This window comes from Schistocerca serialis, chromosome 7 (genome assembly GCF_023864345.2).
Source record: "Schistocerca serialis cubense isolate TAMUIC-IGC-003099 chromosome 7, iqSchSeri2.2, whole genome shotgun sequence".
NCBI lineage: Eukaryota > Metazoa > Arthropoda > Insecta > Orthoptera > Acrididae > Schistocerca > Schistocerca serialis.
The window spans coordinates 94,304,886-94,593,243 of record NC_064644.1 but is presented as its reverse complement, the minus strand read 5'-3'; the positions used below and the strand labels follow the sequence as shown (position 1 = coordinate 94,593,243).

Genomic DNA, 288,358 nt, shown 5'->3' with positions numbered 1-288,358 from the left:
CCATGATGCAGCGAAGGAATACTTGGGTAACTTTGAAAAAAATGATAAGAGAGGGAAAATATTCTCCCCAACAAATTTATAACGCTACGAGACTGGCCTTAATTTTAGAGCACTGCCAACAAAAAGCTTGGCTTCAAAAGCAGAATACCATGCTCCTAGTTTTAAAATGTGCGAAGATCGTGTGACTTTATTAGCGTGCAGCAACGCTGCTGGTAATCACAAGCTGTCTTTAACGCTGAGCGGCAAATCTAATAGGCCCAGAGCTTTTAAAAACTGCAACATGAAATCCCAGCCCGTATATTATCGTAACCAGAAAAAAGCATGGATGGATAGTAAGCTGTTCAAAGAATGGTTTCACGGCCAGTTTGTTTCTCTGTTCGACGGTTTTCTAAGGAAAATCATTTGTCTCCCCGTGCAATCCTTTTGATTGATAACGTGCCATCTCACCCCAGCACTGAGGAATTATGTGATGGAGAAATTATGGCGAAGTTTTTGCTGCCGAATGTTACACCACTTCTACAGCCGATGAACCAGGGTGAACTGCAAATATTAAAGCTGATTTATAGAAAACAATTTTTAAGAATGCTGATCCGAGATGATAGCGTTCCTTTAGTGGACAAAATAACGAAGACCAATTTGAAGGATGTTGTTTATTGGGCCGCTGAGGCATGGCAGAATATTTCAGAAAATACTCTGTGAAAATCGCGGATAAAACTGTGGGCCTGTCTTGAATTTCAGGACAACCTAGTTGAAAATGAAGAGGAAAATTTACTACAAATGATACAGACAATCCGTGGATGTGAAGAAGCTAGTGAAGGAGACATAGATGAGAGGATGACAGCGGATGGGGCATGTGTGGAGAACCTTACTGACGCTGATTTAGTCGCTGCTTTGACTCAAGACCAGGAAGAAGTGGACTGCTGTGACGGACGTGACAACGAGCCTGCAAGCGACAAAGGAGTGCTGGTGCCACACAGTGACGCAGCAGAAGCCCTTGACCTCGCGCTACGTTATTTGGTGCAAGAGACCACTACTACACCTGATGATATGATGTTTATGAGACGATGGCGCAACTATGCGTCATATAACAGACTGTCTTCAATATGCCAAAAAACAATGACAGTTTTTGTCACCTAAAAAGTAGGGATAAAATGTTTGCTGTATATTAGTAAGTTTGACAGATTTTATTTCATTGTTATGCATTGTTTAAACCTAATGTTTTCTTGGCAATTTTTCTAATACATGTTTACTGTACTGTGTAAATTAAAATAGTGTGTATGTACAGCAATTTACTGCACAGTTTTCCACACTTAGACCAACATTTTTCATGTTCGGATTAACCGAATATTCGGATTAGCGAGACTCTGCTGTACTGTTAAGATAACAAGCTCCTCACCAGGCCATGGAGGCTCAAGGGATGTCTTTGCCATGCAGCACCATGCAGATGCGGTGTCAGAGGAGCATGTGGTCAGCACACCTCCCTCCTGATTGTTTTTGCAGACTTTCCAGACCGCAGAGCCGCTACTGTTTAGTGAAGTAGCCCCTCGGTTGGCATCAGGAGGCTGAGTACACTTCGTATCCGTCCTCCCACTGAGGAAAAATCCTTGGCAGTACCAGGAATCGAACTCCGGTCCTTTGCATGGCAGCCATCTGCACTGACCACATAGCTATGGAAGCAAAAGATAACTTCCAGGATGTGGCACTTTTACAGTCCTATAAGGACCAGTATATAAGTGCTGCCACTAACAATTTTTTTGTGTAGAAGTGTTGGCTTCAGGCAGGGACGATTCTAGAAGTCGATCGGGGGGGATCGGAATATGGCTTAACAAAAGGAGAGTTGGTGTCCTCTTCCGACAAACTGCTAAAATTTGGTGTTGCTTAAAGTAGTTTTTGATAACTGTTTTGGAGTTCAGGGTAAAAAATGTGTATTATAAATAATAAGACACATATTTTAGGTTAAGTGATATTTATTGGTTTATGTAGTAAGCTACTTGCCGGTCATATTCATTTGTTAAAATGTGTTTGGAATACATTGCAACCTATACTGCAACATAATTATTTAAAAAATGAATCTGTTGGAGTAATATATTCGCTGATTTCTTAAGTCATTTATCCAGTGTAATATGATACTCCATGGGGGGGGGGGGGCTATAGCCCCCCCCCCCCTTGCCACAACCCCTGGCTTCAGGTGAGTTCTTACTTGGTATTTTTGAACTTGTCTCAGCTTCACATCATAGTGCAGTCTACGAAAGTAAGCCTATTGTATGAGTTTAACTAACTCTTTCCTTACCTTTTCCTCCCAGGAACACTCTTCTCTGCATATCCTCAGCAGTGGGCTGTGCCATTTAGCCTTCTCTTTGGAGTTACTTATCAGATAACCTAGAGTGAATTGTGTGTTATTCAAACGAATATTGTTTACCACCTGTTCAAAAGATTCCAAGTACTCAACCCATTTGGGTTGATGACCTTGCGCACATGTCCCAATGAATCTACTGAACTTTCCAAAGATGCGCTCGCACGGACCCCCTTCTGAATGAAAAAAATGAGATCATTATCTGTTTACCGTCACATTCACACAAAAATGCATTCCAAGTTCAACAAGTCAAGTCAGACACGCTATCGGATAGCAGCACAGAAAGCCTGCCAACTGCTGGAATGCAATACACCAAATGACAGGAAAGACACTACGTTAATAGTAGCCGTAATTAGTGGGATGCTCTACTATTACATGCAGTAGCAACATACAACTGGAACATCCACAAAAAGACAAGCTTATTGCGATTTTTCGAATTATGCAAAGCTACTTCCGATCTACCCTGCACTCGAAATTTTGCTAAAATGTTAAAAAGTATCGACTTAACGATTAATGTAAATGCTCTTGAATGACATGGAGGCGCCCATGGCAGAGGCAAAATTCCCTAGTACCATGTCGGGCAATGGGTAGAGTTATCTAATCCTTCCGTGCCAAAAAGAAAATCTTACAAGTTCATTTCACATTAGCAGGTAGTCAAGATGATGTCTCTGGTTTAGATGTCAAATTACAGATTCTGGCCCAAAACACAGTGGAAGATTTCGCCCATTTCAGGGTGAACAGAAACCACTGCCTCAATTGCTGCCAGGTCCTTTCAGAGGGAGAAGGGAATTGGTTGGAGGAAAAACGAGGAAGAAAAGTAAAACTAGTTAAGTGAAGCAGAATGTACCTGCAGTTATTCGAACCAATCCCTATTCTCTTGGGATTTGAAAAGGACAGACAAACTAACAGGGAAATTTCTCTTCCCATAGGTCTTGGACCAGACACAACAAGAGATCAGTTCATGTACAACAGGAGATAGCAGTTCCAGCTCCAGTCGTCGAACGCAAAGCAAAGGGGACTGTCAAAACAAGTGGTCTCATCATTACAGTGTTCCTGACCCTGCTGGGCAGGTACAAATTGGCAGAAGTACTCGAGGAATGTCCTCTGAGTGGTAGGAAGCTATTCACACACCAAATGGACGAAGTGCTGTCAGAACATCAGTAGACATTACATGTGAACTATACTGTATAGGCAGTAGAAAATGAAATTCAGCGACTTGAAGATACTTTTAAGAAATAGATTTCATGATGTAAGGCAAGAATGGGATGAACAACACTCAAGGGGAATATCAGCCTTCATATACTTGTAGGAGCAGCTGTGCCAAACCACGGAATTAGTCCCATAGGTTTGACAAAAGAGCGGATGGCTAGAGACAAATGGAAGAATCCTAGACAGTATTTGGCACCACCAATGAGGAATACTTAGAATGGATAAAAATGGAGTTTCAACAAGTACAAGTAGACAGGAAAGGAAACCAGGGGATGATTGAATTGCACACCACACAGCCTCCAAGTCTTGAAAAGGACACAGTGAATTAGACCTGGTTATTACATACCATGGGTGCCACTCTCATGAGCCATATATAGGAATTGACAGACACAGTAAATCACAACTTCGGTATTATCAAGGACCATCTAGATAAAGTTGACACCCAGCTGACCACGATGACATTCTTGTGCACTCTTACCGAAAATATCACTGACGTGACAGTGGAACCACAGAACCACAGCAAACACTTCCCCACCTCTCCCATGGCCATCCAATCATGATACTCTTATCACAGGGACCATTTCAGATGGGCTATGTAAAGTTTGAACCAAGTTACCGCCATCATTAGAATTGTTAGCAACAATAGACGAACAGTCCTTACAAACGTACAACCATATGGTCAGCATCGGCAAAATGCAAGAAGAGACTGGGTTCAGTTTTCGGGTGCAGATATTTCTAATGTGTAAGGATTTCAGTTAGAGTGTTTCACCACTCAACCACTCACACTTACCCACTAGCATGGGAAACACTGCAGAAATTTGTGCACTTACAGGTAAACGAAATGCTATTGATATCGCCTAACAGAAAGTCACACGACCTACTCACCACCACACAATTACTGCAGTTCCAAATTGGGCAAGTCACCATCTACCATACAAAATAGACACACACATCCCTGAGTCATTTGAGCACACTCTGTTTCACTCTGAGCAGCTGGTGACCAAATGCCCCAGAGAGGTCATTACAAGTGAAACTGAATTCTTGCAAAAGATGGATCACACTGGCTATTGTCGGTACTAGAATGAGTAGTTGTCATTTGCATCTGCTATGAACAAACTAGTCATTGTCAGTACTACAGTTGGTAGTTGTTTTATGCATCTGCTACAAACAAAATCATTTCAGTGGCACAAGCAAATAGAATTGCAGGGCGAAGGGATGTTGGTAAATGGTGCACAATGGTGCATTTCAGTACCTTCTTTCCTGGTACCCACCACCTGGTGGCCTAAGGACCAGCTACTCTTTAACCTACCTGGCAGAGCTGCCATTCCAGATCCTGCCCAGTACAGTTGTGTCATGTAATGGCAACCAACCTGTTCCAATTGATGCCATATTCATGATGCAGCCGACACAGGCATCATCATGATGCAAACCATTGACTGTTGCCTGACTGTTCACAGTCCTGTCAGCCAGAAGCCACTCTCCACCCAACAGTTCCAAGTTCATCATCCTGGCAATCCTAGTAGACAAGCCTGCTTTGCCCAGCTATCGGTCAATGCATCACTGCTCTGCTTTTTATGATTTATGTACATGTCAAGTTCCGTAGGATCAAACTGAGGAGTAAATCTCCAAGGTCAGTACATGAAATTACTACGTAAAAATAATAACAGATAAAAATAAAATGTTTATAAACCCAAAAAAAGGTCAAGCCATAAGTTTAAGTAAACGCAAACAATACAACCTAAGTATCAGCTTCATTTTTCAAGGAACTCCTTGACAGAATAGGAGTGACCCATGAGGAAACTCTTCAGTTTTGATTTTAAAGTGCGTGGATTACTGCTATGATTTTTGAATTCTTGCGGTAGCTTACTGAAAATGGATGCAGCAGTATACAGCACACCTTTCTGCACAAGAGTTAAGGAAGTGCGATCCAAATGCAGGTTCTATTTCTGCCAAGTATTAACTGAGTGAAAGCTGCGTATTCTTGGGAATAAGCTGATATTTTTAATAAGCAATTACAGTAAAGAAAATATATATTGAGAGGCCAATGTCAAAATAAGCAGACTAGTGAACAGCGGTCGACAAGAGGTTCGTGAACTTACATTCAGATTCAGATTCTTTATTGGTCATTCAGCATTGTTACATGCAATAGACTTTGTTAGTTCACTTAACCTATTAATTTTACAAAATAAATTTTTACATATTGAAGTTGATATTGTGCATTTCTAAAAATTCTTCTAATGAATAGAATGGATTAGCTAACAAGAAGTTATGAACATTGTCTTTAAATAAGGCTTGTTGACCCATTTTTAGACAATTTGTTATATATTTTAATTGCCATATACTTATGACTATTGTTAGTTTTAGCTAATCTATTTTGTGGTTACAGCAGAGAAGTATACGTTCTTGTATAGTAGTCATGCCTTTCATTTGTTACACTTAAATTAGGTAGTTCAGCAAGTATGTAGTAACACTGTCAAGAATATATAAATTAATAACTGTTAAAATTCTATATTTAATGAACAATGGTTTACAATGTGTTCTATTATCTACCTGATTGCTTTCTTCTGGATCACCATAATTTCATTTATTTTTCTGCTGTTTCCCCAGAGTATTAACCCATACCTTAAAACAGATTGAAAAAAGGCAAAGTACACTGTCGTTATGTACTCAAATGTCACACAACACATCAGTCTCTTCAACAAATATATAACTCTTGACAACCTAACCACTATGTGATCAACATGAGAGTTCCATGTTAGACTGTTGTCAAGTACAATACCTAAAAACTTTGCCTTTTGTTTTTCTATTTTTGTAGTCTTTGATAGACTAAACCACATATTCTGGCTCTTTTCCTCATTTAATAGCAGACCGTTGGCATTAAACCATGATGTTGCATTTTCTTTTGCCAATTTCATATCACTTACAAGGTTATCAAGTACATGGTTTACAGATAGAAAAGTTGTATCATCTGCATACATATATGTCTTTACATCTATATTTCCTGTTAAGTCATTTGTGTGTACAAGGAAAAGAAGTGGTCCCAATTTAGATCCCTGTGGCACTCCATGTTGAACCTCGAGTATGTTTGACAGATGACTTCCTGAACTCACCACCTGTTTCCTTTTATTGAGGTATGATTTGATGAGTTTTAAACTTTTATCCCATATTCCATAGTACTCAAGTTTAGAGAGCAGAAGTGAGTGGTCAACACAGTCAAAAGCTTTGCTCAGATCACATAAGGTTACCTGTGTGTGCGCATGGTCCTCAAATGCTGCTAGAATGTCTCTGACTAAGAGCTCTATGGCATGTATAGCTGACCTTCCTTTTCTGTAACCAAACTGTGATGCACTTAACATACCATTTAGTTCTAGGTACTCATACATCTGCTTATATATTATGCCTTCAAAGACATCACTTATTGCCCAAAGCGCCCAACAATATCCTTTTAGAATGGGAAGAGTTACCCCAAAATATAATACCATACGACATAAGCCAATGAATATAAGAAAAGTAGACTAATTTTCGTGTCAAATGATCACTTACTTCTTCTACTATTCTAACAGTAAAAAATGGCAGCATTAAGTATTGAACATGATCCCGAACGTGGGCTTTCCACTACAGTTTACTATCTGAACACCAAGAAATTTGAATTGTTCAGTTTCGCTAATCATAAGCCCATTCCGTGAAATTAAAACGTCGAGTTTCATTGAATTGTGTATTAGAAACTGTAAAAATTGAGTCTTTCTGTGATTTAGCATTAGTTTATTTTCTACAAGCCATGAACTTATGCCATGAACTGCACTATTTGAAACCAAACTAATGTCGCACACAACATCCTTGACTACCAAGCTAGTGTCATCAGCAAACAGAAATATTTTAGAGTCATCCGTAAAACTAGAGGGCATATCATTTATATAAATATTTAAGGAACAGGAGTGGCCCCAACACTGATCCTTGGGGCACCCCCTACTTGACCGTACCCCACTCAGACCAAACAACACAGCCATTCTTAACAGTGTGAATAATAACGTTTTGCTGTTTGTTGCTGAAGTAACAGGTGAACCAAATGTGAACTACTCCCCATATTCCGTAATGGGCCAGCTTCTGGAGCAATATTTTGTGATCAACGCAATCAAACGCCTTAGTTAAATCAAAAAATACACATAGCATTTGACACCTTTTATTTAACCAAACCAGTACCTCACAGAGAAAAGAGAATATAGCACTCTCATTGTTAAATTACTTCTAAAGCCGAACTGTACATTTGTTAGCAAATTGTGTGATATAAAATGATCAATTATCCTTACATACACAGCCTTTTCAATAACTTTAGCAAACGCTGATTGCATAGAAATAGCTCCAAAATTGTCCACATTATCCCTTTCTCCCTTTTTAATAAGCGGCTTTACTATTGAGTACTTCAATCATTCGGAAAACTGACCATTCCTAAAGGAAAAATTACAAATATGGCTAAATACAGGGTTAACATGTGCAGCACATTACTTAAATATTCTGCTAAGCACTCAATCATACCCATGAGAGTCCTTAGTCTTCAGTGCTTTAATTATTGACTCAATCTCCCCCTTGCCTATACCACATAGGACTATTTCAGACATCAATCTCGGAAAGGCATTTGCCAAGAGAGTTATGATTCCCCGTAGAAACTAATTCTTTATTTAATTCACCAGAAATGCTCAGAAAATGATTGTTAAATACTGTACATATATTTATCAGTAACAGAAATATTTTTACTACAAACTAACTTTATATCGTCAAAGCCGTGCTGCTGACCAGACACTCCCTTCAAACTGACCATATGGTTTTAATTTTATCCTGTGAATTAGCTGTTCTATTTGCATACCACATACTCTTTGCCTTCCTAATAAATTTTTTAAGCACCTTACAGTACTGTTCGTAATGGACTACTGTAGCTTGATTGTGACTACTTCTAACATTTTTCAGTTCCACGTTCATCATCCAGACAGTCCGACTAGACAAGCCTAACTTGCCGAGCTATCAGTCAATGCATCACTGCTTTGCTTTTTATTATTTATTTACACATCAAGTTCTGTAGGACCAAATTGTGGAGCAAATCTCCAAGGTCATGGAACGTGCCTGTACCTGAAATTACAATGTAAAAGTAATAACAGATAAAAATAAACATTTTATGAACCCAAAAAAATTCTAACTCAGCCAAGCAGCTGCAATGTGGAGGTAGCAAAAGCTGTATACCATCAACCATGACGAATGCCTGCATTGGCATATTCATACCAGCATGCTTGGTCCTAGGAACATCACCCAGCACCTGCTAATGACACATTGATTTGTTTCTTTATGATTGTTAATGAAGGGTTTTAGCAACAAACTGGTCGCCCACATCATCTACACATCCACTCACTTCCAGTGGAGAGCTGCGTACCCAAAACCTTCTTATTGACACCTATTACATTTTGTTTCCTGCTTAATAATGTTCCAGATTTTGTTTGCCTTGCTTTTGGAGTGAGTTATCTATTAATCTTTTTGTTCATAGTGCATTAGTTTGGTTTTTTAACAACAGACTGAAAGATTTTACTATATTTCTGGTAGTGGAATTTCAAATCATATTTGGGCTTGTTATCTGAATTAGAGATCTCTCTTCCTTGTATAAAATACTTATGTCCCAGGAGTTACATTGTTTAAGAAAGTGTGAAATTTTCCATCTACACTTCATCCCCAGCCTTTTCAGATAATTTCTCTCTCAACTCTGTGACCAAGTCATTGTTTTTAACACTGCAATACAACACTTCTATGATCTGGTCATTAATGTTCAGTATATTTAATTGCTAACATTGAACCTTCACAGTCATAGACTACAGGTTTTGCATATAATCACTGCAGGTTTTGAGGACTAAAAACAAACTGTCATTTGCTGTTGTTACATGCTTCAGACCTTGTAGTAAATTTTCTGTAGTAAATAATTCAAAGCTGGACATCAAAAATTATAGGTGTACTCAGTCCACACTATCTAACATCAAATAAACATCAAAGCACACATAAACAATTATTCTATGATTAATTATGCATAATTTTACTAAAACTATCTCCAGCTGCTTTATGGATTTTAACAAACTTTCTGATGGTTGCCTGTAAACAGCACTACAAGCTTGTGTATTTCCTAATCTGCCCAGCATTCAAACAACTGTTAAATGCAATATTCATTAATTTGTAGGTCCTAGGACTTAACACAATTTTTGGTATAAGTAGTCACTGTCAATTTTTCCTTATTGGTTCTACGGTAGTGCAACATTAGATTCTATCCATCAAGATGGATAAGCATAAAAAAATATTTTGTCATATTGGTAATTTTTTAAAATGAAGTCATCTTGCTTTCGCCTGTTAGTGTTTTATTTTACAGTTCCAATTTCAGCATTATGTCATTTTCAAGCATCTACAAAACATAATAAAACATAATGAGAAGAATGCAAAGTGGGAATGACAGTACATACAATAAATTTTGTAGTTTGTTAACTATTGTATACTTATAAGATTTTGACATTTAGGTTTAACTTAGGCAGAGGTAAAAATGTAATATGCAAATCAAACACATTTAACTCAAATATAAGAGCACATCTTTAGTGTCAACCTACTGTGATATATACAATTCGCTGCAGTACATGAAATGAAATATTGACTTGTATCACTGACTAGTTGTTCTGTGATGCGCATAATATATTGTTATCTCCGCCTAACTTAAACCTATATATTGAAATCTTGTAAGTATACAAATGTCAACAAACCATAAAATTGCTCACATAAGTTGTCATTCACACTTTACGATGTTCTCATTACAATGTATTATGCCTGAAAATGGCATATTGTCGAAATTGCAACCAAAAAAATAAAATGCTGACAGGTGAAAGCAAGATGATTCCATTTAAAAAATAAATAATAAATAAATAATGCTGAGTGTATATATCAGGTCCATAATTATGAGGGCTCTCAACAGCATGATTATTTACTCTTTGTTCCAACAAATCTCTACAATGTATAAAATGATATTCACACTCACCAGTGGCAACAAATCTCATTACAGAAGAACATTATAACTCTTATTAAGCAGCTGAAAGGTCACTGTTTCATAAGGGGAAAAGATCACCCTCCATCTTTTGCTTCACACTTTTATTTCAACAACTATATTACAACTATTTTAACACTCTCATTTGATTGAAACACACAGATATTTTCAATTAATCTTTGGTTTACAGAAGACAACTACAAATCTCACAGTTGAATAATGAAATGTTTTGTACATAGTGAATACATTAAGATCTTTTTTTTAATTGATATTCTTGTAAAGCAGCAATTTTCATAAAACTGGTTTGGGATAAAACACCACACTATCCATTTATAAAACCTAGTTATTTTTATTTTACAGATAAAAACCTAGTTTCATTTTGTATTCAGTAAGACTTTCTTGACTGAAAAACTCGAAATAAATGTAGCAATGCTTTTTGCAAGTATCTAACTATGGTACTTTTGGTGAGGAAGCTAAAGCTTTCATTCATATGACATATTACGTAATGACAGATAAAGTCATTTTACAGTGCAATATTTCTTGTCTTGGTAGAACAATAATTTTTGTGTTCCAGGAAAATTATTGATTTCCTGCCTTCATTTGTGCCTTTACTGTATGTTATAGCAAACTGACCATGTTCTGTTTGCAAATCTGGCAGTTCTTGTACAGCCATAAAATACCTATTCTAAGGCAACATATTTTTGACTTTATTTATTCTGCATTAATATGCTTCCACAAAATTACCCATTTAATAAAGCACATATGTCAACTATTGAATCATATTTTATACGGATTTTACTCTGGCTGTTTACTGTGACTATACTCTATATACTCTCTCTGTCTTATAAGGAAATCAGTAAAACTTTTATAAACACGCTTCACTGAAGAAGACTGTACCCTAATCAGTACAAACTGGTATAAGAATTGTAAGCAATTGTTTACTTCAAACATGAAGTCATAACCAATCAGCATGATGCACAGATTAGGATTTGATGGCTTTAGCTTGTTACAGAAATATTTTTCCAAGCTTCTTGAAGAAATGTGACAAAAAAAAGTTGGAGTTTCCAACTAAAGCTACTTCAGCTTCCACTCAGTGTACGCTAATTCTTGCTCATGACTTCAAATTGAACATGAGAAAGATTAATTTCCTACAATCTATTTTCACTGTTTCTTTCATATTCTCAGTCACCATTAAAGTAATATAATTCAGCAAGATACTTATCTGAAATAAACACTTTTTTAAATTTGTCAGATATCATTATGTCTTACAGAGAGCAGTTTGCAATTTATATCTCTGCTCTATCACCCTAATTTAAATCTTCATCGTGGTCTTCATCAGCAAACCAAATGTTACTGTCCTGAAAAAGTATTTGGAGGGAATTATATAAACTGAGTAACAGGAATCACTAGCAAATAAATTTAACTCTTTCTTTCTGGATTTTAAAAATACAGCCTCAAACAAAACCTGTGACAGTAAAACAAACTAAATACCATCTGGCACACTTTGGCCAACTCAACCACCAAAGAAAATAATAAAACCTCTTGGATCATCGAAAAGTTATTGTATGATTTTTCAATTAAGTACTGAGATCAAATACGTTAATTAGCTGAATATTCTGTGATCATAAGAGTAACCTCTTGATATGATATGGAATAAATCAGTTTTAAAATAATAGTGCACATTCTTAGTGCAAATTATGGCAACAGTTTGATCATTTACATTTTTTTTTAATCAGTGCAATGTATTTTGTACTATTTGCAGTCAATGTTAGTAGGTGTTGTTCATGTATGTAAAAAAATGTGAAGGAAATAGTGCTGTATTTGTCTATGATACACCTTAAGCTTTTTTCCTTATAATATATTGTGGCGGACTGCATCATCTGGGATGGAGTAGCAGAGTTACTGACTAGTGACTTCTAGGTCCCAGCTCTTGCCAGTATTTGTAATTTAATATTAAATACTTCCAGAAGTTTCTGGAAGCTTCATGTTAACATGTCAATTGTTGAGTTAATACATTATAAACTCTACTGCCCTCTGTTCAGGAGGTAGTTTAGTTCTGCAAGTCATGTGTGTTGTGTCCATAGAATAACAGTGTTTACTATATTAAGATAACCCTGTTCTTGAATGTGGCACACAACTGTGGTAGCTACATGACACTGAGTGCTACAAAATACTGACACTGGTGTAGCTTCAATCAGGTTACTAAGAAGCTGTTTTACACTCAGCCAAGAGTTCAGTTACAGTCCCTATGTTCCTAAGGTCCATCTGATCATGAGACTATGGATAAAAGATTGCCACAGAGTTCACCACCTTTTAGGCATCCATCAATATTTTTGAGACACATTGAATTCAGTTACAGTCCCTATGTTCCTAAGTCCATCTGATCATGAGACAGTGGATAAAAGAATACCATGAAGTTCACTGCCTTTTAGGCATCCATCAATATTTTTGAGAGACATCAACAGCTGAAGAAATTTGAGTCACAAAACAGATCCACAATATTTCTTACAAATATCTACTTTTACTTAGATAACACACACCAGCAGTTTCGAAGAACCAATTTGTAAAAGGAATGTTAGGTTGGATTAAGACCCTGCCAAACATTTGTGTCAAATACCTCTCCCAGAGGATATCATCACAAATGAGAGTTTCATTAAGTGAAGCCAGCAGTCAAGGAAACATACAAGAACAGAATAAGTTGGAAGAAGTACAAACAGTCACCGGACAAGATAGCTAAGGCAGTTGTGGAAAACCTTTAAGACCTCACATCCATTGCACAACAACTACAAAAAGGAAAAATGTTGTAAATTTCACCTGTGCAGCGAGTATTGACACATGGAGATGGGTGGGCGGTTGAATTAAAATACACACATCATCACTATTGATAAATGTATTACAGAAAACACAAGAACACAATATGCAGACAGCATGGCACTACTGTCACACTACATTCTTCTCTTGCAGAGATATTTTTTGCACTCCACAAGTACATACAGAGAAGAGAAGCATATGCTACAAAGTTTTGGCTTCCGAGAGCTCTGGAAACGGCGCTGAATTTGAATGATGGTCACTGCATTATGTAAACCTAATTACAACACTTCCCCTTGGTAGAAAACTTATCAGTTTATCATTGCAAAAGTACATTATTAAACATAAGAACACAAATGAGACAAAATTTGACAGTCAGGTAGTCCAACATGAAATAATACTTATTTTAATCCTAACATGTCTCTGAAACTCTTTTTTAATATCGCTAAGAACTTTAGTTAAAATGTCTGCAGCATTATCATCAGTTGGATTAAGAAAACCATTCAAGACACTGTGCCTGACTTTATGATAGTGAACTCTGAATTGTTTGGTTTTTTCTGATACACCCTTTTTCTCAATAATCTCAATGGCACCTGTGTTGTCAGCATTGACCTGCAGGGTAGTCTAACAAATTCAGAACACTTGATCTCATTTAGAGAAATGTACAAACCATTCCACCTCCTTCATGTCTCGAACACTGCAATGTATTCAGCTTCTATTGTGGAGGTGACTACAACAGACTGCCTTTTACTCTTCCAGCTGATTGCTGCTCCAGCTAACAAAATTGTGTACCCTGTTACAGATTTACTATAAGCTGGGTCATTTGCCCAGTCAGCATCACTGAATGCATTGTGATCAGAACAATGGCATTGAAACATAAGCTCAAATCTTTATTTGGCTGCAAGTAACAAAACACCCTTTCTTCCCTGGCCCGATGAGAAACACTTGATTTAGAGCTGAACTGACTCTATTTTCCTGCAATAAAGGCAATATTAGGTCGAGTTCATGTGGATATATACAACAAACAACCCACTACCTTTTGGTACAATTTTTGGTCAAATAGCTTGTCATTCCCACCTTCGCCAAAATAGTTGTCACTACATGGTGTAGCTATGCCTTTTCAGTCATACATTTTAAAATCTCTCAGCATCCACTAAATGCATCTAGTTTCGTTTCATTTCACCTACCCTTGATTCTGCTCAATCCTGAGTACAAAAATAAACAAGTTATCCATTTATTTCATGCCAATATGAGGTTTTTGAAAACATTCTTGAATTTTTCAATCCTCTCTTCCTCAATTATTACAACAACATTATCAATATGAATCCCAATGATCAAATAATTAGAGAAGAATATACACAATGATTGTTTTCACATTGTCCCAACCCTAACTTTTTCATCACAGAGTAGAAAAAAATCATTCCAATCCTTACCTGCTTGCTGAAGCCCATACAAACTCTTATTCAATAAACACACTTTATTTCCCACACCAAACAATTTTGGTTGCTCCATGAAACCAGTGCCACTTGTGGGGCTATTAAGATAAGCAGTTTCTACATCAAAGTTTTTGATTTTCCATCCCCTAAGTATTGCGGCTGCTATTAGAATCCTCAAGCTACTTCATCTCATAACGGCTGTAGCTTTCCCATTAATCTATTCCAAATATCTGGCTATAACACAGCTTTAAATTGCTTTAAATTTAGTATTCTCATCTTCTCTGTTTCTCTTTGTAGTAAACACCCTCTTACTTCCTATAATATGATCAGCTTTTGATCTGTTAACAAGTTACCATGTATTGTAGTGTTTTAGGCTACTCATCTCCGATTCCATGCCTGTACACCACTTGTCCCTGTGAACTGAGGGTAAAGACTCTTCTACTGATGTTGGAGTGGATGGATTCACTTGACACATGGTAGTAAAAACATGCAAAGACACACGAAACATTCATTTTCGGCTTCACAAGATGTGAAGACCGTCACAACCCTACTTCACTGTTTGCACTAAAAATTTGATTTGCCCACATGGTACTGCACTCCTCACACAAATCTCTAACTCCACTGCTGGTAACTACACTGCCTTCAGTATTGTATCCATCTCCTTTTCCAACCCTGAATTGGCTCCCATCTCCTCAAACAGCTGTTGACTCAAGCGCATCATCTGCCCTTTCCCCAAGCTCGTCAGATGTCGATCTGCTTCTTCAGGCTCTGCAGCCAAACGCTGAGCGTTTTCAAATCTTCTTTAATAAGTTCTTTCTGTTTCCAGATTTCATATGGGATTTTTCCACCAAGGGATTTTGTTGTGCATCTATTTCAGATGTAGTGGCCCAACATCAGAGGTTCTCCCCAAAAGGTGTTGGCCAAACCATCTTGGAATAGTAGACACCTCGCAACGAATATAAGAGTCTGATTTGGACGATTTGCTTTACCAATTGGATAAGGAACAGGGAACTGCTTTTCCGGTGTAGTATGTCCTCCTCCTTGAACAACTGTTCAAATTTGTTGTTGATGTACTCAGTTCCATTGCCCAACAGGAGATTTTGAAATTTTCCCTGTCTCACAGTTTGCATGTTCCTTAAACTCCACAAATGAGTCAAACATATCACCTTCACTACCAAATATCCTGAGTGATCATTCAGGCAAGTAGCATAGTAATGTGCTCCGCCTAAGGATGTCTGTGTAATATAGCTCACAACACTATGTACCACTTCTAGAACATTTTCAGTAGCAGTTTGGCTTGGTTAGAAAAACTGTCTTTTCATTTTTCCTTCCACACACTTCACAGTTTTCTTTACACTTAGTGCCTCCTCATACTTTGGGTAAAGCTTCACTTGTGTCCAAGTCTTTGGTGCTGTAAAATTTATGCCTGTCTGGCTGCTGTATCATTTTCCACTGGTTGATGTGTTTTGTTGTTTTGGGGCATAACTGTATTGTTATTCACTTTGTAATATTCGCAGTACACTAAGTAGACATCAATGCCTGATGATCTTCCCCTCAATGCTTCCTTCTCACAAAAAGACACATTAACATCACTGTTTTTGAATATAATGCACACTCCCTTTTTGTCCATTTGTTTAACAGAGAACGAGCTCCCATCTAGTTCTTTCACCAGAAGCACTTCTGTTAGTCGGATTGATTTACCCCCACATAACTTTTCTGCTTTCATGACATTTCCCTTGCCACTCACTGTAGTAACTTTCCTATCAGCCTGTAGTATCTCCTGGTGACTAGTCATATGATATTCATATGATATGATGCTCCTGAATCCAGAACTCACATTTCCATCAGCACCTCCTCCAGTTTTGATCACCATCATAGCCACTGTTTCATCATCTTTCTTTGCATTTTCACTTGAGTCTTCACTGTCTGGATAATTTTTAGCATTGTTGAGCCTGCACCCACTTGCCCTGTATGCTGATAACTTGGGCCCCTTCTGCTCGCTTGGTGCACCCACTCCTTGTTTTTCATGGAAATGTGGGCACTCCTTGGTAATGTGATTTGCTTCACCACAGGAGAAACATAGGCTGTTTCTGCTGGCTGCATTCTTCTCACCTCCTTGGTTTTGTTTATGATATTTATAGTGTCTCTAGCCAAATTTGTGTTGTTTATGACCTCCACCTTAAGCTGTGTATGCTTTGGCTTCTTCTTGGTTCTTAATAGACTTCAAATCTGATTCCAAGTGTTTGTCTTCTAATTCTAGTCTGTTGATGACAAGGTATGTGGTCAGTCTGTTTTCATCTCTTTCTAAACTTCTAATGAGGCCTTCATACTTCTACAGACACTGTCCTAGAAGCATGAAGCCTGCAACTGTTTTGTCATCAAAGGTAGAATCCCCTTGCTTCACAAATCTATTGGCAGCCAGTATCTTCATTACACAGTCGTCCACAGTCATATCATCTATTTTTTTCATATTTACTAAGTCTGTCATCTTGTGTATAGTATAAAGTAGGCCATTATTGCAATGTATTTTTTCCAGTTCCTCCCATACTTCCTTTGTTAGTTTAAGAGTGTCAATCATCTCTAAGTAATGATCTTCAACCAGCAGTACAATGATGGAAAAGGGCTCCCTCATTTTTCTCCACATCCAACTGGTCATAATGTGCTCCAAATCCAGGTTCTATGGCATCCCATGCCTCACAATGTATCAGTGAACAAACACAAATTAACCACGCTAAATAGTTATTGCTGCACAGGTGATCAATATTCACGGATGCTCTGAATTGTTTCCTTCATCATCAGCATATTCATAAGACATTGGACAATTTAAGATATACATCTACAGCTGAAGTCATTTCTAGGCATACTTATTTAAGGTTCAAATAATACACTTTATACATATGTATTTATATAACACTTTTCATAAATTTAAATATTCTTCAATGGAGTGAATGCAGTGATGCTGTAAATATGACTTTAGAGATTTTCCAAAAGTACTGACCTCAGTAATAACTTTTAGGTTTTCAGGAAGTTTGTTATAAAGCTTAACTTCCAAGTGAAAAGTACCATTCTGGAACAGAGCTGTACTGATTTGAGTTATATGTAAGTTTCTGTTTTGTCTGCTAAAGTGATCATGTATATCACAGTTTTTTTGCAGTCTGCAGTCCTTACCTTTCACATTTATTTTAAAGAATAAAATGGTTTCCATAATGTATACACATGGTAATGGAGGAATACCAGATTTCTTAAACAGAGGTTTACAAGAGGCTCTAGACTTGCACCCAAAAAATTCTGATGCCCTTTTTTGTAGTTTAAAATTGCTATTAGCTGGTTTAGAGTTTCTCCAGAAAGTGACCCCATATCTAAGATGAGAATGAAAGTAGGCATGATATGCATTCATTACTGTTTTCTCACTACAGCATGATTTTAGTGAGCAAAGAAGGTAACATGTTTTGCTCAGTTCTGTGTTGAGATATTCAATATGCTTATCACATTTTACATTACTCTGCAGCCAAAGTCCTAAAAATTTGGTTTCGATTCTATTACCAAATAGTTGTCATCTGTAGAGACCGATGGGATAAAAATGCCCTTGTTAGGAGCATTGTGGAATTTTAATGCAATCGCTTTTTTACTGTTTATTACAACCTGATTATTCTGTGCCCATCTGCTAAGTTGTTTTGTGATCATGTTTACTGACTGCTGTAACTGTTCATTACTGTCTCCTTTTAGTAGAATTGTGGTGTCATCTGCAAATATGATTGTTTTATGTGCATCAACATTTAAGTTTTGATCATACAGAAGGGTCCCATTACTGATCCTTGTGGTAAACCACATTTAATTTGCTTAGTCAGAGAAGTGTTTGGATACAGTTTTTCCTTTGATATTTGTATGTTTGATTCACACTGTCTGCTTACAATTAGTCAGGAACTGATCTAGTTGCTGGACAGACATCGAATACTATATCTTTCAAGCTTTGATAGTGGAATTTAATGATCCACCACATCAAAAGCTTTAGACAAGTCAACAAATACTCCTATTGATTCCTGTTTTTTGTCAATCGGGTTTAGGATGGAATTGATGCACTCATAAATAGCAGCTGTTGTTGACCTCTTATTTCTGAATCCATGTTGTTCATTACATATGATGTTGTTTTTATTTATAAATTTCATTAGTTTGTTATACATAACTTTTTCTGATATGTTTGACTTGCAGGAGGAAATTCTATTGGGTCTGTAGTTATTTACATTATCTTTCTCACCTTTTTATATACTGGAATACCTTTGATGTTTTCAATACATCAGGGAAAGTGAGCAGTCAAATAAGTGTGTGAGTATTTCAATTAGGTTTGATGCACTTTTCTTTAATATTGTTGCAAGTACACTAAAATGGCTGAAGAGTTGGAACTTTTTAGTCAGTTCATTGCTTTACCTACTTCATCTAATGAAACAGAACTGATGTACATCGATCCTCTTCATGCACTTATTTTATATTCTTTTGCCTGGGTGCTCTTATGTAAGTTTGATTGTAACATATTTTCAGCAACACCTGTGAAAAAATTGTTAAAAGTGTTGGCTACTTCTAAGGGGTTTGTTACTTTTTTTTATTTTTGTGTGATAGTGTTATATTTTTGCAATATTGTGTGTATTCTCCAAATTCTTTTTTAAAACACTCCACAAAGCCCTTCATTTATTAGCTGGATTATAAATGTATTTATCATTAGGCATTATTTTTGCTGCTTTTATAACTTTTTTTAATGTTATGGAGTATTTTTTGGGGTTACATATTTCATGAATCAGTCTTTTCTTCTGTAATGAAATCCTTATTCTTCTTGTGATCCAGCTGTTCGTTCTAGGGTTCCTCCGTATGGTTACAGTTTTCAGTGGGAATGCAATTTGCAAGAAATGGGTTACTGTGTCAATGAAGTTGTTGAATTTTTCATTTATTTCATTCATTTTGTACACTTCTGAACATTTTTCTTTCTGTAATGAGCTGCTGAAGTAGTTTACGTCATCCTGATTATAGCTTCTACGAGGCTCTTAGAGACATGTTGTTAATAATACTGCCTTTTACTTTTATGCTTAATATTTGAGCAAAATGATCACTAAAATCTGCATTGAAAATTTTTAATGAAATGTTGTGTAGATTCTTCTTGACTAGAAATTGATCTAGAGCTGTTTGGGAAGTTTCTGATATTTGGGTAGCAGCTTTTACTTCAGCCTTTATATTATAGGATGTTGCAAGTTTCAAAAGAGTCTCTCTATTTCCACTATTTGTGAGGAAATCGATATTGAAGTCACCACAGATAATCAACTCACAATCCATTTCATTTACTTTATTTAGCAATGACTCCATTTCGTTTAAGAAAAGTTCAAAATTTCCAGATATTGATCAGTAAACTGTAGCAATAACCAGGTTAAACAGAATAATGTTTGTAGCTGCAATTTCATAATCCTTTTCAACGTTTGTTCAAGTTAAGTTAGGTAGCATAATAAAATCTACATTTTCCTTTGCGTAAATTGCCGCCCCACCCTGCTTGCTGTTTTTCCTGCAGTAGTACGAAGCCAAACTGAATTTGTTTATTTTCGTATTCTGGATTAATTCTAGGTTAAGCAAGTACTCAGAAATGCGTAACACTGAGATATCTTTAAGTTCATTTGTTAACAGTAGATTAATTTCATCAATCTTATTACACAGGTATTGCACATTATGGTGATAAATTTTTAGATAGGGTGTATTCACAATTTGATAATTGGGAGTCATATTTACAGCAGCTACGGTAGAACATCAGATACATCATATTCATCAGCTATTGTACCTCATGTTCTTTTTTTATCAAACTCAAACACGCTCACATGTTGTAATTTTTATGTATGCAGCAAGTACTGGCACATGGACATGGGTGGGACACTGCTGATAAATGTATAATAGAAAACACATACAAAAAATATAGACAGAATGGTACTACCATCACACTACATTCTTCTCACAGAGATGTTTTTCGCACCCCACTCGAACTGCACCAAAGAAGCACATCAAAGAAGAGAAGTGTATGCCAGAAACCCTTGGAACCAAATTACAACAAAAAATATAGGATGGAGGAGGTAGGCACTGCGTTTATTCCATATACAGGCGCTCTCTCGGGGAAAATCGCCCGCATTTTGAAGAAACACCGGGTTGGAACTGTGTTTTGTCCTCCGAATAAAACTCATGCACTGGTGTGGAGCGCCAAAGATGACCTCGGTTTGAGGAAGGCCGGCGTGTACCAGATTCCGTGTCAATGTGGCAAGTCATATATTGGTCAGACGATGCGTACCGTCGAGGATCGATGCCGTGAACACCAGAGGCACACTCGACTGATGTACCCGAGCAAGTCGGCGGTCACTGAACATTGTTTGTCAGAAAATCATGCTATGGAGTATGAACGCACGAGGATTCTGGTACAGACGTCGAGGTACTGGGACAGCGTTGTTAGAGAGGCCATCGAAATTCGCACCAATGACGACCTCATAAACCGTAACTGTGGCTATAATCTTAGCAAGGCTTGGGAACCAGCGATTGGGTTAATAAAGAGTAAATCGGGCAAACATATAGTTATGACGACCATGGCGGACAGAGCCATCACACCGACATCATCTCAGACGCCGTCGCAATCTGTTCCACTGCGCGACCGTGGCGCGGATGACGGAGGGAGTGTGCTGCGGGCGGAGGGTATTTAAATCGGCCACCACCGCGACCGAACCCAGTTCCCCCTGAGCAGCCATAGCGTATAGATCTCCGTACCGGCACGATCACAGGAGCTCAGTCCGTCAGTTCACCTGATGATGGTGACATGTATGATCGCCGAAATATTGTGCCCGTTGGACATTGTAGACCAGAAGTGCACCCATGGATATTTTGATTATCAAATATAGGAGTTTCTGAGATCTGTGAATATTAACCCAAATGGACAGGAAGCAGAAGTGACGAATGACAAACGAAGACAGCAAGAGAAACCAACATTTATTCAAGAAAAGATGTATCAGTCTTTGGTACCAATCTCTACTATCTGGCAAACCTATACTGAAAAATGGTACAGGCTTTCTTCTAATTACACCACCATCATTAAACAACAGCCAAACTTTGCAGCTATCAGCATGTAGCAGGCACTATTGCCTAGTTTGTGGAAAAGAAAAAAAAATTGGAGACTGTCAGATGACAAGATGGTATGTTTGTTCCACAGACACTGTGGACATGCAGAAATGGGTTCATTAACATCAGGCAACTATAAATAAATATTGTTAGCCTGCAGGACAAAGTGCATCACCATATCAGACACAAGGACACTCGAGATGTGCTGCAGTCATAGTCATTCCATAATACCACAAAGAGGAGAAATTGAATTCAGGAGAACAACACAAGATAAAAATCCTTTATTGGTGAAAATGGTCAAAATAAAAAATAACGTGAATGGCTAATTTGTCTGCAACAAATGTAGAGCTCAGGTGCTTTTCATTTCCAGCAAAAAAAGGACTATGTCCTGAGGTATGAAGGACACTGTGTTGAAATACATATGAAGTCAACTGGTGCATATATTTTACGAAAACTATCAATGGTCAAATCTGTCTTTCTTACAGTATACAGCTGTAATCTTATCCTCAGATGGGCATCAAAAGATTTTAGGAACTTTGGAAGAAAAGAGCTTTATATTAATTAAGTTATTTGAACAAGTATGCACAGCAATAATTTGTCTGGTCAATGATTCAAAAATTAATTTTTTGATCAATAATGGTTAGCTGATGAAGCAACCTTGGGTTGCGAAAGCTTGAAATTTGTGTGTGTTTGTGTGTTTTTTATTGTGTCTATCTACCAGCGCTTTCTCGTTTGCTAAGTGACAGCATCTTTGTTTTTTATATATATTTTTTCCACATGGAATGTTTCCATATACGATAAATAGAGTGAATCAGAACCCCACTGAATAAATTTCTTCAGAGGTGGTAGTATGACACACACACACACACACACACACAAAAGAAAAAAAAAGAAAAGAAAAGGGTCAGGTAAACTTGGGCTCTAAAGTGTGTACCTTAAGAGCTATGAGCACTTTTTCAGTAAATGAAATGTGTTACACAGTAGCGAAGATGAAGAGGTGCTCGTAGCTCTAAAGGCATGCATTTTAGAGGCTATATTTACTAGACATTTTTTCTTGCTTTGGTCCATACTACCAACATCTGAAATTTTGTCAGTGGAGCTCTTGTTCATCCTATCTGTCCTATAGGGCATGATTTTTTAATCATCATCTATGACTTATAGCATATAGTATTCTTATGAAAGTTAATAAGTGGAATATTTATAAAAAAAAGTATTTAAATGGTGACCAACATGAAAAGCAAGAAATGATAACTTTGGTTTTCAAACAGATTGATGAAATATGTTTTAACTAAATAATAAGTGTTTTTGGAGTAATCTACTGCAGGAAAGTGAATGAAAGCTATTTAATTTCACTTAACTGTAAATAACTGCAAAGTACATTGAAGTGAAAAATCTTATAATTCATCTTGGAATGAAAGTGCAAAATCCAGAGATCTTGTGTATTTAGGTGAGCACTATATTAAATACAATCGCTAGTTATCTAAGCAAAGCAGTAATCACTACTCGGGGCAGATTTACTTATAACCCAAGTTAAGACAGACCACCTTCAGTGAAGAGGCAAAGATTATGTGTCTCCCTCTGTCCTCATACAATGTGGATCCCTCTTAGCCTAGATTTTGAGTAACCTAACCCTTCACTCCCAACCCATCTGTCAAACATTTCTCAATCAATTCCTCATTCATCCTAGAAAACAAGACCTATTGTTTCCTATCAACAGTGCTGGAAGTGGGCCTCCAAAAGGAAAGTAGTTGCTGGGCTATTTCACACCATTTTTAATGCAAGCACTCTGATCTTGGTTTTCCATTCTTATTGTTCCTTATTGGTTGGTTGGTTAGTTAATTTCATGTTCCAGAGATCATTTCTACAATACATTGTAATGATGAGGAACAAGTCCTACATATTGCAATTATCCATCTTTCCCTACAGCTAACACCAATTTTTCTGAAAATTTTGAACATCTTGCATTATTTTATATTGTTGAATGCTTTTTCTAGGTTGACAAACCCTATGAATTTATCTTGGTTTTTTAAAATTTTTATTTCCATTATCAAGTGCAACATCAGAACTGCCTCTCAGTTACCTTTACCTTCCCTAAACCCAAACTGATCATCATCTAACAGGTCCTCAATTTTCTTTTCCATTCTTCTGTACATTATTCTTGTCAGCAACTCGATATATGCGCTGTTAAGCTGATTGTGTGATAGTTATTGTACAAATCTGCCCTTGCTACGTTCAAAATGATGTGAATAACATTAAAAATTTGATGGTACATTTCCAGGCTAACAGATTCTACAAACCAACTTGAATTTTAGAAATTCCAAAAGAATGTTACCTAAGCCCTCCACCTTATTTGATCACAAGTCTAGCAGAGTTCTGTTAAACAGTGGATCCACTGTGTCTTGCCTGTCAGCACCCATTTCTTCTTCTGTCACATCAGAAAGCTCTTCTGCCTCATGAAGGCCTTCAATGTACTCTTTGCCACCTGCTCTCTCCTTCATGTTTAATAGTGGGATTCTTCTTGCGTTCTTGATGTTGACACCTTTGTTTTAATTTTACTGATGCTCGTTTCAACTCTCCTGCAGTATGCTGAATACATCTTCCCAATGACTATTTCTTTTTCAATTTCTTCCCATTTTTTCTACAGATGTTTTGTCTTGGCTTCCCTGAAATTTCTATTTATTTCATTCCTAACTGACTCATGTTGTATTCCTTTTTTTCCCTGAACATTTTTGCATATCCTTCTTTCCTCAATCAATTACAGAATTTCTTCTGGTTCTTCACTCACCTTTCTTGCACCTTTTCCCACTCTGTCCCACTTCCGTGAATGATATTTTCAGAGATGTCCATTCCTCATTAACTTAACTACCTTTTGCAGTATTCATTGTTGCAATATCTATAGCCCGAGGCAACTTCAAACACATACAATCATCACTCATTACAACAGTATCCCACTTCTTTGTACACTGATTCTTCCAGACAATTTTCTTAAACGTCAATCTACACTTCATCACTAAATTGGGGTCTGTGTCTATATCTGCTATTTGGTATGCCACGCAATGTAACATCTGGTTTCAGAATCCCTGTCTGATCATGGCATAATTCAGCTGGAATCTTCCCATGTCTTCAGTTCTTTTCCAAATATACATCCTCCTCTTGTGATTTATTTATTATTACTAATTGTAATTTATTGCAGAACTCAATTAGTATTTTAGGTCTCTCATTCCTGCTACTGAGGTCTTATTCGCCCATAATTCTGGCTTCTATCCCTTCCCCTACTACAATGTTCCACTCACCCATGATTATTAAATTTTGTTATTCTTTTACACAGTCAACTACACATTTAAGATTCTCATATACTTTCTCTCTCTCTTCATCTTCTGCCTGTAAAGCCGGCTATTACTGTTTGCTGTTAACTCTGAGTCTGTCATTGAGTTGTTCATTCTTGCTACATAATAAATCCCACTCCCGTTACACCATTTTCTGCTGCTATTGATACTACTCTATATTCGATCGACCACATATTCTTCCCCTTTTTCCACTTCAGTTCACTGACTTCCACTATATCTAGACTGAGCATTTGTTCTTTCCTTTTCTGATTTTCTAGCTTGCCTGCCGCATTCAGACTTCTAACATTCCATGCTCCAACTCATACAATATTACTATATTGTTGGTTCTTCAATCTTTTGCTCATGTGATCACCTCCAACTTGACAGTCCCCTCTCAGAGATTCAAATGGGGGACAAATCTTTTGGCAATGGAATATCATCAAGAAACTTTGGCAATTACAGGACATATGTCGTGGATATGTAATGAAACAGTTCTGAATCTCATTTTGGAGTACATGATAAATGACTTTTAATGAATTACTCGATACACAGCTTCGAATACACTTTTCAATACACGGTATTGAGTATTGCACTTTCTTATGACCACATTTCACATTTATGAAAAGGATAGATTGCCACTACCATAAAGAGGGCACACTGAGTTACAGGCAATCACAAAAAGACTGTTTCCATTGAGCTTTCAGCCACAGTCTTTTTCAGAAAAGAAAGAAAAACACAAACACCTTCACACAAACAGGCACACCTAATGCACACATGATCGTTATCTCTGTCCGCTCTGGCCAGACTTGTGTGTGGCATATCTAATTAACTGGTTAAATGAGTTGATGTGTCTTTAGTTGATGTTACAAAAAAATCAGCAGCGATATACTATAATCTATATTTTTGCAAAAGTAAGATAATTTTCTGTTGAGCTAATGAGCTAGTTACATTATAATAAACACTGTGTGTCCTTAATGCATTCTCATTGCCTTCTGTGTCCTCGTGCCATTGATCCTGCTGATTCTTCTGCCTTTCTTGGCTGTACAGAAAGGGGGTGACCTTTTATAACAGAAGTCTACAGCTGCCACTGCTCATGATTTTTATTCAAAATACAAGCAGTGACTTTGTTCAAACTTGGGCCTCAGTACGTTTCGATCACTAGTCAAAGATGCTACCCCTAATCCATGGTAAAAATGAAAAAAAAAAAAAAATGAGTTTCTGTTCAAACCTAACTACACCTATTTTAGAAAATAGAATTAAAATACCCACAGGGCACTGGGTGCTCTCTTTGTCGTCCGCGCCCACCTGGCACTGCTTGTAATGTGTTGTCTCTTCCCCGGTGCTCCCTTGGACGTCCGCGCCCAACTTGGTCGCCATCTGTGCCAGCTCTCTGAGACTTGTCCTGTGTTGGGCATTCCGTTCGTGGTCCACGCCCGCCAGGTGCTACTCCTGAGGTTTTGGCCCCTCCCTAGTGCTCCCGCGGACGTCCGCGCCTGGCTCGTCCACCATCTGTGGTCGTGGCAGCTATCTGGGGCTGGACCCGCATTTGGCGTTCTGTTCGCGGTCCGCGCCCACCAGGCGCTGCTTGTAAGGTGTTGTCTCTTCCCCGGTGCTCCCTCGGATGTCTGCTCCTGACTTGGTCTCCATCTGTGGCAGCTCTCTGAGGCCCGTCCTTTGTTGGGAGCTCCTTTCGCGGTCCGCACCCGCCTGGTGCTGTTCCTGAGGTGTTGGCACTTCCCTGGTGCTCCGACGGTCGTCCATGCTCGGCTCGTCCATCATCTGTGGTCATGGCGGCTGTCAGAGACCTGTCCTGTGTCGGGAGCTGGGTTCGCAGTCCGTGCCCGCCTGGTGCTGCTCCTGCGGTTTTACTACTTCTTGAGGAGTTTCTTGGTTCATTTCATTGGCCCCTGATAAGCTCCAGAGCCGGACTCCATGCTGAGCTGAGCTGTAACCGCTGTCTCGGTTTATTAGGTTGTCTGTGATCCTGATCTTGATGGACTCCTTTATGACACTGTCCCAAAATCTTGGCGTCTGTGTCACAATTTTGGTGTTGTTGCAGTCCATTGAGTGGCCGAGGTCCAGACAGTGCTCTGCTATGGCAGATTTTGTTGCCTGTCCGAGTCTGGTGTGCCTCTGGTGTTCTTTGCACCTGACGTCCACCGTCCTGGTTGTCTGGCCAATGGTGACTTTCCACACTGGCACAGGATGTTGTAAATGCCTGGTTTACATAGCCCCAGGCCATCCTTCATGCTCCCTTGCATTGTTCCAATTTTGGAGGGTGGACAGAAGATACTCTTTATATCATATTTTGAAAGAATTCTGCTCATCTTTGCAGAAATAGGTCTAGCATATGGCAGGTATGCCACCTTCTTCGCCTCCTATGGCTCCTCTTCTGTACCCTGTCATTGGCTGGTAGTACGAAGTGCCCTTTGGATGTCTGTGGAGGAGTATCCATTTCTGCTGAACATCAGCTGTAGATGTTTTATCTCCACAGATATCCAAAGGGCACTTCGTATTACCAGCCAATCATAGTGTACAGAAGAGGAGCCAGAGGAGGCGAGGAAGGTGGCATACCTACCATATGCTGGACTTATTTCTTCAAAGATCAGCAGAATTCATTCAAAATCTGATATAAAGAGTGTCTTCTGTTCACCCTCCGAAATTGGGACAATGCTATGGAGTGTGAAGAACGACCTGGGGCTACGTAAACCAGGCATTTACAACATCCCGTGCCAGTGTGGAAAGTCACACATTGGCCAGACAACCAGGACGGTGGACGTCAGGTGCAAAGATCATCAGAGGCACACCAGACACGGACAGACAACAAAATCTGCCATAGCGGAGCACTGTCTGGAGCTCGGCCACTCAATGGACTGCAACAACACCAAAATTGTGACACAGACGCCAAGATTTTGGGACAGTGTCATAAAGGAGTCCATTGAGATCAACGTCACAGACAACCTAATAAACCGAGACAGCGGTTACCAGCTCAGCTCAGCATGGAGTCTGGCTCTGGAGCTTATCAGGGCCCAACGAAATGAACCAAGAAACTCCTCAAGAAGCAGTAACACCGCAGGAGAAGCGCCAGGCGGGCACGGACTGCGAACGCAACTCCCGATGCAGGACGGGCCTCTGACAGCCGCCACGATTGCAGATGATGGACGAGCCAAGCACGGACAACCGTCGGAGCACCAACACCTCAGGAGCAGCACCAGGTGGGCACAGACCACGAATTGAGTGCCCAACAAAGGATGGGCCTCAGAGAGCTGCCAGAGATGGAGACCAAGTCAGGAGCGGATGTCCGAGGGAGCACCGGGGAAGAGACAACACCTTACAAGCAGCGCCAGGCGGGCGCGGATCGTGAACAGAGGCCCTGACAGGAGACAGGCCTCAGACAGCTGCCACAACTGCAGATGGTGGACGAGGCGGGTGCAGACATCCATCAGAGCACCAGGGAAGTGCCAACACCTCAGGAGCAGCACCAAGCGGGCACGGACCACAATCGGAACACCAAACGCAGGTCCGGCCCCAGACAGCTGCCACGACAACAGATGGTGGATGAGCCAGGCGCTTAAGTCTGTGGGAGCAGTAGGGAGGGGCCAAAACCTCAGGAGTAGCACCTGGTGGGCGCAGACCACGAACGGAATGCCCAACACAGGACAGGCCTCAGAGAGCTGCCACAGATGGCGACCAAGTCGGGTGCGGATGTCTGAGGGAGCACCAGGGAAGAGACAACACATTACAAGCAGTGCCAGGCGGGCGCAGACAGCAAAGAGAGCACCCAGCGCCCTGTGGGCATAAATACTGGACAAGATCCTCCAATACGGCAGTCTCAGGTAGCACCCGAAGAAGGTAACGAGTTACGTGGCCGAAATATTATGCCAGAGCGACACAAACATTCGGCAGTAGACCCGATTATTCCACATGTCAAGATCTCGTCGGGAAAACCTGAAGAGTTACATCAGAATTAAAATACTTTGAAGAAGAAGGAAACAACAGATTTGTTTCTCAATTTCAGTATCTATGTTCTAAATCTCTTTTCACCAAGTCAGCAGCTGTCTGTGAAAATGCAACATGGGTTACTACAAATTTGGTCTCAAGAAATAAATTCTGAAATTACTACATTGACTGCCACTCATTTTGTAACACTCCAAATGAATTTACATCCCAAATAACAGTACAAACTCATTTAATTTCTTAAGGTCTAATCTCTTTCCCTTTGCCTTTCCTTTCAATGCACTGGTAGTGTTGCCTCTCCTTTCCCTCTTAAGTTCTGCATCAATATATCTCCTATGTATCTCTATAGCATGTCTCCTTTTTATTATTTTACTGTTATTTATTCATCTTCCTTCTATTTTCATATTTTTTCTGTTTTTTATCTTTTATTTCATTCCCACAATTTCCACCATCATATCAGTGAGCATCAGTTCATTACAGTCATTGTGGTAATTGATAATCTTGTTTACCCACCTATAGCTTTTGAATACTTTCTTATACTTGAATACACCCTCACCCAGAGTATGGAAGACTTTTCCGTGCCTCTAAAACCTTTACCTTTCTTTTTTATTTTCTCCTCTTTCTATTTTCCTTTTTCAGTGACGAAGAAATGTCTAAAAATTCAGAAACTAGAGATTCTATGAGATTTGTACAAGTCTGTCCTGTTCCACGTCTTCTTATTTCACTATATGTCAGTAGTCACTTATTTTCTATGTAAAACATTGTGCTAACATAGATTTTTTTTTCAATTTAAGAAGCGCATAATTATATATCAAACTAAAAATAACACTTAAAAGTGCAAACATACCACAAAAATTTCATGGTTTATAAATCAAACAACAATATTACGAATAAACTTACCTCTTCTGATGTATCTGAGGCAGGGCTTTCACTGAGAACATCAATTTTACCACCAGCAGTTTGTTTGCTATCAGCAGTTGCAGAATTATGCTTGACCGTCCAGGTTTTAGGTATCATTTTATCTCTGCTGGGAGTCACTCCATCCTCCTTTCCTTCTAACAATGGACAAAAGCAAAAATTGTCATTCTGTGAGCAGTACTCTTGACTTGAACTTGATGAACATTCATCGTCAGATTTAGTTTTTGAATATTCTGGTGGCGAGTCATTCTCTTTATTGCTTACTGACTGTCTTTCTTCAATTGTGTGTAGAAAATTCTCTGCCATCATGAAGTGTCCATGTCCTTTGTTTGTGCCATCCTTCTTCCTTTCATCATTTTCAATTTCATTTCCTTCTGAAGTATACTTGTCAGTATTACAATACAGACGAGAATCCGAGATTTTAATTTCTTCAGGTGTTGACTGCTGTTTTTGCAAATATTCCTTGTAGAAGTTACTAAATTTTGGTATGCTGCTTTCTTGTTCAGTACTATCTGTTTCCATTGGAGACTCATGTGCAAGAGATGTGGAAGCACAAGAAGTATCTGATGTCGCATTTTGGAAATGATGCCTACAACAATATATGTATAATGATTACAAAGAATTGAGAAGTTATATTCCAGACAAGGACTATCCAAACAGCTTTCTATCTAATCTAGTACAATCTCATACAATCATGGCACATGCAACAGTTTGCTAAAAATTAAATGACGATGAAAACTTTGACAAAAACATGAATTTCAAAGATCACAATGAATTTAGTAACCAAAACTATACTCTACACAACAGCAAATCATAAATTTCCTTCAGCATACTCTAGTGCTCGAAAATTGCATAACTATTATGTCATGAAAGAGTGCCATACAGTACAAGTTCCATCTCAGTACTGTTAATGAGTTGCACAAATAATACGATGCTGGGCAAATTCTTGATGAGCTTGAAAGCCAAGTTTCACCTTCCTATTGGTACCTCACATCACTTTCATATAGGCAACATTATATTATTTGGCCTTTCTTCACCACAGCACAATTTTCAGATCCTCTGGAAAATGGTTTCAGCATAAAAGCCAAAACCAGTCATGTACGAAAATAAAGAACATTTTATCAAACTGGAGCAGTTACTCATTAATTCAGTACACAGCTGCAGAGCAGCAGTAATCTCCAAACATGGAGAAACTGATAATTACTGATCTGTCTATTTGATATCTTCATCCTCAATCAATAAAAAATGGATCATGACAGACAGACTACTCAACTGTCTGAATAAATATAGTCTCCTAAATGAAACACAATTCAGTTTCTGAAGTAGTATGATCAGCCATAATAAAGTTTACAAGATTGGTACTAGATGCACTAGTCAAGAATGACTGCATCATCGGCAAATTTTTATATTTATCTGAAGCCTTAGACACTGTTGAAATGTTTAATGAAACTTTTTCATTTAGAACCACATGTAACAAAATTATTAGGGTAGTAAACTTCAACGGATAACTCTGGGTATAAAAACTGCTAATTTCAGGAAGAGGTAACTCCTCAATGAATTGAAATAATAAAAAGAGGTTATTTTACTGAGTATGTTAGACATTATAAAGCTATATTTGAAAAAGTTGTGAAGACAGCCAAACAAATGGACAAACAAGAAGTTCATTTCATAACCTAAAAGTAAGACAAAAACAGTACAGTCCACCATAGTTAGGCATTTGAGTCAGCTGTAATGAAATTTCTAGGATTAAGAAAAGGATAGATTTCCGATGTTGAGTTGCAGACAGGCACAACAAAAAGACTGCTATACATATGAGCTTTCAGCTTTCTTCTAAGATAGAAAACACACACACAAGCACAACTCAAACACACATGACCACTGTCTCTGACCAATGCAGCTGGACTGCCAGCAACTGTGCCTGACAGGAGAAGCAATCAGGGTGGTGTATTCATGGGGTGAGGATGGGGAGGAATAGCAGGGTAGAGGTGGGGGAGGGCAGAGTTCTACTTGTGGGAGCATGCAGGGACTTGGTGGGAACAGGGACAGGGGAGGGCTGCTAGGTGCAATCAGGAGGGTTTTTTTTGGGGGGGGGGGGTGGAGGGGAGGGGTGGAGGAGGAGAATTGAAAAGGAGAGAAATAGAGGAGGAGGGAGGGAAAGTGAGACTAGTAGGTGTGTTAGTGGAAAGAAGGCTGTGTAGTGCTGGAGTGGTAGTAGGGAAGGGGGTGAATGACAGGGACTAGCAAAGGTTGAGGCCAGGGGAGTTAGTTACGAGAACATAAAAGGTGGAGGCCAGGGGAGTTAGTTAAGAGAACATAAGATATATTGCAGAGAGAGTTCCCTCCTGCACATTTCAGAAAAGCAGCTGTTGGTAGGAAAGATCCAGATGGTGCAGGCTGTGAAGCAGTCATTGAAATGAAGCCTGTTGTGCTGGGCAGCATGTTCAGTAACTGCGTGGTCCAGTTGTTTCTTGACCAAAGTTTGTAGGCGGCCATTCCAGCTGACAGACAGCTTGTTGGTTGTCATGTCTCACATAGAACATAGCACAGTGGGTAGCTTAGTCTGTAGATCACATGCATGCTTTCACTGGTAGCCCTGCCTTTGATGAGATAGGTGATGTTTGTGACCAGACTCAAGTAGGTGGTGATGGGAGGCTGTATGGGACAGGTCTTGCATCTAAGTCTATTGCAGGGACAAGAGCAATGAGGCAAGAGGCTGGGAATAGGAGTGGTGTAGGGATGGTCAAGGATATTGCGTAGGTTTGGTGGGTGGTGGAATACCACTGTGGGAGAAGTGAGAAGGATATTGGGTAGGATATTCCTCATTTCAGAGCATGATGACAGGTAGTTGAACACAATTGCGGCTGATTACTGCACCTCCATAGTTGGCATAGCATGGTACCAGGTGGGTACTGATTGCTGTAGATGGATTGTTTGTAGGTGATGCCATCAGAGGAGAAGTAATTGTGGGTGAGTATATTGTTGGTCACAGTGACCAAGAAGGAGGTCGTGGGTTTGGAGTCAGTCAGGTATTGGGAAATGTAATATTCAATAGTGGCAAGGTCGTGGGCATTGGGGATGGCTGTGCAGAGAGAGGTGGCACCAACAGTGACGCAAGGGCAGCTTGTGGTAAAGGAACTGCAGTGAGTCAGCAGAGGAAATTGTTGGTGTCATTTATATAGGATGGTATGATACCATTAATAAGCTTGTGGTGTTGGTCCACAACAGCAAAAATTCTCACTGTGGAGGTGCAGTAATCAGCCGCAATGGTGTGCACTGGGTGACTGGGTTTATGGACTTTTATGGAGCATGTTGAAGGTAGGAGTATAGGGAGTGGTAGGGGTGAAGAGAGGCCTCAGGGGAGACATTTTGGACTGTGTATATACATAACAGACATTACAACTGTTCCAGTTTTTCACCTAGCAACGAAATGACACACTTGTTAGATTTAATGAGAAAAGTGTCTCAGGTGGGATTAATAAGGGAAATGCACAGAAAATCAGAGAAATAGAGTATTTTAATTCACGACCTGTGTTTGAACACATAACATTCATCTTCTGCATTAGTGAAAAACATCCATGTTAACATGTACATTATGAATGATATGACATGTTTATGACAGTACTACATGGTTCAAATACTGCCTACTTAATTTGCATAACAGAATGTGATTGAGTATTTAATTTCTTATTATGTACATGAAAATAATTAGAAATTAAATACTCACTAACACATATTAACATGCATCATTTGAGTCATGTAGTACTGTTGTAAACATGTCAAATCATTCAGCATGTTAAGTGCAAATATGGAAGCATCACTGCAGAAGACAAATGTTATGTGGACAAAAACAGGTAATATGTTAGGATACTTTATTTCTCTCATTTCTCTAACATTTCTCTCAGTAATCCCACCTGAGACACTTTTCTCATTAAACTGATTATTGTGAATGTAGATGAAATTCTATTGATTACTATATCCCTAACCTAAATGTAACATGATACAATAGTTGTTATATCCACTACAAAAACTGTAACAAATGTCACAGATTTACTGTGAAATACATAATGCACACTAGATTAAGTTCTATAGCTTGTAACTTCTGAAAATTCTCAAAAATATTTGTTTATTCATGTATGTCTGCACTGAAATTTCAGGTGGACAATTTTTGAATGAAGAAACTACAGCCAAAATTATGTTGCTTGTTGTTGTTGTGGTCTTCAGTCTGAAGACTGGTTTGATGCATCTCTCAATGCCAATCTATGCTCTTCATCGCTCTTCATCTCTACGTAACTACCACAACCTAAATCCATTTGAACCTGCTTACTGCATTCAAGCATTGGTCTCCCTCTACAATTTTTACCAGCCACACTTATTTCCTTTATCAAATTGATAATTTCTTTACGCCTCAGGATGTGTTCTATCAACTGACCCCTTATTTTAGTGAAGTTGTGAGTTGTGATATAAATTTCTCTTTTTTCTCAATTCAGTTCCATACCTCCTATCATGTTATTCAATCCACCCATCTAATATTCAGCATTCTTCAATAGCACCACATTACAAAAGGTTCTGTTTTCTTCTTGTGTGAATTTCATATCACCTTCGTTTCACTTACATACATAGTTGCACTCCAGAAAAATATCGACAGAAAAGATTTCCTAACACTTAAATTAATATTAGATGGGATAAAATTCCTTTTTTCCAGAAATGATTTTCTTGCCACTGTCAGTCTGCATTTTATATCTTCCCTACTTTGACCATCATCAATCATTTTCCAAACCTTATGTACTATTTTTAGAGTCTCATTTCCTAATCTAACTCCCTGAGCATCACCTGATTTAATTTGACTACATTCCATTACCTTTGTTTTACTTCTATTAATGTTCACCTTATAAGTCCTTTTCAAGAAACTATCCAATCTATCTGCCTGATCTTCTAAGTTCTTAAACAACCCTGATAGAATTACTATGTCATCGGCAAACTGCAAAGTTTTTATTCCTTCTCCCCGAACTTTAATTCCCTTTCCAAATTCCTCCTTGGTTTCTCACACAGCTTACTCAATGCACAGATCAAATAACATAAGGGATAGGCTACAATCATCTCACTCTCAAAACTAGCTTCTCTTTCACGTCCTTCAAGTCTTTATAACTGCAGTCTGTTCCCTGTACAAGTTGTAAGTAACCTTTCTGTCTCTGTATACTGATGAATCTGAGTCGCAGAAAGGCACAGCAAAAAGACCGTTGGAAAGTTAGCTTTCAGTCTACAAGGCCTTTGTCAAAAATAGACAACATACAATTGACAACATTCGTATCAGTGGAAAATATAGCATAGATGCAGAGTTGCAGATAGGCACAGTAAGAAGACTTTTACACTGCCATTGTGGCTTCAGCTGCCAGAGGCTGCAGTCATGTGTGTGTGAGTTGCATTTGTGTGTGTGTGTGTGTGTGTGTGTGTGTGTGTGTGTGTGTGTGTCTGTTATCTATTTTTGACAAAGGCCTTGTTGACCGAAAGTTTATATTGCGACATTCTACTCTAGTTTACTCTTGGTTTTGGCAGTTCACATTGCCACTATAGTAAGGCCAAGTTGGCTCATGTATCAAGGTCACATCAGTCATTGATCCAGTGGTTGACCCTACAACTACTGAAAAGGCTGCTTCCCCTCTCCAGGTTCCATATGTTAGTCTGGCTTCTTGACAGATACCCCTCCACTATGGTTGCTCCTACACTATGGCTGTCTGTATCACTAAAGCACACAAGCCACCCCAGCTCACCAAGATCCATTGTTAATGGGGGAGCCAAAATTGTATCGGCCACAAATTGAAATTACAAATGATGCTACAGTACTGAAAGTAATGAACGCATTAATGAATAAATGATATACTTTGAGAGTTACTGCCACTGTAAAGATGCCCATTTATGTGTGCTTCACAATGTATTCGGTTACATACCCATACATTGAATTAAATTTCTTTTGCATTTCCTCCACTATAGGATGATTCCTCGGAGTATGACTACGTCTGTGTACCACATTCTTGTAGTAGTCATAAGGACTGCTCCTGGAAGTGCAGAAATTCTGTCATAAAGTTAATTAAAAAGTAAGTTACAAGATATCACATGCACACACAAAAATAAAAAAAGTTGCTCATACTCACATAAGACTCTATGGTGTGGCCTAACTCATAGCAGATATAGACTTCAGGGATTTATTCGTGACATAAAGACATTGCAGAAAGTTCATATTTATATGGGTCCAAACATCCTTTGTTAGGAAGGTATGAAACAAATTCCCAATAGTTTCTCCTAGTTGTGTAATTTACCTCGATTATACATTTACATTCATACTCTGCTAACCCCCGTCACGTGCATAGCAGTGGGTAAGTCCCATTGAACCGGTTATTAGGGTGTCTTCCCATTCCATTCACGTATGGAGTGAGGGGAAAAATGATCGTTTGAATACCTCTGTGTTTGCTGTAATTATTCTAGTTATGTCCTCACAATCCCTGTGTGAAAAATGTGTAGGGGTGTGGTGTATTCATAGAGTCATCATTTAAAGTCAGTTCTTGAAACTTTGTTAGTAGACTTTTTCAGGATAGTTTATGTCTGTCTTCAAGAGCCTACCAGTTCAGTTTCTTCAGTGTCTCTATACCACTTTCCCATGGGTTAAACTGATCTGTGACCATTCCTGCTACCCTTATCTGCATACGTTCAGTATCCCATGCTAGTCTTATTTGGTACAGACCCCACACACTTGAGCAATATTCTGGAACCGGTCACACGAGTGATTTGTAAGCAATTTCCTTTGTATACTGATTGCACTTCCCCAGTATTCTAACAGTAAACCGAAGTATATGATCTGCTTTACCCACAACTAAACCTGTGTGATTATCCATTTCATATCCTTACAAAGTGTTACACTCAAGCATTTGTATGAGTTGGCTGATTCCAACGGCAACTCATTGATATTGTAGTCATATGAGATTATGTTTTTTCATTTTGTGAAGAGCACAATTTTACATTTCTGAACATTTAAAGCAAGCTGTTGATCTGTGCACCCCATTGACATCTTATCAAGATCTGACTGAATACTTATGCAGCCTCTTTCAGACAGTACTTCATTATAGATAACTGTATCATTTTCAAACAGTCTGAGGTTCCATTAATATTGTCTGCAAGGTCATTAATATACAATATGAACAGCAAGGGTCCCAACATGCTTCCCTGCAGCACATGAAATTATTTCTACGTATTATGATGACTCTCCATCCAAGACAACATACTGTGTTGAAGTGTTACATTCCGTTTAGGCAAACATTTCACACCCCTTGTGTAGTACAAGGAAAGCTGATCGTGACAGAATAATATTAAGTAGGGAGTCAGTCACGGGACTTATACTGTGCACAGGCGTTCGTGTGTGTGTGTGTGTGTGTGTGTGTGTGTGCGCGCGAGCGCGCACACATGCACGTGTGCAGACACTAAATGGGAAGCATGAAATATGAGAAAACGGCGAGAGGTAGTGACAATTAAATGGCTTTTCCTGCTGTGGGTAGGGCCGTTTACGTTTTGGCATCGCGGCTTGGCAGTGGCTTGACCATCAAAGAGCAGCCACACTCTCCAAGAATGAAAACAAAAGACAAGATGGCTTTGTGACAAATTAAATATATAGTAATCTTGATTGTCATGTTGAGCCTTTGAGACATATCTCATATGTAAATCTGTCTTCTACTCAAATTCTCAAGTAACTCTAATGGTCTGTACACCCATTCAAGGAAATATATGTTTGTGAAAGGAAAATAGTGGACATGCTTTTTCGTGACATGAGTGGAAGTTATCTTCTTTTGCTCCAATTACAGCTGCAGAATGTGAAGAAGTCAAGCATTTCCTCACCTACACATGGGACTTCAGAGGCACTGATTATCAGAACCTCTACTTTAAGAGAATCAACAAGGGCGACTGGATTAAAAGAAAAAGGGTCACATGTTACATTGGAGTGGCAGATCTCATGAAGCGTTCTGACTCAGCTACAACTATAAGGAGCGAGCCAGCAGCTACATAAAACCATAATCCAACAACAAAAACATTTCATATGGTTATCAGTGAAGGGGACACGAAGTGTTGAAGCAAAAGGAAGGAACTATAGATTTACAAAATCTTGAAATTCAACGAGTGGTAAAGCACAATATTGCCAAGAACAACCAGGATTAAACGGAGAAGAACATTTCGAATCCTGACATCGTCGAGGACGCAGTAGTAGTGGAGCAACGCTGCAATGATGCTGCTGTGCGACCCAGTGCAGTCCACCTACCACTATGTTCCAGACACTATCTGCACCGGGCGGTGCAAACAATCGCAGTACATGGCCATATACACGCAGTTGCATCGGCTATGTAACAGGAGATGCAGTTCATTGGATAGAGTGAGCTGTTCACAAAACAGAGAAATCCACTTTGAATCTTTTTGTCTAGACAGTGACACATTGTTTCATTGTTATCACATTAACAAAACTGTGCAGTAAAGGAGGGTACATAATAGAGAATATTTGCATTATATGCCATTACAACAAAAATGGCCACAAAGGCTCCAGAATGGTTTAAAGGTTTATGGCAACAACTGTCTGATGAAATGAATTCTAATTTTAAGAAATTATCTGACAAAGTAGTTTCAACAAATAAGGAACTGTCTGACTTTAGGAATCAATTATCTGATACTAAGAAGGAATTACCTGACAAAGTAGATTCTAATATCAAGGTACTATCAGACAAAGTAGATTCTGATATTAAGGCATTATCTGACAGAGTAGATTCTAATATTAAGGAACTATCTGACAAAATAGAGTCTAAAAGTAATATACTGGTTGTCAAGGAAAAAAATAGGAAAGAAGAACTAAAATTAGAGATAACAGAACATGTCAAACGGGAAATAGAAACTAAATTAACTAACACTACAAGTAGTTTGACCAGTTGCCTCAAGAGTTGAAGAATCGCCTAATACTAACACCTTCTCTAAGAATGAACTTTATTCCATTAAACAAGCAAATGCCAATAGAGAAATGCATTGTTTGCAAGAGTATTTCCAACAAACAACAACACCTATTAATTGATAATGGCCCACAATTTATTAGCCATAATTTTAAGGAATTCTTGACTTGGGAAGGGGTAAGACAAGTAACTATATCAAGAATAGTCCACACACTTAACTCTTGTGAATGTATTATGAAGGAAGATTGTGTAAAACACACTGTTCTACAAGGCAGACTGCCTGGGTACAATTAGAGCCGGAATTTCAAGTAATCCTTAATGAATTACTCCATGTGTCAAGAGGACTAGCTCCTGTAGAAAATATGAATAAAGCACTTATATGAGATTCCTTGTTAAAATTGTTTACGAGACGAATTCACCAGCAATTAACGTGGAACAGTTGTAAGAGTAGGTACAAGAGAATTTGATTACATAGGCACAAAAAAGAGAACTGTTAAGTCTATTGTACCAAACTTTCAAATAAATGATTTGGTGTCATTATAGGATTTTCATTACAGCTTCAATATAAAGAAGGAAATGAGCGAATGTCTTCAGTGTTACATTGGACCTTTTAAAGTTCAGAACATACTCCACCCAAAGGTAGTATATATAATAAACCCTGATACAGAGCAAGATAAAGGATTATCCAATATACATATGATTAAAAGATTTAAGGCCCCAGGAGAGTTTGTGAATCCGGTAGATTGACAACCACTGGTGTATGGGTTAAATTTTTCTGTATTTCTATCTTAGTTTTCTCAGAGACAATTTCTATCTTCCATGACTATTCTATTATCTTTTATTTCTATTATACCTTCTACTACTACTACCTCTTCCAGAAATATAACTAAAAATATGACCCCAACAGCTGTACATGTAGCATCTAGAATTTGTTCAATAATAATTGCATCAGTATGTTTATGAAGACAGAAAAGGGCTTAGTTAATAAACTTCAATATAAATTAATATTTCAAGGAAGTGACACATGTTAGTCACACCATACGTTGTAGGGGAGAAGAGCCCAGGTAGGAGATGAAAGGCAAGACAAACTGACAGTGTGCTAATATGCATAGCCAAATAAGAAGCAAGATCTTAATAAGAGAACAAGAAGGTTTGATAACTAGTAATCTTTGTACTATCTAAATCTAGTAATTATTAGAAAGTAAAGGATAAGCTGTATGTATCAGCAAGTAGAAGCAAGATACATAATAAGCATGAGAAGTATACATACGAAGTGATGTTAGATATGTTTTAAAAAAAAAGAAAAAAGGAAGAAGAAGAAGTTAGAAGATATGAGTTAAGATAGTTAGATGGAGAGCAATCAGTTAATGTCAGCAGAAAGCAATTATGGGAGAAACTCCTCATTTAGAGTGAGAAAATATAGTAAAATAAGGCTAGTGCTGTGTTTACTGATAAAGTTAAGATGGGGCATGCCCAAATAGCGAATGAGGTGTAGAAGAGGAAAAGAATAGGCACATCCGTAGGAAAACCGCCTATACCTTGGCCAGGTGAATCCGTGGCAGGAATGACCTGCACCATTTAATGTAGGTAGGAGAGAGGCAAGGTAGCCAGACCCACAGAAGGGACCCATAGAAGGTGTGGTCTATACCTTGATCAGGTGAATCCATCCTGTACCATATTTAATTTTAGGGAAACAAGGGAACACCCACATTTATAATGGTATAAAGGTTTGACACAGTGACCACCCTTAGAAGGAGTGTAAGTGCAGTGAATACAGAAGTATGAAGCTGTATAATGACTGGTGGTCATGATACGAAAGTTTTCTCCAAATTAGTTCTATAATCGAATAGACTTACCTGATAGTAGAGACAAATATATACAGGGTGAGTCACCTAACATTACCGCTGGATATATTTTGTAAACCACATCAAATACTGACGAATCAATTCCACAGACAGAACGTGAGGAGAGGGGCTAGTGTAATTGGTTAATACAAACCATTAAAAAAAATGCACGGAAGTATGTTTTTTAACACAAACCTACGTTTTTTTAAATGGAACCCCTTTAGTTTTGTTAGCACATCTGAACATATAAACAAATACGTAATCAGTGCCGTTTGTTGCATTGTAAAATGTTAATTACATCCGGAGATATTGTAACCTAAAGTTGACGCTTGAGTACCACTCCTCCGCTGTTCGATCGTGTGTATCGGAGAGCACCGAATTACGTAAGGATCCAAAGGGAACGGTGATGGACCCTAGGTACAGAAGAGACTGGAACAGCACATTACGTCCACATGCTAACACCTTTTTATTGGTCTTTTTCACTGACGCACATGTACATTACCATGAGGGGTGAGGTACACGTACACACGTGGTTTCCGTTTTCAATTACGGAGCGGAATAGAGTGTGTCCCGACATGTCAGGCCAATAGATGTTCAATGTGGTGGCCATCATTTGCTGCACACAATTGCAATCTTTGGCGTAATGAATGTCGTACACGCCGCTGTACATCTGGTGTAATGTCGCCGCAGGCTGCCACAATACGTTGTTTCATATCCTCTGGGGTTGGTCGCTAATGATTCCGCACCATACATTTACAGTCCACGGTCGCTGTCGCTCTACCTGTCTGAGCCAGCGAGGATTGTCCACGGACCAGTAATGGATGTTCCGTAGATTCACTGTCCCGTGGTTTGTGAAACCCGCTCCATCGGTAAACAGGTAGAACGGCAACGCATTCTCTGTTAATGCCCATTGACAGAATTGCGCTCGATGATTAAAGTCATCACCATGTAATTGCTGATGTAGCGACACATGAAACGGGTGAAAACGGTGACGATGCAGTATGTGCATGACTCTACTTTGACTCAGTCCACCGGCTCTTGCAGTGTCCTGTGTACTCATGTGTGGGTTCATGGCAACAGCAGCTAACACACCAACTGCACCCGCTTCTCCTGTGACGGGCCTGTTACGGACCCGTTTGCATGCTACGACCATACCTGTTGCATACAGTTGGCGGTAGATGTTTTGCGATGTGCGGCACGTTGGATGCTCTCTGTGTCCAGGTACCGTTCTGCATACACCCTGCAGGCTTCAGCTGCATTTTGTCGACACTCGCCATAGATGAGTATCATCTCCGCCTTTTCCGAGTTCGAATACACCATGGTCACAATTCCTACAACACTACACTATCACAGACGTCTGGTAACACGGTGTACTACAGTTGGACTGCATGCGGAGACGAATGCAGAATAACAATAGCAGCAAGCGCTACATGCGGACACTGCGACAGCTAGACCAAACCACAACAGTGCACTACAGCCACACTCGTAAACACGGTCGTCATCGTAAACATGTCCCTGCAGATGCTGCTCGCCGACTGTGGCCCGTGTTTGTTACAACACGCAACTGAACGTCGGAGGTTTCAAGCGTCAACTTTAGGTTACAATGTCTCTGGATGTAATCAACATTTTAGAATACAACAAACGGCACTGATTACGTATTTGTTTATATGTTCAGATGTGCTAACAAAACTAACGTGGTTCCATTTACAAAATGTAGGTTTGTGTTAAAAAACATACTTCTGTGCATTTTTGTATGGTTTGTATTAAACAATTACACTAGCCCCTCTCCTCACGTTTGGTCTGTGGAATCGGTTCTTCAGTATTTGATGTGGTTTACGAAATATATCCAGCGGTAACGTTAGGTGACTCACCCTGTATATTGGTCCCTACATCTTTCCTTTGAGTGGGAAAATATAAAGTGTTATTTACCGTTTACCCATTTACGCAAATGATGGTTTACACTCCTTGTGTAGTACAAGGAATGATGATCATGACAATAATATTAAACATGGAGCAAGTTCAGGAACATATACTGTGCATGGGTGTTTGTTTTTGTATGTGCAGACATTACACAGGAGGCATGGAATATGAGAAAGCTACAAGAGGTAATGATAAATAAATGGTTTTACCTGCTGTGGACAAGACTGTTTACATTTTGGTGTCATGGCTTGGCAGCGGCTTGACCGTCAAAGAGCAGTCACACTCTCCAAGAATGCAAACAAAAGACAAGATGGTTTTGTGACAAATGAAATATATTGTAATCTTGACTGTCATGTTGAGCCTTCAAGACATATCTCCTACATCACATTGTATTCTACTCAAGTTCATGAGTCACTCTAATTATCTGTACGCCCATTCCAGGAAATATATGTTTGTAAAAGGAATGTAGTGGACGTGCGTTTTCGTGATATGAGTACAAGTTATCTTCTTTTGCTCCTATAACAGCTGCAGAATGTGAAGAAGTCAAGCATTTCCTCAGCTACACACTGGATTTCAAAGGCACTGATCAGCAGTACCTCTGCTTTGAGAGAATCAACTACAGTGAAGGGTGACAGACCCCATGAAGTGTTCTGATGCAGATTCATCTACAAGGAGTGAGCCAGCTGCCAAAAAGTCCTCAATCCAGTCACAAATTTCACTTGATACCCCATATGATTGAGTCTTTGAAAATAAGCGTGCATGTGGTACAGAGTCAAATCCTTTTTGGAAATCAAGAAATATTGAATCTGCCTGACTGCCTTGATCCAAAGCTTTCAGTATGTCATGTGAGGAAAGTACAAGTTGAATTTCACATGATCAAAGTTTTCAGAATCCATGCTGGCTGGCATGAAGGAGGTCATTCTGTTCAACATACTTCATTATGTTCAAACTCATACTATATTCTAAGATCCTACAAAAAATCAATTTCAAAGATATTGGACCTTAATTTTGTGGATCACTTTTACTACCCTTCATGTGGACAGGTGTGACCTGTGCTTTCTTCCAACTAATGGGCATGGTTTGCTGTTCAAGAGATCTATGATGGATTATAGTTAGAAAAGGGGCTAACTCAGCTGCAGATTCAGTATAGAATCTGATAGGGTCCTTGAGCTTTGATCAATTTTAATGAGTCCAGCTGTTTCTCAACAACACTGACACTAATACTGATTTCACTCATCTTTCCAGTGGCACAAGGATTAAACATGAAAAATTCTCCTGGGTTTTACTTTGTAAGGGAACATTTGAAAACAGAGTTAAGCATTTCAGCTTTTGCTTTGTTACCCTCAGTTACATTTTCTGTCTCATTCGCTAGGGACTGGACACTAACTTTGGTACCACTAACAGCCTTTACATACGACCAGAATTTCTTGGGGCTTTGTGGAAGATCATTTGACAGTATTCCACTATGGTAGTCACTGAAGGCTTCACACATTGCTCTCTTGACAGCCAAACACATTTCATTCAGCACCACTCCATCTACAGTCCTATACTTTTACACCTATTATGCAGGAGTCCTTGCTTCTTTATAATTTTCTTTACAGTGACTGTATACCACGGAGGGTCCCTTCTATTATGAACTGCTCTACTAGGTAGGTACTTATCTATCCAATACATGGTCAACTATTCTTTCAAACTTTAGTCACAGTTCCTCCACACACTCCTGCTCTGTGCTGAGAGTTTCAAGTTCTTCACTGCGATATAACACTACTGTTTTTTATCTAGTTTACTGAAGATATATATCTTTCTGCTTGTTTCAGTTGTCCTTTGTACTTTGGTAATCATTGTTGCCACAACCGCGCCATGGACACTGATGTGGACATCCTCAAAGCGGTAAGGTCTATTTGCTGTCATTATATCCAGTATATTTCCATTGTGAGTGGGGTTTTGAATTATCTGTTCTAGGTAGTTGACAGAGAAGGCATTTAGTAACGTTTCACAGGATGTCTTATCATGTTCACCACTAACAAAATTGTAATTTTCCCAATTGACTGTCGGATGATTAAAATCTCCACAGACTATTACAGACTGCGGAACTTACATACAAGCAAACTGAGGTATTTGCTAAAGTTTTCAGATACATCAGGAGCTGAGTCTGGTAGGCAATAGAAGAATCCAATTACCATTTTATGCCCACACCTGATACCGAGTCTTGCCCAAACAATCACACATGCAGTTTCAGTTTCTATCTCGGCTATCTCAGTGCATTTGAGTTTCTTGGCTACTGTGACAAATACACTATCTCTATTTCCCATTGGCCTATCCTTTCAATATACAATTAAATTGTACCCAAAAATCTCACTGCTATCAATTTCAGCCAGCTTTCTGTAACTAGCAGTATGTGAGCTTCAGTACTTTTATGGGGCACTTCAAACTCTGAGACTTTGTTGCTAATGCTTCACTAGTTAACCACCACGATTTTAATACTCTCAACTGTGGGAGGCATTTCTTTCGATCTTACATTGATACGTCTGGGTTTCCTACAACTATCATTATATGGATTGGATGGAGAGTCACCTAATTTAAAAAACCCTTGTGTGAACTCCACACACAGTGAGCTACTTGGCTAGCAGCCACTGATGTGTAGCGCATACCCGATCCATTTAGAGGGACAATACAGTTTTTGATCCTATGGTGCAAGTCCAGGAAGTCACAGCTTAGCCTGACACAGAACCTCCAAAGCATCTGGTTCAGTCCTTCCAGTCGACTCAGAAACAAATGTGTGTTTTTATTCACTTTCTTGTTTACAGGTGGTCTTGGCGCTTATTTTGTCTTGTCTGATTGTCACCTGTTCTGTATTAGAGAACTTCCATCACAACAATATCACATCGATGTTACAGTGACATCCCTAATACACTTCATCACAAGGATGCAAGATGGCGCCGATAGGAAAGTGTAGTGACGCTTCTCTCTCGTTAAAAAGGCAAAAAATGAACAGTTCTTCGTGTAGAGAATGTAAAAAGCGTGTGATGAAGGGTATTCTGTGTATCAAATGCAACTTCTGGTTACACGAAAAGTGCGCGAAAGTAAATCTAAAGTTCGTCAGCGATGATTTTCCGTGGACATGTCACGGTTGTTTACGTGACGAAACGGCCGATCTTGTAAGTGCAGTTGATACAAAAAACGAAATTATAAAGTTACTACGAAGTGACATTGAGGCATTAAAAACCGAACTTTCAAACATCAAGAAAGAAAACGATACATTAATACAAGAAAAGAAGTCCTGTGTGTGTAAAAGTCATCAAACGGAAAAGCAAGAAGATCGCGAAAATACGAATGACCGATCGTACTTTAAAAACAACATTTCAAGTGTTCCCGTGGATGTCTCGGTAAACTCAGTAAGCCAAAAACCGGAAGATAAATATAAATGGAAGGTGGTGACATACAGCAAAAGGAAAAACAAGGCGACAGATACGCAACAAAAGGAAAATGACTTTTTAATTATTGGCGATTCGCTGCTGAAGAATATCGCTGTCCCCAATTGCAAGATCGACGTACGACCTGGTATTAGAACGCATCAACTCGGTAAACATTTTAAAAATATGGTAAATGCAAGACAAGATACTACAGAACCAGATTCTGAAACAAGACATAACTATAATGGGGTGTTTATACATGTTGGGACGAATTCGTTAAGGAGCAGCAGTGAGGAAGAAATGGCAAGCGAAACAAGAAACATGATTCGTACTGCAAGAAATATGTATGCAGGATCTCGTCTGATACTTAGCGGAATCATAAACAGAAGGTCGGTGAGTGAAAAATATATCGCCAAAATAAACTGTGCGCTTAAAGAACAATGTGATCGTCTTGGGGCAATTTTTATAGACCCAAACAAATTCCTATGTAAAAACTCACTAGCGAAGGATGGCTTGCATTTAAATAGACTGGGGTCTGTAACGTTCAGCAGAATGTTTGCAGACGTCTGCAAAATCATTAGATGCAAGGGAAACTAATATGGCCTGAAGGGGATGAAAAACCATACACTCCAGCTGGAAAAGAAAAATATAAGCACCATACAAAAAAAGACGATACTAAAGAATTTGCCCCAGAATACAGCTCACAACATGTAAACCAACAAAAGAAAAATTACATAAAAGTACTTCATCAAAATATTCAATACTTTGGTAACAAAAAATTAGAAGCAGAAGTACTCCTGAGTGAAGTAAGACCAGACATATTATGCATAAGTGAACATGGACTAACTGAAAGTAAAATACATAATGTGGCAGTAAAGGACTACAAACTAGCTAGTTACTTCTGCAGATCTAAATATAAGGGTGGTGGCGTTTGTATATATATTAAAACAGGTACTCTATCAAAGAATGTAAACAGTGAAGGTGCTACATTTCCCATAGCTAGAGAAAAAGACTTTGAAGTTACTGGTATAGTGGCAGAGGATTTTAGAGTGTTTTGTGTGTACAGGTCACCATGTGGCAATATTAGCACCTTTCTAAAAAAAGTTGCTAGCTTATTGAGAATGAATATGAAGAGAAATCTTATTATATGTGGAGACTTCAACATTGACATGGGAAAAGACACAAAAATAAGACAGGATTTTGAAGAATTGTTAATACAGCATAACATGAAAGTGACAATAACTGCACCAACAAGAGTGACTTCACAAAGTGAGACAATTATTGACAACATAATTACTAATATGTGTAACTATGAGTCACAAGTAGTTCAGACAGAAATATCTGATCATCATGGACAACTAATCAGCTTTTGCAGAAGTAATGACACAGTATCAGAACCAAAACAAACAACCAAAGAAATTAGGATCATCAGTGAACAAAATATCAACATCTTTAGAACAATGTTAAGTAAGGAAACCTGGAATGAAACCCTACAGGCCCAGAGTGTAAATGAAAAATATGATGCATTTATTTCAACAATTAAGTACCATTTTAATGTAGCATTTCCCAAAGTAAAGAGACAGGAAAGGCATCAAGATCAAACACAGTGGATTACGAGTGAAATACTAGAACAGCGAAGGAAGCTTCAGGATGTGAGACGGATGGGCGAAGCTGAAAACTATAAAATGTTAAAAAAGAAGTATAGAAAAACAATAAGAGAAGCGAAAGCAAGAGCAATTGACACCACTATAGCGAACTCAAAAAACAAGGCAAAGGCAGCTTGGAATGCAATCAATGCTGAAAGAAAGGAAAAAGATGGGTCAAACAAAGAAGAAGGTATTAGGTCAATTAAAGTAGACAACACAGTGGTCACAGATGGTATGGAAATAGCAAACATACTGAATAATAACTATATCAGTGTAGTAGAAAACCTAAAATTGGAAAGAAATAGTCAAAAACAGAAGGGTATTAAGGTACCAAAAAGATCATGCAGTACTATGTTCTTAAGACCAGTCACGGAAGATGAATTGCGGAAAACTATACAGAAACTGAAGTCCAAGAAATCAGCTGGTGATGATGAAATATCAAATCATGTAATAAAGCTGGTATGTGAGGAGATAATAACACCACTGCTGAACATAGCAAACTGTTCTTTCAGAGATGCAATTTTTCCAGAAAAACTGAAGATAACGAAGGTAGTGCCAGTGTACAAGAAAGGGTGTAAGGATGATCCCAACAACTACAGACCAGTTTCACTGATATCAGGTTTCTCAAAAATCCTAGAAATGCTTATGTATACCAGATTAGTTAACTATTTGGACAAACATAACATTCTCATGACCTCACAACATGGTTTCACAAAGGGTAAATCTACAGAATCAGCAATTGTCAGTCTAACAGAATACATTTTACAGTCCTTAGATGAGAAAAAGGTTGTCTCTGCAATGTTTCTGGATCTTTCAAAGGCATTTGACACCATTGACCATGAAATGCTGATACAAAAATTAAGCAACTATGGCATTCGGGGGCAACCAGGTGAATGGATAAAATCATACTTGTGCAACCGCAAGCAGTATGTATCATTAGGAAACTCGTACCAATCAGAAACCAAATCCATCAAATATGGAGTGCCGCAGGGTTCGGTAATGGGGCCATTGTTATTTAATGTATTTGTTAATGATATAGGTGTTGAGGAGGAAGAAAAGAAAATATTGTATGCTGATGACATGACAATACTAAATAGTGACCAAAATATGGAACAGCTTGAGAGAAGAGCATACATATCTGCAAATGTAACAGCTCAATGGCTGTTGGAAAATGAACTGGTTATAAATCTAAAAAAGACTATGTATGCAGTGTTTAAAAACAAGGAAAAGGCTGTAGACATGGATTTAGAGGTTGACGGAACAAGGCTGGAAGAAGTAGAATCTGCTAGATTCTTAGGTATTCTTGTGGATAATGAACTGAAATGGAAAAAACATATTAATAATGTCTGTAAGAAACTGAGCTCTGTCATATTCTTAATGATGCAGCTATCACAGTATTCAGACAAGAACCTTCTGTGTACAGTGTATCATGGACTTTTCGAACCATACTTACAGTATGGAGTGACGGTGTGGGGAAACTCAAACAAACAAGAGACAAAAAGAGTGTTCACATTACAAAAAAAAGCAATTAGGATCATTTTAAGAAGAAAGACCTCTGAAACATGCAGAAACTGTTTCAAGAATTTAGGTATCTTAACTTTTTCATCATTATATATATACAAAACAATAATGTACATCACAAAAGGTAGTGAGGACTGGATTACAAATGCTAGTGTACACACCCACAATACAAGAAAGAAGAATGAAGTACGGAGCATACCCCACCGGCTGGCAATGCTAGAAAAAGGACCCCAGTACTCTGGTATCAGACTACTAAGAAGTCTGCCCAAAACCCTGCAAGATAGTGTACTTCACAACGAATTTACAAAGAATCTTAAAGACTATCTCATTGAAAAAGAGTTTTACAGTGTTGCAGAATACTTATGCCATTAAATTTGTATATAGTGTTACTCATTATCAGTGATGTAAAAATGTAAGCTAAAGGTGTAGAAAAATAATTGATAAACAATTTTAATACTTTGACATGTCCTATATTACATGTACATTTACTGTACACGATGTAATCTTACAGGATCAAATAAAATTCAATTCAATTCAAAGGAGGGAATGAACTAATCACTGACTACACAAAAGTATCTTTGGTGACAATTGTTAACTCTTCATTTCTGTTTTGTCTTATGTGAATACAGATAAATATTATTTATGAAATAACTGGGCAGTGGAATCAGGGAACAGTGCAACAAGCTGGGTGCAATCTCTGTAGACTCAAATCAATTTGTAAGTAGTAAGTGTCTGGGAAAGGATGGGCTACACTTGAATAGGTTAGGTTCGATGACTTCCAACAAAATGATTGTAGACATCCGCAGAATCATTAAAAGCAAGGGAAACTGAAAACTTCCGAAAAGGGTGAGAAAACAAAATTGGTGATCCAAAATGGAAACTGTAAATATAATGGAACAAGTGAGGCTCTTCAAAGCATAAACAAACACAAAATTCTATCTTGATGCATCTAAATATAAACGGTTTAGCAGAAAAACGTCCAAACCTAGGTTACTCTAAAACTGATGAACTGCACATTATACTTTCTGAAATGGCAAACATAAAGGTAGTCTGCTTAAACAAACACTGGCTCACAAAAGAATGTGCAGATGTTCTACATAAAATTAGTAATTTCAAACTTGCCAGCAGCTTTTGTAGGAAATAAACAAACCTTGTGAGGGCTCCTGTATCTTACTGCAGGACTCCTTAAACTTAAAAGTGAAAGAAGATTGTAGTTATCTAAACGAAGAATGTTTTTTTGAAAGCTGTTGTGTAGAGCCATGTAATTTAAATACTGTGACAATATCAATTTACAGATTTCCTTGGAGTTCCACTACTAAACTGTTCTTAGAAAAATTTCAATATCTCTTAAATAAACTTAAAAAAGAAAGCAAGAAAAAGATTGTGATTGCAGGAGACTTCAACTTAAATACATCAACTGAAAGCAGTGACATTGAAAAATTTCGCAATTTAATCCAAAAATCTGGTTTCAAGTTAAACTTTACTATGTGCAATAGAGAAAACTTCCACTCAGCAACCTGCATAGATAATATTATTACAAATTATCAGTTTGATGATACAAGGAAGGTTTGCCTAGATCTAGGGATATCTGATCACTCAGCTTTGTTTATAGAGCACCCCAAAACAGAGAAATTATAATCTGAATCTTATATATGAAGGAATTTTAGCAAAGAAAATTTAGAGTTGTTTTGTGATAAGTTAAGTGTTATAATCTGGCCTTTAGACTACTGTGATTCAAGCAACAAAAATGTTGATAAATTTCCAAATTGTTTTTTGGGTGTATTCAATGAAACATTTCCCCCAAAATCTTATCAAAAGAGAGTCAGGAATAAACAAAATCGGATTACACCAGGCATAAAAAAGACAGCTACACAATGAGCTCAAAGTAAATAGAAACCCTAACTTTGTAATTTACGTTAAGTGCTATAAGACTATATTCAAAAAAGTTATACTGGCAGCAAAAAAACTGGCAAATAGTATATTCATAAACAAACAAAGAAATAAAACAAAGGCAGTCTGGTCTGTTGTGAAATCAGAGTTGGGAGTCAACGTTAAAAGTCAAGAAATTTCTCAAATTAGGTTTCAATTGTGATATTATTGTAAATCATGTTCAAATGTCAAACTGCTTCAATGTTTCTTTGTCAGTATAGCAAAATCTGATGTAGACATGACAGCCCATCAGTACAATATGATTTTCAGGCATAGAGATGACATAGAAAACATTTGTTTTAAAAAATTCAGAAAAATCACTCAGAAAGATGTGAAAGACACAATATTATCATTAAAAAACAAAAATTCAGCTGGATGGGATGGAATACCTTCCATAGCAATCAAGGCAGTACGCCATATTATTTCACACCCACTGACTATTATTGTAAACCAATCTTTTGAACATGGGTCTTTCCCAGATGTCCTAAAATATGCAGAGATTAAGCCATTATTTAAAAAGGGATCACCAGATGATATGGGAAACTACCGGCCTATCTCTCTCCTTCCTGTTTTCTCTAAAATATTTGTAAAACTTCTGACAAAACAATTAGAAAATTTCCTAACAGTAAATGAAATTATTTCTAAAAATCAGTTTGGTTTTCAAAGAGGAAAAAGCGCCATAAATGCCATCAAAAAATTTACAAAAAAATTAGCACATCACTAGACCAGGATACAAAAGTCTCAGGAATATTCTGTGATCTAATGAAAGCGTTTGACTCAGTGAACCACTTATTATTACTTCACAAACTTAAGAGCTATGGGATCGAAGATACTGCATTACAGTGGTTCAACTTTTATCTGACAGAAAGGACAGAAAGAGTTATTTTAACATCAAATTCAAATAACTACCACTCCGAATGGAAAACAATTTCCCAAGGATTGCACAGGGTTCAATACTGGGTCTTTACCTGTTCTTGCTGTATATAAATGATTTACCATTAAATATTGATGCTTGTTCAGTCTTGTTCACAGACGACACCTCAGTCCTGGTAGAAAATTATACAACAGAAAAGAATCCAGACAGTATAGAAAATGTTCTGAGGAAACTGGAATCCTGGTTCCATAAAAATGAAAAGCTCAATGTCACTAAGACCCAAATAATGCATTTGTTTTTAAATTATCAGCAATATGTACTGTACAAATAGCCCATAATAATCAACTGATGACAGAAGTGAGCTATGTGAAATTCTTGGGCCTAAACCTTGATAAAAGTTTAAACCGGAAGACACATATAGACTTCCTGGCAAATAAATTAAATTCCCTAGCTTTTGAAATGTTTATTTTATCTGATGCCACTTATATGGATACAAGAAAGACAATCTACCACAGTTATTTTGAATCTGTTATTCGGTATGGGACAATTTTCTGGGGAAACTATAGATGCAGTACAAGGCTACTAATTCATCAGAAGAAAATCATTAGAAATGTGTGCTACCCACAAAAATGAGTCATGTCACCCATTGTTCAAGAAATTAAAAATACTAACAACTACTTCATCGTACATTTTTGAAATTTTGATTTGTGTATATCATAATCAACATAATCTTGAAAAGTTCCATTTAAGCATAGCTATGGTACTCGTCACAAGGAAAACTTCAAATTTCCTTCGCATCACTTAAAGCTTTATGCTCAGGCAGCACTGTGTATGCGGGTAAAAAATATAACTAACTAAAGGAAGAAACATATTAATAATAGACACTGGTTCGCTGAAAAGTTTACTCCAAAATATTTTAATAGAGAAATGTTACTACACCACTGGAAAATTCATGGAAGACAGTCTGACACTTCGAACGATAAAAATCTATAACTAATATTGCAGTGTTGTCTGTGTACAACAAAGGAACTTGGTAAACTGTTAATTTATAGTAAATATTGTAGTGTTGTATTTATTGGCATTTTTCTTAAAATAATGTAAAAAGAATTTCTGTAAATCATTATACATTATAACATGTCTCCTGTGCAACAGATCATGTGATCTGTACAATGTATGTAACGAGACTAATAAATCACAATTTACATTTACACATTTTACATGTAATCCAGTCAATGAAGGAAAATTAGGGTCACAAATTTTTGTACATTGCTATAGGGAAGTGTCATGAATAATATACTAAAAATTCTGACCAGTGGAGTGTGAGCATTGAGGTGGGGGGCATTAATAGGCCACTTTTTTATATTTATCTTGAATAACTCGAAAACTGCAGTTCTTAGCGAGAACGTTTTCCAGTACAAAATTGACCTGCTCTACATTTCCTGCAAAAAAGGTATTACTCAGTTTTCTCTAGAACTAAGAATTTCCACATTGTACGGGACACATAACGTCAGATTATTAAAAATACTGTTCTAATGGTGTGAAATTAACGTTTGTCTTTAAATGAAGTGGGTTAGAAACAAATATGAAATGTGTGTGGCACATCTAAGTGTAGTAGACCCATAATATTATGAAAAGGATAGTTGCTACTCACCATATGGCAGAGATGCTGAGTCGCAGCTAGGCACAACAAAAAGATTGTCACAAAATAAGCTTTTGGCCAACAAGGCCTTGGTCAAAAAGTAGGAAGTGAGCACTTCAAAAAGCTATCCATCCTGCTCACTTCCTACTCCCACCTTGGAGTACCACTGTCAACCTCCCTCACATCCCCTCATAGCTGACAAACCCTGTCTAGCAGACCTACTACATTTACCCCACCCTCCAAAATTCCCTCCCACCACCACACAGAACCCAGAACCCAAACAGACATGAAACACAGTCATGAACTTTTCATCCAAAAGCCTTAGCCCTGCAGAAACATCAGTCCTTTCCAAAGGCCTCACCTTCTGCCCCACTCCCAAGTTCAGTCACACAGGAAGTGTCAAACACCTTATCTCATTCTCCTGGTCCCTACAGTGGAAACACTTTTTCGCAACCAACCCTACCAATCAGACTCAACAGTTTTCAGAGATTCTGTCCATATGAGTTACTTACATCAGTAGTTTTAGAAACCCACATCTACTTTCCATATATCGTGTTAATGCACTTCATGGAAAATAAACATATCCCAGGGCATGTCCAGTGATTCATAAAGCATACTGTGGAAGTTCCATATAACTTTGTGAAACATCCTGTAGTTGCTTCTTATGACTTAGTGGACTACATTAAAAGAGTGGGAAATAATCTACTCTATCTTTAGTTTTCAGACCTATGAAGAAGCGAAGTACATGAACAGAATCCAGCATGCTTCTACTCCACACATCTCACCCCTCCACACTATTACACATCCAGAACATAATTTATTACTTAGTACATCTCTACCGCACTACACATTTCATATTTGTTTTTAACACACTTTATTTAAAGGCAAACATTACTTCTGTACCAACAGAACAATATCTTTAATATCTGTGATTCTTTCATCTCTTAGAACATGGAACTATTAGTCCTAGACAAAAAATGAACAGGACATTTTTTCTAGGAAATTTAATGTAGTTTAATTTTGTACTATGAAAAATTTTTGATAGAAGCCACAGCTTTTGAGAAATTCAAGAAAAACATATAAAAGTGAACCTGAAACAACACCCTCCCCACCCCAATGCTCAAACGCCACTGGTCAGGATTTTTAGTATGTTGTTCAGGACACTCCCTCCTAACACTGTGCAAAAATTTGTGACCCTAATTGACTTTTTCAGGTCTTTGCTGACTGGGTGAATAGAAATGCATTCTGGCCAACATGACCTCTGGTTCACACAGACCGAATGCATATTTAAACAGTGTCAGGTATCTAATAGTACTGTTAGATTTAATAGAAGGGTTCTACATCTGGATTAGAAGTGATAGAGGAAACAGAAGAAGCCTGGTCACAACAAAGTTACGCAGCACTAAAGAAATTTTTCATACAGCATTACGTGTCACCAGAGCTGCAATCACAAAAAATTTTTACGGATGAAGATATGGGAGACAAGAATCCATCGCAAGTACTCGAAGCTCTATGTAAATTAGCAGGCCGTGAACTTCTGCCCAGACCATCTTTAGGTGCATTATGGCTTCGTAAACTTCCACTTAATGTCCACGGTGTCATTGTGGCACAAGCTGACTTACTATTGCAAGTTGAAGCAAAGAAGGCAGACACCACTGCAAATAGCTTAAGTGAAGTTCTCTCGTGTGCAAAAATCAGTAACAACCAAGACTGGGGCCCCGCAACTTGCATAGTTGAGGCAGCTGAAGTCACTGATCCTGGAACACGCATAAATATTTCACACCAGCCACATACCACAACTGATCCCACCACGGAGCAGCTAGAAGCATAAAGTGGCAAAACCTAACGTTCAAGTAAATACACACCAACAACAGCTACAAAGTCACAATTGGAAAAAACAGAAAAACATCATCCCACAAAACTCGCTGGAGCAATGATGCTGGCACTATAGGCATTTTTGCAACTTTGCCCGTCAACATACTCAGCCCTGCAAATACCCAGGTTTCAAAGACAGGCATTAAAGTGTGCTACCATCCATCAGCAACAGCACAGGTACCCAGACCAAAGTGTGGTACGAAGGTGTCCAGATCGCTCGCTAACTGTTGTTAACCAATCACACCAATTGTTCATGCAGGACCATTCATCAGGTGAAGTGTTTCTCATTGAAACTCGTTCACACATCAGCGTCTATCCAAGAAGGGTTGGTGACACACTGATGCCAATGACGCAACATGTGCTTACTGTGGGCAACAACAACTCCAGAATCCCTATCTATGGTGAAAAGCAATTAAGTGTTACACATGGATTAAAGCTTTCACCTGACATGGATTTTTGGGAATGCAGACATACCTGGTCCCACAATTGGAGCAGACATGGTCCCACAATCGTAGCAGATGTTTTATGTAATTATCGACTTATGCCTGATCCATTCAACCACCAGTTGGTGCCAGTATGTACACAAAGGATATTGCTACCACAGTTTCCACATCAGATCAAGTACAGTACGATAAGTCCATGGGTTTCTGCATGAAGACATCCAGAATGCCTACAGTGCCAACATCTAGCACGCCTACAATGCCATCCATGCTGGGGTATACTGATGCGATTCCATACCATCAATGATGTTGGGCACACACACACACATAGCACGCAAGAAGAACCCCGTAAGCCATAACAATTCGTATACTGCAGACAATATAATAACATTGTCTGAGGAGTCACTTCTTCATAATCTGCTTCAAGACTCCCGCACTCACCAAACTCATCATTGCCACCACATCTGCATGACACAAGGACAACCTGTCCTATTCTGCACGTGGCCTTTGCCTCCAGAGAAGTTATTCATGGTGCAAGTAGACTTCAACTGACTTCTGAAAACAGGTACTGTGACCAGATCAGATAGTCCATGGACGTCCCGATCCAAATGGTTCATGCGAAAGATAATTCATAGAGAGTATGTGGAGACTATAGGGTGCTCAAAGTATATGGAGACTACAGGGTGCTCAATGTCTACACAATTACAGACCACTATCATGTACACAACCTGAATCATTTCAACAGTACTATTAGAAATACCACAATGTTCAGTGTCAGTATGATGAAAAGGATAGATTGCTACTCACCTTATAGTACAGATTAGCACAGATGTTGAGTCACAGATAGGCACAACAAAAAGACTGTTAAACAAGTAAGCTTTCAGCCAAAACACCTTCTATCGAATTAGGCAACATACACACATTCACGCAAATGCAATTTGCACAAATATGACCACTGTCTCTGGCTGCCGAGGCAAGCCAGGGAGAGTGGTCACGTGTATATGAGTTGTGTTTGTGTGACTGTGTGTGTGTGTGTATGTTGTTTGATTCGGTAGAGGCCTTTTGGCTGAAAGCATACTTGTTTAACAGTCTTTTTGTTGTACCTGTCTATGAGTCAACAGCTCCACTGTAAAATATTCAGTGTGACAGATTGTGCCGAGATGTTTTCCCATATTCCCATGGTTCCATACGATATAAAAAAGCAGCAGTGGTCACACCATTTGCCTTGTTTGAGTATAATTTTATGCCATTTGGCCTCTGAAATGCAGCACAATCTTGGTAATGGTTCATGCACGAGGTGCTTCGAGAATTATCATTCGTATTTTGCAATATGGGTGATATTCAAAGTAATCTCTACTTCAGTAGAACAGCATATTGAATACCTGTGGCAGCTTTTCTGCCAAATACAAGAAAATGACATAATTATTAATGAAACAAACTGTCCACTGGGAAAATGTAGGATTAAATTCCTGGGATATTTGGGCTCCGCAACAGGCCTGTCACCACTGCCCAAGCAGGTCAAAGCAGTACAGCAGATGCCCCTTACCACATGTTACAGGGGGGTTCACACATTCCTAGGCATGCCGAATTATTACCAGTGTGACTTGCCTAAACTAGCTGCCATCCAAAAGCCACTCATAGCATTACTCATTGGCAACAATACTACAGGAAATCAAAAAACACTGATGTGTCCAGATGCTGAAGCAACTTTCCATGACCTACAGAAACATCTATTACAGGCAATGTTTCTCGTGTATCCAAGACTGAGTGCCCCTTTGGCACTTATGGTAGATGCAGACCAAACAGCAATGGAATCAGCTCTGCAACAAAAAGTAGATGGCAAATGGGAGCTGCTCACATTTTTGTCGAAGAACTCATCTCAACAACATCAAAAATGGATTGCTACTGATCGTGAGTTGCTAGCTATTTGTTCATCTATCACGCATTTTCACCAATCTGACAAAGGGAGCCACTCTGCAGTTTTTACAGACCACTAGCTGCTAGTAGCTATCTTTCAGTGAGACACAGACCTTGAAGTGTATGATGTATCACTTCACAAAAGTGATAAGTTACTACCTGTATCTGTTACCGACGAATGATGATTGTGCATAGAAATTGAGCTAAGTGTGTAATAAATGTGAATATATATATTGGCCACAAATTCATTTATATGTGCATGGAATCAGGAGACTGGATGCTGTGTTTCTATAAGACAGGGCAACTCTGACAGCTGTTTACCACCATTCATCACTTGCTGGGTCGGCAGTTGTTCCACACGGGTGTGACCCTTCTAGGAGACATGCAGCACTCCTTAGAATGCTGAAGCTCGTGGCAATAAAAAGGATGACATCACAAAAATAGCAGAAGAATTCATTCTGTCTCTATCCCAAGAAGTGGAAAGACTGTTCAGTTAAGATAACACATATTAATGTTTATTGACAGAAATATATTAAAAGAAGTATTTCCTGCTGTAGTAATTCAATTAAAATATAATGTTTTATTTTGTGGATTTGAGAAATAGTCTGGACTTACCTCTCCAGCCTCAAGATTAAGATTTCAGGCCATGGAGACAAAGTCAACGAGAAGAATAAGCGTGGTACATAAGCATGCCAAAGCAAAAGGGGATCACAGGGAATTGTAATATGGTTCCTATAACCTAGCACCTTTCACTTTTAATCTAACTACAAATTAGCTGAGGAAGAACACACATCACACTTCACTTCATCATATCAGTGCAGACAAGTCAAATATAATGCACAGTTCACATCTGATGAATGTCACATAGCAGGTAAAGACAAACTGATGACAGATTTCCATTCTCAAAATTGTGCCAGTTTGAACTCCATTCAGTGGTAAGAGTTAGAACTGAAGCAACAAAAAGTTCCTTTCTTGCACCACCTTGTACAGGAGCAGCAAACAGTGTTGAAGCTCAGGTGTGTGTCAGTCCCAAATGTACTGGAAATAATCTGGTGTGATGTAGCGAAAGGGGAAGCAGCGACTCTACATCCCACAACAATTTCATCATGGGGTTTTCAATGCACTGCCAAACCTAAAACACCCGGCAATCCAAGCAACAGGTAAGTTGGTCTCCATCAAAGTCGTAGGTTCTGAAGTGCAAAAAGATTGTCACACGTGGACATGTGAATGCCTGACACGCTAGCATAATAAGATTGGCAGATGTCTTGGCAACGATTGCTCATACTGCTCACTTCCTGACACCTACATACATGGTCATCATAGGGCCACTACCACACTCATGGGACTCCGTAATTTGCTCACGAACATCCATAGTTTTACCAGGTGACCAGAAGTCATCACAATACAAGGCATATCTGATGAGTCAATCATGAAGGCACTAGTGCACTCATGGTTCTCTAGGTTTGGCGTTGTGCAAGACAAACCTATAGATCGCAGGAGGCAATTTGAAAGCCAACAATTCAATGAACTTTTACTACTGTGCAGCTGCATCAACTCTGCAGTACTAGCTACCATCTAGTCAGAAACAGGGTGGTAAGACAGTTTCACCACACGCGCAGAACTGCCCAAACATTCAGTTCATCATCATGGTCTAAAGTGCTGCCCCTAAACCTGCAGTGAAGGAAGACCTACAATGTTCTTCTGCACAACTGGTTTATGGTGCGCAGTTGAGGGTTCCAGGAGAATTAATCAAGCCAGAATCCAGTTGTCACTGAGCTATGTAGACATGCCTGGAAAAAATATTCCATGTGTAGCTCAGGGACGATACAGTGCACCCACCACTTGTTACACTGTACTCTGGATTTTACAGGGTAATCACAAGAAAAAGTCATAATTTCAAAATTGAATGAAAAGGGCGGCAAACAAAAGACAGTCTCAATAGAGTGGCTCAAGCCTGTATACAACAACGAAGGTGCACTCCTTACTCAGTCCATGACATCACATTCCAATGTGGAGGCAGATATTTCTGCAGACAGTTTCGCTGAACCCTCCAGCACCAGAAGAGGATGATGACCCAACAACTGCAAATAGGAGCAACACTTGCCTGCACCAGCTGTTTTCCGAGAATGGGCAAACAAATAAAGTGGTAGTTGCCCCATATAATGGGATGAACGCTTTAAAGAAAACAGAATGGGGAGGGGGCTGATGTGGTGATATCACTAATACACATCACCACACTAAGGAACAAACCCATCGCTGTCTATACAAAAGTATCTTTGCCACATTCAACATGATGCCAGTTGTCTATTCTCATTTCTATTGTGTCTTATGTGAGTACAAAAAAATGTTATGTAACGAAAAGCTGAGCAATTATTTTATGTGGGTAAAATATACAATGTATAAGAGATCCCATAATGTTTTCAGTGTCTGAAATAATGGATATATAATACATGTACAACCTAGCAGACGGGAGTGCAGACACAACACATCAATTTTGTGTTAAATATTACTGTAGGAGGTAGTTACCTTGTGCAAGAGCATTTGTACAGCTCCGTCAATGCTACTGAGAGACATGCCCACTTGAGAAGAGAGTTGCAAATTGTGGGAGACCATGCAATGTACAAATGCCTGAGCTTGAAGATCAAATTCTTTGTCCTGTGGAGGAAACGCCATAATCTACTGCAAGGATAATTATGAGAAAGGAAGGAAATCACATGATGATCTGGAACATTCACCTTCAATGGGAGAAAGTATAAAATGAAGCAGACTTTCAACCAAGAATAACTTTCTGTCAACACCTGTTAGGACAGTGTGCTATGTTCAGGGTGTATACGTGGACAAGGAAAAAAAATTCCCGGATTTCCCGGTTAAAAATACACTTTCTCCCAGGTGAAAGTACACTTTTTCTATGTTAAGTGACAGTATACTCTTCCTCGGTACTGTAAAACTCATCAATCCTTTGAATGTTTATTGTTTTATATACCGACGTAGAATTTCCCAGCACTTTCGAAAATGAATCTCAGGGGGAAAAAACACCTTTGAAGTGCAGCAACATGTACGCTGCATATTTTCGTATTACGAAGGTATAAATTTGAATTCCACCAAACACCGCATGGCACTTCCCGAAGCACTGAAATCGAGATTGCGATACGCTTTTGTAAGCGTGATCTCGCCAGCTGATGACAGCATAGGACACGTGATGTAATCAGCCAATAGCAATATCACTCTTAAGTATCGTGAACACACAAATAACGAAAGTTAATGGTTTAAATAAACATACATGGCACTCACATATAATATTGGTCTTGAAGCTTAATAAGCTGGAAGAGAAGCTAAGTTTCCACATATAATGTTGATCTTTTTTGCGCGTGTTACACTTTAAGATGCATCACACAAATGTACCAGTAAAATTTTTAATAACGATGTAAATGTCTGATCTTCTGGACTCTAAATTTTTCTAAATGGTCGTCCTGAAAGAGTTGACTTTTAATGAGAGTGAAACGCTTTGTGATTTAAGAAATTCATCGTACATTCTCACATATAGTTCATCTTGCGTATAAGTAAATCTGCTTTGAATGTAGCGCTTTTCAAAACACCATTCGCAATATTTTCGCGCGACCTGTTAGACATAGGTTCGGTTCAGCAGTTGCAACAGAGCGCCAGATAATAGGCGTCATCGCACTTGTGGAGCTACGATGACGCAGGAAGCCCTTATGTTCGTACGTGTAAAACGCTAAAAGATCTTACATTGTGTCATAAAAGGAACAAGACAAAAGAGGATACTTCAAAAATGTCGGAATTTCATGAACCATACTAAAATGCATAATTCGGCTTCAAATGCACAATCGTATGTAAATTTTCTTGGAGTAAGCACTCCGTCTTCAGGCCACAAGTGGCCCATCGGGACCACCCGACCGCCGTGTCATCCTCAGGTGAGGATGCGGATAGGAGTTGCGTGTGGTCAGCACACCGCTCTCCCGGTCGTTATGATGGTTTTCTTTGACTGGAGTCGCTGCTATTCGGTCGAGTAGCTCCTCAATTGGCATCACGAGGCTGAGTGCACCCCGAAAAATGGCAACAGCACATGGTGGTCAGATGGTCACCCATCCAAGTGCCGGCCACGTCCAACAGCGCTTAACTTCGGTGATCGCACGGGAACCGGTGTATCCACTGCGGCAAGGCCGTTGCCCGAATGTTCTTGAAGTACCAGTACTATATTATCTCATATTTGGTTCAATATGGCATAATGCCATACGTGCACTTGAAATGCAGCGAAAAGTTGAAACTAGCCAATAGTGTGAAATCAAACACTTCGTTTCAAATAAATTGACTGTCTCAGCAGAAAAGATTAATAAAAACCGGCAAAAATAACTTCATTGTTCTGTCAGGCGATTAATGCTTGACTGTCAGAAAGGTGGAAATAAAATCTGAAACTAAAAACATATTTTAGCCTTCCGTAATTATGTGAACTATTTTAATTAATTTGATAGCTCACTGCCACAAAAATCCGTTTTGTTATTGTTTAGCATGAGAGCAATAAACGAAGAGGAAACAACAAAATCACTGAACGTGAACACAGGTCACGTCGCAACGACCCACATACCGCTCTGTGCATCAGTCCCAGATTTACTATATTTTCGAATCGGGGCAATATTAAGAAGTGGCGCCCAGCCACTCTTCTGTAACCAGAAGCGGGAGAAGGTACTACTCATACGCGACTCAACTGCGAATGCGCAAGATACCGCCTGCAACTGCTCAAACGAATCTAATTTAAACAGTTATCACGTCACGCTTATCGGAGGCAATTTGTTGTTATAAAGCATTGCATAGTCTTCCTAAAGCGTTTGATAGACTTTGCTGTTGGTAGACGCTTGTATGAGCACTGTTTTGTTGTATACGGCTCATTTCCTTTGTAACTTTTTTATTTTCGTTTTTTTTTTTCTCTCGTTCATGTTTTGTTGCTGCACCATTATTCTGCAGTAGCGGGATGCAGTAATGTCCTTTGTTAGAGTATTGGTTCTTACCAGTCAAAATCACAAAAATTTAACTGAAAACTAAAACAAAGAAAAATTCCCGGAATTCTAAACAATTCCCGGGTTTTTCCCGGTTTTCTCCCAGATGAAAAGATTCCCGGGTTTTTCCCGGATCTCCCGGTTGTCCCGGGTCGCATACACCCTGTATGTTTCTGTGGCTCTTAGCACATACCTTATTCACTAATGAGGGTGGCTTTTCAAATGATGAGATCTTCAATTATCATACCAGTCATGTCCTGGCTTATGAAAACCCTCATGAAATGCAACAAGGCAGACATCAACAGAGGTTCAGCCTCAACATATGGGGTGGAATCATTGATGATCATCTTAGTGGCCCCCACATATTTCTAAACCATATTACTGGGCAAACTTATGTAACAGTTTCTGAGACATACGTTGCTTCATTTACTTGAAGATATACTTGTAGATGTCATCCAATGAATGTGATTTATGCGTGATAATCTTCCACCCACTTTATGTGGATAGTTTGTCAGTATCTCAATAACCAGTTTCTGAACAGGTGGAGTGTTCAAGACAAATTGGCCTGTCCAACTGCCATATGTGAATCCAGTGGATTTTTTCCATTAAGGTTGTTTAAAATCTTCAGTGTATTCAACTCCTGTAGTCAACAATGATGTTCTGGGGAAAAAAAGCAAAATGGATTTAATCAAGTATGAAACACACCAGGAGTTTGTATGACAAAGTATGGAACGCAAGCTCAGTGAATGAATGGAAGCAGGAAGTGATCATTCCAAGCCAATGTTTATAAATGTAAATGTGTTCCGCTAATGTTTCATTTTTGTGGCATGGATGACAAATCCTTAGAAAAAGCCATAGTTCTAGAGCATCAAGACAAGAAACACCAGTTACAGTTGCATCTCCAAAAAGAAAGACCCGTCGACTTTCTACCAGGATATGCCACAAGAAACATCATTTTAGAGGAGTCTTGTTACAACTGTCCCATCTTATGGGGATTTGCTGACCCTCAAATGCACATATTATGTGTGTTCACATTTCCAATTAAGTGAAATGTCAGTTCATCACTGAAGACAACACAATCTAGAAAATCTTCATCATCATGCAGCAACATTTTGTTTGCAAAGTTGGCATATAAACCATTGTAGGCTTTAGAGCTTGCAACAGCTGCAAACAATAAGTACACAGTTGGAAGCATTTCCTTAAAAGCCTCCAGACAGACAACACTGGAAGTGAATCATTCAACATGTCTTCATTACTCTTCTGCTAAGTGACGAATAGTGCTCACATCGAACATTTGTAGGAAAAATTATAGATTTGCTCTTTCATTTTATGTATTATTTGTAATTGTAAATTGAATGTAACAAATACTACAAAGCCTTAAAATCCAATATTCATTTTGAAACATCCAGTACTTAGACCAAAATAGTACTAATCAACATACTTTGATAATCACTTTTATCGTCATCTGCAATCAATCACCTCATTAAATGAAAACATGGCTTCTCATTAATTTTTTTATCTCTCATATTTTGTACCACAGCAGTCTCATTACTTACCTTTTCTTTGGTGTTATGATGAAACGTGAGGGAGTAGATGATGGCTGTTGCAGAGCACCGAAGTCTCTGTGAACAACATCCGATACCACCATTTTGAGAGGTAGCCTGCTTCTGGACATTTGACAAAGGTGAGGGCTGTGCATCACTGGTGCTGTGGCACCATAATTAGGAGATAGTATCTGAAATATGAATCTTCTTAAAGCCAAAACCATTATTTTTTTAAAAAAAGGCAATTACTTCATAAGAAGATTTAATTAAATAAATTGCAATAAATTCTATGTGCATTTCACATTGCCTCTCACTTTCTTTACTTGCAGCCTTGACCATTCAGTCTCCCCACCCTCTTCTCAGTACCAGTGTGTTTCTGTACTGTTGATCAGTATTTATTTCTGTCCATGCATCATAAGATGTTCCTGTTAGTTCTCTTGTGGCATAGTTAATTCAAATACATTATTTCCTTGTACAGACACACACACACACACACACACACACACACACACACACACACACACACACACATATTTACAATGCAGTAAATACTACAGTTAAAAGTATATTTAATGTTAAAAATTTACCGGGGTGGCCATTTAATTCCATCAGATAATTTGCCTGACATCTCTAACTATTCTCAGGTTGAAATTTAAAATTACCTTGAATCAATTTCTCTTGTATGTGACATATGGTTCTTCTTCACTAATGCTCACTGAAAACACACAATTTTTTGAGCTACCTTATCACTTATTAGTGATCAGCCCAAGTTCAGCTAGGATTTAAAATAACCTTGATATGAAGCCCATTTTTATCTATGTTACTAAACTGCTAAAATGGTGCATGGCACTTGACCCAGTTGCATCTTGCCTATTTAATGGCTTCCAGCGGCCACAAAAATTAGACTTTAGGTATGTCATATAATTATTGACCAATTTAAAAATTTAAAATTCTGTCTTAATTACCAATTTAAAGGTAAAGCATTAACACAAGAAGACAAGAATTGACATCAGAAACTATGTGTATGTCTTTGCACACCGTAACTCATGGCACACGAATTACCCAGACTATATTCATCTTGTATTTGAGAATGAGAGCACTTGGTAACTTCCAAGAAATTTTACACATACTTTCAAACATGCCTGAAACTTTTTTCTCATTGACACCCCCTCCCCCCCCCCCCCCCAATAATAATAATAATAATAATAATAATTTTGCAGGTAGTATTTAAATATATCATTGAATGTATCTGCATATTTATATCATTGTGTGACACATACTACAGGAAATAGGATGTCACAGACATTGAGATGCATTTTTCTTTCGTCTTCTTCATTAGCATATGGTTGTTTTGATTTGATTTATTGATCAATTTTTAAGCATTTTCCATGCAACTGATGTTGTCATTTTATGTACATTGTATAGCTCCATATAAGGTCATAATAATTTCCCAAGGATTGCACAGGGTTCAGTACTGGGTCTTTACCTGTTCTTGCTGTATATAAATGATTTACCATTAAATATTGATGCTCGTTCAGTCTTGTTCGCAGACGACACCTCAGTCCTGATAGAAAATGATACAACAGAAAAGATTCCAGATAGTATAGAAAATGTTCTGGGGAAACTGGAATCCTGGTTCCATAAAAATGGACGAAAGCTCAATGTCACTAAGACCCAGATAACACAATTTGTTTTTTAACATGTTGAAGGAATATATATGATTTATACTGGACACATTCAGTAATCATTAAATATAAATCCATTACACACAATGACAAAAGGAGAATCAGTACCATACATGTAACACAATACACATACTGAGAAAAACATAACAGTCTGAAACTAATATACCCAACATAATTAATTTTTCTACCTTCTACCTTTTCTGCCAATCTCAGAGAGATGTGGTGACCAAAAAATGCAGCACTGCAATGCTAAATGAAATGTCACATATTAACAGAATCTTCCGTCGGTTCTTGGTAGAACAACATTATAATAAATGAAAAGCACCAGTTTGCTTTTGTTCTACAATATATTGTAGAACAAAAACAAACTGGTGCTTTTCATGTATTGAAATGTCACATAGTTCCGGGTACTTCCAAGAAGGACCGAGCAAAGCTGAGTGACAGGCCGGACCTTGACCCACGCGTGGCCTGCACATGCTGCATGTATTAAGTCTGGCATTCCATGGCTGGCCCTTGATAAAGTATTGCCATGACTGGACAGTGTTTTTAAATCTGTATGGCATTCAAACAAACTCAAACAACATGACTGTTGTATGGTTTATGTCAGGTGGGAACTTAGGGATCTGGTGGTATGCTTTTGTGTTTATCTACTACACTGAAAATTTTTGTGCCTGCTAAAGCATAGGAGAAGTCAAGCAGATTTGGTATCAGGTACATAGCAAGTACCATATGTGAATTGAGCGCTCTGTAATCCCTGCAGAGGGTGCACAACCCATCATCTTCTGAGACTAAATTGATCAGGGAAGACCATGCAGTGGAGGAAGGTCTAATAATTTCAGAATTTAAAGGGTATTCAACCATTTTCTTAGCCTTTCAAAGACTGGCACAAGTCTGTGCTCTCTAGCGACAACAGGGAAATGTCCTCTGTTTGAATGTGATGTCTTGTGTTATGTAAAACTCTTCTCCCGTCGCTCTTAGTCTATATTAGGTAATGTTGTTGTCAGTGGGTAGAAGTGGCTTCTAATGTCACTATCTCTAGTAGCCATTGTTTCGGCCATTGATGTGAAGGAGATCGCCGCTAGCCCTGCTGAAATTTCTGCTCCTATTGTAGTGGAGTAAGCTGCTGTTGGCGGCTAGGTGGTTGGGGTGCCACAAGAAGCAGCTGTGATGCTGCTAGATGACATGGAATTCAACCCCACCAGGATAACTAGCAGAGTGTTTATAGGAGTCATGAGAACTACTGCCTCTTGTGCTGATGCAGTGATGATTGATGTGTCTGTTGCGATTGATGGGAACATTGCTGCTAGATGCCTTACCCTACGTCTTGTGACTGTTGGGTAAATTGCTTATGACTATCACTATCATGTATGATGCATTTTAGTGTGGATAAGGCTGTATTCAAATCTTGCAATCTTAATTCTCACTCTATAAATCTTGCAATCTTAATTCTCGCTCTATCATTCAAGTCTGCAAGGATTCGTTTTCACAACATAATGATACAACTTCATGACTAACATTCCATAATTGTGAGCTCTTGCCAACAACGCCACTTTCTGTTTGGTGTCTGGAGTCCAACAAACTCCCCTGCTGTCTTGTTCTGACAGTTTGTCATTGTGCCCTGCATGTTCCATTGTGTGCACTATATTTTTCATACCCACATTGTTAATTTCCATGATATCAAAAATTGTTGACAGTTTATAGTGACTAAGAAAGTTCTGCACCTATAATCATAGCTGACAATTCAGCGACACAAAAGTTCCACACAAAACTGTATTTGTCCCACATCAACTGTTATAAGTGCATAGCTGGAATGCTGCACTGGTGTGTCATTAACAGCCCTTAAGGATATTTACCTACATTTATCGCTTTCACATGAATATTCATAAAGGATGGTGCTAACACTGAGCCTGAGTCAATAAGAAAGTGTCTTTGTGATACCTAATCCCACACAAAAATTCTCGGGTCTCTAGGGGGCGAAACATCATGCGTGATTTTAGCCTCATATCATGATAATATGGAGTCGTGTGCTGTCACTTTGTTCAGTGTGTCTATGTGTGGTGGTTGCATCTGCTGTGAAAAACTGCGGGGTAAGTTGTACTTACATGCAGATGTGCCAAACATTGCATGGAATCAACAGAAGTGTACCGAGTGGCATTCCTCTGTGTGCTGCTGAGTGATGGACATGGTCTGTGCAGTCAATGCCCTGCATTCCAGGTCTCATGCTCATAAAGCTTTGTCTGTCGCCGGCACCACTTGTGTAGTAGCCTATATCCAGTGAGCCGGTCCGCCAGTCCAGCTTCATGTGTACTCAGAAGTGGCTGGGAAACACTTGGACCACGTCTATTCTGTTGTATAGGACTTGCTGCGTGCACCACAATGAAGTTACACAATACAAATACCTTGGTCTTCTCTCTTCTGAAGTACAAAAATCCTGTCTGACAAATCAAGTTTGCTGTGAATACGATACCCCTGATTGGTGACTAATGCTATTTTAAAGCCAATGGCAACTTATGAATCCAGATCCTATATAAAGCAAGCTCATTGGCGTAGACACTTCATGCAATATCCAGTTAGAGACCATATACTGGATGCTATTTACTACTGGCATAGTTTGCAGCCATTTCCCACTCATGTAAACATATTGCTGCCACAATGGCACACTTCGAGCAGTCCAGTATCAACAACAGCTTCATTCAGTTTGTGTTCGGCACTGCAGCAACATGCCACATAGAGGCATACAACACTTTGATAGAGTCAGGATAGCGGTTTTACTTTTAGCATTTCATACACAGCAAAATCTTGCCAATCGGTTACATGTCACTCAAAGTGGTGTGCCTGAGGTGTGGAGAAAGTACACAGAGATGGGAATGTATACGATAGACCTGATTAACACATTCCACACCAGGATAATACTGACTCACCAGTGGTGTGCTCCAAAGATGTTTTTTGAAGGGATAAGCAGTACCAGAATTGGATGTGATGGCCCGGGAAATCAGCTTTTTAACTAGGCTGATGGGGTAATTATATGCAGTGAGGCCTGAGGTGAGAATGGTGGTGTATACGTTTGCTTCGGATGCCAAGGCTGTATGGGAGGGAACATTTGACATGGAAAGGATGGCAACTGTCAAAATGTAAGTACCATTGTTTGTTGGTAGGTTCAACGTGGACAGAAGCGTGTAGTTGCCCTTCGGTGGTGACGAGATCAACATCAAGGAAAGGAATGGGATTAGAAATAGCACCATGTGAAATTTAACTGGGAAAAGGTATTCAGAGATCCCAGGAATTTTAGCAGGTCAGTCCATATAGTACAAGATGTCATCGATGTACCTCAACCAAATCAGGGGCTAAAGACTTATGGATCCCAGGAAAGCACCCTCCAAGTGCCCCATAAAAAGGTTGGTATAGGAAGGAGCCATGCTGGTTCCCATGGCCGTACCCCTGGTCTGTTTGCATGTCTGCCCCTCAAAGGTGAAGTATAAGGGGCGTTCAAAAAGAAACAAGCCAGAGTCTGGAATGCGCAAACCAGTGACAGAAGGGTAACACCATGGCATGTGTAACAAGGTGTGGTTCCGACCAGAGCATGAAAGTTCACAGCTCATCGCTAGAGGGCATGCGTACATGTCATGTGACTATACACAGGTAGCAGCAGCATGCATCAATCATCCAACGCTGCCAGTCTGACGTTCTTCTTTGACCAAGATGGCCCCCTTCCACAAATATATGTAGCACTTAGGGCAACAAACATTCAGTAACACGTAAACAAACTGCTTCAGTGAAACAAAAGTAAATACTAGCAAATCTAATCATTTACAGACACTAGAAATCTGCACTGTTACCAACATATACAATGTATCATACACATAATCGCTGGAAACAGAAAGTTCTCAGTTATTTTCGAAATAATATTGGTTTCTGTAACAGAAATAATGGGGGCATGGCGGCATACATGACCGTAACTTCAAAATTGTGTATATATATATAGGTCATTTTTCATTTGAAACCCTATAATGTTTATATCAATGTAATCAGGAAAGACTATAGAATTTACTAAAGTCATAAAAAATTTCGATTTTTCCACAATTTATAACTACCCTGTATCCTTAACCAGTTCTGCATGTACAGCTGGACGTCATCATCCAAAGTGAATCGTTTGCCCCTCAGAGCCTTTTTACGGGGACCAAAATTAGCGTAATCACAGGGAGAGAGGTCTGGACTGTATGGAGGGTGGCTGAGAACCTCCCATTTGAATTTCTGTAGGAGTGCTGTGACTGTGTTGGCCACATGAGGCTTTGCATTGTCGTGGAGCAGAATAACCCCAAGGGTTAGATTGCCTGTCGTTTTAATTTGATCACTTGGTGAAGGACGGTCAGGTTTGCAAGTAACATTGGGCATTCACTGTTGCCCCGTGCTGCAAGAAGTGATTCCTGCTTAATAAATGTCTTCATGGGGGCACTCAGAATATAAATGAAAGTTTCAACCAATGCATATGGGAAAGATTACCCAAGAATGTTTTTGTAGGACTAAATACTTTAGAAGTTGTTGTACTAGATGCAGTGATATGTTTCAATGATGGAGTGATAGAAAGATTGGAAGTCCTGAGAAATTTAGGCATAAAATGTGGCTCTAGTATGGAAGATCAATTGCTTGCATGTGACAGACAATGGGTGCATGAAGCTGAAAGATTCGCTCTTCAAGTTACCAAAGAAGCAATAAGTGCTAAAAGGAATGCCAAGAGGAAGCTTGAAGATGAATAAACACTGCAGAATGAAGACTATGCTGAAGGAATGTTCTGAGACACAGTTTAATTGGGGTCATATCTTCATTCGCAATTTCCTGAAAGTTGTATTTTTAAGAATTCAGGTACAAATATTTCCTAAAGTTTATAAAGCATTGCTCTAAATTCTTCCTGTAACTTTCAATAGTCCATACTTATGTAGTAGACCTAAGCTTTATTGCAGAATCAACTAAATTATAGTAAAAAGAACATTTTATTAGGAAAATAATTATAAAAACTAAAATGTAAGATGTGATATTTTTTATCCTTGTAATATACATAATAGGTGGAATTAAATAGGTCTAGTACCTCAGTCATCATGTCATGCATATCTGGTAAAAATTTGGTCTCCTGCAAATGAATAACATAGGGTTAAATGGTACCTAAATTTAAGGAAGCATTTTGGAAAAAAATTGCATCAATTTTTTGTAATTTTTTTAATAAGCCTAAGCAGGTTCAAAAATATTCAAAATACTACTAATTTGTTTAGAAAGTGTGCTGCATTACCTGATATCTACAAAAAATCTGTAAAAAACATACATTATAAACAGTGCCTGAAATAAATAGGTGTTGATTTTTACATAACATTGAGCCAGGAAAGTACCCTGTATCCTTAACATTGCAGCCCTGAAAATTTTATGAGACAGCCATTCACCACCTTACGTCACAGTGGGACAAATGTGTCAACAGCCAGGGTCAATGCTTCTAACAAACAGGTTCTGGTTTCTGTAATTATGCCTCCAGCTTGTTTCTTTCTTAACGCCCCTTATATTTGTTGGTAATTTATAAAGTTGATTAAGGTGAGTAGATAGGATGTCATAGGTTTGGAATCAAGTGGGCGCTGACTGAGGAAATGTTCAGCAGCAGACAGACCATGTATAGGGGCGGGGATATTGGTACAGTGGGAGGTGGCATCAATGGTGACAAGCAAGGGGTGTGTGTTGGGAGTGGGACAGGCACAGATTTCAGACGATCTAGGGAATGGTTGGTATCTTTGACGTAGGAGGGGAGTCTTTGTACTATGGGTTGCAGGTGTTCATCAACTAAGGAAGATTGACATTTGGTGGGTGCTTTGAAGCCAGCGACTAGAGGATGGCCAGAATGATTTGGGTTTGTCGGCCTTAGGAAGAAGGTAAAAGGTGAAAGTTTGTGGTCTGGGTGGAGTGGGAAGTTCTATGGATTGAGGTGTTAGTCCTTGTGAGTGGCTTGAGGTTTTAAGGAGGGACTGCAGGTCAGTTTGAATCACAGGGATGGGATCTTGATGGCAGACGCTGTATGTATAGGTGTCAGACAGCTGGCGTAGACCTTCACTAACATACTCCTTTTGATCAAGTATTATAGTGGTAGATTCTTTGTCTGCAAGGAGTGTAATGATGGAGTCATCAGCTTTCAGGGAACGTAGAGCTTTGAGTTCTGCAGAAAACGAGTCACGGTCATGTTGTAGGGACCTGAGGAAGAGTTGTGAGGCAATGCTGGATGTGAGAAATTCTTGGAAGGCTTGTAAGGGATGATTGTGAGGTAGTGGTGGTGGATCAAGTTGGGATTGTAGTCTGAACTGTTCAAGGCAGGGTTCAATGTCAGGTTCGCTGTTGGAAAAGGTTTAGGGATTGGGTTGCAAAGTGATATTTCCAATGAATACTACATGTGAAGGAAAGTAGGTCCTTCACCAAAGCAGCTTGATCAAATGCAGGTTTAGGGCTGAAAGTGAGACTCTTAGATAATTCAGGAGGGGAGGGTGCTTTAGATGAGAGGTTAAGGACACTGTACTGCTGTAACTGGTTCTTGTGATTGTGGGCTATTCTTGGTCTGGGAGGCAGTGATGAAGGCTGTGAGACATTAAGGAGGTTCGCCAAGCTTGGTTTGTAGGAAAGGAGTTGTGGTAGATGGTGTGGAGCTGCAGAGGGACAGGAAGGGAAACAACACTGTTCAGGCAGTTCAGGAGAATGTGGGATAGCTGTTTGAGGTGAAGTCTGGCATGTTGATGCAGTTTGAAGTTGGCTTGTTGGATGATACCATTCAAGGAAACAGGAGGAACAGATAACATGCACAATATTGTAAATGGAGAGAAGTCTAGTAGAGTGGAAATTGGCTGATGAGGAATATAGATCACATATTAGCTGGGTAAGAGCGAGAGACTCCTGTATTTGTAACTGTAAAAGAGCCGGGTGTAGACTAGGATTACATCCAGATATAAGGACTTTCAATGTTAGGCCTTTTGGAATAACTCAAAGGAACAAGCAGGTTTCAAGAAACAGAATGTGGGACCTCTGTTTTGATAGCGCAAAAGCATGTTTTCACCAAAAGAACGATTTAATATGAGATGGGACTCACTGTGGCAAGAGAGGGCAGTTTGGAGAGTTAGCAAACGGGGGAGTGGCACAAAAAATCATAAGCTGAGGGTGAAAAAGATAGAAGAATGGAAGAAAAGTAAGGAAAAAATTCAGAAAAATCAGAAAAATTCGTACAAAAATTGTTAATAAGTGACGTACAAAATGGCAATAAAAGTCAATCAGAGCAGTTTGCCGAAAAACAAATGTACAAAAATGTGAAAGAATTACATATAAACAAGATGAGCGGATGGTGGGAAAGAAAGTAGCAGTAAAATTTGCAAATAAATCAGCGAAAGACGATCGGGAGAAGGCCATGCAGTGTAATGAACTGTAAACTGTTATAAGGAAATTCGTAAATAACAATGGAATTGATACACAAATAAAAAATGGACCCATCTACGAGCACTAGAAAAGATGTATGGGCAAAGTGTTGATTCATCTTGTGATACAGATAAAAAAACGAATGGATTAGCACATAAGGTAGAAAACAGACGACAGTTTGAACAAGACAGATGGCAACAAAGACTGACAAGAGGGTTATGTAAGAAGGAATGATGGCTACATGAGCTGATATATCAACAAAAACAATCAATTATTCACAAAATAATTTAACTGGCTAGATAAAGAAATCTGCTCACCAAGTGGCGGCAGAACGCACACATAAAAGACAGTTGTAATTGGCATGCTTTCGGAGCCAGTGGCTCCTTCTTCAGGCAGAAGGGTTGAAGGGGAAGGAAGAGGGTTAAAGGGAAAGGACTGGAGAGGTCTAGGAAAAAGCGAAGATTTCGAGAAAGTTACCCAGAACGGCGAGTCAGAGCAGAGTTACCACACGCGATGAGAAGGAAAGACTGATTGTTGTGGACTGTATCGGACAAGATTAGAAATCCTGAGAGCTCAAGGGGAGTTGGAACGCTCTATCCTGACAATATTAATATTTAACGACTTCGCTTCCCTATATTTCACGAACCACTGTAGCCATTGACATGAAACTTTTACAGGGCATTAAACTGTATGTTCTGAGTCTACTGAACTACAATAATTGCATTTCAGCCACTGCTTTCGGAAATACAATTTTTTTAGTTACATGGTTAAAATTTTGTGTACTTTTTTGTATGTTATCATAAATAATTTTAATTATACATAACATTATGTTCTTTTAGTTCAGTAGACTCAGGATAAATGTCATTACTCCCTGAAAATTTGAATACTCAACTCGAAGTGGTCTCTGAGATTTAGGGAAAAATGCAACAGAAAATGTAAATTTTCTGGAACGGCTTCTAAAGTTTCAAAAGACTGTAACTCACTTAATATATGGTTAACTTTTTTTATTTTTAGTCACTCAGAAGCACCCTGAACCATTCTGTATATTATCCTCTTGATCTTTTTCCAAGTTTTTTCTTCTGTTCTTTCTGGACTCCTTAGTGGCCAACTGTGCTGCATACTCCGCTTTATCAATGCAAACCTTGTCCATCCGTTCAAGTACTCTGATGCAGTTTGCTCCAAGATTAATTCCCATATGCTACAGCACTTTCACCCAATCAATTTTGCCACCATTAAAAGCAATAACAGCATCACTGACCCCCCGCTTTAGTGTCTTCATTCCAACAAAACCATTTTTTGGTAAGTGAGTCCATATAAGATTATTGAATGACTCATTGGGATTTTAAGTCTGACCATGCAGACCCTTCTTCAGTAATTCAGAATTTGCCAGGTCTCTGTAAATAGGTTTTATGATATCCATGACTGCTGCTGGGATGGAATGTTTATGGCTGTAAGAACTGTTCGAGTGCTGGGCATTGTGGTAATTGCACCATGAATCAAGATCCAGGAGGGTAAAGGTGGTGTACTGGTTTTTCATCAGTTGACAATCTGTGGAATAAGGTAGCCCACACTGCATGCTCCATTTTCAACAAATCTCAGAATTATTTCCAATGACCATCCTATAATACTGCTGTAGTTCATCAACGATTTTGTATGTCAGCCTGCCTCTTATGGTTTTACCATCAGAAAGTTTCTTGTCTCTCAAACTTTGTTTCAACTTCCTGAACCTCGTGCCCATCCTCTTCTGGACATGACCAACACTGTTTACATTTATAACACAGCTATAGACAGCCTTCCATATAAAAATTACTGATTTTATTAGATCTTGAAGTAATGCATGTAAAATTTTTAACACTTTCAACCAGTGCAAATTATATTTTAAAAAATAAAATAAAATACTTCCCATGTGAGTTTATAAGTGATGTCTCTGCCCAAACTCTTTGCATTACATATGTCTGCTTGTGTCTGTATATGTGCCGATGGATATATGTGTGTGTGTGTGTGCGAGTGTATACATGTCCCTTTTTCCCCCTAAGGTAAGTCTTTCCGCTCCCGGAGTTGGAATGACTCCTTACCCTCCCCCTTAAAACCCACATCCTTTCGTCTTTCCCTCTCCTTCCTTCTTTCCTGACGAAGCAACCGTGGGTTGCGAAAGCTTGATATTTGTGTGTGTGTTTGTGTGTTTTTTCATTGTCTCCTATCAACATACCAACGCTTTCGTTTGGTAATTTTAGAAAATGGCTTCTCTGAAAACCATCTGGAACAGATAGTTAGGAATCCCACTCATGATGGAAATATATTGGATCTAATGGCAACAAATAGACCTGGCCTCTTTGAGGATGTGCCCATCAAAACAGGTATCAGTGACCATGAAGTGATTGTGGCAACAATAGTTGCCAAAAGTACAAAGGACAACTAAAACAAGTAGAAAGATATATATGTTCAGTAAACTAGATAAAAGATCAGTAGTGTCATATCTCAGGAGCATGTAGAGGAACTATGGCCTAAGTTTGAAAGAATAGTTGATCAAGCAATTTGTAGATATGGACCCAGCGGAACAGTTAATAATGAAAGAGAATCTGCATGGTACATACAGTCATTGTAAATAAACTTCTAAGGAAACAGAGATTACTGCATAATAGGTGTAAAATGAAGCACAGGGCTATACATACAGAGATGCTGAATGAAGCATGTTGGGCTGTCAAGACAGCAATGCATGATGCCCTCAATCACTACTGTAGCCGAATATTGTCAAGTGATCTTTCACACAACACAAAGAAATTCTGGTCACATGTAGCAGCAAACAAGACAGGAACTGAAACTGAGGGTAGCAAAGCAAAAGCCGAAAGTCTAACTCCATTTTCAAATGTTCCTTTACAAAAGAAAACCCAGGAGAATTGCCCAAATTTAATTCTTACACCACTGAAAAGATGAATGAAATATGCATTAGTGTCAGTGGTGTTGAGAAACAGCTGAAATCATTAAAATTGAACACAGCTCCAGGGCCCAACGGAATCCCTGTCAGATTCTATACGGAATTTGCAGCTGAGTTAGCCCCTCTTCTAACTATAATCTGATCTAGTTCCCTTGAACAAAAAACAACCTTGTCTAGTTCTTGGAAAAAGTCACAAGGCACAGGAATGGTAGTAGAAATGATCCACAAAACTACTGTCCAATATTCTGGACACTGACTTATTATAGAATCTTACAACATATTCTGAGCTCAAGCATAATGAGGTATCTTGAACAGGATGACCTCCTCAGTGCCAACCAGCATGGCTTCCAAAAGCTCACACTTTTCTCACCTGACATACTGAAAGCTTTGGATCAAGGCAATCAGGCCGATGCAGTTATTTCTTGATTTCCGAAAAGCATTTGACACAGTACCACACCTACACTTATTGTCAAAAGTACAATTGTAGGGGGTATCAAGAGAAATTTGTGGCTGATCTGAGGACTTTTGGTAGGGAGGACACAGCATGTTGTCTCGGATGGACAGTCATCATCAGATGAAGAATTAACTTTGAGTGTGCCCCAAGGAAGTGTGTTGGGATCCTTGGTGTTCTTGTCGTATATTAATGACCTTGCAGACAATATTAACAATAAAATCAGGTTTTTTTGCAGATGATGCAGTAATCTATAATGAAGTACTATCTGAAAGAAACTGCATAAATATTCAGTCAGATCTTGATAAGATTTCAAAGTGGTGCAGAGATTGGTAACTCATTCTGAATGTTCAGAAATGTAAAATTGTGCACTTCACAAAACGAAAAAACATAGTATCCTATGACTATAACATCAACGAGTCTTTGCTGGAATCAGTCAAGTCATACAAATACCTGTATGTAACACTTTTTAGCAGTATGAAATGGAATGATCGCATAGGTTCAGTCATTGGCAAAAGCAGGTGGTTAACTTTGATTTATTGGTAGAATACTGGGGAAGTGCAATCAGTCTACAAACGAGATTGTTTACAAATCAGTTGTACAACCGATTCTAAAATATTGCTCAAGTATGTGGGAATGTATATTGAGAAGGGCAGCATGAATGGCCACAGGCTTGTTTAATCCATGGGAGAGTTCACAGAGATACTGGAGGAACTGAACTGGAAGACTCTTGAAGACAGATGTAAGCCATCCTGAGAAAGTCTATTAGACAAAGTTTCAAGAACCAGCTTTAAATTATAACACTAGGAATATGCTACCATCCCGTATGTGTTATATATATTAACTAACTCCTTAAATTATCTTATATAATCACTTGATAAATAAATTTACTGAAGTTCTTTCAATTACAAGTGGCGTGATTCTGTGGTTTGTTCCACAAATTTCTGAGCACTGGGTGAAAAATAATCCAGATCGGTTTATTGTGAATGTTCCTTGATTTAGTCAGCCTGGTGTGGCATCAGTTTTAACCCCTAGAGCAGGTAACGCTCACGAGTCAAGGACGAATCATGAGAATAAGATTAGAATAATTACTGCATGCACAGAGACATTCAAACAATCATTCTTCCCATGCTCCATTCATGAATGCAACAGGAAGAAACCCCAGTAACTGGTACAGTGGGATGTACCCTCTGCACAGTGTAGATGTAAATGCAGATGCACAAATAGGGCTTGACAATGGCATACTTCAGTCTCTATGGAAAAATGCCTTGAGTTAGTGATGCATTACGTATTTCAGATATGACTGGGCTTATTATAGCGGAACAAATGTTTAGTATTCTACTGAAAATACCATCAAAACCATATGACCTTTTATTTTTGAGAGAATATGTAATTTTATTAATTCCATAAGGAGAAGTTGGTGATAAACTGACTGAATTTTTTGAGAGTTACTTTTCCTATATACTGTTGCGTTTTTTCTATTGAACTGTTTGTCCCTATACTTTCTACTGTATTTAAAAAGTGACAGTTAAATATATTTGTTACGTGTGTCTCTATTTATAATTCTTCCATATAACGTGCAGCGGTGAGAGAAAAAAATAGAGTGGTCGCAATTTTTATTATACAATATCTAAAATTTTCCAAAATAGATGTAAGCTCATATTACTCTGAATTAAAACAGAATTCAGTTGTATGAGATTGGTGTATAAGACTGATCCAACAGAATATCATAACTGTCAGCTAGTACAGATCTCAAAATGGTAATAGGCCTATTGGGTAACACAAGGGATTAAAAAATCAGTAACCACCCTTAGAAACCTAAGCAAACATGCTAAAATAAATACAACAATAAAACCATACTATAGGAAATATTGAAGGGTCTATAGAAAAGTTTTACAGGCACCAAAAAGGCTAAGCAATGATTCATACATTAATAATGGAAGCAATAAATCAAAATCGATTTGGAAGGTTATAAACAATAGCATAGGAAAATGTAAAACCAAGGCCCATAATTTCAAAATTAAAAGTGAGGGTAAAGTGATAGAAGATGCTCAACAGTAGCCAATATATTCAATGAACATTATGTGAACATGGCACTGAACCTAATTAGAAGTCTGTGCAATTCACACGACAAAAACATAAAAGTACAAACTTGTGAAAAGACAATGTTTCTGTACCCAGTAGCAGAATGTGAAGTTACAAATGCTATTAATAAACTAAAAAATAAAATGTCTTGTGCTATTGACGGAATTCTAGACAAGGTAATCAAACAAATAGATACTCACCTAACTGACATTATTAATACTTCTTTCAGGACAGGGGTGTTCCCATCAAAACTAAAACTCTCCATAATAAAACCACTTCACAAAAGGGATAGTACAGCTGACATAAAAAATTATAGGCCAGTGTCATTATTGTCAGGTTTCTCTAAAGTAATTGAAAGAGTAATGTATGAAAGGCTAGCTGACTTCCTGAATAAAAATAAAATACTGACTACTGCTCAAAATGGGTTTTGAAATAACAGATCCATAGAAACAGCAGTCTTCCAATTCATGGAAATGGTTCTAAATGCCTTGGACAAGAATGAATTAAGCTGTGGAATATTCTTAGATTTATCTAAAGCATTTGATTTAATCAGCCACAACTTATTGCTTACGAAACTAGAATGTTATGGGGTCCGGGGACTTGCCTTCAAATGGTTCAAGTCTTATCTCTCTGATAGACAACAGAAAGTACAAATATGTCATGAAGGCAAAGAGTATCTTTCAGATTTCAAAAAAAAACTAGCTATGAAGTGCCCCAGGCTTCCATGCTAGGCCCTCTGTTGTTCTTGGTATTCCTAAACGATTTGCCAAACCATCTGACAGTTGCAAAAATGGTGATGTTCGCTGATGACATTAGCATTTTTATAAAAGGATACACTGAGGATGATCTACAGCAGAGTGTCTCTAGGACAATAAATGAGACAGGAAAATGGTTTAGTGATAATGCTTTGATCATAAATAAGGATAAAACAGTATTGATGAATTTCAATAATCTTAAAAGTAAAGCTAGAAGAAGAGTAAAAGCTGAGTTAGGGAACTATGTTATTGCACAGGCTCCATACACAAAATTCCTTGGTATATTGATGGATGAGTACTTGAGATGGGAAAAGCATCTAGAAGTTTTGAGTAAAAACTTAAGTTAATGCTGTTATGTGCTAAGAATGCTTCGGGAATGCTGCATCACTGAATCATTGCTGTGTGTGCCTATTATGCTTACATGAACAGTTTGCTTAGATATGGTGTGATCTTCTGGGGAAATACAGGTACGACAAAACAAGCTTTCAAACTTTAAAAAAAGGCTATTAGAATAATGAAAGGGGTTCCCTGCAGAGTTTCATGCAGGGAAATATTTAAAGAATTTAAAATAATGACCCTTCCTAGCTTATACATCTATGAATGTGTATGCCTTCTGAAAACTCACCAGGAATTTTTCAACATTAAATAATCAGGTTCATAACCATGAAACAAGGAACAGGGATGATTTTCACAGAGACACCCACAAAGGAGCACTCTACCACAAAAGTGTAAACTACCAGCCCAAAATACTTTTTAGTGTATTTCCTTCTACAATAAAGAAAATTAAAGAATTTCATAAATTCAAGGTAGATCTTCAACAATTTTTACTAACACATAGTTTTTATACCATTGAAGAATATCTGAATATGGAAAAGTAATATTATTTATATATTGATATAAAATATTTGTATTTATTATCCAAGTTTTTGAAACAAACAAATAAAAAACTGTATTGTAATTGACTACATCCATACAATGTATATTGTTAACGGATGAATAAAGAGATTGATTGATTTATTTATTTATTGATATTAATTTCTTTATTGAGAAATTTGAACAAACAATGAGAAAAATTTTTTAAATCAAAACAAATGTTGCAATATGTGGTGATTTCAACATAGCGTTATCAGGGTCAAATGAACCTAATTCAAAAACAATATGAGCCCACTCATATCATTAAATTTGTGTTGTATGACTAACAATAGGCCTACATGTGGAAAAACCTGTTTGGACAATATTATACTCCATTTCTCAAGAGACTTACACACTGTTAGCATAGTAGATGAATGTTTGCAGATCATGATTCACTACTTCACACATTCCAATATGCACAGTCAGATATTGATTATGTGGGTGCAAATAAGATGCCAAGCATGACATGGGTTAGAGGTCACGAAAAGGAATGTGTTAAGTTATTCACAGACTGTCTTGGAAATGCAAACGGGGACTTTCTTTATGAATATAATGTAGACAAATCAGCTGTTAAAACTGTCTTTAATAATTTCTTTAAGACATACACTGATGTGTGGTACTCTACCTCACCACTGGAAAGAAATAGTACTAAACCAAACAGAAAAGATAAAAAGCTTAAATGGTACACTGATGTCCTTGCTGGTATCAGGGAAAAGATGCTTTCACTTTTAAAAATGTATAAAAATAACTGCAAATGTAGCACAGAGCAGTGTACCATTTCTTACACAGCTTGCCTGCAATGTAAAAGACATTAAAAGTAGGAATTAAACTTCTTGCAAATTAATTTGCCGATAAAAATTATGTATCAGGAGCTCTGCACAAATGTAAGGCTGCCAGGAGCATTATAAGACAAGAATTCACTTCTACCGAAACACAAGATGTTCTGCTACAGCCAGAAGAGCTCAATAAATACTTTAATGCTAGAGTAAATGAATTATAATGTGAAATAAACGAATCAAGCACATCAGCAACTGATATACTCACTGATCAGCTTTCTACACGTCATGAATTCCATTGGAATCTTGTCACACCCACGGATATAGTAAATGCTGTTTCAAAATCTTCTATCTTGAAAAGCATTGACTGCTAATGTCTATCTAACTACACAATAAAAAGGACCATACACTTTATTTGCAAACTGCTTGGATTTATTAAGAATAAATGCCTATAATTTGGAGTTTTCCCTGACCAGCTCAAAATTATGGAACTTACCTGTACCTCTATACAAAAAGGGGGGAATGCATCTCCCTATGTACTACAGCTTAGTAACTACTTAAACTTTTCTGTAGTGAGCATGGTTTTGACAAGGAAAAAAATACCACTCTTGTAGTACTTGAAACAGTACATCATAGCTGTGCAGGGTAGCGTGTGGTCTGAGGCATCTTGTAATGGTTCCCGCAGCTCTCCTTGTCGGAGGTTTGAGTCATCCCTCAGGCATGTGTGTGTGTGTGTGTGTGTGTGTGTGTGTGTGTTTGTTGTCCTTATTATAAGTTAGTTTAAGTTAGATTAAGTTCTGTGTAAGCCTAGGGACCGATGACCTACGCAGTTGGGTCCCATAGTCCTTACCACGGCATAAACTGCATTTGAAGATAAGAATACAGTCTCTCTTGAGATATCCAATTTGACTGTATCCCTGTGTCCCCTTTGACATCTTACTAATGAAAATATTTATAATATATCTTCAAGTTGTTAGAATTTTGTTAACCATTATTTTAAAAAATCTTATCAGTTTTTCCAACTGATGTGCTACCAATTTGACCACATGCCATTGGGTACATGACCTGAGGGAGTGGGGGATTTAAGAGATGATTAGATTATATGAATCTTTTTTTCTGTAGATCAACAGTGAGAAGATCACCAAGGATCTTCTGCAACACACCATCAGGTGGCTTGCGGAGTATGGATGTAGATGTAGATGGATGTAGAACATATTGTAAAATGATAATACTTAATACATATTTACACAAAAAATATAGATGCTAACATTCCTTCTGCAGATGCCATGAGAAATGACCGTCATGGATGTGGAATAAGTCAAAAATATATGCACTTCAAGGTGATTTGCAGAATATGGATGTAGATGTAGAATACTTTCATAATTTGGCTGGACTTAAATCCTGAGTGGAAGAAACGAATCAACTACAATACAAGAGAATTTCTTCCTGAACTAGAAAGTCACTGTAGTAACATTCCTGCTCTTCATTCTCCTTCAGCACAAATGCAAAGGTGGGGAAAACGTAGATGAAGCTCCCTATGCAAATGCTCCATGAAAACAAAACATCCAGAAAAGTGCAGAAATGTTTTTCTTTGATTTTAGTCAACATTCAGAATTTCTATGTTTTAAATGTAAGAACGAATACATCAAACATTACTTAGACACTTAGTTTTCTTGTTTTCAATTCAATAATGGTTTTTTTATGTCATTTCATTAAAAGAAATGCAATTTCTGCCAATATATCCTGCATAAATTACTGAAGGTGTTTATGACCCCAGTGGTACTTACTGTCAAAACAAAAAAGTCCTTGTAATAAGGGAGTTACGGTAATCGAGTGTGTGAACTCAGTGTTAATATTCTCATGTATTAATTACCTCCCATAATTTGATGAATACCCAAGAACTTTAAGTTACAGGTTGGTAACACTAATTACAATTTAAATATTGAGTATCTATATCAATGGACTGCAACTGATCTCATCTTTGTGATGTGTTAATTAATTTCTCTCTCTCTCTCTCTCTCTCTCTCTCTCTCTCTCTATGTGTGTGTGTGTGTGTGTGTGTGTCCACAGTGCTGTCGTCCGTCAGAGGAAAATACGTCTGGCACACTTTTGATAATTCACGTCAAATACCCTCTCCAGTCTGCTTGGAAAGGAAAATTTTGGCAATTTTAATTTCGGTTTCAACACAAAGAGGAAAGGGTGTCTGAAACAAGAGTACGAAACTACAGGTATGTGGCAGACGCATTATAGACGTTTGGCGGTTGGTCAGTTGCGGTACTTGACAGCATTCAATTCATGAACAGTGCCCAACAGACGAGGCAATATTGTCTTCAAATTGATTGTAAAAATATGAGATAAAATTAAAATAAAATAAGAAATTCAGCTTTAAGTAAACTGAGTATCATTGTAAAAAATTCCTATCTATATTAGCATTACTGAGTGTATGGAGTATCTAGCCAACTCTCTCTCTCTCTCTCTCTCTTCCAAGCATTCAAACACTGCCGCCAAATTAAACTCGTGGCATAAATCGTACTGAATACTGTTCCATTTAATTCAAAACTGACTTAATGCTGTTCAAAACGGATTGTACTACATTGTGACGTATTTTTCTTTTTTCGCGCATCTGCTCAGAAGTTCATGGGAAGTTGTTACAAAGAAAAGTTAAGCAAGCACTGGGAGGTTGGGTCTTCCATTATAAATTATTCATACTTAGAAACACTACTGCAAGTTTCAACATTATGTTAACCTTGCTTTGATCATAAAAAGAACGAGGGGGATAGACGATGATTTCAAAACGTAAATATAGGTCGTCAATAAGCTATATCCCACAAATATCCTAAAGGTATGGTATTAAGTGTATAAGAGAATTATAAACTTGCGTCAGTATCTCGTTATAAATTCAATCATGGCAACCATGAGTGTTACTATATGATGTTCGATTTCACTATCGAGTGCTTAAAAAAATTTCATTTCTGACTTACCTCGCTCCTTCCTCCAGAAACACTCCTCGTTGCTTTCCCACTTACGATGTGTTTACTGCTCAAATAATTACGATACTTAGAATCAGAGTCATTTCGCCACATTGTGCTTTCTTTCTTTTCTGTTCCAAGACAACAAAGCTCCCTCGTTAGGCAGTTTGAAATGCGCGGCATTCACAGTTTTTATTGTGTCAAGTCAGGATCACAGATATAACAGTTTTATTAAATTTTTTGGCCTTTTCTATATTAACAATTCAGTCACCATCCAAAACCAAGTTCTATCAAGATTAATTAAAATAATTCAATCTATGTTACGCACAAGTTACGTTAATATCGACTGGATGCTAGACCTGAGCAACAGCATTAAATTATAATTTTAATGAATCTGTGCCACATATGTATATCATTACCTTTAACGGTGTTTCTTTTAATGTCATATCTGCACCTTTCATGTATACTGCTGGATCGGCAGCAAGCTGGAGGTACTCGTAGGCTAACAGACACTCAGTTTTCTTATCATATAGCAGTGCTACACGGTTTTGGTATGCCTTACTGTCCAGATGCTGCTGATAGATGGACGAGACACCAACTTCTAACGAAGTGCGCCCAAAGAACATGGTAAAAATTGTGAATTACAGCAGCACTGGACCTAATTACAAAGATAAAGCAGTGTTTGAAGATAGAGAATGTGTGGCACTCTATGTCCCCAGCAAGACATTTGACTGCATCCCGCACAAAATACTGCTTAAAAAACTTGTGGCAACTACAATGGCAATAACACTGAACTGTGGAAATAATGGAGTAGAATGGAACCGATTTTTGAGCAAGCAAGACTTTCCCGCATAAATGGACTGAGATGCGAAACTTCCTTGTGATTGTAGGGCCCTCACTCTATCTGAGCTTTAATGTTGATGCGCTTGTTCAGATTTATGAATAATAAAGTAGTAACTGTGAGTTTCAATGGCGCTAATCGTTCTTGGCTCCAATTGCCTTCGCTAGTTAGATACAGTGGTGACCATGACTTCATAGATTCTTTATAACTTTTAGGTTTTTTACATTGGGCTAATATGGGACATTTGCTTACAATGGCACATTTATATCATCAGCAAGAGGATGGGCTCCCTTTTAAAAAGGAAAAATCAAACGGCGAACTTCACACCACCATTATTTCATCAACACAACAAGACTCAAATCGGAGAGGAAATGTGGCAGTGACTATTTATTTCATGGGTCATAGAGCTGATGGCGGACCAATAGATGAACAAATCAATGGACAGCAACAGTATTATAGTGTGCATGCAACCATATATCACGATGCCATATATAGTGAACAATACAAGCACACACAGGTGGGTCAGTTTTATAATCAGCCAGCATTATTGCGATAGAGAACAGCGCCAGATTCTATCACGGCGGATTCTAGAGTCCCAGTTCATAATTTGACATTTCCGGCCCACTTCGCATTGTACTCTGCAATCGTTGAAGCAACGTGATGTTGAAACACATATACCGATGAGAAGTAGGTTTATATTATGTAACTGTGTATCTGCAGTTATGGAGTGTGTATTCTTTGTTATTTAAAGTCCTAGATTTGTGACAGGACAAAAGCAAAAAGATTTGTTAAAATAATAAATTATTATAATATGTGTATTGCATAAAAAGAAAATGTTTATTGAAAGCTGTTTCATGCTTACGGCACTCGTGTTTGTAATATATTAAAGATGTAGGGATGTCCCTCCACAATAGAAGTGGCATGACGCAATGTAAAAGACGGGTTTGGCGGTCGAATTGAGCGGCTCATTGGTGTGAATGGTACGCAGAATGTGGCTACCACAGCACGGGACACTTTGACAGTGCTAAGAGAGGCAGTTAGAAGCTTTACAATGGATTTGCCTCGGATGTGGATCTGGCTATTATTTGGTATTCTCAGAATCCGACGCCAAGAAGAGATTTTATAGGGCATTCGAACTTTAAGAGCCGTGAGTACAGTTAGCTGCCATGTTCTTTGCCACCTATCTTCGACACTTCACTAACTTCATACATTCAGTAATGTAATGGGCATGGACTATTAAATTTGTGTGTGGTTTGAATAATAATCACAAAAACAAATTTGTGTCCAGAACCATATTTTCTATCCTGATCACGAACCTATGCATGGTCCTCACCCAAGTGCTACTAAAACTGAGTATCCTGACTTAGATTAACAATCTTGCATTTAAGTGTTTTAAAGTGATTTTTGCTTAATGTAAAAGGAGTAATAAAAATTAAAGTTAAAACCACAAAAGTTAAGTTAAATAGGATTTTCCTAAAGTATCCTTAGTTTATTACAAAGTATGGTTTTGCAGGAATACAGTGCAAGATTGTGTAAATATTATTGTCCAAAATGCCTTCTTCACAGATGATAAAAAAGCAAATAAGTTAATCTCATTTTCAAAAATAGTGTGGTTTTGATTTCTATCACGAATGGTACCTTTTTTGAAGTTAATTAGCCCAGTGCTGTGTTTTATTGTCTTACAAAGTAAATTATGAACTACTCCAAGTGAAGTGAATCATTATCTTTTTGAATTAGTCTTTTTGTTACTGTAATAATCAGAGAGAGTTGACTAGAGAAACTATACTATTTTATGGGTTCCCATCATATTCTCCGCTTACTAGGAAAAAATTGAACTATTACTGTTGTTAAGGAAAACTGATGTTTGTAGAGGAGCTTAAACAGTGTATTTAAGATATTATTCATCTTTATTGATTTCTTTGTATGTCAGTAAGATAAAAGCCCCTCATGTCCAAATTTAGTTCTGCACTTCATGCAGTAACATTTCAGTATTTGATTAAGTAATGCTCTTGGTTGTAGCTGTAATTAGTATGAACTTGGTGCAAAATTACTTCTTATAATTTATTGATGTGTGTGTTATTGGTAACTGTTGCTACACACAGTTCAGAGCACACAGTGTCAATTTGTATACTGCTTGCTATTCAAAGGGAAAGCTCAATGAAAGTAACTTCAGTAACCAATATTCCATTTTCTTAAACGTATATTTCCGATTTAATATGCCAAATTGGGTTAGCAACCGTTCATTTTTTTCATTCACTTATGATTTTATCACTTTCACTTACTCCCAATGTTAAAGTCCATTTGGTTTTTTTCTGTTAATTTCACCAAATTCAAAATTATTGCCTGACTCCATTGTCCATTAGACACAGGCATGGTCAATCTTTAAAATCCTCCCAGAGGGTAACATTAGCTTGTTTCATGGCAAGTTAGTGTTATAGTGTGTGCTCCAATGACTCAAACACTTCGGTATTAACTGCACAGTACTGCGAAGTGTGCATTGGGTGTTCTAGCATGCCAGCAACATTGGTTGAACGAATCTGACAATGCAAGGCCTCTCCAGCGAGGGGTTAGTACTGAAAAGCGGCCAGTGAGAATCATTCCAAAGTTACCAGCATTCCAGTCCAGCCACACACAGACTTGGTTTCAAATAACTGAATTCCTTTTACGAAGTTATGCATTATTGGATGACAGACATAATTTTGTAGCAGTGGTGAGTAATTTAGCCAAACATTCTCATATCATCTGTGATATTATTGCCTCTCCCCCTACTTCAAACAAGTTTGATACGATAAAAAAGTCATCAATGTCACAACTGTTGTAAACATCTGAATAAAAGACATGCGAGGACTTGTATGAAGAGTACATTGAAAACACAATGCCTTCGCAACTATGGTGACACACATTGGGATCAAATATATTTTCAGATGACACCTTCAGCAGAATATGGCTGCTCAATGTTCCACTGTATGTTCAAGTTACGCTTATTTCAAGGGTATATGTAACTGTTGTTGTTGTTGTGGACTTCAGTCCTGAGACTGGTTTGATGCAGCTCTTCATGCTAATCTATCCTGTGCAAGCTCCTTCATCTCCCAGCCCAGTACCTACTGCAACCTACATCCTTCTGAATCTGCTTAGTGTATTCATCTCTTGGTCTCCTCTTCGACTTTTACCCTCCACGCTGCCTTCCAATGCTAAATTTGTGATCCCTTGATGCCTCATGACATGTCCTACCAACCAATCCCTTCTTCTAGTCAAGTTGTGCCACAAACTTCTCTTCTCCCCAATCCTATTCAATACCTCCTCATTAGTTATGTGATCTACCCACCTAATCTTCAACATTCATCTGTACCACCACATTTCGAAAGCTTCTATTCTCTTCTTGTCTAAACTATTTATTGTCCATGTTTCACTTCCATACATGGCTATACTCCATACAAATACTTTCAGAAACGACTTCCTGACACTTAAATCTATACTCGATATTAACAAATTTCTCTTCTTCAGAAACGCTTTCCTTGCCATTGCCAGTCTACATTTTATATCCTCTCTACCTCGACCATCATCAGTTATTTTGCTCCCCAAATAGCAAAACTCCTTTACTACTTTAAGTGTCTCATTTCCTAATCTAATTCCCTCAGCATCACCCGACTTAATTCGACTACATTCCATTATCCTCGTTTTGCTTTTGTTGATGTTCATCTTAATCCTCCTTTCAAGACACTGTCCATTCCGTTCAACTGCTCTTCCAAGTCCTTTGCTGTCTCTGACAGAATTACAATGTCATCGGCGAACCTCAAAGTTTTTATTTCTTCTCCATGAATTTTAATGCCTACTCCGAACTTTTCTTTTGTTTCCTTTACTGCTTGCTCAATATACAGATTGAATAATATCGGGGAGAGGCTACAACCCTGTCTCACTCACTTCCCAAACACTGCTTCCCTTTCATGCCCATCGACTCTTATAACTGCCATCCGCTTTCTGTACAAATTGTAAATAGCCTTTCACTCCCTGTATTTTACCCCTGCCACCTTCAGAATTTGAAAGAGAGTATTCCAATCAACATTGTCAAAAGCTTTCTCTAAGTCTACAAATGCTAGAAACGTAGGTTTGTCTTTCCTTACTCTTTCTTCTAAGATAAGTCGTAAGGTCAGTATTGCCTCATGTGTTCCAACATTTCTACAGAATCCAAACTGATCTTCCCTGAGGTCGGCTTCTACCAGTTTTTCCATTCGTCTGTAAATAATTCACGTTAGTATTTTGCAGCTGTGACTTATTAAACTGATAGTTCGGTAATTTTCACGTCTGTCAACACCTGCTTTCTTTGAGATTGGAATTATTATATGTAACTGTAGACATCAATTTACACTTGGCTGACAGATTCTGCTCAGTATTATGATTGCATAGGAAGTACTTTCAGACATGAGAAATATTACTATAGTGGCCGGCACGAAAATAGGGCTTCCAGGTCATCTCGCCGTCTTAAAGCATTGCCAGTTTTTTTTTTATAGTGATAATTTCTAATGTTCGTAAAAACTGAAAAAAAATATTGGGCAACTCTATTTTTAATCTATAATATGATGGAGTACTTTCCAAAAGAAAATTCTCACTAGCTGCTAGGAAAAAAATGAAAACTAATGTTACAAGAAACTTTGGAGGAAAATAATTTTTTACTTAAACCTGTGGTAGTAATAGAATCACTAATGTAATTGGACTGAAAAGAAAATATGAACATCCTCAAAGTTTATAGATGCATATGCTGAGTCTTTTATTTCGGAAACATAAAAGTATTTTGAGATAAAAAATAAATATTATAAGAGGTGTGAAACTGTGCCGACTGCGGAGCGATAAATGTGGTCGGTGATGAATTTTCGTAGGACTGCGAAGAAACTTCCCTCGATAAAGTTGTTAAGAAAACTACAAAATTATTTTTTGTAACATTTCAGACGTCATTATAGTGTCGTATCAGGTACAGAGGCAAATTACTTTAGCGATATTCCGTGAGCAGCAGCGCACGAGACGTTGTAGGCCATCGCCAAGAGTTTTGTTAGGATGGCTTGCTTTAATATGACCGAGAATATTCCCTAATTCCGGAAAATATTTTACTGGCTGCTAATACATACCCTTCATCATTGCATCCATCACTCAAAACGCCAATATATGCTACGCAAAAGTAATTGTTGTTATTTTGAAGCCAATATTTTCTCTGAAGTCGAGCAAAATATTTGTCCTAAAGGTTTTGTAAAAACCCAAGTTTTATCTAAATTTGCTGTAAGCCTATTATTCTCAGCACGCAATAGGTGCTTGGTACACCAAAGCCTCGTTCTTACTACAGCATTTCCCTGTCTTGTGTTACAAACGTCATCCATCATTACAGTTTCTGAATTAAAAACCAAGTGGGCAGGGGAGACAGTGCATTGAAGTGACTGACCAGAATAGTCAATTTTATCGCCGATATTACCCTGTATTTCTCTAGCAATCGGATACTATCCTCTGTCATACTGAAGTAAGAAAATTCTATATTCTAACTTTTTGTAAAAGTCATAAAATATCATAGATTATACGCTCTTCTCGGAGATTCAGAATAGGTACTGCGACTATTCTGACGTTACTGCACTGTTTATATATACAGTCGATACAGAAGCACCACAACGTTTTGTCATTTTATGAACTGCATTATCGTTACTAGGAAACAGCCAGTATATCCTTCTACGAAAAAAAGGAGTTAAATTTCAATGTACAAGTAAACCGAATCCAGTAAGATTATATCCGAATGTAAAGACAAACGATATAGGTTTTTAGGAAAAACTGTTGTTAATTAATGCAGAGTTGTCAATCTTATTTTAATTGACAGTTACTGGCGAGTAAACTGCTCGCCAGCACATATGATAAATTTATCAGAAATGTACTGTAAGGGAAAAACATTTGCAGTATGTCCTCTATAACTCAAATGAATAGACAAACATTTAAATCAAATGCTTCAAATGGCTCCAAGCACTATGGGACTTAACATCTGAGGTCATCAGTCCCCTAGACTTGTTGTTGTTGTTGTGGTCTTCAGTCCTGAGACTGGTTTGATGCAGCTCTCCATGCTACTCTATCCTGTGCAAGCTTCTTCATCTCCCAATACCTACTGCAGCCTACATCCTTCTCAATCTGCTTAGTGTATTCATCTCTTGGTCTCCCTCTTCGATTTTTACCCTCCACGCTGCCCTCCAATACTAAACTAGTGATCCCTCGATGTCTCAGAACATGTCCTACCAAACCGATTCCTTCTTCTAGACAAGTTGTGCCACAAACTCCTCTTCTTCCCAATCCTATTCAATACTTCGTCATTAGTTATATAATCTACCCATCTAATCTTCAGCATTCGTCTGTAGCACCACATTTCGAAAGCTTCTATTCTCTTCTTGTCTAAACTATTTATCGTCCACGTTTCTCTTCCATACATGGCTACACTCCATACAAATTCTTTCAGAAACGACTTCCTGACATTTAAATCTATACCCGATATTAACAAATTTTTCTTCTTCAGAAATGCTTTCCTTGCCATTGCCAGTCTACATTTTATATCCTCTCTACTTCGGCCATCATCAGTTATTTTGCTCTCCAAATAGCAAAACTCCTTTACTACTTTATGTGTCTCATTTCCTAATCTAATTCCCTCAGCATCACCCGATTTAATTTGACTACATTCCATTATCCTCGTTTTGCTGTTGTTGATGTTCATCATCTTATACCCTCCTTTCAAGACACTGTCCATTTCGTTCAACTGCTCTTCCAAGTCCTTTGCTGTCTCTGACAGAATTACAATGTCATCGGCGAACCTCAAAGTTTTTAGTTCTTCTCCATGGATTTTAATAACTACTCCAAATTTTTCTTTTGTTTCCTTTACTGCTTGCTCAATATACAGATTGAATAACATCGGGGAGAGGCTACAACCCTGTCTCACTCCCTTCCCAACCCCTGCTTCCCTTTCAAGCCCCTCGACTCTTATAACTGCCATCTGGTTTCTGTACAAATTGTTAATAGCCTTTCGCTCCCTGTATTTTACCCCTGCCACCTTTAGAATTTGAAAGAGAGTATTCCAATCAACATTGTCAAAAGCTTTCTCTAAGTCTACAAATGCTAGAAACGTAGGTTTGTCTTTCCTTAGTCGTTCTTCTAAGATAAGTCGTAGGGTCAGTATTGCTTCATGTGTTCCAACATTTCTACGGAATCCAAACTGATCTTCCCCGAGGTTGGCTTCTATCAGTTTTTCCATTCGTCTGTAAATAATTCGCGTTAGTATTTTGCAGCTGTGACTTATTAAACTGTTAGTTCGGTAATTTTAACATCTGTCAGCACCTGCTTTCTTTGGGATTGGAATTATTATATTCTTCTTGAAGTCTGTGGGTATTTCGTCTGTCTCATACATCTTGCTCACCAGATGGTAGAGTTTTGTCAGGACTGGCTCTCCCAAGGTTGTCAGACTTAGAACTACCTAAACCTAAATAACCTAAGGACCTCACACACATCCATGTCCGAGGCAGGATTCGAACCTGCGACAGTAGCAGCAGTGCCGCTCCGGACTGAAGTGCCTAGAGCCGCTCGGCCACAGCGGCCGGCAAATATTCAAATCACGTTAGCTTTTTACATAGACGGCACTTGCCTAAACTGAAGGATCTTCTGGCTCCGTGTCTTCAGATTCACTGTCGCTTGATTCAGGCATGTGTATCATCACAGATTCCAGTATGGTGTCTCTTAAACCCTGGTTCAGAAATCAGTTTCTTGCAATGATTCTGCATGTTTTACACTCCTCTCCCAGTCTTGCTGAGTAACACTGTCAAGAGCTTCGTGTGTTAGTTTCTCGATATCAGCAAGTTTGAAAGTAGTATTTCTTTTCGCTACTTCTCGCTTTACTTGGACTCATATCAATTCAATGGGATTATACTGGCAGTAATTCGTAAGTCTTTTTGGCACCTACTTTTTTTTCCTTAGGCAGGAGTTCAGCCTTCGTTTCATCAACTGAAAATGAAACATTCTGTTTGTTTAACCACTCCATAATATCTGCCTTGCGCCAATTTGAACGAAGCAGCTTTTCTATCTGAATGGAGTGGTAGCTGGCGTTATCCATCACGATAATTGACCCCTCTTCCAGCGCAGACAACAGTCGAATAAACCAATTCTTAAAAACATCTCCATTCATTTCTGAATGGTAATCGGATTGGCAAGAACTTTTCCCACCACGAAAAACAAGTGTGGCCTCTGGTATGAAGCCTGTGGTTGATGAACCAGCGTGGGCACTGATGAATCTGCCACCACTACCAGAAGGCACTTTCAAACCGCCGTTTCCTTTGTAGTCGTGCCATATATACTTATTGGTGCGGTTCTGTGAAACCCGAGTTTCATTCAAGTACACTATAGGCCTGGTGTCTTCAGCATGCAAGAAGTGCATTGTACTCAAAAACTTCGCTCTTGCTGCTGAAATGTCTCTGTGCTCCACTAAGAATTTCCGTCCGTCATTACACTTCTTGAATCGGATACTAAGGGAGTGGAGAAGACGAAGAACCGAGGCCTCTGAGCCCGAGAAATTCATTTTTTCACGGAGCTCAGCCTGTATTTTTTTAGCTGTTGGATACTCGCCTCTGTCATAATATCCAAGTACAGTTCTATGCACGAGCTGTTTGTTAAAATCGTCAAAGCCGGCTGATTTCCGTTCACGTTCGTATCCCTTTCTTGGAGAATCGGAACATTCATTCACGCCTGGAGATTCTGCCAATGACACAGATTTGCTAATACAGCCTACAGCTGACTTGGAGTCACCACACGCTTTAGCAGTAAGTTTATAAAATTGCGCAAAATTAAAGTTATTTCTCGCTTCTTCATTGTCGGCCAGATCAGTAAAAAACTTGAGTGTTTAGCCACGTACTACTTATTACAACCTTCAGAAAGACTCACGAATTAGTTAGGCTATAATATTTTATTTTTTTATTGCAATGAAAAGCTCATATTAACATTGAATCAATAACAACAGAACTATTATATATAATCAAAGAATAAACAATCTGTCCCTTGTGCGCGCCGCCACAGAATAATGCTATCCTTCACTGTGCGTCTACGGATGTTCTGCTGGCGACTCCCACACAGCCCCCCTCCGATAGATCGGAGCTCCGGGAATGTAGCGGTATTTATATTTCACCCGACGCCCACCTCTTGTGTGTACTGAAGGCATTGGTTGAACTTCTTCAGCTTCTGCTGCCGGTAGTGACGGTACCGCTTCCTCTTGTGGTGGTGAGGTGGTGTCATCCTGGTCCAGTGGTTTGGAAGGTGGTGCTTGGTGCCCGACCTCTGTGTCCTCTTCAGTCGGTAACATCTGTATGGTATGTTCATCCTGTGAGAGCACTCTGTAAGGTCCAGAATATGGAGGCTGCAGCGGTGACTTGACAGTGTCTGTCAGTAGCATCACATGTGCATATGAGCGTAGATCTTTGTGTACGAACGTATTTACCGCTCCATGTCTCGAGACAGGAGATGGGCGAAGTCTGGCCATATGCTCGCGTACCATTTGCAGTGTAAACGGCAATTCGGTCTGTCGTTCCCCTTCTTTATCAGTGAAGAATTCTGCAGGCAGTCGTAAGGGTTCACCATAAACCAATTCTGCGGTGGATGCCCCTAAATCCGTTTCCAATGCTGTGCGTAGGCCCGACAAAACTAGTGGTAACGCTGACGACCAAGATTGTGCATGGCACATTAATGCGGCTTTTAATGTCCTATGCCAGCGTTCCACCATCCCATTGCTAGCTGAGTGGTACACTGTGGTGCGGTGATGTTGGAACCCGCAGAGGTTGGCCAATTCTGAGAACAATGTCGATTTAAACTGACGCCCCTGGTCTGTGGTGACATGTAAAGGGCAGCCGAAACGTGCGATCCAAGATGAAAGAAATACGCGTGCCACCGTTTCTGCTGAAATATCCGATAATGGAATCGCCTCTGCCTATCTGGTGAGGCAGTCCACCGCAGTGAGGAGATAACGGTATCCTTCCGACAGCAAAAGCGGTCCCACGATGTCCAGGTGCACATGTGTGAAACGTTGTGTGGTAAGTGGGAAGTTTCCTACTGCTTTGTGAATGTGTCGTCCCACCTTGGCCCTCTGACAGCCCAGGCACGTTTTTGCCCAATTACAGCAGTCTCTATTTATACCGGGCCACACGAATCTGTCTGTCATTAGTTTGACGCTGGCGTTTATTCCTGGATGAGCCAGTCCATGGATACTATCAAATAATTGTCGTCGCAATATCTCAGGTACGAACGGTCTCGGTTTTCCTTGCAATACGTCACACCAAACTCAGAAGTGTTCACCCGTAGGTTGTATTTGTTGCTGGACGTACTATCACAAGAGAATTTAGCAAGTTGCTGGTCTGTTTCCTGTGCTGCAGCTATTTCCTTGTAGTCAACAGTCAGAGAGATTCTTTCCAACCTAGACAGGAAGTCAGCAACGGCGTTCTCAGCTCCTTTTATGTGCTGTAAGTCTGTCGTAAACTGGGCGATAAACTCGAGTTGTCTAAATTGTCGTGGTGAGCAACCGTCCTTTTTCTTACTGAAGTCGAAGGTAATTGGCTTGTGATCTGTGAAAACAGTGAATGGTTTGCCTTCTACTTGCTGTCGGAAATGTCTGATGGCTTCATAAATTGCCAGTAGCTCCCTATCATAGGCACTCCATTTTACTTGTGATGATGTAAGCTTGCGGGAGAAGAAACCTACGGGATGCCAATTGTTTCCCACCTTCTGGTGTAGAGCTGCACCTATTGCCTGCTGGTTCACATCCACAACAATTGCCAGTCGAGTTTGAGGAACCGGATGTGCCAACATTATTGCCTGACGTAGATAGGTTTTGATCTTGTCGAATGCCATCTGCATCTCTGATGTCCAGTGTAAAGGTCGTTTGCCTACTGCATCCTTGCCGACTAGTGCTGACGTCAAAGGTGTTGCCGCATTAGGCAGATGTTGTCTGTAGAAGTTAACTGCCCCAAGAAACCGGTGTAGTTGGCGGTAGTCAATGGGGCGACTCTTCGATAATGTCGAGTTTGTCTTGCAGTGGCTGGCTCTGAGCAGTATGGGACTTAACATCTGAGGTCATCAGTCCCCTAGACTTCGAACCTTCTTAAACCTAACTAACCTAAGGACATCACACACATCCATGCCCGAGGCAGGATTCGAACCGGTTGCTGTCACTGAGTAGCCCAAGAATGGCACCTGACATCGTCGAAGTAAACACTTTGATTCATTGACCGAAATGCTATATGCCTCAATACGTTGATAAACAGTCCTTAGATGTAGTTAGTGCAATTCCTCAGACAACGAAAAAGCCAAGATGTCGTCGAGGTACGTGAAGCACTACGGTAAACCTTTGAGGACTTTGTCAATGAAACGCTGCCAAGTTTGTGCCGCATTTTTAACCCGAACGGCATACGGAGGTATTCGAATAAACCGAATGGTGTCGTGACAGCCGTCTTCGGTATATCAGCAGGTGCGACCGGTATCTGGTGATACGCTTTTTTGCAATCAATGACACTAAAAATAGTCGCGCCTGCAAGTGCGTGCGTAAAATCCCTGATATGTGGTATCGGATAACGATCGGGGATGGTACGAGTGTTTAGTGCCCTGTAATCTCTGTATGGTCTCCAAGTCCCATCTTTCTTCTTTACGAGGTGAAGGGGCGATGACCACGGACTGTCGGATCCACGGACGATTCCCGAGTGTAATAATTCTTCGAACTCTGCATTCGCTGCAGCAAAACGATATGGAGCTAACCAGCGTGGGTGTTGAGACACTGGTTGACCGGGTATAGTCCTGATGTGATGTACCGTATTGTGCTTTATTGTCTGCCCACCAGACATGGATTCGTAGTTTGCTACTTGTCTGCAATCAGACATGGACATAGGGCTTCCTCCTAGGGTGCCTCTAATGCACTGTGTACCCCGTTGAATGCTCACTGAGCCAATAGATACCTCAAGTGCATAATGAAACAAGAAATCTGCACCCAATATTGCATCTGAAACATCGACAACTACGAAAGTCCATGGTAAACTTTCATGGAACCCGAGGTGTACCTCTATCTGACGTTTTCCATAAGTCGCTATCGACGCCTGGTTTGCTGCTGTGAGTTTCGACTGAGATGGAGGGAGCTTCACATCACAGTTTCTAACAGGCAATGCACTAACGTCCGAACCTGAGTCGACTAGATATGCGCGGCCGGACTTAACGTCTGTAACAAACGGCCGATGGGACAGTGAAGGTAAAGAAGAAAGGTTACTCACCCATAGCTGCCCCTCGTCGATCTCACCTCGTAACAGTAGGCGCTGGTGCTCGAACTCGCGACCGGCGGCGCCTAACGCCGGCCGCTGTCGCCATTTGGGTGATTGCAGGGTGATGTGCAGCGCGTCGCCTCGCTTCCAAGTCGTCGACGGTACCAGCAGATACGCTACTTAGACACAATGTCATCTTCCTTGCTCTTCTTATTTGTGCCTGTCTTGCCTCCGAGCAACGTCGATATCTGCTGCTTCAATCCGTCAACTTGTTTTCGTAGGTCATCCAGTTGTTGAGAAACGTCCGGCTGTTGGCGTCGTTGTATCGCCGCCGTTTCCTGTGAGTCTGTACTGTTGTGTCCGAACATCACCGTCGACGTATGCATTGCGTCTAACGAGGTGTAGACCTTGTCAGCTAATGAGATCAACGACGAGATATCCTGTGCGTCTGAGAGCGCCACAGCCGTTCTAACTGCCTCTGGCAGCTGCACACGCCATACATATTGCAGTGTCGTATCTGGCAACTCCGTGTCGTTGACTAAGTCGCAGGTGCCGCCAAAATTCCGAAGGTGACTTATCTCCTCTCTTTTCACCGTGCAACACTTGCTGGATACGTTGTTCCACCGGCCGACGTAGTCACTCAATGAGTAAATGCTTAAAACGCGTATACTTTTGCGTGGCGGGCGGCTGAAGTATTATATTTGCGCTGATAGTTGCTGTTTGATTGTCAAGCGCACTAACGCCGATCATAAATTTTGTCTCTTCGTTTACAGTGCCATGATGCTGAAAAGTCAGATCAAGCATTGCAAGCCACAGTTCAGGTTTATCAGGTATGAACTGCGGTGGGCGTAATTTCATCTTGCTACTGTTCTCTGTCGAAATGCCGTTACTTGATGGCGCAGAAAAATTCAACACAGCGTTTTCTTGTTCTTCAATGTCGCGTCGTAATTCCTCAATGTTCTTTAGCAAAACGTCGCGCCGATCCGTAACACTGTGTGCCGCGCGGACTCGCCGATCTCCTGATAGACGAAATTGAACTGGGCTGCATTTGTTCGTCTACAACGAAATTCTTTATACAGGGTCACCACTTTAGCCACGTACTACTTATTACAATCTTCAGAAAGACTCACGAAGTAGTTAGGCTATAATATTTTATTTTTTTATTGCAACAAAAAGCTCATATTAACATTGAATCAATAACAACAGAACTGTTATATATAATCAAAGAATAAACAATCTGTCCCTTGTTCGCGCCGCCACAGAATAATGCTATCCTTCACTGTGCGTCTATGGAAGTTCTGCTGGCGACTCCCACAAGTACATTCGATATGATTATTTTCGATTGTTTACGAATGTCTTTCCGCCCTTTACGCACACCGACTGGAAGAGTACTACAAGTAGGCCGTTGCTCGTGCATTGTTGTTCACCACCGAACACACGTCAAAGCACCTTTCTAAAGACAATAAGACACTGAGGTCAGACGGGAACACTCGATATAGCATGGTGCAACTGAGCTTTCAGCTGCTCTTACCTACCACACCGCTAACGGTACCTACATGGCAACAAAGCAGAGAGGCAGGCAAATCACAACCCGCTGCACCTGCTGGCGGCAGGCAGCGGTCGTGACCTTGAGGACACTTATTTTCGTGCCGGCCACTCTAACACTACTTAGGGAGCCATGTTTCCACAGCAGTAGAGTAGTAGTTCTGGGGAAGTACGAACATCTAGGAACTCGCAAGATGCTAACATTTTGCGGCGTGAGGGATCATGGGATGCACAGAAACGACACAGAACTCTGATTAAGGATACAGGGTACCTTTCTGGCTCAATGTTATGTAAAAATCAGCACCTATTGCTTTCAGGCACTGTTTATAATGTATGTGTTTTACAGAATTTTGTTGATATCAGGTAACGCAGCACACTTTCTAAACAAATTAGAAGTATTTTGAATATTTTTGAACCTGCTTAGGGTTATTAAAATAATTGCAAAAATTTGATGCAATTTTTTTCCCCAAAATACTTCCTTAAATTCAGGTACCATATAACCCAATGTTAAACATTTGAAGGAGACCAAATTTTTACCAGATATGCATGACATGATGGCTGAGGTACTAGACCTATTTAATTCCACCTATTATGTATATTACGAGGATAAAAAACATCACACCTTACATTTTAATTTTTATAATTTTTTTCCTATAAAAAGGTTATTTTTTCAGTAATTTTGTTGATTCTGCAATAAAGCTTAGGTCTACTAAGTAAGAATGGACTATTGAAAGTTGCAGGGAAAAAATTAGAGCAATGCTTTATAAACTTTAGGAAATATTTGTACCTGAATTGTTAAAAATAAAACTTGCAGGAAATTGCAAATGAAGATATGAGTCCTATTAAACTGTGCCTCAGAACATTCCTGAAATATAGTCTTCATCCTGCAGCATTTCTTCATCTTCAAGCTTCCTCTTGGCATTTCTTTTAGCACTTATTGCTTCATTGGTAACTTGAACAGCCAATATTTCAGCTTCATGCACCCATTGTCTGTCACATGCAAGCAATTGATCTTCCGTATTAGAGCCACATTTAATGCCTAAGTATTTCAGGACTTCCAACCTTCCTACCAGTCCATCACTGAAACATATCACTGCATCTAGTACACAAACTTGTAATATATTTAGTCCTACAAAAACATTCTTGGGTAATCTTTCCCATATGCTATGGTTGAAACTTTCATTTGTATTCTGAGTGCCCCCATGATGAAATTTACTATGCAAAACAAAGTCACCAAGGTCTCTAAAATTGGTTTTATTTCATTCATAACAGGCTCAGGAAGAGAATGTTTATGATGGTATATTTGATCACTTTCTTTTGCTTTTTGGTAACCACACCAAGAATCTGCTCCTTTAGGGCAAAGTATGTGAGCAGGGTGGTCATCTGTGGACAACTTATGAAAGTAAGTGGCCCATACAGCTTTCTCATTGCTGTAACATCATTCAGAGGTACAGTTCGTCTAATGACCAGTCCATAATAACTCTGAAGAAGGTCTATTTCAGTTTCTGTCAATCTGCCTCGGGCAGACGGAGATTTTCCATCAGATAGCAACTTTCCTTTCATTTCCCTTCGTAGCTTCCTCAATCTAGCGCCCATCATCTTTTGCACATGTCGGCAACACTCCAGTTTTGTTACCAAGGTATCACCATAAACATTGAACTCATTCATTTTGTTGAAAGCTTAAGAGTCCCCATCGCCTTGGTACTTCGCATATCTGGCGTTATAAACGGACACCGACATCAGAAATATTTGTAGAGCTTCATCACACTCCATACATCCACTGTAACCATCATAATTCTTAGAACACTGATGTTCAGTATGTCCTTCAGTGTTACCATGGCAGGTGTAGCAGTACTTAGATAAGCACTCAACATCAACAACTTTTCCATTCTCCAGAGAAGTAGCGCTTACAACACAGTGTCCTCGACATTTCCATGTCCCATGAAGTTCAGCAGCAATGTCCCTGGTTCCACTAATATTTACAGTTTCTTCTACTGCACGTTTCATAGGTGCGTTAGACACAACCGTCAAGGAACCTAAAAGTATTTTTATGTACTTGCTGGACCTACTGGGAGGAGGAGGAAGGACCATCAAACCACAAAACGTTTGAGCAGTCTTTATACCTTTTTCTATTGCATGCACTGCATACCTTAACTTCAAATTCACATCATATGAATTATGCACAATGTTCGAAGTCATTTTCTAGGTAGATTTATTGCAGGATCTACACAGAACAACTAATTTTGACGCTAAACCCTTCCTGCTGCTTTGTTGTTCAGTTATTTCGAGACAGCCTACACCATCACAGTGTTTACATTTCGCCACTTCCTTTATCAAAGAATATAAGATGCCCACATCACCAACAACAAATCCAGTACAAACAGCGTCATTGTTAACACAAAAATTTGAATCACCAGGCGGTGTGCCATGTGAGAGTTTCTTCCCTGAAGAACTGGTACATAGATTACTTTCAACAGTGTGGCTTGCTTTGTTTTTGAAATGGATACCATGAAATTTCCTTTTATTGAATTTCTTGATGCATGGCACAGCTCGTATTTATTGCACACTGTAGGATACGCTCTTCCACAAATATATGTACCTCTTGGGCAACAAACATTCAGTAACACGTGAACAAACTGCTTCAGCGAAACAAAAGTAAATACCAGAAAATATAATTATTTATAGACACTAGAAACTCGCACTGTTACCAACATATACAACGTATCATGCGTATAATCGCTGGAAACAGAAAGTTCACAGTTCTTTTCGAAATAATACTGGTTTCTGTAACAGAAATAAAGAGGGTGTGGTGGCATGCATGACTGTAACTTTAAAATTGTATATATATACAGGTAATTTTTCATTTGAAACCCTATAATGTATATATCAATGTGATCAGGAAAGACCTCAAAATTTAATAAAGTCATAAAAAATTTCGACCATTTATAAGTACCCTGTGTCCATACCCAACTTTTAACAGAAGCAGCTGTCTCCTCCCGATGGAAGACCATTGGCCCAAGGTTCTTGGATACACGAAGAGTGCTTATCAACACCATGTGTAATGCGGGCTCATTAGCAAAGGGCATACTTTATCTTGGCTTCAAGAGAAATTCTGAGCAACAACGCAAATGTATTTCTGCTTGCAGTTTGGCATAGCAGCAACAACATACTATCAGTGCGTTGGACGACAAGACTCAAGAGGCGTGCACTCTACAAGGCGTAAAGGAGCAGAATAACATTTCGTTTTTCCAGCTTAAGGTTCCAAGGATTTGTGTGCAAGATAGGACGTCTGATCGCAGCTTGCCGGTAGACTCTGGTTCCACAGTAAGCACCATACCATGGGATCAGTGCCACTCAGGCTGCAAATCACTAAGGACCTTGCTACATGCCGTTAACTACAAACGATTGCATGATTGCGGAACATATCATCTCACAATAGACTGTGAACTGCAGTGCACTTTCAACTGAATTTTTGTGATAGCAGATATATCTGTGCCAATTATAGGAGCATATTTTCTTTGCCACTATTCACTTTCACTGGACTTAGCAAAGGGAATGATTAATTGTTCTATTATGTGACATTCAGAGAAGATGCTCATGCAGAATATAGGCACAACAGTACAGGGAGACAAAAGGAAACGGCTGACAAAATTATAGTCGATAACGAAGGGGAGATCATCAAGACTCACACCAAATTACAGTAGGTGGCACAGCAGAAAGCGTTACAGCGTCAATAAAATTCAGAGTTATAGGAAGCAATAGGGCACTAGGCTGGAAGAGACAAAATACACAGGTCAGTGGAGTGCAAGCCATCAAGAATGTACCTGATTCTGTCGGCAAAAGGATATATGCGGTCAATACAAAACGTGGTCAAAAATCATCTGGAGATGTTTGTTGTTCAAGGAACAAAGCATTACCTTCATACATCGCAAGGTCGCCCAGTCTACACCAAGGCAAGGAGACTTGCACCCGATAGACGTCAGGTGCTAAAAAGTTGTAACAGGACTTTTCCACTTAGGCAAGATTCGTCCTTCTTCTTGTAAATAGGCATCGCCGATTGATTTAATATCTAAGAAGGACGGTTTTTACAGATTGTGTGGAGATTATAGATCACTTAACTCCTGTATGATACAAGACAGATATTCTTTTCCCAACTTAGAGGACTTTTCACACACTCTGGCAGTTTTAAATACATTTAGAGTGATAGATTGTAGAGGCACCAACCATCACATTCCAATGGCGCTTGAGAAACAGTGAATTCGTACAAAAGCCTTATGAGTGAAAGAAAAAATTCAGCTCAAACATGGCAGTGTTGTATCAACTCAATAGCAGAGTTTCTGTTCTGTTTTTGTTACTTGGATGATATACTGCTTTATTCAAAAGCAGCACAATGGCATGAAACACATTTAAAAATTATCTTTGCACTCTGTGTTATGTCTTCCTTGGTTGCTGTATGCTTCTTAAGTGGATACAGGAACGAGGAACAGATGCTGTTCATGGACATGGAATTAAGATATTAATGTATTCTACATCTAATATCAAATAGTAAAAAGAATACATAACTTTGTTGCTTTTCTTGCAGCATCAGTTGCTAACAGTAGATTTGAAAGTGTATATATAGTGAAAGTACTACTGTTAGCAACTGATATATATATATATATATATATATATATGTGTGTGTGTGTGTGTGTGTGTGTGTGTGTGTGTGTGTGTGTGTGTGTCTGGGAACACTTCCAATTATTTATTGCACAAGAACCAAACATTGTACAGATATCATATATATGCTATTTTGAAGAGAAACTCTGAAAGTTCTTTTTTTCGTGTATTCTGCCACAGCACAGTTTGGTAATTTGCCGATAGCCAGTGCTAGTCGAAAACATGGCGAGTTCAGGTGCGGAGCGAGCTGTTTCATGTAATGGCCTCCCCAATCACCAGATCTCACTCTGTGTGTGACTTTTTTCTGTGGGGACACATTAAAGATCTGGTGTACGCACCACCTCTACCACGTGATGTAGCAGAGCTCGAGGAGAGAGTACGGGAAGTGACTGCCACAGTTGACGATGCCATGCTGGGATGGGAATGACAAGAATTCGATTATCATATTGACATCTGCTGGGTCACTCATGGTTCACATATCGAATGTTTGTAAAAAAAACTTTCAGAGTTTCTCTTCAAAATGCAATGTGTATGACATCTGCACAATGTTTAGATCTTGTGCAATAAATAATTGAAAGTGCTCCCCGACTTTATGTGGTATCCCAAAAAATGTATATACTCTTTGAAACTGAACACCTCTGTAATGAAACGGGTTAGAAATACAATTTTAGTGGTGTTAGCTGCCTCGTGCTCCGACTTAAGGTGGTAAATGTTCAAACTGGTGTCCGTCCACTGCAATACACCGTCGATGGCAACGGCTGAGCGACATGCCAACTCCACTATTTCCAACGGAATAGCATCACAAGCTTGCTCAATTTGCTGACTATGTGGTCTCGCTGTGTGGTCTTGCTGTGTATGTGGTCTCGCAGCATAAACTATGTTCTTGAGAGTACCCCACGGAAAGAAGTCTAGAGGAGTTAAATATAGAGATCGAGTGGGATACTCCACACTCCTTCTTCGCCCTGTCCATCTGGCAGGGAATGTACGATTGAGAAATGCCCTCACCTCCAGGTGAAAGTAAGATGACGCTCCAGCCTGTTGAAAGTAATATTCATTTCCAAACACAACGTTAAGACCAGGAGTTATCATTTCCACTATTTTCAAGTATGAGTCGCCCGTGATAGTGTTGTCAAAGAAGTACATCCTGATTAACCCTCTGAAGAACAGACCACACCAGACTGTTACTCCTGGTAGATTAACATGCCTTTACTCGGTCACGTACGGATTCTCCCTGGCCCAGTACACGAAATTATGGTGGTTAATTGTTCCATCAAGTTTCAACGTCGCTTCATCTGACCAAAGAATTTGCTCTTGGAAACGTTGCTCTTCTTCACATCTGTTAATGAACCACTCACAAAATTCGCTCTGCCTATCAGTATCATTCTAGTTAAGAGCATGGAGAAGTCTTGGGATGTAAGGCTTAAACTTCTGAGACCGCAAAATTCTATGAACACTGCTTCAGCAGATCTCAGTCTCACGAGAGCATTGCCTCACAGATCTCTTTGGTGATCGTGTGTTTGCCTGGATTACTGCATCAACACTCTCATTGTCTGTTAAACTTCTCTTTCGTCCACTGTGTCCCTTCTTCAAATCATGCACCGTTCTTCCGACTTCAAACTTATCTCTGATTCTTGTAATTGTTACTCTTGTCGGTGGTGGTGTTCCAAATTCAACTCTCCAACGTCACCATACTGCACTCACATTCTATGTTTTACAGTAACACTTTAGCACCCATTCCCGTTGTTCAAATGATAACGCCATGTTTGCTGACAATCCAGAAACAAAAGAAAACACTGTTATATATTTCACCGCCTTCTAAATTATTACCAATAAAAACTGTATTCCTGTCTCCTTTAATTAAAAAGATATTATGTTTCAAAGACATCCTGTATATGTACACATATCAAAGAAAGTTTTGCATTATCCCCGTTTCCCAGAATTCCTGAAGACAGACGTTGACTGTGGATATTGTATCACAGACAGTCCCTTTGACTGTTCCGAGATGCCACTAAACCCGCCCAAAGATGTGAACAACCATGCATGAGTAGCGCCTATTAGACTGGGCTGGGGGTTGTCCGACAGCCGATCAGTTCTAGTTATTCCACAAGGAAGGAAATACATGGCTCGTGTTGTCTGTAGTTCAACCATACCTAGGCGGACAATACCGCGGTTCGATGGCGTCTGCATTGTTACTTTGTGCCAGGAAGGGCTCTCAACAAGGGAAATGTCCAGGCGTCTCGGAGGAAACCAAAGCGATGTTGTTCGGACATGGAGGAGATACAGAGAGACAGGAACTGTCGATGACATGACTCGTTCAGGCCGCCCAAGAGCTTCTACTGCAGTGGACGACCGCCGCCTATGGATTATGGCTCGGAGGAACCCTGACAGCAACGCCACCATGTTGAATAATGCTTTTCGTGCAGCCACAGGACATTGTGTTACGACTCAAACTGTGCGCAATAGGCTGCATGATGCGCAACTTAACTCCTAACATCCATGGATAGGTCCATCTTTGCAACTACGACACCATGCAGTGCAGTACAAGTGGTCCCCACAACGTGCCAAATGGACAGCTCAGGATTGACATCACGTTCTTTTCACCAATGAGTGTCGCATATGCCTTCAACCAGACAAACGTCGGAGACGTGTTTGGAAGCAACCCGGTCAGGATGACCGCCATAGACACACTGTCCAGCGAGTGCAGCAAGGTGGAGGTTCCCTGCTGTTTTGGGTGGCATTATGTGGGGCCGACGTACGCCGCTTGTGGTCATGGAAGGCGCCGTAATGGCTGCACAATACGTGAATGCCATCCCCCAATCGATAGTGCAACCATATTGGCAGCACATTGGCGAGGCATACGTCTTAATGGACGACAATTCGCGCCCCCATCGTGCACATCTTGTGAATGACTTCCTTCAGGATAACGACATCGCTCGATTAGAATGGCCAGTATGTTCTCCAGACATGAACCCTATCGAACATGACAGGGTTAGATTGCAAAGAGCTGTTTATGGATGACGTGACCCATCAATCACTCAGGGATATACACCGAATCGCCATTGAGGAGTGGGACAATCTGGACCAAAAGTGTCTTCATGAACTTGTGGATAGTATGCCACGACGAATACAGGCATGCATCAATGCAAGAGGAGTGTACTGGGTATTAGAGGTACCAGTGTGTACAATAATCTGGAAACCACTCTGAAGGTCTCGCTGTATGGTGGTATAACATGCAATGTATGGTTTTCATGAGCAATAAAAAGGACAGAAATGATGTTTATGTTGAGCTCCAACACAATTTTCTGTACAGATTCCAGAATTCTTGGAACCGAGGTGATGCAAAACCTTTTTTATATATATAAATCTGTCAGTCTTCAATACAACATCTGATCAGAAGATGTTGAGCCCTGGACGCTATGAACCTATGAACGTCGGTAATTACTATTCAACTGGCAAACGCACAAAATGGGGTCAGTGCATGAATATTTGAATATTGTTCCTTTGCTTGTCTTTGTCTGCAGATGATTACGTTGTCAAGATAATTAAAAACAGGAAGATCCTTTGGACCTTACCTGCTCGAGAATTTTTTGAAATAACACGGATGCAGGTGCACTTCTGTAAGGTAGGCGTTGATATTCAAACAAGCCAATATGAGTATTCACAACAAAAATGTGTTCTCTCCATCCAATGGTAATTGCCATATGATTCTGTAAGATCAATTGTTGAGAAGAACTGTCCTCCTGCTGGGCGATCCAAAACTTACTCTTCATGGGGGTGGTAGAAACTAATGCTTGTCTGCGAATCACCGTGCATTTAAAATCTGCACAAAAACGAATTTTCCCATTTGGCTTACAAAAAAATGTTCAAATGTGTGTGAAATCTTATGGGACTTAACTGCTAAGGCCATCAGTCCCTAAGCTTACACACTACTTAACCTAAATTATCCTAAGGACAAACACACACACCCATGCCCGAGGGAGGACTCCAACCTCCGCCGGGACCTGTCGCACAGCCCAGGACTGCAGCTCCTCAGACTGCTCGGCCAATCCCGCGCGGCCATTTGGGTTAGAAATGACGACTAAGGGTGACGCCCACTGACTTGCTGAAATGGGTTTTAGGACACCAGTGGATTCCAGTTTCTGAATTTCTGTAGCCACGTCGACATGTAGTACGTATGGCCATTTGGGTTAGAAATGACGACTAAGGGTGACGCCCACTGACTTGCTGAAATAGGTTTTAGGACACCAGTGGATTCCAGTTTCTGAATTTCTGTAGCCACGTCGACATGTAGTGCGTATGGCACAGGGCATCCATGGAAAAATTTGAGCTGCACATTAGCTCTCTACATAATGTGAGAGTGAAAATCTTTTGCACATCCTAGAGTACCGTCAAGCAGGTGTTGATACTCGACACAGAGTTGTTGAATTGCGGCAGGGAAATTTTTGTGTCAGTGGCATGCATGTTGTTCTGTAGTCTAAAAATGGTTCAAATGGCTCTGAGCACTATGGGACTTAACATCTATGGTCATCAGTCCCCTAGAACGTAGAACTACTTAAACCTAACCAACCTAAGGACATCACACAACACCCAGTTTCTGTAGTCTATGTCTAATCCGAAGGAATCAAACACATCCATGGGACTCTTGCTTGAGCGAACTATAGTGGAAGGTACTCCCTAAGTCGTGGTTTTGTATTTTGCAGTTAAATGAAACGTTTCAAGCACTGCAATACGCCCGGCCGATGTGGCTGAGCGGTTCTAGGCGCTTCAGTCTGGAACCGCGCGACTACTACGGTCGCAGGTTCAAATCCTGCCTTGGGCATGGATGTGTGTGATGTCTTAGGTTAGATAGGATTAAGTAGTTCTAAGTTCTAGGGGACTGATGACCTCAGATGTTAAGTCCCATAGTGCTCAGAACCATTTGAACCACTGAAATACTGTAACCGTTGTAGGCAGTGGGATGCAGACTTGATTTTTGCGAAGGTCGTTCGTCAATTTTTTCATATGTATGTAGGTTAAACAACGTGACAGAAGCTCCGGTATCTGTCTGAAAAGGCATTACTGGTTACAAATTTTCAATGTAATCCACAGTCTGTGATGTGTTCGCTGAATACATTTGTCCATTCCGTGTTGTGAGAGACTGTTCTCTATTTCCACCTGCGCACTGAGGCGCATTGGTGAATTTCAAAACTGGGAGAGCTTTATGAAGTGTGTGGTATTCGCATAAACATGTGTGTGAGTGTTTTCTGCGTCTTTGCTTGTCTGATGTTTTAGCAGGAGAAGAGGCAGAATCTGAACATGAAATGACATTGTTTTCCACCTGTTCCTGTTTTGCTTTATTCCAAGGTGAAATAGAGGAGGGCTTTCTAGTTTTCTGCAGGCAAACCGGTTTTGTATGTCCCGTGCGATGAAAAAATTGCATTCAGCTTGTCTGAGGAATCAATTCTTCTGATCATGGGTGACCTAGCATTTCACGCACGACTTCGTTGTGTGCGGTGCTGGGCCAGTGGAATCAGCGTTGCGCCAGTGCGGCAAACACTGTACGTATTGTCTGGCCTTGTTTATGCGGTGCTGACATTCGACTGCTGTGGCTGGGCCACGAATTGTTTCTGGGACACGGGTTAATTGTCGCAAGTGAAACGATAATTGGAGACAGAAATCTCGCTCTGTTACCTCTTGAACTTTGTGTGCATCGATAACTTTAAGCACTTCTCTGAGGCTAGAATTTCGGCCCTCTGTCTCGGATCTGGTATTCTCAGTGATAGTATCGCGAAACATTTCATCCCAATAAGTTGCAAAATGGACACAATTGAATTTACAGGCTTTAGTCAAGCCCTGAAATTCCGCAATCCATTTTTGATAGAATTGATTACTACGATGTTGTGTGCGGGGAAAATATATACCACGCAGCAGTAATGTGCATTTGACTCTCACAAAATTCGTCTAATCTTGCAATGATGATCTCCTAGGGCTGGATTTGGGCTCACTCTGGGTTAACAGTTTCACTGGGAGGAAATATGTGTACACTCCGGCACATGAAAAGGAAAATGGACGACGTGATTCACATGTGATTTTGTAGGCGTCGAAGTGTTGGTGCAGGTACGTATGTACACTCCTGGAAATGGAAAAAAGAACACATTGACACCTGTGTGTCAGACCCACCATACTTGCTCCGGGCACTGCGAGAGGGCTCTACAAGCAATGATCACACGCACGGCACAGCGGACACACCAGGAACCGCGGTGTTGGCCGTCGAATGGCGCTAGCTGCGCAGCATTTGTGCACCGCCGCCGTCAGTGTCAGCCAGTTTGCCGTGGCATACGGAGCTCCATTGCAGTCTTTAACACTGGTAGCATGCCGCGACAGCGTGGACGTGAACCGTATGTGCAGTTGACGGACTTTGAGTGAGGGCGTATAGTGGGCATGCGGGAGGCCGGGTGGACGTACCGCCGAATTGCTCGACACGTGGGGCGTGAGGTCTCCACAGTACATCGATGTTGTCGCCAGTGGTCGGCGGAAGGTGCACGTGCCCGTCGACCTGGGACCGGACCGCAGCGACGCACGGATGCACGCCAATACCGTAGGATCCTACGCAGTGCCGTAGGGGACTGCACCGCCACTTCCCAGCAAATTAGGGACACTGTTGCTCCTGGGGTATCGGCGAGGACCATTCGCAACCGTCTCCATGAAGCTGGGCTACGGTCCCGCACACCGTTAGGCCGTCTTCCGCTCACGCCCCAACATCGTGCAGCCCGCCTCCAGTGGTGTCGCGACAGGCGTGAATGGAGGGACGAATGGAGACGTGTCGTCTTCAGCGATGAGAGTCGCTTCTGCCTTGGTGCCAATGATGGTCGTATGCGTGTTTGGCGCCGTGCAGGTGAGCGCCACAATCAGGACTGCATACGACCGAGGCACACAGGGCCAACACCCGGCATCATGGTGTGGGGAGCGATCTTCTACACTGGCCGTACACCACTGGTGATCGTCGAGGGGACACTGAATAGTGCACGGTACATCCAAACCGTCATCGAACCCATCGTTCTACCATTCCTAGACCGGCAAGGGATCTTGCTGTTCCAACAGGACAATGCACGTCCGCATGTATCCCGTGCCACCCAACGTGCTCTAGAAGGTGTAAGTCAACTACCCTGGCCAGCAAGATCTCCGGATCTGTCCCCCATTGAGCATGTTTGGGACTGGATGAAGCGTCGTTTCACGCGGTCTGCACGTCCAGCACGAACGCTGGTCCAACTGAGGCGCCAGGTGGAAATGGCATGGCAAGCCGTTCCACAGGACTACATCCAGCATCTCTACGATCGTCTCCATGGGAGAATAGCAGCCTGCATTGCTGCGAAAGGTGGATATACACTGTACTAGTGGCGACATTGTGCATGCTCTGTTGCCTGTGTCTATGTGCCTGTGGTTCTGTCAGTGTGATCATGTGATGTATCTGACCCCAGGAATGTGTCAATAAAGTTTCCCCTTCCTGGGACAATGAATTCACGGTGTTCTTATTTCAATTTCCAGGAGTGTATATTCTTTCCATGTTTGCTTCGTCTCGTCAAACTGTCGGAATGGTGGAGGCGGCAGGTGAATTCCTTCTTTAGTTTCTGGCGCCTTATGCTGCTTGCGCTTATACGAGGCAGGAACCACCATTGTGTTATTTGTTGACACTCAGAGTAAACAAGAGGTGATAGCTCAGTACTCTGGTGTTGCTCTCCCTGGTTTGCCAGGATTCCTTCAATATCTCAACTTAAATATTTCAGCTTACGTATTTCAACTTAATAGCATACACGCATAAAGGAGTCAATGGAGAGAAAAAAAATGGACCTACGCTGGTGTCTGAAGCTCGTTGTTCCACTCCCTTTTGCTCGTCGCCAGTCTGTTATGTGTTTCATGCACACTGTGCGGTTCTGCATTGGAGACAGGGGCGGGGAACAGATGCTGTTCATGAATGTAGAATCCAGATACTAATTTATTCTACATCTAATATCAAATAGTAAAATAATATATAACTTTGTTGCTGTTCTTGCAGAGTCAGTTGCTAACAGTATATGTGAATGTAGAAATATATACAGATACAAGGGTTTATAAATCAGTCGCTCTTCAGTACAATGTCTATTCAGAGGATGTCGAGCCCTGGCCACTATGAAAGTCTGCAAATGTTATTCAATCGGCAAACAAACAAAATGGGGTCACTACTCGAATTTTTGAACTTAAGTACAACAACCACTGGAGCTCTGGCGAGGGGTGCTTGCGTCTCACTGGCAGCAGCGTAATCGTCGTGGCAGTGCCCCCTAGTCTCACTCTGGTGGCTGCAGGCAAGACCACAATAATACGAGGGCTATCCACAAAGTACATTACGTTTTGGAATTAAAAATAAATAAAGTATTGGAAATTTTTTTATTATATACAGATGAAAGCCACACTTAGATACTACTTTTCTACATAGTTGCCACTTAAATTAAGGCACTTATCGTAGCGATGGACGAGCTTGGAAATTCCTTCGTCGTAAAATTCGGCCGCCTGCGCCTTCAACCACGTGGTTACCTCTTCTTGAAGCTGTGCGTTGTCATCAAAACGCTGCATAGCCAACCACTTGTTCATTGCTGGGAATAAGTGGAAGTCGCTCGGTGCCAGGTCGGGACTGTACGGCGGATGAGGAAACAACTCCCACTTAAAAGATTCGAGAACTTCACGAGTGTCATTTGCCGTGTGGGCCCGGGCGTTGTCGTGAATCAGCAAGATCTTTGAGCCCAACTTTCGCCTGCGCTTGTTTTATATTGCTCTTCTGAGGTTGTGCGGAGTTTGGCAATACCTTTGAGAGTTTATTGTAGTGCCTCTTTCCAGGAAATCCACAAAAATCACACCTTTTCTGTCACAAAAGACAGTCGCCATCACCTTCCTTGCCGACATTGTCTGCATGCATTTCTTGGGTTTTTGGGGGGAATTTGTGTGCCCCCACTGCATTGACTGCAATTTTGTCTCGCAGTTCACATGCTTAACCCATGTTTCGTCACCAGTAACGATGCGATCGAGTAATGAGTCGCCATCTTTCTCGTAAGCGTCCAAAAACGTTAACGCTGCAGCCATTCGCTGATTTTTGTGAATCTCTGTCAAGATTGGTATCCATCTTCCACAAAACTTGTGGTAACCAAGCTTTTCGGTAATGATTTCGTGCAACAAACTTCGTGAAATTTGTGGAAAACTCATAGAGAGTTCCGTTATTGTGAAATTACGGTTTTCACGGACCGCGGCATCGACTTTTTCGACAAGTTCGGCAGTCACTATGCTGGGTCTTCCACTTCGCTCTTCGTCGTGAACGTTAGTTCGGACATTTTTAAATTTTATGGCCCATTGACGCACTCCACCTTCAGTGATTATGTTGTCCCCATACACTTCACAAAGCTGCCGATAGATTTCTATCGGTGTACAGTTTTTTGCAGTCAGAAACCTTGTTACAGCACGCACTTCACACTTCGCGGCATTTTCAATTAACGCTGACATTTCAAACTGTCACAGTAACTCAACAGAGTACAGCACGAACCTCTCACTAGCACGGCAGGATGCCGACTGAGCGGCGGAATGCCATGACACCAAGATAGCCGCGCTAGCCCCGCCCCTAACGGACACAAACGAAAACGTAATGTACTTTGTGGATAGCCCTCGTATATGGTAGGTGGTCTTGTGCAGGAAACGTGGCGGTGTAACCGGCTTCGCGTGTGTTTGAAAGTGGTGCCGATCAGATACTGGCCGTACCGCACTCTCAAGATACATGGTGTCGAGGTCAATGAAGAGAAGTGCCAGCTTCTGAGAAATGAGACAAGCTTTTTCGGTCATTTTGTAACTACATCTGTTACTAGTCCCACAGCTGATAGGATTGTGTAACCTCCCAACAGAAAAAATAATTATAACATTCACATTTAGTGTAACCTCCCAACAATTTATTATTCTGTAACCTCGCAATAATAACGTGACTAATCTCCCAATAAAAATGTGACTCATATATAACATTTCAATTATTAACTGACTGTGAATCTAAACTGGTAAATTTGGGCGTCAGCAGTGCTGCATCATGGCTCTGAAAGATCATTCTGAATAAACTGAAAATGCTTAACTCAATGAAGTTGCCGGATAACGCGTATATATCTGCTCCTATAAGAAATTTTTCTGCAATGCTGGCCGCTAGATCTGTCATGTATAAAAAGAAACAACTGACTTTTCTTTATGATAGTCGGGATGACCATGGATTGCAGAAATTAGTAAATTCTTTAAATTCAGATGAATGATTGTCAAAAAGTTAATTTTATAAAAAAGATTGTTATTAAAAGATTTTTTAAAAACGTTTACATGGGACTTGATATAACAATAGTACTATTAGCAGCTGCTTTTACCTTATACTACATCGCCCAGGCACCGCCATCGCTCTCCACGACCGGTCCCGTCAACTCCATCCACCAGACTGCTACTTACTACTTACTCCTACTGACACTGCCCTTACTGCAGCCAACACTGCTCTCTGGTCTGAGATTCTCTTATAGCAAGCAGCGCGTGAGCAATCCATCGAAACTACATCTGCTCGAGTGCGCTAGCAATAAATTCCTTAGTCATGGACCTCTTACAATTGAAACTATCCGCTCCATGCCTATACTTACAATCTTCAAAGAGATGCAACGATTTCTTGGAACAGTCAACTTTTACAGGAGACATTTGTAACAAGAAGTACAGTTGCAGACACCTTTGACACACGCCTTGATGGGAAAACATAATCGTGAGAAGCTTGTACTGAAGCAGGTAGATGATATGCCACAGGCTTCTGAGAAGATCACTTACATCTACAACTATATCTATACTCTGCAAATCATCGTGATCTTAGAACAGTTAGTAACACTAGTACATCCACCAGAGGATGCCCCTTTAACTATGGCAGCAGACGTGAGTGACGTTACAATCGGAGCAGTTTTGCATCAGATAATCAATGGAAAACTTTACCAACTGAGATTATCTTAAAAAAAAATTTAAAAAATGACTGTGACTCAACGCAAGTGGTCGGCGTTTGACGGAATTACACACGGTTCCTGAGGCAGTCAGGTGCTTTAAGCCTGACATCAAACGACGACAATTCACAATGATGATGGATCACTGTCTCCTGCTGGACGCGACAAGGAACCCTCATAAAGATTCTCTGGCTCGACGGTATAGGCACTTGCATTTGATCAGCCAATTCTCGATGGGTGTGGTATACATTATAGGGGCGGATAATATTGTGGTGGATTACCTTTATGGAATAAATTCTCTTTTAATATGCCTCGACCTCAAATAAATTGCAGCAGGGCAAGAAAATGACAAGGAGCCCTAGTAGTTGTGACTAAACAACAGAACGAGTCTAAAATTTGAGCACAGGAAAATGACTGATACAGAAGACAGGTTATGGTGTGATGCATCATAAGGACGCGCCCGACTGCTCGTTCCTACAAAGCATAGTCAAACCATCTTTCAGAAACCCACAGATTATTGCGTCCAGTAATATGCCCATCTACCAGACGAGTACCAAAACGTTTTGTGTGGCTTAACATGAAAAAAATTGTAAAGTTTAGACACAAGCTTGTGTATATTGTCAAAAAAGCAAATTAGGAAGACACACGAGCCATGCATTAGGCACAGACGATGTTGCAGCTGGCTGTGTACAACATGTTCACTTGGATTTGATTATCCCCTGTCCCATGTCAAGAGGCTTTAAACACATCTTATCTGTCATTGACAGAATAACAAGATGGAAGCCAGTCAACTAAATGACACCACACTTGAGTTTAAAGCGAAAGCATTCATTGAAATATGGATGGCTTATTTTTGATGCCTAGTGCCATCACAATAGATCAAGGCCAACAATTTGAGTCAGGACTGTTCAGCAATCTTTGTAAAATGTACAGTGTGAAATGCTTTAGGATCACTGCTTACCAACCCCAAAGCAATGGGTTGGTAGAGTGGTGGCGTTGCCCATCAAATGCAGCATTAATGTGCCATGGGGTAGAGGAGCATGAACCTGCCCATTGGCTCTTATTAGGAGTCAGATCAGCATTCAGAGGAGACTTTCAAGCATCATTAGCAGACTTGTTGAATGGTCAAACTCTGAACCTTCTTGCAGAGCTCGTCAAACCAAAAGCCTTACCTTCTTGGGAGTTGCTGGAATTAGTACAATGTGAAAAACTTCATATTAGCAATATCCAATTATAGGGAAGCAGCATACTCACGCCTTATAAAATTCACATCAGTCTTTCCATTGTGTGCCAGCCTAGTCCGCTGTAACTAGCTCTGACGTCATAAATATTGTGCAATACTTTAAAATGAAGTAAATAACCTGAAACGTTTCTAGCATGTCAGGAGTAATACAAAATCAATATGTGTTGAATATCAATTCAATAACTATAAGCATTTTCGAAATTTGGATGTTTTTCTGTAAAAATCATTGGCACAACAGAAAAGAGTTAGAAACTTAAAAATTTATATCTAGATTCCTTTTGCATAATAATTTAGTAGAAACAGTATTCTGGATCTCACAAATTAAAATTTTAGTTGAAATTCATTATTTTCTGGTTTTTGTCTTAGAAATTAAGGAAGCAAGATAGATTAAGTAGGCGAATAAATAAAGGTAGGATGTTTAAATTTAAGTAGAAGGGAGATCCGCTATAATCATAAAGATGTGAGAAGTTTCAACTGAATAACCATAAAACTATAGCGATAGCGTATCTCCAAAGGGCAAGTTCAGAGCTCGTCTACTGCGTGTAGTGTAATTACATTAATTCTCTCGCCCAAAATATTTGACTTAGCCACGTCAGACTTTTATTATGATTACTTACTTGTGTGCTGATTGCACAATTAAATTGAAAGCTTCATTGGCCATCAGCAAAGGAAGCAATGATTTATTCGATAACTTAAAGTGGTGCATTACTAGCCCAGTGGCTAGTCAGGAGAGCAGATTTGATCAGGCGTTCCCTTAGCCGTCCGCACCGCGGCTTTATGTGTAAGAACACTGCGCGAGAAAAGGAAGGCCCCAGTTCTCTCCAGACGCTGATTAGCGCACCACCTGTGCCGGGAGTCGCGTTGCGTCGGTATCATTGCTATAAACAGCCTCGGATGCCGTAATAAGTTACTCGGGATACACATAACCATGAAATCGTTTTCGAGTGAAGTGTTAATTTTGGGATGACGTTAATGATCTATCTTTAGTTTGCGTATGTCGTATTTTCACGTGCCGCTGCAGGACAGACATTCTACCATTATTTAGTGTGGCATTTGATGAACATTATCATCAAATTATGGCGAGCAATCACTTAAACATTTAATTTGAACAGTTATAGTGGCATCAGTGCATTAGACTCTGAACTACTCTGGTAGTTGGATTGTGTGGATTCTTTTTGGTCTGTGACTTTCAGAATATAATGGACATTTCAGAGAGAATGGTTTTTGATTATGAATTCCAGACAATCTCCTAATTCCTCAGAGCTATAAACTGTAGCTATAAATGTATTTCTCAGATGAAGTGGGCACTAGGAATTCTAATTACAGGCTTCATGTTTTGCTAATCACTTTCTGGTTGCCAATATTGTAGTTAGAGAGCCAGTGTTGAAAACGGCAAACAGCATAAATACAAAACATTTATTCTATTATTCCACCCGCCACCCCACATATGTTGTTAATCGGCCGGGAAACAAACTGAGTAAAAGTGAAAGTGATTTTTAAATATTCGGATTCGGAAGTGAAATGCGACACACAACTGAGCAATGGAACAGTGATAGACAGTGTTAGGTGTGCATGTGGACGATGCAATTGGATTAACAACGCATCTGGATTGACGGAGCTGGCGCTGAGTCTAGCTGCACTGCTGGCATCGCGAGAATCCAGTCTCGCCGCACCGCAGTCATCTGTCGGAGCGACTTGAGCCGTTGTTGGAGCTACACACACAACACAGCAGTAATCCCAGTACGCCGCGCTGGCAACGCCATACGTCGTGCAGAAGGAACTGAGTTAAGTGAAAAGCTGTTAAAACTTTTACTAACCTGCACTAAAAGACTGTCGGCGATGGAGCTGCAAAAAGGAACAGAGGTTAAACCTAAATCAGGACCTATATCTGTTGAAGGAACTGTAAATCCAGAGCCGGCTGCGGTGGTCTCGTGGTTCTAGGCGCGCAGTCCAGAACCGCACGACTGCTACGGTCGCAGGTTCGAATCCTGCCTCGGGCATGGATGTGTGTGATGTCCTTAGGTTAGTTAGGTTTAAGTAGTTCTAAGTTCTAGGGGACTGATGACCACAGCTGTTAAGTCCCATAGTGCTCAGAGCCATTTGAACCACTTTTTTTGTAAATCCAGACAACGGTTCAAATGTAAATATGCATGAAAATAGTAATGTTAAGGTGAAATCCGAACTAGTGTCTCCTGACAGTAGTGTGAAAAAGGGCAACGATTCAGTTGTAGAGACCCCTGTAGTAAAGCAGAAATCAGAAAGTGTTAAGTTATTGGATGATAGTTTCTCTGATGAATTAAAAATGAAACAGTCATCAGAGATGGTATAGTTTAAAAAGGAGAAGTTAGATATGACTGATCAATCAGAAGTTTCATTTAGTTTTGATGATTCTGGTGTTGAAGCTAGTTTTCGTCAGCTAGTGAGCAACCCAAAGATACTGGGGCTATTGATTTAAATGTAATATTACAAGCAATAGCTGCCAGTAATGCAAAAATGTCAGCCAGTAATGCTAGAATGACAGCTGAGTTAAAATCTGATGTAATTGAGGTAAATAACAGGATTGTGGCAAGCCAAACCAATTTTAATAAACGGTTTGAGGCAATGGACCATAAATTAGAATCCAATAAACCTGAATTAGAAATTTCCTTCAAGACTGGCTGCAATAAGTTGAAAGAGGATCTGGACAGTTTAAATTATAAAATTGATTACAACCATGAGGATATTAAGAAAAAGGTTGCTCAACAGTTATCTGAGAAGTATAAAACAATAAAATCCGAAGTTGCTGAGGTTCGCAGAAGATGCGAAGCTGGAGCACAAGTTAACAGAAAAGATCGAGGCGGAATCTGAACTGTGCTCAGATAGGTTTAAATATGTTAATATAAAAGTAAACATATGTCAAACAGAAGTAGACACAATTAAAACTGATACTACTCATATTGTGCAAAGAGTAGATAATGTTGAAATGAGAGTAGAAAATATTAGTACTAACACTGCTAACATTGAGAGTAAATTAGCTTCAGTAACTTCTGGTAATGGTAGTATGCAACAAGTTGTAGCTGCAAACGCCGCTTTTATGGGGTGTCGGCAGTTCTTGCGGTTCGATCCACATAAAAATATCCACCCGCTAGATTTCTGGAACGATTTTGAAGATGTGATTCCACCAACCTGGTCTGAACGAGAGAAAATCTCATTTATTAGAAGCCATTTAGCGGGTGACGCCATGCGTTGGTCAGATGATGTTATGTTGAAGTGTAAAACAGCTTTCATTAATGAGTATTGGTCTAGCAATAAGCAAAATGAAGTGTTGAGAGAATTTTGGAGTTCAATGCAGGCAAGGAATCTATTAAAGAGTTTGCCAGGTCATGGATCTCACGTTTGTCACATTTGGCCGAAAAGCTAAAACCTGAAATGATAATCCTAGGTCTTGAAGCCAAACTGCCATGGTATTGGCAAACTAGAATCATATCTGCCCCTAGAGACTATCTGGATCGTTTCATTGAATATTTGGAACGTGTAGAGCGTGTGGCTGCCAATGAGGAGCAAGCACGAAATAACAGAAATGGTAATAACACTAGTAGTTATTTTAAGAAGGAGCAGAGTGGCAATGTAAACATCAGAAAAGTAGGTGTTCACCATCCTAAGAGAGGTAGGAATTGGAGAAATAATTAGCAGAACCAACAATGGCATCCAAATGATAGTAATTCTGTTCCGAACAAAATAATGCAGGTAAACAACAGTGCGGAAAGCAATGCTGTGCCAGTTAGTTAACTGGAAATAAAGGTAACAGTAGTAGGCAGAGGCTGGAAAACTAGTTTCCGTCTATGAGGACACTGGCGCTCACCAGGCGGTTACTTTTCCTAAGCCAGTAATTACAGTAATTGGTAAGACAGATCAGAATACTCAGACTGAACATGTGGGTGAGGGGTCGGTAGCATCTAAGGATACAGCAGAAATATTAGATCACTCACAGTATTTAATAGATACCATGTTAGAGACGCTTTCTAAGTGGGATGAGAAAGAGAAGGCGCAGCAGTGTAACAGTAGGGAAGAGCTACAAAATACTGAATTGTCAGGTGAAGAAGCAGAAGAAATTCATGCTTATATTTACGATAAGGGTGATGTGCTCTTATCTAAAGTGCCTGTGCAGGATCTTGATACTGTACTAATAGATTTAGGACAGGAGGTAAGTGAGAATGTAGAGGATAGCCTGTTGTGGGTCGATGAACCCAGTAGCTGTGACCAGTTGTCGCTTGAGAAGGAACCCGACGATAATAGTGAAAGTGGTTTAGCTGTAACTATTGTTATGCCCGGTCTGGAGGCGCAGAATCGCTCAGACTACAGTAATTTGGGTCATGTTCAGCAAACTAAATGTAATGAAGTCGTGCGGTGTTTCGATTTGAAATTAATAGACCGACTGGAAAAGGCAGCAGAAAATGTAGTTCAGGTAACCCCTACACACTTTGACCTAAATGTAATGAAGACAGATGTCGATCACTTTAGTTGGAGACAAATCCAAAAGGAACTATTGGATGAGTTTGAGGAACCACCTGTACAACCTAGAATAAGCCACCCTATAATACTAGTGAATATGTTGGGTATCAATGTACGTTGTCTCTTAGACAGTGGAAGTGAGGTAAGTGCGATATCTCAGTCCTTCTTTGATGCATTACCTGGTAAAGACAAGCTTACAGTAATGAGGGTATCAGGACTAAGAATAATTGGTGCTACTGGCAAGGTGTCAAAAACGGTAAAGCAAGAAGCTTTACTGCCCTTTGATATTAATGGTAATTTAATTAAACATCCTAGCTTTCTGTAGGGAGGAGGTTGTTCTGTAACCTCTACACGGTGTGGCAGCTGTGCAGTCCCAGCTGTGTGAGATCTTCTTTCACATTTCAGATCTCACTCTCTTCTTCAGCTTTCCTATCCACCTAAAATTTTGAACCCTTCTTTCCAATACGAAAATTTTCTGAAACCAATGAATTCTGTAGGGAAGAGGTTGTTCTGTAACCTCTACACAGTGTGGCACCTGTGCAGTCCCAGCTGTGTGAGATCTTCTTTCCTTTTCAGGTCTCATTCATTCTTCATCTTTCCTATCCACCAAAATTTCGGCTCTTACTCTCAAATACTAAAATCTTCCGGTATGACTATCAAGCCAGCATTAAGCTAATGAATTCTGTAGGGAGGAGGTTGTTCTGTAACCTCTGCACAGTGTGGCAACTGTGCAGTCTCAGCTGGGTGAGATCTTCTTTCCCATTTCGGGTCTCACTCTATCTTCATCTTTCCTATCCACCAAAGTTTCGACTCCTTCTTTGCAATACAAAAATTTTCCGTCATCGCTATCAAGCCATGAGTTCTGTAATCATTCTATCCACCGATCAATGAAGAAATTACCTAATGTGACAAACCTATGACATAAATAACAGAGAAGTATGATGTAATTAAGATACAAAGGTATTTGAGTAACAAGTATGTATAGATCCCTGGTAATATTATAAGTACAAAGTTCTTGTTTTATTGGAAATGGTCCACCAACAGAAATTTAAGAAGATATACAAATTCGTGTACAAGCAGGATCTGAAGTGGCAGTGAAACCTATTGTATGCTGTAGAGCTAACTAATTAATAGTAAAATAGATTGCTTAGTGTTATGAAAAATATGCAGATAAGTTGTAAGAATGAACTCACCTTGTGTAGCAAGGAATGGCAGTGTAATAGAATTGAACAGTGTTTATGGTTGAGACTTGAAGGACACGTCCTTGAAATATTTATAAGGTTGGAGCTGGCTGTTATTTGGTGTAGTGTGTGACAGGACACACCTACACGTATTGAGGTTATGAGTTGGAGGCGTGAATGTGACCATAGGTACCCTTATGTTAGATGAGGCAGAGCAGCTCATGGCGTCCTATAGGTTTAAGGAATTTAGCGTTACCCTCGGTCATAATTACTTAATGCACTTTAGTGGTAGGTCGAGAGGGACTTCCTGTGGTTTCAGCATCCAATCAAGTGGAAATGGATTGCAAAGTGAGCAAACTGATCAGCTGCAATACACTATAGATACGAAATAAATGTGCTATCCTACGCTTTAAATTTTAATGGAGTGAGTATTACTTAAATTCATACACTAGCAACATAATTAAGTAACATAATGGCAGGTGTGAAACATTATTTATAGCTCAGCATAAATACACTTCGATGAAGCAAGTACATAATTGCAGATGTGGAACTGACACAGCAGCAGAGGACCAATAAGTGGATTTAGTAGTCAACTAAACGTAGTGTGTTTTGAACACTCAGAACTGTACTATTACCACAAGTTACTCACATGTACAAAGAAGCTGAGAAGACAACTACTAATCAAATATACTCATACTATCTCTAAGAATAAGGTAATCGAAGATGAGTCAGCTAAGTAAATAAAATACAAATGTATCAAGAATGTACCGAGCATTGGTTCAGTGTTCTGGCCCAGAAATAATAAATTGAGATTTAATAGGATTCATGATTGTATGCCTTGAGCATAAATTTTCTCTAGTACATGACTAACGGCGTTTTGAGCCATTTGCTTACCGATTTTACGACAGTTAAGTAACCACGAGAGTAAAATTGAAAAAGTTCTGTTAACTTTGTTCCAGTAACATATTGAAAGATAAAATGTATATATATATCCCCATTTCATTGTGACACACCCTTAGATTTTAAATGAACAGAGCCTGAGGCACTCTTTTTGTTTGTTCTACAGGACAAACCAGATAATGGCAGCCTGGTAGTTGCGTGAAAGCATGGAGTGACTTGGACACCACTCACAGTGACCCCTCCCATTTCCCCATGTAATTTAGAGTGAACGTGAAGGACGCACACCATAGGAACTTCCCCCCCCCCTCTACCCTTGTGAATGGAAGTGTAGAACGCCAGCCAAAGCGGCTACAACCACGTGTGTAAAAATGAAATTGTCATGATTTGTGAAATTTTCTTTCAGGTTTAGAAAAGACTGCTAAGATACAATTACCTGTTCATGTATCATGAATAACTGTGTTATTTTCTTTGAATTTGTGTATGTAAAAATATTTACAGACAATTTAATGGATTTAAGATTTTCATAATTTTACATATTTTTATGTGTTTGTCTGACTAAGGCAATATGTATACCAAAGTGTTTAATTGATTTTGCTTAAATTTTGAGTGATAATGTTGCTTAAGAGGCAGTGAACATGCCAGCAATTTAAATAATTGAAGTAGGCAATAAGTTTTCTTTTAATATTTCTATATGTTTACATTTCAATTTTAATTTACATAGGGAGTTAAGCTGTACACTTGCTTCCCTTTTTGTAATTAATTTTTTTCATTTACATTCAAAAAAATGAAGTAGAGGAAGCAGCATACTCACACCTTATAAAATTCACATCAGTCTTTCCATTGTGTGCCAGCCTAGTCCACTGTAACTAGCTCTGACGTCATAAATATTGCGCAATACTTTAAAATGAAGTAAATAGCCTGAAACGTTTCTAGCATGTCAGGAGTAATACAAAATCAATATGTGTTGAATATCAGTTCAATAACTTTAACCATTTTCGAAATTTGGATGTTTTTCTGTAAAAATCATTGGCACAACAGAAAAGAGCTAGAAACTTAAAAATTTATATCTAGATTCCTTTTGCATAATAATTTAGTAGAAACAGTATTCTGGATCTCACAAATTAAAATTTTAGTTGAAATTCATTATTTTCTGGTTTTTGTCTTAGAAATTAAGGAAGCAAGATAGATTAAGTAGGCGAATAAATAAAGGTAGGATGTTTAAATTTAAGTAGAAGGGAGATCCGCTATAATCATAAAGATGTGAGAAGTTTCATCTGAATAACTATAAAACTATAGCGATAGCGTATCTCCAAAGGGCAAGTTCAGAGCTCGTCTACTGCGTGTAGTGTAATTAAATTAATTCTCTCGCCCAAAATATTTGACTTAGCCACGTCAGACTTTTATTATAGTTACTTACTTGTGTGCTGATTGCACAATCAAATTGAAAGCTTCATCGGGCATCAGCAAAGGAAGCAATGATTTATTCGATAACTTAAAGTGGTGCATTACTAGCCCAGTGGCTAGTCGGGAGAGCAGATATGATCAGGCGTTCCCTTAGCCGTCCGCACCGCGGCTTTATATGTAAGAACGCTGCGCGAGAAAAGGAAGGCCCCAGTTCTCTCCAGACGCTGATTAGCGCACCACCTGTGCCGGGAGTCGCATTGCGTCGGTATCATTGCTGTAAACAGCCTCGGATGCCGTAATAAGTTACTCGGGATACGCATAACCATGAAATCGTTTTCGAGTGAAGTGTTAATTTTGGGATGACGTTAATGATCTACCTTTAGTTTGCGTATGTCGTATTTTCACGTGCCGCCGCAGGACAGACATTCTACCATTATTTAGCGTGGCGTTTGATGAACATTATCATCAAATTATGGCGAGCATTCACTTAAACATTTAATTTGAACAGTTATAGTAGCATCAGCGCATTAGACTCTGAACTACTCTGGTAGTTGGATTGTGTGGATTCTTTTTGGTCTGTGACTTTCAGAATATAATGGACATTTCAGAGAGAATGGTTTTTGATTATGAATCCCAGACAATCTCCTAATTTCTCAGAGTTATAAGCTGTAGCTATAAATGTATTTCTCAGATAAAGTGGGCACTAGGAATTCTAATTACAGGCTTCATGTTTTGCTAATCACTTTCTGGTTGCCAATATTGTAGTTAGAGAGCCAGTGTTGAAAACGGCAAACAGCGTAAATACAAAACATTTATTCTATTATTCCACCCACCGCCCTACACACTCTCTTCCCCTGAGATAACACAGTGTAACACCAGCTTTTGTACACACAGAACTGCAGAACTTAGATTTCGTGATGTTTAGAGATGATAAGAGTGAGACAGTATTCCAAGAGCCATATGCAGGCCCACATACAGTGATTATGTGAGGTGACAACACTTGCGATGTTATACTCAATGGAAAACCACCTACAGTCTTGGTACAAAGGCTAAAACTAGCATGGATACTGCACGATGAGTACACAATACAAGATTCAAAGCCTATTTTCAACAAGCAGGATGACATCAAGGATTCACATTATGCACAGCACCAACTGTCAACCCCAGACCACACCAAAGAGACGGCTGACTCGACCTGGTCACACTGTGGATGCTGGTGCAGACCACTGGCCCATTGGGTGGACAACGTGGTGGAACAGTTCTAAGTGCTATATTACTCCACGCAGCGACTATTACATGTGTTCACAAATAATTTTTGTTCTTCCTTTCTCTTTTTATTACATTACTGTGATGATTTGACTTGGACCTCAAACTTATATGACTGGTGAAGTGGTACCATAGTTGTATTAGTACATAACCTAATCCAGATTCGAGACCTGGCCCAGCATATATTTTCACTGTCATCTTTCTGTTCTACAGCTGGAGGGGTTCCATATTCGCAACTGAGAATTTATTTCATAACAGCTGTAGTCCCTGCAGCACCTGTTCCTCCGGATATGCATGCACATCGAAAGGAACATTGTCTGATGTAAGGGAATATTATTATTATTAATCATCAGATTGAGAAGGGGAACCAACATATACTTGTGTGGCTCCCTTTCCCGTTTAGAAAGTGCAGCATACCAATGTGGAACAGTAAGGCTTTGTGCAAGCAATGTACGATTTGAGAAGTGAAGTTTACTAAGAAATTCCCGGACGTCACTCGCACTGAAAATGTACCTAAGGGCCAGTTTACAACAGAGTTTGAACAATATTACAAGGGGAGGGGGGGGAGAATAAAAGAAGTATGTTAACGTCGATCTCGACTGTTCTGTGCAACAATGACAGGTCAGTCATGCTTGGCTCTGTGAAAAAAACTTGCCACATAGAAAGTAACAACTAAAGCAAACACAAATTTAGAGTAATTGGCACTATAATTACGAGCTTGGATTTAAAACACACATAACATGATAACACTTACGTCAATAACAAAGACAGAGCCTGAGTGTTTTGAAAAGTTCAGAAATCATGTAGAAATTTTCATTCATTAACCACTCTGCGTTTTTTTCACATAATAGTCTCACATGCAACAAAATAACAGTATATCTCTGTAGATTTAAACAGATTACAAATCTTATAGTGATGCCTATGTAATGGTGCGTCTGTATTACATAGAAAATAAGAAGAGATTGATATTGTCCGGCAGTGGACGATGGGTTGTGCACTTTTTTTTAAATATTCAAATGTCTTCAGAGTTTGTCTTTAATATTGATGTTTTTACATGCACACTGAATAAGTTTACAGTTTCTTAGGCGTGTCAGTAATGCTGGATTCATTTCTCCTTGTAAAACACCAAACACATCATTACGATGTGTAAATATTATACATTGGCAAATAAATGGCTCTTGGCCTCTTTCATTACTCAGATCAGTTTTTAACGAGACAAGATGTGGTGGTGTGAAAATACAACATCTCATCGCCTCCAGTGTGGAGAAAGAGAACTCCTACTGGATTCTCGTGATCCACGCATAATTCCAGTGATGTTGTATTGCACACAGCACATGCATTCCTGTAAATTTTCAAAATCACATTCTTAAATTAATTAACATAAGATTAACATCATAATATCCATAATATTTATCAAATAAATGCATAGAAGTGTTTGTGCCTTGAACTTAAAGTCCATAACATTTATGATTTATGATGATTTATTTATGACTTATGATGAATAAAGATTCTTGATTGTTTTAACACTATTATGCTTCAGTTCATTATGGTCAGTGACATGGTCATTTGTGTTCGTCTGTCAATGAACAGGTGGTGACCTTCATTCTTTGAAAAATAATTGTGCAACACATTGATATAGCTTCCATATTCTAAAATTTAATAAATTCAGTTCTGCTGAAGAGAAACTTCTAACCTAACATGAAAATCAAAGGTAGATGGCTTATACTCTAACCATTGTCTGTTTTAGTTAATTGTCTGTTTTAGTTAATTCAGGGGTTTTGTCTCTGTTGTAGATTTTTTATGTGTGAATTGCACAGTATTTGTTTATCGCTTAAATTTACAGTAATAAACTTTCATGTTGCACACAAACACAAAACGCTTTGACGTTTTTCGCTGTGAGTTGTCGACTGTAGTTTGTGGTCTTGTCTCACCACATCTTGGCATGGCTAGGTGGGCAAGACAAGAACGCTGTGAAGCTGGAGTCCCATTATGTTAAATGTCCGTCCATTATGATAAATGTCCGTGACATGTATTCGTTTTGGTGCATTTTTTTTATCATGAAACAACACAGAAAACCTGAGTTAGGTTCGGCTTAACACTAAGCTTACATCATTAATAGGGTAAGGGATAAGGATGTGAACATCAGATTCACAAAGCTAGCATGAGTACTCTCTCACTTCATTTATACATTGTTCAGTAACATCTTATTTTCATTACAAAATGACTATATCACTGTTAGTATTTAGTATACACTCGGTACTTGACATAAGTCCTTAGTTTCGACGCATTTATTGTTGTACAGGTCTCTATGTTCAGGGAAATGTCCATGTACATATTTTGAATTGCCGCTGGGCATGAGGCTGTTAAAATCAATCAGCTAGCATTGTCAGAGACGATACACGCCACTGTTGCTGTAACTTGCCTAGCCATTCGCGCGCAGTATAGACTTGGCGGTTGTCGCCGGTACTCGCGGGTTAGCCAAGCTGCCTTCGAAGTACTGTCTTTTCGTTGATAACTCATTACTTGACTGCATCGTGAGTGTGTTCGACGCATCTGTGAAGCTCACTACAGGGCGAACTTCACTTTGTGGTCCTTGGATTATTGCTGTGGTTCATCGTCTGCAAGCTGCAAGACTCGCCTGCAAGTAAGTACATTTAAAATTTTCAGCATGCACACAGGAGTAGCACTGGTTATAATTCTCACTGCCTAACGTGTCTTGTGATGTTTTGTGTTAATTGGCGATTATACACTTGAACATAGTCACTTCCAATTCACATGAGTAAAACACAAGTTTATAATTTTGTCGGTCATTGATTCACATGAGCAGTGCACATGTCCATCTTTTTGTTCATCATCGGAAAAATCTTCCTCAATGGTCATTATTATTTCCTCGGCTTGAAGCGTACTTCTTAATGCCCTGATGGTGGTACAGACCCTTTATTCTTCCAGATACGGAATTGGCTATCAGACAGCAACCAATGTGTGGTTTGCACAAAATTAAGTATGGTCCCCCGTAGAAGTATCTCCACTTTTTATTTAGATGGTACAGTAATGAAGGTTTGTAATGCGTCCTCATTAACACTTTAAGTTTGTAGTCTACCACTTTCCCAATCTTCTTATCGTGTGGTCTCTTTCTGATATTCGCATGAACAGTAAGTGAAATCATGGCCTGTCTGAGTTTTTCATCGTGTTCTTCTTCATCACTCTGAATTTTAGGTATCTGATCGATCCACTCGTTGCGTTCCCTTTGATTCGACAGTAGTTCCGCTGGCGTGTAACAGGTTGACAGGTGGGGTAGGTTGTTGACTATCTGCTCAACGGGGTTACAAATTCTACCCATTTTGTCTGACGTGTCGGAATATATATGCAGATAAATCGGTTGAATTCCTTAAATACGCGTTCTGTCAAGTTTAACTGTGGTCTGAATTTTGATATCAAAATTTGCTTGATGTTGTTCCTTGCGAGAAAACCTCTCCATTGTTTACCATTAAAGTTCGAGGCATTGTCTGAAAGTATGGCCTCTGGTTTTCCAAAACGTGGGAAGTAATCCTGCTTTATTCTTTTTATAATCGCCGGCGTATTTGACGGCTTCGTTGCGTACAGACGTATATGTTTTGTAAACAGATCGAGAAGTGCCATAAGTTATGTCGCACCTCCTCTTCCTATCGGGAGCGGTCCGGTGAGGTTTATACATACTATCTGCCCTGGTTTCTGGGTTAATATGGGGTTTAATGATAAAGCATTTGACAGATTAAATGGCTTGGCTTTCTGGCGTACTAGACAATTTCGTGGGAGTTTGATTATCTTTCCATACAAATTAGGAACGTAGCAATACATTGTGGTGGGTATACCACAACAAATGCTCCACATAGGGATAGGGTATGCACACGCACCATCTTCCTGTTTCTGTTGTCCGATGAAATAATACTCCTCGTTTTGTGTTATAGCGCAATAGGGGTGAGAGTGTCACTGATATGATACGCGAGTTGGGGTGGCAGTCACTGAAACAAAAGCGGTTTTCTTTGCGGCGAGATCTATTTACGAAATTTCAATCACCGATTTTCTCTTCCGAATGCGAAGTTATTTTGTAGACACCCACCTACGTAGGGAGAAATGATCATCATAATAAAATAAGAAAAATCAGAGCTCGAACGGAAATATTTAGGTGTTCCTTTTTCCCACGCCCCATTCGAGAGTGGAATGGTAGAGAAGTAGTATGAAAATCGTTCGATGAACCCTCTGCCAGGCACTTAAGTCTGAATTGCAGAGTAGCCATGTAGATGTAGATGTAATTTCTAAAATTTCGCTAACCATTGTTGAGGATTTAACGTGAGTATTCCCTTTACTTTATTCCATTTTCTATTGGCGTCTTGCAAGGTCTTCATTTGTCTGCTTAGCTGTAGGTAGTAGGTTCGGTGAATCGGGTCTTTCATTAACAATATCTGTCAGTTGCGTAATTGTTCTTCAGTTTCGCAATTTTCGGCATTCCCTCCGGCATGCGTGATAGGGCGTCGGCTATGACATTGTCCTTTCCTTTGATGTAGACAATTTCAAATCGGTGTTCCTGTAAGAAAGGGCACCACCTTGTTAACCTCAGGTGTAGTAATTTACAAGAAAGCAGAATGGAGGGCTTGGTGTTTGGAATAGACTTCTATTTTTCGACCATAAATACAATTGAATCTCCGAAATGCCCATACGATGGCTAGACCTTCCAATTCCGTTACTGAGTAGTTTCGCTCACACACCATCAATACACGACTCCAGAAACTAATAATTATGATTTTCTTCTCTCCGTTTACTTGTTCTTCCTGGAAGAGACAAGCGCCTTGACCCTGAAAGGAAGTGTTGCAAGATGTACAGAAGTCTTCATCTAAATTTGGATGGCACACTATATCTCTGGAGAGTAATGCTTCTTTTATCTCCTTGAAAGCTCGTTGACACTCGTCTACCCAATTCCATGGAACGTTCCTTTGCAACAAGTTGGGTAATGAAAGATGGTTAAGACAGTGTCCAGATAGAAAACGTCGAAAGAATGACGCCATTCAGATGAACCCTGTAGCTGACATTTCGTGGTGGGTGTAGGAAAGTTTTCTATAGCTGAAAGTTTCTTGGGATCCGGTCGAATTCCTTCTGAAGATCACGTGGGCTAAAAATTTGATCGCTTGTTTCCCGAATTTTGACTTCCTGAGGTTAGCAGTAACTCCGTAGACCGTGAACCTTCTGAATACCTTCTCAATCAGCTGGATGTGCTTTTCCCATGAAGCAAGAGCAATTAACAAGTCATCGACGTACACCGTCACTTCGTCTAAAATTTCTGGTCCCAGGACGTGAACCAAAGCCGCAATAATGATTCCGGAACTTACATTCAAACCAAACGGAACTACTGTGAACTGATATTACTGGCCGGCGAAAATAAACGCAGTGTACTTCCTCGACTGTTGTGACAGGCGGACCTGCCAGTAGCTACTTCTTAGGTCAACACTAGACAGATACCTTACACATCTAAATTTCTGTAATTGCTCTTCGAGCGGTTCAGGCCTAGTGCAAACTGGTGATATTATTTTATTAATGTTGCGAGCATCCAGTACCAACCTTACGCTGCCATCCACCTTTAAAACAGGAAATAAGAGCCTGCAATAGTGTGAATCAGAGTTTTCAATAATGTTCCACTCGATCATTTTTCTTATCTCGTCCCTGGTGGCTGCCTTCTTGGATTGTGGAACTGCGTAGGTGGTCTTGCATTATGTGTCGTGGGGAATGACCTTCATGTCGAACTCAAAGCCTCTTATTATCTCTGGCTTGGTAGAAAATACACCTGAATATCTCATTAAAATATTCATCATTTTGATTTGCAGCTCCTGGTGTTGGCCGTGTTTGCAGTTAAAACTGTTGGATTTGAGGTCCGCCAGATATGCAAAACACCGTTTTCTCTCAGTACCCAGACATGTTTTGGCACCACTGGGCCATCATCAGTGAGTTTTCGTTTTTATTTATTCTGAAATGTGAACATATTTGTTAAACGATAATAAAATTATGTGTCACGAAGTTTTCGCGCTTATATTCGTTTTTACTTACGTTTTCGTGTGGCAAGCACTTCCATTCTCCGCATCATGGCGAGATGTTGTGATGCACACGTAAGTATAACTAGTATTTTCCACAAATAACGTAGTAAAACACTTTCCACTTCACCAAAACACAATGTGATTGTGGTTTGTTGTGTCTCCCAGCCCAGTCAGTGTTCATTTGTTCACCAGAGAGTTCGGTTCCAAATTTGAATTTTGTTTGCATTTTATCTTTGTGCGTGTGTGTGTGCGTGCGTGTGTGTGTGTGTGTGTGTGTGTGTGTGTGTGTGTGTGTTTTCTGTACGTTTCTTAGCTGTGTGTGTTGTCTTTTGTATGATATTCGTTTTGTGTGTAAATGGTGTGTCTTTGCAGATCTTAGTGTATCTATTTTTCGTGTGTGTGTGTGGGGCGGGGGGTGAGTGTGTGTGTGTGCGTCTAGACTTTACCTGTTTGTGCTGTTTTTACTTGTAAAGTTCCTTTAATGTGTTAAATTATGTGCCCTTGCAGAGTGTAGTGTATTCGTTTAAGACCTGTTTTACTTCTGCTATTGCCTTCTGTATATGGACATTTTCCTCAATGGTCAGTTTCCTGTATAGTCTGTGACTGGGTTTTAGTATTCTTAAGTATGTAATTATGGATGAAAAAGAATATATAGAGAAAACATTAGATTTTCTCAAAGACAACAACATCACAAAACTGATCAGTGACCCAACAGCAAGATACCAGAAAAACATTCAACAGACATTGAAAAACATTAATAATACGTTCTCAAAAGGCCAAGTAAAGAGGATGACACAGAAAAATCCAAAAGCACCCACCCTGAATTCTCTACAAAAGGTTCACAAGGATAATATCCCATTAAGGGCCATCATTAACTTCCAAACTGCTTCATCCTACCACCTAGCCCTACAAACACAAACACTACTGAAAACACTACTGAAAGAACTGTACACTTTTGACAACAACAGGAGTCTGGAAAACTCAAAGGAGTTAATCGAGACAATCAAGAACATACACATACTGGACACAGCAACCCTCATATCATTCGACATCACATCAATGTGCACTTGTATTCCAATAAATGAAACAATCAACATCATCACACAAAGGTTAAAACAACAAGGAAACACACCAGACACACACATCAATGAAATAACAACCATACTCAGGACCATAACATTACAAAAGTATTTTGTGTTCAACACAGAATTTTATTCTCAACATGGGGGGCTGCAAATGGGCTCACCAATCAGTGGCCTCCTGGAGAACATGATCTTCAGACACATAATAACACCAAAAAACCACAAAGTTATATACTGGTACCATTATATCGATGACATAATATGCCTGATTGATGAACCACTTACACACATAGAACAGCTACACCATGAAATAAACAACTTACACCCAAAAATTAACTTCACGCTAGAAACAGAAACTAACAACACACTACATTTTCTATATCTCACCATAGATAAAACAAACAACACACACAGCTTCACAATATTCAGGTAATGGGCAACCACAAACACCATCATTCACAACCTATCAAACCACCCATTGACACATAAGCAAGCAAACTTCAGATTCATACTCCACAGATTAAACCGAACACATATGAAAAAACAGAACTAAATACAAGAACAAAACACAATAAAACAAATAGCAGTAGAAAATGGTTATACGACCTATATGTTAGACAAGTTAAATAAAAAAATATGCAAACAGTATAAGAATGAACAAACCACACACACACAAATCCTCACCCAACACAGAACAACACAAAACACAAACAATGACCACACACAAGACACAACAGAGCAACAACACACACACAAAACTAAATGGTACATAGTATGTTAACATCGGCCTCGACTGTTCTGGACACACAATGACACCCCGGACACGGTTGGCTCAGTGAAAAAAATTTGGTACATAGAAAGCAAATGATTAAGGTTGTCCAACAACCAAAGCCAACACAGATTTATGGTAACTGGCACTGTAATTACGAGCTTTGATTTAAAACACATATAACATGTTAACACTTTCATCAATAACAATAACAGAGCCTGAGAGGTTTGAAAACTTTAGAAATCATGTAGAAATGTTCATTCATTAACCACTCTGCGTTTTTCACACATACTAGTCTCACATGCAACACAACAGTATATCTCTGTAGATTTAAACAAATTACAAATCTTATAACGATGTCTATGTAATGGTGCGTCCGTATTATACAGGAGATAAAAAGAGAGTGATATCGTCCGGCAGTGGACGATGGGTCGCGCGCTTGTTTTTTTTTTTTTTTTTAAATATTCATATGTCTTCAGAGGCTGTCTTTAATACCGATGTTTTTACATGCGCGCTGAATTAGTCTAGAGTTTCTGAGGTGCGTCAGTGGCACTGGATTCATTGCTCCTTGTACATCTCATCGATGAGAGTTTGTATTTTGACACCACCACATCTCGTCACATAAAACCCTGATTGGAGAAATGAAAGAGGCCAAGAGCCATTTATTTGCCAATGTATAGTATTTAACTATGCATTGTAATTATGTATTTTGACGATTTACAAGGAGAAATGTATCCAGAGCCACTGACATGCCAAAGAAACTATAGATTAATATAGTGCACAAGTAAAATCATCGATATTAAAGACAGACTCTGAAGACATTTGAATCTTTAAAAAAAAGAAAACATGTGCACAATCCAACATCCGCTGCCAGACAATATCACTCTCTTTTTATCTCCTGAATAATACGGACGCACAATTACATAGGCGTCGTTCTAAGATTGGTAATTTCTTTAAATCTACATAGATATACTGCTATTTTGTTGCCTGTGAGACAAGTATGTAAGAAAAACGCAGAAGAGTGGGTAATGAATGAACATTTCTACATGATTTCTAAACTTTTCAAACCACTCAGGCTCTGTCATTGTTATTGATATAACACGTTGTACGTGTTTTAAATCAAAGCTCGTAATTATAGCGTCAATTACTCTAAATTTGTGTTTTCTTTAGTTGTTGGACAACCTTAATCATTTACTTTCTATGTGCCCAATTTTTTTCACACAGCCAACTGTGTCTAATGTGTCATGGTGTGGACAGAATAGTCGAGGCCGACGTTAACATACTACTTTTATTCCCCCTCCCCCCCCCCCCTACCACCTTGTAATATTCTTAAAAGTCTGATGCGAGTGACGTCCCTGAATTTCTTAGCAAACTTCACTTCTCAACTCGTACATTGCTGGCACAAAGCCTCACTGTTCCATGATGGTACACGGCACTTTCTAAATGGGAAAGGGAGTCACGCAAGTATATGTTGCTTCCCCTACTCAATGATGCTAAATAATAATAATATTTCCTTACGTCAGATGTGACGCCCGAACAGTGACTTGAATCAAAATCATAGCTAATCCTCTTGGTTTTAACTTCATGTGGGACTGGAGATGGGAATTTTCTGGAAAGGACGGACGTGGAAAATATTATGGTGACTACCAACAGAACGATAAAATACAATTGGAGGCAGTAATTGCAGTTGCGAGTCGCTGTTTCAAGACAATTCTAAGTGAGTAGGACCCTTTGTGTTTGCGAAAACCCCACTTCCACCTTGCATTTTCTGACATTCAGGCGCTGTGCTCATTTAAAATCCAGCTTTCCCAACAAACCCCGCTCCGTTTCGTAAATTTGCTCAGATTAGTTATCTCAAAAATGTTTCTTTGAAATTTTTAAAGTCAATTTTGTTAAAGTGCAAAATTTTTATTGTTGTACTGTAACTGTCTGTATAGGTTTTCTTGTTGTCATTCTTGTCATTCAAATCCAAAATGGTGGAAATACAGCATTGGTGACAGACAGCAGCGTTTTCTTCAATTGTTTACATTCAGTGGAATCCATATTGCCTTTTTCGTGTTGTACTATTCAGTTTTCATTGCCGCCAGTGACAATTGCCTCAGAGATAGACACTCCATGTGAGCAGTACAGTAGTGTATCTAAATCGATGACCAGTGGTTCTATAGCAAATATTTGGTTGCAAACATGGCACAAGACGAGCGAGTGGATAATTCTCCAGATGAACTTTCCGAAACAGACGCGGGTACATACCTGCTCTGCTCGTGTATAATTTCTAATCGCCCGGAGTCCCGGCTAGGCGTGTTAAATATTGAGGACGAGGAGCATGAGCTAAGATTTGGACAAACATCGCAGATGAATCAATTGGAGAAACTTGACATGTGTCTCGAAATGTGGCAGAGGGATAAACGCGAACGGGAATGGAAAAACAAAGAGATACACGCAAATGGGAAGAGGAAAAACAGAGAGAAAAACGCGAACGTGATGAGAATGAAAGGCAATGCGAAGAGGAGGAGGAGGAGTGGGACGAGAAACAAGCCTTGTTATCCTCTAATTTAAAATCGGACATGGAAACTAAATTTGATTAATATGATTCTGTGGCAATTAACTTGAAGACAGATTTAAGAACTGACTTTAAGGCAGACTTAAAAGCAGAAATAAGTTCGGCAAAGGCAGATGTACAAACTAAACATGACTCAATAAATAATAATTTGATGTCCGAATTAAAAGTGGATATTGGTAAACTCAGATCACAAATGGTTACAATAATGGCAGAAATCGACTCAGTAATGGATAATATGAAAACCAAGTTTGGTACAGTGGCAAGCAAGACAGATTCGGTGAAGGATGAACTAAAAGAAGATCACAAACGTGAAGTAGATGCTTCTTGATGCAATAATATACCCACAGCCATATATATTGTAGAAATTTATTTTATTTTATGAACTTCTATGTGCTACCAGTTTCGGCATTACATTGAGGCCATCTTCAGGCCCCACACGTCATAGTCGTAAAATCACTATACACAGAAGGAGCCACATAACAGGATCCGTGAATCAAATCGTCCTGCAACAGCTCTTGGTGGCCAGGCGACACAGATTCCGTCGTCCCACGATCCATAATGGATCAATGAAGATGAAGTAGATGCGGTCAAAACCGACTTACGCGCGCAAATGGACAGTAACATTTCCACAGTAGCAGAGCAAATTGTGAGGTTGGAAAATGGCACGAAATCAATGGCCGACCAACTTCAGCTTCAAGTAACCGCTTGCCAGTCTGAGGCGGCGAAGACGCTGAAAAAGTATGAAAAAGTGTCTGGGAAGGTCAACAAACTTGAAGACAATATCAAGAAACTACGCGATAATATGACAAAATTGTCAGATGACATGGCTAAGTTGAATATAGAAAACATACACCACAGAACTGAATAAGAGCTATGAAGTTTGGGTGGAGGCCAAAGAAAGAGAAATTTCCGACAAGGTAATGAACGAGCTCAAAGACGTCTTAGCTGCTCCCGCAACTTCAGGAGAGACAGTCTGTAGCGAGTTCGGGCAGACTCGACGTGTCTTCATGAAAGTGGAAACGCAAACCTGACGGTCAAATTGAGACAATGCAACACCGCTTCTCCAAAGCAATGACGTGCAGGGTGAATCCCAAAGCGAATTACCCACTGTAAATAACTCGCCGGTATATTTAGACCGCCAACAACAAGCTTGCGCACGATCAATACCGAAGCAGGACTACAAACTTTTACAACTCGAACAAATCGCTCAAGTATCGCTTGCGAATCTATTGAAAGAAGAGAGCATATTGAAACTTAGAGTCTTTCAAACATTCATACCAGAGAAGAGAAACATTCACCCTGTCGTATTTTTAAAAGGATTTTCTGGCGTATTCCCAGAAAGTTGGTCAGACCGCCAACGCATACAATTTGTTATCGGATTCATTCATGAGAAAACGCCTTATGGGGAACAGATATGCTTGATAGATGTCATACCTATGCAGAATTCGAGCACTAAATTTTGCATAAGTTTTGGAGCACAGGAGTACAGCAGAGACTTCGGAAAGAAGAGTATAATTCCGAACCTTTTCATACCAAATTTGGGAGTCTAAGGACGTGTTTCGAGAAATACTTGAGAAAGATTCGCAATTGGCATATACAAGTCACCACTAAAGATGTAATAATGACTCTTAAATCGGAATTGTCTATATCGATAAGGGAAAAATGGGTAAACGTTCCGGATGACGACCTGGAGATGTTCTTATCCATGTTGGACAGTTTATACCTCATCCATGAAGACGCGCATGTGCAGAACAACCACAATTACGGATATTAAACGCCAGGCGTACCGGCCGCCGACACCCAAGGCAGCGCTAGCGTTAACAGTCAGGTTAGCCAACAGGGAAACGCTAGCTGGCAGCCAAGCGTCGGAAAGAATAATGGTAACTATAGGAATGGAAACCAGCGGATCAGACAATAATTACAGACACAACCCCAGTTATAATGACAATCAGAAAAACTATGGCAATGGCTACAGACGAAATAGATACGGCAACGGTTACCAATGTAACAACTACGGTGGGAACCAATACGGCGAACAAAACGATGGATGCTACCAAAATGGGTCGCGAAATCATAACAATTTTGAGCAGCAGATCCAAGTCATTCAATACCAACAAAATGCGCCACCACAGCAAGCAACGAATGCAAATAATCAGCAGCAGTTAAAACAAAATCAGAAGCCGCATGGAACATACAATCCGCCCATATTCTACGCCCAAGTCAGAACGCAGCCGAACTTCAATTTTACCAACCAACCGGAATTCTTACCAATGGGAACATGGTATCCAAGCCCTACCATGACGATAACTGAAGACAATAGCACGAGGGCTAAATCAAACAGTAGTAACTCAGCCGAAAACTAGAAGCAGCTAGTCCAAGCCTCATGGGTTGGCCGCGGATACGCAGGGGGCGACTTCATGTCGGAGTCAATAAATCTCATACGCTGTGATCCGAACTGAGATATACGTGAAGAATTAATTGGAGAAAAGGTGACTAAACCAACAGAAGCCTTATGGGAAGACCTAGTACCAGCTTCTGCGGAGATATATATCGCTGATTTACCCATCATTACGATTATTGACACAGGTGCGAACGTGAATTCAATGTCGTTGTGTGTTTGCAGAAAAGCATCTGCATTAATCAAAGTATCCACTTTACCTGTTCAAGGCTGTACAGTCACCGGTGCTGTCGGTTTCATGATTCAAAGAGTAAACCTTCAAACCCAAATGTTGTTGTTGTTGTTGTGGTCTTCAGTCCTGAGACTGGTTTGACGCAGCTTTCCATGCTAATCTATCCTATTGCAAATTCCTTCATCTCCCAGTACCTACTGCAACCTACATCCTTCTGAATCTGCTTAGTGTATTCATCTCTTGGCCGCCCTCTACGATTTTTACCCTCCACGCTGCCCTCCAATGCTAAATTTGTGATCCCTTGATGCCTCAGGACATGTCCTACCAACCGATCCCTTCTTCCAGTCAAGTCATGCCACAAACTCCTCTTCTCCCCAATCCTATTCGGTACCTCCTCATTAGTTATGTGATCTACCCATCTAATATTCAACATTCTTCTGTAGCACCACATTTCGAAAGCTTCTATTCTCTTCTTGTCCAAACTATTTATCGTCCATTTTTCACTTCCATACATGGCTACACTCCATACAAATACTTTCAGAAACGACTTCCTGACACTTAAATCTATACTCGATGTTAACAAATTTCTCTTCCTCAGAAACGCTTTCCTTGCCATTGCCAGGCTACATTTTATATCCTCTCTACTTCGTCCATCATCAGTTATTTTGCTTCCTAAATAGCAAAACTCCTTTACTACTTTAAGTGTCTCATTTCCTAATCTAATTCCCTCAGCATCACCCGACTTAATTCGACTACATTCCATTATCCTCGTTATGCTTTCGTTGATGTTCATCTTATATCCTCCTTTCAAGACACTGTCGATTCTGTTCAACTGCTCTTCCAAGTCCTTTGCTATCTCTGACAGAATTACAATGTCATCGGCGAACCTCAAAGTTTTTATTTCTTCTCCATGGATTTTAATGCCTACTCAGAACTTTTCTTTTGTTTCCTTTACTGCTTGCTCAATATACAGATTAAATAACATCGGGGAGAGGGTAAAACCCTGTCTAACTCCCTTCCCAACCACTGCTTCCCTTTCATGCCCCTCGACTCTTATAACTGCCATTTGGTTCCTGTACAAATTGTAAATAGCCTTTCGCTCCCTGTATTTTACCCCTGCCACCTTTAGAATTTGAAAGAGAGTATTCCAGTCAACATTGTCAAAAGCTTTCTGTAAGTCTACAAATGCTAGAAACGTAAGTTTGCCTTTCCTTAATCTTTCTTCTAAGATAAGTCGTAAGGTCAGTATTGCCTCACGTGTTCCAACATTTCTATGGAATCCACACTGATCTTCCCTGAGGTCGGCTTCTGCCAGTTTTTCCATTCGTCTGTAAAGAATTCGCGTTAGTATTTTGCAGCTGTGACTTATTAAATTGATAGTTTGGTAATTTTCACATCTGTCAACACCTGCTATCTTTGGGATTGGAATTATTCTATTCTTCTTGAAGTCTGAGGGTATTTCGCCTGTCTCATACATCTTGCTCACCAGTTGGTAGAATTTTGTTGGGACTGGCTCTGCCAAGGCCATCAGTAGTTCTAATGGAATGTTGTCTACTCCCGGGACCTTTTTTCAGCTCAGGTCTTTCAGTGCTCTGTCAAACTCTCCACACAGTATCATATCTCCCATTTCATCTTCATCTACATCTTCTTCCATTTCCATAATATTGTCCTCAAGTATATCGGCATTGTATAGACCCTCTATATACTCCTTCCACCTTTCTGCTTTCCCCTCTTTGCTTAGATCTGGGTTTCCATCTGAGCTCTTGATATTCATACAAGCGACTCACTTTTTTAATTTTCCTGTAGGCTGTATCTATCTTACCCCTAGTGATATAAGCCTCTACATCCTTACATTTGTCCTCTAGCCATGCCTGCTTGGTCATTTTGCACTTCCTCTCGATCTCATTTTTGAGAAGTTTGTTTTCCTTTTTGCCTGCTTCGCTTACTGCATTTTTATTTTTTCTCCTTTCATCAATTAAATTCAATATTTCTTCTGTTACCCAAGGATTTCTACTAGTCCCCGACTTTTTACCTACTTGATCCTCTGCTGCCTTCACTACTTCATCTCTCAGAGCTACCCATTCGTCTTCTACTGTATTTCTTTCCCCCATTCCTGTAAATTTTTCCCTTATGGTGTCCCTGAAACTCTGTACAACCTCTGGTTTAGTCAATTTATCCAAGTCCCATCTCCTTAAATTCCCACCTTTTTGCAGTTTCCTCAGTTTTAATCTACAGTTCATAACCAATAGATTGTGGCCAGAGTCCACATCTGCCCCTGGAAATATCCTACAATTTAAAACCTGGTTCCTAAATCTCTGTCTTACCATTATATAATCTACCTGATACCTTTTAGTATCTCCGGGATTCTGCCATGTATACAACCTTCTTTTATGATTCTTGAACCAAGTGTTAGCTATGATTAAGTTATGCTCTGTGCAAAATTCTACCAGGCGGCTTCCTCTTTCATTTCTTAGCCCCAATCCATATTCACCTACTATGTTTCCTTCTATCCCTTTTCCTACTGTCGAATTCCAGTCACCTATGACTATTAAATTTTCGTCTCCCTTCTCTACCTGAATAATTTCTTTTATCTCATCATACATTTCTTCAATTTCTTCATCATCTGCATGGGCTAGTTGGCATATAAACTTGTGCTACTGTAGTTGGCATGGGTTTCGTGTCTATCTTAGCCACTATAATACGTTCACCATGCTGTCTGTAGTAGCTTACCCGCACTCCTACTTTTTTATTCATTATTAAACCTACTCCTGCATTACCCCTATTTGATTTTGTATTTATAACCCTGTATTCACCTGACCAGAAGTCTTGTTCCTCCTGCCACCGAACTTCACTAATTCCCACTATATCTAACTTTAACCTATCCCAAACCCAAATACCAGGCCGAATAGAATCAGTAACAATCGCATGTGTGTTTTTAGTTGTGAAAAGTCTATCCATTCCTTGCATACTCGGTATAGAGTTTCTCCGCAAGACAAGAGCAGTAACTGATATTTATAACGGTACATGCAAGTTAACAGTCAACGAGAAAGCAATTATGGTTTAACTTTTACGTGACAAGATAAGAGAGGCAGATCGAGAATGTCATGTTTTGATGCGCAGACTGTACAGGAAGGGTAAAGTACGCAACGTTCACATGTTGCATTTCAGCCATCACATTGCCGATTGAGACGAAGGCAGCCGTCAGAGACGAAATAAGAAAAATGATCAAGTGGAATTTGTAACCCCGTTCGAGCAGATGGTCAACAACCAACACCACATGTCAACCGGTTACACGCCAGCGGAACTAATGTCGAATCAAAGGGAACACAACGAGTGGATCGATCGGATACCTAAAATTCAGAGCGATGGAGAAGAACTCGATGAAAAACTCAGACAGGCCATGATTTCACTTACCGTTCATGCGAATATCAGAAAAAGAGCACACGATAAGAAGATTGGGAAAGTGATAGACTACAAACTTAATGAAAAAGTATTAGTGAGGACGCATTACAATCCTTCATTTAAAAAATCAAATGGCTCTAAGCACTATGGGACTTCATGTCTCAGGTCATCAGTCTCCTAGACTTAGAACTACTTAAACCTAACTAACCTAAGGACATCACAGACATCCTTGCCCGAGGCAGGATCAGACCTTCATTACTGTACCGTCTCAATAAAAAGTGGAGGTACTTGTACGAGGGTCTGTACATAATTCTGCACAAACCACACATTGATTGCTATCTGATAGCCGATCCCATGTCATTAAGAAGTATGCTTCAAGCCGAGGAAATAATAATGACCATTGAGGAAGATTTTGCCAATCACAGCTACAAAACGACCGCTGAAAGACAAGAAGAAGAGTGAATTTACGAGTCAAGACACTGCCGCACAGAGAGAAAAGAAAATTACTAAAGAATGTCGCCAACCAGAAGAAATTATCGGATTAGTTTGAAGTTACTTATTAAGAAGATGAGGTCCTACACGGCTGATGGCCATGGATGCCGATTTATATTGAGGTTTTATTTGAATACAAAGGAAGGACGTGGCCGGTGAGCCGACTTCCGACATTCTACATGATGACTTTTGTTAGATTTAAGACGAAGATAATTTTATCCGAGGAACAGACGGCCGTCACGATGGAGAGAGAACAATTATTCGTAACCACCACATGTAACGACAGATATAGATCCGCGGATGACGAGAGAAACTCCAACAGCAGGTGAGATAATGAATCACGTGGACTCAGCGGTAAGAAGGAAAACAAGGCAACGTACGACGTGACCCTGACGGTTAACAGACACGGAATTTATGTCATTTGTCCCTTGACACGCCCAGCTTAAATATTTACGGATTGCCGTGCGAAGCGAATACTACACAGCGCAGGAAGACGGGATAATGCGACCACACCTATTCCAAATGAAAGTTTCCTCATTTAGAGATTGATCAAGCTACTAGAATATTGAAGCGTTGCAAGAACTACGACCAAAATCTGTTGCTATTTATCAAGAAGCGTGAAACCAATACAAAACAATGATACATGAGTCTACGAATTTAAATCTGTACTGTTCTACTATTAGAAGCCAAATGTAAATACCACCACCCACGAGGAGGCTAACGTGATATAGACGCTGTAAATAAAATGTAAGTAGATAGAAAATAGTATTAGAGGTAAATGTAGAAGTAATTTATCTCATTGATACTTTTGATGCGGCAGAAGTGTCACCGAAATTTTTTTTGTCTTCAAGGAACTTTAACATTTTCTTCTCACTATGTATGTATGTATACATTTACGAATTCCTGCCTATCCTATTCCCATTCTAAGAGAGCATCAGTAGTTGAATGGAGGACATGTAAGCGGAATGCGAATGCACACACTGTATGCAAAGGGTTTTAACACTTCGCGACTCCACGTATCTTCCAAATTTCTTTTAACCCTTTCAATAAGTTTCGTTCCGCGATCGCGTATTTTGTGATAGGATTTCACCATAAATAGTCACTTATTGGTCATTTGTCTTCTTTATTACTTTATCGACTGGAACATATGCAATTGAAAATCCGAATGCCGTGACGCTTCCAGTTGGATAAAGTCTTTCTCTCGCTGTTGCGAGTAGACAGTTTATCTGTTGGCACACAATTCTCTCTAATACACAATCAATGAAAGTAAAAGGTTTAGAACGCATAAACAAGAAAGTGACAGAAATCCGTAAAAACCCCATTAATTTTAAAGAGTATCTTTGAGACAGAATTGAAAATTAAAATTACTCTGAAAGCGAAACCGAATGGCTATACTGACACCAAAAGAACTAACTAGTAAGAAAACTGCACATACTAGTGATTAAGCAAACATTGTGACTAGTAGCAATTATTCTTTGTAAATTGAACCAAAAAAGAAATATGGACGTGTGCACTGCTCATGTGAATAAATAAGTGACAAATTTACAAAGTTGTGTTTTCCTCGTGTGAATTGGAAGTGACAATGTTCAAGTGTATAATCACCGATTGACACAAAACATTACAAGACACCTTAGGCAGTGAGAATTATAACCAGTGCTACGATTTTCACTCCAGTGTGCATGCTGAAAATTTTAAATGTACTTACCTGCAGGCGAGTCTTGCAGCTTGTAGACGATGAACCACAGCAACGATCCAAGGACCGCAAAGTGAAGTTCGCCCTGTAGTGAGCTTCGCAGATGCGTCGAATACACTCATGATGCAGTCAAGTTATGAGTTATCAACGAAAAGACAATACTTCGAAGGCAGCTTAGCTAACCCGCGGATACGGGCGACAACCGCCAAGCCTATACTGCACGTGAACGGCTAGGCAAGTTACTGCAACAGTGACGTGCGTCGCCTCTGACAATGCTAGCTGATTGACTTAACCGCCGCGTGCCCAGCGGTAGTTCAAAATATGTACATGGACATTTCCCTGCATATAGAGACCTGTATAACAATAAATGCATCCAAACTCTGGACTTATGTCAAGTACCGAGTATACACTAAACACGAACAGTGGTATAGTCATTTCGGAGCGAAAATAAGATATTACTGAACAATGTATAAATAAAGTGAGCGAGTACTCACACTAGCTTTGTAAACCTGATGTTCACATTCATATCCCTTATCCTATTAGTGATGTAAGCTTAGTGTTAAGCAGAACCTAACTCAGGTTTTCTTTGTTGTTTCGTGATAAAAAAATGCACCAAGACGAACACACATCACGGACATTTATCTACATGGACGAACATTTAACATAATGAGGATCCAGTTTCGCAACGTCCTTCTCTTGCCCACCTAACCATGCCGAGATGCAGTGATTCAAGACCACAAACTACCATCGACAACCCACAGTGAAGAATGTGAAAGTGTTTTTTGTTTGTGTGCTACATGAAAGTTTATTAGTGTAAATTTAAGCAATAAGCAAATACTGTGCAATTCACACATAAAAAAATCGATAACAGAGACTAAACCCCTGAATTAACTAAAACATCGTACAAATGTACAGCCAATGGTTAGTGTATAAGTCATCTACCAAAGATTTTCATATTAGATTATAAGTTTCTCTCTTTTAACCAGGACTGAGTTTATTAAAGTTAAGAATATTGAAGCTAGATCAATGTGTCGTACAATTATTTTTCAATGAATGAAGATAGCCGCCTGACCATTGACAGACGAACACAAATGACTGTGGCACCAGCCACAATGAACTGAAGCATAATAGTCTTGGACTTTAAGTTCAAGGCATAAACACTTCTATGCACCTATTTGATAAATATTATGGATATTATGATGTATATGTTATATTAATTAATTTAAGAGTGTGATTTTGACAATTTACATGAATGCATGTCCTGTGTGCAACTACAGCTTCACTGGAATTACGTGTGAATCACGAAAATCCAGTAGGGGTTCTCGTTCTCTACATGGCTACACTCCATACAAATACTTTCAGAAACGACTTCCTGACACTTAAATCTGTACTCGATGTTAACAAATTTCTCTTCCTCAGAAACGCTTTCCTTGCCATTCCCAGGCTACATTTTATATCCTCTCTACTTCGTCCATCATCAGTTATTTTGCTCCCCAAATAGCAAAACTACTTTACTACTTTATGTGTCTCATTTCCTAATCTAATTCCCTCAACATCACCCGACTTAATTCGACTACATTCCATTATCCTCGTTATGCTTTTGTTGATGTTCATCTTATATCCTCCTTTCAAGACACTGTCCATTCCGTACAACTGCTCTTCCAAGTCTTTTGCTATCTCTGGCAGAATTACAATGTCATCGGCGAACCTCAAAGTTTTTACTTCTTCTCCATGGATTTTAATGCCTACTCAGAACTTTTCTTTTGTTTCCTTTACTGCTTGCTCAATATACAGATTGAATAATATCGGGGAGAGGCTACAACCCTGTCTAACTCCCTTCCCAACCACTGCTTCCCTTTCATGCCCCTCGACTCTTATAACTGCCATTTGGTTTCTATACAAATTGTAAATAGCTTTTCGCTCCCTGTATTTTACCCCTGCCACCTTTAGAATTTGAAAGAGAGTATTCCAGTCAACATTGTCAAAAGCTTTCTGTAAGTCTACAAATGCTAGAAACGTAAGTTTGCCTTTCCTTAATCTTTCTTCTAAGATAAATCGTAAGGTCAGTATTGCCTCACATGTTCCAACATTTCTACGGAATCCAAACTGATCTTCCCTGAGGTCGGCTTCTACCAGTTTTTCCATTCGTCTGTAAAGAATTCGCGTTAGTATTTTGCAGCTGTCACTTATTAAACTGATAGTTTGGTAATTTTCACATCTGTCAACACCTGCTTTCTTTGGGATTGGAATTATTCTATTCTTCTTGAAGTCTGAGGGTATTTCGCCTGTCTCATACATCTTGCTCACCAGTTGGTAGAATTTTGTTGGGACTGGCTCTCCCAAGGCCATCAGTAGTTCTAATGGAATGTTGTCTACTCCCGGGACCTTTTTTCAGCTCAGGTCTTTCAGTGCTCTGTCAAACTCTTCACACAGTATCATATCTCCCATTTCATCTTCATCTACATCCTCATCCATTTCCATACTATTGTCCTCAAGTATATCGCCCTTGTATAGACCCTCTATATACTCCTTCCACCTTTCTGCTTTCCCCTCTTTGCTTAGAACTGGGATTCCATCTGAGCTCTTGATATTCATACAAGTGACTCTCTTTTTTAATTTTCCTGTAGGCTGTATCTATCTTACCCCTAGTGAGATAAGCCTCTACATCCTTACATTTGTCCTCTAGCCATGCCTGCTTGGTCATTTTGCACTACCTCTCGATCTCATTTTTGAGACGTTTGTTTTCCTTTTTGCCTGCTTCACTTACTGCATTTTTATTTTTTCTCCTTTCATCAATTAAATTCAATATTTCTTCTGTTACCCAAGGATTTCTACTAGTCCCCGACTTTTTACCTACTTGATCCTCTGCCGCCTTCACTACTTCGTCCCTCAGAGCTACCCATTCGGCTTCTACTGTATTTCTTTCCCCCATTCCTGTCAATTTTTCCTTATGGTGTCCCTGAAACTCTGTACAACCTCTGGTTTAGTCAATTTATCCAAGTCCCATCTCCTTAAATTCCCACCTTTTTGCAGTTCATAACCAATAGATTGTGGTCAGAGTCCACATCTGCCCCTGGAAATATCCTACAATTTAAAACCTGGTTCCTAAATCTCTGTCTTACCATTATATAATCTACCTGATACCTTTTAGTATCTCCGGGATTCTTCCATGTATACAACCTTCTTTTATGATTCTTGAACCAAGTGTTAGCTATGATTAAGTTATGCTCTGTGCAAAATTCTAACAGGCGGCTTCCTCTTTCATTTCTTAGCTCCAATCCATATTCACCTAATATGTTTCCTTCTCTCCCTTTTCCTACTGTCGAATTCCAGTCACCTATGACTATTAAATTTTCGTCTCCCTTCACTACCTGAATAATTTCTTTTATCTCATCATACATTTCTTCAATTTCTTCATCATCTGCATAGCTAGTTGGCATATAAACTTGTGCTACTGTAGTTGGCATGGGTTTCGTGTCTATCTTAGCCACTATAATACGTTCACTATGCTGTCTGTAGTAGCTTACCTGCACTCCTATTTTTTTATTCATTATTAAACGTACTCCTGCATTACCCCTATTTGATTTTGTATTTATAACCCTGTATTCACCTGACCAGAAGTCTTGTTTCTCCTGCCACCGAACTTCACTAATTCCCACTATATCTAACTTTAACCTATCCCAAACCCAAATACCAGGCCGAATAGAATCAGTAACAGTCGCATGTGTGTTTTTAGTTTTGAAAAGTCTATCCATTCCTTGCATACTCGGTATAGAGTTTCTCCGCAAGACAAGAGCAGTAGCTGATATTTATAACGGTACATGCAAGTTAACAGTCAACGAGAAAGCAATTATGGTTTAACTTTTACGTGACAAGATAAGAAAGGCAGATCGAGAATGTCATGTTTTGATGCGCAGGCTGTACAGGAAGGGTAAAGTACGCAACGTTCACATGTTGCATTTCAGCCAACACATTGCCAATTGAGACGAAGACGAGCAAATACCGGCTCAAGAAGAAATAATCCAGAAAACCATGGAACCACGTGAACTAACAGACGCCCAACAGCAAGACTTATTTCATCTTTAATGAGATATTCACGCGTGTTTTCTACCAAGCCAGGGATAATAAGATGCTTTGTGTTCTACATGAAGGTCATTCCCCATGACACATACTGCAAGACCACTTATGCGGTACAGCAATCCAAGAAGGCAGCCGTCAGAGAGAAAATAAGAAAAATGATCAAGTGGAATTTGTAACCCCGTTCGAGCAGATGGTCAACAACCAACACCACATGTCAACCGGTTACACGCCAGCGGAACTAATGTCGAATCAAAGGGAACACAACGAGTGTATCGATCGGATACCTAAAATTCAGAGCGATGGAGAAGAACTCGATGAAAAACTCAGACAGGCCATGATTTCACTTACCGTTCATGCGAATATCAGAAAAAGAGCATACGATAAGAAGATTGGGGAAGTGGTAGACTACAAACTTAATGAAAAAGTATTAGTGAAAACGCAATACAATCCTTCATTTAAAAGATCAAATGGCTCTAAGCACTATGGGACTTAATGTCTCAGGTCATCAGTCCCCTAGACTTAGAACTACTTAAACCTAACTAACCTAAGGACATCACACATCCTTGTTCGAGGCAGGATCAGACCTTCATTACTGTACCGTCTCAATAAAAAGTGGAGGTACTTGTACGAGGGTCTGTACATAATTCTGCACAAACCACACACTGATTGCTATCTGAAAGCCGATCCCGTGTCATTAGGAAATATGCTTCAAGCCGAGGAAATAATAATGACCATTGAGAAAGATTTTGCCGATCACAGCTACAAAAAGACCGCTGAAAGACAAGAAGAAGAGTCAATCTACGAGTCAAGACACTGCCGCACAGAGAGAAAAGAAAATTACTAAAGAATGTCGCCAACCAGAAGAAATTATCGGATTAGTTTGAAGTTACTTATTAAGAAGATGAGGTCCTACACGGCTGATGGCCATGGATGCCGATTTATATTGCGGTTTTATGTGAATACAAAGGAAGGACGTGGCCGGTGAGCCCACTTCCGACATTCTACATGATGACTCTTGTTAGATTTAAGACAAAGATAATTTTATCCGAGGAACAGACGGCGCGTCACGATGGAGAGAGAACAATTATTCGTAACCACCGCATGTAACGACAGATATAGATCCGCGGATGACGAGAGAAACTCCAACAGCAGGTGAGATAATGAATCACGTGGACTCAGCGGTAAGAAGGAAAACAAGGCAACGTACGACGTGACCCTGACGGCAAACAGGCACAGAATTTATGTCATTTGTCCCTTGACACGCCCAGCTTAAATATTTACGGATTACCGCGTGAAGCGAATACTACACAGCGCAGGAAGACGGGATAATGCGACCACACCTATTCCAAATGAAAGTTTCGTCATTTAGAGATGGATCAATCTACTAGAATATTGAAGCGTTGCAAGAACTACGACCAAAATCTGTTGCTATTTATCAAGAAGCGTGAAACCAATACAAAACAATGATACATGAGTCTACGAATTTAAATCTGTACTGTTCTACTATTAGAAGCCAAATGTAAATACCACCACCCACGAGGAGGCTAACGTGATATAGACGCTGTAAATAAAATGTAAGTAGATAGAAAATAGTATTAGAGGTAAATGTAGAAGTAATTTATCTCATTGATACTTTTGATGTGGCAGAAGTGTCACCGAAATTTTTTTGTCTTCAAGATTTCAAGGAACTTTAACATTTTCTTCTCACTATGTATGTATGTATATATCTACTAATTCCTGCCTATCCAATTCCCATCCTAAGAGACCATCAGTAGTTGAATGGAGGACATGTAAGCGGAATGCGAATGCACACACTGTATGCAAAGGGTTTTAACACTTCGCGACTCCACGTATCTTCCAAATTTCTTTTAACCCTTTCAATAAGTTTCGTTCCGCGATCGCATATTTTGTGATAGGATTTCACCGTAAATAGTCACTTATTGGTCATTTGTCTTCTTTATTACTTTATCGACTGGAACATATGCAATTGAAAATCCGAATGCCGTGACACTTCCAGTTGGATAAAGTCATTCTCTCGCTGTTGCGAGTAGACAGTTTATCTGTTGGCACACAATTCTCTCTAATACACAATCAATGAAAGTAAAAGGTTTAGACCTCATAAACAAGAAAGTGACAGAAATCCGTAAAAACCCCATTAATTTTAAAGAGTATCTTTGAGACAGAATTGAAAATTAAAATTACTCTGAAAGCGAAACCGAATGGCTATACTGACACCAAAAGAACTAACTAGTAAGAAAACTGCACATACTAGTGATTAAGCAAACATTGTGACTAGTAGCATTTTTTCTTTGTAAATTGAACCAAAAAAGAAATATGGACGTGTGCACTGCTCATGTGAATAAATAAGTGACAAATTTATAAAGTTGTGTTTTCCTCATGTGAATTGGAAGTGACTATGTTCAAGTGTATAATCACCGATTGACACAAAACATTACACGACACCTTAGGCAGTGAGAATTATAACCAGTGCTACGATTTTCACTCCAGTGTGCATGCTGAAAATTTTAAATGTACTTACCTGCAGGCGAGACTTGCAGCTTGTAGACGATGAACCACAGCAACGATCCAAGGAGCGCAAAGTGAAGTTCGCCCTGTAGTGAGCTTCGCAAATGCGTCGAATACACTCATGATGCAGTCAAGTTATGAGTTATCAACGAAAAGACAATACTTTGAAGGCAGCTTAGCTAACCCGCAGATACGGGCGACAACCGCCAAGCCTGTACTGCACGTGAACGGCTAGGCAAGTTACTGCAACAGTGACATGCGTCGCCTCTGACAATGCTAGCTGATTGACTTAACCGCTGCGTGCCCAGCGGTAGTTCAAAATATGTACATGGACATTTCCCTGCATATAGAGACCTGTATAACAATAAATGCATCCAAACTCTGGACTTATGTCAAGTACCGAGTATACACTAAACACGAACAGTGGTATAGTCATTTCGGAGCGAAAATAAGATATTACTGAACAATGTATAAATAAAGTGAGCGAGTGCTCACACTAGCTTTGTAAACCTGATGTTCACATTCTTATCCCTTACCCTATTAGTGATGTAAGCTTAGTGTTAAGCAGAACCTAACTCAGGTTTTCTTTGTTGTTTCGTGATAAAAAAATGCACCAAGACGAACACACATCACGGACATTTATCTACATGGACGAACATTTAACATAATGAGGATCCAGTTTCGCAACGTCCTTCTCTTGCCCACCTAACCATGCCGAGATGCAGTGATTCAAGACCACAAACTACCATCGACAACCCACAGTGAAGAATGTGAAAGTGTTTTTTGTTTGTGTGCTACATGAAAGTTTATTAGTGTAAATTTAAGCAATACGCAAATACTGTGCAATTCACACATAAAAAAATCGATAACAGAGACTAAACCCCTGAATTAACTAAAACATCGTACAAATGTACAGACAATGGTTAGTGTATAAGTCATCTACCAAAGATTTTCATATTAGATTATAAGTTTCTCTCTTTTAACCAGGACTGAGTTTATTAAAGTTAAGAATATTGAAGCTAGATCAATGTGTCGTACAATTATTTTTCAATGAATGAAGGTAGCCGCCTGTCCATTGACAGATGAACACAAATGACTGTGGCACCAGCAACAATGAACTGAAGCATAATAGTCTTGGACTTTAAGTTCAAGGCATAAACACTTCTATGCACCTATTTGATAAATATTATGGATATTATGATGTATATGTTATATTAATTAATTTAAGAGTGTGATTTTGACAATTTACATGAATGCATGTCCTGTGTGCAACTACAGCTTCACTGGAATGACGTGTGAATCACGAGAATCCAGTAGGAGTTCTCGTTCTCTACATGGGAGGTGATGAGCCACATCTCGTCACATAAAACACTGGTTTGAGTAATGAAAGAGGCCAAGAGCCATCTATTGCCAATGTACACTCCTGGAAATGGAAAAAAGAACACATTGACACCGGTGTGACAGACCCACCATACTTGCTCCGGACACTGCGAGAGGGCTGTACAAGCAATGATCACACGCACGGCACAGCGGACACACCAGGAACCGCGGTGTTGGCCGTCGAATGGCGCTAGCTGCGTAGCATTTGTGCACCGCCGCCGTCAGTGTCAGCCAGTTTGCCGTGGCATACGGAGCTCCATCGCAGTCTTTAACACTGGTAGCATGCCGCGACAGCGTGGACGTGAACCGTATGTGCAGTTGACGGACTTTGAGTGAGGGCGTATAGTGGGCATGCGGGAGGCCGGGTGGACGTACCGCCGAATTGCTCAACACGTGGGGCGTGAGGTCTCCACAGTACATCGATGTTGTCGCCAGTGGTCGGCGGAAGGTGCACGTGCCCGTCGACCTGGGACCGGACCGCAGCGACGCACGGATGCACGCCAAGACCGTAGGATCCTACGCAGTGCCGTAGGGGACCGCACCGCCACTTCCCAGCAAATTAGGGACACTGTTGCTCCTGGGGTATCGGCGAGGACCATTCGCAACCGTCTCCATGAAGCTGGGCTACGGTCCCGCACACCGTTAGGACGTCTTCCGTTCACGCCCCAACATCGTGCAGCCCGCCTCCAGTGGTGTCGCGACAGGCGTGAATGGAGGGACGAATGGAGACGTGTCGTCTTCAGCGATGAGAGTCGCTTCTGCCTTGGTGCCAATGATGGTCGTATGCGTGTTTGGAGCCGTGCAGGTGAGCGCCACAATCAGGACTGCATACGACTGAGGCACACAGGGCCAACACCCGGCATCATGGTGTGGGGAGCGATCTCCTACACTGGCCGTACACCACTGGTGATCGTCGAGAGGACACTGAGTAGTGCTCGGTACATCCAAACCGTCATCGAACCCATCGTTCTACCATTCCTAGACCGGCAAGGGAACTTGCTGTTCCAACAGGACAATGCACGTCCGCATGTATCCCGTGCCACCCAACGTGCTCTAGAAGGTGTAAGTCAACTACCCTGGCCAGCAAGATCTCCGGATCTGTCCCCCATTGGCATGTTTGGGACTGGATGAAGCGTCGTCTCACGCGGTCTGCACGTCCAGCACGAACGCTGGTCCAACTGAGGCGCCAGGTGGAAATGGCACGGCAAGCCGTTCCACAGGACTACATCCAGCATCTCTACGATCGTCTCCATGGGAGAATAGCAGCCTGCATTGCTGCGAAAGGTGGATATACACTGTACTAGTGCCGACATTGTGCATGCTCTGTTGCCTGTGTCTATGTGCCTGTGGTTCTGTCAGTGTGATCATGTGATGTATCTGACCCCAGGAATGTGTCAATAAAGTTTCCCCTTCCTGGAACAATGAATTCACGGTGTTCTTATTTCAATTTCCAGGAGTGTATAATATATACGTCCAGGAATTTCTTAGCAAACTTCGCACAAAACCTTGCTGTTCCACAATGGTACGCGGCACTTTCTAAACTGGAAACGGAGCCATGCAAGTTTATGTTGCTTTCCCTTCTCAAGTCTGATACTTAATAATAATAATAATAATATTTTCTTACATCAGAACTGTATCATTGTTCTTAACAACAAAGGCACTGCAATATTGTGTTAGTTTATTGAGATTTATTGGATTCATATTCAGACAAGGGTATACTAAGGAACAACTTTTATTACATCTTAATACAAAGCAAAGTGTACTGAATGGTGGCCATACAATAAGTAAAGGAACTGAGGCTGTGCCCAAGGAACATCAAAATAAATGTAACTGTGACATCATGACTATCTTAAGTGGGGAGATTTTAAAACTGAAAAGAACGTTTTCACTCCCACTGTTTGGCCATCTTAAAATCTATTTCTGACAATGTTAGAGCTTGTGCGCAACAGCACAAACCTATCTTTGCTCAATGGTTTTGTGAAAATGTCCACATACAGTTTTTCCTTTGGAATATACTCGATAATGATCTCTTTGTCTCCATACTTTTCTCTTGGGAGATGATATCTGATATCAATGTGTTTCGATATTTTATGCAATTCGGTTTTTTTACACGCCTTATCACACTAAAATTATCTGTTTAGTGTGTTGTTGCTTGCTAGATTTGATTTCCAAAATCACTTAGCATATTTCACAGCCATATAATGTCTTTGCAGTCGTGCTGGTTGTCATATATTCTGCTTTTGTGGTGCTCAGGGTCATCATTCTCTGATGCTTAGAGGACATAGCTATCGGTCAATTTGATAAAAGAAAAATACTTAAAAGTCGTCCTCCTTTTTCCAATATTTTCTGCGTAATTTTAGTCGCTGGACCCGAAAAGGCGATTCTCGTCTTCTCTATGTGTGTACAATATCTTGCGCCTTCCACATACTTGAAAATGCGTAAGACAGCATGGCAGTGACTTTGTCATAATTGTCCCAGTATTTGCTCACTGCATGCGAGATATTAAAATGAAACTGACGCAAGTTCATTCGCTGAGTACAATTTCACAATTGGATCCGCTAGAAAGAATACAGGATTAGAATTTTCCAACTCAAAACGTTTCAGGATTCGCGTTGTTTACGCCGTTTTTTCTCTATTTCGTTCAGTTTCCACACCGCAAAAACTTTCCCTTTTGAAACGGTTATTACAAACATTTTCGCCATTTCTCATGGAATGACCGCAAGGGATTCTTTGCTTTTTCCAATGAACAGCTCATCATGTACGAACAAAACCAATAAGACCAGGTTATTGCCAACTTTCGCAACGCATTTGCATTGATCTGTGTCGCTCTTTTTGAAATCGAACTTCTTTAAGAATTTGCAAAACATTAGATTCCAACAATGGGAAGCCTGCTTTAAACCATGCATTGACTTTTTAATCTTACGTACATATTAGTTCCCATCCAGCATCACACATTGTGGTACTGACAGATAAATTTCCTAGTTTATTTTTCCATGTAAAAACGCAGATTTTTTGCATCGGACTGCAACATTTCAAAATATTTTACGGTCAAAATTGTGAGCAAAGTGTGCAGCGAGTCTTATATCGCTACTGGCGAGAATGTTTCGTTGTAGACCAGTCCAGAGTGTTGAATAAAGTCTTGAGTGTCAACTCCAGCTATAAATCGGGGTCCATTTACGATTTATGATACTTGGATTTTGAAATCCCACTTTGAATCTGTCATCATTTGGGTCTCTTTCGGCACGATGACCGGAGTTTCATTCGTTTGATGCACTTTGAGTTGCTATTCAATTGCCCATTTCCATTTTTCTTCGTCTGAACTCAAGATTGCCTCTTTAAAAGTGTTTTGGTTCAAGACTATCTTCATAGTTCGTATTATCTATGACTGGAGGGAGAATCTAGCTCCTGTCAAGCAATCTTAAAACTGCTGCAAATCTTCGAGTGGTTGTCCGGGGTCTCGATCCCACCACTCTTTGTACTGTTCTCTCATCTTCAGCTGGTGGCCTAAAATTGTGCTCTCCATATTAGCCTTCAGATCTTTGGTATTAGAGTTCAAAATGGGAAACAGATGACGTAAATCGACAGAATCCTGCTGTGAAATGGGTTTATAGTTGATCTGGATTCCCTCAGTAAAATTCACGTCGTGGTATTAGAGATTTCCTTGTTTTCTGGATCAAAAAGTCGGTAATAGTAAGACTCTCCTTGAGACCTGACAATGATCATTTTCTTGGATTTCAAATTTAGCTTCTCGTGCAACAGTTTAGGAATATAGACGAATGCTTCCTCTCTGAAAATCCTCATGTCTGGGACTTGGAGTTTTCTGCCTGACCATAATTCGTATGGTGTCACATTTCTTCCCTTTTTATTTAATTCCGATTCGATGTATAAACAGCATTGATAACTGCCTCCGTCCACAGAATTTTCGGAACAGTCACACTAATGAGCGTGAATCTCGCGTTCTGCCTCCTTGTTTTGTTGCAAAGTACACGGTGGTGTTGTCTCAGGTGCTATACCGTGTTCGATGTTATAGCTGTTTGTGTTCTTGTTCAAATAGTTCGTCCCTCCGTCGATCCTCAGGGTCATCATAGTTATAGACAGCCGGTTCAACATCATCTTCTAATTCCTTGAAACGATCATAAACGATCAGATTTATTCCTCAAGAAATATGCATGATGAAAATTAGATCTGTCGTCCATGAACGTTACAAAATACTTTACACCACAGAGTGTTTCGACCTGAGTGAGACTTTCCATTTTGACACAGTTCACAAAAGGATGACGCATCAGACTTGCTTTTTGCTTTGATAAGACTTGTTCTGATCAAATTCGCTATTAGTTTGATGTTTACATGACCAAGTATTTTATGCCAGAATTGAGGTATGACAAATTAATGTCACATTGGATGTTTGATGCAAATTTCGTTTCCCTGTTTTATTCTTTGGGCAATGACACATCCATCGCAATAAACATTCACTAATTTATGTAAATGCTCACCTCAGAACCTTTCGTCGTACAAATACCGACAGAAAAAAATTCTTCCTTATTTTTAGGGTGTACAGTACGTCATCAATTCGTCCATCTCCCCAATGCCCATTGATGCTTTTCTCTATTTTAATTGATTCAGTTCTCTTCGCTTCGCAGTCACCATTATCTCCAAGTGAAATTTCAATGGTTTGATATTCACGAACTTCACTGAACCATTCCCGCCGAAAAGTTATGTAAGACGATGCCCACTGTAAAAAATGCAGGTATCACTTATGTCAGCATTCAGCTTAGTCTTACAAATCACTTTATAGCATCGAACTTTCTTGTGGGACACTCTATTTTGCTAGCTATTTTACTTCTTCTTAGAACGGCAATTTCTCGACAGATGGCTTTCTTTCTAGAGCTCCAGCAAGCACATTTTCCTCTTGAATTCGCGTGAGAGAAAGTCGCTGTCAGGACGTTGGACGCCTCCTCCATATCTTCAATCGTTTTTCTTTGGAGGTAAGCTTCTTTGGGCCCCAGAACACTAATCCCCAGGAATCCTGTCATCGCCCGTGACTACAGGATGGACTTCCGGAAGGCTACTGAGTGTCTTGGCCATGATCACCACGTCCAGGTCCAACACGGTTTTTCACCCACGTTCTTGACTTGACTCCCAATGTTCATGATTTTCGCAATACGCCACGGCACTGGATCACTTGGGTTCGTTTGGTATCTGTGGCAGTTTTTCATGAGAGAAAGTTTGTTTGCTTCGGATGTCTGTTCGTGAATCGTGAATAATACACAATTTCTCCCGCATTTCACGAGCAGTAGTGCACATTATCAAAAATTCGAGCTGCGAGTGGTCGATCGCGGTCGAAATGCAACATGTGGCACGAACATGGTCTTATTTCCTCTTTAGCTGTCCACCACATCTCGAATGCTGCAGGTATTAAACAAGGTTCGAATCTGAAATTTCCACAGCTGGAAATTCGATCCGTACAGTTTTACAATGCTTCTTGTGATTCCTTCACACTAAATGGCAAAAAAATGACTCGCGAGACGTCTCGATTCGCGTATCAAACAAGAGACATAAAAACTTCTGTGGTGAAATTCTTCAACTAATCTGGGCCTATACCGTATTAAGGTTTATGGAAGCCAAATTCACATACCGGAATATAGGGAAACAACTTTTATTACTTCATAATACAAAGCAAAGTGGATGGAGTGGCAGACACACAACAAATGAACCAACATTCCCAAGGCGCATCAAAAGAAGTGCGACTGTAGCACCATCAGTGTCTTAGGCAGGGAGATTTTTTAACGCGAAAATAACATTTCAGTTTCGACATAGTTTCTTGAGCAGATAATCAGTATGTTCATTCCCTCGTAATTTATTATCCATTTTTATTCCTAGAAATCTTATATATGACAATTTTCTTTTTGAACTTTGAAAGCAATTTCAAGAGCTTGTACCTTCTTACTTACTGTCTAGACCTGCATTAAAATTTTTTTGAAATGTTTAATAGTAGCCTATTTGCTGCAAACTATTTTTATACATGTTTTGTTATTCCTTCAATAGTAATCTGCATTGAGGCTGCGACGCACTTGTATCATCTATAAGTATAACTATATTTGCATTACATTATTATTTATTGGTGCCAGTAGGTGATAAATATACACTAAGAAGATAAGAAGTCTAAGAATCGAAGCATGAGGAACACATTACTTAATAGTTCTCCACTCTGATTTTACTGTTTCCCCTACACCTGTTAGGGCTACTCTTTGTTTCCTGGTATGTAAGTAGGGTTCTAGGCAAGCTAATATTTGTTCTTTGTTGCCATAGTGTGGAAGGTTTATTATTATTGTTATTACTATTATTATTATTATACATTTTTTCTCTTAAGACAGTGATTGAACTTGAATGTTACATGATTATTCAGTTTTTCCCCCTTTTTTAATGTTTTCTTCTTCTTTTTTCTTCTCAAAAACGCTTAATTCTTTGACTGCGTTCGTGTTTCCTTTGTTGTGACCATATTTTCCCTGGTCTCTTCCTTTCTTTTACTTCAAATTTCGTGTTCATAATTTCGTTTCGGAATTTGCCTCTTTTCTCTATCATTTCTTTATTGATTCCTCCATGTCTTAGGTCTTCTTCTATTTCATGAAACCACTGTGTTTTTTTGATTGAGCTGTTAACTTACATCAAAAATCCTCTTTAAGAGTCCAGTGTTCTTCATTCTGTGTATGTTAATCGGCGTTTCCTGATTATGTCTGTGAGTCTGTCTGTATGTTCGTACAGTTCTTAGGTTGGCCTCTTCATTCACATACTATCTCTATGTATTGCTCCAAAAATTTTTCGAATGATTTTAGGTTCTTTTCTTTTCGGTCTCTGTGATGCCCAATGTGGAATTTTTTATAATAATATGTTATGTTTTACTCAGTCAAAAGGTGTAGCGAGCTCAAGGAATATCCCTACAGGTTATATTCTACAGTTCAGTTCATCTAGAATATCTTTTGCAACACTGAATATTGCACCCTCTGTCGTGAGCCCTCTGCGAAAGCCAAATTGGGAGAGTCATTTTTGAGTTGTGTGTTTGTACAATCTATTTCACAATGCCCTTTCGAATATTTTTAAAACAACTGGCAGCAGGGAGATAGCCCAATAGTTAATTTAATGGATTATTTTGCACGATAAATCATAATGATATGAAACGAGGATTTTACAGTCACATCAGAAATTAATTTTCAAATATGGCTACATGCTGAACATTTGTAAGACTTTTGTAACTACAGATGAGAGTTGGTGATTCCTGCCCTCCACTTTGTACACATTACAATAATAGAAATTCAACTAAGGAATAGATGGAGTTGTCAAGGGGAAACTTTTCCAGTTAATTTTCAAATTTTACTTTGTTCTATGTCAGACTTTTTATATCACTGGATAAATGATCAATGATTTTAATTGGTGCATTGTGCACCTGCACCCCTTTTGTACTACAGAGAACGTTAAAATAGAGTAATGAATGTTGTTTTACATGTTACATAGATGCAAAGAGACAAAGAATACGTAAGTAGCACAATATGTTGCTGATTAAGTCACGACATTATTTTTGTGCCCTGGTAGATACTCCGTCGCACCCGGAAGAATCATTGCTGTTATCGATAGGTGTCGATGTTACCGCAAATCAAAGTTTACCGCGAATGTTATGAAAGAAATTATGAGTGTGTGTTGTTATTATGTGTTTAGTGTTACGTCTTAGTGGAATTTACTGATCACTAGTGAAAGCCACGCAAAGGAGAGTTAGTAGTGCTGTGTTTTTTTAAATGAGAGAAGAAACAGTTTCTGATAGTTTTCTGTCTACCAGTTTACTATCACCCGATACTGTCATTGTAAAGGAGAAGCACCATGATTGCTGTTAGGGATGGTTATAAGTTCATCGGCACTCCACATGGGATATTATTGAGGCGTCTACGCGGACCATTAGAAGATTTTAAAGCAGCGAAGCATGTCTACAGCCAGTTGTGCCCCTGGAACAACGTGCGAAGTTTTGTGGACCATTTGCTGAAAAATATCTGTTATAATAGAGGTAATAGATTAAATGTTAAATAACGGTTTTCACGAGTGTACAGTTCGTTGTGATGGTCTGAACAGTATCTTGAACATGAAGTTCTTTGTTCTCGTAGCCACATTGCGAATACGAAGTTTTTTTAAGGACACTGTCGGTACGAACTGGGACTTGAAAATCCTTCATTACCGGTACCATAATACCAGTACATACTTCTGCCCCACGCCACAGCGAAATATTGCAGATACCCAGCCCATTTGCCAATTGAACATTTTGGTAGCTACAGTGGTATCTTGTAGCAGACTGAAATACAGGAACCTATGAATGAATGAAGGGATCAGAGTCAGGAGAAGTATGTGTTTAGCTATTCTAGTTGTTTCCAACAGAGCATGTTCAAAGAATTTGGAATGTTTGGAATGTTTATGATCAACCGTTCAGTATAGACCCTATTTTGATACAGTTGACACTGTCAACATGTAAAATACAGTTAACAGTATAACTCCATATGTAAGTAAAAATGATATACTAAAAAAATAGTGCACTTTTAACTGTAACGTATTTAGATCCCCACTGGGAAATTTCGAATGAGTGATCTGGATACCTTACTGTGCTATCTGTTAGACAGCAGCAAGTCATTAATAATCAGTGGTGGCTTCAGTGTAGATTTTCTAAAATATTCTGATAGGGATAATTATCTGGAAAGCTTATTTGGATCCTACAATTTCATCTCAGTAATTAACTTTCCAGTATGGGTGGATAAAGACGATAGGCCCCAGGTGATTTATATTTTCTTCGATGAAGCTCAAAGCAAAAAAATAACTACCCTGTAACAAATACTCTCTCTAATCATCATGCACCGGTCATTTGGATAAGTAACATCGTGTCTTAACAGTATGGATACTCCTCCTTGGAAATCAGAATAATTAATGTGTCCGGGACAAATGGTTTTTAAGAATGATTTACAAGAAATGACATGGGATGAAATTTATAATGAACCAAATGTTATCATGAAATAGATTAAATTTTAAGTTATTTTACTTTCCGTGTCCAGACAAGAACATTTAAATACTCTTCCTCGAAAGCACAGCAGGTTTAATAGCCCTGTCATTGGATGAAATTATATCTTCCACTGTGCAGTCAAACTCTCTCTTTGGGCAAATGAGCAGACGTTCAGTCGTCTGTGTTTCTTCACATTCACACTGCTCTATCTTCAGAGTAGCTCCACTTACCCATGTTTACATTGCGTTTTGAGAGTCTTCTTCTTAATCCATTCAGTGCTCTTCGTGTACTATATTGTAGTTGCTGCCCTTGTTTGATTTTCTCTTTGTGGTGCAGGTTTGCATTCTGCTGAGAGTCCAGGCTTAAAGAAAGGTGGTGGCTCTCAGGTTGGCTTTCTTGCGGTACTGTCTGTTAGCTATATCTCTTCCTTGATTTAAGACAAATTGGGACTGTTTGGTGGTTATACTTTAAGTGCCCTGGGTCAGTTTGCTGCTTTTTCCTCTCTCATTCACTGGTTACTTTGCATCTGATATTTGGCGATGCCATGGCCACTAGAAACCAGATGGTAGTTGAGGAACATGAAAGAGAAACAATGGTTGAAAAGGAAGTGAGACAGGGCTATAGCCAATCCCTGATATTATTCAATTTGTATATTGAGCAAGCTGTAAAGGAAACTAAAGAAAAATTTGGAGTAGGAATCAAAGTCCAGGGGGAAGAAATAAAAGCTTTGAGACTTGCCGATAACATTGCAGTTCTGTCAGGGACAGCAAAGGACTTGCAAGAGCAGTTGAACAGAATGGACAGTGTCTTGAAAAGAAGATATAAGATGAAAAAAAACAACAAAATCAAAACAAGGATAATGGAAAGTAGTTGAACTAACTCAGTTGATGCTGAGGAAATTAGATTAGGAAATGACTAAAGTAGTAGATGAGCTTTTTGGGCAGCTAAATAACTGCTGATGAGGATAGGGAGGACATAAAATGTAGATTGGCCATGGCAAGGAAAGTGTTTCTGAAGAAGAGAAATTTGTTAAAATCGAGTATAGATTAAAGTGTCAGGAAGCCTTTTCTGGAAGTATTTATATGGAGTGTAGCCATTTATGGAAGTGAAACATGGATGATAAAGTTTATACAAGAAGAAAACAAACGCTTTTGAAATGTGGTGCTACAGAAGAATGCTGAAGATTAGATGGGAGCTAGTGAATAGAATTGGGGAGAAGAGGAATCTGTGGCACAACTTGACTAGAAGGAAGAATCGGTTGGTAGGACATGTTCTGAGTCATCAAGGGATCACGAATTTAGTATTGGAGGGAAGCGTGGTGGGTAAAAATAGTAGAGGGCGACCAGGAGATGAATACACTAACAAGATGCAGAAGGATGTAGGTTGCAGTTGTTCTCTGAGTTGAAGAGGCTTGCACATGATAGAGTAGCATGGAGAGCTGCATCAAATCAGTCTTTGTACTCAAGACAACAACAACAGAGGCCACAGGTGGGTAAATTGTGTAGAGGGGTGTAGGCCTCGGGCATCCAGTGACAATCCTGATAGTCTCATTTAAAGTGATGCTTGCTTGTTTGGAGTGGCTGGATGCCTCCAATACTCGTGCCACATATTCTCCAGCTGCAAAACAGAGTCTCATTGCTGATGATTGAAGAACTGTGGGTTGTGCTCCCCATGTTGAACCAGTCACTTTATGTATAATGTGTCATGCACATAATTTTCCTTTTAGATCATTGCAGTGTTTTTTAGATGACCTTGTACGGTCTGGTGTGACTCCCAAGTATTTTGGTTTGGTGTGGTGGTGTAATCTAAACCCTTTCCATTCTATTTCCTTGGCACTTACCTGTTATGCAGGTCGAAAGCGCATACTTCCATATTTTCCAGATTAAATCACAGGTGATTTTATTCATAGTAGTCCTCCAGGGTATGTAAAGCCTGTGTCAGTTTTCTTTTAATCTCTTCAAATGTTCTTCCTTGGACAGTAATATCAGAGTCATCTGCATATATGAATCTCTTTATATCTGTCTGGTGTGGCTGGTCATTTGTATACATATTGTAAGAAAATGAGGGAAGAATAGTCCCTTACGGTAATCTATTCTTTTGGTTTCTCCATCTACTTTCCTTCTCTTGCGGAGTTTACATAAAATCTTCAATTCTGCAACATGGCTCTTCACATGTAAGTCAGTCAAATGTCCTTTGTTATTTCGCAGGTTTTTGTGAGGAGGCATTGGTGGTTTACTGTATCGTATGCAGCAGGAAGATCAACAAAGAAAGTGGCAGTTATCAGTTTCCTTTCAAAACTGTCTTCAATGTGTGGAGTTAGATTTAGTATTTGACTGCAACATGCTTTCCCTGTTCCAAATCCAACTTGTTTAGGGATAAGTTTCGTGTTAATTTTGGTTGCTATTCTTTACAGAATCATTCTTTTGAATAACTTACATGTGTGGCAGGTTAAGGAAACAGGATGGAAATTTTTTGGCTCTGTCATCTCTTTGCCAGGCTCTAGAAATGCTACTAGTCGTGCTTTCCTCCACAGTTTGGGAATCTGATATGTTTGCAAACATCTGTTCATCATCCTCACTAGCCATTCATTAGTTTTTACACCAAACTGCTTCATATGCTTTATTTTCTTTGAGTTCTTGCACTGCTCTTCCCAGTTTGTGAGGGGTGAATGGAGATTCTAGAAATTCGCTCTCTCCTCGTATGTTTCACTTGAGATACAGTGTATCTGCCTCCTGTCTTGCCTTGTCATTCAGTAGTTGTTGTTGAGCAGTCTGTTTCAGAGTGACGTTCATACTCAGTGGCAGGCTCGGAGGCTCATTGCTAGGATGTTGTATCACCTTCCATGCTCTTTGACTGTTCTGTTTCGTGCCCAGACCAGATAATAGTTTAGCTCATCTCTCCCTTCTTTATTCAGCTATGCTTTGGAGTAGTTCTTTTCCCGTTTCAGCTGTATCTGGGGAAAAAGAATCTGCATTGTACTTGTTATGATAGTTGCTTAAGAGATCTTTTGAACTTGAGTCAAGGCTAGATATAAATTGGTTCCTCCTTGACATTTTCTTTACAAATTTTAAAAATTCTTAGTTGTTTGTTGGGACTGCTTTTATATTTTCAGCTTTGAGATCCAGTTCTTCTCTGTAAGCGACTCATATCACTTTCTTGCAGTTAAAGCATTGTTTCAAGGATATATTTTCTACCTGGATAACTCCAAAAACTATACAAAATACAGGGCAGTGTTGCATCCAAGGGAAAGCTGCTTCTGCTTTTTTTGTAACATGATAAGCAGTGTTTTAGTAATGAAGATGATGATGGGTTTATATTATCTCTTCTGCCATCTGCCGCTGTTTAAAGATGGTCTTAGTTTAGGATAAAAAATAATCTTCAGTCCCTCTCTTGCTGTCCAGTATTCTAGTTCTTCCCCCTTTTTTTCGTTAAATTGTATCCCTGATTTACACTTAAAATCTCCCAATACAACCTTGATGTTTTTGTTATGAAACTTATTTGGCTTGTGGAATGTAAAATCAATATTAGATGGTTTGTATCACTGATCTAACAGTGCACGACTGTAGCTCAATTGATAAAATTTCAATGTTGTTTTTGTCCGTGAAACTTGTTGACTTAATCCTTATAGCTGGTCTATCAAAGAAGCGGAAGTGTCCGATTCCACCCATCTGCTTTGCCCCGTCGCGTAAGGGAGTTATGATGTGTGACGTCATTAAGGTGTGGAGTTTGAGTTTGTTGTATTTGTAGATGTCGTCTTCTTGTGTTTGATAACGCCCTCTGTTTTGTGTGTGTGTGTGTGTGTGTGTGTGTGTGTGTGTGTGTGAGAGAGAGAGAGAGAGAGAGAGAGTGAGAGTGAGAGCGTAGTTTTTACTGTAGGCGTTGGTGTTTTGGTAACGTCGGCTGTAGTTGACCTGTATAGGTCAAGGGAAGTGTCCGATTCCTATAGATTTTGTAATTATTTTTCTTGTCCGTCATTTTGTGTGTTTTGGGATCGTGTTGTTGTTGTTGTTTTTTTTCCTTTTTTTCCTGTTATATTTAGCTTGTCCCTTCTCTAAAACCCTCAGTTTGCCACAGTTGTCCCATTAGTTTGATTGTATTTTAGGAGGGAGATGTTATTGTCTTATTTATACATATTTTCGTGTTTGTTGCTGTGTGTGTGTAGTGACATCATTGGCGCCATATTGGAGGCGCTTAGAATAGCCATTTCCGCCATGTTGATGACATCATGGGTCAAAGCAGACGGGTGGAATCGGACACTTCCATAATCCCAAGACAGCACTACCATATTGTTCTTGAGGGCATTCTGATACCATATTCATGCCTTCAGGTTTTGGTCTGTGGTCATTTACCTCACTGTGTGTTGCTTGCAATGTTAAAATGTCCCATAAATATTGTTTGCACTTCTCATGATAAGACTTCTTTCTCTCTTGACAGTCCTTCAATATTTCAGGAAGTTGTCACAATTTTTGTTCTTCAGGTGGTCCAGTTTTGTGTGCTTGCAATTTTTCTTCGATGTTTCCCTGTAGTAGGACTAGCTGTTCATGCTAGTTCGTTTCCAGGGTACACACGATTGTGTTCTATGTACCCTTATTGCATTATAAACCCATAGCATTATTTGGAAATTGCTTTCCACATAAGTTAATCAGAAAGTTCGGTAAATAACCATGTAAAAAAACCATCTATAACTAGAGGGATTAAAGTATCTTGTGAAAGGAAAAGGGAAATGTATCTGTTGACAGGAACAAGTAGAGACCCTGCAGGAGTTGTACACTAAAACAACCACTCAAAATTACTAAAGAAAGTTTTTAAAAAATGCAAGGAAGGGGCACATAATGTCAGAAATCAGTAATTCCAACAACAGACTTAGGCTAAATGGACTGCAGTGAAACAAAAAACAGAACAACCAACCACAGATCAGGATAACATCACTGTTAAACTAAATGGAAGGGCTATAAGTGATGCATCACAGGTATCAAATATATTAATCATTTCTTAAATGTAGTAGAAAGCATAGGGACAAACAGCTCAAGATAAGAATAACGGCATTATGTAGGAAAAATAACTCTCATAAAATTCAGTCGTATGAATGCATCACCAACTTCTTCTGAAATTAAGAAAATTATGCACTACATCCTTCCAAAGATAAAAGCTCATCTGATTTTGATGGTGTTTTGAATAAAGTACTAAAGATTTGTTCCCACATAATAAACCCAGTCTTACCCAAAATATATAAGCATCAGTAACTCCAGGCATTTTTTCAGAGAGACTGAAATGTACAGTTGTTAATCCCTTCTTTAAGAGTGATGATAAGAGAGATTCAATAACTATAGGCCTATTTCACTGCTGACATCATTCTCCAAAATTTTTGAGATGGGGATGTATTCCAGAATAGTATCTAACCATAGCAATAATAATATCTTCAGCAGATCACAGTTTTGATTTTAGAAGAGTTACTTTGCTGAGAGAATACCATTTACATGTTCAGTCACCAAATTTTGCAAGCATAGATAACAAATAATCACAAGTTGTTTATGGCTGTTGTGTGTGTGTGTGTGTGTGTGTGTGTGTGTGTGTGTGGGACAGTCTTGAGTTTGGTAAATGCACCATGTGACTATTTCTTGTATTATGCAAATGAACATTATTTCTTAGTCTTGATCACAATTCCAAGTAATGTCACATTCTTATCTCATACTTTATTGCACGGAGAGCGATAGAAATTCTTCCGTCCTTGTTCTGTTAGTGGATAGCTGGATGGCCATACAGCAGTAGTCAGTCATTCCAATTATTTCTCCGTTGTGGTTTTGAACACATTGTATGTTGGCACCTGTTATCAGTGTTATGTCGTCAGCATATAATATGTTCTTGCATATGTGATTTGAGAAATCCTTTATGTAAACAATGAAAAGGGAGGGTCCAAGAACCAACCCCTGATTTCATATTTTATTTTCAACAGTTTTGATATCTGATTATTTGCATAGCCTTTCAGGTAGATAGGTTCTAAATACACATATTAAATTATCTTTTATGCAATAGTGCACAGATTTTGTTACTAGCCTCATGTGAGTTGAAAGCTTTGCTCAAATCTATAAGCGTAGCACATTTAGTTTCTCTCTTTTCAGCATGATCATATTATTAATTATCAGATATGCTACTGCTTTCAGTGTTAGCTAGTTTTACGTTGCATGGAACATTTGCACAATAAATTGTAATGATGTGGCATGGTCACAGTGACAGACTGGTGTGTAGCATAGTGTGAGGCTTAGCTGTGTTGGAAGCTGACAGTTTGGTTGAGAGTTGGTGAAGCCAGTGAATGTGTCATGACCACTTTAATGGTAGAGGGCAATACGTTTCAGGTGTAGTTGCCAGCAGAAATGGCTGCAGAACTAAAATAGTGTGTTATTGACTCTGATGCAGCTTATTTGTTAAGCTCAGGTGTGACTGGCTGTAAATTATGGCAGTGGTGCATTCTTGGAGTGTAATTCAAACCCATTATAAAGATGCTTGAATTGAATTCAACTGAGTTTTATTTGATCATGTAGAATTTTACTATGTGCAGCGATTGTATGTTTAATGTAAGACATGTCAAAAAAAGTATATACAAATTCAATGTAAAGGCGCGTTTACACTGAGTTCGCAACATTATTCACAACATTGTTCGTGGCTAGTAATGGACTACTGATGTTCACAACCCAAAATCAGTGTTCCATGGCTGCATCGATAGAGTTCAAAGAAACATTGTTCGTGGCCTGCTGCCACTAAATTCCGCTACGCAGCGCGGGTATTCATTTGCTTTCAGTGAGTGTCTTGGTGTTTGTTTTGCGGTGAGTGTAGTGGTTCATTTATTTTATTTCCCTTCATTTTTATCTGAAATAGAGTGGTCACGAGACAAAATTTTCCAATTGATATCGCAGTATGAGGCAGAGGAGTGCCCATGGAATGTACACTGTGTAGGTTACAAAAATACTAAAATCAAACACGATTCAGCTTGGCGCCAGCAGCAGTGATGTGGACAAAAAAATTAAATCTCTATTGTCTCAGTACCGACGAGAGAAAAGAAAAATAGGGGACACTTAAAAAATCTGGATGTGGTACTGACACACTTTACAAAACGAAGGGGTTTGGATTTAAATACCTACGTTTCCTGGATGATATCCAGGAAGCAAAGGAGACCCGGGACACAATTGAAGAGGTAAACAAGGTTATACTTGCATATGATTAATTTTATTCTCTTGTACAACAATTTTAACAGTAATTATTTTACCATGGAACAGCTCCTCGTGGGCTCACAAAGTAGTTGGCAAATTCGTCGCGAATTTTCTTGAATGTTTGAGAAGTTCTCCATGGTATATTTGGGAGTGTGGTAGTAGAGGTTACATTAACATCTCGTCTCCATGTCCCTGGAATGACTTCTCCTGTTTGTGGACAAAAAGAATCGAAGCTTCCTGGTGGGCTATAATAACTTCTTGACTCAGAATTTTTTCTTAAAAAATTATGCAGACACTCTGCTGTCATTGTGATGGTTTGTGCCTTCTGTGGTTGTAATAGCATCAGTTTGCTGAAGACCCGGAACACTGAAGCCATAAAACCAAATGTGTTTTCCACACTCATCCTTGCCTTTGACATTTTGTGGTAAATAAATGATCGTATGGCATAGACTCTCTGTTTAGAGCCTCTGTTGTGCCTACCTGGATACGGCTTCATGATGTTTTCGTGTAATGGAAAAGCATCATCTGCCGTAAATACGTGTGGTAGTGGCTTTGTCCCTCCAGGTAAACACTCGTGACGTGGCAAGTTCAGTTTCTTTTTGTGAATTAGTTCACTTATGGAGACTTTCTTGAAAACACCTCCATCAGAAATCCTCCCTTGGCAGCCAACATCAGCATATAAAAAGTTGTAGTTGGCGTCAACTACAGCAAGCAACACAATGCTAAACGATCCTCTATAGTTATAACACTCACTCCCACTAGCAACAGGGCACTGTAGAACAGTGTGCTTCCCATCAATGGCTCCCACGCATTGAGGGAAGTGGAGTGCTTGGCGGAACACACTTTTTTTTGAACGCCATTCGTCTTCAGTAGCTGGCATCTGAAACAAGTAAATTTGGCTTCAGGTTTTGCAAGAGCTACCTCAACATGCAGCAACTGAAACAGAGTAACCTGCAGAGAAGGGTGAAGAGGACAGCACACCACCTCCACCACAAAAGCTGGCCAACAGGGGGGGTGGGGGTGGGGGTGGAAGAAGAGACCCCATACTTAATGCAGCAGAAATGTTGCATAATATTATGCAGCAGCAACATCAATGCCAACTGAATGCTCTGAGGAAGCAGCAGCATACCGTAATAAACATAGACACAGCAGCATCATCAGCGTCAACTTCAACCACAGATTCCCCTGTCACATTCATTGGCACCATATCTGATTTGGATTCTGAAGAAATTATCTTTATGGAATGGTGCAGATATGCAAATACTAATATAAAAATAAATATCTAATCAAATAAATACGTCACAACCTGGCAAGAACAGTGACACAACTAAAAAATGCAATATTTGAGGAAATACTTTTAAAGAATTATACGAAACTTTTAGTGAAGTAGTACTAGCTTCTTTTACTTTTCAAGTAAGTATTTAATGGTAGTATATTCTGTTATATTATATACAAAAGTAATACTGTAATTGTATCCATATTTTTCAGTGACTTAAACTCAAAACTGCCATTTTCGAGTTGTGTCACTTTTCTTGTTGGGGTATATGTTTCAGTACTGTTAACGTAGCTTAATTACCTTTACATAATCCTTCAACCAAAGCTTCACAAACTTCCAGAACTATTTGAGATATGGCTGGCTTTGAAATGTGGAATAAATATGCAAGGCTTTGATAGGAGTCTCCTTGATGCCAGAAAATGAAGAGTAACAGCAAGTCTTTACTTCAAAGGGATTGCTTTTCTGAAATTTGTGTCTTTCTTTGAAACAACTGGTCCTATAATATTCAACAACATTTCAAAATCTGACGGCGACATCCTAGTGAAGTTACGAAAGCCAGAACCATCTTCCAAATTCAGCTCGCAAAGCGGTGTCATTCCCGCCATGTCTTCTATAGTATGTTTTGGTCCACCAGTGATCACTGTCATTTTCTTGGTCTGTTCATTTTATTAAGTATTATTATTGCAGCACCAAATGTCATTAATTCTTCCTCTTCACTTGACAAAGCGTATCTCTTGATGTGGACCCCCTGGGGGTTCGGGGGTAAGAATAGGCCTGCAGTATTCCTGCCTGTCGTAAGGGGCGACTGAAAGGAGTCTCAAACGTTTCGGCCTTATGTGATGGTCCCCTGTCGGGTTTGACCTCCATACCTCAAAATTTTTCCGAAGAGCGAGCCGATTGGGGAAGGGCGCCTTACTTGGTGTATTGTGTCCATCTTGCGTTGAGAACTTTCGCAATCTTATTCGTCGTTGCATTGCAGTCCTGCCCGCTCTCCATCGCTTGGGCATGGATACGCTCCTGCATGCACTTTCTGCCAAGCACTGTGCAGGGCCATTTTCTGCACTGACGGCGACCATGGACCACATGTCACCTAACATACAGCACGGTAGCCAGTCCGTTGTGGTGGGGCCGCCATGTACCCTCTAGGTTGTAGCCCCCTGACAACACAGGAATCACTCTACTGATGCCTGCGCCGTTAACACCCCACGTATGCCAAGGAGTAGATGCCCATCTCCCTGGGGCATCGGGACTCCCGGCAATGGCCATCCTGCCAGGTGGCCTTTGCTGTGGCTGGGTGGCGCCCGTGGGGAGGGCCCTTGGTCGGAGTAGGTGGCATCAGGGCGGATGACCCGCAATGAAGCGTGGTACATCATCTCTCGCTGGCAGCCAGCTGTCAGCAGTCTCTAAGCGTTCCAAAGCTCACTTTAAGGCTAATGTGTATGACCCCAAATCGTTCCCTCCCTGGCCACACCATGGGAGGAACGAAAGGCTATGAATGAGAGCGAAAGATATTCGCCCTGGTATCTCGTCTGTACCAGAGCTGACGGGGAATCGTTTGTGTCTGTGAAGCCACAGTTCTTTGTCGAACATTTAGAGGACAAGTTTGGGGAGGTGGAGGGCTTGTCCAAGATGCGGTCAGGGTCAGTCTTAATAAAAACGGCATCCTCTGCCCAGTCACGAGCCTTGCTCGCTTGTACGAAGTTGGGGGATGTTTCTGTTACTATCACCCCACATAACAGCTTAAATATGGTCCAGGGAATTATTTTTCACCGTGATCTCCTTTTACAGTCCGATGACGAGCTGTGCGCCAACTTAGAGCGACGAGGGGTCCATTTCGTCCGGCGCGTCCACCGGGGTCCGAGGGATCACCAAGTTGCAACCGGTGCCTTCATCTTGGCCTTCGGCGCGTCCACCGGGGTCCGAGGGATCACCAAGTTGCAACCGGTGCCTTCATCTTGGCCTTCGAGGGTGACACGTTACCTGAGAAGGCCAAGGTGATGGTATACCATTGTGATGTCAAGCCCTATATCCCTCCCCCGATGCGGTGCTTCAAGTGTTGGAAGTTCGGCCATATGTCTTCTCGCTGTGCTTCCAGCCTCATTTGTCGTGATTGTGGTCGACCGTCTCATCCTGATACTCCATGTGCCCCGCCTCCCATCTGTGTCAACTGCGGGGAGCACCATCCCCCCTGCTCGCCGGACTGTAAGATTCTCCAGAGGGAGTGGAAAATAATGGAATACAAGACCCTGGACAGGCTGACCTACACCGAGGCTGAGCGTAAGTTTGAACGCCTGCATCCAGTATGAATGACTTCCACTTATGCCGCCACTATCGCTCCTGTTACAGTTCCTGTAGCTGCGCCACACACCGTTAGCTCTCAGAGCCAGAGACCCACACCTGCCCCCTTGCCCCTTGATGGTGGGGGGCACTCCACTCCCTGTTGCTCCTGCTCCATCTACTTCAGGAGCAACGCCCCCCCAACCATCGGGGACATCAGTTCCCCCTTCCCAGCTGGAGAAGCGTAAGACTTCTTCGGCTCCTCTCGCAAGGAAGGGGTCCCTTGGGGACCTCCCTTCGCAAGTTCCGACTGGTACCAAAGCCGACAGCCGCAGGTGGCTCAAACAACCGCCGGTCCCTGGTCGTCGGGACACACGGTCGTCGTCTGTCCCTGAGACTGACCCAGTGGCGCCCTCCCAGCCTGAACCACCGAAGGCACAGCAAGGGAAGCAGAAGAAGAAGAAAGTCCCCAAGGCTAACGACATTGCGGTGGCACCCATCCCACCGCTTCCTACGAGCTCTGCGTCTGAGGATGAGGTGGAGATTCTGGCGTCCGCTGAGGACCTCGATCTCACCGGTCCCTCAGACGCCATGGATAGCACTAGCACGGGTGCTCAATCGGAGGCAGCAGGTGACCCAGCGGCGTAATCTGCCTTCCCAGTCCCGTCATGCCTTTCACAGACACGGAACATACCATCCTCCAGTGGAACTGCAGCGGTTTCTTCCACCGTCTCGCTGAGCTCCGGCAGCTTATCAGCCTTCACCCTTTCTTCTGCATTGCTCTTCAGGAAACTTGGTTTCCAGCAATGCAAACCCCCGCCCTCCGAGGCTATCGGGGTTATTATAAGAACCGAGCAGCTTATGAAAGGGTGTCTGGTGGCGTCTGCATCTATGTCCTTAACTCTCTTCACAGCGCGTCTATCCCTCTACAAACAGCTTTAGAGGCTGTCGCTGTTAGGGTGTGGACGCCACAGGCTATTACCGTCTGCAGTCTTTACCTTCCACCGGATGGTGATGTCGCACAGCATGAGCTGGCTGCACTGCTAGCCCAATTGCCGTCACCTTTCTTCTTACTGGGCGACTTCAATGCCCATAACCCTCTGTGGGGTGGGTCAGTGGCAACAGGTCGAGGCGCCACCATTGAGCATTTATTGGAACAGCTCGATCTTTCACTCTTAAATGATGGTTCCTTCACACACTTCAGCGTGGCGCACGGCACGTACTCCGCCATCGACCTTTCCATCTGTAGCCCTCGTCTCTTACCGTCTGTCCAATGGAGTGTGCATGACGACCTGTGTGGCAGTGAACACTTTCCGATCCTTCTGTCACTGCCACAACGTCACTCTTCTGGGCGCCCCAGCAGATGGGCTATGAATAAGGCTGACTGGGACTTGTTCTCCTCTACTGCCGCTATTGAGCCTCTCTCTAGTGATGACATTGATGCGGTGGTTCAATCGGTCACCACCGACATCGTTACTGCCGCCGAATCCGCCATTCCCCGTTCTTCTGGGTCCCCTCGGCGGAGGGCTGTGCCTTGGTGGTCGCCTGAGATCGCTGAAGCGATTAAAGATCGCCAGCGGGCGCTCCAGCGTCACAAGCGACATCCTTCCATACACCACCTTATCGCCTTCAAATGGCTGTGTGCGCGAGCCCGCCTCCTTATCCGCCAAGGCAAGAAGGACTGCTGGGAGCGGTATGTGTCCACCATTGGCCTCCATGTCACTCCATCGCAGGTCTGGGCCAAGATTCGACGCGTCTACGGCTATCGGACCCCTGCCAGCGTCCCTGCGCTCTCACTGAATGGAGCAGTTTGTACTGACTCCGACGTCATTGCAAACCGCTTAGCAGAGCATTTCGCTATGAGTTCCGCTTCTGCGAATTACCCCCAGGCCTTCCGCTCCATTAAAGAGCGGATGGAATGTCGGAGCCTTTCTTTTCGCACAAACACTTCTGAATCCTACAATGCTCCATTCAGTGAGTGGGAATTTCACAGTGCCCTTGCCACTTGCCCTGATACTGCTCCCGGGCCCGATCACATCCACTGTCAGATGCTGAAACACCTTTCAGTAGACTGCAAGCGACGCCTCCTCGACCTGTACAACCGTCTCTGGGTCGAGGGTGAGTTCCCGTCGCAATGGCGGGAGAGCATTGTCATCCCCGTTTTGAAACTGGGCAAGAGCCCTTTGGAGGTGGACAGTTACCGCCCCATTAGCCTCACCAACGTTCTTTGCACGCTTCTCGAACGGATGGTGAGCCGGCGCTTGAATTGGATACTGGAATCTCGGGGCCTTCTGGCCCCGTCTCAGGGTGGGTTCCGTAAAGGCCGCTCCGCCGCCGACAATCTGGTGAGCCTGGAGTCGGCCATCAGTACTGCCTTTGCCCGCCATCAGCACCTGGTCGCTGTCTTTTTCGACATGCGGAAGGCGTACGATACGACGTGGCGTCATCACATCCTTTCTACACTTCATGGATGGGGTCTTCGGGGCCCTCTGCCGATTTTTATCCGCAATTTCCTGTCGTATTGTACCTTCCGCATGCAAGTCACAGCCTCATATAGTTCCTCCCACGTCCAGGAGACCGGTGTGCCACAGGGTTCTGTTTTAAGTGTCTGCCTGTTTTTAATAGCCATTAACGGGCTCGCTGCGGCCGTGGGAAATTCTGTCTCTGCTTCCCTGTATGCTGACGACTTCTGCCTTTACTACAGCTCTACTGGCATTGCAGCTGTTGAACGTCAGCTACAAGGCGCTATCCGCAAGGCGCAGTCTTGGGCTGTAGCTCATGGGTTCCAGTTTTTGGCAGCCAAGACCTGCGTTATGCATTTCTGCTGGCGACGTACTGTCCACCCGGAGCCGCAGCTTTCTCTTAACGGCGAACTTCTTTCAGTGGTGGAATCCCACAGGTTTTTGGGGGTGGTTTTCGATGCCCGGCTGACTTGGCTGCCTCATATCCAGCAGCTCAAACAGGCGTGTTGGCGGCATCTCAATGCTCTGCGATGTTTGAGCCACACCCGCTGGGGCGCCAACCGCTCTACCCTGTTACGGCTCTACCAGGCGTTAATCCAGTCCCGTCTGGAATATGGGAGCCTGGCTTATCGCTCAGCATCCCCATCTGCGTTGCGGGTGCTGGACCCAATTCTCCACAGCGGGATACGCCTTGCCACTGGTGCTTTCTGCACCAGCCCTGTGGACAGCATACTAGTGGAGGCAGGTGTCTCTCCACTGCGGTTACGACGCCAACGATTACTGGCTACTTATGCTGCCCATGTTTTTAGCTTGCCCAGACCTCCAAATTACCGTGTGCTGTTCCCGCAGTCACTCGTCCATCTGCCAGAACGTCGGCCCCGGTCGGGTTGTCCGATCGCCGTACGCGTCAAGGAGCTTCTCTCCGGGCTTGGATTTTTCCCTGTTCCACCTCCTTTCCGGGCACCTTTGCATACACCCCTGTGGTATGTTCCTCGCCCTTGCCTTCGGCTCGACTTGGCACAGGGCTCGAAGGACTCAGTCCCTCCAGAGGCCTTCCGCCGCCGCTTTTATTCCATCCTGGCCACGTATCAGGGCTCTGGAATTGTTTACACTGACGGTTCGATGGTTGCTAGTCGTGTCGGGTATGCGCTAACTCTAGGGGACCATTCCGAACAACGTTCCTTGCCGGATGGTTGCAGCGTTTACACTGCTGAGCTGGTTGCCATCTTTCGTGCCCTAGAGTATATCCGCTCCTGCTCAGGTGAGTCCTTCGTTATCTGTAGCGATTCCCTGAGCGGTTTACGAGCTCTCGACCAGTGTTTTCCTCGTTCTCGCCTGGTGATGGCTATCCATGAGTCCCTGCATAGTCTTGCGCGTTGCAGCCGCTCTGTGGTCTTCGTGTGGACCCCAGGCCATGTTGGGATACCTGGCAATGAGAATGTTGACCGCCTGGCGAAAGAGGCCACTAGTAAATCAACTCTGGGGATTGGCCTCCCGGAGACTGATTTGCGGGCAGTCTTACGCCGTGAAGTCCTTTCGGTTTGGGACACTGAATGGCGCAATCTGCCCACGCCCAACAAACTCCGTCCAGTCAAGGCGCCAGCAGTCTGTTGTCCACTGCCGGCTGCGCATTGGGCACACTCGGCTTGCGCACGGCCACTTATTGCGCCGTGAGGATGCACCTCTATGTCGCTGCGGCTCCGTTTTATCTGTGGTCCATATTTTATTGGAGTGTCCGCTTTTAGCTGTGCTCAGGCAGTCGTTCGCACTGCCTGACACGCTCCCTGCCCTTTTAACAGATGACTCGGCTATGGCTGACTTAGTTTTACATTTTATTCAGGCAGGGGGTTTTTATAATTTAATCTAAGTGTTTCTGTTTTATCTTCGTGTTTTGTGTTGAGTCCGGTCTTTAGCCTCCGGTTTTCAACTGATTTTTTAATGTGTTTTCAGTGGTTGGCTTTTCCTTTTTTATTTCTATGGTCGGCCAACCACCGTCACACTCTGTGTGATTTTAGTTCGTTTTGTCTGGTCTTTGTCTCAGTTACACTTGTTCTGTGTCGTCTGTGCTCTATTCTGTTCCTCTTTTTTATTCTCTGTGGGTGTTTTTAGTACTTGGAATAAGGGACCAATGACCATAGCAGTCTGGTCCCTTTAATCCCACAAACCAACCAATCTTGATGTGGATACGCAAAGTAACCTATCAGTTCACCATAGCAGACTATGCGAATACGTAGAAATGTTGGTCGCTAGTGTAAACAGGAATGCGAACAATGAACAATGTTGCCAACATGTTGAGGGGACAAGTTGCACACAATGTTCCAAACAAAAACATGTTCTGAGCACAGTTTAAACGCGCCTTAATAGGTACTCTTCAACACTAAAATTCTTTTTTTGCTAGGCAGTTTTCTTTGGAAAGTTAGTGTCATGTGTACTACCACATAGGTTTTGAGCAGCTACTGGAATTTGTGCGGACATTCTGGAAAGTAGGTTAGGCCCTATGCTAAATGAGCATAGGTATACAATTTTTAAACTGTGTCCATATGAGATGTTAAATGTTTGTATAAGTAAACCAGTTGTAGTGACAAGGCACAGGTTGAGAGTCAGGTGGGTGCTTCCTAAGAATAGATACTTTTCAGTGCTATACCTAAGTTGCATGTGGTGGGTAAGTTCAGACTGTAAATCCAAAGGTCCTGCTTTCAAGTCGTAATTCGTTCTAAAGATAAATTTTTGTTAAGTGTTATGTCTCTCCCCCCTGATGATGATTTAATAACATAAAAAATGCTAAGCTGCCCAGAGGTTTCGATTGGTGCAGATGGGATATTTTGAACCCATCACATCCACAATGGGGAATGGCAAGTAAATGTCTTCACTTTTTGTTTGGGGCCACTTGTTCCTTGGCATCATCATGGTTAAGAGGTGTTCAGAAGACAAGAAGAAAAAGAAAAAAAAAAGGTCATGGCTATAATGGATGTCATGACAACTGACTGGTTGTTGTTGTCGTCGTCGTCATTGTCGTTGTCATCGTCGTCATGGTCTTCAGTCCTGAGACTGGTTTGATGCAGCTCTCCATGCTATTCTATCCTGTGCAAGCTTCTTCATTTCCCAGTACTTACTGCAGCCTACATCCTTCTGAATCTGCTTAGTGTATTCATCTCTTGGTCTCCCTCTACGATTTTTACCCTCCACACTGCCCTCCAATGCTAAATTTGTGATCCCTTGATGCCTCAGAACATGTCCCTTCTTCTTGTCAAGTTGTGCCACAAACTCCTCATCTCCCCAATTCTATTCAATACCTCCTCATTAGTTATGTGATCTACCCATCTAATCTTCAGCATTCTTGCCCCCAGGGGCTCAGCATTCATTTGCTGAGTACGGGCTTGGCGACCCCGGGGTCCTGAGCTGGGGACTGGTCCACGCTGCCAGTCTCCTGTCACCGTAACCCCCGGACATGCTTCAGCGACCACCGTATGGCGTGGCGGTGGAATGTTGTGTGCTGCGGGGAATGGTAATCTTGGCTTGATTGGATTGCGAGGAAGGCCGACCTCTATAAAAAAACCTCAATCTTATGGTGTGCTCCACACCTATAAGATGCATAAGACTGCGCAATGGGGCTCTGTTAGTTGAGACTTCTAGTTCCTGTCAAGTCGCTTCTCTGCTTCTCTTCGGAAAGCAACCTGTCTCGGAGAGTACGCCATCGAGACCGAGCTCCACTCCACTTTGAATTATAGTAAGGGATTTGGTGGATATCCCCGCAGACGAGTTAAAATCTGAGTGGGCTGACGAAGGTATTGTTGACATGCAGCATATTATGAAACGAGTCGATGGGGACCTCCTCAAATCCGACTCGTTTATTCTCACGTTCGGTTGCCCGAGGCTCCCAGAGCATGTTAAAGCGGGGTTCTTACGTTTGCCAGTACGGCCATATTTCCCTAATCCAATGCGCTGTTTTAAATGTCAGCGCTTTGGGCATACTACGTTGGGGTGCAATGGGATAGCCACTTGTGGTAAATGTGGTCAGCCTGCCCATGAAGGAGCCGATTGTTCATCGCCTGTGAAGTGCGTGAATTGCTGTGGGAGTCACCCTGTCTGGAGCCGGGTCTGCCCCATCTATCTCGAAGAACGGAAGATACAGGAGATTAAAACATCTAAGCGCATCCCCTATGGTGAGGCCAAGAAGCTCTTTAAGGCCATGCAACCTCCTGTGTTTTCAACATCTTTCGCTTCCGCTCTGAAAAAACCGGTACAAATGGCCACTGTTGCTACGCAAACGGAGGTTACTAGTGCTAGCACTAATACCTGCGTTTGCCAGTGCACTTGTGCTGCTGCGGTTGTTTTGCAACCTGCAGCTCTCCCCGCAACGTCGGACAAGGCCGTGGTTGGTAACATTGGGGTACTTCCTGCCTCTCCCCATATGGCGCCTTCTGCCCAGGCGAGTACAGCTCCAGCTGTTGACAAGGCTCTTCATTTAAAGCCCCCCAAGACAAAGACGCCGAAGATGAAGGTCCTGCCACCTCAGGAGATTAGTCAGGGTCGGTCCGATGACGAGACCATCGTATTCTCTGACATCTCCCGTGGGTCGTCATCGGAGCTGATGGATGTTGATGTCGACCGGGGGCGATCTTCTCGCCCCAGGAATAAATCTCCGGCCAGTACGGGCTCTCCTCCAAAGCACAGAAGCAGGGTGAAAGTTCAGCCACCCTGATCACTGGCTCCCATATTACAGTGGAACATGAATGGGTTCAGGACGCATGTGGCCGAATTACAACTCCTTGTACGAGAGTGCCCTGTGTGCTTATGTCTCCAAGAGACACATTTTCAGGCCACTGATGCTCCTTCTTCATGGGGCTATACCGTATATCGAAAAGATGATCTGACGGGGGAAAGGGCAAAGGGTGGTGTTGCGGTTTTTGTCCGTGACATGCACCCCTCATCTGAGCTCCCTCTCGTTACAGACTTGCAAACAGTTGCAGTTGACCTTCTTGTGGGTCGGAGGCTCACAGTCTGTTCAGTTTACTTACCACCTCAGGATGCGATAGACTCTGCGGCTCTCACAGACCTTATTAGCCAACTCCCCCACCCATTTCTTCTTCTGGGGGACTTCAATGCTCATAATGTCTTATGGGGCTCTCCGACTACTTGCCCCAGGGGTCGCATTCTGGAAAGCCTCATGATGTCTGAAGAACTGGGCATCCTCAACTCTGGTGCTCCCACTCATTTCTGTACTGCTTCTGGGTCGTCATCGGCTATTGACCTTTCCTTTTGCTCTCCCGCACTCGCGGATTCTGCTCTGTGGGAGGTTGCTGCTGACCTCCATTCTAGTGACCACTTCCCCCTTTGGATTCGCCTCCTGGATGAGGCTGTGGCATTACCAGTGCCGCCCCGGTGGCACCTCTGCAGAGCTGACCGGACACTTTTCAGCCAACTGGCTGTTTTGGAACACCGTGCCAGCGTCCACGAATGGGTAGACCATGTTACAGCCGTGATTTCCCATGCTGCTGAATTGTCAATCCCATGGTCATCCAGTCATCCCAAGAGGCGTCCTGTCCCTTGGTGGTCCACTGAGTGCCGCTCAGCCATCCGAGTCCGCCGTGCAGCTCTGCGCCGCTTGAAGTGCCATCCCTCAGCTGACAATCTTGCGGCCTTTCGGATGGCACGGGCCAAAGCGCGGCGAGTGATTAAAGAGAGCAAACGATGGTCATGGCAATCGTTCTTGAACTCCATCTCCAGCTCCACTAGTTCTACGAAAGTATGGGAAGCCATCAGGAGGATTTCCGGGAAACTCAGCCAACTACCTGTCATGGGATTGCTGCATCAAGGATGTCTCCTCACGGCGCCGAGAGACATTGCCCAGACACTGGCCATGCATTTTGCGGAATCTACCGCCACTATTAACTGTGATGCAGATTTCTGCCACTACCACACTGCCATCGAGAGGGGTCACTTGGACTTCCGGTCTCCAAATTCTGAACCCTACAACTGCCCATTCACAATGTGGGAACTGGATTCGGTGCTGTCTGTGGCTCATGATACTGCACCTGGTCATGATCAGATCCGGTACAGCATGCTGCAGCACTTGTTGCTGCCATCCAAGGAAGTTCTCCTGAATTGTTTTAATATGATATGGTTGTCCGGCACGTACCCTGACTCGTGGAGGGAGGCGATTTTGATTCCCCTCCTCAAACCGGGGAAGGACCGAACGCATCCCAGTAGTTATCGAAGTATTGCTTTGACGAGCTGTGTCGGGAAGACATTGGAACGCATGGTAAACCATCGCCTGGTTTGGGTGCTCAAGACCAGGCAGCTCCTTAGCCCCTCTCAGTGTGGCTTTTGGAGATGTCGTTCCACTATAGACAACTTGACCCTGCTTGAGGCGGCCATCCAGCAGGCCTTCCTATATAACCAGCATTATCTAGGTGTATTCTTTGACATTAATAAGGCGTATGACACTACTTGGCGCCGCCTTATCCTCAATCAACTCCATGAGTGGGGCTTTCTTGGCTGTCTCCCCATCTTCATTCGGTCCTTTCTTTCCCACCGCCTCTTTCGATATCGGGTTGGTAATGTGCTATCTGATTTGTACGTGCAGGAGAATGGTGTTCCTCAGGGAAGCGTTTTAAGTGTCACCCTCTTTGTCGTCGCCATTAACAGTATCATGTCCGCTATCCGGATTCCTGCCCAGTGCTCCTTGTTTGTGGACGATTTTGCTGTTTTCTGTTCCTCCTCCAGTCTTGTCACTGCTAGTCGGCAGTTGCAGCTTACGATAAAGCGCTTAGAGGCATGGACTGCGAAGACGGGTTTTACCTTTTCTGCAGACAAATGTGTGTGTGTTCATTTTAATCGTTCTCGACATCTTTTTACCTCCCCTGAATTACGTCTGAGGGACACCGTTCTTCCTTTTAGGGACACTGTGAGGTTCCTGGGCCTCACTTTTGATTCAAAGTTATCGTGGTTGCCTCACCCTAAAGACCTAAAGGTGCGGGCCCTGAAGGCACTGAGCCATCGGTCCTGGGGAGCAGATCGGGCGCGTCTGCTGCAGTTTTATAGGGCTTTCGTCCGATCGCGTCTTGACTATGATTGCACCGTGTATGGGTCAGCAAGGCCTTCGTATCTGAAGATTCTTGGCGCGGTACACCATGAGGGTATCAGGCTGGCCACTGGTACCTTCCGTACCAGTCCCATACCGAGCCTGTGTGCTGAGGCAGGAGAACCGCTGCTCGCCATCCGGCGGAAACTCCTCATGGTGCGACGGGTGTGTCAATTCCTTGCCTGTCCTACCTCCCCTGCGTACCCTACCGTTGTCCGACCGCCTATGGAACGTCTCTTTTACAGTTGTCCCAGGACAACGAGACCATTTGGGATTCGTGCCAAGCATTTGCTTGAGTCCCTTGGTGTGGAGCGTGTGGCCCCCCAACGACAAGGTTTTACCCGCCTGCCTCCCTGGTTGCTCCAGAGGCCCAGCGTCCTTTTGGACTTGTCGGAGTACTGGAGGAGCTGCACACCTGAGTTTGTTTTTACCTCCTTATTTTCCGATATTTTACACCAGCATCCCGACCATGTACCAGTATTTACGGATGGCTCTAAACAGGGGGACTCTGTTGGTCGTGCTGTTGTTTTCCCTGATCGAGTTGTCAAGTTACGGCCTCCTGTGGCGTTTACCATCTTTGATGCCGAATTGTTTGCGATCTTGCGGGCATTGGAGCAGATGAGATGTGTTCCCAGTCTTAAGTTCCTCATCTGTTCTGACTCCCTGAGTGCCCTTCAGACCATGCAACACTTGTACCCAGCAGATACGGTCGTCCAGAACATCCATGATGCCCTACTCCACCTGCAACGGCATGGGAAGGAGGTTTCTTTATGCTGGGTGCCGGGGCACTTGGGTATTAGGGGAAACGAACTGGCGGATGTGGCTTCCAAAGATGCATGTTCCCTCCCTCACATTGTTGAATGTGCTGTCCCCCTCCATGCTGTTACCTCCCTCCTGCGTTTTCGTGTTATGCGTCAATGGGAAGAGGAGTAGCTGGCAATCGGCGACAATAAGCTGTGTCTGGTCAAGGCCACCACGCGGCCATGGCGTACGTCCTACCAGTCATGCAGGCGGGACGAGGTTCTCCTCACTCGCCTCCGCATCGGGCACAGTCCCTTAACACATGATTTTTTACTCCGGCGGGAGGACCTCCCAATCTGCCGTGCTTGTGGCATCCAAATTACTGTCCGCCACGTTTTACTTGACTGTCTTTTATTCTCTGACCAGAGGGCAGTTGTTTCTTTGCCACCGGATTTGCCCTCTATTGTGCAAGACGACGCCACGACTGTGGTTAAGGTCTTACGGTTTTGTGTCCTGTCCAATTTGTTGCCTCGGATTTTAGGGAGAGGGTTTTAATGTGCTGCTGGGTGGCTCACCCAGGTTTTAGATAAGAGGTCCGCCAGTCACGAATACTCCTTGTTTCCCTTCGGTTTCTGTCCTCCTTTCCTTGTGTTTCCTTTCCTTTTTTAGAGCGTATCTTCTCCTCTTGTTTCGCCTCTGTATGTGAGGATTTGGAACTGCTTCAGGTTTGTGTCTTTTAGCCGTTCTCCTTGTTCGCTGTCCGTCTTAGTCCCTTCACTGCATGTGTTCCTGTTTTTATGCGTTTGGGCGCTGATGATCACGCTGTGTAGCGCCCGTAAACCTCAAACAAACACACACACACACACACACACACACACACACACACACACACACACACACTCTTCAGCATTCTTCTGTAGCACCACATTTCGAAAGCTTCTATTCTCTTCTTGTCCAAACTATTTATCGTCCATGTTTCACTTCCATACATGGCTACACTCCACACACATATTTTCAGAAATGGCTTCCTGACACCTAAATCTATACTCGATGTTAACAGATTTCTCTTCTTCAGAAACACTTTCCTTGCCACTGCCAGTCTACATTTTATATCCTCTCTACTTCGACCATCATCAGTTATTTTGCTCCCCAAATAGAAAATTCCTTTACTACTTTAAGTGTCTCATTTCCTAATCTAATTCCCTCAGCATCACCCGACTTAATTCGACTACATTCCATTATCCTCTTTTTGCTTTTGTTGATGTTCATCCTTTCAAGACACTATCCATTCCATTCAACTGCTCTTCCAAGTCCTTTGCTGTCTCTGACAGAATTACAATATCATCGGCGAAACTCAAAGTTTCTATTTCTTCTCTATGGATTTTAATACCTACTCCGAATTTTTCTTTTGTCTCCTTTACTGCTTGCTCAATATACAGATTGAACAACATCGGGGAGAGGCTAAAACCCTGTCTCACTTCCTTCCCAACCGCTGCTTCCCTTTCATGCCCCTCGACTCTTACAACTGCCATCTGGTTTCTGTACAGATTGTAGATAGCCTTTTGCTCCCTGTATTTTTCCCCTGCCACCTTTAGAATTTGAAAGAGAATGTTCCAGTCAACATTGTCAAAAGCTTTCTGTAAGTCTACAAACGCGAGAAACGTAGGTTTGCCTTTCCTTAATCTATTTTCTAAGATAAGTCATAGGGTCAGTATTGCCTCACGTGTTCCAGCATTTCTACGGAATCCAAACTGATCTTCCCCGAGGTCGGCTTCTACCAGTTTTTCCATTCGTCTGTAAAGAATTCGCGTTAGTATTTTGCAGCTGTGACTTATTAAACTGATAGTTCGGTAATTTTCACATCTGTCAACACCTGCTTTCTTTGGGATTGGAATTATTCTATTCTTCTTGAAGTCTGAGGGTATTTTGCCTGTCTCATACATCTTGCTCACCAGATGGTAGAGTTTTGTCAGGACTGGCTCTGCCAAGGCTGTCAGTAGTTCCAATGGAATGTTGTCTACTCCCGGGGCCTTGTTTCAACTCAGGTCTTTCAGTGCTCTGTCAAACTCTTCACACAGTATTGTATCTCCCATTTCATCTTCATCTAAATCGTCTTCCATTTCCATAATATTGTCCTCAAGTACATTGCCCTTTTATAGACCCTCTATATACTCCTTTCACCTTTCTGCTTTCCCTTCTTTGCGTAGAACTGGGTTTCCATCTGAGCTCTTGATATTCATACAAGTGGCTCTCTTTTCTCCAAAGGTCTCTTTAATTTTCCTGTAGGCAGTTTCTATCTTATCCCTAGTGAGATAAGCCTCTACGTCCTTACATTTGTCCTCTAGCCATCCCTGCTTAGCCATTTTGCACTTCCTGTTGATCTCATTTTTGAGACATTTGTATTCCTTTTTGCCTGCATCATTTACTGCATTTTTATATTTTCTCCTTTCATCAATTAAATTCAATATTTCTTCTGTTACCCAAGGATTTCTGCTAGCCCTCGTCTTTTTACCTACTTGATCCTCTGCTGCCTTCACTATTTCATCCCTCAGACCTACCCATTCTTCTTCTACTGTATTTCTTTCCCCATTCCCGTCAATTGTTCCCTTATGCTCTCCCTGAAACTCTGTACAACTTCTGGTTTAGTCTGTTTATCCAGGTCCCATCTCCTTAAATTCCTGCCTTTTTGCAGTTTCTTCAGTTTTAATGTACAGTTCATAACCAATAGGTTGTGGTCAGAGTCCACATCTGCCCCTGGAAATGTCCTACAATTTAAAACCTGGTTCCTAAATCTCTGTCTTACCATTATATGATCTATGTGATACCTTCTAGTATCTCCAGGTGTCTTCCATGTATACAACCTTCTTTCATGATTCTTGAACCAAGTGTTAGCTATGATAAAGTTATGCTCTGTGCAAAATTCTACCAGGCGGCTTCCTCTTTCATTTCTCACCCCCAATCCATATTCACCTACTATGTTTCCTTCTCTCCCTTTTCCTACTGTCGAATTCCAGTCACCCATGACTATTAAATTTTCGTCTCCCTTCACTACCTGAATAATTTCTTTTATCTCATCATACATTTCATCAATTTCTTCATCATCTGCAGAGCTAGTTGGCATATAAACGTTTTCTACTGTAGTAGGCATGGGCATAGTGTCTATTTTGGCCACAATAATCCGTTCACTATGCTGTTTGTAGTAGCTTACCCGCACTCCTATTTTTTTATTCATTATTAAACCTACTCCTGCATTACCCCTATTTGATTTTGTATTTATAACCCTGTATTCACCTGACCAAAAGTCTTGTCCCTCCTGCACCGAACTTCACTAATTCCCACTATATCTAACTTTAACCTATCCATTTCCCTTTTTAAATTTTCTAACCTACCTGCCCAATTAAGGGATCTGACATTCCACGCTCCGATCCATAGAACGCCAGCTTTCTTTCTCCTGATAACGATGTCCTCTTGAGTAGTCCTCGCCCGGAGATCCGAATGGGGGACTATTTTACCTCCGGAATATTTTACCCAAGAGGATGCCATCATCATTTAACCATACAGTAAAGCTGCATACCCTCGGAAAAAATTACGGCTGTAGTGTCCCCTTGCTTTCAGTCGTTCGCAGTACCAGCACAGCAAGGCCGTTTTGGTTAGTGTTACAAAGCCAGATCAGTCAATCATCCAGACTGTTGCCCTTGCAACTACTGAAAAGGCTGCTGCCACTCTTCAGGAACCACACGTTTGTCTGGCCTCTCAACAGATACCCCTCTGTTGTGGTTGCACCTACGGTACTGCCATCTGTATCGCTGAGACACGCAAGCCTCCCCACCAATGGCAAAGTCCATGGGTCACGGGAGGAACTGACTGGTAAACAGGCTTATGTAGGGACTACTTACTACTTCCTGTTTTTACTGTAATGTCGTCACATATTTCGACAATCCACTGACAAATGATCAGGGAAGTGAGTATTATATTCAAATGTTCTATGTTTTGTATGTTATACGAATCATGTCATTTTTGGGTCTGTGGAACGAAAACTGAATGTAATCTTATCTCTAGTCTAACGTTGATCTTGCCGAAGCCACATCAGTTTTTAAAAAGACCCGTCAATCCACATTGTACAGAAGACTGTGTACTACGAGGTGGTGTTTTGTAAGAGAAAATGTCAACATAGGTGGCTTAGAGTTCATTTATGACATGCAAGCAGCTTGGAAGAAAACAAACGATCTCTTTCAGCACCCGTCCATGCACAAGGAAGCAAAGTCCTGTGAAGACTGCTGCAACACGGTTAGGTGGAACTGAGTAGCAAGGCCATCTCAGCAAACATCAAGAATGGTGATTGAGAGAAAATTTAATAAATAAATCTACTGACATCGAACATAAGAGGCATACAGGTTGCACACAGGAAGTGTAACATCAATATCTTACACAGACAACCATCAGTGCTGCATTTCAGGTGGTGAACATCATTGTTTTCTTTTATGATGACTGTAAAAGATTTTGTTATAGAGTTAGCAAAAACTTAGCTCTGATGTCCAGACCTGGAATTCTCAGTGGTGGTCAAGGATATTACGCATACAGATGGGCAAAATGTTTAGCCCAGTCTCAAAAAAATAGCAAGTTTGGTGACATATTGCATAATAATAAGAAGCTGGAGCAGAGAGGTATGTGGAAGATAAGTGTTTGCCACCGAGATGTTCTCCCATCCGTTGTTTCCTTACGGTCTTTGTAGAGTTATTTCTGAATAGCAAGCCACATTTAATGTTTAGTGCCATTGGATTGAGAAGATATTGAGGAAGGGGAAGGTGCTTTGCAGAGTAATGTGTACCTTTTAGGTAAAACTGTTTCATCAGTTACTTGAATGTGAGTGTGGGTAATGATCTAAGTATGAGCACATCTGGTGTTCTCATAGACAAAAAGTGCTCTGCTACTGCTGCTGCATTTAATCTCGTGGCAATAATCCGTATCACCAACATACGTGTGTGTGTGTGGGGGGGGGGGGGGGGGGTCAAATGAGCTGTCTTATTCCATATTTGATCTTTCTGTATGTAAAGTAAAAATAAGGTAAGTTTTCATACTAAATCATTTGTTGCCAATAGTGTACATCAGTAACACATTTTAGATCCATAAAGTTATTTTTGTATTCACAGATGGACTGGTAATTCTTAACAAGCCTTATGGCATAAGTGTGAAACCACCAACTAAGAAAAATTTTTTATCAGACTCATATCTGTTGAACACAGCAGTTGTGGGAGACTGCCAGGAAACTCTTTTAGATGCCTTACCATGCATCGCTGAAGAATTGGGGTATCGCTCCCTCAGTCCAGTAAAGACCCCTGGAAGGTATGGCTAATGTTTGCACATTCGAAATAGCTTGTAGTTATACTTTCTATATAAGTTTGTACCCTCATATTCATCTTTTTACTCATTCCTAGTATCATTTATCTGATTATTTTTTTAGTGTAACACTCTTTTTAATCTCCAGAAAACTAGTACCTTTCATGAAAATCTTAAATGAGAACAGGTGGATAGATAACCCTTGGGATGCCAAACATGGAAATTTTATGTGATTCTTCATGCTTTTCTGGTGGATATGTTCCATATATACCGCGTGGAGCTATTCTTGGTCGACAGATACATTTTCCTTTTTGTCTTACAGGAAATCTTTATTCCTTGTGTAATCCATGGTTTTATTATAGACTTCTGTTTAATTTGAGTAACTTTTAAAGGAAAACAGTTTTCAAAATGGTACTAAACACAAGGAATACTGTAAAATATTAAAAAAAGTAATTCAGACATCTAAACAAATGCACTACGAGAAGAAAATAGCAATGTCGGAACAAAATAAAAACAATATGGGATATAGTGAAAGAGGAGACTGGTAGAACCAGAAAGGAACAGGAGCAAATAACATTAAGGGTAGATGACACATTAGTAACTGATGGGCATAGTGTGGCAAATCTATTTAACAAGTACTTTATATCCGTTACTGATAGAATGGGATTGGCAGGATCAGTAAATAATGCCCTTGAATATCTGAAACTAGCCTTTACAAATAGCTTCAGCTACGTGAATATGTCACTCACTTCACCAAAAGAAATAACTTCCATAATAAAATCTCTGAAAACAAAGCATTCTAGTGGTTACGATAAAATATCAACAAAGTTAATTAAGGCATGTTCTTGTGAGTTTAGTACAATTCTAAGTTACTTGTGTAACCAGTCAATTATAACTGGGACATTTCGTGACTGGCTAAAATATGCAGATGTTAAGCCTCTATTCAAGAAAGGGGATAAAGAGATACCATCAAACTACAGACTGATTTCACTTTTGCCAGCATTCTCAAAAATTTTAGAAAAAGTAATGTACAGGCAGCTTCTCAACCATCTGACCACAAATAACATATTATCAAGAACACAGTTTGGATTTCTGTAGGGTTCTGATATCAAGAAGGCTATTTACATCTACAGTGAAAATGTTATTTAATGAATTAAGATTCATTAAATAACAAATTACAAGCAGCAGGTATTTTCTGTGATTTGTCAAAGGCATTTGATTGTGTGAACCACAACATCCTTTTAAATAAATTAGAATTCTATGGTGTCACGGGCAGTGCTGCAAAATGGTTCAAGTCATACCTAGGTAACAGGAAACAAAGGGTGTCAGTACAAGGGACTAGTGAATTAAGTCATCAGTCATCATCAGAATGGGAAGAAATTACATGTGGTGTCCCACAAGGACCCATCTTAGGGCCATTGCTTTTTCTTGTGTACATTAATGATCTCTCATCAGTTACACTGCCAGAATCAGAGTTCGTTTTGTTTGCAGATGACACAAGTATTGCAATAAATAGTATGTAGAGTGTAGTTCTAGAAAGATCTGCTAATGATATGTTCATGGGTATTAATAAATGGTTTAAAGCTGACTCATTGACATTAAACTTTGAAAAGACTCACTACATGCAATTCAGAACCTGTAAGAGGTTTCCACCCAGCATATGCATAAAGTATGGAGAAGAGCAGATAGAAGAGGTTGAGAGTCTTAAATTCCTGGGATTACAACTTGATAATAAATTCAGTTGGGAGGAGCACACCACAGAACTGCAGAAATGCCTTAACAAATCTGTATTTGCAATTCGAGTGTTAGCAGACATAGGCGACATAAAAATGAAAAAGCTTGCATACTTTGCCTACTTTCATTCCATGATGTCATATGGTCTAATATTTTGGGGTAATTCTTCAAGTCAAACAAAAGTTTTCAGAGTCAAAAAGCGTGTAATACGTATTATTTGTGGAGTAAATTCACGGACGTCATGTAGAAACCTCTTCAAAGAACTGGGTATACTAACCACTGCCTCACAGTATATTTACTCCTTAATGAAATTTGTCCTAAATAATATATCTCTTTTTCCAACAAACAGCTCAGTTCATACATACAATACCAGGAACAAAAATGATCTGCATAAAGACTTAAAAGCACTTACTTTAGTTCAAAAAGGGGTCCACTGCTCAGGAACACTCATCTTCAATAATTTGCCAGCAAACATAAAAAATTTAGTTACAAATAAAGATCAATTTAAAAGGAGCCTGAAAGATTTACTAGTGGCCAACTCCTTCTACTCCACAGACGATTTTTTTAATAGAAACAAATGATGTATATATTCATACTATTAGTATTGTTATTTCAGCTAAAAAAATTGGCATGTTCCACATCCACGAGGATCTCCTCAGCATGGATCTATGGAACGAAAAACTAATCTAATCTAATCTAATCTTGCTGGTTGGGGACTTCAATGTCCACCACCCGCTTTGGGGATCTTTGCGTCCTTGTCCGCGAGGCTCCCTATTGATTGACATCTTCCACCAAGCAGATCTTGTTTCCCTCAACACTGGGGAACCTACATTTTTGTCTGCCTCCATGACGAGTTTCTCTCATTTGGACCTTTCAGTCGGTACTGTTCAGCTAGCTCGGTGCTTTGCATGGTTCGCTCTTGCTGGTACACACTCAAGTGACCATTTTCCACGTGTCCTTTGATTGCAACCACAACTTCCATCTATGCACCCAAGACACTGGAAGTTTGGCCAAGCCGATTGGACACTTTTTTCATCTCTAGCGACATTCGATGACCGTCATTTTCGTAGCATCAACGACCAGGTCACTCATGTTACAGAAGTTGTTCTTACAGCCGCGAAACATTCAATACCTCGCACCTCCGATTTGCCCCCGTGCCCCCCCAGTTCCTTGGTGGAACGAGGCGTACCATGACACAATACGTGAGCGGCGACATGCTCTTTGTGTTTTCCGCCACCATCCTACTTTGGCCAACTGTATCTGCTTATAAGCAGTTATGTTCTCGATGCCGTCACGTCATCCACGATAGCAAGAAGGCAAGCTGGGACTTCTTTACTAACTCTTTTAACACCTTCACTCCTTCCTCAGAAGTTTGGAGTCAAATTCAATGTATATCTGTCACGCCTGGTTTCTCCCCGATCTCTGGACTCACTGTCGAGCATGATACCTTAGTGGACCCCGTCACAATTTCTAACTCATTGGGTCAACACTTTGCTAAGATTTCGGGCTCTTCAAATTACCCGCCAGCCTTTCTCCCAAAGAAACGTGCAGTGGAAGTGCGACCTCTTGCTTTCTCCTCTCAAAATAGCGAAAACTATAATACTGTTTTCTCCATGTGGGAACTCCAACACGCACTCTCTTCTTCTCGATCTTCCGCCCTAGGACCGGATGGTATCCACATCCAAATGTTGCTGCATTTATCAAACCGTAGTCTGCGTCGCCTCCTTCGCTTTTATAATCGAATTTGGACTGACAGTACTTTTCCCAGAAGATGGAGGGAAGCTATCATCGTTCCTGTTCCGAAACCTGGAAAGGACACACATCTCCCCTCTAGCTATCATCCCATTTCCCTCACGAGTAGTGTATGTAAGGTTTTGGGGCGTATGGTGAATTGCCGTTTAGCCTGGTGGCTGGAGTTACGAAGCCTTTTAACACCTGACCAATGCGCTTTCCGAAAGCATCGTTCTGCAGTTGACCAACTTGTTGCTCTCTCCACTTATATCATGAACAATTTTCTCAGGAAACGCCAAACAGTAGCAATATTTTTTGATCTGTAGAGAGCATATGATACCTGTTGGAGGACAGGCATCCTCCGCACACTTTTCTCTTGGGGCTTTCGAGGTCAGCTGCCCCTTTTTATTTGTGAATTTATGGCAGAGCACACATTTAAAGTGCGGGTGAACACTATTCTCTCCTGTACTTCCTCCCAAGTAAATGGGGTACCCCAGGGCTCCGTTCTAAGTGTTGTGCTGTTTGTCATCGCCATAAATCCAATTACAGATTATCTCCTTCCTGATGTCTCGGGCTCCCTCTTTGTGGACGATTTTGCGATCTACTACAGCTCTCAACGGACCAGCCTTCTTGAACGACATCTTCAAGGGTGTCTCAATCGCCTCCACTCTTGGAGCATCGAAACTGGCTTCCGCTTTTCTCCCAGTAAGACAGTTTGTGTCAATTTTTGGCGTCGTACGGAGTTTCTTCCGCTTTCCCTACATCTAAGCCCTGTCAACCTTCCATTCACGGATGTCGCTAAATTCTTGGGTCTTATGATCGACAGAAACTGTGCTGGTCCTCCCACGTTTCCTATCTTTCAGCCCGCTGTCTGTGATCTCTCAACACACTCCATGTTCTGAATGGTACCTCCTGGGGAGCGGACCGAGTGGTCATTCTCTGCCTCTTTCACGCCTTAGTGCGCTCCATAATGGCCTACGGAAGCATAGTTTACTCCTCTGCTTGGCCGCCTATTCTTCGGGCATTTTGACTCTGTCCACCACCATGGATTGCATTTAGCATCTGCAGCTTTTTACACCAGCCCTGTGGAAAGCCTTTATTCTGAGACTGCTGAACCTCCGCTGTCCAATCGGCGAGCTGTCCTTCTGAGTCGTTATGCTAGCCATCTCTCTTCCATGCCTGCTAATCTGGTCCATGACCTTTTTTTCAACGCCTCCTTGTATTTAGGGTATGCAGGCTGCCCTTCCTCTCTACTGCCACCGGGAGTCTGCTTCCGTCAACTGCTATGTTCTCTTTCCTTCCACTTTCCTAAAACTTTCTTGACAACTGGGGGTATAGCACCGCTTTGGCTCCGCCCCTGGATGTGCTTGCTCTGTGACCTGTGTCAACTTCCAAAGGATGGTACCCCTTTTCTCGTTTATCATCAGGCATTTGCTGCTCTATGCGCACAAATGAAGGATGCCACATTTATTTACACTGGTGGCTCAAAAACATCATTTGGTGTTGGGAGTGGCTATATTGTATTACTCTTTTATGGCATGCACATTGGTCTACTCTTCCCAATAATAAATTGCGGGACGTGAAAGCTCTTTGTTGTGCTTGGACCTCTTCCTCCCGAACACGTCATCGGGAGGAGGTAATTTTAACTAGACTTCTGATAGGGCACTGTCTTTTTAACCATCAACATCTTTTAAGTGGTTGGCCCCCACTTTGTCCCCACTGCTCTCAACTGTGGACGGTGAGACACCTTTTACTTCAGTGCCCCTACTTTACTTCGTTACGTATAGCTGTTGCCTGATATACCTTCCATTTTAGCAGATGACACTTGCTCAGCGGATCGCGTCCTCGAGTTTATCAGTGTCAATGAGATGACGTCGGTCATTTGAAACTCTTTTTGGGGAAAACAACCCTCCCTTCTATAGTGGTTTTCTAAGCTTTCCTTCTGTTTTTTAGTTTCCCCACTTTTTGAGTTTCGCTCCCATTGCTGCTGATTTCCAATTTCTACCTAAGCCGCAGACCGGGTAGTAATGACCATAGCAGTTTTGTGCCTTAAAACCATAACAAAAAAAAGGAAAAAGGAAAATTCTGTTATAATCAGGCTAAAAAATTATGTTAATTTTTCATCTATTGCAGATAGCTTTACTATCATAACATATGCAGCTTTAATACTTAAATGTCCAAGTTGGGCTGATATAAACTACAATAAAAATAAATTAAAATATTTAGAATAGAAAAGACATCTCTCTGCATATCTATTATTAAACAAATCCATGTTTTGAACACTTGTAAAATAGCATGTGTATGTATGTTTTTAACACCCCTTGAATGAATAACTCTTCTATATCTGCATTGAGAGTATGTTCCATGTAAATCACCGACTGTGAATTGCTCTAAATATGCAGTAAAGCTCTGGTAATCAAACAATGGAAAATCCAGGATGGAATGTAAAAATGTAATTAAAAGGGTAGTTGCTACTCATCATATAGCGGAGATGCTGAGTTGCGGAAAGGCACAACAAAAAGACTGTTGGAATGTTAGCCAACAGAGTGTTTGTCAAATATAGACCCCCCCAACACACACACACACACACACACACACACACACACACACACACACACACACAGAGAGAGAGAGAGAGAGAGAGAGAGAGAGAGAGAGAGAGAGTCTCTGGCAGCTTTTTTTGTAATGGACATATAACACACAATTTTTTGCCTGATTATACTAGAATTTTCATTTTTCTGTGTGCTTTATATAGCATATTGTACTGCAGGTTTCTAGTTACAGAAATTAGTATACCATAATTGAGTTATCTGCTTTCCTATTTTGGAATATAAGATATGTCGACATTTCCTGTCGCACCAGCAAAGATGTTCATCCCCTCTGACATGCGGTAGTACAATGTCGGTGATGATGTGTGAAGTATGGCCTTGACAACATTGCATAACAGCTGATTGTAACTGAAAGCTTGTGTATTGAGTGTCCACAGCTTTCACATATTGTAATGTGGTCATGCAAATGTAATGACATGATTTCACTCACATAGGAGTTTGATATGGGCTGTGTAAAATGTGGCCTCAAGCGTAGAAATTTGGATTATGTGCCACGTGTAACCTAATACATCATGTAATGTGTATTTGCATGTAAGCAGAGGTAAAGGATTATGCCACATCTTTAACAAGATTGTTTTGTGCCTTGTAGATTTTTACAAAACATACACTGATGGATCATGTCAGAGGGACTAGGACTTCCCACTCATCCATCTCCAAATGTAATCAAATTTGGTGTGAAGGTTCTATATTGTCTTTGACAGTTACATACCAAATTCCAATTCAGCATCTTCAGTGGTTGAAGTTTTAGGGGCTTTTAAAGAGAGGCTACTCATCTTCGCATCATGTATGAAGGTGCAAACGTGCCAAGTGTGCTAGGCTTTTTTTAAAGTTCTAGCAAACATTTGGTCATAGCTGTAATATACAGAGACAGCTTTTTGTGCTGAGTCCCACCATGGCAAAAATCAAGTATTTAGCCACACCTAAATGCAGACACAAGCCTCTAAAGTGGCTGAAAAATTCATCGCACTATTCTGAGAGCCAAGCTTTGACCATCCACTATTATTTTGCATATGAACCAATCACACCAAAACTTCAGAGGGTTATTCATACCTATGATGTCTGTATATGGATCAGATTTAATAAACATTGGATGCCTAGATGAAAAGGTATGCAGCTGCAAAGTTGGCCAAAATTTTCTATGTGCAAATTTTAGGGTATTTTTTGGGGTGTTGGGGGCAATATCTCAACTGTGTCTTGTTCACTCCTTTTCTTCTTGCCACACCTGTAAAGAGCATGCCTTAAGCTTTCGAAGCTATATTGTTTAATTCCTGGATCTTGCATTTTGATGAGTAAGAATGCGTTTCTAAAGTTATTATTTTAGCACTTCGAGAAGATTGAATAGTGAAACGTTGTGCTCATTAAGTCCCATGATTAATTTTTATATTCGAGTATAAGTCCCATGATTAATTTTTATATTAGAGTATATAAATCAGCTTAAAACATTAATTTAACACATGCCATAAAAACAGGTATAATACACAACACAGCAAATTTGGGGGCGGAAAAAAAGGTCAGTCCACTTTTGGTTAAACAGTTTTGCAATTTTGTCAAGAACAGATTGTGGGTAACTGTATTGTCTTCCTGGTGATGATGTTGGTGGTGCATCTATAGTGATGAAAATATGCCACTCAGGAATTCAGCAGGTGCCTATAGCAGTTGGCCAGTGGAAGGAATGAGCTGAATCGTATTGGTGCATAAAGCTCATGAGGACACCTTGTTGTTCATGTGAAACATTACATGCATTTCCAACCCTCCAAAAATTGTCATATATACATGCAACATACTGTCCTGGTTGTAAACTTGCAATTGAGATTGCTGGAATTTCATCTCTGAAGACATAACTGTGAATGCTGTAGCATCATTGAAAGTTGTGCTTGCTCTGAACTGATTATAATTAAGTGGCTTAAATTAATGATTTTCTCTTGTTCCAGAAATTGTATGTCCTCTGGCAAACCTTGTTTCATGATCAAGCTAATTTTTTTCAGTTTCTTCTTTTGGTACATAAGGAAACTATGCCTGTAATAATATCATCACAGAATTTGAACAAACCACATGGAGTCAATATTTTGTTATCTAAGGGCCTCTGCGGCCTAGTAAAGGCTGCTAGTCTTTTTTGAAGTTCCCCCAATGCCATCACAAGGTGAGCCATGCGTGGCCACCCATCCTATGCCTCCTTTTTCAATGACTCCTTTGATCGCCAGTATGGGGCATATCCCTCTTCTCTGTTACCTCCTGGAGTTCACTTTCAGCTCTTGCTCTGGTAGCTCCGCTTCACGCGACCTGCAACTTTCCCGGTGGGTGTGAACCCTTCACTACCTTTGCTTCGTGCGGCGACCCATGTTCACCTTGGTCTGCATTCACTTCTTAAGGACACTACTCCGACCCCACTCTATCACCTTCAGTTTCATGACCTAAACATGGAACTTTGCGATAGCACCTTTGTATACACTGATGGCTCTCAGACTGACCTTGCTGTCGGGTATGCCTTTGTCATTGGCTCTGAAGTTTTTCATTATTGGCTTCTGGAACACTGTTCAGTATTTACAGCAGAGCTCTTCGCCCTCTATCAGGCTACGCAGTACATCCGGCGACACAGGCTTTTCATTCGCGTAATCTACTCAGACTCTCTTAGTGCCCTTCAAAGCCTTCGTGTGCTGTGTACCGTCCATATCTTAGTGCAATGAGTCCAAGACTGTTGTCACTTGCTCACTCCTGACATGTCACTCTGGCAGGAAACAAGGCCGCTGGTGCTGCTGCCATGGCTGCAGTCCTTGTACCTCAGCCCATTGGCTCTTACATTTCCTTTGATGATCTCTGTGTTGCCGCCTGTCAGCATGTGGTGTCATTTTGGCATCACCACTGGTCCTCCCTGGTTATTAAACATCTCCCAGTAACTTGGACAACCTCCTCTCAGCCCTCTCGTTTCGTGCACAAACTATGCATCAGTTGCTGGCTGCCCATGCGTTACAACAGTGCCGTGTGCAACCTTGTCTTTGTTAGGACAGACCACGTGTGCCGATCCCACTCCTGCGACACCCGAGTGCTTTACTTCTTCATCGGTTTACAAAGTGGACAACACCCAATGTATGTCATCAACATTCCTAGGCCAGTTTCTGCCCGCAGTAACCATTCAGCCCCTCAGTGCAATTTACAGGCCCCCACCTGAGGTGAGAAATGTGCGGCGTGCTGATACTGACTGTGGTTTCCACCTCTCCGAACGTGCCTCAGCTCGTCATGTCGACAGCCCGGTAGGAACATTTTACTGTGCTGCTCCACGTACGTTCTCTCTTCCACCCCCTCACCAACGCAAGTAAACTTGCAGGGGTTTTCTCTCGGCTGCAGCCGTTAACCCACTCGCTTTTCACAAGGCGCCAGCCATGTCTTCCATGCCAGACTTCCGTGACGCGAATGTTGCATCAGACACTTCTACATGATCATTTCCTAGTGCTTCAGTGCCATTCTCATCCACTCTGACAGACTGCTCGCTCGCACCCTATGAAGTGCCATCTGTGTGGCTGCACTGGTCCGGCATCCACGTCATATGAGTGATACGAGGGACTCAGATACAGAACTAGCTGTGACTTCATCACCACCACCAGGCCGCTTGCCGACCCTGCCCCTGTTACCCAAGGACAACCCAGCAATGTGGTTTGCACTGGTGGAGAACTTGTTCGAACTGTACCAAATTACCGACGACAATTCAAAATTCCTGTGCCTCACAACTTAACTGCATGAGCACACAGACCTAATCTGCGACCTACTTCTGATGCCGCCCTAACTTCGAAGTACGATTTCGCAAAACATACTATCATCGAGGGCCTCTCGTGTTCCCCACAAGAGGTTATTCTGCAAATACTGTACGAGGAACATCTCGGCAACTGCACCCTGTTCGAGCTTCGGCGCCGGCTACGCCTCCTGGTCAGCAAGCAAGTGATGCCAGATGAAACCCTGTGGTCAGTGTGCTTATCAAAACCGCCTACAGATCTCCAGGTTCATCTCGTCCCTCACACCCTGGAATCCATTGGTTCGCATCTGTGGATGGCTGACCAGGTTTATTCGCTCACACACCAGCAGGAGCTCACACAACAGGTTGGCACTCCTGCACCAGTAGCTCACCTGGCCACAGGCAGGGGCAGGCTGCACTCTGTCCCCCAGACTGCTGCACCACCTGACACTCAATACACTCACTCTCTGCCCACCGAGCCACTGCATATCGCACCTACGCTGACTGCCCCGTTGCACGAACCCCATCACATAGAGGACAATTGGCTGCCTCCTCTCTCAATGTACCCTCACTGTTGGTACCACACTATATCCAGCGATGATGCATAAAAGTGCCACCCCTGCAAGCATCCAGAAAGCCAATAGTCCAATAAGTGGCAACCCATGCTACATTCCATCCACGCCTCTGTCCCGTTGAATGGCCGCCTTTATGTCAAAGACTATTCTTTGAGTCGCAACTTCTTGTTGGCACTAATGTCTCAATCATACCTAAATCAACGGTCACACGCCCCCTCACACGCACAAACTCATCTACATGCCAGACCTGCGGTCTGTCGAGCTTCAGTTTCACCTCTCTAACGGCCTCTCCCTCCCTGGATCTTCCAATTGACGGATATTGCAAACCGATCGTGGAAATGGACTTCTTATCACACCACCACCTGTCTCCAAATGTCGTTCAGTGTTCTCTGTTTCACCCCGCTTCTAACTCTCACATCCCATGTGACTGTGCTCCACCACCTGCTCAGAGTGTAAATGCCTCTAACTGATCAGTGCTTCAGTGCGCAGCTCTCGTGAGTAGAACTTGTGCAGCTGTGCATCGCGTACTGATGGAAAGTGCCAAGACGTGCCCCCCCTGTGAGAATGCCATTTTGAAATATTGCATTGCAAGCACAGAGGTTGAGCTTGCCGCAATCACCGCCCGCATCGATTTACACTTCTCAGCAGTGCTGACACCCAAGCCTTCAGCCGCCACACCTGACAGCTCCGCTGACATCAGCACACAGGTTAGCAACACCACACCTATCTCGTGTGACTCCAGTCTCAACCACACAGTGTTACGCCCACTGTCCCCGCCCCCATAACGTGTTCCGCTCAACGTCTCTCTCACCTGTTTCACAAACAGGCAATCACGCACCTCATGACAATCCACCCGTCCGGGCTCCAGTCACGCTCCTTGCTGCCATGCGTGCACATTTACCCCCCCCCCCCCCCCCCTCATGCCTCTTCGAGCGGCTCACCTATAGCTCCATGCACGCCAGCAGCGCCGCCACCACCAAGCATGCCTGTCTTGCGTATAAGAAGAATAGACAGCCTCTATGTGCTCTGCTCATGCTCGCCTCATGCTCAGCTTTCGCAAACTGCCATCCATGCTGGCGTAAACATAGCAAAAATGTGACTTTTTTTGCTGCCATTCCCCTCTCGAGCAGACGATGATGCTGCTTCCAAGCCGTGCGCCCCTAATAAATCAACCGATACCACACCCCACCTGCACTTAGTCATCGAGCATTCGGTTTCCACTGTCATGAACGGAACTGTTGATCGCATCATACGTCCAAGGGCCCACCTAGATCTGCGATGGACAATTATCCGACTTCACTAACCTTCTCGCGGGTGCTAAAATTTTCAGTGTACTGGATTGCAAATGTGCTTATCACCAAATCCCAGTCGCACCCGAAAATTCTGAAAATGGCGATTATCACTCCTCTCGGGTTGTACAAGTGCTGTTTCATGCCATTCAGGTTAAAAAGTGCCACCCAGACATGGCAACGCTTTATTGACTTTCTCTTGCTCCAGTTCGACTTCTGTTTCGAATATCTCGACGATAACCTGATCTTCATCAAATTTGCGCAAGATCACGAACGCCCCATCACAATAGTAAAGGACGCACTCATCAAATGAAGTTGACATCAACACCGACAAAATGCAACTGTGCCAACAATCCGTCCAATTCTTGGGCCACCTGCGGGTCTGGGGATTAGAATAGGCGCAAAGTATTCCTGCCTGCCATAAGAGGTAACTAAAAGGAGTCCCACACGTTTCGGCCTTTGTGTGATGGTCCCCTGTAGGGTTTGACCTCTCTTTTTCAAAATTTTCCCGGAGAGCGAGCCAATTGGGAAAGGGCACCTTATATGGTGTATAGTGTCCATCATGCACTGAGATCTCTCACATCCTTTGTCGACGTGGATCTGCATTTCCGCTCATTCTCCAGCTGTTGGGTGAGGTCACCCTCCTGGATGCATTTTCCTCCATCCTATGTGCAGTATGACTTTCGCCACTGTCGACGATAATGGACTTCTTAGCTCATTTGCACCTGTCATCCAGCGTGGTAACCGTCCATTGTGGTGCGGCCACTATGTACCCTGTTGGTTGTAACCCTGTTACCACACAGGGATCGCTCTGCTGATGCCTGCGCTTAACTCCCCATGTATGCCAAGGAATAGATGCGTGTCACCCTGGGGCATCGGGACTCCCAGCAATGGCCATCCTGCCAGGTAACTGTTGCTGCGGCTGGGTGGTAACCGTGGGGAGGGCCCTTGGTTGGAGTGTGTCGCATCAGGGCGGATGACAGGCCATGAAGCGTAGTATGTCATCTCTTGCTGGTGGTCAAACACCAGCAGTCTCCAAGTGATCAAGTTCCAACTTCAATGCTAAGAAATACGACCCAAAATCGTTGTACCCCCTCCCCCCTCTGCTCCCCCTCCAGCCACATCATGGGAGGAACGCCAGGCTAAGGATGGCAGCGAAGCTTATTCATCCTGGTACCTCGTATGTATGTGAGTTGATGGGGAATCTTTCTTGTCAATGAAACCTCAGTTTTTTGTGGAGCATTTAGAGGACAAGTTTGGGGAGGTGGAGGGCTTGTCCAAAATGCGGTCAGGGTAGGTCTTGATCAAAACAGCATCATCTGCCCAGTCACAGGCACTACTTGCCTGTCACAAGCTGGAAGATGTTTCTCCCCCATAAGAGCTTAAATATGGTCCAGGGTATCATATTTCACAGGGACATTTTTTTGCAGTCTGACGATGAGCTGTGCGCCATTTTAGAGCGGCAAGGTGTCCATTTCATCCTGCATGCCCACCAGGGTCCGAAGGATAATCAGGTTGCCACTGGTGCCTTCACTTTGGCCTTCGAGGGTGACACATTTTACGAGAAGGTCAAGGTGATGGTCTACCACTGTGACGTAAAGCCCTATATCCCTCCCTGATGCGGTGCTGTAAGTGCTGGAAGATTGGCCATATGTCTTATCGCTGTACATACAGTATCTCGTGCTGGGATTGTGGACGTCCTTCACATCCCAATACTCCCTGTGCCCCACTTCCCATTTATGTCAAATGCGGAGAGCACCATTCGCTTTGCTCGCCAGACTGCAAGATTCTCCAGAAAGAAAGAAAAATAATGGAATACATGATCCTGGACTGACTGACCTACACTGAGGCTAAGAGAAAATATGGGATGCTATATCCTGTGCATATGACGTCAATCTATGCCGACGCTATGGCAACGGTTCCACCATCTTCTGTTCCGCCGCATACAGTTGGTTCTCAAAGCCATCAGACTTCACTTGCCCCCTTGATGGTGGGGGGCACATCCCTCCCTGTTGCTCCTGCACAACCTACTTCAGGAACACACACACCCCCCCCCCCTCCTGAAAAAAAAATTGGCGATGTCAGTCCCCACTTCTCAGCCGGAGAAGCAACCGCAGGTGCCTGAAGCAACCACAGGTATATGGTGGTAGTGCTTCACAGTCCTCCTCAGTCCCTGAGACTGAATCAGTGAAGCCCTCCCAGCTGGACAAACCTAAGGAGCAGCGAGAGAAACCTAAAAAGAAAAAGAAGCCCAAGAACCAAGGCACTGCGGTGGCACTCACACCACCATGACCTACAAGCTCTGTGTCTGAGGATGAGGTGGAGATGCTGGCATTTGCTGAGCACCTAGATCTCGCTGGGCCCTCAGACACAATGGATCTTTATAACACAGGTACTCATCTGGTGGCAGCAGGTGACCTTGAGGCGTAGACTGCCTCATTGTGTTTCATGATCACATAATCATCCAGTGGAATTGCAGCGATTTTTTCCACCATCTGCCTGAACTACAGCAACTGTTAAGCTTTACACCTGCTTTCTGCATTGCCCCCCAGGAAACTTGGTTCCCGGCAATGCGGACCCCTGCCCTCTGCGGCTATAAGGGCTATATTACAGGAATTGTAGTGACTATAATCGAATGTCAGATGGAGTTTGGGTCTATGTCCTGAACTCAGTATGTAGTGAACCTGTGCTCCTTCAAACCCTTTTTGAAGCTGTGGCTGTCAGAATCAGGATGATGCAAGAAATACTAGTTTGCAATGTATATCTTCCTCCAGATGGTACAGTACCCCTGAATGTATTAGCTGCACTGATTGATCAACTCCCTAAACCTTTCCTACTTTCGGGAGATTTTAACACGCATAACCCCTTGTGGGGTGGCGCCATGCTTGCTGCCCGAGGTAGGGAGGTCAAAAGTTTAGTCACAACTCGACCTCTGCCTCTTAAATACAGGTGCCCCCACACATTTCAGTGTGGCACATGGCACATTTTCGGCCATTGATCTCTCGGTTTGCAGTCCTGGCCTTCTCCCATCTATCCACTGGAGAGCACATGATGACCTATGTGGTAGTGACCACTTCCCTATCTTCCTGTCACTGCCCTGGTGTCATGCTCGTGGACGCCTACCCAGATGGGCTTTAAACAAGGCAGACTGGGAAGCCTTCACCTCTGCTGTCACCGCTGAATCTCCCCCACATGATGCCATCTATGGTGTTGTTGAGCATGTCACTAGAAAGATTGTTTCTGTGGTGGAAAATGCGATCCCTCGTTCTTTAGGGGAGCCCCCGGCGAAAGACAGTCCTTTGGTGGTCGCCGGAATTCTCTGAGGCAATTAAAGAGTGTCGGCGAGCTCTACAGCGACATAAGCGGCACCCTTCCCAAGAACACCTAATAGCCTTTAAGCCTCTCCATGCCCTCATTCGCCAGCTTATAAAATGACAAACAGGCATATTGGGAGAGGTACGTCTCGACCATTGGGTGCTATATGTCACTTTCCCAAGGCTGGACGAAGATCAGACATGTTTGTGGATACCAGACCCCGACAGGTGTTACTGGCATTAATGTCAATGGTGTGTTATCTACTGATGCAAACGCGATTGCCAAGCACTTTTCTGAGCACTATGCTTGAGCCTTTGCTTTGGAGAACTATCCCCCAGCCTTTCGCACCCTTAAATGGTGGATGGAACGGAAAGTCATCTGGTTCACTGCATGCCACAGGATAGACATATCGATTCTTAGGACTGGTTTTCGACGCATGATTGACTTGGCTACCTCACCTTCATCAGCTTAAGTGGAAGTACTGGCAGCACCTCAATGCCCTCCGGTGCCTGAGCAACTATAACTGGGGTGCAGATCTCTCTACACTGCTGCAGCTCTACAGATCCCTTGTTCATCAATCCTGCCTTGACTATGGGAGTCTGGTTTACAGTTGGGTGGCGCCCTCAGCATTGCATTTACTCAACCCAATGCACCACTGTGGCATTTGCTTAGCAACGGGTGCTTTTAGAATGAGTCCAGTGACCAATGTCCTGGTGGTGGATGGAGTCCTTCGATTGAAGGTTATCCATGCACAACTGCTTGCCAGTTACATTGCACACGTTTGTAGTTCTCCTGTGCATCCGAATTACTGTCTCCTTTTCCCAACCATGGCAGTTCATCTCCCGCATCAGCGGCCCCGGTCAGGGTTTACTATTGCGGTTCATGTCCTACCCATTACCATCTCTCCTTGAGGTCCATTCACGTACACCTCCATGGTGTACACCTAGGCCGCAAATTTTTCTGGACCTTTCGCATGGCCCTAAGGGCCCTGCAGCTCTCTGCTATCACTTCCTCTCGATTCTCGACATGTATCAGGGCCATGAAGTGGTTCACACTGACAACTCAATGGCTGATGGTTCACATAGGCTTTGCATATGTTCATGGAGGACATATTAAACAGCACTCATTGCCAGATGGTTGCAGTGTTTTCACTGCAGAGCTGGAAGCCATATCTAGTGCTCTTGAGCACATCCACTCATGCCCTGGTGAGTCATTTCTACTGTGTACTGACTCCCTGAGCAGCCTACAAGCTATCAACCTGTGCTACCCTTGCCATCCTTTGGTAGTGTCCATTCAGCAATCCATCTATGCCCTGTAACGGTCCTATCCTTCAGTGGTGTTTGTGTGAACCCCAGGACACGTCAGAATCCTAGGCAACGAACTTGCCAACAAGCTGGCCAAACAGGCTATGCGGAAACTGCTTCTGGAGATGGGCATCTCCGAAACTGACCTGTGTTCTGTCTTATGCTGCAGGGTTTATCAGCTTTGGGAGAGGGAATGGCTTAACAGTACGCACAACAAACTGCATGTCATTAAGTAGACTACGAATCTGTGGAAGTCTTCCATGCGGTCCTCTCACACGGAATCAGTTGTCGTCTGCCGGCTCCGCATTGGCCATACGTGGCTAACGCATGGTTACCTCCTCTGATGCGAGAACCCATCTCGGTGTTGCTATGGGTCACCAATGATGGTCGTCCACCTCTTACTGGACTGCCCACCTTTAGCCGCTCTGTGGTGGACTTTTAACTTTCCCAGCACCCTACCTTTGGTGTTGGGTGACAGAGTCTCAACAGCAGCTTTAGTTTTACATTTTATTCATGAGAGTGGGTTTTATCATTTGATCTAAGTTTTTGCGCATGTCATTCGTCCCTCTGTGACCTCCACCCTAGTGCTTTTAGGGTGGAGGTTTTAATGTTTTGCAGAGTGGTTGGCTTCTCCTTTTTATTCTCATGGCCAGCCAGCCATCGTAATCTGCTCTCTTGTTTTGATCTTTTCTGCATGTTTCTTGTGTCTCACTGTGGTTTTCTTGTCCAATTTTGTCAATTTTATTGTTTGTTGCCCTTGTGTCATTCTTATAGTTTTCACCTTTTTTCCAGCTGTGTTTTGTATGTCTCGGTTATTTTTCTCCCACCCTTGTGGAATTATTTTGATTGGAATGAGGGACCGATGACCTAGCAGTTTGGTCCCTCCCCCCCTCTTTTAAACCAACCAACCAATTCTTTGAGTACACAGTCTCAGCCGCTTGTATACGCACTCAACCCCCCCCCTCCCCCCCCCCCTCCCCCCCCCCCGAATCGAAGGTGCAATCAATCTTATCCATGCCACATTCTGCCACATACAAAGAGCTCCTTCGATTCCTGGGAACGATAAGTACTACTGTCGTCATTTGCCTGCAGCAGGGCAACACCCAGGCCATCCTCACTAACGCCTTTGCCGGCAAGCAAACTTCAGGGACGTGCCCCGGTCCGTGGACGGAACCAGTGTGCGCAGACTTCCAGGCCCTGAAAGACTCTCTCGCATGAGCTATCGCCCCGCTCATCCAATCTGTGATGCTGAACTCTTCATCACCACGGATGCCAGTGACTCTGCGGTAGGCGCAGTCCTACAACAATGCCACAACATCGTTGTCACACCACTTCAGTTCTTTTCAAAGAAACTTTCACGTGCCCAACAAAAATACTCTGCCTTCGACCACGAACTTTTTACAGTTTATGAGGTGGTGAAACACTTCGGCCCCGATGACGAGGGCCAACCTACCCATATCCTGACCGACCATAAACCAGTAGCAGATGCCATACGCAACCCCCGTCTCGACCCTCCCTGCCCTGTCGCTTTCAGCATATCGATTTGACCTCTGAGTTCTCTGCTGACATCTGCCATATCAATGGTGGCGACAATATTGTTGCAGATTTCCTTTCCCGAATTAGCACCGTCTCAACGGTCCTCGACATTTCCGATCTCGCATCCCTACAGAACCAGGAGTCCTGGGCCCGGAACTGCATCACCTGCCAGCGCAACAAAGTCACCACTTACACTGTTCCACTTCTCTGCAAATTCGACATTCCATCTGGCCACTTTTGCCACGTACACCTGGACCTCATCGGCCCCCTTCCCCCCTCAGAGGGCTTCCATTATGTTCTTTCTTGCATCGATCATTTGTTGCAGTGTGTAGAGGCCGTAACTCTCACCAATACAACTGCCGAAACTATGGATTTTGTGTCTTCTTGGATTTCCCGCTTTGGCTGCCCCATTACTGTCACCACTGACCAGGGCCGGCAGTTTGAATCACCACTCTTCACCCAACTGTGCCAGCTGTGTCATATCAACAAATGTTGCATGACTGCCTACCACCCCCAAAGCAAACTGACTGGTAGAATGGTGGCAACGCAGTTTCAAGACAGCACTGCGGTGTCACTACAGTCTTTGGACCGAGGCCCTCTCCTGGGTACTTCTCGGCCTACTGTCGTCTTAAAAAAACCAGATATCAAGGACAGCGCGAGTGAGTTCATCTATGGTGAAAACCCTGTCCTCTGTGGGGAGCTGTCACAACCTACCTCCCCCAACAATCCCCTCCCCCCCCCTCCCCTTCCCGACTTCGTAGGCAGGATCTGAATGCATTTTGCAAACATTTCCCTGGCTAGCCATAACCCCCCCCCCCCCCCCCCTCCCCGCCACCCACTCTTACATGCCCTCCGATCTCCTTTCGTGCAAGTTCGGTTTTCTCTGCGATGACACCATTCGGGCCCCACTTGCCCCACCATATTCAGCCCCATACGAGGTCATAAACTGCACCGCTAACTCAATGGACATCCGAGTTAAAGGTTTGCTGCTCACCGTTTTTCTCCACCGCGGGAAACCGGCACACCACGACCCAGCATCTTTCACGCCCAATGACGTTATGCAGCCTCCCAGCACTAAGGACTTGCGCCCAAGCTATACCCCCCCAGAGCTGTCGCTGCAGCCCTCACCCGAACATGCGACACCATAAATGCCGTTCTTCAGGTTCTCGCCTTCTCTCTCCACTTCCTCCCCCCTACCTCCTCTACTGGTTCTGCAAACCAACGTCCCACCCGAATGTGTGGAGGACGTCACCATCCTCATTGACGACAACCACATCTTCGTCCTGCTGCAAGACATCTCCCCCCCCCTGCCGCCGCCCTTCTCCCCACTGGTTACCTGGTTTTTCAGTCGATTGCCAGCTCCTGTGTGGGGTTGACTACACGCTCCTCTGAACTTTGGGAATCCCCCCCCCTCCCCCCCATGGTTTCCTCTCCCATAATGCCCTGCTGTTCACAGTCTGGGTCCAGCTGCAAGAGACTGTGGTCATGTGTGCGAGTTGCGTTTGCATGAGTGTGTGTATGTTGTGTACTTTTGATAAAGGCCTTGTTGGCTGAAAGCTGACTTTCCAACAGTCTTTTTGTTGTGCCTTTCTGCGACTCAGCATCTCCGCTATATGGTGAGTAGCAACTATCCTTTTCATTATATTATTACATTCTGTCCTGGAGTCTCTATTGTTCACTAATGAAATGTGTAATTTTATTTATCCTGTAGATCAACATTGTGTGCAGAGAATCCCATGATGATATAGGACAAATTAAAATTTTTTGGCTAGTGCTTTTTTGTTCATGTTGATCTTCTTGGAAATCTTGAGCTCCTGCTGTTGCTGGTTGAAACTGTACTCTCAGATGGAATGTGAACACCTGACACACATTAGAATCTGCAGAGGACTTGCAGGTTTTGCTAGTTGGGCTCTTGATTCGATTTCTTGGTTCTGGAATAGCAGCAAGCCCCAACTGGAGTTTCATCTGTTTTCTTGTGTGGTGATTTTTCATTTTCTGTTGCTTCAACTGAAGTTAGTGGAAGTTTTGGTGTTTCTGTTTTTCTTTCGGAGTTTCTCAGTAGTGATGGAGTCATGAGTTTGCGTTGAAGTTGAAGGTAAGTCTTCTATCGTAGTTGATATAATTTCACTGCTTTAATTAGCCATTTGAGGGGCCAGTGTAACCACGTCTTCAGGTGCTGAGTGGTAATAGGTCAGAAATTTGGATCTGTGCATTCCGCATTAATGGCTTGGCCATTTTTTTCACTGATATGTGGTTTACCCTTTCCATTGAGGTTGTAGCAGTTCTGCCTGCTTTATCTATTTCTTCGTTCGTTGTCCTCAGTGTCGACATATTGTGTTGCTACACTGGCTGAAAAATGGGTTGTGGATTCTCACACTAACTACTGTAAATAATGTAGCCGACAGGTGCACAGTTACGTTTCACAGTACTTTAATTTCACTGTTCACAACCCCCTAATAATATACAGTTACATGGCCAGTGCACTATTGTTTAACTTTCGATAAGCCCTCATTAATAGTTTTCAGGCAATCCTCCACATACTGTGACAATAGTTTACCATCGAACATCTTCGAGCAGTAACAACCTAACCACAAAGTACACAGTTCTTAAAGAAGAGAAACGTACGCATGGAGCAGACACTGCCAGTGTTTTAACACATGGCCTATAGGTGTAACACTTATTTCACTGTTATGTTTATGCATTGTTGTCATTTTAAGCAACACATATTCCTCATCTGAAACTCGGCTGTGGACTGACTGTCTAGTGACCAAAAATCAGGCCCTTATCACAATAATAGGCCCTGAAACTACACATTGTTCGAAATTAAATTTACAGAAATTACAATTAAAACTTAACTCATTAAATTTACTGAATACATCGAAAAATTGGTTCTTTTTAACAATTTCTTCTACTACAATGTTTAGGCCGAAATATATTTGTTTAAATGATGAAATTAACAAATATCGCTACACAAGCAATACTTTTGTCAAAACTGTTAATTACTTTGTAATTAAATAAGGTCTGGCTTTGCTAACATGTTTTTGAATAGAGCCAAATAAATACTTTAAGAATATTTTTAGTTGTTGCTCCAAATGTTCATAATAAGTCCAGAATTTATATTTGGTTATATGTCAACAATAGAATTTAAGTTACAAAACAATTACTGATTTCTCCCTATAATGAAAGATGCTAATTAGTAATAGTCAAAATAAATTAGAAAATCAGTTACATACATAAAACAGCTCAAAATTAGATCTGGTGTTAAATTCTTTAAAACTGAGGGCCAGTCTTTTTCTGTTATGAAAATACAGATTATATTCACGTATGTTAATGGTAAGTAGTTAAAATTTTTAAAAAAGGAATTTATGTAGGCAGATGGCAAAACAAGAGGGGAAGTAAAATTATCCCAGCTTGTTTCGTCACATCACCCCCTTTGTTTCATCACATCACCCCCTCATTCGATTGACAAGATAGATATTGCAAATTAGGCAGTTCAGTGATGACAAGTGACACCAAAAATTGGGTTTAAAATCTTACACACAAAAAAATATTACATAAGAAATCTTATCAAAACTGCAGTAGCCTCCATATGTCTTTTCAAATTTATACTTATGTGAACTTGCCATACAAAAATCCCCGTACATAATGTTTACATACAGTGTATTGCAAAGTTACACAAAGTATCCACAAGTTATACTTTTAACAGAATTTAGCATCTTCATCATAAGTGATGTCCTTTATGAGTAAATGAAGATTACACTTAAAGATACATATAATTTTATAAAAGTCCCGCCTTGCTTAACAAAAAATTAATTCTCATGGGTAGCAAAAAGTTGAATTGTACTGCGCATTGCAGTTGATGTTTAGACAAAAAATTTCACTTGCTCAGTGTTCAGTAATTTTCACAAGCACTTTCACTTTTTCAATGAGCTTTAACACACTTTCTCACAAAGCTGTCTACACCTTCAACATGTCCAAGTGGCAGCTAGCAAAGAAATGCACTGCGATTAGTTCCCTTGGAGGTGGTTCTCCTCGGCCACAGTACATGAGAAAATGAGGCAAAATACCCTACTTTAGTACATTTACTTTTACTTCTAGCTTAAGTCTAAGAAAAAAAATGTTTAACACTAATGGCAAATGGTAGTCATTACATCATAAATAAATACATAGTTCTCATAACATTACAATAATTATCACTAAATTTGACTATAGTACAAAAGGTGTGAACTAGTAAAAATTTAAAATCAAGTGCACATTACACTACAAAACAAGTCATAACTGTCTCAAAGTGCTTAAACTTGAAAGACTTTTGTTTCTTTCCCATTTGCAAAATAGCAAAAACTCAAGATGTGTATCACCTCTAGTATAAACTCAGGATGTGCAGTAGCAGAGATTTACTAATCATTGCGTTGTGGAAAAAAAAATTCACCATTACATGGCTTAATTACTATTCGAATCAAAATTAAGGTGATTTGTACCAAATCATAGCCCCACTTGTCTACTCAACTCTGAACTCTACTCTCATTCAACCAAAAATTAAATCCTCACAAACTGTTACCAAATGGTTAATCTTTCATCAGTTCAGCACCACATTTATTATTTGAACAGCAAAATTACTGTTCTTTGTTTCCAGTATTACCACTGTAAGCTCATAATTCCTCAGAACACTAATAGAAGTTTTCAGATGACCTATAGATCCAATGATGCAGCATTATATAACTTGTACCTCACAGAAACATTACTCTTTATGTTAAGCTCTCATTCCCAGCCGCAATGTCATGAATTGCACAATATATACAGTACCCAATAGTATCGAAGGAAATTGACGGAGATCCGAAATGTGAAATAATTTGGGTGAAGGTCACAGTTAAAGCAGGCTCGAACATGGTAATTGGATGTCTCCCCGCTCAGCAGATGTTGTATCAGAGCACCTGAAGGAAAATTTGGAAAATATTTCGACTAGATTTCCCGACCATGTTATAGTTTTGGGTGGAGATTTTAATTTACAAGATATAGACTGGGAGACTCAAATGTTTGTAATGGGTGGCAGGGACAAAGAATCCAGTGAAATTTTTTTAAGTGAATTATCTGATAGCTACCTTGGGCAGTTAAACAGAGAACCGACTCGTGGCGATAACATGTTAGATCTTCTGGTGCCAAACAGACCTGAACTATTTGAAAGAGTTAACACAGAACAGGGAATCAGTGATCATAAAACGGTTACAGCATCAGTGATTTCAGCTGTAAATGGAAATATTGAAAAAGGTAGGAAGATTTTTCTGTTTAGCAAAAGTGACAAAAAGCAGATTACAGAGTACCTGACGGCTCAACACAAAAGTTTTATCTCAAGTACAGTTAGTGTTGAGGATCAATGGACAAAGTTCAAAACAACCATACAATATGCATTAGATGAGTATGTGCCAAGCAAGATCGTAAGAGATGGAAAAGAGCCACCGTGGTACAACAACCGAGTTAGAAAATTGCTGCGGAAGCAAAGGGAACTTCACAGCAAACATAAACATAGCCAAAGCCTTGCAGACAAACAAAAATTACGCGAAGCGAAATGTAGTGTGAGGAGGGCTATGCGAGAGGCGTTCAACGAATTCGAAAGTAAAGTTCTATGTACTGACTTGGTAGAAAATCCTAAGAAATTTTGGTCTTATGTCAAAGCGGTAGGTGGATCAAAACAAAATGTCCAGACACTCTGTGACCAAAATGGTACTGAAACAGAGGATGAAAGACTAAAGGCCGAAATACTAAATGTCTTTTTCCAAAGCTGTTTCACAGAGGAAGACTGCACTGTAGTTCCTTCTCTAGATTGTCGCACAGATGACAAAATGGTAGGTATCGAAATAGATGACAGGGGGATAGAAAAACAATTAAAATTGCTCAAAAGAGGCAAGGCCACTGGACCTGATGGGATAACAGTTCGTTTTTACTCAGAGTATGTGAAGGAACTTGCCCCCTTGTTGCAGCGGTGTACCATAGGTCTCTAGAAGATCATAGTGTTCCAGAAGATTGGAAAAGGGCACAGGTCATCCCCATTTTCAAGAAGGGACATCGAACAGTTGTACAGAACTATAGACCTATATCTCTAATGTCAATCAGTTGTAGAATTTTGGAACACGTATCGTGTTAGAGTATAATGACTTTCCTGCAGACTAGAAATCAACTCTGTAAGAATCAACATGGGTTTCGAAAAAGACGATCATGTGGAACCCAGCTCGCGCTATTCATCCACAAGACTCAGAGGCCCATAGACACGGGTTCCCAGGTAGATGCTGTGTTTCTTGACTTCCACAAGGCGTTCGATACAGTTCCCCACAGTCGTTTGATGAGAGTGATTTCAGGTGTGCCACAGGGGAGTGTCGTAGGACCATTGCTATTCACAATATATATAAATGACCTTGTGGATAACATCAGAAGTTCACTGAGGCTTTTTGCAGATGGTGCTGTAGTATATTGAGAGGTTGTATCAATGGAAAATTGTACTGAAATGCAGGAGGATCTGCAACGAATTGACGCTTGGTGCAATGAATGGCAATTGAATCTCAATGTAGACAAGTGTAATGTGCTGCGAATACATAGAAAGAAAGATCCTTTATCATTTAGCTACAATATAGCAGGTCAGCAACTGGAAGCAGTTAATTCCATAAATTACCTGGGAGTAGGCATTAGGAGTGATTTACAATGAAATGACCATATAAAATTAATTGTTGGTAAAGCAGAGGCCAGACTGAGATTCATTGGAAGAATCCTAAGGAAATGCAGTCCGAAAACAAAGGAAGTAGGTTACAGTACACTTGTTCGCCCACTGCTTGAATACTGCTCACCGGTGTGGGATCCATATCAGATAGGGTTGATAGAAGAGAGAGAGAAGATTTAATGGAGAGCAGTGCGCTTCGTTACAGGATCATTTAGTAATCACGAAAGCATTACGGAGATGATAGATAAATTCCAGTGGAAGACTCTGCAAGAGAGATGTTCAGTAGCTCGGTACTGGCTATTGTTGAAGTTTCAAGAACACACCTTCACCTAGGAGTCAAGCAGTATATTGCTCCCTCCTACGTATATCTTGCGAAGAGACCATGAGGATAAAATCAGAGAGATTAGAGCCCACACAGAGGCATACCGACAACCCTTCTTTCCACGAACAATACGAGACTGGAATAGAAGGGAGAACTGATAGAGGTACTCAAGGTACCCCTCCGCCACATACTGTCAAGTGGCTTGTGGAGTATGGATGTAGATGCCTAGTTCACAATTAGATCATCAGTACAGCTACACAACATTTGTTTGTATACAGTTACCTTCTTTATTCACCATGCCTGTCAGCTACATTATTTTACTTGCATTTCTTGCCTTGTTAGTTAGTGGAGTGCATTCTCAAAAAATATACCGACTGCAGAGACAGGTTCCCTAACCATTAAGACCCTAACATTATTCATTGTTATATTATTCCATTATTGTTTCATTATCTAAGAAATAAATATCTTCTCTGCTTATCTAATGCAAAATTGACTCTACTGAAAAACACCCCACAGTAACAGATCCTTATGCTAAGGCAAACTTATCTCTCATTTCCGATCAGACAAAATCATCACTTTGACAAACTATTACTTCCCTGTATTCCATCAAATTGCTTAAGATTCTAGCCTGAAGCATGATATACATAAAAACATTGCTTATTCTTTCCACATACATTACTCCAGGCAACTATGTCTAAAGTTGTAATTCCTTAATGTTAAGCAAAGCTGTACCATGACACTTCTATGGGTAGGTAGTTATCTTCATATACTGATTGCACCGAACACACTTGTATTATACCACAATTAATATTAAGATGTAGTATTAAAGATGGTTTTTACTGCCTATTGCTTCTGCTGCTGCGCCAATTTATACTAACATCACATGTGAGCTGATTACTTCAGATGTTACTTATCCTCCACATATGCTGACAACTTTCATTTTCTGTTTACCTTACCTCCTTGTTTGACAGAAATTCTTTCACCATTGTACCATTTTATTTTCTTCCATCCTCTTACGATTACCTTACTTATAACTAACACAACATAATATACGTACACACACAGATAGAAACAATGGAGAAACCTTTTCTAAAATATTCCTATACTTAAGTATCCTACTGTAGTGATTTACTTATGAACTACAGATAGGATAAGAGAAGAGTTTGACAGCCTCAGGAAACATGAAGAATGAGACAGACAGCTGGGGTAAGCACTATCGCCACATAATTAATCCAACACAGATTGTTGACCCTCTACTTGCTAATTGCACAATAAATTAGTCCCAAATATTACATCACTACTGAGATTTTTAAACACCGAGAAATTGTATTTCAACAGCTCTCCTGCCAATTCCACAGTTAACAGTATTTCTTGTTTCACACTCTTTGATAGTTTAACTGTAGCACCAATAATTTCACTTTCTCTATGCTTAAAATTTTGTACTTCTTTCACCTTTTTCTCCATTTCTGTCAATTTTGAATCTACAGTTTCATTTACTTTTACCAGTTTTTCCTCTGCCACTACTGTACACTTGATTTCTACCTGTTTCTGAATCATTTGTAATGTGATCGTTTGGTTCTCAAGTTTAAGTTAAATTAGATCTGGTGTTAAATTCTTTAAAACTGAGAGCCAATCTTTCTCCGTTATGAAAATACAGATTATATTCACATATGTTAATGGTAAAATAAAAATAATAAAGTAGGCAGATGGCAAAACAAGAGGGGAAGTAAAATTATCCCAGCTTGCTTTGTCACAAAGTGTTGTAACAATCGAAAGTGGTGATTCAGCAATGTATTGCTGCTTTATAATGCCAATGAAAATTGAGTGACAGTGCATATATGCACCACCACGCATTGTAGAGTAAAAACGTTCTGAAGCAACATAGCGTTTCATCATGATCTTCTAGATTTTGTAATCTTAGGAGCATTTTCCGAGGTTTTATTATATTTACATTCTGTACTTTAAAATAACGTAAAAACACTTCTTATTGGCATAGTTATATTCCATAAACATTAGACAAATCTTGTACAATTAAAAGACACTATAATACACATACTTTGATTTACAACTTCCAAGTGCAGTAATTTTTTGTATTTGTCAGCAATCCATTTTCCTTACTTTTGATAGGTGTATTTATTCATCATCAAAATACAAGATACAGAAATGAAACAATATAGCTTTGAAAGCTTAAAGCATGCTCTTTACAACTGTGGCAAGAAAAAAAAGGATTGAACACGACACAGTTCAGATATTGCCCCCCCCCCCCTTCCCCCCCCCAAAAAAAAGGAAAACATAAAATTTGCACATAGAAAATTTTGCCCAACTTTGGAGAAGCATAAATTTTCATCTAGGCATCCAATGTTAATTGAATTTCATCCATATATAGACATCATAGGTGGGAATAACCGTCTGAAGTTTTGGTGTGATTGGTTCACATGAAAAACAGCAGTGGTCGGTCAAACCATGGCTCTCAGAATAGTGTGACAAACTCTTTAGCCACTTTAGAGACTTATATCTAATTTAGGTGTGGCTAAATCCCTAATTATTGCCATTGTGTGATTCAGCATAAAAAATTGTCTATGCATATTAAAGCAAGTGACCGAATGTTTGCTAGAACTTTAGAAAAGCGTAGCAAACTTGACACATTTTCACCTTTGTAGCAGGAAAGCTAGAGAATGCAAAATAGGAGATGAAAAAGGGTTTGTGTGAAATGAGATGGGGAGAGAATGAGGAGATAGAAAGTGGAGATTATAAGCTCTTTTAACCAGGGGCAATCAAGAGTGGCGAAAACAGAGTAGTAATATTGATAGGGCAAAAGCTGAAAACTAAGATAATGAAAGTACAATATATTGATGGAAGACTGACGATGATACGACTGAAGGGTAGTTCTAAAGATTTGGTGTTAACATAGGTATATATGCCAACCAACCAGCATAGAGATGAGGAAGTGGAAGAATGTTATGAGAAAATACAAGAACTCATCGAGAAAGAAAATAAAAATGCCTGCATTATCATCATGGGGGACTGGAAATCAGTGGTGGGTGAAGGAAGAGATGAAGATACAGTAGGAAAATTTGGATTAGGAATAAGAAATGAGAGAGGTGAACAACTAATTAGTTTCTGTAAAGAAAATTCAGTAGCAGTGGGTAACACGGTATTTGAACACCACAAAAGGAGACGTTACACATGGATATCAAATTTGAATAGGGAAAGATATCAGTTGGACTACATCCTGTTGCAAAAAAGGTTTAGGAACTGTTCGAAGAATGCCAAAGCTTATCCAGGATTGTATATAAATTCAGACCACAACCTAGTAGTGGGGGAAATACAAGTGAAGTTGATAAAAGTCTAGAGAGGTAAAGCAAAAGAAAGACTAAACATAGAAAGACTCAAAGAGGAAGGAAAGGCATCAGATTTCGAAAACAGATTTATGTAGAAGTGGGAAAGAGGTAGTGTTGATGAAAGTGTTAATGACAAATGGATAAAAATGAGGGAAGGACTCATGGACTCTGCCAATGAAGTACTAGGAATTAGAGTATCCCAAAGTGCCAGGACAGAATGGATAACAGAAAACATGTTGAGTGGAGAAAGTGGAAAAATGTAGAAACTGAAGAAGGCAAAAAGGGGCACAGGAAACTGAATAATGAATTAAGAAGAGAAACTGAAGAAGCAAGGAAAAATGGATGAAACAGAAATGCGACAAAATAGAGAAAGAGGGAAAGTATGAAACGATGTATAGGCTGGCTAGTGAAATAATTTTTGAATGTAAAAAAAAAAAAAAAAAAAAAAAAAAAAAAAAAAAAAAAAAAAAAAAAAAAATACATGGAAATAGAAAGAGCGGATGGTACTCTAGCAGAAGAACCACAGGAGGTTTTTAACAGATGGCAAGAATATATTGAATGTCTGTATAAGGGGGATGAAATACAAAGTGAAATTAAGATTGAAGAGGAGCAATATGTGCCGGAAGATGGAAAGGGATTCACCATCTTGGGAGCAGATGTAGAAAAGGTGCTGAAGAAGATGAAGAATAGGAAGGCATGTGGAGTTGATGATTTGCCAGCAGAACTGTTGAAGAGTCTGGAAAACAAGGCAAGAAAAGAAACAGTCTACCTCTGTAATGAGATATATGACAAAGGGGAATGGCCTGAGGACTTCCTTGCAACAGTTCCGATACCAGTAGAGAAAAAGAGAAACACTAAAAAATGTGAAGAGCTTAGGACCATCAGTTTAATTTCTCATGCAGCTAAATTGTTGCTGAGAGTGTTGAATAGGAGGCTGTATGGCAAGCTGGATAGGGGGATTGCAGAGGAGCAGTTCGTATTTAGAAGAGGAAAAGGAACAAGATATGCTATTGGCCTGTTAAGCACTATAGGGGAAAGATATATGGAAAAAGGTAGAGAAATATTTGCTGTTTATAAGATTTAGAAAAGGCTTTTGACAGAGTTCAGTGGAACAAGCTGATGGATATTTTGAAGAGGAAAGGAGTAGATAGGAAAGGGAGATGACTGCTACAGAATGTGTAGTTACACCAGAAAGTAAGGATAAGGAGTGGAAATGAAAAGTCAGAAGAAAGCAGCACTGGATGAGGCATTAGACAAGGTGCTGCCTTCCCCCACTGTTGTTTAACGCGTATCTTGAAGAGATTATTGTGTAAGGCTTAGATGGGGAAACAGGAATATGTATTGGTGGAAAGAGAATAGAATGTATAAGATTTGCTGAGGACACGATATTAGTGGCAGAAAGTGAGCGGACAGTGAATAACAAGTTGAAAGATCTGAATGAAGCTTGTGTGGAACATGGGATGCAAATAAAACAGAAAAAAACGGTGTGTGGTCATCAGTACAAGATGCAGACTGTCCAATATTAAAATAGGACAATCTACCATTAGCCAAGTAAGTGCAATAACTGAAGACTTGAGATGTCACCAGGAGGTGAAAACTCGAGTTGCCACAGTGAAGGAGGCATTCAACAGAAAGAGGAGACAGTTATGTGGCAGGTCTAAGGAAAAGGCTTGGCAGATGTTTTGTCTGGAGTGTGTCATTATATGGGGCAGAAACATGGACGCTGAGACGAGAGGATGAAAAAAAGATTAGAAGCATTTGAGATGTGGATATGGAGGAGAATGGAGAGAATAAGCTGGATGGAAAGAGTGAGTAATAGAAGAGTACTGGAAAGGGTTGGTGAGAGAAGATGTCTGCTGAAGGTTAACAAGAGAAAGGAAAAAGAACTGGTTGGGACATTCATTAAGAAGGGTGTGCTTGCTAGCAGATGCTTTGGAAGGACTGGTTTGTGGGAGAAGACTGAGAGGAAGAAGGAGATACAACAGGGTGTATACAACCTGGGACAACTGGGAGATCTGGGAAAAACCCTGGAATTTTTTCATCCGGGAAAAACCCGGGAATTATTTAGAATTCCGGGAATTTTTCATTGTTTTAGTTTTCAGTTAACTTTTTGTGATTTTGAGTGGTAAGAACCAATAGTCCAACAAAGGATATTACTGTATCCCGCATCTGCAGAATAATACTGCAGCAACAAAACATGAATGAGAGAGAGGGGGGGGGGGGGGGAACTTAAGTCGCAAAGGAAATAAGCCATATATACAACAAAAAAACACAGCACTCATAAAAGTGTCTGCCAACAGCAAAGTGTGTCAAAGGCTTTAGGAAGACTATGCAATGCTTCCTAACAACAAATTGCCTCATGAGCGTGACATGGCAGCTCTTTACATTAGATTCTTTTGAGCAGTTGCGGGCGGGCTCTTGTGCATGTGCAGTTCAGTTGCGTATGAGTAGTACCTTCTCCTGCTTATGACTACAGATGTGTGGCTGGGCACCTCTATCTAGTATTGGCCCGGTTCGAAAATATCGTAGATCCGGGGCTGATGCACAGAGCAGTCTGAGTTGTAGTGGGGAGGTGTGTAGTCTCCACGGGACCTGTGTTTACGTTTAGTGATTTTGCTGTTTCCTCTTCATTTATTGCTCTAACATTAAATGAAAAGAAAACGGATTTCTGTGGCCGGGAGCTATCAGATGAATTAAAATACGTTCGCATAATTACGCCCTAAATCGCTCCAGGCAAATGCCAGGATGGTTCCTTTAAAGGGCACAGCCGACTTTTTTCCCCATCCTTCCCTAATCCGATGAGACCGATGACCTCACTGTTTGGTCTCCTCCCTCCAACACTCCAACTCCACATAATCACGGAAGGCTAAAATATGTTATTAGTTACAGGTTTTATTTCAACCTTTCTGACAATCAAGCGTTAATCGCCTTGCAAAACAATGAAGTTATTTTTGTCATTGCAGAACAATGAAGTTATTTTTGTTGGTTTGCTAAAGAGATTTGGCTTTTATTAATCTTTTCTGTGAGGCAGTTTTCCACCTTCTACCTCGTATGGCATTATGCCATAATAAAGAACCAAACATGAGATAACTCAAGAAAATTTACATCTGAATCTGGACATACGAATGTGCACTTTAAGCCGAATTATGCATTTCAGAATGGTTCACGAAATTCCGATGCTCTTGAAGTATTCTCTGATGTCTTTTTTTTCTTTTATGACAGCCTCAGGATCTTTTAATTTTTTATACGTACGAACATATGAGCTTCCTGCGTCATCATAGCTGCACAAGCGCAGTGACGCCTGTTATCTGGCGCTCTTTGACAATGCTGAAATGAACCAGTTTCTAACAGGTCACGGGAAAATATTGTGAATGGTGGTTTGAAAAGTGTTACTTTCAAAGTAAATTTCCTTTTACGTAAGATGAACTACGTGTGAAAATGTAAGATGAATTTCTTAAATAAAAGGGCGTTTGACTCTTATTTAAAAATCAACTCCTTGAGGCCGACCATCTAGAAGAATTTTGCGCCCAGGAGATCAGACATATATGTCGTTATTAAAAATTTTACTGGCGCATTTGTGTGATGAATCTTAAAGTGTAACATGTGCAAGAAAGATCAACATTATATGTGGAAGCTTAGCTTCTCTTGCAGCTTATTAATCTTAGAGACCAATCTTACATGTGAAAGCTTTTCGTTTCTTGTAGCAACACTATGTATATTAATTCAGACCATTAACTTTTCTTATATGTGTGTTCGCGCTACTTAAGAGTGATCTTGCTATTGGCTGACTACATCACGTGTCCATTGCTGTCATCAGCTGGCAAGATCACATTACATGAGCTATGACTGGCTTACAAAAGCACGTTGCAGTCTCGATTTCAATGCTTCGGAAAGTAACATGCGGTGTTGGTGGTATTCGAATTTATGCGTTCGTAACACGAAAATATGCAGTGTACATGTTGCTGCACATCAATGATCTTTCCAAAATGTGTTTTTTTTCCCCCGAGTTTCGTTTTTTAAGGTGTAGGGAAATTCTACATCGGTGTATAAAACCATAAACATTCCAGGGATTGATAAGTTTTACACTGCCGAGGGAAAGTATACTGTCATTTAACACAGAAAAACTGTATTTTCAGCTGGGAGAAAGTGTATTTTCAACCAGTAAATCTGGGAAAAATCCGGGAATTTCTTTTTCCATGTCCATGTCTACACCTTGTACAAGATGATAGACTATGCGGACCTGAAGAGGATGGCAGAAGACCGGACAGCTTGGAGAACTACCAAGTGAAAATGTGCCTTTTGGCAGAACACTAATGATGTATGTTATGTGAAGGTGAATAGCCCCTAAAAATTCAACCACTGAAATTTGGTAGACTGTATAACCGTGAAACACCATGTAGAACCTTCACACCAAATTTAATTAGATTTGGAGTTGGTCGAGTGGAGACAATTTTTAATATTGGCCCCATTGATGTGGAATGACCCTGATGACACAGTGTGTTCCACATTAATATGTTTTATTGTAGGTGCTTGATAATGACATTTGTGTCAAAATCAGCTGATAGTGCGATTAACAAATAATAATTCAGCCTACTACAAACCTTGTTTTCCTCCACAGAAAAGGTTGAAGGCATTTTTCTTGGAGGTCTTTGACAAAGACCTTGAGAATTGAATAATAAACTTGCATATGAAGAGGTCTTGTTACACTCTGCTGAAACAGATGATGCTCCTACAAATCTCAGATATTTATGTTCAGACATAGGAGTCTTTATTACTTATTGCATATAAATGCATGTCATGTCAAACAGGTCACAGAAAATCCTATACCACATTAAAGTAATATCAGCATAAACATTATATGACTGCATCCTTCTGAATACTTTTTCTCGTAACATACTGCATAAATGGCAGGATTAATCATGTGACTACCTTGCATGTAATTTTCAGATAGATTACTACAAATAATGGCTGCCTCCATAATTATTTTGTGGCTGAGAGCAGTGTGTCATACTTTAGTTTCCATACCAGAAGAGACAAAATGTCATCTGTTTTCCACATTGGATCTCACTATACATTACACCTTTCTCTCATGACATGCTGAAAGCTTTGGAATCAATTCAGTCAGGTAGATGCAGTATTTCTTGATTTCTGAAAATCATTTGAGTCAGTAATACACCTATGCTTATTGTCAAAAGTATGATTATACGGGGTATCAAGTGAAGGACCATTTGCTAGGATGCAGCACGTTGTCTTGGATGGAGAGTTATCATCAGATGTATAAGTAACTTCAGGTGTGTCCCAGCGAAATGCTTGAGATATTTACTGTTCATGTTGCATATTAATGACCTTGCAGACAGTATTAATAGTAAACTCAGACTTTTTCCAGATTGTGCAGTTATCAGTAATGAAATACTGTTTGAAAGGAGCTGCATAAATACTCAATCAGTTCTTGATAAGATTTCAAAGTGGCGCAAGGATTGGCAAATTGTTTTAAATGTTCAGAAATGTAAAATTTTGCATTTCACAAAACAAAAAAACATAGTTTCCTCTGACTACAGTATCAGTGAATCGCTGCTGAAATCAGTCAAGTCATACAAATACCTGGGAGTAACACATTGTTGGGGTGTGAAATGGAATGACTACATAGGTTCAGTTGTGGATAGAGCAGGTAGTAGATTTCAGTTTATTGGCAGAATACAGGGGAGGTGCAATCAGTCTACAAAGGAGACTGCTTACAAATCACTCGTGTGACCATTTCTAGAATATTGCACAAGTGTGTGGGATGTGTATGAAATAGGACTAACAGGGGTATTGAACGTATACAGAAGGGAAGCACAAATGGTCACGTTTGCTTGATCCGTGGTCTAGTGTCGCAGGGATACCTACAGGGATGGTGCAGTGTGACTGTTTAGGCAAACGAGGTTTCTCACTTCCTGTGTATGACAAGGAAAGATCCTCATGACAGAATAGTTAAGTGGTATTGGTAGAGAATAAGTCACAAAACACATACTGTGCATGGTTGTTTTGTTTCACATTTGTGCATAGTTGAATGGAGAGGTGTGTGGTTCGAGTAATCAGTGAGGCACAACGGTGAGTAAATGTCTTCAGCTGCTGTGGACAGGACCTTTTATGTTTTGACATAGTGGCTTGGTGATTTCTTGACTATCAAGGAGCAGACACCTTCTCCAAGAAAGAGAGAGAGAGAAAAAAAAAAAACCTCTAAAATGAAAAGTCACTTACTACTTGTCGAGCAGTCAAGGTGGATGTTATATGTAATTTACATTGTATCTGCTCCAAGTTATGAAGTTATCGTGATCTGTAGACTCATTGAAACAGAAACAAGACAGTCAGTGAAGAAATGTTGACAGTGTTTCTTAGCGTACATTTCATGTTTTCCTTCCATGAATAACAGCTGCATAGGAGATGAGTTGAAGTCTTTCCTGGGCTACACACGGTTCTACAGAGATACTGCTTTGCAGGATCTCCACATAAAGAAGATAATTAACGGCAACCAACTTATGTTAAAGGTAAATTAACACTCGATACTTGGAGTAACAGATCGAATTTGAGTGTTCTGACTTGACTTCAAACACATAAAAAGTGTCAGTGGACAAAAATGGAAGCACTAAAAATATTACATGTTACCATGCCAAACACTGGACAGAAAAACTGTTGGCATTCAAAACAGCTTCCAGTTACCTCAGAATGGATAAATACATATCCTGTATCGATTTCAAGGGTGTCTTATACCATTATCCTGGAAAATAGTGATAAGTTCAGGTAACAATGATGGAGTTGGATAGGGATCATGCACCCATCTCTCCAAGTTATACTACAGAGGCTCGATAATACTGAATGATGTGACTGTAGTGGCCAAGGGAGTTGCGACATTTCATCCTCGTGCTCACGAAACCAGTCCAGGATTATACGAGCTGTGTGAACAGGGGCCCTGTCATCTTGGAACACATCACCACTATTGAAGAACAAACATTGTACTGTGGGATGAAACTGATCACACAAGATGAACCTGGTCACATAATCCTCGGCAGTGGTGCGGCCTTGCAAAGTAAACATAGGCCCATTGAATACCATGATATGACTGTCCATATCATCAACGAACCCCCACCAAGTTTCACTCTTGGGACATAAGCTGAGCCAGAAGTTGGGAACAGTGTGACACAAGACTCATCCAACCAAATGACATTCTTCCATTGGTGCATCGTTGTCATTGGTGCAACAGCCCATTGTGAGCTGTGGCCTTCTATTGAAGATTTCTGGATTCTTCCCTGTTTAGCGCTTAACTCCAGTTCTGAATTCCAGTTTACTTTATGTCCTCTACACCTTCCTTCCACCTTGGCTTTGGACTTCCCACACTTGTGGTTCCTTCAGGCACTGTGCTGTATATCTTCTTAATCATTCTATCACTTGTTCTCAGTATATGTCGTGCCCATTGCAGACTTTTAAATCTTAATGTAGCTGACAGTGCTGGTTCATTATACAGAGTATGTAATTCATAGTTGACCGTCCTCCTTCAGACACTATTTTCTTCCATTGGCTCAAGAACTTGTCTTGTGATCTTTCTTTCAAATGTGCCCAGTTGGTTTTCAAAAATTTTGTTAGGGTCCATGTTACAGCACCGTTTGTTAGCACCAAACTTACTAAAACTTGATGCATCATAGCTGTAGTTTTTCTGAACAGCAGCTTAGATTTCAGATGTTTTCTGAGGCCTTGGTAGCACTTGTTGGCAGATAGTCTTAGTATTTATAGATTTCAGATAGTTTAACATGGTTCTTATAGTTTACTTCTGATCCAAAGTAAGTGAAACTACACACATCGTCAAAGCTTATGCAAACCAATTTCTATGGATTGGAGCTCATGCAGATAACCTTTTTAACTAAGGATATGTACTTAGTTTTCCCTTCATTTACCTGTAGGTGCATCTTTGTAGCAGCTCTCCCAAAACTTGTAAAGGGTTCTTTCATTGCTTTTGGCATTCTTGTAATTTTGTCAGTATCATTCGCATATGTCAGCACCAGAACTGATTTTTACAGGATAGTCCCCTTTGTATTGATGCCCACATCAAGGCAGGAGAATGTCGTCCTTCCCTAACCCTTTTTTTAATTTTTTATTTTATTTTATTTTATTTTATTTTTATTTTTATTTTTTTTTTTTTTTTTTTTTTTTTGCCCACAGCCCTTGATAACATATTTTGGATTGTAACTTGTGTTTTCCATAGTAGCATTCTCTAAGGCAATCAATGTATTAGGAATCTCTAACTTTACCATTGCTATGTACAGCTTCCTTCTGTCAGTATTCTTGTAGGCTGATCTTAAGTCTATAAGGAGGTGGTGTGTATCAGTCCCAAGTTCTTTGCATTTTTCTAGTATTTGCATTATCATGAAGATCTGATCATGATAGTCATCAACACAGATTATACCTGTTGCCCAGAGGCCGTGGCATGGATGTGCATGCTCTGGGTTTGGTTGGGATATGTGGTATTTCCTCTGTTCTGTTAGTATATATTACCAGCACAAAATGCACCCACAAGACCATCCCACCCTCCTCACCCATACCCTCCCACACATCCATTGCACCATAGTCTATATTTTATGTTATTAGTACCACGTTTCCCTCTTGCGGGCATTTGCATCACTGATGAATGGTTTTGGAATTCCAGCTCACCTTGCAATTCTCTGCTGCTGAAACTCCATTCATATTGTTTTGGTGCTTACAGGGTTTGCAATTTCAACGTACATTTCTGTAATGACTTTTGCAGCTGTAATCCTGTTCTTTTTGTCACAATCCACTTAGATGATGTGAACATATAGTTACATATTGCAGTTTATGGATGATTATTTGGCTGTTGAGGGCTGTTTTATATATCTATTCACAGTGTAATAACTGTTGTTGAACAAATGTTTTTGAAGCCATTGGCCAAAGATGCTGGTATTATATCCAGTGGCAGCCTGTTGTACAGTTAAAGTCTGTGATATGACACACTGTTTTGCATTTTAGACTCCTCTTTCGTGGGTAGATGGAAAAAGTGACTTCCTCTAGTTAGATTAGATTAGGTTCACCATTGTGAAGTTGATGGCAGAGGGTGCTTCCCATTGTACCACATATTAAAGTTCTTCCCATTTCATTTGCTTATGGAATGGGGGGAAAAATGACTTCTTAAATGGGTGTTGCAGGCCATAATTTGATTAACCTTGTCTTCGTGATCACAGCAGGTGTGATACATAGAGAGGCTATAGTACATTCCTAGATTCCTCACTTAGTACTGGTACATTGAACATTGGAAGTAGACTTTTGAGAGGCAGTTTACAATTGTCTTCAAGCATCTGCAAGCTGATGTAATCTCCCCTCCCACCATCCTTACGCTCTCTTGTGGATCAAATAAACATGTGGCCATTGGTACCACCCTTCCTTTTGTATATTCAGTGTCTGCTGATAGTCCTATTTGGTATAGACTCTACATCCTTGAGCAGTATTCGAGGGTGATCGCATGACCCTCCCCCCCCCCCCCCCCCCTCGCAGTCTCCTTTGAAAACTAACTGTGTTTTGCCAGTATCCTACCAATGCAATCACCATATACAAACCGTTATGTGGTTTTATGAGCTTATGAGATAATTTTAAGAGTGAGAACCACAAGTGATGATCTTTAAACATACACTTACTTCGGCCACTTTTGGGTGCGATGATATCTGGGACTAGGCGCATACAGATTATGACAACCATTTCATGGTGGATGAAATTAGCTATAATAGTTTTTGTAAAATGAGTTTCTCCTGTTCACCTAATTTACTGTCCCCACCCCCACCCTATAGAAGACCAGTAAGAAAATTCAAAAGTGGCAGTACATGAAGTAGACGTGGGTAAAGACTTACAAAATATTAACTCAAAGTTAGTAGGCCCACGAATCACCATTCCACAGAATTTAAATTAATAATGTTCAATCGAATCTTCATTTATTGAACTATTCTGGTCTGATAACATTTAAAATAAAAGTGGAAAATTTGTTGCAACATTCATAACTGTTGATAAAAGAACTCTGGATAAATTTTGAGCTATTTTTGGAACTGGTAAAAGTATTTGCAGTGTGGATGATCTTCATACAAAGTGTGTGTCTGTGCCTATTCTCCTTCTTCATAACCACATTTTTGGCATGAGTAAACTACTAATCCTATCGCCAGATAATGCAGAGAATATAATTTTTGCATCATACACAATGCAAATACACCACTCTACTAGTTATATGAAAGACCTTAGAGTAAAGGCTCCCGGTAAGACTGGGATGCCTGCACGACCAACAGTGTACCAGCAATGAGACTGCAGCATAAACGTAACAAGGCTCGCTGTGAGCAGCGAGGTACCAGCTGTGAGCTGAGTGCGCCCATCACTTATTATAATAATTAAGCAAAGAAGGAAATAAAAATTCAATAATTTGTGTTCCTGAAACCGTTAAAAGTGCATGCTGAAAACTACAGAGTTATATAGCACAGTGAGTATATTGTTTCTTACCAGTCCAAGTGCACCACATCAGTTACACAGTACTATGTAAATTTCTAGCAATAAAACAGTAAAATAATAAGTGTGATGTAAACTTGAAATGTAAAATTGTCAATTTAATCATATGTAGACTAACAACAAATAAATAAATAAAATGTACATAAATAGGTGAAAGAACCCAATCTAGTTTGACCACATGATTCTAATCAAATATGTGACAGTTAAAATGTTCAGGTATGTAAAAGTTTCTCTCTGGAGTGATTTAAGGTTGAACAGTCACATAAATTTAGTTCTGGGGAAGGCATACGACTGACTAAAAGGATATTGAAAAAATTCTGAGGAAATTTAACTCATACGAAAAAAAGGCCACTTACAAAAATATCGTTTCACTGATTCTTGAATATTATTTACTAGTCTTATACCTTTACCAAGTTAGATTAATTGAAGAGAAAGAAGGGTTCCACATGGATTTGTGTAGTCAGCATGTCACATGCAAAAACAACACTGGGTATTAAGGAGATCCTTAGTCACAAAATTCTAAGACCTGTGTTACAAAATAGGTCATGAACTATACTATCTTGTGCAACATACATCTCACATAAATACCATACAACTAAAATTAGAGATTCAACGGCCATACAAAAGGATACCAACAGTCTTTCTTCCCATATACTATTTGTCAATAGTATAGGAAGATGGGAAGTGATACTAGTCAACAATATATTCTTTGCCCACACTGTACAGTGGCTTACAGGGTACAGCTTTAGATATCCTGCTTCTGATGCTAGCTGTGAAAGAAAAGGACCAAAACATTCCTTATGATTTTGTGAAAAGCTTATTATCTTTTCTCTTTACAGACTACTGCTTGTCATATGTGAAGGCTGTACAATAAGACCAAGAACTGAAGTATGCATTGCCACAGATGTAAGTGTTGGCTCTCTTTCTGTTTCACATGAGGCGTGTCAAGAAAGAAAGTACCTTTTTGGTAAAAAACACTCATAAAAACATTTTTTCAAACCAAAATTTATTTTTACAAGAAAGAGCATTTCTTAAACTACTTTTCTACATAGTTGCCATCATTTTTCAGACATTGGTCATAGCGAGAAACGTACTTTTCTATGTCCTGTTCATGGAAAGCTGCCACCAGTGAAGACAGCCACTGCTGAACACAGTTTTTTTGCATTGTCATCACTGTCAAAGTGTCTTCCTCCAAAGTTGTGCTTAAAGTTCAAGAACAAGTGGTAGTCAGAAGATCTGAGATTGAGGCTGTGCGGCAGGTGATCGAACTGCCCCCAAACAAATTTTTGGATAAGGTTTTGAGTGACACCAGCAGAATGGGAAAGTGCGTTGTCGTGAATCAATGTTATACCCTGACTGAGCATTCCATGTCTTTTGTTTTGAATTGTGTGCCAAACTTTTCTGTGTTTGACGCTTTTAGTGCACTGACTGTTTCACATCTGGGAAGGAACTCAGCAGGCACAACACAGTGCAAGTTTTTGTGCCTCCACTCCACCAAATGTTGTTTTGGTTCTGGAGTGACACGACAAACCTGTTTCATCACCAGTCAGAATTCTGTTTAAGAATTCATCTCCCTCATTTCTGTATTAGGTAAGAAATGTAAAAGCACTGCCAAGTCGCTTCATTTTTGTGGACATCCATAAGCATTTTCAGAACACAATTTCCAAAAATTTAAGCGATTTGTGACAGTCTGGTGCAAAAGAGTTTTTGAAATTTGTGTAAACTTATCACAAAGCATTCTATTGTTAGGTGTCTGTTTTCACAAATTTTCTCAGTTAGTTTCCCAACCGAATCATCATTGACAACAGAAGGCTGCCCGCTCTGTGCTTCATCATGAACATTGGCTCATCCATCATTAAACTGTTTGACTGATGACCTCAGATATTAAGTCCCATGGTGCTCATAGCCATTAAACTGTTTCACTCACTTTTTCACCATTCTATCAATCATTAAATTTTCACAATAAATCTCTAAAAGCTGACAGTGAATTTCAGCTGGCTTACCATTCTTTGCATTCAAAAACTGTATTACAGAATGCACTTCATGGCTTGTGGGCTCACAGGTTAAACATTTTAAACGATCACAAACAAACGTAAACACAACATAATTCTGCTGTATTGGCATCAATGGAAAGACAATCAGCCAGAGAGAAGAATTGTGACACTAGTGCTGTGGTGGCAGTAGAACAAAAAAGGACAACTTTCCGGACATGCCTTGTATTTAATCTGTTGACTTATACAGTATATTTCTGGAGAAGGTGTAAGCTATACAAGATTCAGACAATGTGTGTGTGTGTAGGATGCATATCTGAAGATGCACATAAAAGATGATGCTCAGAAATGTCAGACATCTTTCAGCATAATCAGAGCTGTGATGTGATTTTGCTGGAGATTGGACATCCACAAAGTTCCAAAACTTTATCAGGCATTGGAATCCTCAGTTGTTGATTACAGGAGTGGATTGTATGAGCCAGTTGACCTGAGTATTCAGGCAGCTTTTGAATTTATTGATTTCGCGATGTGCAGCAGGTTTAGCAAACAGGTGCTAGAGTTTGTGGTTGGTCAATTTCGGCAGTGGCATTTAATGCAGATGCATGGCCATTTGCCCTGTCCACATAGGACACTGCACAATAATTATAACACAGTTGGTACATGATGTGACTGCTTTCACATACAGCCATGCCTGTAACTGAGTAGGAAATACGAGGTGCTATCCAAAATTTTCGGGACTGGTGCTGCCATCTGTTGAAAACCTTACCTTTAGACTAGTGGTCACCATCATCCTCGAAGTAGTTCCCATCCGCACATACACACCGGTCCCAGCACTTCTGGCACAGGACATACGTTTTCTGAAAGTCCTGTTCTTTGAGGGTGTTTATCACCACCAGCGATGCTTCTTGAATCCTCTTTAGAGTGTTGAACCGACTGCCTTTCAACTTGAGTTTCGGTTTTGGGAATAGCGCGAAGTCCCAAGGTGCCAAACCTGGTGAGTACAGTGGGTGGGGTACAACCACCATGTTGTTTTTTGCCAAAACGTTCCTGGTGAGCAAGGATGTGTGACAGGGCATGTTGTCATGATGCAGCAACCAGTTCCCTTGAAGCTAAAGTTCGAGCCGTCTTCGCCGCATGTTTTCATGGAGCTGTCGCAAAATGTCACAGTAGTAGGCAGAAATCACTATTTGGTTGGGTGGGACGAATTCTTGTGCACAATTCCCTTGGTATCAATGAAAATGATGATCATGCTCTTCACCTGTCTCGCTTTTTTGGGTCTTGGAGAGCCCAGGCTCTTCCACTGGGACGATTGTTGCTTTGTCTCTGGGTCATAACCATAAATCCAGCTCTCGTCGCCAGTGATAACCCGTGACAAGAAGGTTGGATTATCAGATGCGGTCTGATGAAGGTTCGTGCACAGTTCAATACGCTGTGCCTTCTAATAGGCAGTCAAGATCCTTGGAACAAATTTTGCGGCAACACTACGCATGCCCAATTCATCAGTCAACATTCGTTGATATGTCGCATAACCAATACCCACTTCATCCGCAAGGCCTTGAATGGTTCGACGTCGATCCGCACAAACCAATAGTTGAAGTTTGGCAGTGTGAGCATCATCTTAGATGCCTGTACTGTCAGCCCTGAACCGAGCATGCCACTCAAACACACGCGTACAGCTCACGCTCTGTCCCCCAAACACTTGTTGAATCATTGCAAGGGTCTCCGCAGCACTTTTCCCGAGATTCGCACAGAATTTGATACGCACGCACTGTCCTGTTCACGGGTCTATCGTAAAATCACCACACATCAAACACAGAGTAATACGGAAATCACTGTGGACGCACAACACGCTTTCCCAACTGAATGCCACTCTGCACACTGACTCATTAGATATGCAGCTCTCGCCACCTAGTGGTGCAAAGATCTACTATTCCTACTTTCCAGATGGCAGCACCAGTCCTGAAAATTTTGGATTCCGACTCGTATGTGTGATTGGACAGCAGTAGCAAGTGGTGATTGAATACAGGGGAGTAATTCATGGTGAGCAAAGAGAGGAGTGGCATGGAATGGATCAGGATACTGTATAGGTTGGATGGGCAACAGAATACTAATTTGATGGATGAATGTAGGATTCTGGTAAATTAGCCCTCATCCCAGGATACAAGAAGTAGTTTTAAATGTTGATGAAGTAAGTGATCAATGTTTTCATGGAATGATTGTCATTGAGTGATAAAGGCAATGTGAAGGATGAGGGAGAAAAAGTCGCACTTTATACTAATTTTATTCAGCACCATGAAGTAAATCAAAGTGGACTGATACAGTGAATTAGCCTGTGATAGTGAATTAACCTGTGATTTGTCCAGGGTAAGTTGGCACTGCATATATCACAGGCCAACCCTAAAAATAACCACCCAGCACCAGACCCATCACAATAGTTCATTGTGGTCCAAGCAATACCGAATCAAAGAGCAGGACCATGCATAAAAACTCTGATTTGATTCAGTGATCAACAGCCAACTGAGAATTAATCAATATGCAAAATAACACAATGGTGATTGCAATATGATGGTGGCAACTATTCATCCAGCCAGGTAATAAATAGGTGGCCCAGTTCCTATGTCATTAGTAATGCTGTGGAGGGGCTTGGGAATTAACCTGAAGCAGTGTTGCCTGGATGCTGTCCACTAGATCCTCGTCTGACAACACTGATGTACCTTGCAGACAACAGTGACTACTGTTTAGTGAATGGCTCACAGTGATGATAGGGTATTGATGTTACAAGAAGAAATTGTGTAGGAAATCCATTTTCAGGTATGCTGCTTCTGAACCACACTTTGGGGACAACTGCAATATCTTCCGGCGAATGTGACAGGGGTTTCTCTCAAATGAATCTTACAGGCACTTCATACAGGTCATCTATCCTTGTACGGACAAATTCTGCACTGCTGTTTATCAGGATGGTAGGGCCTCCTCTCACTGAATTCAAACATAATAAATATGTAGATTCATGGATGCTCCAAGGTTGTTATTCTGCAGTTTATTACAAAAGCAAGAACTGCTCTAGAAACAATGTGTGTGCACTAGAAGGATGATAAAATTGTGGAAGTTACTGGAATAAAATCATCTTTGGGTGTACCGGAACCTTGTCTTTCAGGTAAAAAGCACAGATGACCACTATCAGTTTTACTGTAGAGAAGTAAACCCAAGCCATTGTGTGTGCTGGCATTTCAGAAGCAATGATCAGGGAGCTTGGAACAACAGTCATACAAGATGGAATCTCGGTATCATTATTTTAAGCAGCTCCCAGGTTCACCATGCTGTTCATTCACTTGACTTGCATTGTTGTCTGCTTCACCTACTATCTACCTACTGCTTAATATCCTTCCTCTTCCTCAGCTGGTACTTGCTCTGTTTGCAAGTTTTCACTATTTATTTCTGCTCTCCTCTCAGTTCCACACCAGTTTTCCTCTCTTTGCCCTTTTATGTTTTGGTTCCTTGTTCACTACAAGCTTGATGCTATCATTGGACTTCTTATTTCTCTCTTTTTGTTTCGCCATTTCCTAAAACTTTGCAGTATTATTCCAATTTGTTTCATCATACATATTTGTCTTGGTTCTGGTTCAGTTCCATGACCAGGCTGAGGCTTTGCATCTACAGTGTTTTTGTTGTCTTTTTGCCAAGTTACTGATATGTTTGTTGGGTATTCGACAGATTTTCCATTTTGGTACAAAATATGTCTGTCAAGAAAGGCACATTAATATCTAGCTCTTACAATTATTCACCATTTTTGCAGGTATGCTAGTGGAATCACCATTTTATCAGCAGATGAGAGTGTTGCTAAAAATGTAAGGAAGTCAATGAATTATGGCAAAGTACAGGACAAAGTGATCTACAACTATTGGTTGGTTGTAGTAGGGCAGCCCCAACCTGATTCCGGCTCTGAGAACATTGGTATCACATTGAAAAAAGGACCTGGACAAAAGGAATCGCAGGTAATTTGTATAACAGTTAACAGAACATTATTGCACTCATGTTCTCTCCTTTTTAAAATTTGTTTATTATAATTGTGTAATATTTACAGGTGATTCTTGAGACAAAATGGTCAAAGAAGTCCGTGAAACGTCAGGAAATTTTTCCTACATTTGTAGAGTACTCCACATTGGAAAAGGGATCTCTTTGTAGCCTGGTAGAATTCAAAACATCACGCACAAAATGGCATTTTATTAGGATTTACTCAGCATATTTGTTGAGTCCAGTGCTAGGAGACCACCTTTATGGCGGAAGAGTGCAGCATGTTCTTGGTATACCTGTAGCTATAAGTCCCTACAGTGATCACGCAAAGTTGCCTCAGGTAAGCACAGAAAAATTTACTCTTATGCTCATTTATTTAATTTTTGTAGACACTGTATAGCATTGGTGTAATTAATGTATAAGTGAAATTTGCATGGGCCTCGTATGGTTCATTGCAGTTGGGAAACTAACATTTTTGTTTTGGTTTCTTAAGAATGGGTTGATTTTCAAAAACTTTTACGAAGGCACATTTGTTTTCTATTTAGCAATTACCAGCACAGTGATTGAAAGCATAGGATCATTAATTCACTCAGCATATTTCTACAGAACATTAATGGATTTCCAGTTTTGACACAAGTTTTGCTAAATATCACTACCACAGCTTCTGAACACTTCACAAGCACAGTATAAATGAGAGATATCTTGACATTCCTGAACGTATGAAATCTGCATTTTATTAAACATCTGTTATGATTCTCGCTTTCCCAGTAGTCACTGTTGCAGAGCGAAGTTTCACAGATATTCATCATTAATCTCTTGGGTATTTGCCACACCCCAGCTTTATTAGGCTTACTCAGCCATGTGGAGCTATCAATTTTTCATTCATTTCTAACTTATCACAGGTTCCGAATGGCTCCCAACAATTATGTTCTCAGTCAACTTCCAGTGTCAGGGGTGTGGCCACTGGAGGTTTGTAATAACTACTCTACACAAAGACTTCAGGCCAACAATCCTTCCAGACTGCCATTGAATGTAAATAGTAGTAACAGAGCATACCACTGCATAATAATATGTAGAAGAGACATTCAAGAGAATTGCTGGAACTACTAAATACACTGAAAGGTTACATTCACTCAAGTGTCTGAATTACTTGTTGAGCTTCATGTTGATGTTGAGTCATGCTGTTAACATAGAGCCAAAGAACAGTGAAACACAGGGGCAAAAGAGGAAACAAAATTACGAAGTTAGTTAATAGTGATTTGTGTTTGCCAGAGAAACATACCACTATGCGCTCATCGCTTCCACAGAGTTAAAAGTTTTAGCGGTCACAGTACATCTGCCATTTCAATTTATAGTATGCTCTGTATATATTCCATCACAAGGTTCTGTAGACAGTAAAACATGTAAGGGCTTCTGAAACAATTCTCTTTTGAATTCCTTTTATTTAGAAGACATCAGTGGATACTGTGTGCTATGAGACCCTCCCCCATTCACTCCAAGGACACAGCAATTGAGAGACTGTTACTGTAAAAGGTCATTTGCATATTACATTCTGGACAAATATCTGCATGAGTTGTTTCCCATTATGGATCTCTTCCTATACTATCCAGCCCCCACAGATACTGTTTAGTGGAAAGTGAACAACATTTACACTCCATTGGCTACTTTACCCTCTGGCTCCACTTATCAGAGACAACCCTACTCAAAAGAAGGCCATTGTAACGGGATGATCAGATGAGTAAACTGGACACTGTGGAGCCAACACTACAGTAGCACTCAGGACTAGGTGATGCCATAATACCATTATCTTTCAGCCAGCCCAGAAGAAAACCAGACTCAGTGGAATTGGAAATCACTTCCAGCAGTCAGTAATAGGAGAATGACACTCAATGCATGTGTTTAAGAGTAGATCAAGTAGAGAGAACTTTGCAGCCTTTTGGAAAGAACTGTGTGGATACATTTCACAAAATTTATAAACAGCTTTACACCATCAGCAAATGTATGGGAGTTAATAAAAAGTATATTAGGGAACAACAACTTTTCCCAAATATCTGGCAATTGAATAATGGTGTCCCAACAAACAAGCTGTATGGATATAATGTAAATGATGGTGCATCATGTATGTGATTTTACTGCCTTTCACAGTACTAGGAGAGAGTGAGATTGGAGTTCTCATTCAACAACTCAAAAGTACAGAACTGCCCCTCTCTGTGTGATAACTGTAGTTTGTAATGCATAACACAAATCCTTCAAGACAGAGTGCGGTGGGGCTTCCTGCGCTAACCAAGAATATACCAAACTCTTTAATGAAGATTTGTATCTAGACATAAGAGGAGACGTTTGATACTGCTTCTGAAGCCAGGGAACAACAGATTCCCCATGTACTTCTAACATAGTGTTAGCCCACAGAACCAGAGGGTTAACCAGACACTTTCAATATGCGTATGACAAACAGCATTCCACACTCCACCTCATCCAATTAGATGGAACACTACCTGAATATTTTCTTACCAAAGAAGTATTTTTATTGGAATCTTTTATTTGGAGAAAGTCTATCATGGCAGGTGAAGATGTATTTACTTCATTTGTACATCATGTCCCAGAAGCAGCAACTGCTGTACACTTCAGTAAGGTAGACTAACAATCAACTGACTAGTGTTGGAAAGAAGCTGCTGCTACTTTAGTTATTTCAAGTAGATGCTGTTTATCTTCTTTTTTTTATCAGTACTCCTTTTTTCAATATCAGTGCAATCTAAAAGCAAGGGGAAACTACAGCCATAATTTTTCCCGAGGGCATGCAGCTTTACTGTATGGCTAAATGATGATGGCGTCCTCTTGGATAAAATATTCCGGAGGTAAAATAGTCCCCCATTCGGATCTCCGGGCGGGGACTACTCAAGAGGATGTTGTTACCAGGAGAAAGAAAACTGGCGTTCTATGGATCGGAGCGTGGAATGTCAGATCCCTTAACCGGGCAGGTAGGTTAGAAAATTTAAAAAGGGAAATGGGTAGGTTAAAGTTAGATATAGTGGGAATTAGTGAAGTTTGGTGGCAGGAGGAACAAGACTTTTGGTCAGGTGAATACAGGGTTATAAATACAAAATCAAATAGGGGTAATGCAGGAGTAGGTTTAATAATGAATAAAAAAATAGGAGTGCGGGTAAGCTACTACAAACAGCATTGTGAACGCATTATTGTGGCCAAGATAGACACGAAGCCCATGCCTACTACAGTAGTACAAGTTTATATGCCAACTAGCTCTGCAGATGATGAAGAAATTGATGAAATGTACGACAAGATAAAAGAAATTATTCAGGTAGTGAAGGGAGACGAAAATTTAATAGTCATGGGTGACTGGAATTCGAGAGTAGGAAAAGGGAGAGAAGGAAACATAGTCGGTGAATATGGATTGGGGGCGAGAAATGAAAGAGGAAGCCGTCTGGTAGAATTTTGCACAGAGCATAACTTAATCATAGCTAATACTTGGTTCAAGAATCATAAAAGAAGGTTGTATACATGGAAGAATCCTGGAGATACTAGAAGTTGTCAGATAGATTATATAATGGTAAGACAGATTTAGGAATCAGGTTTTAAATTGTACGACATTTCCAGGGGCAGATGTGGACTCTGACCACAATCTATTGGTTATGAACTGTAGATTAAAACTGAAGAAACTGCAAAAAAGTGGGAATTTAAGGAGATGGGACTTGGATAAATTGACTAAACTAGAGGTTGTAGAGAGTTTCAGGGAGAGCATAAGGGAACAATTGACAGGAATGGGAGGAAAGAAATACAGTAGAAGAAGAATGGGTAGCTTTGAGGGATGAAGTAGTGAAGGCGGCAGAGGATCAAGTAGGTAAAAAGACGAGGGCTAGTAGAAATCCTTGGGTAACAGAAGAAATATTGAATTTAATTGATGAAAGGAAAAAATATAAAAATGCAGTAAATGAAGCAGGCAAAAAGGAATACAAACGTCTCAAAAATGAGATCGACAGGAAGTGCAAAATGGCTAAGCAGGGATGGCTAGAGGACAAATGTAAGGATGTAGAGGCTTATCTCACTAGGGGTAAGATAGTAGGAAAATTAAAGAGACCTTTGGAGAAAAGAGAGCCACTTGTATGAATATCAAGAGTTCAGATGGAAGTTCTAAGCAAAGAAGGGAAAGCAGAAAGGTGGAAGGAGTATATAGAGGGTCTATAAGAGGGCGACGTACTTGAGGACAATATTATGGAAATGGAAAAGGATGTAGATGAAGATGAAATGGGAGATACGATACTGCGTGAAGAGTTTGACAGAGCACTGAAAGACCTGAGTCGAAACAAGGCCCCGGGAGTAGACAACATTCCATTGGAACTACTGACGGCCTTGGGAGAGCCAGTCCTAACAAAACTCTACCATCTGGTGAGCAAGATGTATGAGACAGGCGAAATACCCTCAGATTTCAAGAAAAATATAATAATTCCAATTTCAAGGAAAGCAGGTGTTGACAGATGTGAAAATTACCGAACTATCAGTTTAAGAAGTCACAGCTGCAAAATACTAACGCGAATTCTTTACAGACGAATGGAAAAACTGGTAGAAGCCGACCTCGGGGAAGATCAGTTTGTATTCCGCAGAAATGCTGGAACACGTGAGGCGATACTGACCCTACGACTTACCTTAGAAAATAGATCGAGGAAAGGCAAACCTACATTTCTAGCATTTGTAGACTTAGAGAAAGCTTTTGACGATGTTGACTGGAATACTCTCTTTCAAATTCTAAAGGTGGCAGGGGTAAAATACAGGGAGTGAAAGGCTATTTACAATTTGTACAGAAACCAGATGGCAGTTATAAGAGTCGAGGGACATGAAAGAAAAGCAGTGGTTGGGAAGGGCGTGAGACAGGGTTGTAGCCTCTCCCCGATGTTGTTCAATCTATATATTGAGCAAGCAGTAAAGGAAACAAAAGAAAAATTTGGAGTAGGTATTAAAGTCCATGGAGACGAAATAAAAACGTTGAGGTTTGCCGATGACATTGTAATTCTGTCAGAGACAGCAAAGGACTTGGAAGAGCAGTTGAATGGAATGGACAGTGTCTTGAAAGGAGGATATAAGATGAACATCAACAAAAGCAAAATGAGGATAATGGAATGTAGTTGAATTAAGTCAGGTGATGCTGAGGGAATTAGATTAGGAAATGAGACACTTAAAGTAGTAAAGGAGTTTTGCTATTTGGGGAGCAAAATAACTGATCATGGTTGAAGTAGAGAGGATATAAAATGTAGACTGGCAATGGCAAGGAAAGCGTTTCTGAAGAAGAGAAATTTGTTAGCATCGAGTATAGATTTAAGTGTCAGGAAGTCGTTTCTGAAAGTATTTGTATGGAATGTAGCCATGTATGGAAGTGAAAAATGGACGATAAATAGTTTGAACAAAAAGAGAAATGTGGTGCTACAGAAGAATGCTGAAGATTAGATGGGTAGATCACATAACTAATGAGGAGGTATTGAATAGAATTGGGGAGAAGAGGAGTTTGTGGCACAACTTGACAAGGAGAAGGGACCGGTTGGTAGGACAATTTCTGAGGCATCAAGGGATCACAAATTTAGTATTTAAGGGCAACGTGGAGGGTAAAAATCGTAGAGGGAGACCAAGAGATGAATACACTAAGCAGGTTCAGAAGGATGTAGGTTGCAGTAAGTACTGGGAGATGAAGAAGCTTGCACAGGATACAGTAGCATGGAGAGCTGCATCAAACCAGTCTCAGCACTGAAGACAATAACAACAACAACAACAACAACAGCAATCTAATATTTATTAGATTGCATTGATATTTTTCAAAGAAAGTAATTACATGTGAGAGTATGCTGAAAAGTAATCCTGTTAATTTTTTATCTGAAAACTCATAAAGCTTTTCAGATAAAACAAACTTTATTGATTTTCAACATCTTTATGCTTCAACATAGTCACCCTGGTATCGGATACATTTCTCCCAACAAGAGACCAGTTTGTTGACACCATCACTGTAGAATGATGGACATTGTTGACGGAGCCACAACCTCCCCCTTGCTTGCATCACTTTATCGCTATCAAAGTGAAGTCCTCGACGGTGTTCCTTGAGTTTTGCAAACAGACGAAATTCAGATGGGGCCAAGTCTGGATTTTATGGAGTATGATAGATGACAGTGAACCCAAGTCATCAGATTGTTGCAGATGTCACAATGCACATGTGTAGTATGACATTGTCATGCTGAAAGAGAGGGCGCTCCATGTGTGGACGAACTTTAAAAAATTCATGCTTTCAGTTTTGTGAGGTTCCAGGACGTTGCAGAGTTTATGGTGATGACTTCAGACATGAATCCCAAATGCACCACTCCTTGAACATTCCAGAAAACTGTGAGCATGACTTTGCCTGCTGGTGGCACAGTCTTGAACTTTTTGGCATCGGTGTTCCTTGGAACTCTATTGGTGATTTCTTGTTTTTGGAATCAAAATGGTGAATCCTGCTTTCATCACGTGTCACAATGTTGGTAAGGAACCCATCACCTTTACATTCAAAATGCAAAAGAAATTGTCAATGTGTGTGCAGTATTGTCTGTTTCATGTCAAGAGTGACCATTCGGTTCATCCACTGTGAAGTATTCCAGACCACAGTTCTATAATGATGGCCTGTACTTGACCTCATGCTAATGCTGCACTTACCTGAAAGCTGTGTCCATGCTGTCTGACTATTTCCTTTGATGACTTCATCAACTCGATACTGATGAGTGTTGTTGGTTGCCGTACACAGTTGTCCACGCTTGCTCTGTCACACATGTTGAGATTAGCACGAGGCCATTTCCTTTATGAAGAGAGCACAAACAATCCGAGATCGCACATTACTGATGTTGATACAATCGTCACTGTACACCCCTTCATCTTGTATGGATTTCAGCTGGAGGCACGATTTCTGTGGCTGTAAACTCAATAACAGCACGCCATTTCTCACGCACCGACGTATTTATGTTACACACCACAATTTGAAGCACCAGAGGGTTGCAACTTAAGTCAACCTCTCAGGGGGCTCGTGGTTCTTTCATGAGTTCATGCTAGGCGCACACAGTGCTCCAAGCTGTTTTGGCCTAGTCTTCGATACCAGGATGCGTTTCCTGCCTAGTGCCCCTCCGTCCCCATCCTCGTTCCTTCCCCACTGCTTCCTCCTTCCCTTCTGCTCCGTCCTTTCCCTCTCTATGTTCTTACTTATGCTGGCTATCCACCTGGTTTCTTGTATTCCTCCTGGTTTTTGTTCCCCTTGCCTTTTCCTTTTCATCCTTCCTTTTTGGCATTTTTGACCCCCCTTTGGGGTTTGACCTCCACTTCTAAATTTTATCTTCTTAGTGTGAGCTGTTGGGGAAGAATTCCCCCATAGCATCTGCAGTGTGGATACCTCTCCCTCTCTCTATCCTCTCTTCCTTTTCCTGCCTTACGCCCACTCCACCATGCTAGGTTGCCAGTATTTGTAGCCAGTCGGAGTGGTGGGTCTGTTAGGTTACCCGTCTGACTGAGTCCCCTAACGACAACACAGGTATCACACTTCTGATATCTGAGCTGTTGCCTTCCCATGTATCCCAAGGAGTTGTTGTTTACAGGGTGTATACGACCCGGGAGATTCGGGAAAAACCCGGGAATTTTTTAGAATTCCGGGAATTTTTCATTGTTTTAGTATTCAGTTAAATTTTTGTAACTTTGACTGGTAAGAACCAATACTCTAACAATGAATATTACTGTATCTCACTACTGCAGCATAATACTGCAGCAATAAAAAAAGAACGAGATAAAAAGAAACGTAAATAAAATTTAAGTTGCAAAGGAAATTCACCATATACAACAACAAAACACAGTGCTCTTACAAGCATCTGCCAACAGCAAAATGTGACAAAGGCTTTAGGAAGACTATGCAATGTTTCATAACAACAAATTGCCTCCGATGGGCGTGACGTCACAACTTTACATTAGATTCGTTTGAGCAGTTGCGAGCGAGCTTATCCGCATGTGCAGTTGAGTGTCGTAATTAGTAGTATGTTGTCCTGCTTCTGGCTACAGAAGTGTGGCAGTTAGTTGTATAAGCAATAGCAGCAAGCAGCCAGATGCTATCAGGAAAATTTTACTGGTGCGCCTAAGCTGCCAGGCTGGCCATGCAGTTGTAGGCGCTTCAGTCTGGAACTGCGTGACCGCTACAGTTGCAGGTTCGAATCCTGCCTTGGGCATGGATGTGTGTGATGTCCTTAGGTTAGTTAGGTTTAAGTAGTTCTAAGTTCTAGGGGACTGATGACCACAGATGTTAAGTCCCATAGTGCTCAGAGCCATTTGAACCATTTTGAACCCAAGCTGCCAGATTCACGTATGCGCAACAGGCCCGGAACTAGGGGACGGGAGCAAACCGGATTATCTGCCCCAGGCGATAGTTTCGGGGGGGGGGGGGGGGGGCAAATTCATATTATTGAGGAAAAAGACCTTGTTTCACAAAGCCCCTAGCAACCAGCACACATTGGTCTATCGATTTCATATATGATTTTGAACGCGTCCCTGTTCGTTTTTGAACAAATTCTAATTCGATTTCTGAAAGAATCGTAAGTTGATTTTTGAATGTGTAAACTTTCCCGCAGATAAATGGGGACAGGTCTATATGAGCTGAGTGGAATAATGCCGAACAGATGAATGCAGTCGCTGTTAATGTGGTTGACTGGGTTTGCAAATGATCAGTGTTGTTATAATTACTAGCGAATCCCATAGATTTAGACTACCAGAGTGGAACAAAACGACTAACAGGAATAACAGGCAACAAAGACTGCATATTTCTCCTCCGTGTGTCGAACAAAATGAAATTTTCACAGAAAATTTTTGGCCAGACCGCTACACTGCTAAGGGCCAGTTATACTGTCCTCGGCTAGCAGCAGCTTAAGTTCTATTCTGGGAGTAGCGTGGAAAACGCGTTGTACGAACATGTAATAACGCCCAACCTGATAACTAAACCGTTGAAGAAATTAACCAGAGAATAAGTTTTGACACTGGCAGGAATAGTTACAGAATTAGTGATAAGATTGTTTGTTAGAACGAGGAAGGAGAAGAAACAGGGACTCACACAAATTACACGAGAATATGATGATTCGGAATTTATTGAACATGTAGTACTATTACTTTTCAATCTGATGCTTCAGAAGCTAGAGAGTATGAATGAAATGTGAAACTATTTTCTAACACAAAACGTTTTGCTTGTAGTAGGCCTAATAGGCATTTGATATTGGTACTTCGTGAATTATATTCAGTCGTGTTATAAAAATGACCATTTGTGCCAAATCAATCTCTTTTATTTGGTGTGTGTAACAACTGCTCCAATATTGGGCAGGCCTATTTCGTTTTATATAGCAGTGACAAAATACACGTAATCAGATCGAGAAACCACACCAGTCTTGGGTACAATTTGTATTAACAGCTTTTTTCGTATTAGACAAAGACATTTCGTTTTTTCATGTAGCAAAACGTTAACGAACTTTGGTGAGGTAGTAGATTCTTTCTCAGAAAGGGAAGTACGCCATATAAAGCTGTGGCAGAATTAGAGAGAAAAGAAACTAGGACTTAACGATTGAAGAAACGTGTACTGTCTTGCTTGTCTCTTGTCTTTTGTCTTTACTCGTTTTATGTATCCTATGTTTAATTTTATGTCACACAAATCAGCAAGTTATTAGCTAATAGGCAGTAAAGACTGCAAATTTTCTGAAGCGTTCTTGTTCTGCCGGTTACAAATAATCCCAACCAGTATTAATTCCGAAATTTTTTTAAAGAGTAGCAGGATGTCAAACCGGCCGACTGGGAGCAGGAGAGGCACCACAGGACTTTTTAATTTCCACTGGTGTAAATATAGTTTGATGGCACCCATTCCATTACAAAATATTACATGTTTGAATTCCACAGAGCGAAATACAAGAGACGTGCGATTGAAGAATGCTGTGTGGAGAGGCATGGCACTGCACTTTGCCACACTTAAGACCAAATAACATGTCTTACGTTCCCTCGAATATATATGTTTTATGTATCAGACTCTTCAGAAAGATGTGCGCTACAAAATGAAGATATTTTTGAAAAGTTGATTTTTAAATTTTTGGCGTCTTACCTCAAATGCTCAAGGGAGGGGGGGAGCGCCACTATCTAATATCGCCCCAGTTCGGAAATATTCTAGATCCGGACCTGATTTACAGAGGAATCTGAGTTGTAGTGGGAGGTGGTAGTCTCCACGTGACCCGTGTTTTCGTTAAGGGATTTTGCTGTTTCCTCTTCGTTTGTTGCTCTCACTTCAAATGAAAACAAAAAGGATTTCTGTGGCCGGGAGCTGTCAAGTGAATTAAAATACATTCACATAATTACAGAAGGCTAAAATATGTAATTAGTGCAGATTTTATTTTGTTTCCACCTTTCTGACAGTCAAGCGTTAATCGCCTTGCAGAACAATGAAGTTATTTTTGTTGGTTTGTTAAAGAATTTTGACTTTTACTAGTATTTTCTGCTGAGGCAGTCAATTTATTTGAAACTAAGTGTTTAATTCCACACTATTGGCTAGTTTCAACTGTTCGCTGCATTTCAAGTTCACGTTTTCATCTTCTAGCATGTATGGCATTATGCCTTAATAAAGAACCGAACATGAGATATTACAGTACAGGCACTCCAAGAAAATTTACATCTGAATCTGGACATACGAATGTGCACTTTAAGCCGAATGATGCATTTTAATATAGTTCACAAAATTCTCATGCTCTTGGAGTGTCCTCTAATGTCTTGTTTCTTTTGTGAGATAATGTAAGATCTTTTAATGTTTTACACGTAAGAACGTACAGGCTTCCTGTGTCATCATAGCTGCGCAAGCGCTGCGACACCTGTTATTAGGCGCGCTCTGGCAACTTTTAAAACGATTCTATTTCTAACAGGTCGTGGGAAAGTATTGTGAATGGTTAATTGGAAAGCATTACTTTCAAAGTAAATTTCCTTTTATGCAAGATGAACTCTGTGCGCATGAATGTCAAATGAATTTCTTAAATCACAGAGCACTTGACTCCCATTCAAAAATCAAATCTTTGAGGGCGACCATTTAGAATATTTTTGAGCCCAGAAGACCAGACATTTATGTTGTTGTTAAAAAATTTACTGACACATTTTTGTGATGTATCTTTAAAGTGTAACGCACGCAAAAATGATCATTATGTGTTAAAGCTTAGCTTCTCTTGCAGCTTATTAATCTTAGTGACCAATATTAAACGTAAAAGCTTTTCTTTTCTTGTAGCAACACTATGTATATACGTATATTAGTTTAAACCATTATCTTTTCCTATTTGTGTGTTTGCGCTACTTTACAGTGATGTTGCTATTGGCTGACTACATCATGTGTCCTGTGATCTGAATATCCGCTGTCATCGGCTGGCGAGATTGCTTGACATGAGCTACAACTGGCTTACAAAAGCGCATCGCAATCTCGATTTCAATCCTTCAGAAAGTAACATGCGGTGTTTGGTGGAATTCGAATTTAGACTTTCGTAATACGAAAATATGTAGTGTACATGTTGCTGCACATCAGACATCTTTCTAAAACGTGTTTTTTCTCCTGAGTTTCGTTTTCTAAAATGCCGGGAAATTCTGCGCCGGTGTATAAAACTACAACCATTTAAATGATTGATAAATTTTATAGTTTTGAGGAAAAGCATATTGTTAATTAACATGGAAAAATGTATTTTTAACCGGGAAATCTGGGAAAAATCCGGGAATTTTTTTTCGTCGTCCACGTATACACCCTGTGTTTATCATTCTGGGGCATTGGAACTCTGTGCAACAGCCGCTGTGTCACACACCCTTGCTGTGGCTGGGTGGCACCCATGGGGAGAGCTACTGGTCAGAGTGGGTGGTATCAGGGCAGGTGCTTTGCATATGAAATGTATCAAGCTCCAAAAATCTCTTCGGTTAGTAATGGATAATTTAATGCTGCTTCTTATGACCCTTTGGCCTCACCTACCCTGGCTACACCCTGGAAGGAGGGCCAGGCACGCGAGTGTGGGATGAAACACTTTCCCCACTACCTGGTCTGTACTAGGACTGACACTGCTACTGAGCCATAATTTTACGTGGAAAATATTGAAGACCAGTTTGGCAAAGTAAAGTCTCTCAGGAAGATGCAGTCGGGTTCACTGTTGATCAGAACTATTTCTGCTGCCCAGTCAGCAGTCCTTCGTGCTTGTAATCAACTTGGAAACTTCCTGCTTTCACTTGCTCTTCACCAGTCTTTGAATATGGTTTAGGGAGTAATTTTTTTGGGACCTCATACTTCAAATTGACGAGGAACTCTGGGCCAATGTGGAACAACAGGATGTTCATTTTGTTCGATATGTTCACGAAGGTTGTAAGGATAATCACATTGATACCAGCACCTTTTTTCTGGAATGTGAGGGAATACTCTCCCGGAGAAGATCAAGGTTGTGTGTTATTGGTGTGATGTGAAGCCGTATGTCCTGCCACCTATGAAGTGTTTTCGGTGCTTGCGTTTTGGACACGTCTTCCCCCCTGTACAGTGGACCCTGTATGCAGTGAATGTGGACACCCACTCTCTGAGGGTAACCCCTGTGTTCCGCTGCTCACGTGTGTTAATTGTCACAACCGTCACTCTTAAAGGTCACCAGACTGCCCGGTTTGTAAGTTCTTTGGTTGTTTGTTCTACACTAAGGGTCGTCTGAAATATGACTGACTTCACCTTGTGTCAATGATCTCTAACTTTGCCTCAGTTATGTCCTTTCTCCCTCCTCCCTCCTCCTTACCCCAGTTCTGCTCCCCTCTCCTCCTCCATTTGCCCTGCACTTCCCGAGTCCTCACAGCTGGGTACCACTCCCCATCCCCAGCCAGAGAAGTGTCCCCCTCCTGCTGCACATGTAGTTGATGCCACTCCCTCCTTGGACCCCTTCTCCTGACATCTCCCAGTCCAGAGGTCTGCTACCATAAGTCAGCTGCGGGACACAGTTTGTGCTCCCCAAGATCACCCACTCTGTTTCAGTTTCGGAACTAGCAGCGGCCTGCCCTCTCTCCTTGCCCTGCCCTCCCCAACTTTCGAAAGAGAAGAAAATGAAGAAACTTAAGTTCCAGGTCAAGGTCCCTCCGATGCCCCCCAAGAGGTGCCGATTCCCCTCGCAACCTGGGTCTGACCTTTGATTTATAGATGTCACCCTGTTGTTGTCTGTGATGGATGGTGACCTGACGGCGTGATTGGCCCCAGCCTGTTCATCCCCCATTTGGATCCCCATTCTGTGCTTATTCAATGAAACTGTAATTTTACTACCGTCAGCTCCCGGAGATGCAATCCCTTATTCCCTTTTAATTGGCAACTTGTCATTCTCCAGGAATCTCATCACCGACCCTTCCAAGCTTTCTGTTAGAACTGGCTCGGTCTGTGAAGGCTTCTGGTGGTGTTTGTATGTTGGTCTGTATGAGCATTGTTAGTACATGGATCCCCCTTTGTACCACATTGTAAGCAGTTGCCATCCAGGTCCACATGGACTCTGTGGTCACAGTTTGCAATCTCTGTCTCCTTCCTGACAGACCACTTATGCAAGCTGCCCTAACTGCACTGCTTTAGCAACTACCTCCTCCCTTCCTCCTCCTCCTCCTCGAGGATTTTGATATCCATCACCTTTGTGGAGGCAGTGCTTTTTTGTCTGATCGGGGGCTCCTCATTGACCAGTTGCTTGCAGACCACAACCTCTGCCTTCGTAATGATGGTTCCACTACTTATTTAAGTACCAGATATGGCACTTTTTCGGCCACTAATCTTTCGCACGCTTCTCCTCTACTTCTTCTTTACACTGGTTGTCACATGATGTCCTGTTGATCCTCTCATGCCCTTACCATCTCTCAATTGCCAGGTTACCCTGCTGGGCTTCCATCATGCCAGTTGGCCTCTGTAGATCTCCCAGGTCATGTTTACACCTTCTTTGCCAGTATGTATTGATGAAGTGCTCTGTCCAGTAAGATAATTCGCATTGTCGTTCCCTGTTCGCTAGGCCCCGTTCACTGTGGCCTTTGTACAGATTTGTTGGTTCTCGCGGATCACTTCATGACTCATTTTGCGACGGCATCGGCATCAGCCTCCTATCCACCACCTTCCTCTTTCAGAAATAGCGAGCTGAAGCCGTCCACTTGTGTTTTAGCCTTTGTCAGGTGGACTTTTTCAATGAAACTTTCACTGAATGGGTACTTTTTCTGACCCTCTCTTTTTCCCATGGTTCAGCCCCTGATCCTTATTCCACTGCTTCAACACCTCAGTCCTCTACGATGACAGCATCTCCTCTAGATGTTTAATTGCCTTTGGCTACAAGAGATTTTCCTCTCTCAATGGAGAAACAAAATTGTGGTTGCTGTCCTTAAGGCTAGCAAGGATCCGTTGTCCCTTGATAGCTACTGGCCGATCAATCTGATCAGTGTCCCCAGCAAGTTAATTCAATGGATGGTGGCACAGTTGGGCCCTCAAATCATGGGGTCATTTATCTCTGTAACAGTGTGGCTTACGGGAGTTGTGGCCTCCGATCAGTCATCTGCTTTGATTGGAAACCGGGGTTTGGCAGGCTTTTTCTCAGTGCTGCAGGACCCCCTCCTGATTTTTATTCACTGGTTCGTGTCCCACTGGCCATTTGGAGTTTGGGTTGGCACACCATATTAAGTGTCCTTTTTCCCATCACTATTAATGGACTTATGGCCTCCACCAGGCCGTTAATTATCCCTGCTCTGTATGTCGATGATTTCTGTATTTGAGCTTGCTGCCTCTGCAGAGTGCCAGTTCCAGGGTGCCATCCAGTGTGCTTCCATGTGGGTACTCTCACACAGTTTTCAGTTCTCTCCCCTTAAGTCAAGAGTGGTGCATTTCTGTCGCCATACTACAGTCCATCCTGATCCAGAGCTCTACCTCGAGGCCAAACACGTGACCATGATCTCCAGTTCCATTTCTTAAGTCTTAAGACAACAAGCTTACGTGGTTGCCCACATATCCGTGATCTGAAGGTTGTTTTCGTAAACTCAATGTCCTTCACTTCCTTGTGCACACCTCTTCGGGCATGGATCGTACAATATTTCTCTGTCTTTATAGTGTATTACTTCTGTCTCACCTGGACCATGATCGTCAAGTTTATGGATCAGCTGCCCCTTCCACTCTCCTGCTCTTAGACCTGGTTCACTATCGTGGTATCTGTTTAATCAGCAGTGTCTTTTGCACTAACCATGTTGATAATCGTCTGGTTGATGCTGGGATCCCTCCCTTTTAGGTCCAATGGTCACAGCTCCTGGTTTCTTATGCCATCATTATCCCCTCTTCCCCCCCTCACCCCTGTTGTTCTATTCTTTTTGTGGCTTTGGGACGTCACACGCTCACTGCCCATCCTTGGGCGGGTTTACTGGTTGGGCTCCGCGTCGCTTCTCTCTGTCACGATTTCCATCTCCTCTCCTCGTCCTCTTGCCCATGTTCTCTCCCAACCAACTCCCCTTGGTCAGGTCCACTGCTCATGTTTCAGATGGATCTCATCTGGGATCGAAAAGCCTCCATTGCTCCAGTGGTGTTCCATTGTTTGTTCCAAACACTCTTATAGTAGTTACAGGGTGCCATTATTTTTCACACCAATTGCTCTAAACTCGCTGATTATATGGGATATGCCTTCACACCTTCTTTTGGCATGGAACACCATCTCTTGCCTGCTACATATGGGGTGTTTACTGCAGAATTTATGGCCATCTATCGGGCCCTCTGCTTTATTAATTGGTCCTCCCTCATCCGAGTTTTGTTATGTACGGACTCAGTGAATGGTGTTCAGGTTATTGCTTGGTATTTTTTCCACTGCCCCATGGCCACTGCCATCCCCACCTACACCAACATTCTCTGTGACCCCTCTGGGGACAGATTTGTGGATTTGTCAGGTCCCTTTTTACTCAGTTGTGGGCCGACTCTTTAGAGGCTACACCCCTGTCTAGTAATTAAACTTTGTGCAAACAAGGAGATTCCCACCACGTAGAATTGTTCCCTCTGCCATCGTCATACCTGCCATACTAGGTTGACCTATGGTTTTTTTTCTCCACAGTGAGTCGCCTCCCTTTGTAGTTACAGGTCGTCCCGTGTGGTGATCTATATTTTGCTGGAATGCCCCCTCCTTTTGGCCCTTCCCACTGAATATACCATCCCTCTTCTTCGTCCGGATGTTAGCAGATGACCCTTCACATGGTTACATCTGTCCTCGGTTTTCTTCGCAAAACTGGTTTGTTCTCTAAGGTTTAAGTCCTTGAATTTTCCTCTGGAATTGGATTCTCCCAGTTAGTGTTTGCATTGGTTATGGAGGTCTTGGCCGTGCCCCTACATTAACCAGGTTCTCCAGCCTTTTTCACTATGTGTTCTCTGGTCTTTCGTGCAGTTTTGTTTCCCCATTTCTTGTATCTTCTTCCCCCTGGTGGCGTCCCTATTATGTTTTGATCTTGGTTGCAGTGCTGGTACCCCAATGCATACAGCATTTCTGGGGCACCCCTTCTCTCCCCATTTCTCCCCACCCCTCTCTTGTTCTTTCTTCTTTCTGTTGCCCCTATCTTCGTTTTACATCTTTGTTTGGCCATTTCCCCTTCACCTTGACTGGTTTTTGCTGTTTGTGTCATTCCTCTCTTGGTTACTGCCACGTTAAATCATGGGGCCGATGGCATTGCTATTTTGTCACCACCTGGAATCAGCCAACCAACCAATCAATGTTAAGAAAGTGAAGCAGGATAGTTGAGTGAGTAGTATGCATGACATGTTACACATTTATCCTTTTAGGCTGACAAAAGATGTTTGTGTAGGTTGAAAATGTAGTCTTAGGTGCTCTCATTTTATGAATGAGCAGGTCAAATGTATGTCATATCAACACTGGACATAGCCAAGGTGTGGTGGAGAGGACTGTTTGTTCACTGGGTGTCACAGCTTTATGGCGCCTTCAAGGCGAAAGAGCAGAGGGGTACATGCAAGAATGCAACACCTATAAAAAAATAGTTGAAATTTGCTTACAAGAAATGTCATTGGTTGAATGAACTTGATAGCTGATGTGAAAGCAAGCTACATTTATTGTAATCTATCATTGAGCCACGATGTTAGATGGATCTGTTCATCCACTATTGTAACCAAATTATACAAAAATAATGTTGTCCATAAAATACAGAAGAGTTGGTGCTAAATTGTTTGTCATTTGGTAGTTTGGTCACATTAAAGCTCCCTTCCTACATCCATGCATTGCAGAAAGGAGGTAGTCCAACAACATGGCTCCGTGACAGTGAATGGCAGGAAAGTGTACTCGCCATCCAGATTTCTTAGTGCATGTAAATGCTGCTGATGGTGTTTGTGCCAGTGCCAGTGCTGGCTGATATGGTCATGGGCTATTGATTGTCGTGCGGAATATATGATGGTTTTCCTTAGTCTGCGGAGACTGTAGTAGGCTTGCCGTTTACCAGTATCTCAAAGGTGTGTTCCTCCTGTTGGAAAATCATGTAGAGGCCATTATACAGTATGCTGTGAAATTCTGACACTGTCCGTGCGGAATGTGATGTGGATGCATGTCGGTAGGTCCCGATGCATGTAGATAGCAGAGGTGCCATGCCCTGAAGCTCAATATTTGCGAAGTCGGGCAACATTTTCCCTCAGTCAAAGTATGAAGTTGCTATCATCAAGATAATATAACTGCGACCGTTGTGTTTGTGCAAACTCTCCTGGTAGGCATAGGGTTTCGCTGTAAACAAGTTCTTCTGATGATGCTTCTGAATTGGGTGTACATGTCATTCAGAGGCCTGTAATACCATTGGTAATGCGGTCATCCAATCTGAATCTTGGCTCATGTTTGCTTCTTTGAGTGAACAATGCCAGCTTTCAGTCATACCATTACTGGCCGGGTGATAACTTGTTGTCATTAGGTGTATTGTGCTCCAGAACTTAGTTAGTTGGGAGAACAGGTCCGACTCAAATTGGTGGCTGTGATATGTCTTTATGTGCAGTGGGCAATCAAAGCAAGAAATTCAACTTCAAGTAAAGGAGGACGTCAATGTTTCTGCAAATGTGTTATCCACCAGAACTGCTTCAGGCCAGCGTGCAAGACGATTGATCATGGTAACGAATATCATTGTCTGTTGAAAGAAGGTGGGAGAACCATGACGTCAGTGTGGATTTGTGCATTAGTAATCAGGAAATTACCACCTGGTCTGTGTATGAGACAGTTAATCTTGCTGCAGGTGTGGTCCATTCATAAATGCCTTTTTGTATTCTCACCCACACAAAGGGTTGTTGAAGATGGGCTTGCGAAACTCTACTGGGCCTTGTTTTTCCAGTCGAAAGTATATTTTGGCATCAGCACCAGGCACATCAACTACCTCAATTCCAGTGCTGTGCTTGGATCGCTGAGATAAGTTTTGGAGCTCTTAGCCAGATTTCTGGCATACGTTCAGTCAGGTGCTGGAATGTTTCACAGAGTGATGCACTGAAGAGAGGTATCGATGTCAGTCGGTGAGGTCTGGCACGAATTTGGTGTTCCAGAACATCCCAAAGATGTTCTATAGGATTCAGGTCAGGACTCCGTGCGGGCCAATCCATTCCAAGGATGTTATTGTCATGTAACGACTCCGCCAAAGGCCGTGCATTATGAACAGGTGCTCGATTGTGTTGAAAGATGCAATCACCATCCCCAAACTGCTCTTCAACAGTGGGTAGCAAGAAGGCGCTTGAAACATCAATGCAAAACAACAAGGCATGCAAGCCCCTTCCATGAAAAACACAACCACACCATAACACCACCGCTTCCAAATTTTACTATTAGCCTACACAGGCTGGCAGATGGAGATGATGTTCACTGGGCATTTGCCATACCCACACCCTGCCATCGGATTGCCACATTGTGTACCGTGATTTGTCACTCCACACAATGTTTTTCCGCTGTTCAGTCGTCCAATGTTTACACTCCTTACACCAAGCGAGCCATTGTTTGGCATTTACCTGCATGATGCATGGCTTATGAGCAGCCTCTCAATCATGAAATCCGAGTTTTCTCACCTGCCACCTAACTGTCATAGTATTTGGAGTGGCTCCTGATGCAGTTTGGAATTCCTGTGTGATGGTCTGGATGGATGTCTGCCTATTACACATTACGACCCTCTTCAACTGTCGATGGTCTCTGTCAGTCAACAGACGAGGTTGGCCTGTACGCTTTTTTGCGCTGTACATGTTCCTTCACGTTTCCATTTCACTATCACATTGGAAACAGTGAACCTAGGGATGTTTAGGAGTGTGGAAATCTCACGTAAAGACGTATGACACAAGTGACACCCAATCACCTGACCACGTTCGAAGTCAGTGAGCTCCGAGGACTGCCCCAATCTGCTCTCTCACAATGTCTAACGACTACTGAGGTCGCTGATATGGAGAACCTGGCAGTAGGTGGCAGCACAATGCACCTAATATGAAAATTGTATGTTTTTGGGGGCGTCCAGATACCTTTGAACACCCAGTGTATGTCAGTATGTTTTGGCTTGTAGAAATTGTGCACTCCCTTGCTTCCAGCTGTGCGTGGAAATTTTATTGTCTCATTGTGAGGAGTCCCTGATCGTAAGCACACCTCTACTACTGAGGTGTTGGCAGCTTATGGACGCAGAAGGCCAGAGTTTACTATGTGTCCTCATGGATCTGTTGCAGAGCAGCCCCAATTGCTAATCCCCCCCTGCAGGTCTGGGGTTAGAATAGGCTGTCTGGGGGTTAGAATAGGCCCGGTGTATTCCTGCCTGTCGTAAGAGATGACTAAAAGGAGTCTCGCACATTTCGGCCTTTGTTTGATGGCGCCTGTGGGGTTTGGCCACCATAGTTCAAAATTTTCCTGGAGAGCGAGCCAATTGCGGAAGTGCGCCTTATATGGTGCTTCATGTCCATCGTGCGCTGAGACTTTTCACATCCTACGTCGACGTGGATCTGCATTTCCAATCATTTTCCAGCTGTTGAGTGAGGTCACCCTCCATCCATTGTGCAGTATCATTTTTGCACTGATGATGGTAATGGACTTGTTTGCGCCTGATATCCCGCACGGTAGCCAGTCCATTGTGGTGGGGCCGCCATGTAACCTATTGGTTGCAGCCCCCTGACGAAAAAGGGATCGCTCTGCTGATGACTGCACCGAGCGAGGTGGCGCAGTGGTTAGCACACTGGACTCGCATTCGGGAGGACGACGGTTCAATCTCGCGTCCAGTCATCCTGATTTAGGTTTTTTGTGATTTCCCTAAATCGCTCCAGGCAAATGCCGGGATGGTTCCTCTGAAAGGGCACGGCCGACTTCCTTCCCTAATCCGATGAGACCGATGACCTCGCTGTTTGGTCTCTTCCCCCAAACAATCCAATCCAAATCTGCTGATGATTGCACACTTAAATCCCCATGTATGCCGAGGAGTTGATGACCATCACCCTGGGGCATCAGGACTCCCGGCAATGGTCATCCTGCCAGGTGGCCTTTGCTGTGGCTGGGTGGCACCCGTGGGGAGGGCCCCAGGTTGGAGTGGGTGGCATCAGGTCAGATGACATGCAATGAAGCATAGTCCATCATCTTTTGCTGGTGGTGAAACACCAGCAGTCTCTAAGCATTCACGAGCTCAGTTCAATGCACAGAAGTACAACCCCAAATTGTTCCCCTCCCTGGCCACACCATGGGAGGAACATCAGGCTAACGATGGCAGCGGCTCTTATTTGTCCCGGTACCTTGTATGTTCGAGAGCTGATGGGAACTGTTTCATGATAGTGAAGCCTCAGTTTTTTGTTGAGCATTTAGAGGCCAAGTTAGGGGAGGTGGCGGACTTATCCAAAATGAGTTCTGGGTCACTCTTGTTCAGAACAGCATCCTATGCCCAGTCATGGGTGTTACTCACTGGTGACAAGCAGGGGGATATTTCTGTAATCATCACTCCCCATAAGAGTGTAAATATGATCCAGGGTATCATATTTCATAGGGACCTTCTTTTGCAGTCTGACAATGAGCTGCGTACCAGTTTAGAGTGGCAGTGGCAGGGTGTACATTTCGTTCAACGTGTCCACCAGGGTCCGAGGGATAATCTGGTTGCCACCGGTGCCTTCATCTTGGCCTTCAAGGTTGATACATTACGTAAGGAGGTCAAGGTGATGGTCTACCACTGTGATGTAAAGCCCTATATCCCTCCACCAATGCGGTGCTTTAAATGCTGGAAGTTCAGCCATATGTCTTCCTGTTGTACTTCCAGCGTCACATGTCAAGATTGCGGATGCCCATCACATCCCAATACTCCATGTGCTCCGCCTCCAATCTGTGTCAACTGCGGAGAGCACCATTTGCTTTGCTCACATGACTGCAGGATTCTCCAGAAAGAAATAAAATTAAAGGAATACAAGACCCTATAACGACTGACCTACAATGAGGCTAAGAGGAAATTTGAACGCCTACATCCCGTACTTATGACGTTGTCTTACACCTCCGCTACAAAAGTTCTAGCCCCATCAGCTCCGCCAACCCCAGTCACCTCTCAGAGCCAGAAGACTACACCTGTCCCCTTGATGGTGCGGGGCACTTCTCTCTCCTACTTTGGGAGCCAGCCGCCCCCCCTCCCCAAACCATCAGGGATATCAGTCCCCACTTCTGCGCCAGAGAAGCATAAGGAAGAGGTGCCTTGGGTCACTCCCTTCCCAGGTTTCTGCTTGTGGGAAAGATGACACTCACCAGTGGCTGAAGAGCCCAAAAGCAGCTGGTTGCAGGGCTTCACACTTATCCTCAGTCCCGGAGGCTGAATCAGTGAAGTCCTCCCAGCCAGGGAATCCTGAGGAGCAGTGAGAGAAATCCAAAAAAAAAGACCCCCAAGACCAAGGAAATTGCATTGGCACCCACACCACAGCTACTTACAAGCTCTGCGTCTGAGGTGGAGATTCTGGCCTCCGCTGAGGACCTAGATCTCACCAGACCCTCAGACAAAATGGATATGGATGGCCGGGCAATAGGTCGGTGGCACTAGGTGACCCTGAGGCATAAACTGCCTCATTGAATATTCCGCCCCCTTTCCAGTCTCACGTCGTCGTCATCCTCCAGTGGAATTGTGGCCGTTTTTTCCACCGCCTGGCTCAGCTACGGCAACTTGTTAAGCTTTACACCTGCTTTCTGCATTGCCCTCCAGGAAATCTGGTTCCCAGCAGTGCGGATCCCTGCCCTCCACGGCTATAAGGGACATTACAGGAACCATAGCGTCTATAATCGAGTGTCAGGTGGAGTTTGCATTTATGTCCTAAGCTGAGTCTGTAGTGAAATGGTGTCCCTTCAAACCTCTCTTGAAGCTGTGGCTGTCAGAATAAGGACGACACAGGAAATAACTGTCTACAATGTATATCTTCCTCGAGATGGTGCAGTACCCCTGAACGCATTGGCTGCACTGATTAATCAACTCCCTAAACCTTTCCTACTTTTGGGAGATTTTAATGCAAATAACCTCTTGTGGAGTGGCACTGTGATTACTGGCAGAGGCAGAGATGTCGAAACTTTACTGTCTCAGTTCGACCTCTCTCTCTTAAATATTAGGGCTGCCACACATTACAGTGTGGCTCATGGTAGTTACTCGACCATTGATTTATCAATTTGCAGCCCAGGACTTCTCCCTGTATCTACTGGAGAGCACGTGACGACCTGTGTGGTAGTGATGGACTGGGAAACTTTCGCCTCTGCTGTCACTGTTGATTCTTCCCCACATCGGAACGTCGATGTGATGGTTGAGAAGGTGACTACAACAATCCTTTCTGCACTAGAAAACGTGATCCCTCACTCACCGGGTATTCATTGGACAGATATATTATACTAGAACTGACATGTGATTACATTTTCATGCAATTTGGGTGCATAGATCCTGAGAAATCAGTACCCAGAACAACCACCTCTGGCCGTTATAACGGCCTTGATACGCCTGGGCATTGAGTCAAACAGAGCTTGGATGGCGTGAACAGGTACAACTGCCCATGCAGCTTCAACACGGTACCACAGTTCATCAAGAGTGGTTACTGGCGTATTGTGACGAGCCAGTTGCTCGGCCACCATTGACCAGACATTTTCAATTGGTGGGAGATCTGGAGAATGTGCTGGCGAGGGCAGCAGTCGAAAATTTTCTGTATCCAGAAAGGCCTGTACAGGGTCGTGCTTTATCCTGCTGAAATGTAGGGTTTTGCAGGGATCGAATGAAGGGTAGAGCCACGGGTTGTAACACATCTGAAATGTAACGTCCGCTCTTCGAAGTGCCATCAATGCGAACAAGAGGTGACCGAGACGTGTATCCAGTCGCACCCCATACCATCACGCTGGGTGATACGTCGGTGTGGCGATGACAAATACACGCTTCCAATGTTCGTTCACTGCGATGTCGCCAAACATGGATGCGACCATCATGATGCTGTAAACAGAACCTGGATTCATCCGAAAAAATGACGATTTGCCATTCGTGCACCCAGGTTCGTCGTTGAGTACACCATTGCAGACTCTCCTGTCTGTGATGCAGCGTCAAGGGTAACCGCAGCCATGGTCTCAGAGCTGATAGTCCATGCTGCTGCAAACGTCGTCGAACTGTTCGTGCAGGTGGTTGTCGTCTTGCAAACATCCCCATCTGTTGACTCAGGGATCGAGACGTGGCTGCACGATCCGTTACAGCCATGCAGATAAGATGCCTGTCATCTCAACTGCTAGTGATACGAGGCCATTGGGATCCAGCACGTATTATCCGCCTGAACCCATCGATTCCATATTCTGCTAACAGTCATTGGATCTCGACCAACGCGAGCACCAATGTCGCAATACGATAAACCACAACCGCAATCGGCTACAATCCGACTTTTATCAAAGTCAGAAATGTGATGGTACGCATTTCTCCTCCTTACACGAGGCATCACAACAACGTTTCACCAGGCAACGCTGGTCTACTGCTGTTTGTGTATGAGAAATCGGTTGGAAACTTTCCTCATGTCAGCACATTGTAGGTGTCACCACTGGCGCCAACCTTGTGTAAATGCTCTGGAAAGCTAATCATTTGCATATCACAGCATCTTCTTCCTATCAGTTAAATTTCGCGTCTGTAGCACGTCATCTTCATGATGTAGCAATTTTAATGGCCAGTAGTGTATATACAGACTCTCAATCATCACGGAGTGATGCTTGGTACCAGATGTAAGGAAGAGGACTGCTAAATGGCCGTATAAACCCTCTCTCTGTATAGCATATTAAATTCTGCCTGTGCAACTGATAACCATCTGGGACCAGACCTCATGGATGACAGGAAACTGTTATCTTGATATGATGTATAGTATCATGACATCCCACTTCCAGTGCTCTTTGGGGTTGCATCGCGACTGGGAACTCTTGTAATAGGTGCACATACTTCACAGTATATGCCATCACAACTTTGGCTGAGTTCACTACTGCACAGCAACAGAAACCCTAAGTCACCAGGCCATTTATGCCCTCAGTCAGTTGGCATTCCCCATGTCCAGTAGCAGGTGGCAGTCTGCCAATAGATCAGCACTGATGATGGACACAGTGCATCTGTGGTCGTAATATCCCATATGACTGGCAGCATTGGGGAGTTGTTTGCACTGGACAGGCAGAATAAAATTGCTGGTCTAAGACAACATGGCAGTCTCTGAGAAAGATACACAAGTCTGACTTGGTATAAACTAGATATCTGTAGCCTGAATTCTGATCACTGATGAAAAGGCACTGGGACGAGACTTGGCAATCAAAGGCAGCACTTACGTCAGACTGCCGCCAACATTTTGGTACATGCATAGTGAGTGCACCTGTATCCCAAACGTTCTGTGATACCAGCAAAATGAATGCTGTTCTTGTCCAGATGTCGATGAGGTAGTGAAGGAATGACTTCTGCAAATCATGTGGTACCAGTTTCTGTTGCTGGTGCTGTCATGCTGGGACAGCAACTCGTTGATTCACTTAGTGAGGGCCTCGACCTTAGCTGCCATGTTGTCGAAATCTGCCCTTGTGACCATTGCTGATGCTAGGCCATGACACGTCACTGACAGTCAGGGAAGAGAAAGTCATCAACAATACTGTATTACTAGGCACTTTCGGCATGCTGTTCCACATAGTGATCGTCACATGAATCATGGCAGGAACTATAGCGTCTGCTATCCTGTCAGCCACCACGTCCACAGGCATCTCCATTTGCAATGCCGTTATGGCTTTCACCTTTGGCAGTAAGCAGTAGCTCCACAATTAGCGCAGTAAGTTGTCAAGCACAGTACCAGCGTCCACATTGATGCAAAAAATGCTGTAAATATTGGGAAGGTTTTTGGTCCACTATGTCCTCTTGGGTTAACACTTGTGAGAGGCTTTCTTCCTGTGATGGGGAAATCCAACATATCAGTTTCAATTTCAGCTTTTCACACACGTCGGCTCCAGGCTGTGCAGTGACCTCATCTTACACTTCAGTGGCGTATTGTTGTTCCAGCTGACTAATGATCAACGTGAATTTAGTGGAGCCTGGCATAATGCCTACATAGAGGAAACTGGCTATCAGTTGCGTGAACCACTTGTGGCCAGAATGGGGAAAGCACACTGCAAGTCGTGGAACTGATGGAATTGTCACCTCTGATGGATCTGTCGTACCATATCCAGCATAGTCACACCTCCTGTTTTTGTATTCTATATCATGTCGGGTCACCACTGTGGTTGTACTGATAGATTCATCACTGGCCAATTTTTTGTCTAATGTATCTGAACTGAAAACTATTCCTAGTTGCTAAGATAAGAACACTTACCAAAAGTGTGGATTATTACCATTACTGGCTGGGTGGTAACTGCTAGTTCTATGGTGCACTGTGTCGCAGAGCGTAAGTTGTTGGGAGATGGGTGAGACTTGAAATGGCAGCCACTGATACTGCAGTATTATGAGCACACCATCGAACTGCTAACTAAACATCTTAGCGAGACCAGGCAGTCTTGGGTGCCAAATTACTGACACAGCATTAAGATGGAGCATCCATGACTCGGACAGCCTGATTTTCCCATGCCCAGGTCTCAGCTGTGTTATGAATTCAGTTAATGTATACATTTTGTATGTACAAAATAATTAAAATGCAACATGATAAATAAAAGCACAGTACAGTAATACAAGATACTGAAAGTAGTAATACAATACAGCAAGACACATATGGACTGCAAGTTCTAGAATTCCACAGTTTTCATAGCCTTATCACTTTTTGCATAAAGATCTTTTGTAGTGCAGGTATCAGGCATGTTTCTGCAGACAAGTGGAGTTGTGTGTCCTGTAGCTCCTGTAGGTTGGCACACTCACATAAGTCCTCCTCAGTGGCATAGTCTCATTTCCTGAGGTTTGCCTCCCATCTTGACACTCCTGTTCTCAGCTAGTTTAGAGCCTTCCATGTCACATATGGTAGATGAAAGCCCATTACAGGTTTCTCTGTGATTATCTTCCTATCTGTTTCAGTTAGTGAAACTTGCCATATCTCTGTTTTACGATTTCCAGGTGGTGACAGAATTGCGGATGATGTGTGCATAAAGCTCCTTCTTGACCTCAGCCTAGGTCTTTGTGCTTCATGTCCAAACAGGAGATGGCAGGGGCCGGTTTTCTGTCCCTTTTCCTCAATTTCTGCAGCTGTTCTTCTGCGTATTTCACGTGACACTGTACCCATAATTTGGTGAAAGGAGTTGGCTGTAAGCAGCCAGCCACAATGTCTACAGTCTCGTTCAATGCCATGTCCTCCTGTTTGCATGTGTGGAGTTGTGCCAGACTGGTGCTGCATATTCTGCTCCAGAGAAGCATAGTCCCAGGTTGGATTACAGATTACGTTAGGCTATGATCCCCAAGTGGTGCCAGTAAGTTTACGTATTATGTTTATACCAAACATATCCTTTCAGCCTTGTTTCTTGATAGTGATGTTTGACTGTGAACATGCAATCCAACTTTACCGCCAGGTATTTAAGAGTATCATAGTTGTTGCCCTCTCCATGTAATACTCAACTTCCTCCTGGCTTCCCAGTTTCTCAGATGAAAGGCACAGACCTGCATCTTTCTGGGATTTGGCTTCAGGTGGTTATCATCATAATAGGTGCCGAGATCCTTGAGGGCTGCTGCCAGCTTCGTGTACACTACTTCAGAGGTTTTGCCTGTGTCATCTGCATAAATAAATGTTCTTGTTCCAGAGCTGATTGATTGGTTGTTAGTGTAGATGGGGTGCTAGTATGCTACCTTGAAGGGAGACCATTCTTCAAGGCTCTCCATCGGTTCTTCCTGTTATGGAGAGTGACAGAAGACCTCTTGTTTTGCAGCAAATACTGTATGACCTGTGTTAAGTGGTAGTCTTTTGTAACTGAATATACCTTTCTAATCAACTTCTTGTATTTAATGATGTCATATACTGCTGACAGATCTATGAATGCCACTTCTGTGACTTATCCTCTTTTGTATCCATCTTCTGTATACTGAGTCAGATTGAGAATTTGACTGCTGCATGACCTTCAAGGGGGAAACCTGGCTGCTCACTTATAAGGTTTTTATCAACATGTGAGATGCAATTGAGGATCAGTCTTTCCAGGACCTTTTACATTTGCAAAGAAGAGAAACTGTTCGGAAGTTCTTAGGATGAGGTGGGTACTTTCCAGACTTTAGAAGTGACACAACTTTGGCTTTGCACCAGATCTCAGTGATCTGTAATTTTGAAATGCAGGTGTTCATTAAATTTAAGATCCCTTGCTTTGTTACTGGCCCAAACATTTCCATTCGCTCTGGTCTGAGATCATCTAGGCCTGCAGCTTTATTGTTCTTCATAGATCGGAAAGTTGCTTCCAGTTCTTCCATCAGCATTTCTTTGAAGCTTCCTGTCCACAGTTCTTCTTTTAGTTTTCCATTTCAATAATAGTTGTTGTTGTTGTGGTCTTCAGTCCTGAGACTGGTTTGATGCAGCTCTCCATGCTACTGTATCCTGTGCAAGCTTCTTCATCTCCCAGTACTTACTGCAGCCTATGTCCTTGTGAATCTGCTTAGTGTATTCATCTCTTGGTCTCCCTCTACGATTTTTACCCTCCACGCTGCCCTCCAATGCTAAATTTGTGATCCCTTGATGCCTCAGAACATGTCCTACCAACCGATCCCTTCTTCTAGTCAAGTTGTGCCACAAAATTCTCTTCTCCCCAATCCTATTCAATACCTCCTCATTAGTTATGTGATCTACCCATCTAATCTTCAGCATTCTTCTGTAGCACCACATTTCTCTTTTTGTTCAAACTATTTATCGTCCATTTTTCACTTCCATACATGGCTACATTCCATACAAATACTTTCAGAAACGACTTCCTGACACTTAAATCTATACTCGATGCTAACAAATTTCTCTTCTTCAGAAACGCTTTCCTTGCCATTGCCAGTCTACATTTTATATCCTCTCTACTTCAACCATGATCAGTTATTTTGCTCCCCAAATAGCAAAACTCCTTTACTACTTTAAGTGTCTCATTTCCTAATCTAATTCCCTCAGCATCACCTGACTTAATTCAACTACATTCCATTATCCTCATTTTGCTTTTGTTGATGTTCATCTTATATCCTCCTTTCAAGACACTGTCCATTCCATTCAACTGCTCTTCCAAGTCCTTTGCTGTCTCTAACAGAATTACAATGTCATCGGCGAACCTCAACGTTTTTATTTCGTCTCAATGGACTTTAATACCTACTCCAAATTTTTCTTTTGTTTCCTTTACTGCTTGCTCAATATACAGATTGAACAACATCGGGGAGAGGCTACAACCCTGTCTCACTCCCTTCCCAACCACTGCTTCCCTTTCATGCCCCTCAACTCTTATAACTGCCATTTGGTTTCTATACAAATTGTAAATAGCCTTTCGCTCCCTATATTTTACCCCTGCCACCTTCAGAATTTGAAAGAGAGTATTCCAGTCAACATTGTTAAAAGCTTTCTCTAAGTCTACAAATGCTAGAAACATAGGTTTGCCTTTCCTTAATCTAGCTTCTAAAATAAGTCGTAGAGTCAGTATTGCCTCACGTGTTCCAATATTTCTACGAAATCCAAACTGATCTTCCCCTAGGTCGACTTCTACTAGTTCTTCCATTCGTCTGTAAAGAATTCACGTTAGTATTTTGCAGCCATGACTTATTAAACTGATAGTTCGGTAATTTTCACATCTGTCAACACCTGCTTTCTTTGGGATTGGAATTATTCTATTCTTCTTGAAGTCTGAGGGTATTTTGCCTGTCTCATACATCCTGCTCACCAGATGGTAGAGTTTTGTCAGGACTGGCTCTCCCAAGGCAGTCAGTAGTTCTAATGGAATGTTGTCTACTCCCGGGGCCTTGTTTCGACTCAGGTCTTTCAGTGCTCTGTCAAACTCTTCATGCAGTATCATATCTCCCATTTCATCTTCATCTACGTCCTCTTCCATTTCCTTAATATTGTCCTCAAGTACATTGCCCTTTTATATACCCTCTATATACTCCTTCCACCTTTCTGCTTTCCCTTCTTTGCTTAGAACTGGGTTTCCATCTGAGCTCTTGATATTCATACAAGTGGCTCTCTTTTCTCCAAAGGTCTCTTTAATTTTCCTGTAGGCAGTATCTATCTTATCCCTAGTGAGATAAGCCTCTACATCCTTACATTTATCCTCTAGCCATCCCTGCTTAGCCATTTGTACTTCCTGTCGATCTCATTTTTGAGATGTTTGTATTCCTTTTTGCCTGCTTCGTTTACTGCTTGTTTATATTTCCTCCTTTCATCAATTAAATTCAATATTTCTTCTGTTACCCAAGGATTTCTACTAGCCCTTGTCTTTTTACCTACTTGATCCTCTGCTGCCTTCACTACTTCATCCCTCGAAGCTACCCATTCTTCTTCTACTGTATTTCTTTCCCCCATTCCTGCCATTTGTTCCCTTACGCTATGCATGCTTCAATAATAGTTGACATGCAATTTTATTAGGTGATACATTAAATAGGCTTGGAGGAGAACTTGTGGGGTCACTGTTAAGTTTCTTTAGCAGCCTCCTCGCCTTGCAGCTGTTCTATTTCATGTCTGGTCGTGTCATTTTCTTCTTGTTGCTAATACAGCATTCAATAGCTCCTCACCTATCTGAGTCATTTCTTCAGGGAATAAGTCAGCTTCAAATAGATGTTTGTATTTCCAGAAGAGAGCTTGAATCGCTATTAAATCCACAGATGTAAGATAGTGTGCATGCTCAAGGAATGTATCTTAGAGAGATGATTCTAACTAATTTGATAAACCTAGCATAGAACTCTGGGTTTGGCTCAAGTTTGTCACTGAACTCCCACTGAGCTCTCTTAAAATTCAGTCTTTTAAACTGGGCAGTTTGTGGACCAAACTGCTATGGTCATCGGTCCCTTTTTCCAAAACTTAAAAACACCCACACAGAATAAAAACGAACAATGGAAAAGATGACAGACGACACAGCACAAGAGAAACTTAGACAAAACGAATCAAAATCACACAGAGTGTGACAGTGGTTGGCTGACCACAGAGAAAAAAAGGGAAAAGCCAACCACCGAGAAACATATTAAAAACTCAGTCTAAAACCGTAGGCCAAAAGCCAGACTCAACACTAAATAAAGATAAACACTTAGAGCAAATGATTAAAGCCCCCTGCCCGAATAAAACGCAAAACTAAGCCCGCCTTCGCAGTGTCATCAGTTAAAAGGCAGGGAGCGTATCAGGCAGCGCAAACGTGTGCCTGAGCACACTTAAAAGTGGACAGTCCAACAAAATGTGGACCACCGTCAAAGCCAACCCGCATCGACATAGAGGCGGGTCCTCATGCTGCAGTAAAAAGCTGTGTGTCAAGGAGGTGTGGCCAATGTGGAGCCGGCAAAGGACTACTGAGTCCCTGCGAGTGGCTCGCAGGGATGACCGCCACACATCCGTCGTCTCCTTGACAGCACGGAGTTTGTTAGGGGTGGTCAGATCGCACCATTCAGCATCCCAAAGCGAGAGAACGGCGTGGCGTAAGACTGCCCGCAGATCAGTCTCCGGGAGGCCTACCTCCAGAGTTGGTTCACTGGTGGCCTGTTTGGCCAGGCTGTCAACATGTTCATTGCTGGGTATCCCAACGTGGCCTGGGGTCCACACAAAGACCACAGAGCGGCCGCAACGGGCAAGAGCATGGAGTGACTCCTGGACAGCCATCACCAGACGAGAGCGAGGGAAACACTGGTTGATAGCTTGTAAACCGCTCAGGGAGTCACTACAGATAACGAAGGACTCACCTGAGCAGGAGCGGATATACTCTAGGGCATGAAAGATGGCGACCAGCTCGGCAGTGAAAACGCTGCAGCCAGCCGGCAAGAATCGTTGTTCGTAATGGTCCCCTAGAGTTAGTGCATAACCGACACGACCAGCAACCATCGAACCTTCAGTGTAAAACACGCCAGAGCCCTGATAGGTGGCTAGGATGGAATAAAAGCGGCGGCGGAAGGCCTCCGGATGGACTGAGTCCTTCGGGCCCTGTGCCAATTCGAGCAAGGGCAGGTCACACACCACGGGGGTGTACGCAGAGGGGCCCAGAAAGGAGGTGAAAGAGGGAAAACCCCAAACCCAGAAGAAGCTCTCTAGGCTCATGGAACGCGATCGTGCAACCCAACCGGGGCCAACGTTCTGGGAGATGGACGGCCAACTGCGGGAACAGGAGACGATAATTAGGATGCCTGGGCAAGCTACAAACATGCGTATCATAAGCGACCAGTAAACGTTGGCGCTGTAACCGCAGTGGAGGGACACCTGCCTCCACAAGTATGCTGTCCACAGGACTGGTCCGGAAAGCACCAGTTGCAAGTCGGATCCCGCTGTGAAGGATTGGGTCCAGCACATGCAATGCAGAACCATAAGCCAGGCTCCCATAATCCAGACGGGACTGGATTAACGCCTGGTAGAGCTGTAAGAGGGTAGAGTGGTCGGCACCCCAGCTGGTGTGGCTCAAGCATCGCAGAGCATTAAGATGCCGCCAACACATCTGTTTAAGCTGCCAAATATGTGGGAGCCAAGTCAACTGGGCATCAAAAACCACACCCGAAAAACGATGGGTCCCCACCACAACAAGAAGTTCGCCAGCAAGGTAAAGCCGCGGCTCAGGCTGAACTGTTCGTCGCCGGCAGAAATGCATAACGCAGGTCTTGGCAGCCGAAAACTGGAAGCCATGCGCTACAGCCCAAGACTGTGCCTTATGGATAGCACCCTCCAGCTGATGTTCGGCAGCTGCAATGGAGCTATAGTAGAGGCAGAAGTCGTCAGCGTACAAGGACACTGAGACAGACGTTCCCACCACCGCAGCGAGACTGTTAATGGCAATTAAAAACAGGCAGACACTTAAAACAGATCCCTGTGACACCCCATCCTCCTGAACTTGGGAGGAACTATGGGAGGCTGCAACTTACACGTGGAAGGTTCAATGCGACAAAAAATTTTGGATGAAAATCGGCAGTGGACCCCGAAGACCCCAACCATGAAGCGTAGAGAGGATGTGATGTCGTATCGTACGCCTTCCGCATGTCAAAAAATACAGCGACGAGGTGCTGATGGCGGGCAAAGGCCGTCCAGATGGCTGACTCCAGGCTCACTCAACTCAATCGCCAGCTCACCATCCATTTGAGCAACTTGCAAAGAATGTTGGTGTGGCTAATGGGGCGGTAGCTGTCCACCTCCAGAGGGTTCTTGCCAGGTTTCAAAACGGGGATAACAATACTTCCCCGCCATTGCGACAGAAACTCTCCCTCGACCCAGTGGCAGTTGTAAAGGTTGAGGAGGCGTCGCTGGCAGTCCACTGAAAGGTGTTTCACCATCTGACAGTGGATGCGATCAGGGCAAGCGGCTGGGGCACTGTGAAATTCCCACTCACTGAATGGAACATTGTAGGATTCAGGATGGTGGGTGGGAAATGAAAGGCTCCGACGTTCCATCCACTCTTTAATGGAGCGGAAGGCCAGTGGGTAATTCGCAGAAGCGGAACTCAGAGCAAAATGCTCTGCCAAGCAGTTTGCAATTACGTTGGAGTCAGTACAAACTGCTCCATTCAGTGAGAGCGCAGGGACGCTGACCGGGGTCCGATAGCCATAGAGGCGTCTAGTCTTGACCCAGACCTGCGATGGAGAGACATGGAGGCCAATGGTAGAGACATACCGTTCCCAGCACTCCTGCTTACATTGGTGGATAAGGTGGTGGGCCCGTGCACGCAACCGTTTGAAGGCAATGAGGTGTTCTATGGAGGGATGTCGTTTGTGACGCTGGAGCGCCCGCCGGCAATCTTTAATCGCCTCAGCAATCGCTGGCGACCACCAAGGCACAGTCCTCCGCCGAGGGGACCCAGAAGAACTGGGAATGGCAGTAACGATGCCGGTGGTGACTGAGTGAACCACCGCATCAATGGCTTAAGTCCCAGTCAGCCTTATTCATAGCCCACCTGCAAGGGTGCCCAGAAGACTGACGCTGTGGCAGTGACAGAAAGATCGGAAAGTGGTCACTACCACACAGGTCATCATGCACTGTCCATTGGACAGACAGTAAGAGGCTAGGGCTGCAGATCGAAAGGTCGATGGTGGAGTACGTGCCATGTGCCACACTGAAATGTGTGAAGACACCATCATTTAAAATGGAAAGATCGAGCTGTGCCAATACATGCTCAATGGTGGCGCCTCGACCTGTTGCCACTGACCCACCCCACAGAGAGTTATGGGCGTTTAAGTCACCCAGTAACAAGAAAGGTGGCGGCAATTGGGCTATCAGCGCAGCGAGGACATGCTGTGGGACATCACCATCCGTTGGAAGATACATACTGCAGACAGTAACAGCCTGTGACGTCCATACCCGAACAGCGACAGCCTCTAAAGGTGTTTGTAGAGGGACAGACTCGCTGTGAAGAGTGTGGAGGACATAGATGCAGACGCCACCAGACACCCTTTCATAAGCTGCCCAGTTCTTATAATAACACTGATAGCCATGGGGGGGTGGGGATTCGCATCACTGGAAACCAAGTTTCCTGAAGGGTGAAGGCTGATACGTTGTTGGAGCTTAGCTAGATGGTGGAAGAAACCGCTGCAGTTCCACTGGAGGACGATATTGTCCATGGCTCAGAAAGGCGTGAAGGGACTGGAGAGGCAGATTACGCCACTGGGTCACTTGCGGCCATCGATTCAGTACCCGCGCAAGTGACATCCATTGCGTCCGAGGGGCCGGTGAGATCCAGGTCTTCAGCAGATGCCAGAATCTCAACCTCATCCTCAGACGCGGAGCTTGTAGGAAGCGGTGGGACAGGTGCCACCGCACTGTCCTGATTCTTGGGAACCTTCTTCTTTTTCTGCTTCTCGCGCTGTGCCTTCGGTGGTTCAGGCTGGGAGGGCTTTACTGGGTCAGTCTCAGGGACAGATGACGACCGTGAGGCCCTACGACCAGCGACTGGTGGTTGTTTCAGCCACTTGCAGGTGTCCGCTTTTCCGCTGGTCAGAACTTGCGGAGGGAGGTCCCCAAGGGACCCTTTCCTGGCGAGAGTAGCCGAAGAAGTCTTACTCTTCTCCTGCTGGGAAAGGGGAAATGATGTCCCCTATGGTTGGGGGGGGGGGGGGGGTGTTGCTCCTGGAGTAGATGGAGGAGGAGCAACAGGGAGTGAAGTGGCCCCCCACCATCAAGGGGGCAGGTCTGGTCCTTCGACTCAGAGCTGACTGGATGTGTTACAGCTGACGTAACTGTAGCAGGATGACAGTGGCGGCATAAGAAGACGTCATGCGCACGGGATGAAGCTGCTCAAATTTTCGTTTAGACTCCGTGTAGGTCAGTCGGTCCAGGGTCTTAATTTCCATTATTTTCCTTTCCTTCTGCAGAATTGGACAGTCCGGCAAGCAAGGGGGATGGTGCTCTCCGCAGTTGACACAGATCGGAGGCAGGGCACATGGAGTATCAGGATGGGATGGTCGACCACAATCGCTACATACGAGGCTGGAAGCACAGCGTGAAGACATATGGCCGAACTTCCAACACTTGAAGCACCACATCGGGGGAGGGATATATGGCTTTACATCACAATGGTGGACCATCACCTTGACCTTCTCAGGTAATCTGTCACCCTCGAAGGCCAAGATGAAGGCACCGGTGGCAACTTGATGATCCCTCGGACCCCGGTGGGCGCGCTGGATGAAATGGTCACCTCATCGCTCTAAGTTGGTCCTAAGCTCGTCATCGGACTGTAAAAGGAGATCCCTGTGGAAAATAATGCCCTGGACCATATTTAAGCTTTTATGGGTCGTGATAGTTACCGAAACATCCCCCAGCTTCTTACAAGTGAACAAGGCCCGTGACTGTGCAGGGGATGCCGTTTTTATCAAGATTGAACCGGAACGCATTTTCGACAAGCCCTCCACCGCCCTGAACTTGTCCTCTAGTTGCTCTACAAAGAACTGAGGCTTCACAGATACAATGGATTCACCATCAGCTCTGATACAGAAGAGATACCGGGGCGAATACGTTTCACTGTCATTCATAGCCTTTCATTCCTCCCATGGTGTGGCCAGGGAGGGGAACGATTTGGGGTCTTACACATTAGCTTTAAACTGAGCCCTCGAACGCTTAGAGACTGCTGGTGGCTGGCCACCAGCAAGAGATGATGTGCCATGCTTCATTGCGTGTCATCCACCCTAATGCCACCTACTCCGACCAAGGCCCCTCCCCATGGGCACCACCCAGCCACAGCAAGGGCCACCTGGCAGGATGGCCATTGCCAGGAGTCCCGATGCCCCAGGGAGATAAGCATCTACTCCTTGGCATACATGGGGAGTTAACGCGCAGGCATCAATAGAACGATCCCTGTGTTGTCAGGGGGCTACAACCAACAGGGTACATGGCAGCCCCATCACAATGGACTGGCTACCGTGCTGGATTTTAGGTGACATGTAGTCTATGGTCGCCGTCAGTGCGGAAAGTGCACGCAGGAACGTATCCATGCCCAAGAGATGGAGAGCAGGCAGGACTTGCAATGCAACGACGAATAAGCTGACGAAAGTTCTCAATGCAAGGTGGACACAATGCACCAAGTAAGGCGCCCTTCCCCAATCGGCTCGCTCTTCGGAAAAATTTTGAGATATGGAGGTCAAACCCGACAGGGGACCATCACATAACGCCGAAATATTTGAGACTCATGTTAGTGACCTCTTACGACAGGCAGGAATACCGCGGACCTATTCTTACCCCCGAACCCGCAGCGGGGCTACGTGAATGCATTCCCATGGTTGGCATGGAGTGGGCCAGGGGCACAGAGGCGTTGGGAGATGCCTGTTGCAGGGTACACTGCCCACAAGCTGTGACAAAACAGACAATTTCACCATCATCATCACCTGGCTAGAAAACATGTCTCCTAGCTAACAGTTTAGTTTGTGAAACTTCACATTGGCCATGGTGGAGAAAGCGTAAGAACCTTGTGCCATAACGAGGCGGGAATGACTGCTCTGGAGAGAGGTCTTCAGTGGACAACAATAGAACACCATCAAAAACAGAGAGGTGATACTGTAAGGAAACATACTTGTGCAGGGGGTCCGAAGCCCGTCCCAGCAGTTTATTTGGCCAGCCCTGTTGAACCTGGATCAGGACCTACAGGAAGGTGGAACAAGGCGTCCACATTGGCATGTTTGGACTAGGTTGAAAATGGATTTCGTAATTGTAGCAAGACAAGAACAGAGTATTGTAGGGAGTGTGCTGCCTTGTCAGGCAAGGAAGTGTGAGAGGGGCTAAACAAGGAAACCAAGGGTTTATAGTCAGTAATAAGGTGAAACTTGGAGTCATACAAAAAAAACTACAAATTTCTGGAGAGAATGGGCAATGCCGAGAGCTTTTTCCACCTGAGAGTAATGCTGTGAGGGACCAGAATGAGAGATTTAGAGGCAAAAGCAACAGGTCATTCAGATCAGTCAGCATATTGGAGCGCTGGGATCCCGCTGAGGCTGTACTGTGAGGCATCTGTCACCAAAACCATGCGCTGGGCCGGAGAGACAAGGGGCCAAGAGTCGTTTAGTTGTCAACGTTTGAAAAACATGTTCACAGTCCAGGCTCAAGCAAAAAGTTATGTTCTTGCATGCAACGGGAGGGCCATTGTGCCTGCCCCAGCAGGAGTTTATGGTAGTAGGCTGTCTTCCCTACGAAGGCCTGAAGCTCGTTCGTGGATGAAGGACGAGGCCTAATGTAACAGTGGGAGATGCGGTCTGGCAGAGAGCAAATCTCACCCAATGAGACCTCAAACCCCAAATAAACAACAGAAGGTTGAAAGAACTGAGATTTTGCGAGATTAAACTGTAAGCCTACGGACTGTAAGACAGAAAACAAACTGTGCAAATTTTTCAGGTGATTGGCTGTGGAGGAGCCTGTGAAAACAATATCATCCAGATGATTCATGCAACCTGGGACAGGTGTTGTCACTTGCTCTAAAAATTATTGGAAAATAGCAGAGACACTAGCCACACCAAACAGAAGGCTTAAATGTTGACAGAGACCAAAAGGAGTATTCAAAACAAGAACTCACAGAGTCTCTTCTTCCACAGGAACCTGCAGATACTTCAGACAAATCAGTTTAAGAGAACTTCCCAGTATTTTCACCAACAATTCCTCTTGTTGTGGGAGAAGATACATTTCCACAATTGACTGTGTGTTGACAGTAGTACTGAAGTTTCCCCAATGGCTTCAGAATTGCAACCAGTATAGATGACTATAACATGTTGCACCATACCTAGAGATTGAAATCTGTCCAATTCTGCCTACCATTTGATCTTTCAGGGTAACAGGAATAGGATACATATGACAAAAATGAGGCCAAACTGCGGATTTCAAAGAAATATGAGGAGAAAAATTTGTAGCTTTCCTTATACCTTTCGAAAAAAGGTCTGAAAATTTTCTTGCACAGTGTTTCCAATTGAGAATACGGTAGCTGATCGTACACGAGGTGAACTTAGTTTATCACAGACAATCCAAATACCTGAAATGTGCCCATCATGAACAAGCTCTCAACACCAGCATCAGCAACTACCAAAAAGTAATGGAATGAACCACCAATGTGTAAGAGGCAGATGCCGTCAAGTGTTCCAGCAGCGCAATGTTCTGTTTGCTATAACTGACTAGCTTCCGTGTGACTGGTGTTAATGGTGGAAAGCCTGAACTCTCATCAGTTTGAGAATTTAATAACATCACTGCAGCGCATGTGTCAACCTGTAGCTGGAGCACTTTGCAAAACACACTTAACTCGATAAACAATCTGGGAGAAGTCAGAAGCATTGGGGTCACACAGTTGACGTCCATATCCATATTCTGAGCAACCTTCAGCAAACGACACATGGAGGCAATGTGTACTTACTTCTGGTAAGCATTACAAGTAGCCCAGCATTGAAATCTGCAGCAATTTGCGGAAGAGTTGCACATTTGTCACGTCAAATGATTCTCTTCACTCATCGTTGGTTCTGTTCTTCCAGGATCTTTTTCCAGCCACAATGACGTCGGAGATTTGATATTTTACTGGGTTCCTGTGACTCACGGTACACTAGTGAAATAATCATACTGGAAAATCAGCGTCCCATTGCTCGTGCACCAACTGTAACACCATGTTCAAACTCACTTAAATGTTGATAACCTGCCGTTGTAGCAGCAGTAATCAATCTAACAACTGTGCCAGACACTTGTTTCTTATATAGGCATTAACTAGAAAATATCTTTTCAAATATGGTGTGTGAGTGAACAGCCATTGCAAATGTAAGTGCATGTAAACAGCAAAGGAAAACACAATAATATTCTGTTTATGATCAGTGTGGTGAAGTTTTGTAATTGGGATTGGTTAGAGGACTGTCGAGTCCTTTTACTAATAAGTTAAGATGTTCTTTCAGGTTAGATTTGAACCATCAATCTGTGGACATCGCCTTAAGAGATTCGACAGTTTGCCGCTCTAATAATTGAGGTGTAGTTAGGTAGAATGACAATTTTCACTAGGACTTTAATGTCGTTGAATGATGCTATCCTTTGCTGTAACATTCAGAGAGCACATCTCATAGATAAATTAATGTTAACTTCACAGTGCGACATTTTTTCAATTAAGTTAGTGAACTTGTGCATTTACAGGGTGGCAAGTTGCCAGTACAGTGCAACCACATTTTAGGCATCTTCTCATTGTCTGGAATACTCAGAAACAACTTTTCAGGCATTTCTGTAGATGTGTTTGTACAATATGGTATTACACAGCATTTGTAACCCATTTCCCAAAATGTGACATCACTGTGAATTAGCATTACGACAGCAGCGAGCTAGCCAGTGACTGTCACAGGTATCACGAGCCGAATGGAGAGTTTTAGTGGGTGTTTAAGTTATTTGAATTTCATTTCCATTTTTATAAAAGAATACTGAAATTCAAGAGGAAAAAACAGCATGTTGGGAGCATAAAATGACATAATTAATAATTTAAGACAATTTCCAGGAGGGATATCATAATGCTAGTTAAGAAGGTAGTCCCCGGCGATTTATTATTATTATTATTTCTTTCTTGTCTCAGACGTTATGTCTGGTTAAAAATGGAAGGTGACGCGGACCTTGATCAAGCGTGACTTCCTTTTAACTGTACGGTATATGTTACATTGCATTTAGGAACTTTCGGGTAATTGAACAAGTGTCAATAATTACAGATTTCTGTAATTGTATATATAAGTTTGGATGTACTGGTGGATTATTATTATTATTATCCCACTTTATTGTAGTGTACACCCCAAGTTCACCGGAAACTTTGTTATCGAGTTACAAGGTGATCTGTGAAAAAGTGTCTCCAAAAACCATTCACAGCAGGAGGACAAATATAGTTGACACTGCAGCCAGTGTGACAAGGTGTAATTTCTACGATGGCCTACAAGGCATTATGTAAATTATGAATGTCCTTGAACTTCAGATCGCACCAACCTGTTGTACCTTCTGCACAAAATCGGGTGAAAAGCGTACTGAGCAAACGGGAGTGGATGAGGGCTGCCACACAGGCCCACACCACTACCATGAACATAAGTGTTTAATGACCCATCAACAATGTGATCATTAGAGACGGAGTACAAACTCGGATTAGGGAAGGAAATTGGCCATGCCCTTTCAAAGGAACCATCCCGGCTTGAAACGATTTAGGGAAATCACAGAAAACGTAAATTAGTATGGCCAGAGACGGGTTTAAACCCCTCCCGAATGTGAGTCTAGTGTGCTAACCACTGCCCCGCTCAGTAAACACACGATTTTGATCAGAATTTGAAACTGCGTTCTCTACCAGCATTCATGGCTATTTTGTGTTATCTTAAAAAGTCTATTTTTGGTGCATGCTTTTGTCTCAATGTTTTGGGCGAAAAACATGAATTTGTCTCAACATGTCACTGTTAAAATTTAAAATTTTTAATTTGTCCTGTAAAGGACTTAACAAAATTATTATGTTATGGGTCCAATAGGAGGTCTTCGGGAATTTCCGTCCATGACTGATGCTGCAGGTGCAAGAGATCCTTACACCTGATGCTGCAGTTACAGGAAGCATCTGATGTGGACACAAGAAACAAAAGTGTCAGGAATAAAACTATATCATCAAATTGAGAGTCACTTTTTTGAAATTTTTTTTTTTTTTTTTTTTTTTTTTTTTTTTTTTTTTTTTTTTACTGAAACAAGAGGGCTCTCCCATTAATGGTACAACCTGCAACATAGTGGGCATGACATTCTGTCGGCCATCTACTTTCACGGGAAAGACTAGTTAATCAGACACAACTTTAGTTGTATTGGCTGGAAAAGCTGCTAGATGTGTTGTCTAACCAGAACCAAACTTAGGAATTCTGGTTTAAGGGTATCATTTAACTATATCCATTAGATGGGGCACAAAAAGAATGGATCGCAGTGAAACAGATGTTTCAGCATATACAGCAGTATTGCAAAAAGTAACACAATGAAGTTACGACTATTAAGTGTCACAGGTTTTAGTGCTGTATTGTTTCAACCTACACCTACCTTAAGCAAAGATCTGTACATGGCCACAAACTGGCTGTGCATAAAATACCAATAGATTGTGTTACCAGTAACAAATAAAGATTAGTTAAGATATAGTTAGGATAATTGGTTACCTGGTAAGTGAGACTGAATTATAGGATGTTCAAGAATTTTGTTGTGGGACAAGGATTGTACTGGCTTGGAGGTAATATGTTTCTGTGGGAATAAGAGTTCATTGTTTTAGGATTGTAAGAAGCTGAGAAAAGCGGTTAAACTATAACAGCCTGATGGAATTTCAGCAAGGAGAATCTGCTGGTATTGCAGTATTATGGACACTCCACTGAGCCAGTCACTTCACACCCTAGACAGCTGGAAGTCTATGACTCAGGTGGCCTAATTTCCCCATGACCAGCCCACAGTTCTGTTTCGAGTTGAGGTGAAGAAACCAGTATGGTAGCGGAACAAGCACAGTACATACCGGGTGATCAAAAAGTCAGTATAAATTTGAAAACTGAATAAATCACGGAATAATGTAGATAGAGAGGTGCAAATTGACACACATGCTTGGAATGACATGGAGTCTTATTAGAACAAAAAAAATAAAAAAAAAAAAAAATAATAAAAAAAAAAAATACAAAAGTTCAAAAAATGTCTGACAGATGGCGCTTCATCTGATCAGAATAACAATAATTAGCATAACAAAGTAAGAAAGCAAAGATGATGATCTTTACAGGAAATGCTCAATATGTCCACCATCATTCCTCAACAATAGCTGTAGTCGAGGAATAATGTTGTGAACAGCACTGTAAAGCTTGTCCGGAGTTATGGTGAGGCATTGGCATTGGATGTTGTCTTTCAGCATCCCTAGAGATGTCGGTCGATCACAATACACTTGCGACTTCAGGTAACCCCAAAGTCGGTACTCGCATGGACTGAGGTCTGGGGACCTGGGAGGCCAAGCATGACAAAAGTAGCGGCTGAGCACACAATCATCACCAAACAATGCATGCAAGAGATCTTTCATGCGTCTAGCAATATGGGGTGGAGCGCCATCCTGCATAAACATTGTACGTTCCAGCAGGTGTTTATCAGCCAGGCTAAGGATGATGTAATTCTGTAACATATCGGCGTACCTCTCACCCGTCACGGTAGCAGTTACAAAACCAGAATCATGCATTTCCTTGAAGCAAAAAGGCCCCATAACAGTAGATGTGGTAAATCCAACCCATACCGTGACTTTCTCGTCGTGCAATGGAATTTCCACGACAGTTGTAGGATTTTCGGTAGCCCAAACTCTGCAGTTGTGGGCGTTGACAGACCCTCGGAGCATGAAATGAGCTTCGTCGGTCCACAACACATTACTCAACCAATCGTCATCTTCCACCATCTTTTTAAATGCCCACTAAATCGCCAGGTAACAGCTCATGATGCCGATAGATTTTGTACAGATAGCATCGGAGGGTACGTCTCAGTGCCAACCAAACAGTAGTGTATGGAATGCCAGTGCGACTGCTTGAGCGCTGACTTCCCCGTGCATAGACAAACCCGCTACAGTCTCCATTTCTTCCTGAACTGTCTCAGCAGCTCGGTCGGCCACTACGGTCGGTGTCTGTCATCTAAACAACCCGTGGCTTCGAACTTTGAAATCATTCTCGCCACATTTGTCAACGAACCTTTACCGGTTCGAATCCCCTTCCTATGGCAATAGGATCGTAACGCTGAACTAGCACATTCCCCATTCTGATAATACAGCTTCGCTAAAAGCTCCTTTTCAGGTAACGCCAACATGCTGCGACTGCTGGCGCATCTGATTCCTGTGACTGCTGGCGCGTCTGATTCTCTCTCTCTCTCATTACAGCTCCTTTTATACACGATTGTCATGCGCAGTCACTGACGTTTTGCTGCCCAGCGCCATCTGTCGGACATTTTGTGAAGTTTTTTTGGTTCTAATGAAACCCCATGTCATTTCATGCATGTGTGTTAATTTGTACCTCTCTATCTACATTATTCCGTGATTTATTCAGTTTTCAAATTTATACTGACTTTCTGATCACCTGATATGTTGAGGAGGACCTTGCTCATCCTCTTGCTCACAAAACTTTGTGAACAGGGGCCCTGTCATCTTAGAGCACTGCGTCACCATTGGGGAATAAACATTGCACCGTGGGATGGACCCGATTGACCAAAATAGTCACACAACTTTTTGCAGTAATGGAACCGTGCAGAGTAACCATGGGTGGGAGGGGAGGGCGGCAGAAATATACGGCTGCCCAAAATCTAAATTACAGCCATTTTTCACTTTGTATTCTAGGTGTGGGACAGCATACAACAGATGTAAGCCCAGGCAGAAGTTGAAAGCAGTGTGAAACAGGACTCATTGGATCAAATTACATTATTCCATTGCTCCAGTGCAGGTTTTTATGGCTTGTCACCACATTTTCCTGCTGCGGACATTTACATTACTGATGTGGTTTAGGAGTTCCAGCTGTCTCAGCAATTCACAGCTTATAGAGCTCCTTTCATGTTGTTTTGGTGCCGACAGGATTCATGAGTGAGACATTCAGTGCTACAATGAATTTAACAGCCATTATACTCTTCTTTTTTGTCACAATACTCTTCAGTGACTGTCTCGATCCCACAACACACACTTTTGTACTAATGACTTAGTGAATGATGATTTTTTCCACTTTCCCTGTATGCTGTATAAATCTTAGGTATGGTGCCTCATGGAACGCCACACACTTTGGCTACTTTACTTACAGCAGCACTCACCAGACGAGCCCCAATAGTTTATCCCTTTTCAAATTCACTAAGCTCTCACATAACAACACAGTTACCAGAATACTTCTTGCGCTTTTAAAAAGGACAACTGCTGAAATTTTAATTTTATTTGATTCTACGGTTCATTTTTAATAATTGTGCATACTTTGTATGTAAAATAAATGCTACATGTACAGTCTGCAGTGCAAGTTCTTGTTAACACTGCCATAGTTGCTGTGACCAAATTCACTAGCTAATACCAATTGAATGTATCTGAAAACTTTTGTGTTCTGACACAAAGGCAATATGATATTGAAGGTAATTTAGTAATGAATTACTGCAACAGTATCAATGTACGGAGAAGGCTGAAAATCTGATATGTGACTTTATAAAAGTGGAAACAACTTTAAGAAATGAATAAATAGAAAAAGTAACACACATTATCATCAGCAGCACGTCTTGCGTATTCTGTATAGGTACTCCTTGGGATCATTTATTGACTGCCAGTTTCTATGCATTTACTGTTGATCTTTTGCTCCAGGCTTCTGGAAGTGGCTTCATTATATTGTTTTTATTTTCAACATATGTTAAAGAGGAGACTGAAGTGTATTTACAGTGCGAGAAAGGGTATACTTCATGTTCCAGTTTCCAATGCAATTCTTTTGCACTCATAAATTTGTGTTGATACTTTTGGATTAAAGGATACCACTCACCGAAATGCAGAAGCTGTGATTTGTCGATAGGCAAATACAAAAAGGAACAAAAATTGCTATAGTTTAGTCGCCGTAAGTTGATACCTGACAGTTGAAGTGGGGTGGGTGTGGCAGCTTCATGGAGGTGCCTCTATCAGTAATGGAACATAATTTTGTAAATGTTTCCATGGCAATGCCTCAGTGTTGTCACATATCTTTAGACAGCTACAGTTTTCACCTACAGGCATTAATGCTTCGCAGTTGTAAGCTGGCAACAGCACTATGAACTGTCGGGGATCTACCTATGCTGTCTCGACTGTAGCTTTTATAATCATTTCTTGAGCTAGAATAAAAGGTGCGCGTGCGTACTGTGCCAGTTGGACGCAATGCAAACACTGCATTTCAGCAGGTGGCCTGGGTTGTAAAGCTTTGGAATGTAGCGTGTCATAATGAGTTGCACGATGGGCCAGCAGATGGTGAACTTTGTTCTTCACAGCAGTTTGGTGGTGGTCATTCATCCTGTTGACAGTTGGTTGGTAGTCATATTAATATAACAAGCTGTGCAGCGTTTTTCAGCAGAGATGATGTGACATGCCTGCTTTCACCGGTGGCCCAGCCTCTGATGAAGTAGGATTATCCTGTGACAGGACTGGAGGAGAAAATGGTGGGTGTGTGGAATGGGCAGATCATGCACCCGTCTTCCACACGGGATATGATCCTTGTGGAAAGGGGTTGGGAGTTGCATAGTGGTGGACTAGGTCTTGCACCTGGGTCTTCCTGAGGGATATGATTTTTGGGTGAGTGATGGAAATACTGTAATAGGGTGGGAAGGATCTTAGGTAGGATGTCCCTCATTCCAGGTCATGTTGCTAAGAATATGGCTCGGTTGTTCCAGTCCAAGGTGATGACAGGTATGCTGCTTTTTAGCTGATTCTTGATTCTTGGTGGTGATGGGAGGATTGGGGGTTTGTGAGGATGGGGCACGATTGATTCATTGAGAGAGTATGGGACCAAACAGCGAGGTCATCAGTCCCACGATTCGAAAGGGGGTTGCGTAAGAAAGAGAGTCTGCTAAAAATGAACGGAATCAGTCAGAGGAGTCAAATTGTAAAAGAATGAACATTAAACACACACAGTATAAGCATAAAAGATGAGACCAAATCTAAAAACTGGAAAAAGAGAGGGGGGGGGGGGGGGGGTCATGGGGTCACAGAACGTGAAGACTGCTAAAAGAGTCCCAGTCACAACCAACCCAGCCCTGCTCCAAGACTAAAGGAGAACCTTGTATCTGGAAATAAAAACCACTTTCACGGAGGAAACCGAGGACCCGGTCAACCATCCGTGGATCGTCCGCTAATGTTAAATTTAAGGAAGCAGGAAGACTATATGCAGCATGAAGGGTCAAAAGAAGGGGACATGCCACCAGTATGTGAGACATCGTCAGTCTGGTGCCACAACTACATTGTGGGGGTGGGTCGTTAAGTAGAAGGAAACAGGGTGAACCAGGTATGGCCAATGCGTAAATGACATTAAACAGTGGACTCATTCCGAGAGGGGTGGAAAAAAGTGCCCCAAACTGCAGTAGACTCCTTGATTGTGCGGAGTTTATTACTATGAGCAGTAGTGCTCCAGATGGCATTCCAATGGTGGGCAGAGAGAGATTTGACGTAGATCCGCATATCCGCAGCTGGAATCGGGAAAGGAAAAGGGGGGGGGGGGGTTAAGTATCTGCTTCTCTAGCCAAACGGTCAGCCAGTTCATTCACTGGGATTCACACATGACTCGAGACGCAGAGAAAGACGACGGTGGCATGCTAAAGGGCAGAGAGGTGGTCATGGATGGCAGAGACCAAGGGGTAGCATCAATCGATAGCCTGAAGGTTGCTCATGGAGTCGGAACAAATTAAAACACTATGGAGGGAGGCCTGAGAAACAAAAAGGAGGCCCTGTAAATGGCCAGAAGCTCTGCTGTAAATACACTAGATGATACTGGCAACAAATGGTGCTTGAAGCTGGTAGGAGACGTAAAAGCGTATTCCACCTTATCAGTAGTTTTAGAACCATCAGTGTAAAAGACAGTGACAGTGGCATGCTGGAACTCTGCAAGGATGGCACATACAAGACATCGGTAAACCATAGGAGCAACGGAGACCTTAGGATCCTGGAAGAGAGTGACCCTAATCCGTGGTCTAGGCACCATCTAAGGGGAGGTACGGGAGGAAAGACATGGGGCGCAGTCCAGTGAGTGCAGATGGAGATCCCAGCAGAGGGTAATGAGATGCATGCCAACCAGCAATCCCACCTGTGGGCGGGTGTTAGGAGGGAGACATCCCTCATTGGCAAAGAGCACAGGGTATACAGGATGGTCAAGGAACTAGTGAATGGCGACTGCATAAGAAACAAGGAGTTGGCTCCGATGGATGTGTAGAAGGGGAATCCCTGCTTCTGTGAGGAGACTGTCAACAGGACTAGTGTGAAAGGCACCAATAGCCAGATGCACCCCACAATGATGGACAGGGTCAAGGAGATTCAAAGTGGAAGGAGCTGCTGAGCCATAAACTTGACTACTATAATCGAGTCTGGACAAAACCAGAGCACGGTAAAGATGGGAAAGAGTGGAACGGTGTGCACCCCAAGATGTGTGAGCCAGGAGGCAGAGACCATTAAGCTTCCGCATGCATGTAGTCTTTAGGTGGCGAATGTGGGGCAGCTATGTCAGCTTGTTATCAAAAATAAGGCCCAAGAAACGGGACTGCATTACTACATCAAGGAGCTGGTTGCCTAAGTAAAGTTTTGGATCAGGGTGATGGCGCCTTGGAGCTGGCGCTCAGCAGACGCCATCGAGTGGAAGCTGCATCAGAGGCAAAAATCGTCAACATACAATGCCGGGGCAACTAAAATGTGATGGTACCAAGCCATGTCACATGCCTTATGTAGGTCAAAGAACACTGCAACAAGGTGCTGGCAGTGAGTTAAAGCCTGTCGGATGACCGATTCCAATTGGAGTAAATGGTCAGTTGGAGATTGCTCTTCCCGGAAGCCACACTGATATGGTGACAAAAGGCCCCGAGATTCAAGTACCCAACATAATCTGGAGTTGACCATCCTTTCAAGCAGTTTACAAAGCACATTTGTAAGGCTAACGGGGTGGTAGCTGTCGAGAGACGTTGGGATTTTCCTGGGCTTAAGGACGGGGGTAACTATACTGTCTTGCCATTGTGACGGAAAATCACCCGTGAGCCAGATGTGATTGAAGACCCTGAGGAGCTGTTGCCTATGGGGAACAGCCAAGTGTTGAATCATCTTATTGTGAGTGGAGTCTGGCCCTGTGGCTGTGTCTCGTGAAGAGCTAAGAGCCTGTTCCAGTTCCCATTCAGTGAAAGGAGCATTGTAGGGCTCAATGTGGTGTGGTGCGGGATGAAATGGGAAAAGGGGGGGGGGGTCTGTTCCACTCTGCGTTTCTGAGGATGGGGCATGGGAAATCTCTTGCTGAGGGGGAGGGGGAGTGGGAGTGGGAGTAATGCCTGTCTGTGAGGGCCCTCTTGAGACTTTCAGCATTACTAGCACTGTGCATCCTGCCAGCACCATGTAGGGGCAAAGGAAAGGAAAGGTAGGTGTGTGTGTGTGTGTGTGTGTGTGTGTGTGTGTGTGTGTGTGTGTGTGTGTGTGTGTGTTAACTTCTCTATAGCATTTATAAATTTGTCTTCAGTATAACAACATGACATGTTCTCCTGTATTTTACAATGAATTGAAGGTTTGTTTCATCCCCCAAACAAGCACTGACTCACTTCTGCACTTCACTGTTGAAATTATGGTACATTTTTTGATTGCAGTTTTGTGAGCACTGAAATAATATGTTTGAAATAGAAAGAATTTTTTTTCCATGAGTAACTGAGTTATTTGGTATTTTGTCTTACTGATGATAGAAGGACCTTTACATTTCTTCAACATGCTTAGCCCTTCTGACTTTGAAAGTCAGCATGGGTTTCGAAAAAGACGATCGTGTGAAACTCAACTTGCGTTATTCGTGGATAAGACTCAGAGGGCCATAGACACGGGTTCCCAGGTGGATGCCGTGTTTCTTGACTTCCGGAAGGTGTTTGATACAGTTCCCCACAGTCGTTGAATGAACAAAGTGAGAGCATATGGACTATCAGACCAATTGTGTGATTGGATTAAAGAGTTCCTAGATAACAGAATGCAGCACGTCATTCTCAATGGAGAGAAGTCTTCCAAAGTAAGAGTGATTTCAGCTGTGCCATAGGGGAGTGTCGTGGGACCGTTGCTATTCACAATATACATAAAAGACCTTGTGGATAACATGGTAAGTTCACTGAGGCTTTTTGTGGATGATGCTGTGTTGTAACAATGGTAAATTGTACTGGAATGCAGAAGGACCTGCAACGAATTGATGCATGGTGCAGGGAATGGCAATTTAATCTCAATGTAGATAAGTGTAATGTGCTGCAAATACATAGAAAGAAAGATCCTTTATCATTTAGCTACAATATAGCAGGTCAGCAACTGGAAGCAGTTAATTCCATAAATTATCTGGGAGTAGGCATTAGGAGTGATTTAAAATGGAATGACCATATAAAATTAATCGTCGGTAAAGTAGCCAGTGGAAGACTCTGCAAGAGAGACGCTCAGTAGCTCGGTACCGGCTTTTGTTGAAGTTTGAAGAACATACCTTCACAGAGGAGTCAAGCAGTATATTGCTCCCTCCTATGTATATCTCGCAAAGAGACCACGAGGATAAAATCAGAGATTAGAACCCACACAGAGGCATACCGACAATCTTTCTTTCCATGAACAATACGAGGCTGGAATAGAAGGGAGAACCGATAGAGGTACTCAAGGTACCTTCCGCCACACACCGTCAGGTGGCTTGTGGAGTATGGATGTAGATGTAGATGAAAATTTCATTAAATGAAAAAGCAAAAATAAAATGTGATTTTTTTCTGAATACCACCCAGACTGGGTTTACTTCTATGTATTTTTGTAAATAAGCTGTTCCCATGTTAGCTTAGAGCAATTCTCTTCTGGCAGATCAACGAAAAATAGATGCGACTACAGCTTGTGACTGTTCACGATGCGGCTGGGTAATAGGCAGCTTAACCCGAAAGCTGCACTCATACAGAGTAATTCTTGTAGTAACATTTATTGGATACCCAATCAAGAGGGGGGACCCAAAATTCAACACTCTTGGAAAAACAAGATCCCACCCCCTAGTTTCAGGTCAGTGACTTACACTGACCAGTTTCCTTAACAGTGTTATGCTCGTATGTAGGCCTACATTGTGCCACCAGAGAATACAGTGAAAGATTGTGTAAATTGGCAATCTCTTAGGATGAAAATTGTATAATTTTTAATGAAAGCCTGTTCTTACTATCACAGGCAACAAGAATTTAGTATCAGAGCAATGTATAACAAGATTTTTATTTTCTTTTTCAGAGGTTAAGTAAACAGTTAGTTGCTGCCCTGGAGCTAAAACCTGGTGAAGATCTGATTATACCAGCACACATTCACTTTAAAAGCTTGATTTTAAGAAGTTATGAAGGCAAAAACAATGATCTGATAATTGATGCCCCTCCTCCAGACTATTTTTTGTGGTCTTGTAAAAAATTAATGCTAGAGAGAGCATGAACAAGCAAAATAAATTTTACAATATAACAGCTTGAAAAAATTTATTTCTTAACTGTACAATGCTACTGTTTTAGCATTAGATTCATGTGTTTAATACACATAAGAATCACATAAATAATGTCTTACAATTCTTTCATCCACTGTGAACTAACATAGCTGAACACAGTTTCTGCTTTTTGTAACTAATGTGAGAGAACATGTTTCCCCTTCAGAATTCTCCTCATTAGAATCTTACGTCCTTCCAGTGTAGACATGCGTGTCCTCCAACCATGTATTTTGATTCTTTTAGTTTCTTTGGGCCGTGGGAAATTATTTCTTACTTTGCAGCGGATCTGAGTGACAACTCCTGAAGGAGGATGCAAAAGGGAAGGTGCATTTATTGAATGCATAAATGCATATTGGACAGTAGTCATTGGGTAAAACATGTTAGCAGCATTTCTTGTGCAGCTCCTGAAACCAAAAATTAATGTTACAAAATGCTTCAAAAAGAAAGAAAAAGTAAAATTACATTCTGAACTGCTGTATATATTTCTAATTGTCATGAGAATTTAAATACAATTATATTTTCAAACAGTAGTTACTCAAAGGAGAAAGGCATGCAACTAGATTTATGCAAATGTTCACTCAATAACGACAATACATAGTTGATGTGTAAATCCCCTTCAGCCTCACAGTAGGACATCCAAGATAAAGTGCAAAAAGTAAAATATCCAAAACGTTTGAGGCAGATGATAATCATAGTTCACAGCACACTCCAGACTCCATAATATGATAGTTAAATATTTACAACAGGATCACTTTATATACACTCCTGGAAATTGAAATAAGAACACCGTGAATTCATTGTCCCAGGAAGGGGAAACTTTATTGACACATTCCTGGGGTCAGATACATCACATGATCACACTGACAGAACCACAGGCACATAGACACAGGCAACAGAGCATGCACAATGTCGGCACTAGTACAGTGTATTTCCACCTTTCGCAGCAATGCAGGCTGCTATTCTCCCATGGAGACGATCGTAGAGATGCTGGATGTAGTCCTGTGGAACGGCTTGCCATGCCATTTCCACCTGGCGCCTCAGTTGGACCAGCGTTCGTGCTGGACGCGCAGACCGCGTGAGACGACGCTTCATCCAGTCCCAAACATGCTCAATGGGGGACAGATCCGGAGATCTTGCTGGCCAGGGTAGTTGACTTACACCTTCTAGAGCACGTTGGGTGGCACGGGATACATGCGGACGTGCATTGTCCTGTTGGAACAGCAAGTTCCCTTGCCGGTCTAGGAATGGTAGAACGATGGGTTCGATGACGGTTTGGATGTACCGTGCACTATTCAGTGTCCCCTCGACGATCACCAGTGGTGTACGGCCAGTGTAGGAGATCGCTCCCCACACCATGATGCCGGGTGTTGGCCCTGTGTGCCTCGGTCGTATGCAGTCCTGATTGTGGCGCTCACCTGCACGGCGCCAAACACGCATACGACCATCATTGGCACCAAGGCAGAAGCGACTCTCATCGCTGAAGACGACGCGTCTCCATTCGTCCCTCCATTCACGCCTGTCGCGACACCACTGGAGGCGGTCTGCACGATGTTGGGGCGTGAGCGGAAGACGGCCTAACGGTGTGCGGGACCGTAGCCCAGCTTCATGGAGACGGTTGCGAATGGTCCTCGCCGATACCCCTGGAGCAACAGTGTCCCTAATTTGCTGGGAAGTGGCGGTGCGGTCCCCTACGGCACTGCGTAGGATCCTACGGTCTTGGCGTGCATCCGTGCGTCGCTGCGGTCCGGTCCCAGGTTGACGGGCACGTGCACCTTCCGCCGACCACTGGCGACAACATCGATGTACTGTGGAGACCTCACGCCCCACGTGTTGAGCAATTCGGCGGTACGTCCACCCGGCCTCACGCATGCCCACTATACGCCCTCGCTCAAAGTCCGTCAACTGCACATACGGTTCACGTCCACGCTGTCGCGGCATGCTACCAGTGTTAAAGACTGCAATGGAGCTCCGTATGCCACGGCAAACTGGCTGACACTGACGCCGGCGGTGCACAAATGTTGCGCAGCTAGCGCCATTCGACGGCCAACACCGCGGTTCCTGGTGTGTCCGCTGTGCCGTGCGTGTGATCATTGCTTGTACAGCCCTCTCGCAGTGTCCGGAGCAAGTATGGTGGGTCTGACACACCGGTGTCAATGTGTTCTTTTTTCCATTTCCAGGAGTGTAATTTACTCCATTTGGTAATTACACCTGAACTTCTTTCAGTGAAGAATTGTTAAAGTTTCGCCAGATCTGAGGGCTTATTCATAGAACTCTCAAGAATGATGCTAGGAAAGTAAGTGAAAAACTTAGCATGACAATACTACTGTCCAGTCAAAATATTTTGTAATTTAATGTTGAAAACTAAAATGTTTAAAGAGTTTGGCACTGGTAACTCTACACTGTTGACGATGATTAAAAACAGATCGAATGACAGAGGTGTTAGAGGCAAAGAGAGAATTTGTAAGAATGGCTGAACAAGAGGTTGTAGAAAGATTCAAATAACGCAGGTCTCAGAGCGAGATTTGAAACTTTCCCTGTGTACAGATTGTTCCATAAAATTTCTGGTGAACTACCAGATGTCTGCAACTTGCTGCCATGATATTTCGGCACAGAGTCTTTTGGCCATCCTCGTGTGATTACTGATAGTAAAGGCACTGAGCTTACATTTGTAAGACCCCACCTGCACATGCGCAGTGTGTCTAGTCGGTGTCGCACATTCACTGTTTGTCTGCAAGTATGTGTGCTGCGTCGTGCCCTCCATTGTGAAAGCTGCCACCACCGATATCAGACAGATTGTCTTCACACGGCAAATGTTGCCACCTACACAGAGCATAAAGTTTTTCTATGACAAGATCTCGTGCAGAATTTAACTGGAAACTGCCATCTAAATTAATAAGGTACTCAGGCAGTCTTATTTCCATTGATTCGCTGATGCTGGAACTCCAGAGGTTTGGCGTGGAGAAGGTGAGTATACCGCTGATGTTCTACAGTGCATTCCTGCCCTGTGCATATCATTTGTCCTATGTAAGATTTGCCGCATTCACATAGAATTCTTCGAACACCTGCCTTGCACAACTCTAAGTAGTCTTTAACAGATCCCAATAGTACCGAGATTTTAGGAGGAGGACGAAAAACTGTTTAACTTTGCCCCTTCTTAATATTCTGCCTATTTTGGCTGAAATCCAATATATGGTAACTACTGTACCATCTTTGATGCTGGTAATCTGCAAATGGAACTGGACCACCCACAAACTGTGTTCCTAGTTACCATATATTTGAAATATTTCATCTCAAAATAGGCATAATATTAAGAAGACAAAGTTAAAGCAGTTTTCCGTCCTCCTCCTAAGATCTCGGAGCTATTGGGATTTATTAAACACTACTTAGAGTTGCACAAGGCATATGTTTACAGAATTTGATGTGAATGTGCAAATCTTACATAGGACAAAATGACACACACAGTGCAGGAATGCATCATAGAACATCAGTGGTATACTTGTCTCATCTAAGCCAATAAGTCCGCTATTGCATATGTCAAACTTTTGAAGCTCCATTATCAATGAATCAGTGGAAATACAATTGCCTGAATCCCTTATTAATCAAGACGGCAGTTTCCTGTTAAATGCTGCATGGAATTCTGTCATAGAAAAACTTTGTGCTCTGCACAGGCAGCATCGTTGCCATGTGAAGACATTCTATCTGATATTAGTGAAGCCAGCTTTCATAACGGAGAGTGCTCAATGCCGCAAACAGACTTGCAGACAAACAGTGCATGCGCCACGCCAACTGGGCACACCACGCATGTGCTGGCAGGGTATTTAATTCATGAGCTCAGTGCCTTTCCTATCAGTATTCACCTGAAGACTCTGTGCCGAAATTCTGTGGAACAAAACAAATGAGTATTCAAACATAGACTGCTTGGAATATGTCCAGAAAAGAAATGTAACAGTGCTATGAAAATGTTTTTGGTGAACTAATTAAGGTTTACTGATCAGAACTACTGATTGGTTGCAGTGTACATTCCCTTCAAGACTCGAAAAATGTGATACAAAATATGTCTTCAACATTGATGTAAGTGGTACACATCATCACCCCTTAAGGAAAAATCGTAATCAATGGGGGGGGGGGGGGGGGGGGGACTCCAAATAAATAAATATTGTACTGGTAGGTGCAGCTCAGATATGTCTGAAAACTACTCTTATTTGCCAGCAGTTTCAAACTGCAGTGTTTTAAAATGGTAATAATATTATGGGTAGAATATATTTGAAACAAAATGTGAATGGTGGCCCCTCTACACTAATTGGTTTCTCATTTGGGTAAGAGATTTTTATGAGTAAAGCATAAAGTTTGAATTAAGGTTGATAATTGTCCAGCACACTCAAATATTAGATTAATAGCTATAACGCTTATATATTTTTTACCACTGTGTGATAGAGGTGCTGAAATTTTTCCATCGAAAGCAATTGCTCCAAAAATATTTACTCACAATCTAAGAAAAATATTTCTCCATTAGTTTATAAGATACATTACACATATTTGACACAAAAGATAATTTAATTTTTTCCACCATTTTTCAGAGAGCCTGACTCTTTGGCTCCTCCTCAAAAAACTGATGGCTATTTAAATGGAGTTGACATTTAATGACCTGGTCCAACTTCATTTTGCAAGGGAATATTGTTGATGAGAGTCTAACAATGATGAGTCACAATTTGGCCTGCAATCACCTCACAAGAAGTTCAGGAAAGGTATTCCCCTTGCATATTCTCATTCAGGATGCCTTTTCTGGGTTGTTCTCTGATGGTATGACTGTAAAAACAGATTTGACCTTTGCAGAGAATGAGAGCCTTATAGTACATCAGTATGTGAAGGAAACCCTTTCAGAGCCTATTGTGCGTTTATTAGGGTGGTTTTAACCCTAATACACACCAATAGGTTGCCAGAGTTCTTGGAGAAGTGCAGATTCATGGTATGGCTTGGTGTGCCTAAGGCCCTGACTTGAATCCTTTGTGCACTTAATGGGACCAGATGGGCTGTTGGCACTATTTTGAAACCCCACAGTACCTACAGGAAGCCCTCCTGAAAGTAATGGGAGATGATTCCACAGGAGAACATTGCAACATTTATCAGAAACATGCCTGAAATGGTGGATGCCAAGACTGGTTCAAGAGGAGATAATAAATAATGAATTTCCTCAAAATTTGCTTAGAGTGTGAATCCATTTCTGTTAGGCCCTACTTCCTTATCTCTGTCTCGGTTTGTTTATAATTATTCTTTGTCCATTGTTAAACACCTAGATGAGACCATAACACAATACTGCATCATAAAATAGTACATCAGTCTCATAAAACTAACTAGAGTTTGAAAGTGAAATGTTGCGTTCTTGTGTAAGTCAGTGTACATTACAAACTCTACACATAAAAGTGTGCAACATGTGTCGAGTTAATTATGCTCAATGAACAGGGCGACAAAAAATGTGTTGGCGAAACAAGAAGTAAGATGTGCATTTTTCATAAAAAGTGGTAATTGTGTGTGTGCTGATTTGCACTTATTTATGGAATTTTATATTTAAATGAAGTATGTATTCGAAATTAATGAACAAAACGAGACTCAAACCAGCCACCCAGTGATTACCAGTTTTGAGCACAACAGAGAACTACTGAAGCCAGTCAAATTTTTCTACCTTTAGTGAATTAAAGTAACTTGGAAAACCTCAAAGTCACTTTTCTCTAAAGTGTTTATGAGAATGGCATCAAACTGCTTTGGCAGATTAACACTGGACTCAACATACCGATACTACAAATACAAAAATTTGATGGCCGTGTGGCCCC

At 41.4% G+C, this 288,358-nt stretch overlaps 1 protein-coding gene and 1 pseudogene across 3 annotated transcripts; one reads left to right on the top strand and one right to left on the bottom strand.

Annotated features, from left to right (window-relative positions):
- Nucleotides 1–62,248: 62,248 nt before the first annotated feature.
- LOC126413354 (5S ribosomal RNA) lies at nt 62,249–62,365 on the bottom strand (annotated as a pseudogene).
- A 97,492-nt stretch (nt 62,366–159,857) lies between these two features.
- LOC126412213 (mitochondrial mRNA pseudouridine synthase RPUSD3-like) lies at nt 159,858–282,509 on the top strand. Of its 3 annotated transcripts, XR_007575260.1 has the most exons (6): nt 159,858–160,256; nt 187,430–187,622; nt 232,114–232,312; nt 232,402–232,671; nt 281,888–282,076; nt 282,293–282,426. XR_007575260.1 is itself a non-coding variant. In XM_050081696.1 (5 exons), exons 1-5 carry the CDS (start codon nt 160,076–160,078, stop codon nt 282,482–282,484), a joined length of 1,035 nt encoding a protein of 344 aa, XP_049937653.1. In that variant the 5' UTR covers nt 159,858–160,075; the 3' UTR covers nt 282,485–282,509. The 3 variants fall into 3 exon arrangements, 2 of the variants coding, with proteins under 2 accessions (XP_049937653.1, XP_049937655.1); XM_050081696.1 differs by lacking the exon at nt 281,888–282,076 and having other exon boundaries at nt 282,293–282,509; XM_050081698.1 differs by lacking the exons at nt 159,858–160,256; nt 281,888–282,076 and adding an exon at nt 160,321–160,587 and having other exon boundaries at nt 282,293–282,509.
- The last annotated feature ends 5,849 nt before the right edge of the window (nt 282,510–288,358 follow it).

What these genes read in the sequence shown, in the direction of transcription:
- LOC126412213 (XM_050081696.1), top strand. Translation starts at nt 160,076, where the DNA reads ATGATTGCTGTTAGGGATGGTTATAAGTTCATCGGCACTCCACATGGG. An exon ending in AAATATCTGTTATAATAGAG is followed by an intron (nt 160,257 to 187,429) that starts GTAATAGATTAA and finishes TTGTATTCACAG; the next exon opens with ATGGACTGGTAATTCTTAAC. An exon ending in CTGGACAAAAGGAATCGCAG is followed by an intron (nt 232,313 to 232,401) that starts GTAATTTGTATA and finishes TAATATTTACAG; the next exon opens with GTGATTCTTGAGACAAAATG.